This window comes from Aquila chrysaetos, chromosome 19, assembly GCF_900496995.4.
Source record: "Aquila chrysaetos chrysaetos chromosome 19, bAquChr1.4, whole genome shotgun sequence".
In the NCBI taxonomy this organism is placed as follows: Eukaryota; Metazoa; Chordata; class Aves; order Accipitriformes; family Accipitridae; genus Aquila; species Aquila chrysaetos.
In genome coordinates this window covers 12,370,998-12,659,355 of record NC_044022.1, presented here as the reverse complement: position 1 = coordinate 12,659,355, position 288,358 = coordinate 12,370,998, and the positions used below count along the sequence as shown (strand labels likewise).

General features: G+C 37.4%; 3 protein-coding genes across 8 annotated transcripts; 1 reads left to right on the top strand and 2 right to left on the bottom strand.

Annotated features, from left to right (window-relative positions):
* Positions 1-4,425: 4,425 nt before the first annotated feature.
* Positions 4,426-12,197, bottom strand: LOC115353593 (collagenase 3-like). Its single transcript, XM_030043246.1, has 10 exons — positions 12,049-12,197; positions 11,707-11,948; positions 10,408-10,556; positions 10,190-10,315; positions 9,153-9,314; positions 8,416-8,533; positions 7,671-7,804; positions 7,153-7,312; positions 6,285-6,388; positions 4,426-5,659 (listed from the first exon to the last, which is right to left on the bottom strand). The coding sequence occupies exons 1-10, from the start codon at positions 12,169-12,171 to the stop codon at positions 5,559-5,561; spliced, it is 1,419 nt and encodes a 472-aa protein (XP_029899106.1). The 5' UTR covers positions 12,172-12,197; the 3' UTR covers positions 4,426-5,558.
* Positions 12,198-61,348: 49,151 nt separating this feature from the next.
* Positions 61,349-81,286, bottom strand: DCUN1D5 (defective in cullin neddylation 1 domain containing 5). Of its 4 annotated transcripts, XM_030042298.2 has the most exons (9): positions 79,514-79,918; positions 78,713-78,909; positions 76,662-76,753; positions 73,446-73,516; positions 72,969-73,060; positions 66,945-67,053; positions 66,747-66,851; positions 65,800-65,902; positions 61,349-65,043 (listed from the first exon to the last, which is right to left on the bottom strand). In XM_030042298.2, exons 4-9 carry the CDS (start codon positions 73,485-73,487, stop codon positions 64,988-64,990), a joined length of 507 nt encoding a protein of 168 aa, XP_029898158.1. In that variant the 5' UTR covers positions 73,488-73,516; positions 76,662-76,753; positions 78,713-78,909; positions 79,514-79,918; the 3' UTR covers positions 61,349-64,987. The 4 variants fall into 4 exon arrangements, 3 of the variants coding, with proteins under 3 accessions (XP_029898158.1, XP_029898157.1, XP_040974333.1); XM_030042297.2 differs by lacking the exon at positions 78,713-78,909 and having other exon boundaries at positions 79,514-79,920; XM_041118399.1 differs by lacking the exons at positions 72,969-73,060; positions 78,713-78,909; positions 79,514-79,918 and having other exon boundaries at positions 76,662-77,857.
* A 158-nt stretch (positions 81,287-81,444) lies between these two features.
* On the top strand, positions 81,445-269,278 carry DYNC2H1 (dynein cytoplasmic 2 heavy chain 1). 3 transcript variants are annotated; one of them, XM_030042296.2, is made up of 89 exons: positions 81,445-81,687; positions 84,176-84,346; positions 85,352-85,487; positions 85,812-85,930; positions 86,497-86,641; positions 87,431-87,663; positions 87,923-88,057; positions 88,155-88,268; positions 88,463-88,574; positions 88,749-88,873; positions 90,200-90,375; positions 91,735-91,930; positions 93,143-93,238; positions 95,056-95,208; positions 95,319-95,417; positions 97,523-97,662; positions 97,754-97,982; positions 98,499-98,626; positions 99,898-100,013; positions 101,257-101,384; positions 104,487-104,636; positions 105,429-105,634; positions 106,552-106,707; positions 106,799-106,913; positions 107,311-107,481; positions 107,668-108,050; positions 108,805-108,937; positions 109,028-109,145; positions 109,297-109,409; positions 109,499-109,618; positions 111,796-111,946; positions 113,474-113,676; positions 114,201-114,383; positions 114,595-114,777; positions 114,936-115,159; positions 115,964-116,079; positions 118,066-118,265; positions 118,911-119,175; positions 119,511-119,718; positions 120,099-120,228; positions 121,611-121,766; positions 122,820-123,079; positions 123,742-123,988; positions 124,742-124,893; positions 125,421-125,565; positions 126,518-126,620; positions 128,102-128,248; positions 128,384-128,508; positions 129,681-129,929; positions 131,401-131,509; positions 132,550-132,663; positions 133,499-133,641; positions 135,779-135,860; positions 137,175-137,329; positions 139,012-139,149; positions 141,551-141,664; positions 143,238-143,398; positions 143,561-143,684; positions 144,455-144,576; positions 145,273-145,359; positions 146,686-146,812; positions 148,586-148,727; positions 149,257-149,366; positions 152,391-152,489; positions 153,699-153,822; positions 156,738-156,901; positions 158,190-158,309; positions 160,699-160,833; positions 161,602-161,745; positions 163,438-163,527; positions 167,241-167,306; positions 170,816-170,866; positions 172,992-173,069; positions 174,220-174,351; positions 176,277-176,349; positions 182,797-182,957; positions 187,600-187,725; positions 191,038-191,148; positions 193,212-193,367; positions 195,380-195,455; positions 197,518-197,729; positions 199,579-199,683; positions 219,802-219,918; positions 233,129-233,338; positions 236,206-236,295; positions 254,323-254,432; positions 254,774-254,855; positions 262,702-262,818; positions 267,592-269,278. In XM_030042296.2, exons 1-89 carry the CDS (start codon positions 81,487-81,489, stop codon positions 267,748-267,750), a joined length of 12,900 nt encoding a protein of 4,299 aa, XP_029898156.1. In that variant the 5' UTR covers positions 81,445-81,486; the 3' UTR covers positions 267,751-269,278. The 3 variants fall into 3 exon arrangements, 2 of the variants coding, with proteins under 2 accessions (XP_029898156.1, XP_029898154.1); XM_030042294.2 differs by having other exon boundaries at positions 128,081-128,248; XR_003927498.2 differs by lacking the exons at positions 174,220-174,351; positions 176,277-176,349; positions 182,797-182,957; ... (11 more) ...; positions 262,702-262,818; positions 267,592-269,278 and adding an exon at positions 169,208-169,328 and having other exon boundaries at positions 128,081-128,248; positions 172,992-173,033.
* The last annotated feature ends 19,080 nt before the right edge of the window (positions 269,279-288,358 follow it).

The window sequence follows — 288,358 nt, the reverse complement described above, 5'->3', positions numbered from 1 at the left end:
AGCAAACAGCACAGGCAAAAGCACCCCCTAAAATGGACCCATCCTCCCAACTACACCTACTCACATGTGCTCCCTCCCTAATGCTTGCTAGGTTAGTGCAGGGCTATTCCTATGTAGCAGGCATTTACAGTGCTTGAACTACTTACCTCTCTCAGGATGGCTCACAATGGGGGACATGACTTAGGAGACAGCCCAAGCTGAGTCTGAAAAGGATGTTTGTTAGATAAACAGGTAGTGGGAAGGACACTGTGAACTCCAGACCCTTCAGACACAGCTGGTTCCCAACAGAATCCCACAGGTTCCTCTTAGGGTGGCAGGCTCTGAAGAGGGCTACATCATTTTATGTTCCTGTGAAGAATATATTCAGACAACACAAGTCATGCAGATTTAAAAAGGAATTTTTCTTACTCACTTCCTAGGGTGGCAGTCCCTGTAATGGTGAACTTACAGAGCACCATAATAATGTCATATGAGCTGGAGAAAGCAACAGTTGACCCTGGAAGTGGCTCATCTGCCTCTTTGAAGAAGAACAGAACAGGATCATGCAAAGTCCAGCAGAGGCTACACAGTATGGACATCATGATTCTCAGGACACTGCTCTATAAGCCTCCTACTGCCTGGTGGTAAGACCCTGGTGTAGTCGATGCAAAAAGTAAAGATATAACTTGAGTGGCTTACTCAGATACACACAGAACTGCATCATTCTGTATTATTATGGCAGTAGAAAATTTGTTACGTGACATGTAAATAAGAAAGCGATACCTGGTTCTCTGCTGCCTGGAAAGATTTTTCTTAGAGCAAAATGATCCCTCATCCATTTTCTATGAGGAAGACAGTGGCAGAGTGCACTTTCTGTAGCACAGTGCACAGGAATAATGGTGTACAAAGTTGAGGGGGTAGCTGAAGTGAATGACAGAGATACTCCTGAACAGCACTGCCTGGAAGTTCAAACTGCAGAATGTAATCGAAAGGCTGTGACTAGAAAGGATGTGTCAACCACATGAAGACTGTGTTAGGTAGGAAAGAGGAAGATCCCAGGCCAGACACAGTCTCTGTGGGCTTGGTACTGTCTGCACCGTTAGGGAGAACTGGCGAGGTCTTCCCTGGAAACGTTTTTCATCAGAAACAGCAGAAACGAAAATTGGTGGGGACTCACAGTGTGTGTAGACACCCCACTTTGTACCAAAAAAACCAAACACAATTGACAGAAGGGCTTGATCCTACATCCCAGATGAGCTTTCTGATTAGTGGGTAGTCAGTCTTTCCAAAGAGTACGCTTGAATTATATTTGTGTAATGAGGAAACATCTTCAGCAGGACAGATGGAAAGAAACTCACCACAACATAAGTGAATGTGCAATTCTTTCACCTAGAAGACTGAAGATTGAGATCTAGACCCTTGTTTAGATCAATCTGAGCAAAAAACTGAAACAGTATATTCCTCCCCACAGACCAGCTGAGTATGCTGATTAACAATATGGCTACAGACAATCCCAGAGGACAAATATTTTTCCATTAAAAATTTCCAAATCTTCCTGGTTTTTTCTATTGCAATCAGTAAAGATGTTTGAAAGTCTCAAAAGTATTTTCAGGATAGGAAAGTCAATTTCTGCCTAGCTCAAAATGCTCAGTAGTCTTACTGATCTGGGCGGTATTAGGGATTCAAAGATGAAGACCATATCCTTCATCTGTAAAATATTCACAAGCTTGGAAATACTAGCTCAGAATGAACTGCGAAAGGCTTAGAAATTGTCCTTAGTTCTTCCAAGCAGATGTGATCACATACTTGATATTTCAGACACTTTTGATTATATTTGTACTGTTTTACTTGGGTTCTTTGCAACTGATATTTTTCTCTGCTTTTGCCTTATTTCCATATTCTGCAGTGTTGTTTTTTCAGAAATCAAGTTGTATCCTGAAAGGCTTTCATGTTCCCAAGGAGTTGGAATATGTCTACGTATGTGTGTGTGTAATTTTCCAATGAACGAAGTGAAACTAAGGGATTGCATTATTCCTAGGACTATCTATGGAGTATACTGTTTTAAGTGTATTGCATTGATGTTGAGAAAAGGGCTATCAATAGACTGAAAAATTAGTGGCCCTGACTGAATATCTCTAGAAGAAGTTTCCTAAACATTTTAATATCCTAACTTGTTACTCAGAGATTCATATTTCAACAGAATATAGTCATTAAATTCTACTTATTAGTGTTGGGGTTTTTATATCTTCACCAAATGCAAGAATTTGCTATAATTGGCTGCAGCTTCCTTACACATCATATCATTTTTGGTTCTGTGCAGATCCTCTAAGGAGCAAAGCTGTCACTGCCATCTAGTGTCCTCAGAGCAGGTTTCTGGAGATTATGCTGAGAAAAAAAGCATTTTCATGATAAGATTGAATTCCTTCTCCAGTTTCTCAGCTACTAGTAAATCTCATGTAGCTCACAGTACCTCTTATAGTGTTTGTTGCCTTTCCAATGTATTAATGAATTTAGAGGACAGCTGTCTAATTTCTCACTTTGGAAAGTTTAAATGATGTGTGCTCACTTCTTTCTCTCTTGGAATATGTATTTGCATCTTCTAAGTCCTACTTGTTCAGGATCATGTAATCAGCACAGAAACTAGTCCCAAGGAGCATCTGACAGATTCCTTTTCCTGCCTTAGCCTTTCTCCTTCTCCAAATGATCATTCTTAGTAGAGATCAAAATGGATATAAAAGGCAAATTCATTAACAACAATTCATGTATTATTAGGCGGATTTGTGTAGTTCCACATAAAAACTAGCAATCTGGTGGGAAGTTATTAGTTCTCCTTATATTACATCGTGGGACACAGCTGTCTCAGCCTCTCGTGGTCCTTTCCTCACTCATGACATCTCAGGGAAATCAGTCAGTTCAGTCTCTGTCCCAAGAAAAGGACTCATTTCTTTTCAGTACTTGATGGTCTTGGGCAATATCCCATCTGGGTACCCACCAGGCGCTCATGCAATGTCATTCTCGTGAGATGGCAGCGGGTCCCAGGGCACCGGGTGCTGTGGAGAGTTTTCCTTTCTGGCTGATGGCAGCATCAGGGCCCCTCTGGTTCTGACCTCAGCCTTCCACTTCCGCAGCACAAGCTTTTTGTTTTCCATTTTTTCTTAACGAAATGCCAGGAACTGACAGTCTGGTACTTTTCTCAGCTGAGGAAGAGCTAACCGCAGAGCAGCACACGTCTCTCACTGGGGATGCAGACGCATGAGCTGGAGCCGTGCTTGGACTCGTGCCGAAGGCTGCTTCCAGTCAGCCAAGCAGCAAACAGGAATCTGACTGTTTGGGCTGGGGAGCAGCTGGATATGATCATGCTGAAGCCTCTTGAAGATCCAGCTTCCTAGGCAGTACCTTTTTCCCCTGCCAAATGTTCAATATTAACAGAAATTTGTGTAGATATGAAAGATATTCATTGACATTTCCTCGCATCCCTGTCTACCTTTGCATTCCCTGCTCCAGTGAAGCTCAGGTCAGACCTTGGAAATTCAGAGCACTTAGACTCAACAACCAGCCCTTGTGGAAGACTCTAGTATTTTCACACAATTTTCCACCAAGTCTTTATGCTGAGAATAATGAGGACTAGGGTTATATGTCCAGACCCTTATTTCACTGCAGAGTAATTAAGCTAAACTGCAGCCTAATATCAAGCATTATTTTTTTCAGGCACACCATGTCTGTCAAAAATTATTTTTATATATAAATGAACCAACTCCTGTTTATTATGCATAAAGAATTGCACTAAGTTTTTCCCTAACAGTTTTATCAATCTTATATCATATAACAGAACTTTGATTTTAGTCCACTTTAAGTTTTTCCATTTGTTGTAAAGGGTTTTTTTTCAGCTCTATTTCCTTGCATTTCTTTTAAGCATATTAAGGTCTGGAATTCATTAGTTCACAGTTCTACAGTCCGAAGAGACCACTAAATCTGTTAGGTTACCATGACTGACCATGTATGTCACCTAAATTACAGAATTAAACTCATCTAGCCCATTGGTGGGTAAGCCTGGCAATTTATGCCTCTTTAACAGTATTCATTGTTGATGGGCTTTGCTTGGCAGGCCTGGCTGATTGACTGACTTACAGGTTGGTTTTGAGCAGGCAGAAGAGGACAGCATAGTTTCAATTAGTTATTAATGTTAAGCATTCAAATTAATGTGGAACTGAATTTCACAGTATTTCTTAATAATTTCTCATACTTTCTCTAATGATAAGGAATAATTCCAACTTAGTTCTTATTCTGCAGATTTGAAAGATCTTTCCTTTTTCCTCTCTTTCTGTTTTTCTCTCCTCCTCTCTTTCCTATAAAATTCATTTTCTCAAAGGGAAAAAAAGCAAACCAGATTTTTAAATAAAAATGAAAATTTTAATGAATAAAATGCACAGGTTAGGGCTCCTGATTTCTTTTATCCGATACCTCTGTCTTGCTTTTATGACAGCAGTGTAAGAAATTTTAATATAAGAAATTTCACAATGTCATTTTATTCCACCAGTTTATTTAATGTTATCTTTTTAAACTGAAAAACAATCACAGTCCCACCTCATTTGCATTGATTTAAAGAAAAAAAACCAACCCAAAACTTACATGGTACTGAAACAATTGATATAGATATTAAAAGAGTGACCAACATGAAAAAAGGTATTCTTTTGAATATTTTGATTTGGATGTTCAGGTTCTCTGCTGGCACAGCTAGGCATAACCTCTATAAATGTCACTTGAACTATTTCAGTTTACACCAGCTGAAAACATGGGCTGTGTTACCAGATGTAGCTTCATTCAAGGTTTCAACCTGCATGATTCTCTCGTTGCTACTTCCTTCTGGTTTCTCCAGTTTCATACAGGCTGATGATTTCTGCAGGGAATACTCTTCCCTTTTCCTGCTTTTCTGTCTGCTTTGGAATGACACCTCACTGCTTCTATACATTCTGCTTGTTCCAAAGATGACATGGGCATCCGTTTTCAGGGGGACCTTCCCATTCAAATGGGGATACATTCAAATACCTTTGAATTCTCTAACTTCAGTGTTGCAGCCTGGCGTTATCCTGCTCAGGGAGTCACCATGCAGTCCTGACTCATTCATTACACATCTGAATTCCTAGTACATTAACAGCTATTTCACAATGAGATGAAGGATTAGTTTAAAAATATAACACTCCTGGGTTTATCAGGTCTATTTCTTGGGACATGCTAGGAGATCCTTGAAAGATGCTAGACATGCTCAGATTACTGGGAATTAATAGTGCTCATGACCATGTAGGATGTATCCAGCATCTCACTTTAATACTAGAGAAACTTTAAATGGTGTAATGCCCCTTGAAACGCTAATAATTTCTCTTCTTCTTTCCTATTAAGTTAATTCAGTTCCAGACTGACATGCAGCTATATTGTTCCATATATACAGTATACATTTGGTGGTAGGTAGCCAGTGCTTGTTCACAGAACCTTGCTGTCCTCTAATAAATCTATATGCCCATATTATTATTTCCATGTACTACAAGCTGCTCTGCAGCCTATGACATGGCACTCAGCTGTAATTAGCACCAAAATATGGAGTTAGTATGCAGGACACGGACAATTCTTTTGCTCCAGATGCTGTACTCAAACTGCAGCGGTCCGTTGAAGAAGTAGAGATAACCTAAGGAAAAGCAAAGTTAAAATTAATTAAGCCTGAGAAACTGTGTTGTCGCATTAAAATTATCCTTCAAATGAAAATTATCCTATTTGTTTTCATTTTTTAATAACTCTTTTAAATACAATATTTAAGTATTTAGAATGCTGAGCTAAATTTTCAAAGGTCCTCATTCCATTTGCCAGACCTGGATTGGTGTTTTAAAATAACTGATATTTTAATCTAGCGTCAAGCTCTGCATTTTATTACTATACAGCACTTGCTTAGGAAAATACAGGGTTCACCTGTTAATGTTTAAGACTCTGACTTGGAAACACTCCGTGAAGAGTTGGATAGGAATGGGCTCCATTTGAAGGAACGGACACATCATAATACTTCTAGATTAAGCATATCACTTTAGGTTCCCTAAGCAAGGAGGCAGGTCTTTTTAGGCTCCTCAGATACATATGTACATAGTTTATAAGAGCACCTAGGCCAGAGGATAATTTAGATCAGAAACCTGATTCAGTTGAGAACAGAAGTGTTGATGTGAAAAAATCAAAATTACAAATGACAGAATTTCCCACAGGACATTAATCTCAAGTTTCAATGACAACTAATTGTAATACAGTTTCATTATCATATTATGTACCATTTCTTTCATAGACTGCATCCACTCTATCACCAATTCCTGCGAATTCTTCCTCTATCAGCCTGGGGTAGCCTGCTTCCATAACCTCCACCTCTTCATCATAACTACAATAAACACAAAAGAAAATAAAAATTCAGAGGATTTAAACAGCCTGGGAGTTTGTTCTGTGCCCTTTGCATGCTTTGAAGTTACCCGCATCAGAAGTAGCCAACAGCCTTTAGGTACTTTATGTCTAGTGCAATAATGAAACTCAGGGCAATAACCAGGGCACTCTTCTACCAGAAGAACAAGCTCAAAACCCGCAAAACTAATAAAACTACATTTTCAGAACTGATCTATAAAGTACTTATTGTATGGAGATGATTGTACCTGAATGTATTGGGACTACTAGCCTATCGTGAGGTTGCTTGGCACAGAGATACTGCGAAGGGATGGTAATGTCTTAATTATGCATCAGACCTGGCTGTAAGTCCCAATCATGGACAACAAAAACCAGCCATCCTAGGGTGGGATAGATTTCTTACTCTCTCAGCACTGGTACCATTTGGTGTCACACAAGCAACTCAAGGAAGCAAGGTGGGAATTTTGTCTAGGAGACATGACCATATTACAAACTCTTATGGATTAGGACACTTTATTATCCTCTCCTTTCTTTCACTCTTTCAGCTTTTAAAGGCTGTGCCCATATGTTTATAAAAATCTTGCATACACCTTTATGACATATTCTACACAGCTATAGCACCAGTGAAAACCACAGACTGGAAACATGTGAGCCACACTCAAGTGCCTGGTTTGAAACAACCTGCTGATCTTCTGATACTTCTGGGCAGGTTATGGCTAGAGATACACCAATCTGTCTCCAGCTTACCTCCAGTACTTATTTCCAGTAAAAAAGAGAGTCTTGCCAGTGTCTTTAATATGGACAGCTGCATCTATTCTTTTAATTTCTTTCGGGAACCCCATTTCATATATCTTTTTAGGAAAGTCTTCAACTATGTCGTAGCCATTCAAAGCCCAGACTTTCTTTCCTAAAAATAAGAACAAAGTATGCATGAGTCTTTTTTAAAGGCTTAGCTTTGAAAGCAGAATAAAATGAGGATGCCATGTTTCCTGTTTTCATACAACTAACAGATTCTTAGGTCACATACGCAGCAGTTATTAAACTATTTATGCTAACTATGATCCTAGGCATCTAAGCTTAATTGTACATCTCCTAATTCACTGACAATTGTATAGATTTGCATGGGGTGAAACCAACAGAGGGTTTGGTTTTTTTAAAGCAAGGAAGGCAGGATGTTTAGTTCTTCTACTGATTACCTTTACATCGCTTACTGAGCTTGACTAAATACGTATATTTTTCTGCCAACACCAAAATTGAAAACTCACCCTTAAACACGAACACAAGATCTTTGATGGGATTTTCATAAGCTGCATCTATTTTATTTGGAAGCTCTGGCCAAAAGGACTTAAGTAACACCAATTCTGCCTCAACCATCTGAGGGTGCAGTCGCCAGAAAAACCTAGTTCAGAAAAAGAAAATGTATTTTATGTTTCTTATCATACTACAGAATAGCAATATCTTTGATGTGCTATACTAAAAACTAGTTAACAGAGAATTATTTTTTTTTCATAACATAAAATTTTCAATACATAGAGCCCCTTGTAGACCTTTCCTTTCCTCATAGTCACCTAGCTGCAGACCATTTCTGTCACTCACATAGTGATCATTTCAAACAACAACAAACTTGAATCTTTTTTCCATTTAGAATAAGAGAAACACTGCTGTCCCATGTAAGGCTTCTGAATGTAGTACAACTTTATTCAAATAAATGTTAGTAGTTTTGTGCATGTTGAAGGAAGCCCTGTGAAATGAAAAATGTGTAAAAACAGTGTCAGTCTTCAGCCATATCATCTTCACTTCATATTACTGGGCAGTGAAGTGTGTAATTGTATTATAAATCCTGTCTAAAAAGATATATGATGTAGTTTCTTAGAGGCATTTATACTGATTTCTGATTTTTTAAATTTATGTTTACTCAAATCTTTAATAAAAAATTGAAATGGTGTTTTTGCTTGCTCAAATTTCATCCAGTACCCACTATACATATATCATATATAGCAGTCTCTTTACCTGTCCTTGAAGATCAGCATTTCTCCACGAAGTTCTGTTATTGCATCAAGTGATAAATCTGCATCACATTTCTCTGGTGTTTTGGGATGTTTTGGGTTGGGATCTTTGTCTCCAGCACCTGGAATCATATAATATGATCTAAGTTTGACAACGTTAATTTCCTTTCTGTGGATCATGTCATTGAAAGGACATGGAAGAGTTCCCAAACAGTATGATAAATACAAGCATAATGGGCAAACCATTTGTACTGGAGAAAGCCTGTTCACGCTTTCTTTCCTTTAGCCAAATACATTCTTGGACTCTGCAGTTCAGCTGTGCTGCAAAGATTTTAAATGGACTTGCTTTCTTTATCCCAAGTTTTGAAGGTCCTCCAAAAGTTTTATTCTTTCCATGATGAAACATGGATATTTCTGTTTCTCCCTTTAGACTGTTTTACCTTCTCTTTTGAGGCAGGCCAAAAACTGTCAAGACTCTGCCCCCCCACTGCCTACCACTAAAGGAGACTGCACAGTGACCAACCACCCTCTGCAGTGTTACTTCCTTCTTTTTTTCCTCTGAACTATTAGACCTAAGCATCTTCTGTTCCTGAAGTCTGGTTGCCAAGAGTCCAGTGAATCAGTCTTAATCAGTCATGACTATTGCTATTGAACATCTGCAGCTCTTTAGTAACTGTGCAGTGCATCTGTAACAGGTTATAATGATACAGGAAATATATATTATATATTATACAGACTTACCATAGAGCTCTTGGATCCCTTGCACATCATCATCAGGAAGCACAAAACCAGTTTTGCCAGTGTATGTGTAAATTGGAAACATCAGAGCTCCAGGGTCTCTAGAGTGTTCAAGTCCCAGTGAATGACCAAATTCATGGGCAGCGACAAGAAACAAGTTATACCCTATAACAAACCACAGTGAAAGTAAATGTATAGCTCCTTGTATCACCAAAGTGGACTTGGACTAATCAACTAACCTTAACATTGTGCTTTAACATATGGGACAATAAAGGAGACAACTGGATAAAGGGAAAAATTATGTATAATTGCTTGGCTTTTTCAAAATACCATGTGTTTTGTTTTAATAAGGGCCTAATCAATTGAGTATCTCATAGCTGGTGCTCAACCTAAATCTTATTTGACAATGTTGTTCTAAGTCTAGTCTAAATCTAAGATTTAGATTTCTTGAAATTTCTTAGTAACATTGGAAAGCTCTAGGGTGAAGTCTTTGCCCTACTGAAATCAAGAATACTTTTTGTCAGAAATTCACCTTCAGTAGAGAGTCCATATTGTTTTCAATATTGCAGAAATTAGCTTTAATGCCAGGAGGGTGAAATAACACAGTGCTGAAAAAAAATAGTGTTTTGTTCTATTAAAGCTCTGTCCTGAATAGGAAGGTGAAGAATTTAAATGCAAGTAGATGATTTGCAGCTAAGTGAAGTATATGCGTTTTCTATAGGCTTCAGTAAGGTAATTCCCATCAGTCTGTGATCAGAACTAGCTGCCCTTGAGCTCAGTGAAAGGCCAAGATGACAAAATACCTTGTTGGTGGCATTTTTTTAATCAATTCACTTCGGAGGTGTATATCCTAAAATTTATGCTATACATATGTTGTACTTGCATTTATGATTGGCAGTTAAACCCAGCTTCCTGTGAGTGGACAGTGAACATAATGATGAATGAACAGTAAACAGGCAAACCAAACTGTTTATAGATATCAAACAGGACAAAATTGTCCATCTATCACCATTTCAAATAATCTCAGGAACTTCTGTTACCTCTGGAATCATCTGACCAAGCTTCATCATCATCAAAATGGGCATCTCCTCCATAGTCTGGACCAGGGGGAAAAGCATGAGCCAGTAATCCAGAGGGTCCATCAAAGGGGTAAAAGTCACCATGTTCTATAAAACAACATTCAAAACAATTAAATCAACTATTCCATTTTATTGGCAGCAATGTAACTGTAAGGTAAAAATAATTGGTTCTCCATTACCTTTAGTGCCAAAGGAGATCATGATATCAGCTACACCACTTCGTATTCTGGTGAAGTTAAGTGGTGTCACATCCGACCAAACTTTGAATGCTTTTTTGAAAGCTCTGTCTACTTCAGCACGTCTCAGATCTGAAGTGTAATTCATAATTCTATCAAATAGATTAATATCTACAGTTAAATTGTGTGAATTGAAGAAAATGTGTAATACACTTTTATCTGACGGTACGCCTCATTAAAATTTTTTGCTTTTTTCTTGTGTTCTTATCTGATAACAAAGAGCTTGGCAGCTGCATATAGTATTCAAAAAAATAAAAATAACCATTTTCATTAAAATCATTCAGAGATGTCTGAAATAATCCAACAGCTTTCTGTAATTGGTTTTATATGCACCAGAAGATATAGAAAATGACAGATATATTCTGTATGAAGTCAAATCATATCAGTAACTTCAAACTTTTTTTATGCCATATAAAATATCTCATGATTCTCACTTCCTGGAGGAGAAAAACATGATCCAAAGAGCTTTTCATAGGCCAGAATAATCCATATAAAAGTAATATTTATCACCAGATACTGAACTGAAAGAATTCAGTGATTTCATATTTGGAATTTGCTAAAGAAACTCAGGTTGCAGTTGGTCGAAACCCCCTGTTGACAGCCTTGTGGTATTAAGGGAGAAGGAGCTACCGTGTGACCTTTCAGCACCGTAGCTTCCCAAGGTCAACTTTATGAGGTCATGGTGCAGAGATTTGTCTGACCAAGCACAGATATCAACATCTGGACTGTGAAAAGGAAGAGGGACAAGGATCAGTCCCTGCTCTCACAGCCACATTGAACAGACTGGTTTGCATCCACGCTGCTTTGTCCAGGACAAGACCTATGTGAAGCAGACAATTAACCAGGTCCAAAGCAGAGCCGAGTGACCTAGAGATTAAGCGCTGTGAAGATCAATAGTGAGGTGCATGATCTTAGTCCTCACCCTTCTTTTATTCAGCACCATGGATGTGCCCAGGGTGTCTACATGGAGGCCAGATGAGGAGTTACCAGCTTACACCACACCAGCTTTCCTCCATGACAAAGTGCAATGAAAAAAAATTGTATTTACTTCCTTGGGCTGTAAGGTGGGCTTGGGGGACCTTTCCAAAAGTGGCGCTGTAAGGATTTTAAACTGCAACATGAATTTTGTCTAACTCAAATGCATCCTTCTCCCATCAACCTCATATACTGAGCAACCTATTGGACAAGATACCTGGAAAGAAGGTAATAACAGTAATAACATTCAAAATGCCATGCATTTACCTGTATGTCAAATTAGTTTTTGACCATTTGAGTTTTCTAGGGAAAAAGTTGTATTCCCCCACATCTGGGACACCGCATCTTGGTTTCTGCATCAGCTCATACGTTTCTTCATCTAATTTGCCTGTCACCTCCAAGCCAAAAAAAGCTTGCATTTCTCGAAGTTTAGATGCCACTGAGTTGGCACTCTTCCTCATTATGCCAGCAGGATTTGGACGGAGATCATAGTGAGTCCTGAGATAGCGCTAAGAAGGGGAAAAGAAGTAATAAGCCTAGTTTCCAAACAGTTGTAACTACACAACTTACTATGTATAAAACATGCAAATGAATTATTTTATACTGTACCTCTGCAAACTGAAGGTCTTTCTCTGTGAATTCATGGCTATCTTCAAGGGGAATAGGGATTGTCAGGCAAAATGACAAACCCAACAAGAAAAAGAAGACAGCTGAAAGTCTTGATTGCATCATGTTGGATTTCTGAAGTCTGAAAATCTGATGTTTTAGGGAGCAGTTCACCTTTACTTTTATAGTCTCAACCCAGTGAGTCACCACTTAGGCACAAGTTAGAACTTCCTTGTCACTGAAAGTAAACATGCTTAGACGGCTACTTTTTCTCTCCTCCCCAACACTGTGGTTTAGGCATCTGTTGTCCCACTGAGGGCTCTGCAACCGTATCCTCATATAAACACGGTCCCTGAATATTTACATAGGTTGTGGGAAGAAATGGGCAGAAACAAACCCTGCTTTTTGATTATTCTGCAATAACTTACACTGGCAATAAGTGGCAAAGGCTTTGCAATAATTTAGTCTTCTCTGCTGGAAAAATTGTCTTTCTAGAATTTGATAGAAAATAAAAACATACAACAAGCTTCATGATTTTTTAAATTAATTCTGCAACTTTTCAGTAGCTACACTAGTTCAATGGCTATTTTTAACAGTTGGATTAGATCATACACACTTCAGTTCTTAATAAGTGGTGCCTTGGCTGATAAGAAATAACGTTATAGAGTATACAATAGGATATTACATTTCCTTGTTTCTGTAAAGAAATATAACTCTAAAGCATTAACACAAATTTTACTTCAGAGATCATTAGAGTGACTTCCTATCCATCTTTCAGAATAATTTACTGCTTGAGATGTACTCAAAACCAAAAATGCTAAATATCAGGAAATAGTTTTCCATATTTAAAAAATGTTTTTTATTAGTAGTAAATCAGGTCATGTAAAATGACTAGTTCAAACAATTTATCTTCCTCAAAAAACATGAATTTAATTTACTTTATGAGTGGAGCACAGCCATAGATCAACGAGACAGCTACTACTCTGAGAGAGGCAATCTACCAGCTACAGGTAGGCAATGAATCTGTGTGTCTAGAATGACAGAAATATGTGATTTTGACTTACAAGGTGGAGAATAGAATAAATCTGGCATTATGACAGGCATGGGCATTATTAAACGTCAAAGCTTAAAGATGATTTCTGTCTCCCCAGGGTCACTCCAATCTCAGCTGCTGTAAAGACTTGTATCATATCACATGCCCACAAGCATGGGTCCAAGGGGAGGTGCTGTTTCTGCTGAATCCACCTTCTTCTTTCATGGTGGCTGTTCCTGTATGGAAAACCGCAGGCAGCTTTCTGGTAGACACTGGTACACGCTTTCTGGAATACACCACCCTGCCATGGAAGTTGCCTTGTTGACAAAACAGGAAAAGGACAAAAGTCAGTGAAGCTGAATGTGTAGAAGCTCAATTTGTTAAACAATATTAGCCTTCTGTCTTATGATGAAAACAACAAAAGCAAATAAAGCTGAGAGGAATTTGTTATGTAGGCTATTTCTACCTCACTGGCCATCTCAGCCAGTCCTAAATATGGTTACACCAATTAGGGATAGACAACATCTGTTCAAACAGTTTGTATATTCTCCTTTACATTGCTGAGACTTTTTTATTCAGCAATGGTGGCATAAAGACTGTTAACTATCCCACCTTCTCAAGAAGTGCTCTCTGCTGAAGCACTTCAGGACGAGCGCTGAATCAATATTGCTGATGTTCTCACTGTGCTGCACTCCTTGCTAATGCAGACTGCCAGATTATGTATATGTCTTATTTCTTTCCTTCCAACAATTCTGTATTGATATTTGCAGCACTACTTTCACTAATGTTGGAGTACTCAGTTATGCAGTAAGCAGTGTTTAAAGTGAATTTTGCTTGCTTTGTGTGGAGCTTAGGAGCAGTGATGCTGCCTTGTCATGGTTTTCATGGCTGTAAGGAATACTTTCTTGACACCATGAAGCTGTGACTGTCACTACTCTGCAGAATAGTACCAGACATATCTCAGAAATCTATGAGTAAAATGAATAGCTTAAAACTCCACAGGTAACATTCCTGTGAATTCCAAGTTCTCTGAAATTAGCTTTCTTGTACCTAAGGGACAGCAATTGTATACCACCATTTGTATAGCACTGCCCTGTGCCAGACTTAACTAAAAGTTTTTCATTCTGTGTCAGGCCCTTATACCACTACTATTTCTCAGCTCTGGAATTGGAATCCTTGCTTCTGAAATAGGAGAAATCAATTTCCTAACCAATTTTTACTGCAAAAACTTCATCAGTCTATCACACTTTATGAGAGAATGATCCCAAATTATTCCTAAGTGGTTTCAGGGTCACCCTAATAAATACAGTTTAGCTAACTGCTAATTAAAGGTGAAACCAAGTAATCAGAGACAATATTTGAATGATATAAATGTAGAACAGAAAAAAATTATTTAGCTAGGCACAGGAGTAAAATTAAAGAACAGTGTTAGCCTACTGAACAATGCTCCAAAAAGGTGTGGAGCCTTGTTCTTCAAAACGTTTAAGCTGCAGTAGTCAAAGCAGTAGCAAATAGAATTGTCTTGCATGAAGAGAATGATAGATTAGGCAGGGAAGAATGATTTTTCATTTTCTAATCTGTGATATTTTTTTTTACACAGATGCTCTGAAGTCCTTTGAAGTTCACAATGAAAAATCTTTCCAAAAATGTGCTTTTGGTACTCTTTACAGAGCTGTCCTGAGGCATTTCCAAGGAATATTTGAAAAATTGGACAAAGGAATTATACAAAAAACTGAAACAGGCAGCCTTTATTAGATTTGTGTAAGAAGAGATGCATAAAGCTGCACCTTTTGCTATTATAAGACAATGAAGTCAACAAGTGAAAAGACAGTCCACTGTTTTGAACAGATTCTTCAAGTGAGGAAGAATACAAAGAGAGGAAAGGCAGGGAGTCTGTAACTATTTTGTAACAGGGAGTAAATCAAAATGCTAAAACAGAAATTGATTTCTGAAAGATTGTGTGTAATGGGCCATCTGAGAGTGGACTATGGCTGAATCGTGTTTTCTGCACATTCAGTTGATTCCTTTGGGAGGCCTGGCCATGTAAATATACACGATCCAATATGTTTTCTTGCACATTTTATTGCTATTTATATTACACCAGTGGCTAGAAGCCTATACTGAGGCGTAGAATTTTATGTCCTCTGTACACAAACTGAAGAAACACTAGTGAAGGACTGTGCAAACAAGCACATAAATGGGCCAGTGAAAATGAGCACTATTCCCCTTTTTCTGAAACAGCATCACAGACAGTGTGTGTTGGGGTTTTTTTGAGGGGAGACAAAAAGCCTTGACAGAGCTGGGAACTAAGTACAGACTTCTGAAGTTGCAGTCTATTACCTTAATATATCGATTTTAAAGCCTCAAGCAGGTGAGGTTTTTAAAGTTGGCAATGATAAATGACAATGTCAAAGCCTACCAGTGTTGGGCAATGTAAGATATAAAATCTATGGCTCAGGCTTAAGTGATGCCACTGTAAGGAGAGATGTAAATTAAGACAAAAGCAGTCAGCAGTGGTTCATAGACCTTGTGCTGACCCCACTGCAAACAAACAAGCATGGAAATTTAAATTTTAAAAGCTTTGAAACCCACAAAACTGCTGAATAGTAAGATTTCAACAAGCACTGCAAAATTTCTGCAGTTCTGGCATCTTGTGGGTGTGGGTAAAGTTAGCTGGACTGATGGTAATTTTCACAGGCACAGCAGAGACTGGAACAATCATGCCGGTTTTCTCCCCAAGGAAAAATGGATAAAGAGGGATGGGAGATGTGGTGAGAAGAAATTAAGTGCCTTAAAGCAGCATTTAGGTACTAATTATTTGAAAACAAGAATCGTGTCAACAATATTGTTTCAACATACATTTTGCTACCACAAATAACTGAAAGGTGTCATGTTTTGATTTACACTCTGTGTTTGGTGCCCAAAATAGCACTATATAGTGAATGTGGTGAATGCTCTGTGACCCTGAAACAGCAGACACTTCACTTAAGACAAATAAACAAAAGTCAATGGGTCCATTTGTTAATGTTTCTTACCACAAGTTGTATTTCAAGTCGAACATCTCCAGTGCCTAGGGCTACACCATCACATTTAGATCAGCTTCCTCTGGGAAGGACAGTATTCTGAGGCCCATTGTGCAGCTGGGTAAATGGAGTCCCAGAGTAGTCAAAAATACACACTCTGACCCTGCCTGTCCACGTGGGACTCCATCTGTTACAACAAGGGGGTCAAAGACAACTGAGAATGTTTTCCACAAGCAGCTCTTCAGCTGGGTTGGCAAGGGGTGTTACACCCCTTTTTGTATTAAACAGCAGCATCCCTGTGCCATTTCCTGGCAAAAAGATACAACTGGGGTGCCCAGAGGTGTTCAGCAGGGTCCAGTGCCAGAAGCAAGAAACATATAAACATGTTTCCAAGAGGCAATGGCTCTCATCTGAATGAGTCCCTGCAGACCCTGTGGACAACTAGGTCATACAGAGGCAAAGGACACCGTGGATTGCCGCCTTTCTGTCTGCCTAGGGCACAAGACAGCTTGCAGCACAGCATCTGCGTGAGCTTGGCCACACTGGGAGCTGCTGATCAGTGGTACCTTTCTTCTGTATTCACTGAGCTCCAAGGTAAGATTCAGCTGTAGATTAAAGGAACTAAATTTGGGTACCTTCCTAGATGCTGTGTGTCTAAACTCTCATTATAAACAATGAAGTCAATACACTCACTAAAGCCTACACAGCAACTCAGCTTACACTGAGGTAGACACCTTGGGATTATTTCAGTTGCCCACATATAGATATCTAATGTTGTTTGAAGGACAGAGAGATCTCATGTCCTATGTCATATCTGACAGTCTCATGCAGATGTCTTGGGTTCCCTCCTGCATCTCAAATGGCACTAGATGTCTTTCTTCAGGCTGCTGTGCTGAGTCCCTCACAGCTGGGCTCTGCTGACTGTAATGGAGCTGACTGTAGTGGAGCTCCACCATCTGGTGCACACACAGATACTTCAGTTCAGGTGACCTATTCTAGAGCTGAACTTCAGGCCCGTTTTCTGCTGATGCCTGAACAAACCAGGAGCCGTCATGTTGCAGAGGTTTGTTGCGTTGCTGTGCAAGGTGGCAGCTCTGCAGCTGGCAGACAGGCAGGCGCCGTGCACCCCTTACCAGGACAGTGCTCCTGCTCACAGCTCCACCTGGCCTTGGAGGGACAGGGGCTCCTACCTCATGCTGACAGGCAAACTGAAAGAGAGAAAATGCCTCAAAGAGGTGCAAGAATCCAAGTTTCCTCTGTCCAAACAACTCCTGCACAGGCAGAAACTCATTGGATTCAGGAAAACTGCCCCAGGCAGCTGCTCCATGCAAAGCAGCAACTGCAGGCTCCCATGGAGGTCAGACCATGCTCCGCTCCTCCTTACCACTCTGTACGCTCCCCAGGACTAGAACTGGCTTCCCGTTTTGCTCTAACCATTCTATATGAGCTACCCACAACTTTCTTCTGCTTCAGGATAAATGTAGGATGTTAAATTATCTGTTATAACATGGCAGTTGTGGCCTTTTTAACAGCAATTTTTTTGCATATGCAGTAGTATGTCACCAGTTGTTAATCTGCTCAAGACCTGCTCATTTGTTGTGCTTCTTATTGCAGTCAGGATAGTGCTCCTGTATCCAGGCTGCACTAACCATTTGAGGAAGATTTTATAGCAGTTCCTGTAATTGAATTTTATTGATTCTTGAAAGAAATAGATGGAACCTTAAAAAAAAAAAAAAAAAAAGATAATTATTTGAAGAATGACTACAGCCATTATGTTCTGAGATTGTAGAAGTATTTTATTCTTTCATTATGGTTACTTTATTACTTTGTAAAATGTGGTACCCAATTGGCAAAGTCCAATACTCTTTGATTAGGCTTTTTCAGATATTCCACATATGTAGGGTTTAATGCTTAATACAAAGTTTACTTACTTTAAGTTATTTGAAGTTACATGGAATTTTGATTTAGCACAGTGATGCAGCAATGTACTTTAATCACCATATAAGTACAAATTACATCTAGCAGAGTATAGCAATAGCAACATGTAGCTGAATCACAATACAACTGTGATTACCAGTCTCTATTATACGCTTACTGTAGTGACACTGGGTGTCCACAGTCCCCAGAAAGAAACGCATAAGTTCAACCCAGCTCAAGACTCTTGCTCTCTTCAAAGTTCTTTGGCTGGTTTTTACACTCAGTGTGGGGCTGAGCCACATATACACTGCCCCCACACATAACACCCCCCATGCTGCTCTGGCTAACTCAGGAATATATTTTGCACTCTTGATTAACTGAGGGATGAACGTTTACACAGCTGACTGATGCACTCAGCAGATGTAGCTTCCAGTCCCATTTGTGTTCAGGCAAGTTCAGCTTTCTTTGCAACACCCATGGTCAGTCCCTCCCTATGTTATTCCCTGAGATTCATGGGATCTCCTCAGAGATCTCCTCAGAGCCTTCTTCCATTGTAAGGGTTCATTAATATTGTTCACACCAAGTACAAAATATCCAGTTATCTCTATCATTAGCAAACGATGAGTTTGTGTCTAGCCAACATAATTTTGCTCCTAAGGGGAAGGAGCTGGTCAACAGTACAAAACATGGAAAATAAAATCCCAGGAATCCAGTTCAAAGGTAAAAACTTAATTTTCTAAATTTGTTTTTTGAGACCTCCACCACTTTACATTTCTATTTTTTAAATCCTGATGTTTACACTTGCAAACACTCACAAAAATATTTTTAAAGATTACCTCAGTAGCACTGTGGCTCTCTGACACTCATAATTAGGTCTTGGTGTGTTTTGATGTATTTCATTTCTTGTGTCAACCCAGAAATACATATAATATGTCTTTAAAGCATTTTAATTTTAGATCTTGCATCATGGCAAAATACGTTCCCTGTCTGTCAATTTACTGTTTTAATAATATGCTATAGCAACTTTATTCTCAAATCTTAAGACCTCCACTATGAATAGGTAGCCATTGTTCATAGAAAGACATAGTTCATTGTAGATGTAATAAAAATCAGCATTAGGAAGAAAAAATTATTTGATGATTTATTTATATAGTGATTCAACATTTCTTTCTAAAATTTTGGACACTCAAGGATTTAAATAAATTGTTTGGGTGAAACAAATTTTCCATGTTAAATGCCTAAGTGAAGCCTGAATTTTAAATTTGTGGATTCTACACCTTCAGGAAGGACAAATGGCCCCTTTAGGAATGTAGGGTACGGCGTTCGGAAGATCTTGCGATGTCACGGAAAGGTAGAAGGCTAGTCGTCGCCTCCCTATGACATATCAGTAATCCCACCTACCGTTGTTAGTATAAAAGGAATTAACTGCGCAATAAAAGACGGAGTTGGCACTCACACCATGTGTGTTATCTGTCTCTTCCCTGGTCCGGGCCGACCAGTGATCTAATCGCGGCACCTTGATATGTAGCAACGCTACAAGGAATGTGAAATAAAAAGTAATGTAATGTGCTCTGAAACGTTTTGGTTCAGACTACTTATTATTTATGAAAATTGGAGCTAGGAGCCTAACAGAAACAGACGCATCCTTCTCCTGCCTCCACAAGCTCTTTTCTCTGATGTATGTTAACAAATTTACTATTAGTAATGAAGACTCTTAATTTCTGACTCAGCTTTCTATTGATCACTACTTAAGAGCACTATATCTTCTATACCTCTTAAGTAATAACAAATAAAAACAAGTACTATCATTACTGAATCCAGACATTTCAAACCAGTGCTGGCTCTAGTACCTAACCCTGTGAACCCCAGCCTTTTTCATCCTACGTACTGTAAGAAGAAATGCAGCAGAGGAAGACGGCAGGTTAATGATGTGGATTTTGAGGAGGGGAGAGAAATCCTCTCTTCAGCACCAGTGAAAAAATATGAGAGTTGTGGCCACTGTTCACAAGATAATCCTCTATACTGAATGAGGTATTACCTGACACTTTCCAGATGTGTCAATCATTAAAAGTACAGCCTAATTGAACTGTATGCCTGATGCCTTTTCTTTTTCCAGGTCAATACCTACTGGAATTTCCACCTGGGTGTCTACCCTATATTTCTTTTCAGGATCAAAGCCTCCCATATATGCACACAAATTGTTCAGAATAACATCAAATGAATTTAAAAAGTTACATTGAAATTACCCAAAAGAGACAGCATCACAAGCCCTAAGGGCAGGTGCTTGTCCTTCACAGAAATGCATGGAAGAAACACTCTTTAAGTGAAGCTTACCATAAATTTTTTATTTGTAAGCAGTTTTAGGAGTAAAACCATACATTTTAAAAACATTTAGGAGAGGAAGTATAATTCTTAAAGGCCTGGCTTTTGCTTGCCAACCACATTCATGTTGTTTATACAGCTGGGCTTTTTAAAAATCAGTTTCTCAACTCTATTGCAAAAGCTCTTGAGAACAAGGGGGAAAAAACCTAGATGTCTGATGCATACAGTTTTATAGGAAGTACCACAAACAAGCGGTAAGCTTAAAATTAAGGTTTGAATTACTGGTAAGAGATTACTAAAAGGGGATTTAAGAAAATTCCTAGTGCTACCTAGCAAAGTGTATGTTTTCAATATAAAGGTAAGTGACACAGAAATAAATGTATCATCTTTTCCCATTACAAAGAAATATAATATAAAGGTAGCCGTACATTTAAGTTAAAACCTCACTCCCCCTATGGATGAAATTCAGGGGAGGCCACCAAGATGGTGGGGGCTAGAGCACCTGCTCTGTGAGGAGAGGCTGGGGGAGCTGCGCTTATTCAGCCTGGAGCAAATATGGCTTCAGGGGGACGTATCACCAGCTCCAGTGCCTGTGGGGAGGTCTTCAAGGAGCTGGAGTCAGGCATGACACTGTGGTGGAAGGCAAGAGGGTGAGAGACAGTGGGCATTGACTGAAACAAGAGAGGTTCAGCCTGGATATAAGGAGAAACCTTTTCCCCCTGAGGACAGTTGGGCAGTGGCACAGGGTGCCCAGAGAGGTTGTGCAGTCCCCATACTTGGAGGTTTTCAAGCCAGACTGGGTGAAGCCCTGAGTAGCCTGGTCTGACCTCAGAGCTGACCCTGCTGTGAGCAGGAGGTTGGACCAGAGACCTCCTGAGGTCTCTTCCAGGCTGAGTTATTCTGTGATTCTAAACCTTAATATCAGTATCAGTAACCAAATATCCAAATAAGATATTTTGAAAACTTTTTAGTCAGTATGTTTATGTGTAACACTTAAGACATACTCAAGTTCTGTACATTACAGATTTTTTAGTATGAATTAGTCTTGGTAAAAAAAACCAAACACTGGACTTCCTAATGTTGGCTGTCACTTGAAATCTATCTTTAGTGGATTCTCATGTTCAAATTTATTGATTAATGTCTTCATGATATTAGTAGATCTTCAGTTACTGTGAAATACTGGTCAGAAACTGATATAGGAAAATTATGCAGCCAATACAGTTTGCAAATGTAAATTAATGTTAATTAAACATTACTTAAGAGACTTAAGTTCTCTAGATATGCATTTTCAATATTTTGAACATCTTATTAGCCTGTCTAATGCCATAACATATCCTGCACACTAACAGTACTCTATACGAATAATGTTAACAGAACATTTTCAGCCATTACTGCAGATTTCCTCATTTCTCTGTCTGCCATTCTCTGACATTCTACCCTTTTCACCCTGGCCTCTGTCATATAGATGCCCTTCTGTATTCACCTTCAGGAAAAGATAACAGCTTCCTTCCTCTTCTTTACAAGACCTAGCACACAACGACCATTCAATTGCATTCAATTGCAAATACATGGTATGGGGAAAACATGATGAAGTTTTCTCCCACAGAGTCCCTGGTAAAATGCACTCAGTCTCCCTGTCATGTGGCTTTAAACACTGAGCATTTGGAACATGGTAGCTGTGGGATGAAATCAGAATGAAAGGGAGGAATTTCTCCAGTGTCTTTTACAAGGCCTTAGAAACTAATTTCTCATCACAATCTCTCTGTTCTTACATCTGCTGAAGAGTTCCAATCATGTGTTTCCTAGCCTTGGCATTCAATATTTTCTTTTCTGTACCAGCAAATACCAAGAAACAGCATCTTTCACTTACTTCTTCCTCTTTCCTAAGTGGGCAGTATGCTCTGATTCACGGCAGCAATAAAGACCAACTGCTAGTAATTCAAACTGGATAGTGGGGTTAAAGGATTATAGAAAAGTAAAAATAAAAATATTATTGGTTAACAGAAGACTTGCCAAGGCTGCATCCTGTGTTAGAAATGCTTGTTCATGTTCATGCTGACAACTAAACTTCAATAGCTTAAAGGTTGGAAAGGACCTCTGGAGGTCATCTTATCCAACTACCCTGCTCAAGCAGGGCCACCTAGAGCCAGTTGCCCAGACCAAAAATGATCAGAGGGATGGAACACCTCTCCTATGAAGAAAGGCTGAGAGAGCTGGAGTTGTTCAGCCTGGAGAAGAGAAGGCTCCAGGGAGACCTTATTGTGGCCTTTCAGTGCTTAAAGGGGTCTTATAAGAAAGATGGGGACAAACTTTTTAGCAGGGCCTGTTGCAATAGGACAAGGGATAATGGTTTTAAACTAAAAGAGGGTAGATTCACACTAGATATAAGGAAGACATTTTTTACAATGAGACTGGTAAAACACTGGAACAGCTTGCCCAGAGAGGTGGTAGATGCCCCATCCCCGGAAACATTCAAGTTGGATGGGGCTCTGAGCAACCTGATCTAGTTGAAGAGGTCCCTGCTCATTGCAGGGGGGTTGGACTAGATGACCTTAAAGGTCCCTTCCAACCCAAACTGTTCTATGATTCTATTATTCTATGATTCTATGACCATGTCCAGACACCTTTTAAGTATCTCCAAGGACAGAGACACCGCCACCTCCCTGGGCAACCTGTGCCACTGCTCAGTCATCCTCACAGTAAAAAAGTGTTTCCTGATGCTCAGAGGGAACCTCCTGTGTTTCAGCTGGTGCCCATTGTCTCTGGTCCTGTCACTGGGCACCTCTGAAAAGAGCCTGGCTCTGTCCTCTTTGCACCCTCCCTTCAGGTATTTATAGACATTGGTAAGATGCCCCCTGAGCCTTCTCTTCCCCAGGATGAACAGCCCCAGCTCTTTCAGCCTTTCCTCATAGGAGACATGCTCCAGTCCCTTCATCATCTTCCTAGCACTTTGTTGGGCTCTCCAGTATGTCCATGTCCACCTTGTACTGGGGAGCCCAGAACTGGACACAATATAGCAGGTGTGGCCTCACCAGTGCTGAATAATCCTATGAGCTTCCTATGGAGCTTCCTATTTCACAGTCTTCAAGTATTTTTTAGTGATTTAAGTTATCTACTGCATTCCCTTTGTCTGTGTCTCTCTGTCACAGTGCTTTTTTAGAACTGCTGCCAAATATCTGAACAAAAATAGTTCTTTTTTATTGTCAATACTTATTGCCAAAAACCAACATTAATCCAGAGTTAATTTTCAGCTAGCTGCATACTGAAATCTGCCCTTTCCCAAGAGATAGGCTAACAATTAGATGTTATGGACTCCTCATAGACACAATAAAATAGGCAAGTCCTCTTGCTAAAGAGCATCAGAGGGAAAAAAAATCAGACTAGTATCTTCACCCCTGCTGAAAGCTTCTCTGGTTTTTAGTCAATACCTGAGTAAGGAATCATACAGGAGTTTACATCTGTAAAACACATACGGAAAATACAGCAGAGAAGTCACTGCTTTAGCTAGTTTAGTTTGATTTAAAGATCACAGTAAAAAATGGCTTGTTACAGATAATAGATTTTCAGTCATTTTCTGTGGCCCATTGCTGTTGATTTCCATGTAGACTTTAGCCATCTGAAGACTGCATACAGTGGCGTATTGGGTTTATTTCATTGTCCTAATGAATATTACCTGAAGGCAATCAATCATACTTGTTGCTGAAGGATTGTTCTAATTCAATTGCAATTTTTGCCTAAATTCCAGTACAGACGTCTACTTTTTGCCCATCTCTATAGTTAACTGTTCAGATGTTTCACAAGCACTAGGCATATTAAACAGCTGCTTCAAATCACTCCCACTGTGTTAAATATGTATACATCTTAAAAGGTAGTTACCATTCCATGACTTAATAGCAGTGATTAACCTCCCAGTAAAGGCTCAGAGTTGCTTAATCACCCTAAATTTCCTACTGTCTTTCCCAGCAATTGAGGGTGCACTAGTGGGAGAGTAGAGGCTACTGGGAGTCATCAGCACTTATTTCCTCCAGGTGGGCAAGCATGGTTCCGTTTATTGGAAAATCTAGGAAAAGAAAGAAATGTTACCTGTGTAAAAGAATACACACAAAATGCAAGCAATATTCATGTGTCTTATAAATGAGAATTACTCTGTGATGGTTCATACTTGCAGAGTCATAACCATTAAAAAACTCACTAAAATGACATAAGGCTTAAGTCAGAATAGATTCTATCCCTGACTATTTTAAAATGGTTAGAGCATCTTCTCTTTGTCAGCTTTTGTGCTGAAAGTGATCATGATATCAGCATGGCCACAAGACAGTCAGACCAAGGTCCTGGGAAGATTTCAAGTCACATAACTCATAAAGTTTATGCATTCTCCAGTTTGTTTAGTCCACTTTTCACTAGCCAGATATGAAGTGTAACTTATTATATAAACAGGTTACAAAATATCTGCCCATTGTTGTGTCAGGATCTTTCGAGTTAATAAAAAATCTGGTGCCTTGTGTCCTTTGGTTCCCTTAGCATATAAAATGGAAATTCCTGACTGAAAGCAAACCATGACAAATGTTCACTGGACATTTCACAGACCTTATGTATTAAGTTTTGCTATTGCTTTATTTCTTTTCAATTCAAAATAATTTATAAAACCTGTTCAAAACTGACATGGAAAACTCTGACTATGAAAAATACTTCTATTACTATCTAATAAAATACTTCTATTGCTAAAAAAATACTTTTATTACTAAATAACAAGACTATTTAAATTTCAAGCTGAGATAAATGGTTAGAAATAAAGTTTGTGTATTTCTGCTTTCCTTTAGTCCTGGATGAGGAAAGAGGAACATTGAAGCAATATATTTTAGCTTTGTCTAAAATACTTAGAAAATATTATGAAACATCAAGATTTTATCTGAAGGTTGCATTTCTATAAAGAATTATTTGAAACTATTCAAATAACTCTGAATTAAACATTTTTTGCCACTTCTGTTTAGGAAACATCATATGTATCAACTTCTGACTTTTACACCTGGACAAAAAGAATAAGTGTTGTTTCTACATAGTACTAATCCAGTTGACTTCCAGAAACTGGAAGTCTTCAGATTGAAGAGGATGTTACAACATGACAGATCTACTTTTGTTTAATATGGAATTTGACTAAGGGACAAAATTTCCCATCCATGCACCTAGCAAAGTAGGAACTTGAGGTTCACCCACATCCCAGATTAATGCCCTTGTTGCTGTACTAAAGGGATGAATCAGTTCCTCTTGCCTTTGTGTAAGAAGGAATCAATCCAGTTTTTAATCCTGTCTCATGGAGTACCTAATTCCCAGAGCACAAAACTCTGATTGTACCATTAAGTACAAATACTTTCATTCAGTTTTGCTGAATTACTTCAGTTTCTCCATTTAACATACAAATGACTAAATGATCCATCTAGCTCAGTATTCTGTCTCTTAGCAATGGTAAATAAGAGACACTATCTAGGGAGAACATAAGTCTGATGAGTTTTTGACTGATGCTGGCTGCTTTCACAATCTTCTGTAATAGCAAGTCCCAGGTATTCACTTACCACTCTGTAAGAGATATTTTCATTTCTCTGTCTTAAATCAGACTCCTGCAAGCCTGATTCAATGCCACCTAGTTCTAATACTGTAGGATTTGGTACATAACAGCTTTACATTCAGCTTATGATTCACCTTCATGATTTTGAAAATCTTAGTTATAGCAAGTTCTTGATCTCCTCTTCTACAAACTCCTAATTTGCTGGTCCATTCACTTAATAATTTAAGTTACCTTTCTGGGTACTTTCTTCACTGTCATTATATCCTTTCTGAGGTTTGGAGAACAAAACTGCACAAAGTACTCAAGAATTAGACATAGGAAGATTTTATATAGTGGCAAAGTTATGCTTTCCATCATTCATGTTCTCAGCACTTATCCTGATGATGCCCAGCACTTTGTTGACTTCTTTTGGCTGCCACAGCATATTGAGCCATTTATTTCTGAGTGAAGATTCATTCTTGTACCATTCACTCTTGCTTTTATACAATAGGCTGTTTACCTTCCAAATCCAAAAGGCAGAAAGAAAGTGAATTAACTTAACAGAATCAAAGTTGACATGACTAGATTTTTGCTAGTACTGCCTTAGCGGTAGCAAAAAACCCCCAACTCTAGAAGTGCACACTGTCCTCTAACATTATCAAAACATAAGGATTGTTTTACCTTATTGTGCAATTTTAGCTGCATTGCTTCATTGTAATTTACAGGAAAAGAGTAAATAATACGAGGAAAAGATCAATTTCCCACTCAAAGCTGACATGACAAAAAAAACCATGTGGCTAAATAAACTGTAAGTTAAATTATAGGATATACGATGTGCTGTACATCAGATAAATGTGTGGTTTTTACTAAAGCTGTGTGAATAACTGATATTTTTGTTCAATCAGAACAAGAAAAATTAAAAAAAGAGAATTATTTGATCTGAAGTTTTTTGTGTTTGTCTTTCTTATCAGAAGGGAAAAAAACCCACACATCATGTATCTTTAATGGGAGCTAAGGCTTAAGCAAAACCAGTTTAAAACCCATGGGTAGTATTAGTAAGTACAGCCATAAGATCCAGGGAAGTGATCACCCTCTCTGTTTGGCACTTGTGAGACCACATCTGCAGTGGTGTATCCAGGTTTGGACTCCCTAGTACACTGAAGAGGCTACCAAGATTGTCAGGGGCTGGAGCACAGGACATAGGAGGAAAGGCTGAGAAAGCTGGGTTTGTTCATGCTGGAGAAGAGAACACAAAGGGGAAATCTTACTGCTATCTACAAGTACCTGACAAGAAAATTCAGAGAAGATGGAGACAGACTTTTCTTGGACATGCACAGAGAAAGAACAAGAGGCAATGAATGCAAACTGGAACATTGGAAATTCCACTTAGATATTGGGAAAATTTTCTTTACCATAAGGGAGGTAAAATATTTGAATGGGCTGCCCAGAGAGGATTTGGATCTTCATCCTTGGAGTGTTCAAAATTCAAATAGTCAAGTCCCTAAGCAACATGGTCTAATTAAACAAGAGCAAGGGGTTGCCCATATGACCTCTGAAGGTCCCTTCCAACCTAAATTAACCTATGTTTCTGCAATTCTTTGAATGACGGCTGTTATTGATCCAGTAGGTCATTGGAAGGTCTTTCAGAAGGAACCTAAGTATCTTAAGATCTGAGCTGCTGAGAAACAATGCTCAGCACACTGCTCTTGGTTTGCTGATTTTTGTGGGTCTAGCCTGAATCATGTTCCCTCCTCCCAGTTCAGTGTTGTGGATATTTTCAGGTGCACTGCAATTTATTTTTTGGTGAACAAAATATTCGTCTAAAATGTTTCTTTAGCTCTGAGGTTTCTCAGATTTCAGAGTAGTTAGTCAATGATAAAATTCTAAAAATTCATCTTCTAGCTTCAAAGTGTTTCACAAGCATTACATGATTAATCCTCATATATCTTTATTACCTAACTAAGCAGTTTCTTGCAGGTTATATAGTAAAATTGAGAAAAATTGGTCCCAAACTTAAAAGTTATCTGTCAATTTTAGCACATTCATTTCTGGCAGTTTGTTAAGCACCTCAATTTAGTCCTCAAATCTGGGTCAATGAAAATTCAATGGTATGTTTATAGAGGAGGATCCTAAAAATATTGGTGAAATCATCAATAAATATGAATTTGCAGACCAGTAATATCAGGAAACTCATTAAAGACGGTCACAGATTTGAAAGTCCAAAAGTGCATGATGCTCAAATGAAGTTTCAAAATTCTTCAACCAATAAATCTGACAAAAGGGTATCCACTGCTAATGGTTTCCCAATCCGATCTCTGTGTAACCACAGTGTGTTGGTGTTCCAGCTCCAAATAAATATCAAGTTGACAACCCAAAATACATACATCTTTGGTAGGTTTCTCCCTTTAAATTCTATGCCAGGCACTCTAGCATAGTTCATATGCTTAGCACATTCATTTGGGGAGGGAAAAAAATGTCAATGTGACTGGCTAAAAATTTCCTGAAAAATGCTGTTTACAAAGGCTTTGTAAGAGGATGAAGTATTCAAAATGGGCTGTTCTTAATTCTTTCATTATGGAATTTAGATGTGTGAGTAAGCACCATCTATATGAAAGTTATAAAATGCCTGGGAACATAAAATGAGTAGTTGGGTTGCCAAAGCTAACATGCAGTTTTGCAGGATTAATTATTATTGTGCCCACTTTAACCTAACAGAATTGAAACTGTTGTCCTGTGATTTGATAAGACTTGGTTGATGGCTGAGTAACATAAAACTATGACTCAAGTCTGAGTCTGAAACTCAGACAGTATTTTTAGATTATTAAAAAATGGAGAGACAATTGAGGCAGGGAACTCCTCTGTCTTGTTTACTTAAGGAATGAAGTGTAAGGTGTTGCACAGACATTTGAAAGCAGAAGTCTTTTCAGTGAGTCACTAGTGGATTTTCCACAACTGCTATTAAATAATAACTAGAAGCATAACAACAAACAACTGAATTCTTAAATGAGCTGCATGTTAAAGAAGGCTCAAATTAATCTCTTCTAAATACTAAGTCTTTCTGTTGAAGAAATACAGTGCTAAGCTTTGCCTTGGGACAATAGTGTGCTGTCATTTTCTCAAATCCTTTAGCCAAATGATCCATTTAACATGATATTACTTTATGTTAGAGTCCTCTTTTTCAAGTCTATGGCTGTAGAGAGAAGCTGCTCTGAACAACTTCTAACTCTCTTTGCAAAGAGTCAAAAAACTGTGTTAAGAATGTCTGAGAGATACAATTAATTTATTCACATCAGTATTTTCAAACAACCTATATTGGATATATATGGTAAAATACAACCAGCTTTCTCACTATTTATCAGAATTGCTCTGGAGTGCCAGGACTCTGATAAGTTGAAGATTTTTCTGATTAAATAAAAGATGTGTTTTCAAATATAGTCCTATATGGAGAGTAATACTAATATGATATTTATTCACATATTCAGATATTTATTCAGAACTATCTTGTTAAGAACTTGGATATCTCCCCATGTCATTGGACCAGGCTATGCAGACATTGATAATGTATCATGGGGAAAATCCTGCTCAGTTTGCCCCAAATACCTTTTTTCTTGGAACATTCTGTTTTGAGTAAGCGTTCTCTATTTCTACAACAGAATCTGGTGATTCAGCCCTGGCATTACTGATCACAGAAACTGCAGAATAATTTAATCTGGACATTCTTTGCTGATAGCAATGAAGCTGCAGAGATGTTGTTTTCTCTAAGTAGTGGCTGAGTACCAGGGGCTCTGTTAAAAAAGTTTGAGTATCGTCTGACTCAGACTGAAACCAAACCAAACCAAACCACATTGTCACAAGGGGTGGGTAACCTTACCTGTTGGTCATCTTTACAGAGTAGGTGGTTAAATTCCAATGTAATGACCCTTATCTTGATTAACAAGGGGCAGACTCCCAGTGGTAAAATGTGGAACCTCTACAGCTCTAGGCTAAATCCCAAACCTGAGATGCTAGAACAGATCCACATGCTATTAGAATTGGCATGGCACAGAGGAGAATGCATAATATATGCTGAAATTATTTACTCCTACTCAACCTGAGTTAATGACATTTTCAACAGCCATATTGGAGAAAGAGGTCAGTCATGCATTCTTCTTAATAAAAACCGATAACCCAACAGTTACAAATAAAACAGTGATTACAGTCCTTAGACTGTTACATCCAATTAAATGGTTAGCTGGGGGGACAAAACACTTTCCTAATATATATTCATCTGCCTTCCACACTATATTTATAAATATATGAAATCCTCTAATGCAGTACAAAAGTTTTCAAGATTACCCCATTTTACTTAAACTTGGATTCTAGACAGGCCTGGGGTCTGAAAAATGTACAGAGATGCAATAAGAGAGACCATGTTTGCAAACTAGACAATATCATATGATTTAGGCATTAAGAGCACAGGGCATTCAGATGAAGCAGTGGGAAAAAAAAAAGATAGGATAACAGTGTACACCATTCATAAAGGGGATCAGACTAATTAATTTGGGAAGATCATTGTCATGACACCAAGCGGGAAAGATTTGATGGAATTAGTTCTTTATCCTCCTCACATGAAAGATGCTATAGGTTGTCACAAGTACAGTCCCAGACTCAAGCAGAGTTAATCAAGCAGCAGTCCTGCTAGTGGTTGTATTTATTCTTCCCACAAAAAGGAGACATAGAAGAAAAGCTGATTTATGGGTTGAAACTTTTTCCTCACATGTTCCTGTTTTCCCCTCTCCATTTCTCTTGAAGGACTAGCTCTAGTTATATGAAATTATGTACATTCTAGTTGTAATTCACTGTAGAGGACCATGTTAAAAATGAGACTTTCTTTGAGAAAGATACAGCTCAAGAAATTTTGTTTATTTACAATATCTGGAGGTAGCTTCATAATTAACCAATTCTTGGTACCCCCTCCCAATAGACGTAAATAAAACAATCATAACAAAACACAGTGTAATTGTGTTCTTTATCTGAAGCCTCTGTCAAGAACAACTAATAACCTTATTAGTGTGAAATTATTAAAATTAAAGGGGAAGCAAAGTGAGGGAGAAAGGAAACTATAGCCCAAAGTTTGGAAAGGTGAAATATTTGTAATCCCAGGTGTCCTGGAGCTGATGGTCTATATTATGTCACAAAGTGAAATAAAACGTCTGGTAAACACAACACATGATTCATATCCTGGTACTGAACTCAAAACACCTAGAAATAAGTAGAATAAGCAAAGATATTTAGTGAAACAGCACACTCTGATTTCTGAGGTGCCTTGAACTTGCTCTGTTTTGTCCTCCATTGGAAAGAGTTTTTGTGTTCCAAGGAGGAAATATTTATTGCCTATTATAAAACAAAGATATTTAAAAACATTGGATATGAAAACCCTGTATCTCACATACAGCACTAGTGTCCTGGGTTCGCCTGGGATAGAGTTAATTTTCACAGGAACCTGGGAGGGGGCACAGCCGGGACAGCTGGCCCAGGAGCTATTCCATACCATGTGACATCATGCCCAGTATATAAACGGGGAGCGGGCTGGGGGCTGCTTTCGGTGGGGGAAGCGGCGGAGCGTCGGGTTCCGGGTGGTGAGCGGTTGCACTGTGCATCACTCTTTTTTGTATATTCTTTTATTAGTACCGTTGTTGTTGTAACTTCTCTTTTTGTGTTGTTCCAGTAAATTGTCCTTATGCCAACCCTCGAGGTTCCGGGTTTTTTTTTTTTTTCTTTTCTCCTTTCTGATTCTCCTCCCCATCCCACCGGAGGGGGCGGGAGGAGTGAGCGGGCGGCTGCGTGGTCCTTTGTTACCGGCTGGGCTGAAACCACGACAACTAGTCATCACAAATTAATGATAAAGAAAGGAAGTATAACAGCCAAATTTATAGCAGCACAGCAGCCGTTAAACACTACATGGCAGTTCCTACATTGTCAAGCTAGAGATGTACTTAGTGGAGCACGTGTTATGAATGGTGGTAAGTGCACAAAGTGCTCTCCCCAGGTCTATAGCTTATGAAGAAGCTTGACATCGGAAGTGTGGGTTCAAGTTTAGTATGTAAAGCCCATAGTTAAAATCCAAGTGTGCAAGACTAAATGCCCATTGAAAAAAATTTACCTATAAATATAGGGATTTGAGCAGCATAAATACTGACATCAAGGATGAGCTTTTGTGGCCAAAGGGAATATAAAACTACTGAGTCAGGGTGGTATGCTGTCCTCAGCCTGTGGTAGCTGGGCCACAAATACAGGTTAATCATCCCACAGCTGCTTTGGCTAATAGAAGTGGACATTTTAGCTAAGTCAGAAGTTTTTGCCAGAGGTTACAAATGTTCCAGGATGGACCCTCATGGCCATTCACCAAATCAGAGGAACGATGTCTCAAACATCTGCTCTGTAATACAGAAGCTGAAATGTGATGGAGTTGAAAAACTGCATTAAATACTAATAACTTTGACAATGCTTTTGAGCTAATGATACTAGCAATAATAGAGATTTCAAAGATTTCTTTTTCTATTTGATTACAAGATGATTTTAAAAATATAGGTTATATTTTGAGTCCCTGGGCTTAATTAATGATGGTTACGGAGGACATTTAATTGTTCTAGATATCAGAGGTGATATTTCTTTTCAGCAAAAGATAATACCTGCACATGCTATTACTGATATTTGTGTTGATCAGTCACGAACAGAAGCCCATAAAGAATTTAAGACACCCGTTGTTAACACCAATGCCCCTATACATGTGAGTTACAGGGCAAGGTCCTGGATGGTTTCAGTGGATATCATGTGAAAACTTTGAAATGGAAAAAGGTGATAGTCTGAAATAGGAGGGAGATTTTTCAGAGGAGTGATGAAATTCTACAGAGAATTAGGGTCAAAAGCTGCAGAGGACAGCCTTTATTGAGTATTAAATAATTTCTTCAGATCAGTACTTTGTCTGTTGGACTTCAATAAAAATATATTTTGTAGCTATATGATCCTATATTTCTGTCACATCACAGCTCACTACTGTAAGGAACCAACAAAAAGTTACTAGATACATATAATCTTTCCTGACTAACATGGTATATTAGTCTTTTTATCTTTAATCTCCCATTTGCAGTTACAGTATTTGAAGTGGGATTGAGAACTACAGTTTCAGATCTGTATCGTGGAAAAAGATATTAGAAAAAGAACAGATGATTTACAAACTTGGTTTTGTAGTCTGCTGAAATAAAACAGAATAATTCCATCAATCTGTTCGTAATTCCACAGATTTATTTGTAGTAACTACTTTGGAGTCCTATCAGGATAATATCTTCCCCATCACATACTGAGGACTTATTTTTCTGGAACAAAAAGAGAGACTCTGATTGTATGCCCTGAACAAAGAGATCGTAAGATTTTTAGGGCACGTTAACTCCCAGTGTAATTCCAGCAGTTGCTGCAGAACGGCACCACTGTGGTTTTCCTCCTGTCTGCTGATGATTTTGCTACGTGCAGTTGTGGAGCGTGACGAGAAAGAGATGCTAATTTGTGGCTTTCCCATTAATTCAGTCTTCATTTTGGGAAGTAAGGAATCAGCAAACTTTATCTTGTTTCTTGGCAGGGCCTAAGGAAGAAAGGGATGTCATTAGGCACTTTGGTAAATTCTTCCGTTATTCTAGCTCATTTTTTTTCTACTGAATTGCTACATTGGTGTTAGCAAAACTATCCAGGATGAACTGAAATGATTGAAAAAGCTATCATCACTGAAAATCCTGGCCTTTCCCCTGCATTGTCCTCAGGAACTGGAAAATTACCAAGTTTTACCAAGTCAGTTGTAAATAAAATATTTGCCTTGAAATAGTTCAGCCAGTTAAATAAAAATTATTCATCTCGTGACAGGAGGGAGACAATTTGGCAGCTATGTAATCTTCGCAGAAACCAAGGCTGAAGCTGCGGCCAGTTGTAGGTAAACTCAGCCCCACGGCGGGGAGGGTTGGGGTGGCTCAGCCCCCGCCGGGCCCAGCGCAGGCTGGCAGAAGCTTCCAGAAGGTGCTGCAGTCACTGGGGCGCGTCGCAGGGCGCCTGCAAACCTGAGCCAAACCACAGCTATGCGAATGGCTTCCTGGCCTGCCTGTGTGGAAGTCTGTGACCTACTTCTTGCAACACCCCAGTCCGTAAACGTACCTCCCTACCTGAGCTCTAGATTAGTTTCCAGGAATAATTTCAGATAGTTTTATCTTGATTTCCCCTTTTCTTTCCTCTCTCGTGGAGGCTGGCCTGAGGACCAGTCTGTAGTGGCTCCCCTCCCCAGCCCTGTTCCTCCCCAACCAGGCCAAACTCTGTCTCAAAGACAATGTAGGTAGAAAAGTCAGATTTCTCACAATTAAAGGTGAGAGGAATATATTCCTATCACTCCTCCAAATGCACTATGATATTTATATGCATACACTTCTCTCCACGGCACTGCCTCTCCCAGACAGTAAAAGCCTTTCTAAATTACCCAGCTTCCCGCAGCAGGGTCTGGCAGGATTTCTTTATAGGAGGCCTTGGTGGGTTTTTTTGTACCCAGAGGAGTGAGAGACAGCCCTGCTCCTGGAAAGCCTGTGACAGACAGAGAGAAACCCGGAGATGGGGGGACAGTGCCAGGGGCTGCAGCAAACCCCCGTGTCCTGACAGGCACCTCCATTATGGCCACTGAGCAGGGTGCTCCCAAGGTGCCCCCGAGGGGGAAGCTCGGCAAGGGGAGCAGAAAGGAAGCTCACCCGTGTTTTATTATTAAGATGTTGTCTTAGAAGGAAATCAGCAACTACAGATTTCTGTAATGATAGCTAATTATTCTGGTTTTCATAGTAGAAACCTTGCACTAGTTACAGGTAAAACTTGAAATGAAGTGCTATCAGCTATATTGTCTGCAGGTTTGATCACGTGGTACAACAAAACACAAACTCTACTACCCAAATGCAGTGAAAGCCATGCAAAATAAAACCATAAAACCATGAACACCAATTTTTCTTGTCAAGAACAATGGAAAATGTACTAAACAAGGGAAGTGAATTTCCCATGGAGTCTTTGTATGTTCTCTTTTATTTTACCTCTAGCATTTTTTTCCTTAATTATCTTCTACTGTTGAACATAGGCTGCTTTCTCCAATCTCCTCTGAAGGTATCTCCAATCTCCTCTGAGGGTATAATATTTTTGTTGAGACCTCTACTCCGGTTTGTGGCTCCCAAGCATAATTTGTTTCTCAATAGCATTATCTGGACTTCCAACTGGACTTTTGATTATGCATTTTACCAGAAAATTGACTCGAATAAATCAGTCATAAAAATTGCCTTGGAGGGCTCTCACAGCCCCAAAATCACAGTTACAGTTAGGCCCTGCATGATGTGGAATAACCTTTAGCAAAGGCCTAAACATAATCATGTGGTGTTGAAGTGAAGTGAGGCTACTGGAGCACAGGAGGGATAGGACTGGTGAAGCTGCATTGCTGTGTGGGCACCCCTGTGCTGTCTGCTGCTGTCTGCTGCTTAGCACGGAGCAGCAGACATGCCATTCTAGGCTGCGTTAATGGAGGAGTATGGCTCTCCTGCATTTTCTGTGCCTTTTGGGAACAGTCTTGCATATAAGGCTGCCCAGCAGACATATAACAGATGTATGGTCTGGAATCATGTTTTCTGGACAGACCTATGGGGGTACGTCAGAAAAGACTGGGAGAGGTAGAAGAAACAGTCACAATTGCAGGTTCGAGAAGGCTGGCTTGGAGATGAGAGCATGGGATGGGAGGAAATGCAATGTCAGCATACTCTGGCCTGACACCAGTAAATTGAAATCTTTCATGATCTGCTCTCTCTCCGGAGCTGCGCATCCTGTTGTAACTCACCTGGCAGCCCTGAGGCAGGGTCATAGCTCCTCAGGAAATAAACTGCAAGAATCCCTTCATGTACTCTTCTCTGTCTCACTACTAACTGACATGTCAAAATCTTGTCCCACTAGCTTGCTGCAAGATAAATTCCTAATCTGTACAGGGTAGCTAAAAAGTCAGTTTGCATGCTGAGCTGGCAGAAGGGGTTGGAGCAAAGACCTGACATTAGGCCCTGTAAATCTTTTTCTCATTCTTAAGCATTGTGTAACTCATCAGCAGATTTTTGGGTAACAGCAGTTCTTCCTTGGCTTCAAGTCCATACAGTATGGGTGCTGTAATACTGACTTCTTCTGAGTGGCTCTCACTGCTTTTTCCTGTTTTCCAAGCAAAGGGGTTTTTGTTCCTAGAAGCACCACTTTTGCCAAGAATGGTAACCACAAAAAATGCTGTTTACATCACAAACTCAGAGGGCACAGACAGCAAGTCTCTCTCTTGTCAGGGTAGAGAAGAAAAGAAGCTTGAGGCCCCAGGTTACCTTAGCGGGGAGGTGACCAGCCGTCTGAGCTAGCGTGGGAAGGGTCCACCACGAGGAACATGACACTAGCAGTGGTTTTGCTGCTGCCAGTAAGGACCGCAGAGTGCCAGAGAACAGAGCATTTCTTGGCCTTCTTTTATTGTTACACACTAAGGTTTAACTGAAAAATACACCTCCCTCCTCCAAATAAACTTTGCCCAGTTTGATCATCACAGTGATTATCAATAGAACTGACAGTAGCCACTGACAGTAATCTGAACAAATAACAAAGAAATCAACTTTGTGGGAAAGAGGAAAAACGTGCCAATGCACAAAGCATTAAAAGGCAGGAGGAACCAGTGCATGTTTCTAAATATTTCTTCAAATTTGTGTCATTTTCTGTCCTGTTTAAGATACACAATACTGCTGGGGAGAACGCAGGTTTATACAAATACTTCGTTGTGTGGTCAATCCTGCCATGGTGCTGAGCAGCAGAGCTTGCAGGGTGCCAATGGACCTCCTAGGTCCATGCTAGGAGCAGGACCACAGTATTCTTCACTTCAGAGCTGAGCCCTGTGCTTGGAACAACTCTCTGACCATGCTGGAGAGACTGATTTCAAGTCAACTGTAATTTGTTTCTTCATCCATTGTATTAAAGCCAAAGGATCCAGCACCTTTATATTCCTTAATCAGCAAAGCACATTTTAGCCCTTCAGCTTTCCATGACACATAAATTGCATCCCCTGCAGTTTCTTTCTTCTTTTCTTCTTTATTTAGTTGAGATCTTCAGAACAGAATTTGCCTCTGATCCTTAAAAATCCTGTGAAAGCCTTCATGAGAATACAGGTGTCCTAGTTTCAGCTGGGATAGAGTTAACTGTCTTCCTAGTAGCTGGTACAGTGCTATGTTTTGAGTTCAGTATGTGAAGAATGTTGATAACACTGATGTTTTCAGTTGCTGCTAGTAGCGTTTAGACTAATGTCAAGGATTTTTCAGCTTCTCATGCCCAGCCAGTGAGAAAGCTGGAGGGACACAAGAAGTTGGCACAGGACACAGCCAGGGCAGCTGACCCAAACTGGCCAACAGGGTATTCCATACCATGGGACGTCCCATCTAGTATAGGAACTGGGGGGAGTGGGGGTGGGGAATCGCCGCTCGGGGACTAGCTGGGTGCCGGTCGGCGGGTGGTGAGCAATTGCACTGCACGTCATTTGTACATTCCAATCCTTTAATTATTGCTGTTGTCATTTTATTAGTGTTATCATTATCATTATTCGTTTCTTCTTTTCTGTTCTATTAAACTGTTCTTATCTCAACCCGTGGGTTTTGCTTCTTTTCCCGATTTTCTCCCCCATCCCACTGGGGGGGGGGGGGGAGTGAGTGAGCGGCTGCGTGGTGCTTAGTTGCTGGCTGGGGTTAAACCACGACAACAGGTTACTTTTGGTTTTCTTGCCCAAAGTATTTCCTTCCTTTCTTTTAGTGTGTATCACTCAGACACTTCATCTGACTGCTAAATTCCAATAAATTCTTAGTGTATAGACTTCATCCCTTTCATACTTTTAATCTGCTATTTAGCACCCTATAGAAGCATTAGTATTCTATAAAAGGAGTTCAGTTATTTAATATAAATCACTAGTTGTTTTTCAAATGAGGTAGAAAGTATTCCTCTGTGGTTTTTCATACAGATTTGAGTAAATAATTATTTATCTACATCTCAGATGTATTAATTTCATAGAACTCTCATGATTTCTTCCCTACTAAATTTTACAAGGCTCTTCTGTATACCTTTAAATGTTTTAGAGATCCTTAGAAGTGAAAATAAAGCACCATGATTATAACTGTCAAGAGAAATTAATGATAATATACTGTTTCATCCACTTACACATAAGTGAAAATGAATATGAAACAAAAGCTTCAGATTAAAATAAAGCTAAAAAATTACTCACAGTTCTTATCACCCATCTAGGTCATTACCTAGCAACTGTAGCTACTCTGTATTGTTTGCCACAGCTTGCTTTTCTCTTTGCTGTATAGATAATAAGTTTACTTTTGGAAAGAAGGAAGAGATGAAAGCAGTTCAAATAAGAATAATTGGTTTCAGGAGAGCAGACCACAACAAAATCAAGGAAGTGGTAGGTGCAATCTTTTGAGAAAATAGTCTAAGTCTAAGAAAATAATCTAAGAGCGTAGGACAGAGTAACCTCTAGGAGAAGCAAAACGCTGTCTTCATTTTTCTGTGACAGAACCTAAAACATAGTTGGTACAATTATAATTAATATGAATAACATACATGAGTAAGGCACTATATGATCTCTGGCCAATAAATGGCATCACATTACTAATGAGAAAAGCAATCATCAAACAAGTTTTAATTTTACTAGTGACTGTATGCTTCAAATACCAGTTACTCTCAGTCAGATTCATGAAATATGTGCATTCAGATGAGACAGAATGAACTAAACACATAGTAAGGAGCTGCTGAACTGAAAGCGGGCTTCTAGTAGGTGACCCAAGTTAGTGAAAATACTGGAATACTGGAAGGGTGACCACAGGCCTCTGGACACTGCTCCCACCACAGATCTGAATCCAAAGTTGGAGTCATAGGCAAAGGAGAGACCTGCTGTGTGTCTTCTTGCTAGGAGGACTTCTGTTTAACTTGTGAGCAGCTGCTGCTTCCCCTCCTTCTGTTTATTACAGATGGTGAAAATTCCCTTATTTTGTAATTTATGAATATTCCGGAAGGCATTTTGAGGAGGGTCTTATGAAATAATGTACAGATGGACTTTGATTTATTGGATTTCTTACACCTTTACCAGTTCAGATTGCTGTATACCATCTCTAAGATCACAAGCTCTCACTTCCCTCAGGAACATGCGGTTACTTATTGTGCCAGAATAAACTAATGACTACATGAAATGATTGCTCTCAGAAACTCCCAGTCATAGTGAAATGAAGCCATTTTGGATCCAGGATCTTTGTATTTGTAAAAACAGCTGTTGGCTTCTGTTTTCTGGCATGCTGAGTAGTACTTGCAAGTCAGCTCTATTTAATGATGATTTCAGCATTCTCTCAGTGTGCTATGGAAGCTGCTGGTGCTTAGTTTTCTTTTTTAGTTATATAGATCCTACAGTATAGCTAATATACCAGCAAGAAATACTGATACATCATTTAAGGATAAATTTCTTTGCTCAGGTGGCACAGAAAATGCAAATATTTATATGAATCAAACTAGGAACACTAACAGTCTGATCTTGTCAATGGTTTTGGATCAAAAATGTGTCAGTAATAACAAAAAAATTAATCTTTGGTCTTGCTAGGATTTCAGATCATTTGCCCTTCATTATACATAGACAGTGATTCAGAGTTGCATGTGAGATAATGAAGCTGACAGCCATGCTGCTCAGAGGATTAGGATTGCTAAGGCACACAGTTTTGTGCAGTAGCGTTGCCTTCTATCCTTATGGGGTATTTTATGATGAATACTTCATATAGAATATAATGTGGATCCTTAATTCTTCTTCAATGCACTGTGTTTCAATGTAATTAATACAAATGGCAGAAGTACAAGAAGGAATGTTTTTCTCCTCAGTTATCAACCTATAACTTTATTCAATAAATAAGAGTCATACTGAACACTTAATTTCTTAGCAGTGGGTATTGCAAACAGATTTTACCTTAGCTTTAGCCCATCTGGGCTGAAAGCTTCCGTTATTCTGCTCTTTTCCCTGGAAGCCTTTGTCATCACATACTTACTTTTGAAGCAAGTTCAGGCGTTATATTAAAAAACAAACATTCACTAAATTTTGATCTAAGAGTAACTGTAAAAAAATATATAACATGCATGTTTACCAATGTCTTCAGAGCTGCCCTATGGTTCTGCTATTAATTAAGTCTGCTCTGCTTTGGGAAACCATCAACTGGAGCCCAGAAGGATCTGATGTGTTGTTCTATCTGCAGCATCTGCTTCTTTGGCTGTAATACTTCTAGATGAAACAAAGAACATAATTTTGTTCTCAGCTGTTCCCAGAATTAGTTTATTTTGGGTAAAGTTGGTAAGTGCCTGACACAATGGCAACATCTAAAAAATAATAAATATTACAAAAGTGTTTCTAGGAGCAATATGAGTGTCATCACAGCTATATAGTCATGCAAGAGGGTGGGATCCCTCTCTATGAGCTTCACAAATTCAAAGTCTGATCCTGTCCTTCACAGTACTTGGTGTACCCACATTGATATCATTTGCAGTTCCAGGCCCCAAAAGGACAAACAGGTAAAGGATGAGGAGACAGGATATAATACAAAGTAGTAAAAGTAATAATAGAAGTAGTTACTTTATATATTCCATCCAGGCAATAAGAAAAGTGATTATACATCCCACAAAAAAAGGGAATGAGGAGTAAAATGAGCAGTAAATCTTTAATTCTGGCTGTTTATCCCTAAACAGAGCTGTGACTTTGCTGCTCCTTGGAATTCAGAAGAAAAGGATTTTTCCAATTAGAGATGGAAAGCCAAACCCATCATTAAACACTGCTACAAATGTTCTGGAATGGGCTGCAAGGCACCAACTGACATTGAAACTGGGGGGTTGTCACATGGCTTTGTGCGGAATTGAACGATACAAAGCAGGAATTATTTTAACCTGGAATTAGTGCCCATTACTTAACACAGAAATGTAACAGAATAATGTAACTGTTGTCCTTTTACAATATAGAACTAATTTTGTTTGTTCATTGCTCTGATTTGTGCTCCAGATTACTCCTGGCTCTAAAAGCAAAAAGAAAACATGAATTGCAGTGGTTGCAATTTAGGACAGCTCATGGTTGAGTGTCTGTGAATAGTAAACATGAGGCTAGACAGAAACTCCCTGGCTGCAAATCAGAGCCCATCCCAGCTGCCTGCCAAGAGGGAGTGAGTGGTTTTACTTCACTTTGCTTTTGCCAATCCCTTCTGTTCATAAAGGCTACCTGGAGATACAGAAACTTGGATCAGATATGCTGCACTTGAGTCAGCGCTCTTCTCTGCCAACAAAGAGGTAGTCCTCTGCTAGAATCGTAATGGAAACCATAAAAATAAGAGATGAGGAGGACTCTGGTCATAAGTCATCTGATCATCCTCCCTGCCAACAAAGGATTATTACGTACCTTGCCCAAATTAGAATTTTATGCCAAGTAGTTTTTAGGAAGCCTGAGCTCTGTAGAATTTTCTCTGGAAAAATACCATGTTTATTTTCCTTTTGAGCTTAAATTTTCAACTGTGTAATGTCATTGTCAATTACGACTATGCTGATCACTTGTAAGATGTCCAAATATCTTCATTCTTCTCAATGGCATGAAAATAAGCTGATTATCCAGCTCTGACCAAAACTTGTGTTTTTGGTTGGATGCTCCAGGCCCCAAGATATTGAGATGATAAGAATAACTGAGCAGTGAACATATGTGCTAAGAACTTTGGTTTGTTGGGAATTATAGGACTTCATGGACACAGATCAATTTCCTACTTTTTTTGTCTAGTACAGGATAATGAGCCACCTTGTGTCCTGGTTTCAGCTGGGATAGAGTTAATTGTCTTCCTAGTAGCTGGTACAGTGCTATGTTTTGAGTTCACTATGCAAAGAAAGAATGTTGATAACACTGATGTTTTCAGTTGTTGCTAAGTAGTGTTTAGTCTAAAGTCAAGGATTTTTCAGCTTCTCATGCCCAGCCAGCGAGAAAGCTGGAGGGGCACAAGAAGTTGGCACAGGACACAGCCAGGGCAGCTGACCCAAACTGGCCAACGGGGTATTCCATACCATGGGTGTGGTATAAACACCTAGTGTTTAAACATCTAGTGTTTAAACTGGGGGAACTGGGGCGGGGATCGCCGCTCAGGGACTAACTGGGTGTCAATCAGCGGGTGGTAAGCAATTGCACTGTGCATCACTTGTACATTCCAATCCTTTTATTATTGCTGTTGTCATTTTATTATTGTTATCATCATCATTATTAGTTTCTTCTTTCCTGTTCTATTAAGCCGTTCTTATCTCAACCCACAAGTTTTACTTTTCCCGATTTTCTCCCCCATCCCACTGGGTGGGGGGGGAGTGAGTGAGCGGCTGCGTGGTGCTTAGTTGCTGGCTGGGGTTAAACCACGACACCTTGTCAAAGGTATCTAACAATTCAGACATGCATCTAACTGGATTTTAAAAAAAAGCAGAGGCAGCAATGGGAGCTGGGTACTCAAGTTCTCTACGTGTTTGACACCAAGCTGCAAGGTAAGCACTGGCATAATTTTAAGACCAGTCATGTTCAACAATTCAATTATCAAGTTAAGTCAAATACTGAATGAAAACTTCCAGGAAAGACTGATGTTTGTGGATGGAATGTCTATATGGATGTCCTAGTTTCAGCTGGGATAGAGTTAACTATCTTCCTAGTAGCTGGTACGGTGCTATGTTTTGAGTTCAGTATGTGAAGAATGTTGATAACACTGATGTTTTCAGTTGCTGCTAGTAGTGTTTAGACTAATGTCAAGGATCTTTCAGCTTCTCATGCCCAGCCAGCGAGAAAGCTGGAGGGGCACAAGAAGTTGGCACAGGACACAGCCAGGGCAGCTGACCCAAACTGGCCAACGGGGTATTCCATACCATGTGACATCACATCTAGTATAGGAACTGGGGGGAGTGGGGGTGGGGAATCGCCGCTCGGGGACTAGCTGGGTGCCGGTCGGCGGGTGGTGAGCAATTGCACTGCGCATCATTTGTACATTCCAATCCTTTCATTAGTGCTGTTGTCATTTTATTAGTGTTATCATTATCATTATTCGTTTCTTCTTTTCTGTTCTATTAAACTGTTCTTATCTCAACCCGTGGGTTTTGCTTCTTTTCCTGATTCTCTCCCCCATCCCACTGGGTGGGGGGGGGAGTGAGTGAGCGGCTGCGTGGTGCTTAGTTGCTGGCTGGGGTTAAACCACGACAATGGAATACAACAGCTTTGAAAGTCTATACTAACATTTCTTACATGTGAAAGACTATCCTAACTGCTACTGACTTAAGTAGGAACCAGCTCTGCATTATGCCTTTTAGGCTACCTGAATACCCTGTTAGTCTGAGAGTCCCCTCGTATAGTAACTTGTAACTTTCCATGGTCTTTATACATAATTGACTTAGTTGTCTATTTTTTTGTAAGAATAAGTCTCCCAGACAATATTGTCATGTTGTTATGACAATAACAGAGAAAATATGACTGATATGAAAACAGATTCTTTTAGAAATTTGTTTTTAATAAAAAAATGTTGTAGGGGTATGAGCACAAATTAAATTTCTGGTCCCTTTTATTGTCAGGTCATTAGGATTTCTTAGTGTGATTTTTTTATTATACTTTATTCAGTCTATTTTTAAATGTTTCAAAGTTGCTTCTACGACTCCCCTTGGGAGATTGTTTCTCAAATCTCATATTTGGAACATTTTTGCTAATATGCCTTGTAATAATACAATTCTAATTTGTGCTTCTTAATAATAATTAAGAATGCTTCATTACAGCTGTTTTTGCACTTCAAGTTCATTACTAGAATATTTATTCTCTATACTAAGGATTTCAATCACCTAAACTCTTGCAAATGTGTTCTCTCTTTTCTTAAGCCTTGAGTCTACAAATACTTTGTATATGTATAGTGAGGCTATATGTATATGAAGCTATGCCCATGCCAAAATCTTTAGTGGACCAAATCTAGAATTGTCAGGAAAAAATACATTGTTATTGTATTGTTGGTCTATTATACTATATATATATATTTATAAACATATACATACATATAAATATAAAGTGTTTATATATGATAGCTAGGGAAAGGGAATTATGCTCAAGAAAGCCAACATCAGGATTAATAAACTCTGCGGTTTAGTCCAGGTCTAACCAACTGCATCAGTCTGCTCGTTCTGATGAGAATCTTCCTTGAAGAATAAATCTCTGGGTCTTACCATAGTTTGATGCAGTATGTTCTTTGAGACCTTATGCTAGTCTCACGAGTAACCAAGGTGAGGGTTAGATTTTTAGATGACAGTAGACATGAATGATTGATGACGAAAATGAGAAAAAAAGTTCCTGATTATAAAATCCACTTGAGCAGCTTTACACATATAAGCTATTCTGTATCTGTACAGAGTGTTCAGTTCCTAACAGATAAATGGCAGCTGGGAGGTCGTGGGGTGTCTGAGATGCCCGGGCAGAGCAGACCAGCACGGTGCCGCGTTTACACCAGCCCTGCCGTGTCCTGGTGTAGTGGCTACAGGCCAGGTGAGGCTCCTCGCAGCACCTGAAGTGACACTGCGGACCCCGTTTCAGACACCTGAACCTGCTCTGTGCAGCCAGGCGTGAGCTAACTGTCCACGCACGGAGCCAGTGGATGTCTAGGTGTTAGAACCAGGCTTAAAATAAGCATTCAGCACATTTTTCCCAGGTCCCATGTCCTATCTGCCTGTTTCATGTATACCCTTGGATATTAGGCTGTAAGACAGCCCAAGCGGCACTAGGCCAGTGTGTTAAACACCTGAATTTCTCCCCAGTGTTTAGACACCACATTTGTTTGTCTGCACCCTCATGCTGAGCTCCACCGGCCCCTGTCCCAGCCCTGACAGCAAGGGGGAGGCCCAGGACAGGTGGGGTGGGACAGGTCGGTGAGGGGCTGTGAGGAGACTGCAGCCCCAGGTCAAGAGGCTGTCCCCACACAGACAGGGGTGACAGCAGGCTCTCCGTGTTGGCCGCTTTCCCCACGGGCCCGAGTCGTGGGGCTTGTCCATCCCACCGCATTTAACAAGGCTGAAGAGCGACAGCCCTTTTTCCCCGGGCAGCCGAGGGCTGGGCGTTACATCAGCCCCGGCTCCCCCCGGTGACGTGGTGGCCAGAACGTTGGTGGTGGCCGTCTCACGTGGGGTTGGTGACACGGCCGCCCAGGACAGGTATAAAAAGGCCCGTGCCGTGAGCCGGCCCAGACTGGAGGCGAGCAGGCGGGTGAGCGAGGGCTGAGGTGAGAGGGCGGGGAGGAGGGCAGGGACGGGAGGGCAGGGCTGCTGGGCCCGGGCGGGGAGGCAGGGGTTGCCCGTGGCATGACAGATGGCGCCTGCTCCTCCTTTCTCTTCCAGAGCCACAGACCCACACAAGGACAGGACCAGACCATGGCGCACTCCCGTCCTGGGCCACAGGGCCAGGGAGATTCCACCACGTCTACAACGACACTGACGCTACGTTAAGGAATCAAAAAGGACATCACCTCTTGGCACCGACCTAATGATGCAGTGCCACGGCCAGGCTGGGTGGTTGGTTGGTGGTGGCCAATGCCACCATGGGATGGGTGTCTACTGGCTGCCAGGGACACGGGGGACTGACAGCCTTGGCCTGAGGCTGGCACGGCTCACAGCGGGGGTTGCCCATGGTCAGCGAGGGTGGCTGCTCCCTTTGTTGGTTGATATTATCCTGCTGTATTGGGTCTGGCGGAGATGGAGTTAATTCTCCCCATAGCAGCCCTTGTAGTGATGTGCCCTGCATTGGTAGCTACCAAGGTGTTGATAACACACCAGTGTTTTGGCTACTGCTGAGCAATGCTGGCACAGCATCAAGGCTGTCTCTCCAACATTTTTGCCCCCCTCAACAGCAGGCTGGGGCTGGGCGAGATCTTGGGAGGGGAAATAACCAGGACAGCTGACCTAAACTAACCAAACAGATATTCCATACCATATGACACCAGCTCAGCTATAAAGGCTAAGTAAAGGGAGACGGAAGGGGGGCATTTTTGTTTTCCAGAGCAACCACTACAGGAAGCCCTGCTTCCCAGGAAGTGGCTAGACATCGCCTGCTGATGGGAAGTAGAGAATAATATCGTTTGTTTTTCTTTGCTTTCATGCGCGACCTTTGCTTTCACTTCATTAAACTGTCCTTATCTTGACCCATGAGCCTTTTGTTATATTTTCTCCCCGCTGTCCAGCTGAGGAGGGGGAGCGATAGAGTGGCTTTGGTGGGCACCTGGCACCCAGCCAGGGTCAACCCACCTCACCTGCCTTTTGCAGCTGCAGACCCACACAGGAACAAGACCAGACCATGGCACATTCCCCTTCTCAGCCACAGAGCCAGAGAGATTTGTGACCTTCTACAAGGACGCTGACAAGTGAAGGCATCGGGAGTTTGGCACAGCCCTGGGCATGGGTTGCACATAGTGAGCCAGGGTATCTGCCCCTTTGTTTGTTATCCTGCCTTTTACAGCTCCAGGGCCAGACAGGGCCAGGACCAGACCATGGCACACTCCCCTCTGCCGCCACACAGCCAGAGATTCCCTACCTTCTACAAGGACGCTAACAATAAGTTAAGGACCAGACCATGGGACACCCCCATCCCCTCCCTCCGCAGTCACTCAGGCAGAGATTTCTGCAGCTTTTGACAAAGCCATTGTCCTTAGACAAGGAAGCACACACAGCCCCAGTCTGCACCTTGCCATGGTCCCACAGGCAGCTTGAGGCTCCCCACAGCCATGGTTTATGGGAGCTCCGTGCCACCCTCCCTCTCTCTCTGAAGCTGACCTTGAAATAAAATTTTCTGATTCATGAACCATTTGCTGGTTCTTTTGCTTTGTGTGCTCTTTTGGGGGAAACCTCCTGGGGCCTTTCCTTATTATCATAGAATCATAGAATGGTTTGTGTTGGAAGGGACCTTAAAGACTATCCAGTTCCAACCCCCCTGCCATGGGCAGGGACACCTTCCACTAGACCAGGTTGCTCAAAGCCCCATCCAACCTGGCCTTGGACACTGCCAGGGATGGGGCATCCACAATATCTCTGGGTAACCTGTTCCATGCCTCACCACCCCCACAGTGAAGAACTTCTTCTAATATGCAAACTAAATCTACTCTCTTTCAGTTTAAAACCATTACCCCTTGTGCTATCACTATACTCCCTGATAAAGAGTCCCTCCCCATCTTTTCCTGTAGGCCCCCTTTAGGTACTGGAAGGCTCCTATAAGATCTCCTTGCAGCCTCCTCTTCTCCAGACTGAACAACCCCAGTTCTCTCAGCCTTTCTTCATAGGAGAGGTGCTCTAGCCCTCTGATAATTTTTGTAGCCCTCCTCTGGACTCAATCCAACAGGTCCATGTCCTTCGTGTGTTGGGGGCCCCAGAGCTGAACGCAGTACTCCAGGTGGGGTCTCACCAGAGCAGAGTACAGGGGGAGAATCACCTCCCTTGACCTGCCGGTCACACTTCTTTTGATGCAGCCCAGGATCTGGTTGGCTTTCTGGGCTGCGAGCACACGTTGCTGGGTCATATTCAGTTTTTCAACCAGCAAGACCCCCAAGTCCTCTGCAGGACTGCTCTCAATCCACTCGTTGCATAGCCTGTATCCAGATAAAAGTTGGTAGTTTCAATTATTGTTCAGAATCTTCCCTAAAGCACAAAATTATATAGGTTTTCTCTCTGTTACTCATTTCCATTAGGAATCAGTTGCATATTCATCAGAAGCTGCATAGCTCAGCAGTAGCATCAGCAGGGGAAAGAACTATATGCCATTTCCTTTGAAATTCTCTCTACTGCGCCATGGTTTGACCACTTAAATCAGTTCACAAGTCAGTATATTACAGAATGTTTTCTAAAACAATAAAATCCATAAATATCACCCCTACTCTGCTAGGAATTTTGCAGAAGTACTAGAATTTTAAAGTACCCAGATGATTGTTGACTATATTTTGATTATATTCGTGCAACAGCCATGCCATATTAAAAAATGTAGGATGAAAGTCAACAGGAAAATTTGGCTATATGGACAGGAACAGAAGAATGGTTTAACTGGCCTGTCAAATTGGTTTTATGGTTTATTTCAGTCCCTATAGTGCAGTGGCACAGTTAGCCTACTATATGTAAGTATGCAGTGAGTATGTAAAGTGTTCAAATTCCCAGATTGTTTTAAATTATTATTTTATTTTAGCAGCTGTGGTAGAGTTCCACAAGAATCATAGGACCTTAATGTTATATATTTAAGATCACCGAGTATGGGAACTTTGTTTTGTTACAAAAGCCTACTGCACATTGATATTCCACATGAAAAAAAAGTGGAAAAGTAATAAACTTTTTTTTTTTTTTTTGCATTCTCAGCATTTCCAAGTACTGGTATGAAGCAAATCCTGGACCAATGGGACAAGATCCTACTGTTTGTCTCCAGATAAGACAGTGTAATTTTTATTCCTTCTTAGATGATCAGCAATCAGTTGAAGGTAAAAATGGATATTGACTTCTATTCTAAATCTTATTTTCAACTTTAGTTTTTTTTGTGTTAGGGACAGATTTCTAAGTGTTTAAGGAGTTAGGTACCAAGATGCTTTGAGGAACCTCCACTTCTGTGTCCTGTTCTAAATACTTTGGGTCCCAGGAGCCTACTTTCTGTTGACTTTCAGTCAAGGTTATACACTTGAAACAGCAAAAATGATACAGAGATTCACCTTATCTGTATCCCTGAGTAACTCAAAGAAACCATAAAGCTGGCTTATCTACTGAGGTTTACCAGAATCAGATGCTTTCATATGGCTCTGAATTCCATGTGTCTAGATCACATATTTCAAAATGAGACTTAGTCCAGTAGCTTATTTAAGTCTTGTAGTGATGCTTGTCCTACACAAACATTATTTAAAAGGCTGTTTTCATTCATTTTGTCCTTGTGCTGAAATAAATATCACAACAAACATAGACAGAAGTAGATAGACTTGCAGTCTTGCTATGCCTAGCTTTGCTATGGTTATTTCCTGTTTAGACTAGAACCAAAAGGGAAAAAAACAGTGGCTTGTGGGGAAAGGAGAGTAAGGTAAGTTTGTCTCATCAACGCCTGCTTCAGGCACCGAGGGCGTTCAGCTTCACCGGGTCACACAGGATCAAATGTGGGCTGCTCTGCAGGGCCAAGGCTTCACACCGAAGGCAAGGAGACCCCCATGGTGGTGGTTTGCCCTCTTGGAACTGCTGCTCACCACTGTTGTTAAAATGCTAGTTAACAGAACTAGTTGGCATGTCTGGGTTCCTTGCACACTGCTACTCATTAGTTTGGGGAGGATGGAGGCTGCTTCAGTTTCTTTCCACTGTTATTATAATTTTATTGTTTTTACAATGGAAAAATGAATTTATTGAAAATGTTCACAGCACTTCAACACTGCTCCAGTATAAAAAAATCTGTTTAGCATCAGATACCACTCTTGGAGAACTAGGTAAAAGAATATCAACCTCCATAGCTAGAATCACTAGCTAAAACTCTATTGCCAATGTTATCCAGAGGTAAAAACTAGGTAGTTATTTAGGTTTCTCCTGTCCTTAAAATGTATTTGACCCACTCACAGAAGCAAATTGCATGCACAAATGGAGAAATCATGAAAAAAAAGAAAAAAAAAAAGACATGAAGTTCATGGTTTTCAGGCAGATAATATTTAGCAAAGGACAGTATAGCTTCAGTGTTTCCCAGTGTCATAGACAAGGTATGGCTATTTTTATATTTAAACAAAATTCCGAAGATATACAAGCTTAGTAACTCACTACAGCAGTCTGGATTCTCTGGAATCCATGGAAGAATTTCATACCAGGTTTAAACAAAGAAAATGGGCACCACTCATAGATGAACTTACCTGGGTCTCAGCTGCAGGACTCAAAGTAAGTCTTGATTAAAAGAGGCATGAAATAGCAGACAAAAGTTGGACAGGAAGGAGGTGCAGACACTTGGTCGGTGGAAAAAATAGGTCAGAGCAGAATAGGTAAGGTCAAGGTTTGGTGGCATAGACTACCATACATCAACTTTTTTACTTTGAAACAAAACCACCAAGTGGATATAAAATATTTCTATATTTGTTTAGGCTTGCAACTGTATTTATTCTTGAAACAAAAAAAAAGGTATTTATTATCTGGGAAGGGATAATGCTGAATAACACATCACAGCCTTGCTACTGATAGTAACTTGAGATGCGTAACTGCGCTTTCTTAAAACAACACTCTTGTAACCAAGTTGTATATAGACATCACTCACTCCTGAAATGATAAAGTTGGCAGTTACCACAAGAATACTTAATAAAATTGTGCAGCACCCAAGTAGGTGAAAACCATGGTACTACTGCACTCATAGATACAGGGTTTTCTAAGACAGGTTGGGACTAAAGTGGTTCCTGTTTATTTCTAAATTGCATGGGCCACATGATGTTACGCTGTGACTTCTGAATCAAAGCCTCAGTTGCAGAACAAGTAATAGAAAAGAGTGTCTTTCTTACAGGAAATGTGCATATTAGGCAATAAAGAATACACATTAGAAAATTAATACAGCACATTGTTAAATAATGTACATTTTGCAGCATTTGCTGTAGAAGTCTCCTTTCAAAATTTCCCAAGGAACCACAGCCTTCTGAGTTTCCTGGGCTTGGCTATTGTAGGTCTGATGCACTATAAACAACACTTACCATTACATAATGCTTAGTCAAAACAAAGACTGATGTGGTGCATCAATGACACATCAAGGCTGGGAAAAATATTAAACATTTAAGTTGTCAGCAAGCATCTCCAAATGAGTTATGAATTTCAATAGGGACTGCTTTTCTTACTTAAAATCTAATAAACAACTGATAAACTTTCATGACCTTTTTGGCATCAAGTCCACTTCAGATGAAGTTATGAAGGTGGTTTCCACAGGAACAAAAGGATATAGGAACAGAGGGGGAAAAATTCCCTCCAGAACATGCCACAGACATCAAGAACAAAACTTTCATGGTCTCCCTTTACCTTATAACTGGAACAATAACTCTGGCCCAAACAGTCTATGCAGGGATGCTGACCTACCTGATCCACGTGCAGTGGTCCCTTTAACAATGGAAAAGCTCACCTTCTGAACAGAAAAGGACCTTTCTAATAATGAGGTTACTTTAGAAAGAAAAATCTGCATGAAATAAAGGAAATACTACTATTTTAGAGGACAAACTATTTGTACTTCTTGTTTATTGGGAAGCTTCACAAGTGAAATGCTCCTTAGATTTTTCAAATCATATAGAGAGAAGCAAAGTGAGGATTTTCTTTGAAATCAGCTCTTTTTATAGGTATCAGATGAAGCCATAAGAGCATTTAACACTTTGTCCTACAGAGATAGCAAGTAAAATTCACACTTGAGCAACATTCACTCTGCAGCAGTGTTAAGAAACCCAGACTAGCCCAAAATAGACTCGTCTGAGTAGTGGAAGCAGGCTGGGTAGATGTGATTCTTCACATGAAGTAGTTCCTCCTGCTTTTGTTTTACTGTCTTTTTCTACACCCCATAGAAAAAAAAATTCTTAAAAGTTTTTCTATGTCTGTATGTCTCCTAAAACAGAAAAAAGTTGCAAGAGAATACAAAAATGATAAATGGAAAAGGAAGCATGTTTGATCACGCTCTTTTTACTGTTGTTCAAGGCATCATGTCTTTCTCCCTGACGGCAAAGCTTCTCAGTTCATTCTCTTACCTGTGACAGTTCCTTTAATCTGTTAATTCCATTTTTATTACAGTTTCTGAATTTCTGCAGGCGTTGGGCATTTATTTCATGAATGGCATTAAACTGAGATGGACTGGGCCAGATCTCCAAGGAAATTCCAAGTGATGAACAAAGTAGTTTTAGTAGCTCTTTCTTCTGTACCAGAGCTGATCCTGCATCCCCTGTTTAGATTTGGTTGCAGGACAGCTCGTGATGCCATCTCCCACAGGAAACAGCCAGGGAACCATCTGCTCTAGCTTCCAGTAGTCTGATGAACTCATTCAGTGTCTGTGATTCACATGTAACCTGTTTACTCAGCTGACACACTATGCTAGTATGTTCAGTTATAAAGCTTATTTCTTCTGCTGAACTGGACTTATGAGTCAGAGTCAAAAGTGATTTTAAGAGAATTTGGAAGGAGTCAATTTAGACTGTGCCTACACTCCCTTTGGTAGATAGGGCACTCATCAGAAATCCAAGCCCTGCTCAAATGAATATTTAAGTTTATAATGTTTATCTGAGTTTTCCTAAAAGCCATGTAAGCTTACTAGGCCACTGGACAAAAGGAAGACCAGTAACTCTGTTTGCGATTGTCTTTTGCGTGTGGCTCAAACAACTAGGTATAATCTGGGACGCCTCCCATATTCTTCCCAGAAGCAAAATAGGTGCCAACTCTGAACTGCCATAGAGCTTAGACATGATCTAGGCATCTACTTGCTCAGAAATGTCAAATGCAGCAGTTGTGGGGACACCCATCAGCAGATATTTGGACACCTTGGGAACCAGCAGAAGCCTGGAGCCATTAGAGCTATTGCACACAGGTATCCAAAGTATGCCTAACGGCTTGGGTGGATCTAGATGCTGGCTCCTAATCTTGTTCCAGACAGCAATGTCAGCTGAGAGACTTGTGTTTTCAGGACCTCCCTAACATATCTTGCATACCAATGACTACAGGAAGAAGCTTAATTTCTTAGATACACAGAGAGTTTCAAGGTCCAATTCAGGGGCAAAAGAAACTACGCTGCTTTTGCACTACCACAGCACTCTGAGACCTGCCTCCATCCATTACATGGAGTTCTACAGGACTCTATAATGACATAAATGTACCTAAAGAGCTAGAAAGAGGTATTAAAATCTCACGGTTGTAAATACTGTGAAGTAGTATTTCTTCCTTTTTTCTTTTAAAGTATTTTTATGTGGGTACAGCACAATATTTATGCAAAGCTACTTTTTCTCAATAGTAACCTCACTCTGCAGAGCCTCTCTCAGCCTCTACATTTTTCCATATTAATTGCAGTTAGCTGTGCTTTGTGCATGTGTTCCATTAACATATTTAGAGGTGGACTTAAGAACATTGCCCCAAATGTATTCCTGTATCTCTGATTTTAGGTATACCTGCATGCACATAATAGCCTAAAGATGGCATTCACAGATCTCATTTGAAAAGTGTTACAGTGTTTTAAAATCTTAGCCCTGCTGATAAGTCTCTGACATTGGTTTCTTGGAGTGTGTAGCAGGACTCTTGTTAGTCATCACTCGTTTTCTAGGATGTATTTTGCAAGGCGACAGTCCTAAAGACAGATGGGCTCTTGTCCCATTAGAAGATTCTGTGGATCAGAATTTAGGTGTGAATCTAATTGTTAATGAAATTAATCTTAGTTTAAAAAAACACAAACAGGCAAATTGTGCTGCTGTACTGCAGCATATGCAAGATGTTTGTTAAATGCACATTCTTTAATCAGCAGATGAGCATTCACTCCAACTTTTCTGGTTAGATTTACCTAAAAGTCAACTTTCTAAGCTGCACTGTTTAAAGTTCCAAATCCTCCCTCTGGGTTAAAACTGAAAATAACCTGTTACATTTTAGTATTCTAAAACATGGCACATTCTCCTTGAAGTCAAAAATAGGAGAGAGTAGGGAGATGATTACTTCTAATTTGTTCACAACAGTGGGTTGCACTGATGGCAGACATAATAAAGGTCCATTATAGAAGGCAACATAGTTGCCATAATTAATGTCTTTTATAATATACTTAGATTAAAAAAATATATTCTTTGCACAAATTTTGAATTCAGAGTTTAAAAAGAGGGAAAGCCATTATTTCAAAACAAAACCTTCCATTTTGATTCAGCTTAACATGTGTATCATTCATTTTTTAAAAATACTTTTGAAATGATTGTTCAAAGTCAATTCCACTGGTGGAAGCCTGAAATACCTTTAAAACATTTATAATGTAGAGCCTTAGTTCAAAATTTTTGGCGGGATATTTTTTTTACTTGCTGTAGCTAGAAACAAACAATATTCTTCCAAATACTGAATTATTAATACTTTCTCTGCTCTCAGTCTCTTTTGCATCAGATAACTTTGCTTGAACTATTTTTCACAGATTTAATCATATTATCTAGGTGAGAAACCATTACTTTGTTCTTGTTTTGCACAACCTTTTTTCCATTGGATTCTTTATGCAGAGAAAAATTGAGAAAGATTAGATCCAAGGTGTAATTCTAATGAAACAGAAACATTTTACTTTGATAGCAGTTGAATTTAAATATTTCCTTGAAAGATGAATGATCTTCTAATGTCTTTTATTGAAACTAGGAAGAAAACCATGATTTTAATTTCAACTATACAAGCATAACTTCTCCAAGATGTTTACAACATTCCTTGATACTATGCATTGCAATACTGTAGCTTTAGTTCATTGCACCTTGTTTCTGAAGCTTAGCTTCCAACTACATAATTTTCCAATCAAATTATTCAGTAAAATATAATTAAAATAAAACTGTCTTGCCTCTAGTCATAGTTTCTCTTCATTTCATCCTTCCAAAATTTTTCCTCATGATTTTTCCCTTCATATACTGGAAAGATACACAATTACAGAGGAAGGAAGCAGGGTAGGAAGGGACAGAGGGACCACAGATTTCTTGTTTTGGGTGTCATTTCTACCCTTTGTCTACAAACTTGTGTAAAGTTGTGTTTGTATAAAATTGTAAATTTACCTTTTTAACATATTGCTAATTCATTATAGTTTGGCCATAAACAGCAAACACTGGCAATGTTTGTACCAGTAAGGAACATTTAGTAACAACAGTAAGCACATACAATTTGGGGGTAAAACATAGTGGCAAATATACAAGATGTAAAACTCTCCTCTGCTTGTTGAAAAGGCAAGCCAATAAACATAAATTCCTAGCCAAAATTGCTACTCTATCCTTAGGTAAAATCATGTTGAATGGTGATGAGGGCTACAGAATAGTAGATATATGTACAGCACTAATTCCACCCACACAACTGGATCAAAGTCTGTTAATTTTGCCTTCCTGCCAGCATAAAACCCATAGAAGCTTTGGCAAGACTGTAAAGGTTAGTAAAGCAGGTGAGCAGTACAGACCCCTGATATGGCAGCGACTTGCCCTGTAACCTCTGGCACATCAGTCTATTAAATGGAAAATAACTTTGTAGCCACAATACTGTCTGTGCGCAGTGAAGTTTCACTCATTAATAAAGTGCTTTTAGATCAGTACATGACAGGCATGCTCTAAGTGCTCATCTAAGTTCAAAATATAGTAACCTTTAGCACAAACCTGTTTATTTTCCTCTGTGCATAGAAAGTTCTATCTTACACAAACAGAAAATATGGATCTAGATGACGAAACACATCTTACCTCACAGTGTGTTGTAGATTTATCAGACTTTTCTTTTGGCTATATTTAATAAGTTAGTTTGTTTAATGTGAGATCTTCAAAGTGAGTATCTTCCAATATCTATGTGCTTAGCATTTTTATTAACATTCAAAAACATTCAAAATATACATTTAATATCTTTGGAATAAGAAGAAAACAGTGAGATAAAGTTATCTAATCATGTTTTAACAGGAACCAATTCACAAATTCTTTTGAAATGGAAACCACATGCACTGGACAGCTGTTCCCAGAACTAGTATGGTATCTCTGGGCTGCAGTCACTGTGACTGAGGTATAGAGCAGACAAATTATGACACAGCTCAGAAATGTTCAGTTGTTTGGCTGTGACGGTCTGTGCATACTGCAAAGCCTGTGCAAGCTGCTAGAACAATAATGCTGGTGCTTAGCTGGCAGTAAGCCTTCCACTGCTGCGCTCCTAGTGCAGTGCTGCCACGGGTGTCGATAATACTGCCAGCTTTACCATTAGCAATAGAAGAGCATAAGAAAATAGATACGTGAGAATTTCTATGTCCATTTATATAATGCTGCTCTGAAATTTCAGTTAATATCATTTGCTCAACTTCTGTGTGTTGGTGGGACATAAAGCATCAACTCATTGATTTCAAAGGACACACCTGTGCAACTCTTGTTCATGCTGATGAGCGCTTGCAAAATTCAATTTAATGGAGTGATGTAAAAATTCCTTCTAAAACCAGATTTGCAACGTTAAATAAAGCAACCATGTAAGCCATCCTCTGGTAACAAAAGATGTGTTTTTATGTCCAGAAATTCTATCCCCAACCATATTTTACTGGCACTACATTGTTATGTAAAACCACGATCACTTCCTTGTTTACAAAATATGTTGTATATCGCATGGAAGTATTTCCAGTTGAAACCCCACAGAGCTAACTCAGCAAAACCAGAGTAACCTGGGGCTTTCTGAACTGCAAAAAGGCAATTTCAGACCACAAATTAAATCTATTAAAGCTGGTTAAATCTAGTCTTGCTTCATCTAGATTTGAAATGGCTGCTGTAATGTTTTTCCCTTCAAATTAGCTACCAAGCATTGGTATGTCACATTTCCATAACACACAGCTGTTCAGGAAACTTTTGTTGGGAGCATCACTTACCAATTCCTTACTCCAGATCAAATCTGTCAGAAGCAAATTGTCTCCGGCTGGGGACAACCAAAGTACATCTGCTCCTGATGTCCAGCATGATATCTCTAACAAACGTGCAAGAGAGGAATAGGAGTCCACTAGTCCCATGTCTCTTGTGGACTCTCTTACAGTTGGAAGACATCCAGCAATTAAATGGCTTCCTCTTCCTAGCAGCCACCAGAATACTATCAAGGGAGTTACACTGTTGCAAAGGAAAAGCCCCAAGCTTTTTGGATGTTCAGATCTTCTTAAAAACAGGCCCTCTGTGTACCATGTTAGGCATCTGCATAAGGAAACATCCAAAACCCTGAAAATTCAGACCCAATCATTTTGTTTGCATAATGCACTATACCAGCCAAAAGCTAAGTATCTCAGAAGCTGCCTGACAGTTCCTTCCATTTCTCTGTGCCTTACTATGCCATGCCATTTCTAAATCTATGAAGATGTTGCACAATGTAGCATGGCAATCTTTATTTCTCACTGCAACATAACAAAAAGAACTTAGTTAAAGGAAAGACAGCCAACCTCACACCTGTTTGAAACTGGAGCCCAAGTGATGCACACATATACCTGGCCTGCAATCCAACATGAACATAAGCAGTTCCTCTGTCTTCTACCTGGTATTTCAAAGCAGCAGAAGCTTAGCAATTAGTATTTACTGCTTCTGTTGTAGTTAAGGCAGCCACTATTTCAGGGATGGCTGAAAATCCAGGGATGAACCATTATAAAATCTAAGCTAGAAGGGCCTGAATTAAATGTCTTGTCAATCATTAGGAACCTAATTTCTGTGAGGATGAAATCTTAAGCATGTTTGGAGAACTGGGCCCCTCTTACTTACTTCCAAAGGGCAAAATTTAACCCAAATAATCATAGAACTTGATTGGAATCATCATTGGTGAACTCAAACTATGCTAACACCAATCAAATCTTTGAGGTAAAGAAGGCCAAAACATTCAAGAAATGTATAAACTAAGTAATAAATGGGAATGAGGTCATTTTCTCTCTTGCATTGGTAACTTTAATACTAGAAAACAAGTTCTTGGTTTAATTACATTTTTAAAGAATAATGACCAACTATAGATGATGTACTTAAATGGAAAAATATTTAATATTATGACTGCAGGAATGTTCCAGTTAAAACACAAGCACTATGCAAAGTGTAAGAAGAGTATTTATTTGTAGGACAGTAATATCACTAGGTTGGGAGAAAAGTGTTATTAACAACACAGTACCTAGTACAATGAAACTGAAGCCTTACAAGCTAGCACACTAGCTGCCTCCCCAACTCTGAAATTAATAGAAAAATAATATTCATTCTGTTATTAAACAAGGACTATGAACATGTTCCCTGATGAATGGTGATCCTTTAGGAAATCAAAATGAGCATCAAAAAATAAAATAGCAAATGAAACTGTGTTTTGAACCTTATTTACTGCTTACAAATAGCTATTGACACTTAAGATGCTTCCCCATGACTTCAGAAACCAGTGATTTTCCATTGAGCTATGCATCATACTCACTATGTCACAAAAATACATGAAGAAGCTCCACAAACTATAACACCCTACATCATTAAAGTCATAAGCATTTCATTTAAGAATTATACATTGCAATGAACTTCAGTACAGCATATACTCAGTTGTACAGCATAGGCACAGCAATATCCTTGTGTGATTTAATATACAAACTAAAATCACAGTTCCATAAACAATTAAAAAAAAAAAAAAAGTCAGAAACACTGGCAAAGGGTAAGCCTTGGCACATAAATATCCTGGTGGTTCACTCAAGTGTCAGTAGTAATTACTGTCTTCCCATGAACATTGTTCAGTTTGGCATCTCCAATTCCATGAGGACATTTTTCCACAGTAGAGTATTCATTCTGTAAGCCAACAGTCACCATAGCAGGGGAAAAAAAAACCCCAAAACAAACCAAAGAAACCCCAACCCAACAACAACAATAAAACTACCCCAAACAAAACCCTAAACATATAATGAAAGTCAATAGGTCTTGAATAAACCTACTGAAGATTCAGGAAGGGAACAGCATTTCACTATCAAAACTTCAAACTGGCTCCTAGGACAGAACCATTCAACTGGTTCATTCAAATGGGAAAACCACCATTGAGGGAGATTTGCATAGGACAGAAAGGTGACCAGCCACCTCCACGTCCCCAAAAATGTACATATTCTATAGGAAAGCTGAGGAGAACTGAAGCTCCTTTCTAATTCTCCTTTCACCTTCAAACTCTTTCTGGGCAGTTTCCACCAGGTTGAACACAGGATGGGAAACATTTATGTATTTATTTTTATATATAAAAATGTGTGTGCATGTATACAGACTACAAGTTTGAAATAGGGACAGAACACTCCCCTGGTTAAACAAATAAGCATGGAAATAAAGGGAGAAATGGTAGGATATGACTGTATTTTATTTTCAGATACATCTCCTATTCTTTCCCGTGTGCCATGAATATTTCTGTTTCACATCATGGCAAAATCAGTGTCACGACCCATGCCCAGCCCTTGGAACTCCAATACTAGTCTTTACTTTGAATTACTACTCAGCCCTGATGCAAAAATCAAACACACAAGGGAATAAACTGTTTTCTTTGTTTTGTAGATTCAGGCAAGTAGAACCAATATCTCTATCTACTACACAAAAGCATAACTCAGAAGCAAGTGCCAGGTATGCAGAGGACCTACTTCTTTTATAACTAATGTTCCTCCTCCTATTGTTGCTGTAATCTGCAAAAAATTCAAGTAATTACGTTTCTCATGGATTAATAATGATTTACCTCAGATGTGTTCTGAATCATTCATTCAGGTGTCCTGACTAACATTTTTTCCATGTTCAAACTGAAGTATGTTGAGCAGCTAGATGAGGATGTAATATTAGCTAGTGAAGTCTATCATATTTCTTTCTAAGTTTTAATCGGAGAGGCGTTACATCATAGGATATTATCTCCTCTTTCATTAGAAAAACTGATTTAGAGTTAACTGCTTTTGAATGCAAAAAATAATTTCACATTAAGCCATAATAGTTAGCAGGCTACAGGTCACATCTACGATTTCATTTTATTGTAACTTAAATTACAATAGGCACAGTAAACCTTCCTGAAATATTCTAATATTTAACAAATTATAAAGAATGACTGCAGTGCTATTATCAGAAAAAATTTAAACTAGCTGGCAATACTATGTTTTAGCACTTTAATTCATTATCATAAAGTGAATGGTGAAAATAAATTAAGTCATTCTGAAAATAATAAGGAAAAAACTAAGTTGTATATTAGCTAGAATTTAAATCAGCCAAAAATACCTTTAAATTATTTTACAATCAGCACTAATTCACTACTGAGCTGACAAAAATACATACATGAACAAAACCCCTGAAACATGGAGTGATTTTTTTCTTTAATTGTTAAAACTAGGGAAGAAATTTAATTCAAGCAGCTGAAAAATTTTATGTGTTTAAAGCATCTTTATCAATAGGCACAGTTTCTAGAGGAACAGGACACAACCATAACATTTTAATAACTTGAAGTAGTAAGTCATTCAACAGGAATATGTTAGAACCAACTTGGATTAAGAAATCGTATTTGGCTCATTAAGATAAAAACCTGTCCGCTGTAAGGCCTATAAAACAGACAAATTCAGTAACTTGCATCTTCTGTCATTGGTCAGTTACTATTCAGGGGGCAAAAAAGCTAAGGAGATCCCAACATATAGGGAATGCCATATTCTGTTTAGCTAAGATAAAAACAGGAGCAAGATTAAAGTTTAGAGTCTGGATGAAGTGATATACAAATCTGAGAAACTAATTTAATTTTGTTGACAAGCCTGGCAGTGGTTTTAAACTAAAAAAAATTAAGATAACACTAGGCAACATCATGTTGCGGTACACATTCAGTCTTTAATATGCCTATGTAACACTACAGTGTCCTTTCCCACAGCTACAGAAAGAAATACAGAACAATAATACAGAAGACAAGGATAAAGAGAAGCAACAGAACTGTTGCCATCGCTTGTAGATACAGATATGAGATGCCTGGTTTGCATACCTCTAAGCATCCTACTGACTCAGGAAGGCATCGGGAACTTCATTATCACAAGAAGATAAAGTGGAATGGTGGAGACAACAAACGGGCATTGCCTTAGGTCTGAGAGAGACTGATGATCTTTGGGAGAGAAGACTGTCCTCAGGCAGGTATGGCATCGGACCTCAACAACTAGAAACTGTCAAGAGTGGAACAAGCTGTATCTGCAAGGAAAACAGTGTCACTAACTCAAACATATGATGGGATGCTGGCTTTGCTTCTGTAAGAGGCTCTGGAAGACCCTATGGAAGAGTATACTAGAAAACACCAAATCCTTTCCTAAAAGCAGACAAGTGACCCAAGAGATATGCTGGAGGGGGCAGGGGAGTGGCCAGGGAAGAGAGAAAAGCTCATTCTCCTTTCATTCACATGCATTGCAACAGGTTGTTGGAACAGTGTTCATCCAATGAATAATTCCTGACAGTTAATTAGCAGGACCATTACGTTCTATCAGCACCTAATAATATGGAATACAATCAAGAACGGTGTTCACTGTTGCTCCCAGTTGCGATCAAGTTCTATTTTCTATATGTGCACACAGGAGCCAAGAAATTATTCAGTAAGGTTCAGTTAGAAGAAATTAAACTGATCCATCTTGCTGGAATTAAGTCTCTCAGTGACTTTAAGAACAGTTATACATGCACAAAAGAAAAAACTAAAAGAGGCAGCATGACAAAAAAATTAGTTTTCTGCCCTATTACATACCATTTTATTCATGATACTTAACAAAGCTAAACCTGTACAAGTTTGTACATAACGCATTGAAAGAACTGTTCACTAGTTTATAAAATGAACAAGACATCAGAAACATTAAACTTATGATCCCTTTTGCGATTTTTGTGCAGTCAGTATCAATATATCAGCTCAAAGCTTTTGAGAGATGAAAAAACCTTAACAATGGAAATACAGACCACAGTGCCCCCTCTCGGGCCACCTGTGAGCAGTCCCAAGCTTGTATCCTCAGTAATCTCAATTGCAAAATTCAAATTCCGCTATATAGAAATGTGAAATTACAGCCATTAGTAAAGAATTAGACGTTTAAACAGTAAAGATAAATTGGATCAAAACTACATATACAGTTAAAGACATAGGTAAACATACATGACTGTTTAATTCAAGATCACATTTTTACATAGGAGAAATATTACATTCCAAACTACCAATATGGCTTTTTCCATGAACAGGTGGGCGTTTTCAGATTTAAAACCCAAAACTGTTAGTTGTCTAAGAAAACTAGAAAAAACCCAGTTATGTTAGGAAGAATTAATATCAAGAAATGAAAGTGAGATTAAAGTGAAGTTTCTAACATCAAGATAGACACCACTATGATTTAGTTTTGGAAGACATTTCACCTTTGATTTTATTATTTGCTGTAACTGTGGCAGCATATTTCAACTGTGAACTTTCATCTTAGAATACGGAAAAAGCAGGTATCACTTTCTTTTAATTCAATAGACTGAAGTGCACCTGAGCAAAGCAAAATTAAAGTCCAAGGACTACAGAAAGCATTTAGCTGAACTCAGTTTTGGCTTGTGGACATGCACAAAATTAAAAAAATAAAATAAATAAACAGCTTTTGGCACTTATCCACAGTAAGCTGTAAGGTGATCTAATAAAAGACAGCTAATAAAAGTGATCAGCTCACAATGAAACTGTACAAGCCATTAGTTCACATTTAAACAATAAATCTGATTGCAGCTTTTAGCACAAAACCCCATAACTTAAAATCCTATTTTATTCAAATTTGAAAAACTATATTGATTTTAAGTAGTTTAAATACATTCATTCCCAGTCAAAGTTTTACAGTAACTGATGATTTGCAATCACGCACACAACCAAGTTATAAATCCCTGAAACATGGATTTATTATAGGAATACTGATAAAACCTTAACAGAGATACAAATGATACATCACATAGCGTCTTACACGTTAACGGTAAGTACTTGACCACCTTGGATTGGTAGATGCATCATTCCTACTGTTAAACTCTAATACCATCCTCTAGGACCAACTGGTTTAAATTGAATTCACAACAGTTTGCAGTTACCTAAAAAAAGATTTTTTTTTTTTTTTTAAATCATACTGTAAAATATTCATCTTCTAACAGGTATTTCAAAACTTCTGGAAAGATAATTTCCCAGTTATAATGGGGACTAAACATACTAAGCAAGGAGAGTTATTTTAGTGAATTTGAGAAAGTAATTTCAGAATCAGTACCCCCGCACAGATTTAGTATACAGCAGTACTTCCCCTGACCTAAGTTAATTGGTGCATGTTTATCTGTGCATCTTAGGACCTTACTCTACCAGTACATCTTGGGACTCTTGAAGTTAATCTCATTCTGGCACTAACTTTCTGTGGGGTAGGGCAATCTCCAAATGAAAGGCACTCTGTTATGAGTGAAATCAGAATTATCAGTAATACAAATGGACAACTTGCAACATATTGAAGAGAACTGCTGAAGACTACATGAGGCCTAAAATTAAGTACTTAAAAAAGGTGGAATAACAGAACAGCTGTAGCGCATGTGTTCGCATGCACGCATACACTAGCCACTGTACAAGCAGAGATCTTCCAAGTATCTCAACTGTTTGGGTTTTTTTTTTTGTTTGTCCCCCCCCCCCCCCCCCCCCCCCAAATGCTTTTTTTCACTTGGGCAGAACCAAGCTTCTAAGGTTCAACTGCACTATCAGGTGACTTGTAGAACAGCCCACGGACCACCACTGCATTGCTTCCTGCAGCCCACAGCAAGCAGTTCTGAAGAGTAAGTTGCAAGAGTGGTCCTCTAGTAGAACAAGAGCACAGGCACACACTACTAGTTTGTCCCACTTCTCATTTCTCCTCACACCTTGTCTTTTTTTTTTTCCCCTCCTTGTGAGAAAGAAAAAAAAAAAAAAAAAAAGATTCATCTTGGGAATAAAGCTTTCCTTAAGGACAGGAAAACTGATGCTTGTTAGTCTGAATAAGGGATGTGCAAAACAGAAGTCATTTCCCTGAGGCAAAGATCTTCAAGTCATGCCTAGCTTACATTGTCTATTCTTATTTCAAGCGGTTGAAGTATTTGGCACAATGAGGCCTCGATCACTGACTGAGTCTCATGGCATTATCACAGTCTACATAACGTATTTATATAATAAAGTAGAAGTTACAAATGCTTCATTCTCTCATTCTGCTCTGGTTTCTCACATTTACTCATTAAAATCCCTTTCCTTCTCAAGGGTGGCATTGGGCCTCCTGGGCAGGAAGGTACAATGACAAGCTTCTACTGTATTTAAAGGTTGCCACGAATACTGAACGCCTAGCAGGGCAAATCACAGTAGTTATTGGATTCAATAGATGGAGTAACAGGGTAAAAATTAATAGCCTGTTATATACAGGTCAAAGGTATGTGACTTAATAGTCTCTTCTTGACTTACATTATGAAAAGCATCCAGGGAGATAAAAAAAAGGTCATGCTGTGAATGCTTCCAGTCTAAAACATGTAAGAAGCAAAGCTTGAAACCAAGTCTTTCCAGCTTTCCCTTTTAAAATATAAATTGCACTTTTTATACAAAGCAATCCAAAGACTAAGTTGTAGTAGAAATTTGAAGCTGCCTTACTGTACCAAAGAGTATCTGTGTTCACCATTTGAAGTACAGGCAACTAGTTTTCAGCCATTCTGCATACAGAGCCATATGCTCTACATTTTTCTGCTTTAAAAGGGCCTGCCATTAAATGCCATGCCACTGGGTGGATACTGAACAAAAAAGAAAAAAGAAAAAAAATTAGAGTTTAAGGCCTTTATCTCCACAAGGAGCTGAAAACTGTGGCGCAACCCATGACCAATAATTAATAAACAAATTAGCACACTCCCACCCAGGGCTCCAAAAATCAGTCATTCTTTCTAATGTTTGTCACACAAGACAATCATACCATCAGCAAGCAACAGTGCCAGTTAAGCGTTTTTAAGGTCTTCAAAAATTCATAGCAAAGGGCACTTCTGAGAAAGATAATCTTAAAGATTTGGTTTTAAAAATAGACACCACACTCACATTCAAGGGACATTCTTCACTTTTAGGCCTTTATCACAAATCTGAATCTTTATTGTTCTGAAATAAATGCTATAAACATAAGACTCAAAACAAGAACTCCAACTTTCAGTCTCAGAAGAGGTGTGGTTCAATGCCCATATCACGTATAACAAGAAAATTTCCTTAAAAAAGGAAAAAAAATTACTGTAAAGTCTTTCTTAAGAATGAAAATGCAATCCTTTGTTTTTCTCATTAGTTTGTGTACAGGCGGGCACCAAAAAAACTTTTGCATTTTCTTTTGAATTCTTGCTATGACGCTTGACGAACTTTTTGCCATTCAACAAATTCATCCAGAAGTACAGGCCCTGCAAATGGATGAAACTTGGAGTTATATTTGCCAATGTCTTTCAAACATCTTCTTGTAAAGTATGAAGGTTAAAACTACTGGTCTAGGTAACATCCATGTCAATCCTATGGTCAAATACTTATTAAGACTCAAAGATTATGACAATAATTTCAATCCAAAGGTGGCAAAAAGTGCACAAATAACACTACACGGAACTATGGAAAAACATGTTCCTGACATCTGACAGTTGCACTGAACTGAATGGAAAGCATAAAAATGAGGTTGTATTGTAAATCAGCACAACTAATTTCTTCCTAGAGCTTTCAAAATTGCACATAATTAGAACACAGACCAAAATGGGATGCCTAATGCCATCATAGTATGACTGACTATCAGCCAGGTGTAGACTTCAGCCCCAAGTACCAGCAGCTAGGCTACTTCACAGTTAAACTAGAGTTTTTTATATATTAGTACAAAATGAGAGTTTGCTCTTTATAATTCTATTTGCAAGTCTATAGTTTCATGTAGCAAGCAGCTTCACTAGATCCTCAACTGAATATAAGTTGGCTCAAGTACACGATCATACCCCTGACAAACTACTATGATTAATATCTACAGTTTGAAGATGGATGGTTATCAGGACAGTTTTTCTACGCATTGTTGGAGAAGAAATATTTTATAACTTACAATATTGTTTCCGTTACAGAAATTTGTTTTATGCGAATTGAAAATACTGATATAATAGTTGAATAAGCCAAATGTTATGAATACTTACATGCACCATCTTCATCATAGTTGCTAAGATCTGCATGGACAGTTCTGCTGAACTCTAGCACATTGTACCACTGATCCTTGTTCATAACTCTATACTTCGATTGCTAGGGAAAATAATTTCAGAACATTAAAGTGTCAAGTGACATTTGGTAACGCTGCATCTCATTTTATCTTCAATCAGTTCCTAACAAGTCATTTAATGGGTAACAACGGTTACTATTTCCTTGGTTTTCCATTTTCTAAAATACTACTTGTGTACATATTTCGTAGTACTGAAACTATATAAAATGGTTTCTTGAAGGATCAGAGCAAAATTGAAATACCAGGGAATCATGAAGTCACCACTCTTAAGCTTCAAAAACTGGTAAATTTTCATCTTGCCCTGAAGTGGGGAACACTTAGCTCAGATGTATTTTCAGAATGAATGATTAAAAAATAATCTTTTGTCCAGCGTACAATACCATATGATCATAAGGACATCTACTTTGCAACGTTAGTACTGATTTGAAGCCAAGGAGGAGTCTCAAGCCCACCATGCTCCACAAGCTACACATGTCCACATTATTGACTAAGTCACTTGCAGCTGAGCTGACCAAAATCTTCCAGAGACAGCCAGAGTTCAAGGTACCTACATACTGTATCTACACAAAGCAAACTTGAAATTCAGCACAGATGTACCACATGAAGAGACTGTTTTAATTTTAAATTTAACTTTATCGTCTAATTAAGATGGAATTTTAGTTGCCTTTGATAAAAGAACGGGGGGGGTGGGTACAGGGAGGGAGAAAATAATCTGTGACACATACATCACTGTTTCATAAGCACATCAAGCAAAGGAAGGGGAGCAATATGGATACATTCTTGAGCAAAACAACACAAACCCTGAAATCTTTCCACAGAACAGCCCAACTACTATGCCATCATTCAGAAAGTCAAGGAAACTTGTACCTCCAGGTATTGATAAAATACTGAAAACAGTGGCCAAGTTCTTCCAAGCAGAAGAGCTAACATGGATTTTGCAGTATCAATATCAAGACTTCGCTGGTCTTTATCCTAAGGTTGAATAAAGAAAGCACAAACCCCACTCAAGTACAAGCTTGTTGAATAATTAAAATAAGAACTTCTCTAACACTGCAGTGGTCTTACCCTTGCAAAATCAAAGGCATATCTGTAGATATTCTTAAAAGATGAAATGTCATTCAATTGTGACCGCAAGAAATCAAATTTACTCTGTAATTTTTCTGTACAGTCACACCTTAAAAGAAATAAAAACAAATTATGTTAGAAGTTCAAAACAAAACATTTGGACAATGAAAAAAAATGCCAGCAAACAAAAAATTAAAATCACCAAAATGCAATCATCAGTTGTACAGGATTAATACTATGAAAGTGACTTAAAGAACACCGAACATGCTCAACATCTGCAGCTTACTGAAATGATGGATGCCTGGCTTCTGTAAGCAAGTTTTAAAAAATATATTAGCAATATAATATAATACAAAGTCTCTGCTTTACTTCTCAAATAGTAGTCTTTTTATGCCATACTCTACAATTTATATTCACACCCAGCACAATCTTATCTTTCAATCACTATGGAAGGTTGGAGAAAACAGTATTCAGTGTGCATTAAGGTGGTAAAATCCAGCTGTAAATAAGGGCTTTATGTCATATCTCTTTGGAAAAAAACCAAACCCTGAACACACACTTCAAGACTACATATTTATGAGTGTCAGGATTGAGCAGCACTCTGCAAAACATACTAGTCTGCTCGTGTTTTATGACTGATAAACACAAGCTTTGATAAGCTTATCACCTGGATTAGACAGTAGCTATTCAACTGAAAACTTATAGGCTGCATGAGAATGTATAGGTCTGCTAGTTGACAGGATAACCCTTTGGCAAAAATAACTTATTGGCAGAAAAGAAGATCTCCACGTATTTTACTTGGCAAGAGCTTTTGTTTCCAAATAGAAAACAGGTTAGATTCACCAACAATGGCAGAGGAGAATGTAATTTACACATGCTAATCCTCCAGGAAAGACTCACTCAAAAGAACAGCTGTTATATTATATCACACTTTATTCTTATAAAATAATAGCTGCCAAGATTAAAAAAAAACAATAAACGCACCTTGCCCTGTATCCTGCGTGACAGAAGCAATACTTTCAGAAATACAGATACATAAATAAATACTTCATTTGGTAATGTCCCCCCCTTCTGGCAGCCTGCCTCTCAGAGAATACATTTGCATCTAACAGCTCCTTAGGGACTCGTCACCATAGCCCATAGCAAGCGCCCTTCGGGAGTACCGCAGCAGGTTGCTGAGATGCTGTACTGATGCCGCAGCCGATACTCCTGTTCCTCAGGTCTGCTAGTCTGTGTATGCATGTTTGTCTGTCTGTCCCTCTCGGGCTGCCACAACAAATTCCAGCTGATGGAGCCTTTTGTTATTTCTTGTCTCTAGCGGCATCTACCTAAAGCAGCACTGAGTCCCAGCCAAGATCAGTGCTAAAAAATAAAACTATTAGCTAATTAGGCTGCATATTCAGATGACAAGAACTAATATATTTTGCAATAAACCATGCATTAAGTTGAAAAGAAATCTTGTTAAAAAAAGCTTTGGTAAATTTAACAAAAAATTACTTTTTTTGTCTTCAGCCATCTAATTAGTTTATGTATTCTATCATTTCACCCTTAAAACAGTATTATACTATGCTACAAAGGCATCTCATTTTATGTTCATGTCTCTTCTTTCCATGTTCAAACTTTCATACTGCAATAATATTGTCCTCTACATTTGACGACATATCTACCTATTTAACACCTAACTAAGCGCTCATGTTGTTAGTGTACTAATGACATATATAAACTACTTGAAGTGGGTTTACCATATATTTTGTCAAATATAATTTGACTAACATTATTTACCATACCATGGATAAACAAAAAATTCAGTATGTTTAAATGACTTTAAAATATTTTGTTAAAATTGTTCAAATAATCATGAATTTAAGTACAAAGTAAAATGCCTGTTATTGTCTACTGTACTATTGGCTAGATGTATTTTAATACCGAAGTGATTCTCTTGAAAAAGGTGGTATGAAACTGTGCAATTATTAAGCCTCAAGACTCCTGAGCTATTGTCAACCTATTTAAAACAAAACAGTCAAATGGATCACACTCAAACAGACAGGGACCATCCTCTGAAGCCCAATGCAGGGACTGACCTCTGTTAAAGCCATTTAAGGCATTTCCACACCTGGCTATGGATTTTCTTCACACCAGTGAGGTAAGGAGCTGCCAAACTCCTCTTTTATAGAGATATAGCTGCTTGTATGGCTGCACCATAAACAAGATGGCTGAGGTCACCCATACTTAGAATAATCTTCCTATTTATTTTTTTAGTCAGAACAACCTTCTAGTTAGCACAAGTGAATTAACACCAAACTCCTCTACAGAGACTAGAAAAGGATGTGATTTCTTGAACTGCCTTTACTGAAAGATAGCATTAAATAAGGCTACCTCAAGATCAACAAAACTAGACATTAGCTTACTACCTTCTCTTCGCATCCCTATATCATATTTATAACAAAACTTAAATTAGCACCACAAAGCAGTCCTATTTTGATTTCTACTGAGGTAGAGAGTTCATTTGAGGCATAGCTAACATGGACAGAGTGATGATTCAATAAGTCCTACTCAGATATTCCAATGTTTCGTATTTCATGATTATTCGCACATGCTTGTCTTACTAAAAAGAAAAATTAGTGAGATGTATACAAACATTAAACCAAAAGCATTTCATGGTAGTATATAAAGTAGTTTGAAGGTCTTTCAATCTACAAAAGAGTTCCTCTGCCATCACCCAGCCCTCCAGATGGACAAAAGGAAATGATACCCATGTAGCCCATCTACTCTCTTCAAGCACTGAAACATCAAGGATCTTCTGAAATGTAGGTTCCATATTGTAACTGGAGCATACAGAGGTCCAAGGAAGTAATGGCTTAGGAGAACAAAGGGACATCTTTTCCGTGCCCTGACAATGCTATAGTTTCACTATGTCAATTGATTTACAGGTCTGGAGACCAGAAATTGTTTAGATTCCAGTATACACTGAATGCTATACTGGCACAAAGAAATTATTTACCCTATGCTTTGTGTTAGCCTCGCAAACGTTAACAGAACGAAAGGCAGTAACAAGCAAAAAGCTTTGTTGGAAAAGCAGCTGATATTAGGCTATCATCAAAACCAACCCAAATAAGTTGGTTTTACTAATAATTCTGCAAACAGCAAGAAGTTACAAACCTGGCTTTTTTTTCCTCTCTCTCTCTCATGTGGCTTCTCTTGTACCTAAAAATATGACATCATGACCCTATCTTTCCCTCAGTTGGAATCTAATTTGTCTCTCTGTCCTTTACCTGGCCACTCATTTTTAAAAGCTCAATTTTAATGTAAAATTTGGCTCAAATTCTAAGGTTTTAAAAAAAAAAAAATAGCCAGAGGGAAGTACTCCGACAATACAGCAGCTTACGTCTCACTTCCTTACACACAAAATTCCTTGTATTTACCTAGTTCAAACAATGACTTCTGTGGAGTTTAATAAAATCATGAATTGTAATCCTTTTTCCTTCACCTTCATTTCGTAACTAGGTTTTTTTTTTTTCTTTGTAGGTCTGCAAAGCCTACAATTGACAAATACCTGAGTATGCTTCTCCTTTAACTCAGATACCTAAAGTTAAATGCTCAACTCTAAGTTATTCACTCTCCAATGGCTTTAAAGCAAATGTAGATGAACAGTCACTTCCTGAAGGCTAGTCATTTCATCCTAAGGAGGTGTTTAAAATAGCTGATATAAATTGCCCAGCAGAGGTACTTGTTTCTCTATGCTGACTATGAAAAGAGCTTCAGGTGATTAATTTAGATTCAGGCACCCAGCTTTCAAATATATACACACACACACGGCAGAATTCACCCTACCAACATGACATACTACAAACCTCACTTTCACAGCTTAAGTTATTTAAGTCTCATAAGCTGCTACTTGGTGCTTGATCTACCTTAATTTTGACAGTGTATACCTTATCACACATTTATTTTTCTCCTCCTCTCTAAAGAACAAACTTCATCAGCGTATCATAAAACCACACACAAAAGAATGTCACTTCAAGATTCAGGCACCCAAACATTGGCATCTAACTGTAGATCAGATTTAGGTGTCTAAGATGTACGTGTTGCCATTCATAGAGGTCCAGCCAACCAAACTATAAGAGCAATTCAGGTGACCAGTTACTAGGTCTTAGGGCAAACTGAATACCTCCCCAGGCTCCACTACATTGACTAGATCTCCAAAGATTGCAGTAAGAGTTTAAGAAGTCCAGCTCTTGCATATAAACCACACATTTAGGTGTCTTACGATGGAGCTGAATTCCACCCAACCCTGCTCATGCAATTACCTTATGTGACATTTCACATATTTTGAAACAAGGATTCTGTAATAAAACTCTGACTTAGAAGACACTCTGGGCTTTTAGTGCATTTTAATGTAATTTCTTCATGCAAAAATTAAAAAAAAAAAAAAAAAAAAAAGCTGTGCAAGAATCTAATAATACTCTATTGCTTTAAGAGTGTAAAATCCTTCTCCTTCAAAACTTCTGTCAGATCTTTCAAGAGAAACTAGATTCCCCCATTCCAGATGGAATCTCATAATATGATCCTCCCTTCCCAGTAATCACAAACAGCACAAGTCTACAGATTTATATTCTCTTTTTAAGCCAACAAATCTTGAATTCCTTCACATGACTGCCACTGCTTGATCCAGCTGCTTAGTCTACAGCCTGCTATTAGAGCACACTCGGGGGAAGCAAAATGTACAGGTTAACTGGTTTAGGCTTAGGAAAGTGCTCCAACCACAAGTCTTTTTATGTAAAAATGCACAGCAGTACCGTATTTTCTGTCTTAAACACATTTAACCTACAGCATGACTAGCTCTGTTCTTAAAAGATCCAGAAGATTCCTAATCGCAGCAGATTATTAGAAATGAAATCTATAATATTGGCTCTGAAGACGTGCCTGGTTTCATACATCTTTGTGCTTGCATTCTGCTAGACTGGCTAACTCTTGAGAGCTCCCATTTGGGCATAAAAATTAAGTACTTCAGAGAAGTAACCAAATTACACCCATTCACTGCATCTAAAATTTATGCACCCGGAATTTAATCTCTGTCGTCCTGAATTTCAGGCAATTTAATCATTCCAGCTCTTACTAAATTTAAGAGCTTCTGACAGTCACAAAACAATCAAGGCATCTATTTGAAGCACGATCCCAAATCAGTAAGATTTGCACAAGAGAGTCAGGCCACAGTCACTTACTGGAGTCTCGAATAACCAGAGGGTATCTAACCAGTACAATTTCCCAAACCAATTCACAACTGATAAGGCAACTGTGCCAATTCCAAGGGTCAAATCAGCTCCTCTTTCCCACCATGCTGTAGCTGCAAGGGTAGCTCCCTGACATTTTTAATATTGAATGCAGTGTCATAACAAGTCACCCTTAAAACATTCATGTACCATAAGTAGTTTCATGAAGAACAAACAAACAAAAAGTGACAACTGAACTAAGCCTCACAAGAAGCTGATCAGTTTCATGGAAGAAAAAACCTCTTTGGGCAGAGCATTATCTCACCAAAGATTCTTACAAACAGAAGGAGTGAGAAGTTTATTTATAAATTGAAACTGTTACTTAACCTAAGCATTAAGCATGGCTTCTGACCTCCATCTTATAAATAACAGTAATAACCAAAATTATTATCAATGCAGTCCTCATCTATAAAGCTTAGAAATCAGTAAAAACTTTCTAGAATACTCGTGCTGAGGTATGCTTATGGCTATCTCCAGATCTACTTATCTGTGTCTACCAACTAGAATAATATTTTTTGTAAGAAAAAGAAGCCACCAAAACCTGGTTTATTAGAGTTAGACAAAACTTTATCATTTGCGTGAACTCATCAGATTCACAACTTTAAGAATAGCTATTTCCAGTTGTTGATCGAGACCAGACCTGAGTTTCTGTGTCTTACTGCCAATGCACAAGAAGCTGAGGGCAAGAATTATTAAGCTACTAGTACAAACATAAAATTAGAACATTCTGTTATATATGTAAAAAAGCTCTTACTGTAATGAGGTCATTCCTTTTAACCATTCTTCCTTGGTAAAAAATCCCATGCTTTCAGCCTCTAGTTTCCAGGCTAAAACTAACATAATAATCTAGGGGGGAAAAACAAGGGGAGAAAAAGGAGTTGGTATGTAAGAAAAGGCTGATTTCTAGATGTCCGAGAAGAAAACTCTAAGCATTCAAACATTCTAGCAATTGTTGTACATGCTTGCACTTCATATTTGTTACCATTTATTAATTCAGCTATGTGCAATCTTTCTCTTAATTTCGATTTCTGAAAATGAAATGTTACTATAATAAAACAATCACACACCAGCCACGCATAATTGATGTATTCAGCTGAAATATCTTACAACAGCTCCTAAAAGCAGGAAGATAAACAACCCTTTGCTTACTGAAGTCAAGAGTTTTACACAGAACTTAATCTTATCCAATACCCCCTTTTAAAGTGTTATTAGTATCGTGCAAGAAACCTACATTTTCAGGCTCAACACCGATGTCTTCACAGAACTTTTCCATTCCTTCGGGCCCCACGACTTCATCAGGACCTTCAAAACCGAAAAGAAACCGGACTGATATCTAAGTAACATTCACTGCTGGCAAGGGTTATACACAACAATAATTAAACTATAATGCATACAAGCTATCTTTAAAAACACTGAATTGCACTGTTAAGTAGCTTTTATGTTATAACCATTCTAACAACCGCAATGTGGGGATACGTATATTACATATAAAGTAACACTACTGAACTAAAAGCAAACTAAACCAGAACTTTCATTTTGTGCACTGCCTCCCCACAACAGCAGACAAGCTATTTTAGTTTGTGTATGCGAGTTTTCAAAAGACTCCACCGAGTTTCCCACTGACATAGCTCAACTCCAATAATTGTGGTGGTCAATTGTTTTTGAGACAACGTGGGTACTGCTACTCTGTGCTGAAGTTACTCTATGAATAATGTTCTTCAAAGAGTTATTTTATCAACAATAACAAAAATTAATTCTGCCTGAGCTACTATTACCAGATATTACTCTTTCAATGATGTTAACATTATGGGTTTGTACTAACACAGAAGAGGATGAATCTTCAAATAATGTAAGGTTAGTTTTATGATGCTGAGTAATATGAGGAGAGTGATAACAATAAATCAGGAAAACGCTAAGCATGTTAGCCATGTACAAAGCAGAAAAAGGTTTATGACTGCAGAGAAAATAACTTGATTAGGACCACAACAGTTAGTGTCATGCTGTCACTTTTCCATTTTAACACAAAGAAAACCTCTAAAAAGCAGCAAAAAAGCGTATTTAAAGAGCACATACAGACACACTCCACAACTCTTTGTTTCTGTGAATCTCTCTCTGGGTTCAGTTATTTCTGCTAAGCCTGCTCCAAAAATGACTCCTACTGGGTAACCAAATATTACTAGAAGGCCTGGTGATATGCTATTTTGATAAGTCTTGGATCATTAAGTTAACATTGTTTCAGTGAATATGAAACCATTGTATTGCGTTTGTGTGGCAAGGTTTTGGTAGCGGGGGGGTTACAGGGCTTCTGTGAGAAGCTGCTGGAAGCTTCCCCTATGTCTGACAGAGCCAATACCAGCCGGCTCTAAGACGGACCTGCCGCTGGCCAAGGCTGAGCCCGTCAGCGATAGTGGTAGCGACTCTGGGATAACAGATTTAAGAAGGGAAAAAAAGTTGCAGTGGGCACCGAAATGGCAGCTGGAGAAAAGAGTGAGAACATGTGAGATCAACAACCCTGCAGACCCCCAGGTCAGTGCAGAAGGAGGGGGAGGAGATGCTCCAGGCACCGGAGGAGAGATTCCCCCGCAGCCCGTGGGGAAGACCATGGTGAGGCAGGCTGTCCCCCTGCAGCCCAGGGAGGTCCACAGTGGAGCAGATCTCCACCTGCAGCCCGGGGAGGACCCCACGCCAGAGCAGGTGGATGCCCGAAGGAGTCTGTGACCCTGTGGGAAGCCTGCGCTGGAGCAGGCTCCTGGCAGGACCTGTGGCCCCGTAGAAAGAGGAGCCCACGCTGGAGCAGGTTTGCTGGCAGGACTTTTGACCCCACGGGGGACCCACACTGGAGCAGTCTGTAACTGAAGGACTGCAGCCCGGGGAAGGGACCCACGCGGAGCAGTTCGTGAAGAACTGCAGCCCATGGGAAGGACCCATGCTGGAGAAGTTCATGGAGGACTGTCTCCCGTGGGAGAACATAGAACGGCTACTTTTACAGGAAAATAAAATGCAATTGGCATTTAAGACCATGAACTCCTACCTCTTAAAAAATGTTGGAAAGAACATTTTGCCTAAGTAAGCAAGGCAAAACACTTCTATCTGGTTTTGAGAAGCTCTTACATAGAATGTGTTAAAAAAATTACAAGGTTAAGTTGCGAAGAGAAACACGTACAAGGCTTCACTAGTAATGACAAGTATAAACTTGAATCAGTGTTTTTGGCCCAGAAATCATATGTACAATTCCTATAGATATGTGTGTGTGTGTCTGTATGTAATTTTCTCTTTTAACAGAAACATTTAATCTCCTATGGTGTATAATTTCACTGGAATTCTATTTTATGCTAGAAACGTGGCATATTTTGATTACTGGTTAACTAACAAAGTATAACCTCCTACACTCAGTTCTTGACTCAATGACAAAAACAAAATTTACAGGCCTCAAAAAAAGTTAGAAGTATGTGCAAGTACATTTATCAGAAGAAAATTAATTAAGAATTATTATTTTCCTCAGAAGAAGACTCTCTACTCCAAAAGAGTATGCCTCAGACCTAAATTAGAAAGCAGATTACTAGAATCAGGAGTAGTTCATTGCTGTGGAAAGACTGCAAGGAAAGCAGCAGTTCTGATAAATATACTCAAACCAATTGCTGGCAGATAAATCATCAGCTCATTTCATACTGAGAACTAGACATTAATGAGTTTTAATCACCAACTAGTTACAATGGACTTCAAGTAGTTACTAGACAGGAAAAGAAATTAATAACAGTTTACAGATCCTGAATTTCTAACCATATAATTGGTAAATAAATGGCAGCAATAGCCTAATAAATTCTGCAAAATACACTGCATACTCACTGAAAGCAACTATTACTTGGATAACAATTCTGATTTATTTGAAATAGGCTACTTCTAACACTTCTGAATGAAACATTTGTTATTTACACTATCAAAAATGTTAGGACAGATTCTCAGGAAAAACAGTATAAGTATCTATTATTTTATTTCGTAAAACAGAAAACCAAGAGGCTTAAATCATGAACTTTTTAATTATCCTTCCAACTTGATTATAAACAAGATCTAGTTAGATAAATAAACTTCTATCTAAACTACCTCTCAGTGTCCTGACTTCTACTTGCCCATTTCAAATCAGGAAGTAGAATCATTCAGTATATCCCAGTTCAACACTGTACTGTCCAACATCAGTTATTTGATTTTAAAGAATGCCATGGTAAGTTAAAAAGCATAGAATAAAGAGGAAAAAGTCACAAAGAACAAATACTGAAAAGGCGATAGTAAAAGCTATACTAATTCAAGTGCATGTTATAAAGAAGCAAACATGGACCTATTTTTTATGTCTACATCAGCATAGTAAAAGCAAAATGCAAATAATAATTGATGTATTCATTTGCTTTAAACAAAACCATATAGTTTTAAATATTAATCCATTGCATATTACCTGCATATTCATAAAACCAAGCCAGGCACTTTTTGCTTGAAAAATGTTCCTCTCCACTTATTACTTTACCAGAGGCTTGTGATCTGCAATAGCTTATAGAAACACAAGGATGATAAGTGTTATTTTAATATCAGAAATGGGAAATAATTTAAAATTAAATTCCAAGTTGTTTATTATTAGTTCAAACTATTTAAACTGTTTCACAAAGTCAATATATGTCAACAATGAAGCTGAATTTGTTAAAGGGCAACTGTCTTCCCATTTCAACACTTGTTGGAACATAAAATTACCTTGAAATGCAGCCCTCTCATAGCTCAATTTATTGCAACTATTATGTTTTCTGAAATGCAAAAGTACTGTTATCTTGTAGACATTAAGCTGAAAAACCCACACACAGATGGTCAAAATATCACTACTCAGTAATTCAAATGCCTTATTATCTACATATATTTATATATACAGGCATTTAAAGTTAAGTCTCTAATAAGCAGCATGATCTTCAAGAGTGCTGAATATGCACAGATCCCATTTAGGTCAAGAGGAGCTGCAGAGTTTGACATATTTAAAAGTCAGGCTATTTATAGTTAAACATCCAAATTTGGGAAGAAAACTCAGTCAATTTGTTTACATTAAACATGTAACTAAATATATGTAAATTCTATAGATGTTTGGTACACATACCAGAATAGTAATACACAATCTATGGTAAGATTAAAAATGCTCAGCGCACACAGCTCCCCCCTCCCACATTGTCTTCATTATGCGACACACAACCCAGTTTGCCTAGGAAGTGACTTTTCATAATTTATCCTTCTTTAAAAGAATACATAGAATAACTAATTTCCTCCAGTAAGAATACTGACCACTTGAAAGCATCTTTAGTCAGCAAGGAGTTGCAGCACCTTGTATTTGAAAGGAGTGTACATTGACAAGTTACAGACTTTTAGAACAAGCTAAGATTATTTCTAAGAATGAGGTGAAAGTTAATCATATGAGAGGATTTAAAATTATTCAGCTCCTACACTGCAATTTTAAAATGAAAACATCAAGCAGGAAAAGAACAGTTCAGTTCTGAGAGGTGGTAAACAACTTTATCTCCCATGCATTGCTTTAAGCTTCACTGGAAAAGAAAGCAATGCTCTCCAAGATGAAGCCTTACGTGCTGAAAGCCAGAATTAAAGATGTACTACAGACAAACATTCATTAAACTGCCATTAAAAGCACAAGTCACCAGAAAGAGAGCCATACAGTATGCTAGTGCTTGTTGGTTTTATCCAGTTTAACATATATCCATTTGTAATCACTGGTTTTATTAAAGAATATTACCAATATATTGCTATATAAGAATGCTACATCAAAAATGCTCGTGTATCTAACATTTTGCGATCAGCTAGTATGAACTCTCATTTACATCATAGTTTTTGCGTAATGACAGCTAGCTTCCTGTAGAGTCTTTTTTTTTTTTTGTTAAGGAGCTTTCAAAAGATTTTTTTTAAAGTAAAAGAAATTAAAATCATAAAATTTTGGTCAGCAGTGTTCAAGAAAAATGAACTGAAACTGGAACAGATGCAGAGAAGAGCTATGATGAGCACGGAAGCTGAAAATCGGTATTACAAACCAGAAGAATGTAGCTTGTTTAATTTAACAAAATAGAGTACGAGAAAACACAGCGTTCACTCCAAATACAGTACCAGGCAGAACCATGAGGGAGGAGTGTTATATAAAGGATAATGCAGGTACAACAATGGTTATTAGTTAATAACTATGAATAAATTGAGACTGAAACTAAAAGATCATTAATGACCACAGACAGTGAGCTCTGGAACACTTATCCAGAATGAACAGTCATAACAAAATAAAAGCCTAGGTACTTGTAAGCTCAAGCTTGGTCAACCTATGAGAATGGCCATATGCCACAGTTTCTTGCAACAGCCATTCCTGTAGCATTGATTTCGTAAGTCCTTTGTATTCTTATGTCCTCAGGACGTTTGTCGTACTACTGGTTTACTGAGGTATGTAACAAGTTCTAATAGGTGACAGTAACTGCATGCCTTCTTCGGGAAGCCACACCGGAAGCTCCTGCTACACCATACTAATGGTTTATCATTCTAATGGTAATTTTCGGGTATCACGGCATAAGCGGTCTTTTTATGCTACTTAATGAACAAGATGCTTCAGACTCCTGTATTTATTAGAAAAACCTTTCCTGCTTTTGTTTTGGAGTGTGCTGACCTCTCCCTCCATTTCACTGCAAAAAAAACAAGAGACGATTTAACGTAGACACTCCTGAGTACCGGCAACCTTAAATCGAGGAGAGCTGTCTACCCCAGGCAAGAGGTTAGAATGAATACGGGGACCGCTGCTGGAATTGGCCCTACCGGTACAGCGAAAGGCAGAACCGGCCGGGAACGGGAGCGGTTCCGTAGCGTTTCTCCCCGGAGCGCGAACAAGCCAAACGCAGCCGCTGCAACCCGCACGACGAGGGCCCCGCAGCAGCACACCCCGCCGCCGGGACGTGCCCACCCGCGCCGCGCCAGGCGGCCAAACGCGGGCCCGCCGGCACGGCCGAGGCGCTGCGCGGAGCCTGCCGGGCCCCGCCACCGCCTCACCGCGCCCGCCGCCCCCCGGTGCGAAGCCCAGGCACCCCGGGCCCGGCGGCCGCCGCACAAAGGGATGCCGCAGCCCGGGGGCACGCGGTGCGGTGCGGAGCGGAGCGGTGCGGTGCGGAGCGGGGCCGCCGGCCCCCCCGCCCGCGGAGGAGCGGCCCACCCCCGCGGCCGCTCGCCCGGGACGTGACAGCCGGCAACAGCCGCCGCGGGCCCGCCCCGCCCCGCCCCGCCGCGAGACGGTACCTGCCGAGTTTACACTTTTTGAGGCCGGTGTCGTCTGCCGCCGCAGCCACCGACCCCGAGGACTTCCTCTTCTTCTTCACCGGCATCGTCCCGCCTCGGGGCGGGGGCCGCCCCGCTGCCGGGGCCCGCGGCCGAGGCCCCCCCCCCCCCGGGCTCACCGTCGCCCGGCCGCCGCCTCCCGAGACCGGCGCTGAGGAGACGAGAGGAGCCCCGTCCCGCCCTGCTCCTCCTCACCCCCGCCGGGCCCTGCCCCCCCCCCCCCCCCGCCCCGCTCCGCCGCGCGGGCAGGCCCCGCCGCCGCCCCGGTCCCAGAAGCGGGTATCGCGCCCGGGGCGGGAGCGGGGAACCGGGCGGTAGCGGCTGCTCAGGGAACGGCGAGCGACCCGGACACAGACACCGCTGAGCAGGAAGTGACAGCGGCGCCGGGGCGGGTACGCCGCCGGGGGCCCGCCTCCGAGTGGGAGGAGCTAAGCGCGAGCCCTTCCCGCCGTGAGTCGCCGCCCCGCCCTCGCCCGCCCTCGGCGTTGCCGGGCACGGCGGCAGCGGGCCGGGACAGCCCGCCGCCGGGCGGGTGGCCGTAAGGGCGGCTAACGGTGGCGGGAGCAGCGCGAGCACTAAGAATAGGGGATGCGTGGCCGTTACAGCGCGCGTTCACCGTAAAATAAAGCGGGGAGGCGTGAACCTTTCGGGCGGGAGCGCTGGAGGCTGCCGTGAGGCCGGGCCAGCGGTCGCGGGTAGGGGTCGGTAGCCGAGTGGAGGAGCAGCTGCTGGGGGCAGAAGAGATGGGGTTTTTCGGCGTGAAAACCGTCTTGGCTTGAGGAAGCGGCTGGAAGCGCTGGCAAGCACCGAAGGAAGAGCGGATAACCAAAACCCGCGCCGACTAGCGAAGCCGCTGGAAACCCCAAGCAGGCGCTGCCGGTGGCGGACCTGCCGCAGGCAGCAGCACCCGCCGGCCCGCCCGCCGGCTCCCGGCGCCGAGCACGAACGCGGTGGCTGTTTCTCGCCATTCACGTTTATTCTGCGGTGTTCGTTGTCGGTACCGCTACCGCACGCTCGCGGCTCATCCGCCGGCTGTCCGGCGCCGCCGGCCTCTGCCCCCGAAGCCCCGTCCAAGCTCCAGAGGCCGGGGGCTGCGGGGAGGGCGTCCCCGAGGCGGGACCGCGTTCCTCCGCGGCTGCCTGCTGCTGCTGGCCGGCGTCCGGAAGCCCTGAGCGCTCGCCCACCGCCTCCCGGGGCCGGGCCCGCACCGGGCTCCGCGTGGTGGTACCGAAGCAGCGCAAGCCCGGGGACCGGGGGTTCGTTAGCGGAAACGGATCGGTAACGGGCCGGGGGAGCGGGGAGGGAAGCACCGCGAGTAGCGCCGGTGCCCGTGACACCGTCATGCGGCTGATGGCAGGAGAGACGCCTCGAAGACTCCCAGAGGAAAGGCGTGCAGCAGGTCGGGACGCCGCCGGGGACGGCCGAGGCCCGGGCGGCCGCCGGACCGCCGGGCAGGGCCGGGGGCTGCCGCCTGTGCCGGCGGGAGGGGTGCTCCCCCCCTTCCTCACCACAGCCGGCTGCGGAGCGGCCTGCGGGGAGCGCGCGCCCCCAGGGCACCGCCCGGCACCGCCCCGCGGGGCGGAGCGTCGCCCCGCCCCGCCCGCCTCCCTCAGGCTGGCGTGCCTGCCGATTACCGAGCGCGTCGACCGCTGCCTTTCTCCCCGCCGGCGGCAGCGGCGCGGCGCTTGCCCGTCGCCACCCGGACCAAGCTCGCGAGCGCGCCGGGGCCGCCATTTTCAGTCACCATAGTGACGGGGCTTGGCAACGCGGGGACGCCGGGAGGCCTCGGGCCTCGCCCCGTACCCCGGCGTGAGCCGCCGGCCTTCCCGCCGCCCGCCCTTTGGGTCTTCTCCCGTCAGCGCTCCACGTACTCCCGTGGGGTTCTGGACCCAGCCCCGCCTTCATCCTGCCTGGCGGGGGTGCGTCCTGCCAGCATGGCCGGCGAGGGAGACAAGAGGAAGCGGTTTATTTCGGCCACGGCTGCTAACTACTTCGGACTGGATCCAGCTGTGGGTCCCGCTGCCCTGGCCGCGGGGCTCCATTCCCGCCCGGAGCTGACCAACTTCCTCGACGACGGCAATGAGTTCCTCCTCGTGGTGCAGCGCTCGGGCATCCAGCTCACCGCATCCAACAAGGTAGGGCGGCGTCAAGCCGCGTGTGTGCAGGCACCTATGGATCCAGCGTGTCCACCCCATCCCAGTGTGCGAGTGGGGATGCAGAGCCTGGGGTCCAGCCCAGGTTTAGTGGTCGTAAAAGACTGGTATCTGATTTGGGAGACATCTTCCTACCGCAAATATCTATGCGGGCCTCAGTGTCTGCCGCATAAATTACTGGCCCAGGAGTCTGTGAAGACCACATGGTCAGCTGTGCCATTGTCCTGGTTTCAGCTGGGATAGAGTTGATTGATTGTCTTCCTAGTAGCTGGTACAGTGCTATGTTTTGAGTTCAGTATGTGAAGAATGTTGATAACACTGATGTTTTCAGTTGTTGCTAAGTAGTGTTTAGTCTAAAGTCAAGGATTTTTCAGCTTCTCATGCCCAGCCAGCGAGAAAGCTGGAGGTGCACAAGAAGTTGGCACAGGACACAGCCAGGGCAGCTGACCCAAACTGGCCAACAGGGTATTCCATACCATGTGACGCCACATCTATCATACACATTTATCATGTGTATAAACTGGGGGGAGTGGGGGCGGGGAATCGCCGCTCGGGGACTAGCTGGGTGTCGATCGGCGGGTGGTGGGCAATTGCACTGCGCATCATTTGTACATTCCAATCCTTTTATTATTGCTGTTGTCATTTTATTAGTGTTATCATTATCATTATTAGTTTCTTCTTTTCTGTTTTGTTAAACCATTCTTATCTCAACCCACGAGTTTTACTTCTTTTCCCGATTGTCTCCCCCATCCCACTGGGTGGTGGGGGAAGTGAGTGAGCGGCTGCGTGGTGCTTAGTTGCTGGCTGGGGTTAAACCACGACAGTCATATATTTTTTAGTGGATTGTGCCCATGCTGATATGTAGTTTCAGTGTGCTGTATGTATATTGTTGCTGTATGAACGTAATGCAGTCTGGAGAATGGCATGTTCCCTTGCTGCAAATGCCAGGTGGAGTCTGATGTATGGGTTGTTCTGGGCAAGGGTGCACGTATGTGACTGGAAGGCTTGCGTTGCCAATGTCTACGCAGAAAACGTGGCCCGATATGTGGCATGTTCGATGGTATTTGACAAGTCCCAAGGTGGGTGTTTGTCCAAATCATGCCTTTTGCAGATTGATGTGTCCAGCTGTGAGCAAATCTGAGGTTCATTGTGTGAAATGTCCTGCTTTGAGTGTTTGTGTCAGCGAGTGACTCCTCCGAATGATGCCGTTGGGTGTGATGTGCAGTGAATGTTGCCATGTAATCAGGACATGGTGTGGTGCCTGCCACACAGAGTGTGCAGGCAAAATGTGGGTCTTGACGTGTGTCCCATCATTCTGCTGTGAGACCAGGGATGTGGTGTCTGTTACGCCAGTGACAGTTTTTTTCTGCACTGAAGACTAGTGTAATGGGTTGTTAACATGTGGACTGCCATGTGGACCAGTAACTTACACACCTCCTGGTGTAATCGTCTGTGTAGTCTGTGAAGTCTAGTGCATGCTATATTCATGCAAGAATGAACATTTCCATGTACCAATTTTTGGATTGTGCTGCTGAGCCACTGTCTAATATACAAAGCCACTCTCAGCAGCTGTGGAAAATCAGATGCATATCAGGACTATAATATATACCTGTTGCCTCAGTGAAACAATGTCTTTAGGTGTTGGGCTAAAGACTTGGTAAAAAAGTAAAACTGATACTGTCCAGTATAATTGAAAGCTGTTCTTACTAGCCCTCTGTTTCTTTTAACAGAAAAAAAGTTCACAGCTGTTTACAATTGCAAAGAATTTGGGATTTCAGCTAGTGTATAATTTGGTATTGTGTTAGTAAATGTTTAATAATGTTCTCCTGTTTTATGAATTCTCATCAGCCACATATAGTTTCAATAATTAATATTATGGCAATTTTTGGAAGTTTACCCGTAAGTTGGACTGTGAAGGGAACAAGAGTCATGTTACAACTTATGATTTTACAGATGAAGGAGCATGCCTTTCTCTGTCCTTGAGAAATCTATGAATTGCAATAGAGTTATGTATTTACAGAATCAGTAGAACAATACTGAATATTTAGAAAAATATTTCTGAAGGTATGTAGCGTAAAAAAATGCAACAAAAAATACAGACTTGATGCTTACTTTTCTCTAGGCACAACGTAGAGGTTTTGGTTTGTCCCCAGAATGTGTAAGTGGAGTTTTCAAAATCAAAATAGCGTAAGTAATTATGGTATTTACAGATATTTTATAAAGAAAAAGGCATTACATATTTGATATTGGAATTCAGGTTCCCACGAACTCAGGAATGAGTATAATAAAAGTTTTCATTTTCTGTGCAAATCGGATGCTACCAGAATGTTATCAGAGCCCGTAGGGAGTAACATGGTATTTTACAATTTTTTCTTGATGTAAATAATTTGTGTAATGGTGTACATAATTTATTATAATATGTAGTCAATGACAGTTTGCTAAACAAATCCTGTCTTCCTGATTATTACAGATTGAAGCTACTGATTCAAAGAATAATATGTTGGTGTTCTTTAAGCTGCGACCTGATGTGATTACAGAAGATAATCTTCATAGTAATATTCTTGTGTCATCTATGCTAGATTCACCAATTAACACCCTTTATCAAGCTGTACGGCAAGTTTTTGCACCAGTATTACTGAAGGTGAGCAATATACCAATTTAAATGTTCTGTAGATTTATACTGAAACATTGAAATTTCATAGGTTGTTAATTATTCTGAGATAAATACTTTATGTTTTAAAAATAAAATATTTTAAGAGCTTAAATAATGGATGACAGTTCTAATTTCTAAGTTACAGAAGGTACTTCACCTCCTATCGGTAAGGATGAGAGGAGGATTCTGGTCATACATATGCCTGACTCTACAGAAATATGGAATACACTGAGCAGTGGTGGTTAATGGAGACAACAGCTCCTTACCTCCTTTCCACCAGTAATTTGAGTCTTGTGTCCTTTTCTGGTTTTACATATTCTTGTGTTTTATATGAAATGCATGTCTGTATCATGCAAACTACGATTCTTTAATATGTGGCAGAGAGGTGTGCTAGACTCTAGATTAATTTGTATAGCTGCATTTTTCATAGTTTTGCTTTTTTTAAAATGTTCTGAGGCTTTTCCTTCTGTTACATTAAAGATTATATTTATATTTCCTTTGTGTTTTTTTTGGTCAAAAACGATGACCATGGCTGTACTTCATAAGCTGAACAAGCAGAGTTTCAGCATTTAAATATTTTTAATTTCTTGTATGTCATAATATTAATAAAATAATGTTAGAAAAACACAATAACTTTTAATTTGATTCTAGCAATTTCCAGATTCTACTATAGAAGTAGTTTCCAAACTTATTTAACTTAAGAGAATTCATTAACAAAGAATTTTGAACACATTTTCAGAGTGCCTTTATAAGTCCAACAACTGACTTTTGATTTTGTGATAAAAATTTTTTTTACAGTATTATTCTGAATTGTTAAGTGAAAAGAATGAGGTGCTTTTCCTTGACTTTAAGAAAAAGAAATTATTACATTGTCCCACCATGTGGTTGGTTACTGCTATTAATCTGAATAATTATTATTTTTTTGAGATTAATGGGAGGAAAATAGTAATTGTTCTATCACGTGAGTCACAATTTTTGAAATTTTCATTGCAGGATGAGAGATGGAGTAAAACATTTGAACCCAAACTCCAGAAACTTTTAAGTGAGCTTGAAGCTGGCTTGAGTACTGTTCTTAGAAGATCAGATCCTAATTACACAGGAACAAAATTCAGTGAAGATGATGTGCAAGGTTTGTTTTGCAGTTACGTCTTTTATAGTTAATTTTAAATTAGGAGCAAATAGTTTATTTACCGGTTGAGTTTTCAGTCTTCCATTATCCCAGTGACTGCAGAGTGTGAAATATAACAGGTTGTGGTGAGTAGATTGGAATTAGTGATGATTAGCTCTGGTCTCTTGGTATGAACTTGATACTACATCTAGTCAGAGTCTGAAGTTGAAGGATAATTACACAACCATACAGTAAAAATTTGCTTTAGAAGGTATGTTTTGACTGAAAATATTTTGTGACCATTCATGTACTTCATATTTAAACATTTTCCAATATTATTTGCAGCTATACTTACACCAACAGATGAATTTCAGTTCTGGATAGAATGTGCTCATCATGGAAGTAAATGGTGTAGTAAAGAGAGAGCTTCTCATTTTAAAGACCTGTTTGAGGACATTGCAAAAGTATGTTTTCTTTTGTTTGATCAGTGATATATTTGTAGGCTTAGTAAAAAATGCTCTTATGAAATATGTCAGTATATGTACAATCTTTTCAAGTATATGAATATGTAACTATTTAGTTATTTTTTCTTAGGCAAAATTTTACTTTAAATGACTGACATTCGTGTAGTTTCTAGTGACAATGGGAATGCCAGCATTTGATTGGGAGCAGATTTGACCATTGAATACTAGAAGCTGCTGTAGAAATACAACAGTACACTAGAGTTTGTGAACTAGAAATTGATTCATGAAATTATAAAAAAGGAAAACTGAAAATGCAGATGATAATAATGAATGCTATCGTGCAAAACTTTAGGCACCTGTAAAGTGCTTGCTTGTATAGTGCTTCAGATATCAATGCATTCATCACATGAATAAACTTACACAAATGCTTGTTTTTTTGAGAGGATTATGCCATATTTTGTTAAGCAGTAAACCCCAGGAAACTATAGCAATTGCCAGCTTCAGAAAGTATAATGTTGCTACAATACTAGTTGCAAGGTAGTTGTATTAAGGATATTTTTTTCTAGGACTATTACAACTTGGATAGTCTCTCATTGTTTGAAGTTGTGGATTTGGTGGAGACTACCAAGGATACTGTGGATGGTGTGTGGAGACAAACAGAACATGATCCTTATCCACAGCCACGCATGCATAATCTCCTGGATGTAATAGGTAAACCTTTATGGAGTCTTTATTAAATGAACAGTTGAGAAGGATTCATTTTACTCTTTGAGCAGAGACCTTCTTCCTCCTAAAGGCACCAATGATAGCCTACAGCATTAAGGTGCTTTCTTCTTGTAATTATGATCCATGAATATTATTTGCCTTATAGTATCCAATAATTCAGCCAGTTCTGGTAGATGCCTTCACACGTTTGGGAGGATAATAGATAATAACAAGATGGAGTTGGATACCTTTCAGCCTGTGGACTGGATATGTCTTGCTTCTGTTTGACTCCTTGTCTTTCTCTCAGAGGAGTAAGTTTGTTTACAGAAACCCCCATTTGAGGCTTGATTCAGCCTGGGTGGAGGTGAGAGCAAGATGTGCACAGAGGTTGCTTCTCTCATTCTCTCGACAGCAGTCCCACATTCTGGGACAGGCATAAGACAGGGAATTTGTCTGCTGCTGCCAGATGTGTGTGTGTGTGAGGGGAAGGATTGCTGGGGGTAGCCAGCTGCTGCCATTACTGCTGATACAGACACATGCTTGTGTGTGGATTCTGGAATCCAAATCCATCAGCTTCTGATGTTGGACCAATGTCTGTTTAACTTGGAGACATTTAAGAGATTTATTGAATCTGAAAGAAAATAATCAGTTATTGATACATTTCTGTGGTTTTAAATCAAGACATTGCAATAGTTTTTTAAAAAATGTAATTGGAACAATTGGAACGTGGTGTACCATTTAAAGGAATTATTTTAAACAAATGTAACATTGCTTTTGTATACTTTTGTGTTCTAGGTGGCTCACTAGGTAGATATGTTCAGAGAAAATTGGCAGCTTTGAATTTGTGGGAGGATGCTTTTCACGGTGTTAAAGAAAATCTAAAGGCTGGTATCTTGATTTGCGAGCAGTGGGTGTCAGCTTGTGAGTACCTAACTGGACAACTGTGGCAACGTTATACTCTACATCCATGGAAAAATGAGAAATATTTCCCTGAATCATTAGCCAAACTTGGCAAACGTCTTGATGAGGTAGAGATTTGAATTATACACATTTATTTTATTAGACGCGGAATTAAACAACATTGTTTTAAGTTAAAAAAGGGAATTAAACACTTCTATAGCCTTTTCAGAGTCAGACAGCATTTCATAATCCATGTTTGCCTGAGCCTTTCAAAAGTTTCTTGTAAAAAGGAGAGGGATGGAATGTGCTGCTTGTGCTTTTTGCTTCTAAATCTAAGTTTTATCTAAAAATATGTTGGATATGTTAAATATTTTTTTTCCCTTATAGGTGCTAACTGTTAGAACACTGCATGAAAAACTTACATTCTTTTTGCCAGCTGGAGAACAAAATGCTTTACATCTTGCCCAAGCGTTTGAACCCTTTGCTGGCCTAAATCCTGTACACTATAATCCTTACACAGAGGTATAATGCTTATTTTTAATTTCTTCACATTCTTTCTGTGACTTTTTATGGTGTATATGGATAGTCCTAAACTAACATATGAACTCATTATCTCTAGCCATTATGGAAAGCAGCAGTCTCTCAGTATGAAAGAATTATTGCACCAGCGGAGCAAAAAATAGCAGGCAAATTGAAGAAATTTATTTCAGAAATTCGGGACAGTCCTCAGCAGGTATGGGTATTTTTGTAGTCTGAAAACTTTCCTGAAGATAAAGTTACTGAATTCTTAAGTAGTTAGTTTAGAGCACAGGAATAAGTACTTAGAACCAAAGACAGTGCTTATGAACAGCACTAATGAGTACTGTCAGAATATGTTTAATTTTTTTTCGGGAGAAAGAGATAATTTCTTTAAACTTCATATTCCAGCTTCTTCAAACATTTCAGAAATATAAGGAGCTGATAAAGCATCCAAATATAAGCAAAGAATTGCTTTTTGAAAGGGAAACATTGCTAGCAAGACTGCAAGATTATGTCAAAGGTAAAAATGTATTTAAAAGTATTTAATTGCGTTAGTTCTTTTGCAAATACTAGAATTCTTTATTTACTTTTAGAATTATGTCTGTATCCCTAGTATATTTTTATAACTACAATAATAATTTTAAGCTTGTTCTGTTAGGTTTCTGGCCTAACATGAATCTTTTGCTTGTGGTAGAGTATCAGACAGACTTTGAAACTCGATGCCATGGTGTTCCTGGTGATGTTTCTGGACCACTGTCCGGCAAAAACCTTTCTGAAGTTGTGAATAATATTGTATGGGTACGGCAGCTGGAGCTGAAGGTAACAGATTTCGTTACTGTTTAGGCACAATATTATCATAGAACATAAACCATGGTGTTTGAGATTTCTGTGGGGAATTCCCTACAGAAAAATTGTGGACTTCCCAAGAGTTACATAATCAAGATTCCTTATCAGTGGTGCTGCTTGCTAAGTTGAATTTTATTAACTGACCCAGAAGACAGTCTTCATAATACGCTGAACTGCCTGCTTTTATAACTTAACTTTTTGACAAAAAAAAAGACCAAAATTCTGAGAGGAAGCGTTTTTGTTAAATTTTATCCTCCAGTTTGCATTTTAAAATTGTATTTAAGATTTACAGATAGCCAGATTCTGACATCCTGATTCTCACTTGTTATTACTAACCTTGAAATCAAAGGGATTTCTTGGTAGTACTTTTTTGAGTCAATGCCTGCCAGGGAATTTACTACAGAGACTGTAGTAAAAGTGAATGTCAAACGATTCAGTGTTCTCTTACAACAGAATGAGTTTAAAATACATTTGACTCTATTTTAACTTACGTTATTTCTGTTAGTTTGTATTTACACTTCAGTTGGAAACTCTGGAACTTTTTTTGGAAAGTATTGACTAGTTGAAAGCAAAATGTTTTCTCTGTAAACAAAAGTGCCATTTACAATAACTATAGATTTGAATGAGAATAGGAATTACTTATTGCAGAATAACTGTTAGCCCATTTTTTTGGCATTCACCTGTGATTTGCAGAAATTTCAAGGGCCCATTTCATCTGAATGTGACAAAGGGTGGAGGTCTTAAAGGTGTTACTTTGTTCTGTGTCTTACAGAGAGAACAGCAGCAGCTCAAGTTTCACAGTTGTTTCTTCTGCTTGGTCTGCTAAAGACCTATGGAGCAGTTCAGCTGATGTCAGTTGTGTGTCTACTTTAGGCTGTGCTAAATTTTTTAATTGCTCTCAAATCTTCACTGATTGTATTGACTAGGGTTTTGATTAATTTGTCAACATGTAGATGTAGAATCTCATTTGAAATACCTTTTGAGTATTGGCATGGACCTTATAGATACACCAAAGGACGCATGGGAGATCTGTACCTTTATGGAGAATTAACTGAAGACCAGGTGGGATACTCTGGGGTGTCTTAATAGTGGTAGACACCTGTGGTGGACAACTTATTCAGAACCAATTTACTGTAATGGGAATTTGAACACCTGGGACACAATTCAGGATTCACATTTTTTTTTCTAATCTGTTTTTGAATCCCACTTGGATGTTTTGTAATACTTATTTTTATTGGGGTGATTTTTCTGATTGAATACTGGGAAGTTAAGCTGCTTTTCTTTGTGGTTGTGTTTAAGGTGGATGATGCTACCAAGCTGGCAGAAGCTCTTCTGTCTGACTTACCTGGATTTCAAACTTTTCATCGAAGTGCAGATTCTTTTTTGGAACAGTTAAAAGTATATGAACAAGAACAATTTGATGATTGGTCTAGGAATATCCAGTCAGAATTATCAAATCCTAAGTTAGGACTTTGGTAAATAGACTCTTGTTTAAATAATGTTTACGTTGAAATCTGTAGTGTGGTGTAATTCAATAGAACTTGATGAAGGAAATAAAAATTTTTACAGAATTGAGAATGAATGGAGAAACAAAATGGAAGAGTTTATTATCATTTCATCATCCTGCCAGGCTTGGTTGGTAAGGTGAAGTATACAGGATAGTGTTAATAACTAATCTTGTAGTTTCTATTAACACTTGGAATGAAAGACATGTTTGTTTTGCTTATTGTTACTACTTGTTATCCATTGTAATCCATACAGTGATAATATCTAGAAACCAGATGAGATTAGAGTATGGCTGTTAACAAGAAATTCTGCAGTCTAAATAGAGCAGTTGAAAGAAGGGTGAGAAAATAAATTTAAACCTCATGAATTGTGTTCCCCAAAATAATGAAATTACTTTATAGAATACTAAAATATATTTTAACTTTTTTTTTTTTTTAATTAATTGGCCACATGGCTTCTGCCTGCATGTCTGAGTGTTGCAGACTTTCTTTGAAAAAAGTTTTTCTACAGTTTCAGAGGATACAGGACTTGATACTTATGTGTAAACTTTTATTTTATGAAAAACACTCAAATATAACAAATAAGCAGATTCAGCACTCCAATATATAATACCCATCTGATTTATTAGTACCCTAAGATTTTGTTATTGTGAGATTTTAAAATATGTAAAGAGATTAATTAAAAGGAAAAGAAAAGGGGTAGCTCACTGCAAAGAGGAATACAATGGATATGGGTACTAGAAGAAGATGAGAAAAAAAGTGAAAAAATGAGTAAAGCTGAAGCTTTTATGAAAGAAGCCTAGAAGGATGGTGGTAGAAGCATTACTACACTAGAAAAAAAAAAAAAATTGGAGTAAAATCTAAAGATAGGCTGATGTTCTTATTAGCATTTGATTGTGTATACCAAAAAGTTCCACTGATCCAAGTCCTGGTTCTTGGATTGATTCCCACTGGGAATTTCTTCCTCTTTGCAGTGCTGAAGGCTGGGGCCTGTAAAGTGCCTGCTTGAGAGAGTATGATGAATCCAGCGTATTTGAGAAATACTGTCTGGCTGTGAGTTACATGTTAAATATTGTAACAAGCCAGAAAAACTTTGCGAGCAAAACCAATAGGCATTGTTCATTTCTTCTTGTCTTCAGTGGCTTTGAATTAAGAGAAAGGTTACTGGAATAATTTCTGAGTAAATTAAAATGTTAATAAACATAGAAAAACATAATAGAATGGCATCAAGCTTTTTAGAATTGTTTATTATATTATTATAAAATGCACCTAAGAAAGGATCAGTATCAAATTATATTCAATAATATGTTTAATTTGATTTTGGTTTAGCATCCAAGCTAATAGTCCAGTAATGGAGTTGGATCACGTTTTTGGAACATTAAACATACTTTATTCAGATCGTTTGGTGACTCTCCTAAGAGAAGTACGTCAGCTATCAGCACTTGGTTTTGCTATACCAGCTAAAATACAGAATGTTGCAAACACTGCACAAAAGTTCTGTAAGCAGGCGGTCATCCTTAAACAGGTATAAGATTAAATGCCATAATAACTTCCTGTTCTGACTTCCCAGCTTTAGTAGTAGAACTTTTCTAGACTATTATCTTTTCTGACTGTGAGGTTAAGATTTTTGCTGTGTTTGTCTGTGTGAAAGTGACTTGTTTCTTGAACAAATTAGCTAAGTCCTTAAAAGAAAACAAAAATAAAGAACTGCTTTAGAATTTCGGAATGTGTCTTCTTTTGGAACCAAATGAATTACAGTATTAAAGCCATGTAAATTTACTGTATGTATATACAAAAATAAGACAAGTAATTCATTGATCTCCTGGTTTTAGTCTTGGTTTCTGATTATTATAACTGAAGGAAAATGTCATAAAAGGGACCAGCTTGTCCTCACCATTGCTAGTTTTCCACTGAAAAGATATTAATAAGTATTTTAATGGAATGTGTGCTTGTTTTTTGGGGGGGTTATTTTTTGATTGGACTCAATGCTACATAAGTTTTTATTGGGCTTATATTTCAGTTGAAAGACCATGTCAAATTTTCTTCTGTTACTGTAGAATGCAAGAATAAATATGTATATATTGGTAAAAATTCTTATGTAGATACACAGGCTCCATTCAGTTTCACATGAGGTGTCATTGGCATCTGAGATATCTGCAGAGCTAAGGCAGAGATGACACAAGACCTACAAGATACTCATGCATCTGGATCATTGACAGGTGCCCAAGTGGAAACCTTAGTCATCTCAAAAGGCACTAGATGTCTATGTGTGGCCAAGTTGTAGGGTAAACCGAGTTGTAGGATATCCTTCTTACTCCAGCTGCCAATCTGGAAGTAAATAGATGTTTTTTAGGTCTTATGTCATATCCTGGCAGATGTCATGGATACTTGAAGGCCTCTGAAATGGCACTAGATGCCTACATTTGCATAAAGTAGTAGAACTGTTCCACTTACAATAAATCAGAGACTGAACTTATTTCACTTAAGGTGAAGTATAATCACCTCAGACATGTAAGTAGCAGTCTTTTTTGCTATTAGAATGCATCACTAGACGAAGATAGGATCACATTAGCATTGCATATGTGTTTTATTTTTGTAAACATTTTCCTAGTATAGTTAATACTCATATCTTGATGGTATTGATTGGGCAATACTTTCAGAAATATCCTGCATTACACTTATTGGCATATAAATATTTTAATCTGCTCTTGTAAATTTAATCTCTCTATTTTTACAGGTGGCGCATTTTTATAATTCTATTGATCAACAAATGATTGCGAGTCAGAAGCCAATGATGTTACAATCTGCTCTAGCATTTGAACAGATAATTAAGGTGAAAGAATTCCCCTCTCTTTGCATTTTTAATTTCACTGGTGCCTGCATATTCTGTACTGCTTTTTCTGTGTTTATTGCTGGACTTTTTAACTGTAGCCTTCCCATACAAGCAACACCATCTGTTTAATTAGCATTTTTTTAAATCAGTGGGCCTTTTGGTTTTTTAATATTATCATTTAAACAACTGCTTACTTCTTTTTACTTTAGATATTAGTGTAACATGCTCTTTCAGGAATTATTTTTAGTGTTTGAATTTACACATGAACCACGATGTGGTCAATTCCTTAATAGTTGGTAATATAACTCCAGTTTTAACAGTTCTAAATAATATTATTTTTGTCTATTTTAGTAAAAAATGGCATATACTTTATTCTGAAGATAAATTCGTATTAAGGAATGGTTTCACTGTTTTGACTTTTATTAAATCTCTGTGGATTTTGTAATTCTCTTGAATGTTTTTGGGCAGGTTGAAATTGGATAGTTTCTGTTTTAGATTAAGAACAAAGAATCTGTGGATTTACCTGATTATTGACTTATGCATGCAGTTTGTTACAGTGGGTTGGTGTTCAGATATAATACAGTTGCTCTGAGAAGAGATTTTTTTTTTTGTAATTGGTAGGAAGTTCACTATACTTAAAGAAGTTTTAGATTCTTTTAAGGAATTTGGGGCAATTTGGAGGAATTTATTTATTTTCATTTTTCTGCTTTGAAGGGACAATATGAACTTAAAAGTTACACTAAAATCTACATTTTTTTAACACTGTATCTATTTTATGTCTGGAGAAACATGTATATAATGAATTTCGGTTTACTGGTTTTGATCTGTTTGAAACACTCCACCCTCTTCCAACACTCTTACAATTTGAGAATGGCTGGAGAATTATAACATGCCCATAAACTCTGTATTGGGCAAGAGAATAATGCCTCCAGAGCAAGTATTACAGAAAAGATTGGAAACTTGCTCCTGAGAACCATTTTGCAAGACAGAGTATAAGAGTGGGACTGAAAGTAGAAGGGATGTTTTGGTTGGGATTAGTTCACACAAAATGGTGGACAGTCCAGACCAAACTGTAGGTTCAAATGTGTCCTGGAAAAAGTTCCCAAACTGTCTCTTAAATTTTCCTTGGGCTGCCTGCAGATTATGCCACAGAATCCGTTAGTGTGCAGACCCTAAGACAGTGGTGGTGCAGAGGTGTTCAAAGCCACAACATATTCTTCTATTTGATGTGATTTCTGCCCTACTTCTAGGAATAGGTCCAGCTGTGGAACTTCAGATGCTTTTGTCTTCTGATTTTCTACTGTAAACTTAACAAAAAGCATAAACCCCCCAATACCTGGATAAAAAGCCCAGAGAAATGGAACTCCCCAAAGCTGCTTAAGAGTCAGTGGAATTTTACAGTGTAATTTAAAAAATATATTTCATTATAAACAGATGAAATTGGATAGCAATTGTTAGTGTCACATTTTGGTTTTTGGTCTGTTCAGAACAAAGAAGAAGGGAGGAGTTCAAGGTGTCCTCTCAGCTTAAGATGTCTGCTTATGAGTGTGGGGCAGGAGTCTCAACATCAGTGAATTTATTTCAAGCTCTGTTAAAAGTCTGGCATTAATCCTTCCCCAGTGCATTGATGTAGATATAATGATATGCCCACATGTCTGTGATTTGCCAGATTATTATGTCTGTAGTGCAGTAGTGAGAGGAAGGTCCTCCATTTTTTACTAGGAGTAAAACCATCTTTCTCATATTATCACTTCCTGTATGCTAGCTGGTAGACTATAGTTGTCATTAAATCTTACAAAGTTTGTATATTTTTCAAGCATTCAAAATCTGGTCCTGGAGGAAAAACTCAAATAACATGGGATAATCCTAGAGAATTGGAAGCTTATATCCAAAAACTCCAAGCTGCTGCTGAACGGCTTTCCACTGAAAATAGAAAACTAAGAAAGTGGCACACAAACTTCATTGAAAAGGTATATTTTCCAGGTGAAATTGAAATCATGTTTCTTATAGCTTACTTCACCCTTTCTTTCATTTACGTGGTTATGAATATGTTTATTATCCTTTGAAATTCTTTTAACAGGTTATATCGCTCATGAATATTGATCTACTTCGTCAGCAGCAGCGTTGGAAAGATGGACTTCAGGAGCTCAGAACTGGTTTTGCCAGCCTTGAGTCACAGGCAGGGTTTCATTATGTTGCAAACTATGAACATTTGACTTTCCAACAGTAATAAAGATTTAAGACTCAAAACATAGCATGATTGAATTAATTTTGATTAAGGATTTACTAGCTAGCTCAGGAAAAATGACTGTGTACTAGTTGATGCCAGATGTGAGGTAAAATGAGGATGAGGATAATCTTTTTATGTCATGCTAGTAATGGGAGAACAACAACACTTGGTCAGATGACAGGGGTTAGATAAAGAAACAAGAAAACGTTAGGTCATGTAGATCAGTTGTGTCTGAGCCGTTAACGTAAGGTAAAATAAAGACATTGGTACAGAAGTGAGTAATCCCCAGGCAGAATAGAACAAATGTATAAAATTTAGAATTAAAATGCATTTCTGCCTGAAATAATGAAAAAGCCGAATTTGTATTTGTTCACTTATCAACTGTCAACTTTTAGAATAGAATCATTTAGGTTGGAAAAGGCCCTTAAGATCATCGAGTTAAGATGATTAAGAATATCATCTTATCAGAGTAACTAGATGATATTGCTATCACCTAAGCTATTTTGAGGTATCATTCAAGTCAGCTTAATTTTTCCTATAGCTTTTAGCAATAACAGGGCTATGTTCTTAGATGGATGGGGTGTTCTTAGCCTTTCTAATGCAAAACCAGATTATTTCAGTTGGTATTTGCCAGTCAAATAAATGCAGTATTTTTACTGTATTTTTCGTATAATTTTTTCCATCTTCTCAAGATAATATGAATAATAAATAAGTATGTTGATTCAGCTTTTGGTTTGTAATTTCTTTTGAAATTTAGTTTGCAAATTTTTATCTTGAAGTCAGTATATGTGTGAAAATTAATAGTCTATATTTGGTTTAAGATCTGTTTGAAAATTGTTTTTATATTACAGATTATTTTATATGAAAAATTAACTAAACTGTATTCAGTCATTTTTTTTTTTTTTATCCTTGACTAGAAGTGATAAAAGTTAACCAAGTGTATCCTGTTTTCACCATCCAAAATTACAAGATGGTATATGGTATAGTCTTACTGCTGTTGTCATCAAGATTTTACATATTTCTTTAAAAACCCTATTTGTAATTGTCTTAAGGCTTAATTGAGACAATTTCAGGTTTTCTTAATCTCTGGAATCTTTCTGTTGGAAGAATTCCTCTGGGCAGCCTTGAGTTATAGGGCAGACCTTAACTGCGTAGCTTCCTGCAGCAGCCTTGGACTGCCTCCAAAGCCCTGGATGAAAATCTCTGTCCAATTAAATAAGAAGAGAACCTGTTAAACTGGAAGAAGTTTCTAATTTCTTTTTTAATTTGTCTTGCCCTTTTGAAAATCCCTGGATAGCTTACAAGTGACCATTTACAGACTTGAGTGTATGATACGGCTTTACGCATTCTTACAGTGCAGTATAGCAGATTCCAATGAAAATCTGAATTCTTTAAGATAAAACCTTACAACTACTTATTAGTTAACATTGATCTGTGGAAACACACAAGAATTTTCTGAAATACTGTTTAAAAGATAGCTTACATATCATAAGAAAATAAAAGGTGTGATACAGGTTTAGATGTCTCATTCAGCTGGCTCTGTATCTTATTTCTAGCAGAGTCCCATGCATTTTAGAGTAACCTTGAAGAATCTCATACTAAACCAATAGGCAATGAACCTCAGTGAAGTTGTTATGCTGAACTGCCATAAAGACTCATTTGATTTGGATTTTTTTTTTTATTCCTATATTCATTTGAAATAAATGTAATAGTTCTAGATCTTCTTAATATTCAAACTGGTCATAGAATCATAGAATCGTAGAGTATCTTAAGTTGGAAGGGGCCCACAAGGATTATTGAGTCCAACTCCCTGCTCCTCGCAGGGCTACCTAAAAGTAAACAATATGACATAAGAGCGTTGTCCAGATGCTCCTTGAACCCTTGACAGGCTTAGTGCTGTGACCACTTCCCTGGGGAGCCTGTTCCAGTGGTGTGATACTTCTTTGAATTTTACTAAGATCCTGGTCTTCAGGCATTGTACTGTGCTCAGTTTCAGCTTATCATTATGGTTTGAGGAATAAAATAAAATAAAAATAAACATTGTTAAATTTTAGGGTTTCAGATCATGTGATATGAAAGCTTGGAGACAGCACTGGAATCATCAACTTTACAAAGCTCTGGAGCATCAGTATCAAATGGGCTTGGAAGCACTTAATGAGAATTTACCAGAAATAAATATTGATCTAACATTCAAGTAAGCTATATTATTTTTTCCTACTAAGAAAGTATTCTGGCTCAGATTACATTCAAATATTAGTTTTTGTATGATTTGTTTCACTTTTTAGACAAGGCCGGTTGCAATTCAGACCTCCTTTTGAAGAAGTACGAGCTAGATATTATAGAGAAATGAAGAGATTCATCTCCATTCCAAATCAGTTTAGGGGAGTAAGTGAAGCAGAAGAAGATTCTATATTCACTGTTATGACCGAAAGAAATGCAGATGGGTTTCTGACTGCTTTCAGGAAAGCAGAGGATTTGTTCAGAAGGCTGACAGATGTTTCTAATCAATTCAAGGTATTTTCAATATTTGACTGACTCATGATTTTTTTTTTTTTAGATTTGTATCATTTTAGGCTTCAGACATTCTAGAAGTAACTGAGCAATTACATTGTGCATTACTGTCCTTGAACATTCTAGAAGTAACTGAGCAATGACATTTGTGCATTATTGTCCTTTTCTGCAAGGCATATTAAGAAAAAGCTTAGTAAGTCCATCCATGTTAAGCCAACCACTTAAACACATAGCTAACTTGAAGCATATGTACAGTTCCCATTGAAACCTCAGTATTATAGCTGTCTTTTTTACTCTTGTTCAAAATCTGTTTTGATTATCCTTAAATGTGTGAATGTCAAACATTTTGTACCTCCTGATTTTTGCACAAAGAGAATCTGTAGGTAATTGAAGAAACAAAAAGGTTAAAGAGAATGTAGCCTGAAAACAGTATTAACATATTTCTATATTATTGAGAAACAGAGTTTTTTAGTCTGGAAAATATTTCTTTTCCATGAAATAAAAAATAACGTTGAAAAGGAATGGATCATAATTGGCCAAGTAGATATGGAAACTCTGGTGAAGACACATCTTTATAGCAAACAAGACTGGGAAAAAAACTTCAAAGCATTAAAAGTGAAAGGGAAAGAAGCAGAACGTCTTCCAAGGTATGGTGTAACTATTCTTTTGTTTGAATAATGAATTCTATCAGATACTTTAAAGGTAATAGTAAAATACAAATACTCTTCTTACACGGAGGCATGGATAGAATTTCAAGTGTTTTTAAAATACTGATGTACTTTTAAAATGTTTAGATTCTTGTTTTTCAGTTTTATTTTTAGACACTTATTCCCTTTTATCTGTGCAGCCTTCTCTGAAAACTTCTAATGTCTTCCTTTGATATGATGGGAAACCCCCTCAAAAATCAGGGCTGATTCTGAAATACTGCAAAACACGGTGATGTTTTAACAATTCTTTTAGCTAAGTCCTGTGCACGTGGAGTATATGTGGCAGTAAAGAACAGACTTCGTAAATGTTTATACATGCAATAATTCCTGTATTGAAACACTTGATTATCTCTTATAACTTACATTTTAAGATATGGTAGTGTAGGGTTTTATTCTCACGTATATTCACATGGAATTTAGTGTATTGCATGGTTAGAGTTCTCAAGTGAAACTGGTGGGAATCATGTCCAGAACAAGGAAGAAGAGATGACATTTCATGCAGGAGAATGGACTGGTAGAACTTGTTGGCTAAGTGATACTGTGAGTAGTAAAGATTTTCATGAGTTCAAGGACAGACTGGAATGAATAGAAGAGAAATTGGCTGACATGTCTTATAGCCAGAAACCACATGTGGCTATGAAGTGCCATGAGTTGAAAATAATTGGTGTTGAGGGAGGATACTCAGGAAAGTATCAAATAAGGTAGCCCTTTTTCTTAGTGTTCTTTAGACATCTACTTATGGTCACTGTGAGATATTAGATATGGGGCCTTGAAATGACTCACTATGGCTGTTCTTATGTTCTTAGGACTATTGAAGTCTTGGTTAGTAAGTTCTCATGGAAATTAGAGATTTAAAGACATGACTGTACAAATAATTAAAAAAAATTTCTTTTTGAGTATAGGAGTAGTCCTCCTGAATTTAATGACATTGGTTACATAAAATCAAACAATTTTCTAACTATTTGGAGGAGCAGAGCATTAGACGTTAGTCTCCATAAAACTGCATGTATATGCATAATGGTTATAAATATTTCAATACTATGAGTGATTTTCCCATTAAGCTATGACATTTATTTGTAGAATTATGAGGGAAATTTTTTCTTATTAGACTACGAAATCATGGTAAACTATAGACATGCATAGATGTTAGGGATATTGACATGTAAGTATACTACTGAATATTTGCTATTTTTTAATCTTTTGTCTTGAAGCACTATCAGAATAGATTGTTTAACTGTTAACTGCAACCCTGTGAAAACTGTAATTGATGATTTCATCCAGAAGTTGTATGATGTTCTTGTCATTTCTTTGAGAAAATCTATTCAAGGTAAATAACTTTAATGAATAGTACTTTTTTGTTTCTGTTGTACTTGTGGACATTTGTGTTAATGTAAATACAGTTTTTAAGAAATATTTTACTGTCGGGCACAGTAAACTGCAGAAATCACAGTGCAGAGAAAGTAATGTCACTAATTTTTCACTACAGGCCTAACCTAAGACTCCTTGATGTCCCTGTGCATCTTTCCCATTCACTTGTTTTGGCCACATCTGTTCCGGTTGTAAAAGAATGCATATAAACATTGTTTTGCTTGTTTCTTTTTTCTGAAGGAAAATTTCTTTGTTGTTTCAGGGAGGAAAATTTATTTGATGTTTGAGGGAGGAAAATTTCTTAGGCGCTTGAGGGTAATTGAAGGAGGCATCATGAAGTGTTGTAATTAAAAAATATTGTTAGATTTTTCTTTCACAATTTGAAGTACTTCATGAAGACTCTTAAATAATCTAGGCTTATTCCTTAGAGTTACTTGTCACTTAGGTTGTCAAAATGCAGAGTGTTAAAGAGTGCAGAATATTTCCCTGTTTTTGGGTGGTCTGTCTATATCTGGAATAGCTAGACAAAATGAGATAAGGTGTATATGATGAGAAGTACTGGTACTTTGTGCTTTAAATGTAACAGTTAGCACAGGAAACACAGAACAGGGGTTGTGCAGAAAGTGAATTTTCTCCAGAGCCTGAAAGATTAATTGTTTCCTGGAAGATGTGTTACTCCCTGGAATTGGACAGCTCCTTTCTCAGAACCAAAAAGATGTACCTTGGTAGGAAAATACAACATCATAGCTTAATCAGGCTTTTGTTTGTGAATCTTTTCAATGGTTAGAGCAGGGTGGCTTCAGTTAGTTTCTTCAAAAAACAAAACAACCCCCCAAACCCCAAAAGCAATTTTTACATCTATTTTTCTCCATTTTCCCAAAAAAGACCTATAGAGATTTTGAAAGTGTATTAAAAAATGCCTTACATATTTATGTTTAATTCTCAGAAGGGACTTTGATACTTACGGTCTAAATCATACACTGAATGCAGTGGATTACATTTAAAAAGCTATGTGTAAACACAAACTTGCAATTTTTGTTGAAGCAGCATGTAAGGTTGGGGTCTGCAATTTTTTAAGCAAATACTTTGCATGCATTATTGTATCTTATGACAATGTTGTATCACAGTACATTTATCTGACTTAGATATTTATTACTACAAATATTTGCTTCATGATAACTTTGTTTTCCACCTTTATATAGCTCACATATGTGATGTTTCTTCATTTCTCACTGATGCCATGGACACATTAGTGAGTAGGCCCCAGACTGTAGAGGAAGTAGCAGAAGACAATTTGAAATATTTAAACCTACATGAACGAAAAGAAGGGGTAAGATACTATTTTATCATATCCAGAACAACAGCTATCAAAAAATGTAATTGCTTTCTAGTATGGAAACATATTTAATATAACTAGTTTAGAACATGCAGTGGCCATATAGGGTCAGAGCAGTGGTCCATGTAGCACAGTATTTTGTCTCCAGCAGTAGAATAAAGCAGCTGCCTAGGGGAAAATATAAAGTCAGGGTAGCATATTTGATGCTTTCCCACACTTCTACCCTCCAACCAAAACCTTTTTGAGTTTTATGTGGCTCCTGAGCATATAGTAACACTCGGTGGATTTCTCTTCCACAACCTTACCTCATCTCCTCTTGAAAGCAAATACACCTTTTACATCCAAAAGATCCACTGGTAGAGTGTAGATCGATCACCCATTACATGAAGGACCCTTCCTTTTATTTTTTTCACCTGCCATCTGTTAACTTCCTACCATTTAAGTCTTACATTGGCCTAATCAGTTCCTATTCTTCCTTTTCATGTTTGTACATACATGATTGTATTCTTCTTTGTTGTGTCCTGTGTCAGCCATCTCTCTTCTAGATTGAAGAGTTTTAGTTTACCTGATCTTTTCTTATACCTAAGTCCACTCACAACTTTGATCATCCTTGTTGCCCTTTGGTAAGTCTTTTCTACTTTTGCAATAATATTTTTCTGTGGGACCAACAGAATTTTGTACAATTTTAAAGATATGAACAAACCATGGATTTATATGATGAAATAGCAATATTATCTCTTTTATTCTCTTTTTGATCCTTGTGACTCCTAACATTTTGATTTACTTCCTACTGCTGAGATTAAGCTGGCATTTTTGTAAAACTGGCTGTCATAACCCCAAGATATCAGTCCTGAACTGCAGTCATTAGCTCAGAACTCAACTTGTACATGTGAAATTTATTTTTTCACACATGTGTTGCTTCATGGTTACCTACTTGAATTTTGTTTGTCACTAGTATTGTCAGTCACTATTTATTCTAAGTTCATTTTGCAGTTCTTTAGTGGTGAACTATTTTAATGCCTGGAATAACATAGTATCATCAATAAACTTTATTATCTCACAGGTTAGTCACCTTTTCCAACTCTTATAAACACCTTGAGCAGTCCAACACAGGTACCTACAGAACTCCATGGGTGACCTTTTTCTATTGCAGGAACTAGCCATTTCCTCCTATCTCTGTTTCTATCTTTTACCCAATTAATTATCTCTGTGAGGACCTTTGTTCTTATGTCAAAGTTACCAGGTATTCTTCAATGCCTTTGGTGAGGATTTGTGTTAAAAGCTTTTGAGAGACCCAACTGGAATATATAATTTTAATTTCCTTCATCCAATACCCTTACTGATGCCTTTAGAGAACTCTGGTTCTACAAAATTGTGGAATTCTACAAAAGCCATATTAACTCTTCCCAACCGGAAAGTGCAGTTCTAGAGTTACTGAGATGCACATCCAACATCCACACAAGACTGGCAGAAATAACAGAGGAGCTCTGGGAGGCCTCTGCCTTTCTATAGTTGCAACTGGAAGCCAGGCAAGTGCCCAAGGGCATCTCAAATGGCCCTAGACATGTATTTGTGAGAAACTGAATCAAGTCCCTAGTGAGTGTCGTCAGTTGTAGCCTAGAGCAATCCAGTTCACTCTAAAGTAGACACCTTGTCACTGATCCTCCTGAATTGATTTCTTAGCTCCATTAAGAGCTCAATGCAGTTGTTCATACATAGGTGTCTACTGTTTTGGGGATGTTCTGGCATATCTGAGAGCTCCATACAAGGCTGGCAGATATGACACAGGACATATGGAAGACCCGTAACTTTTGGGGCAGTGGAAGTAAAGCAGATGGGATAAAGTAGGGGATCTCAAGTAATGCTGGAAACCTCTGTCATTAAATGATTGGGAACTTGGTTTCAGTGATCTTCTTTGGTGATAATGGCGTTTAAGATGCCCACTTAACAAGCCCACGTACAGACATCTAATTTTAGCTTAATCTTTATCTTGGATACAGTTTAACTGTTTGGCTGCTAACTCAGTAAGGACTATGTTAGGTTGGGTATAAGTATTTACATTTTGTAGCAACTCTGGGAGAATTGTTGGATGTTGAAGATAATTAATTCTCTATAATTTACAAAACAGTATTGCTCCTTAGCATTAGTGGCTGTTGTCACCTCTTAATTTTTAAAGGAAAACATACATAACAGGACATTTTGCTAAATGTGTAAACCTGTATGTGTTTATTTCAGTTTCTTCTGACTTGCATAGTTTAAAAGTTGTTTTTTTGGTTTTTTTTTTTTTTTTTTTTTTTTTTTAAATTTGGTTGGCTCTTAGTATGTGGGAAAAAAACTCGTTTTTTTTTCCCATTATCAGGTGAAAAAAAATTGTGCTTTTTTATATGGATATAATTTGTGTTTATTTGAAGTCTGTCTATTTCTGCTTTTTGTTATTCCATATTGTTGTGGGTTAACCCTGGTAGGCAGCTAAGCACTAAACAGCTGCTTGCTCACTTCCTTACTCCCTCAAGCAGCCTCTCCCACCCCTGATGGGACAGGAGAAGAGGAAAGGAAGAGTAAAAGCGAGAAACTGCATGGATTGGAATCAAAATAGTTCAATAAGTGAAAGAAAAATGGAAGAAAGAAAGAACAAAACAAGTGGGCAATTGCTCACAACCTCCCATGGATGGACTGATGCCAAGCCTGTTCCTGAGCAAAAGCACCATAGGAGTTGCTATGAAGAAAATGAGCTCCATCCCAGCCAGACCCAGCACACACATGCAGATATTTACTGAATTCTGTTGCTCTGCTGCTGTGCTCAAATCTAATTGAGTGGATCTCTGCAATATAGAAAGAGGCACTTATCTGTTTCATAGTAAACATTCACTTCCGTGTATCTCATGTCAGGGCTAAGATGTAGAATTTCTCTAAATACCTCAGATACTATTTTTTCCAGTATGTTATTCTATAAACAGTATTAAAAAAGCAGCTGTATATAAGCATATAATCTGTGCATACAGAGTTGATGATTCTTATGTATTTGCTTATAGTTTGGATAAATAGGATTTGCTGAATTTTTACATACACACGTATTTTTAATCCATTTGAATTTAGATTTTTCTCCTATTTCAAGAGGCTGAAGATAAAAACAAACTTTTGCGAACTGTGGCTGGTGCAGGTTTGGACACTATCTGTAACCTAAGAGCTACATGGGATAAATTTGAATTAATGATGGAAAGCCACCAGCTTATGATTACAGAACAGGTAACAATGAAAGATTAATATTTTATCTAAAAATGTTGAAATTCTTTTGAATAAGTCTGGAGAAATATTTTTTTCTTAGATTAAGTCCATAAATGTTCTCAGTTCAGCATTAACACCAACATTACTGAGTTGAGGGAGAGTCTTTAAAGGAAGAATACTTTTAAATGTATTGAAAAGTAATTTTTTGACTGTTTAAACAATAACTAGGTGAAACTTCGGTTGAACTGATGCTGAAATGAATGTTACGTTGTTGTACTTCTTTCTCAAACAACTTTCTGGTGACAGAGATGGCTTAATGAATGCAGTGGTTAACTGAGGAAAACAGGATAACAGTTAAAAGATAGCATTTTTATTACTTTATCATGTTTTTAGTACTGATGCTTGTTATTTTTGTTTCACACAACTTTGCTAAACTGTGCGAAGTCCTGTAATTCCAGTCCATAGGCAAATGCTGAAGTCATTTGAAGTTCTACTGAAGATATCAATATGCCATACAAATATAGCAATTTTTCTATGCACTGTAAGATGCAGGCTAAATAGGTAGAATAGGCTGAATAAATAGGTCTCAAATACCAGCATAAAAAAGAAAATCAGTGCTCCCTTTTTCAAATAAACCAGAAGAATAAAGGTGAACTGTTTCTTAGAGTATTAGACAAGAAGTTTTTTGAGTTTGATTTCGATCAAGTTGTAGTTATCAAGTTTCGATCAAGTTTTGAAGCTGATACTTTGATTTTGATCATAGTTGTAGTTACAAACCATTGAAGGAATTTCATTTCAACTCTTGCTTTACAGATTGAAATGATAAAAGGAAATGTGATTTCACGTATTAATATGTATCTTCAAGACCTGGAAAAGTTTAAAGCTCGTTGGGATCAGCTAAAGCCAAGTGATGATGTTATTGAAGCAGGTGACCAGGATGTGCTTGAGAAAAGTGCTCAGATCATAAAGGAAAAAAAAAAAGAATTTGATGAACTTGAAACCGTGAAACAAAAGCTCATGTATGTATGTTTATTTCCATGTATACCTTATTCATTTATGTTTGAATCTTTTGCAGCAATAGTATCTCAGAAAATGTTAACTGATTTTTGTCACAACAGATAATATAAGGAATTTAATTTTATTTGTATTACATGTATTTCATTAGTTTTTCGGGGTCCTTTTTGTTGATTTTACATAATGTGAATTTCTCAAGCTAAGTTTTTTGTAGAGTTTTTTGGAATTAAAAATTCAAGAAATCTCTTAGGCTTTCATGTAAGGGAGTCTGTACGTTAAAGTCTTGATTCTGACTTCTGAAATTCTCGCTAAGAGAAGGCTTAGGATATTGGCCCAAGAAGAGGGAGTTATTACTTCAATCCACTTGTAACTTAAGTGGGCAAGAGCTCTCTTCTCCCATTTCTTGGGTAAGTATCCTATCTGATAGACTGTTGTGCGAAAGGAAGGGATTTTTGCACTGGTTGCCTACTTTCAGTAAGCTCATTATTGCAAATCTTAAGTGGACAGAGTTTTCTATTTAAATTCTTAGTTTGGCACTTAAATATCATAGTAAATAAAATTAGCATATTCTTTCTATTTAACAGGAAGAAACAATTGATTAAAAATTATTTTCTTTCAAGCTTTGTTTTTGGAGGCACAAAATAATTCACTTTTCTCACAAATGAGAAAGAAATGAAAATTTATGGAAAATAATTGTGAATATGGGAGAAAATCGCTGTGTAGGAGAGTTATCCCTTGTATTCATTCATTTTTTCTATTCAGGAAGGAGACTTTAAGGAAATTGCTGTTGGCCGCAATATTCTTCAATGAAGCCAATGGCTTTTCTTAAAAAAGTATAATTATTTCCATATGATACCACCTCTTAAACCATAAATGTGTAATGGAATAATGTAATGTATAATACAATGATCTTTTTATTCAGTGAAGAATGCCATCATTTTAAATTGGAAGAGCCTGACTTCTCATTGTCAAAAATTGTATGTCAAGATATTAAGAGTTGTGCAGAAGTGTGGGCATTGTATGAAGAGTTTTATCAAGGTTTTCAGGAAAAAGCCAAAGAAGACTGGATTACTTTTAGGTATGATTTTGTTACTTTATTTTTCATGGACATATATGTGTGGTTGTAGTACTGTGTTGTTATGACCTTTTTATGTTTGATTTTCATGCAGGAGTAAAACATACCTATTTGAAGAATTTTTGTTTAACTGGCATGACAGAATGAGGAAGATGGAAGAACATACTGTAATGACAGTAAAGTTGCAAAAAGAAGTGGACAAATATAAAGTAAGATGCTAATTACAAAAAGGGGTATAAAATAAAAAATGTTTTGTATTACCAGGTAGTTCACTCCATTCTGTAGCTCATTGTTCAGTTCTTATTATAAAATCAGTTACAATTTAACAAAATATCTTCTGATACTATTTTGAACATTTCACTTACTTTTGAGAACCTTTTAGTTCCTTACAGTGACCAGGAGGGTCATTACAGTTTACACAGACACACATTTAGCAGTGAGTTTTCCTCATTTATATGCCTAAACATTAAACCCAGGAATTGAAAAAAAATTTACTTCAGCTTAAGAATGTAAATTTTTTTTTTGTTTGAATATCATGTCACTCTGTAATCAAACAGATACAATTTTCATAAAGACTGGATGGATTCACATGCATTTTTCCTATAGATGATAATTCCACTCCTAAAATACCTAAGAGGAGAACATCTTTCTCCAGACCATTGGCTGGATCTCTTTCGTCTTCTGGGTCTTCCCCGAGGCACTACACTTGAGGGTTTGTTATTTGGAGATCTGCTAAAAGTGACGGATGCCATTATAGAAAAAGCAACAGAACTTAAGGTATGAATAATTTCAAATAAAGGTACTGTATTTTATTTTATGGTTGATTTTATGTGGTATATCTTGTTCTGTATGCATATTTATATTTTTGTTACTATAGAAATAGAATTTATGTTATATTTTTGAATGGAAAGTTTATTGCAAGCTCTGTAGTTTCAGATGAAATCTATTTATGCTTTTAAATAGGATTTGAATTGTCGGGCCCAAGGTGAAGTCACAATCAGAGAAGCATTACGTGAGCTTGAACTCTGGGGAGTTGGAGCTGTTTTTACATTAACAGATTATGAAGATAGCCAAGGCAAGACTATCAAGCTTATTAAAGACTGGAAGGACATAGTCAACCAAGTTGGAGATCATCGCTGTCTTCTACAGTCCCTCAAGGACTCTGCATATTACAAAGGTTTTGAAGATAAAGTGTCCATCTGGGAAAAAAAGCTGGCTGAGTTGGATGAGTATCTGCAGAATTTAAACCAAATTCAAAGGAAATGGGTCTATTTGGAACCGATATTCGGTCGTGGAGCTCTGCCCAAAGAACAGGCTCGTTTTAACAAAGTTGATGAAGACTTTAGGTTAGTGTTATAGAATGCAACTTATTTTTTGCAGTATCTTTGACACATGTAGGCTAGAACATTCTTGATGGTGAAAATATATGGGACAATTGGAATATGTATGGAGATGAAGGTCAGCAACAGGAATTCAGTAGATATAGATGTGTGGCAGTGACATAGATCTGAATAAATGTGGGAATGTAGGTTTCATTTAATGGGATACATGTGAAGAAAGGAATCGCATAAAACGTCAAAAATCACGAACAAGGCAGGCAAATGCAAGATCAATATTGTTAACAGAAGCAGAGGTGATGTAATTGTTTTTTCAAGAATCATTTCTTGTGGAAGACAAGCACTGTGTTCGTTAAGAAAGTACACAGATGGACTTTTGGGAGAAACAGATGGTTTATTTGTTCCGAAGAAGTCAAGGAGAGTAAAAGGGATATTTTAGAAATGTAGAAAGATATGTACCATTATCTGTCTTGATTTGAGTTACAATGACTTCTTAGAAGGAAATAAAAGTCAAGAATTGAATTTTCTTTGTTTTGGATAGAGAAATTTTAGCAATAAACAGTTGTTATTAAATTACATTGGAGAGACATTGATGTGGATTCTGAAATGTTTTGTTATTAATACTGAAATCTGAAAGTTATATATCAGATATTTATATGACTTACCTATGCTTTAATTTTTATTTATGTAACTACTTTTATATCATATGCAGATTAAAATTGTAATGGTTGTTTTATGAATTATTCCATTTTTTTCTGTCAAGATCCATTATGTCAGATATCAAGAGTGACAGTAGGATAACATCACTGAATGTCTGGACAGGAATAAGAAATACCTTAATTACCATACTTGACCAGCTTCAGAGATGTCAGAGATCTTTGAATGAGTTTTTGGAGGTACAGCTGACATTAATATAGTTTTCTATAAAGAAAGTCAATGAGTTTTAATTTAAATCAACAAAACTGATTTATTTTGTTTTTACATAGGAAAAGCGCTTGGCATTTCCAAGATTCTATTTCATTGGAGATGATGACTTACTAGAAATTTTAGGACAGTCCACAAATCCTCTGGTTATCCAGTCTCATCTTAAGAAACTTTTTGCTGGTAATGCATTAATCTTCATTTGTGAAATGTACTTACTTAGAAATAAGATTCTTCAAAGCTAAATAATCTGTTGCAGTCTTTTTTTTTTCTCTTTCTGCTTAATGTTTGACTTTAACAGTATATAACTTCATTGCCATTTTCTGATTAATAGGCATTAATAGTGTGAGCTTTGATGAAGAATTTAAAAACATAGTTGCCATGAAGTCTGTAGAAGGAGAAACTGTGCCACTTAGAAATAAAGTTCTTCTGTCAAATGAAGTGGAGGTAAGAAAATCACATCCAAGTATAGTTCAAGCATCTTTGAGAAATTATTTTGTAATGTAACTTCTGAGGTGTTTTCATCTCTTTGTCAGGTGTGGCTAAACAGTTTGGCTTTGGAGATGAAGGAGACCCTGAAAAAAATGTTAATTGACTGTGTTGATGCTGGAAAAAGATCACAATGTTCAATTGATCCATCGCTATTTCCTTCCCAGGTAGTAGTTGATCCAGTAATGCCACTGTGTAATCTTGGATTTACCAAATACGTTGTTTTTTGAAGTCTCATAAAGAATTATACATATGGATTTGGAAGAAAACAACCCCAAACAAATCCATTTTATTCATTTATAGAGAAATTCTTAAAAATATGTGTTCTTATAATTCTTTTGTAAACATTTGAAATACTCAGGTCTTTTACATGGCACCTCATCTAACATCCACCTGTTTATTATATTTGATGTAAATCTTGATCTTAGTTGGTAGTGAATGTTACATGCGGGGCGGCTAAGACTTAGTAACATAAAAAAGCTCTTTTTGAATCTGATTAAAATATAGTCTTTAAAGCTTAGCTGTATAAGCAGAAATAGTCATGAACATGAAACATGCCTAAGCAGTTTTGACCAGTAGCAGAGAGAATCACGCAGAATCACAGGATGGTTCTGGTGGGAGGGGACCTCTGGAGGTCATCTGGTCCAGCCCCCCTGCTCAAGCAGGGCCACGTAGAGCTGCTTCGCCCAGGACCATGTCCAGATGGCTTTTGAATGTCTCCAGGAAAGGAGACTCCGCCACCTCCCTGGGCAACCTGTGCCAGTGCTCAGCCACTCTCACAGTAAAAAAATGTTTCCTCCTGTTCAGACAGAGCCTCCCGTGTTTCAGTTTGTGCCCGTTTTCTCTTGTCCAGTCACTGGACACCTCTGAAAAGAGCCTGGCTCTGCCTTCTTTGCACTGTCCCTTCAGGTATTTATAGACATTGATAAGATCCCCCCCGAGCCTTCTCTTCTCCAGGCTGAACAGTCCCAGCTCTCTCAGCCTTTCCTCATAGGAGAGATGCTTCAGTCCCTTCATCATATTTGTGGCCCTTCGCTGGACTGTGTCCAGTAAAGCACGTGTCCTCATTGGCTCCTCTGTCACTTGGAAGAGGAAGTTGTCATCCATGGACTCCAGGAACCTCCTGGATTGCTTATGTCCTGCTGTGTTGCCCCTCCAGCAGGTATGAGGGTGGTGGAAGTCCCCTATGAGGACTGGAGCCTGTGAATGTGAGGCTGCTCCTATCTGTTCTTCCTAGTCAGATGGCCTGTAGCAGATCCCCACTATAGTGTCACTTTGACCTGTCCTCTCTTTAATCCTAGCCCATAAGCTCTCAGCTGGCTGCTTATCCATCTGCAGACAGAGCTCCATGCACTCCGGCTGCTCTCTTAAGTAAAGGGCAACTCCCCCTCCTCGTCTTCCCTTCCTGTCCTTCCTAATGAGCCTGTATCCCTCCCTTGCGACACTCCAGTCATGGGAGCCACCCCACCACATCTCCATGATCCCAACAAGATCATAGCCCTGCAACTGCACACAGATCTCTAATTCATTATGTTTATTCCCCATACTGCGTGCATTAGTGTACAGGCATTTTAGAGAGACACTCCAGCATGCTGAGTTTCTGGAGAGGGTTTGGGGAATTTCTCCATAATGCTGTCTTGTAGGCACTTCCTTGCTGACATGCAAGTGCTAGAGGTGACCCTGCTTAAGCCCCATTTTGTTGTTTTTTGCGATGCCTTCCTGTCACATCACCCCATGCCCTTTGCTCAGTAATCCTGTCTGTCACTCCCTCACAGGACTGCTGGTTAGTCTCTCCCTCCCCCAGAATGTAGTTACTGTTAAACGAATCTTCGGATTGGCATAACTGGTGGAATTTTTTGTTACAGATCTTTCTGCTTCCAAATTTGACTGAACCTTCATAGCTCAGGCAGGGCTTTTCCAGTGAACGTAAAGTAGAGTGTTAGAAACCGGAATACAAAATACTGTATTAGCAGATCAGTGACACAAAAAGTCGGGGGTGCTCCTAAGCCTGTTGAATATGGGCTCAGCTTGCCTACAATATGGTAGTTTCCATCTGTATATCATTAATGGGAAAAGATACTTTAAAAAATTTGCTACCTTATGCTGTAGAACAGCTAAGGGGATTGCTGTATTAGATTACATTGCAAGCTTTTGCTAAATTTTGTCAGGTTTTAAGATGGCTATATTTTTCTTAAGAGCATAGCAAATGTAAGGCTTTGTTTAAAAATTATGAAGTAAAATACTTTAAATATCAGACATAATAGGCAACTACAAATGAATTGAAAAACTTTTTGTTTATGTCTTCTCTATTTATAAAATGTAATTTGAACTTTCTCTTCCAAAGATTCTTTCTTTGGCAGAACAAATTCAGTTCACTGAAGATGTTGAAAGTGCTATCAAAGACCATAATCTGCAACAATTAGAATTAGAACTCATGGCTAAACTGGAACATTATACTAGCATGGCTACTAGTATAGAAGATACTGGGAGTACAGGTATAAAAATGATAATTAATATATAATTCTGTATAATGACTATGTAGTTGTATAGTGTTTAACAGGAAATTTTATAAATCTGTCTCAATTTGAGTTCATAAGGTTGAGTTACATAAAGTTACCCACCTATTACTGCCAAGATTAGTGTATTTAATATTTCAGAGTGAACAATGAATGTATATTTAGATTAAATATTATCTTGGAGCATTTATATATTTGCAAACCTCTTTAATTTTTTAATAACTTTTTATGTTTTCTTGGTTTATATATTTACTGATAATTTGTCCTCACCTGCTGAACTGTGCTCTAGTGTTATGTTTCGCAGGAACTGGCCAAACAGCAGTTGAGGTACATTATGTCATGCCAATATATTCTGTACAACTGTGTAGTTCATTCTCTTTTTCTATCTTAGATGTATACATCTGCATCTGAACTAATAATTCTTGAGTACCTCTGTAGCAAAACCGATAAACTAGTTATTCTCAAGACACGATTTTTCTGAATCTTCTATAGTCAAAATGGGTTAGAATAATTATGCCTTTGAGTGCTTATTCATCTCTTTTACCAGAAGGGAGGCTTTGAATGACTACCTCAGATGTAAAATTCTATAGAGTAGGTTAGGTGACAGTGACTCTTACCCTGTATGTATAAAAAGACTCAATTTGACCTGTAGTTGACAATCTTCCACCACATTTGTATAGCTGCATACTGTATTAAATTCTAGTTTAGAATTTATGTACTGTTAACATCTGGTATATTAATTAGGAACAGGATTCATATCACCTGCCTTCAGCAGTCTGTAAGTGTGGTTCTTTATGTAAGCTCCCTTTCTGTGCTCTTTCTATAGCCATTGGAGAAATGTCATCAGTTATATGAGTGTTCATTCCATCTATTGTATAATACATTTACAGTAACTTTTTAGTTTGGACAATAGGTGTGATTTTGAAGTGAGTTGCCTGATTATCCCCACTTACTTTGGTTTAATTCCCGTCATGGAATGGTATAGGAGCACACAAACTAGATTTCTTTCAAATGAAACTAAATTAAACAATATGTTCTCAGAGTACACTTAATGCACCCAATCTGCTAATGAACATTCATTCCACATCACCCTAATTAGTCTGAGTAAAATCTCCCGAGTGCATGTAGTATGGTTTTCAGATCCACAGCAGATCAATTAACAGATTGTGCCACACTGATTACTGAAGTGGACATAGCTGTAAACACTCCTGGAATAAATTGGTTTCCAGAAAAGCCTCTCTCTCTCTCAAGCATAGAGGCAGACAAAATTGCTTCTAAATTACTGAAGTTACATGATGATTCACATTCTCTGTCAGGATCTGATTTATGCTGCTTGCTTTAGATAATAAATAATATTTTTATATATAATTGAAACATGATCTGAATAAGATCTGATAATAGAAAGCAGCACAATGAACTTAAGAATGGGTAATGTGTATCTTCCTTACTACACTGTTGTGATTTTTTTTTTTTTTTTTTTTTTTTTTTTTTTGTGGTTATTTGCAGAATCAGGAATCCTTGAGCTCAAGCTTAAAGCTCTGATTCTTGATATCATTCATAACATTGATGTGGTGAAGCAGCTGAATCAAGCTCAGGTTCACAATGTTGAAGACTGGGCTTGGAAGAAGCAGCTGAGATTTTACATAAGAGACCAAAGATGTTATGTTCAGATGGTAGATGCTGAACTCCAATATACTTATGAATATCAGGTGTCGTATTTTTTAATTTTTACCTCATGGCTTTTATATATGTGTCACTTTCTCATTTCACACATCCTGCTGGTTGCCTCCCAGCTGTTGCCATTTTTTTCAACTTTGTTGTGTCCTTAGCATACTGTTTCATAGAAAATACTAGAAGATAGGGTAATCATTTTCATTCTTGGTATTGATGGGGTAAATGTAAGTTGTATGGAAAGCAGCTACATTATAATATAAATATTTTCTAATATGCTTAATACTTTTATATACCAGAGTGCAGTTTCATCTGTGTTGACCCCTTTTCCATAATTCTAAAAAAATTTGCACAATGCTTTGACATTTGATAGAAAATCAGGAAAATTTCATAACTGTAAACAAATTAATCTACTTAATGAGACAGTAATCTTGACTGTTGTGTTATATTTTCAGATTAATGTGTTATATTTTCAGATTAATGACTTATGAATGAAATTAATAACATTACATTGTCAATAATTTCTGTCTACCAATCAATATAATTTGTTTTGTTTCTGCAGGGTAATTCCCCTAAACTTGTTTATACACCTTTGACAGATAAGTGTTACCTAACTCTTACTCAGGCAATGAAGCTGGGCCTTGGAGGAAATCCATATGGTCCAGCTGGAACTGGAAAGACAGAATCAGTGAAGGCCTTGGGTGGACTCCTTGGAAGACAAGTATTAGTCTTTAATTGTGATGAGGTGAATATGGTTCTGTATAATTTAGGAAATGGGTATCTGTGCTCATACTTCATAAAAGAATATTATGTTGTAGAAATACTTTTGATAATTTGTCAGTTTCCATTAGAAATTTTTGGCTATTTGTAATGACATATTTTTTAATAGTTGGGAAGAGAGTCTTTCATTATTTTCTTGTTATTTGAATTTTGATAGTATCCTTTTTAATCTTAAGGGCATTGATGTGAAGTCAATGGGACGCATATTTGTGGGCTTAGTGAAGTGTGGTGCCTGGGGCTGTTTTGATGAATTCAATAGACTTGAGGAAGCTGTATTGTCTGCAGTATCCATGCAGATTCAGACAATTCAACATGCATTGAAGAAACATAGTCCTGTATGTGAGATGCTTGGCAAAAAGGTACAGCAAAACTTACTTATTTTCTTCTTATAAAAATAGCCTATAAACAACTAGGTCAAACTTAAAAACTGACTACTGTAACTAAACGTAGTCCACCCAACATTTCTCAATACTGTTTCATATGACAATATGCTATTACAATGCACTTCTAATGCTAGGTTGAAATGGATCATAATTCTGGAATTTTTATCACTCTGAATCCTGCTGGAAAAGGTTATGGAGGAAGACAAAAACTGCCTGATAACCTCAAACAACTTTTCAGGCCAGTTGCTATGACTCATCCAGACAATGAACTCATTGCAGAAGTGATTTTGTATTCAGAAGGCTTTAAGGATGCTAAAATACTTGGTAGAAAATTAGTGGCTATTTTTAGTCTGGCAAGGTAAGCTTCTCCATGCCCCCCTCCCCCTCTTAGTCATGTTACCTTTCTAATTCTCTTCTCTCCTGCTTTTACTTTAGCATTGGTGTTTATGGTTATCTCACTGCTGTCTTGTTTCTTCTCCATCTAGTCTATGCCTAAGTATGACTGTAGGGATACAATCTACACATACTTTCTGTTAATTTTCTGTAATATTTTATGACTTGGATATTGCAGAAAGCTATGCGTCAGAAACAAAACTAGATATAGAACCACAGGTTTGGAGTCATCTAGAGTTTTACATTCAGTACAGCTCTTAATTCTGAATGGTATACTATGCAAATCTCTGTAGATATTAATTTAACTTATAAAATAAAAATATTGCAATATATTGGGACGTTCAGGTGTGAAAATATCTGGAATACAGCTATAATCTCAAGGTGGCAAAGTACTGCTCCCGTTATGCTCACTAAATATGAATGTGAGCATATGAACACTCACAAGCATTGTGTTGAATTTAGACTCTTGAAATTGTTGAAATGCAAGTGACTATTTGGTTATAAGTATGCATATAAGAGAGAACAAAGTTCAGAGGTTTTAGTTAGTGCTGTTAGGGACAATAATAAATACATTAGCTGTTGAATATACTCCCTCTGAAAATTTCTGAGTGTCATTGCTTGTATCTCTGTAATGCATTTCAGATGGCACTCCAAATACTCATCAGTTTCTCTTTTGCCCAAAACCATATTATGAGCATGTTCATTTGCCAAACAAATTTCAGGTGCTGTCACCTAAAGCTTATTACAATATTGCTATTTTTAAATTTAGGGAGCTTCTGACACCACAGCAGCACTATGATTGGGGTTTACGAGCACTGAAGACCGTTTTGAAAGGCTGTGGCAGTCGTCTTCATCAGCTGAAGAAAAGTGAAGCAAAGCAAGAAAGTAAGGTTGACCATACGAAACTTTTGATTATTTAGGATATTGTAGAGATATTGTTCACTACAGCTTTCCTCTTCACTGGAGTTTTGAGAAGCTGTGGCTTGGATCTGGAGGCAATTTAGAAAAGAAAAAAAACATCTGTGCAAGTCCTCTTTCATAAGGACATCACAAAAGACTGTTGTCATATTCTAGATTGAGCTTTTATATAGTAAGAACATAGATACAGGACTTTAATCTGGGATGATTTTGAGTGATTCTCAAAGACTCTTGTTTTCACTTGGCTTAGGACAGGAAAGTTGAGGTTTGCTAAAATTGTCACATGGCATTAGATTCGGATTGGTAGACAGAGACAAATGTAAGGACAGGTAGAAATGATAGAAATGTATTGGACTAGACTGGGTCACTGTATTCTTTTTTAAGATTTTTTTGAATGATTGCTGTTGTTTAGATGTTAAATGAGTGGGAATTAAAAGTGTGGGACAGATGGGCATTTCACATCTTTAGGACGCAACTACTGCTTCTTGTTCGTTTAAACAACATATATCTGAAAAGTTTTAGAGGCAGCCATGGTTTTCAACTCTTGGGATATCAAATGGTCTGACAACTTTAAAGAATTTTTAATTTACTTTTGTTTGGATCTGCCAAAGAAGAATTACCAGCAATGTGTTTTAGGGCACATTCCTATCACTCTTCCTTGCTATGACATTTTAGCTTCATGTTTACTTATGTGAAATCTGCTGAAAATTGTTTGGCCTGGTTTAAAATATAATTTTCAATAACCCTCCGAAAGGCAGGATGGATGGATTTAGCTTATGATTTAAACCTAGAGTTTTTCCTTTGTTGTTTGTTCGTTTTTTTTTTTTTTTTAATCTTTTATCTCTTAGCTTGAGAAGCTTAAGATGTTTCCAACAAATGCAGTTTCTGGTTTCTTTATGTCTGCTTGTATTGTTGAGTCAAAATCCTTTGGCTTATCAAAATGTTGGCCATGTTCTTAAATGTTGCTTAAATTTTGTATTATTTCTTTAGTAAAGCAGTTCAACCTTTCTAAATCAAGTTCCTTAATGTCAATATTTTTCCTCTTAACCTTTTGTCATGCTAACTAGAAAAATTTGCCTGTAGAAGCATTTGCATTTAAGACATTGTTCAGGATGAAAAACCTTGAACTTTTTCCAAGTTCAGGAAGGGTATACTAATCCTTAACCTCTGGAACATTTGGGAAAAAGCTGCAGGAAAAAGGGAGGTTAGGGAATGGACACTTTCTGTCCCTTGTGTTGAATTTGGGCTATAGTGCATTCTGGTTTGGGGGAATCATGCATTCAAAGGAAGGCAGAAACACAGGATGATTTTCACCTGGGGTTCCTAGTCTTGCTTTCTGAAAATGTATGTGTTTTATATGAGAAAGTAATTTGATTAAAAAAGCAAAAAAACCAGAGATCAGAGCCCTGTGCCTTTCCCATCATGAGTATTTTTATTTTTCTGGCAGAGTAAAGCTTTCTTGTGGCTGTTTTTGTTCTTGTCCCAAAACACATTTCCATGGTACTTCAGATTCCAGAGGAGTTGTGGAGAGTATTTACTTCTGGAATATTCATAGTTAATTAGGATGCACTTCAAGATGTGACTTCAAACTGCCTCTGGCAGAGTAAGGTCTAGAATCCAGGTCCTTAGTTTCTTTCATGACTGCTTTAACAAGCAAGCTATTCTGTCCTGCTATTCTTAGTCCCACTTTAATCATAAGGCTATTATGTACTATCTGGCCAGCACCATAACCATCTCATATCTGTGTGGAATGCATTTGTGAGCACATATGATACTTACAGTAAGGCAGTCATCTAACTTCCAAGTAGAGTGGTACATGATCTGGAATGTAGTCTGCACTGTGATTCCACCTTCAATGTCTTAGCAATATGGGCTCAAGTGCTGATATATTCCAAGGGAAAAAACCCCAACAAACAGCTTAAACTGATCTGGTTTCTTTGCTTTTATTTCCAGTTAATGAAAGTCATATGGTGGTTCAAGCTCTGCGGCTTAATACCATGTCAAAGCTTACATTTGCAGACTGTGCACGTTTTGATGCACTGGTTAAGGATGTATTTCCTGGCATTGACTTTAAAGATGTGGAGTATGCTGAGTTAACTACAGCTTTACAACAAGTCTTTGAAGAAGCAAACTTGGAAATTATAAGCACCCAGGTAAACATCAACTACAGCAACAAAACAATATGAGTTATTCTGAATTAGAACTGATTAATATTACATTCATTTGCCTCATTTCTGTTTACTTTTGAAAGAAATCTTTTATAAATAAGTTAGAATAACTGATAGTTAGATTCTAATTACATGTATATAAAAAAATAGATGTTTGAAGCATGGTAGATCAGTTGTGTAACTGAAAGAAAAATAGTGCAAGGAAGCTTAAGATATGAACATGTGACACACAGTTTCATTCAAGCCAGGTACAAACACCAGTAAATGTTTTGGACAGTGAAAGAAATATGTGAACATTTGGTTTTATCAAGCAGTTCTGTACCTCACTTATATTTATTTATTGTAGGGCTGGATGAAGTTTTGTGACTAAAGGTTCAGTGATTTCTCAGTAAAAATATGCCCAAAGAGGGCTGATATTTTTATGGTAGTAATTTAGTGAAATGCTTCTAACAAGTTTCTTTATATTCTTTAGTATCATGATTTTAATTACTTCTGCAAATATCTATTGTTTAAAAAAAAATTACAGAAACAAAGTGACTGCATGCAAAGTAAATTGGAAAAACATTAAAAAAGAACATGATTGATTTAGCTTTACAACTCCACATAGCCATTATCTCTTTTATCATCTAGATCAAGAAGGCTTTGGAATTACATGAACAACTGCGTCAAAGAATGGGTGTAGTTATTGTAGGTCCAAGTGGTGGAGGTAAATCAACACTTTGGCGGATGTTAAAGACAGCACTTGGTAGAACTGGCAAAGTAGTGAAACAGTATACTATGAATCCCAAAGCTATGCCTCGACATCAGTTGCTAGGCCATATTGACATGGATACCAGAGAATGGTCTGATGGCGTGCTTACAAATAGTGCTCGACAAGTGGTACGAGAACCCCGAGGTACGTTTGTGAGGGAGTTATACACCATTATGCTTAAATTACTGAAATTGTTTCTTTTTAGTTACATTTTTATAATACGTTATTATTTGTGGATAGCATAAGGTAAGAAAAACTTTTGGTGACAATCATAGTCAAGAACACTGATGCATACTTTCCAAATTTTGTGATAAGAAAACAAAAATAGCAGAAGGTAAAGCATGTAAGGAATATCTTCATTGAACTTAGATTTAAGTTATAATGAAGGAATAGTATTAAATAGTGTTAAAATAGCAAGGGGCAATATTCTTTAAGTGTTTTTATTCAGTTTGATATTTTATTTTTGTGTCTGAAAATAGATATTACTTCATGGATAATTTGTGATGGTGATATTGATCCTGAATGGATTGAATCTTTGAATTCTGTTTTGGATGACAACAGATTGTTGACTATGCCCAGTGGAGAAAGAATTCAATTTGGCTCAAATGTCAACTTTATATTTGAAACTCATGACCTTAGCTGTGCCTCTCCTGCTACAATATCTCGAATGGGAATGATCTTTCTGAGGTAACTTACAGGGGTATTACATACTTTTAAAGTAAGCATATATACTTACTCTTCTTGAGAGATAGTCTGCAGTGGATGGAGCAATTTAATTACTTGCTTACATTTATGAAGCAAATCACTGGGGAAGTTTGCTTTAGGTTGCATGTCCCTTTTGCACTGTCATCTTATAATATTTTGGCTAATGTATCTCAGACTTCTTGAAAGAGGCATGGTGGATTCTTTGTTTGTGTGTGACCCTTAGAGAGCCCAAATATTGGTTAGAAATTCTTGTGAAAGTATTTCCCTGAACTTTTCCTAGAATTTTTTGTTGCTTTGAACCTGTCTATGTGAAGATGTGGATGCCTTGTATTTGACTCTTGTTTTTGTTTGGTTTGGCTTAGTGATGAAGATACAGATCTTAATTCTCTGATAAAGTCTTGGCTAAGAAGTCAGCCTGAAAAATGCAGATATAACCTTGAAAATTGGATTGGGGACTATTTTGAAAAGGCTTTAAACTGGGTTGTGAAGAAGGTTAGTAACTGAATACTTAATCAAATTTCAGCTTCTGTTTTGGATGATCCATTTTTCTAGTTTAACACTAAAGATATCATTCATATTGATTTTTAAATTTTAAGTTAAAAAACGTCTCAGTACTTTTTTGATAGCTGTTTTCTTAATAAGAGTAATACTGGAACTGTTGTAATCAGTTTCCAAAAACCGATTGTTGTACTTAAAGTTTTGAAACATTTAATACAATTTTAACTAATGAAATGCATGTATTTCTGTGAAACTTAGTATCTGTCTGTAATATTCCATACCAGACATTTTTCTGTATGTTTTCAAAGATCTGAAAGTTCTGAATGTCTAAACTAAAAAATGGAAAAGTGAAGAAATTGTTTTTCTAGATTTAAGTTATTGTCTATAACAAAAAAATAGCTAAAATTTGAAAAGTTGCACGGTGTAGACTGAAGCTTCTAATAGGTTGGGGAGAAATGTAATGCTAGATACCTAAAAAAATTGATAGAGGCATATCTAAAAAAGTAATGTGATTATTCAGAATGCTGAATTTTAACAGCTCCCACTAATCTGTCCTGGATTTAAGTATATAACTTTAGCTATTTAGTATTCTTCTCAAAACCTTAACTGAAAGATATTTTAATAGGCGAAGGGTAATATGTAATTACAATATTAAAAAAGGATAGTCCAAAACCTTGTACATTATCTGGATTCTGTGTTTCTGGCACGTACATCAAGATAATTGTTTTGCATATGCTAGATTTTCTTAAGGATTCTAGGTGCTTCCCTGCCTCCCCTTCTTCTGAAGGAGTTATATATGTATTGAACAAGTGGATTACATTGCACAAAACATTATTTAGGAGATAGCCCCACTGCTGTGGACAGTAAGCTAGTGTTTGGGAGACCTGCATTACCTCCCCTTGAGGAATGTATATGGTCCTGTTGTGTTTTTAGTATTATTTCTCATCTTGGTTGTTCACCTATGGAGATTTTTAGACTTTTAAAGTATCTTCAGGTGGATACAGAGGAAGAACCATGACATTGATCCTGAGGCTGCAAATCCCCTTTGGTGCTAAAGAGCAAAATCCATAAAGAATCCATTCACAAGAGAGGTTTCCAATATACAGTTATGTTGATTTCTTACAGATTCTCAAAATCTGTAAGGAAATTTCTGATTGCTTATCCTAAATTACATCAGTACATAGTCTGGAATTAAAACTTCCAAATCAATGCTTAAAAATAATTTCACGTCAAGTGAATTTTCTAGAACAACAGCAGTGTTGAGATCTTTCCTCATTTGTGGAAGTGTCAAAGAGCAATGAGTAATAGTCGGCTAGCAATACATCACATTTATTTTTAGGAATATATTTAAATCTACTACCACTTGCAATTTACAGAATGACTCTGTGGTAGAAACAAGTTTAGTTGGAACTGTGATGAATGGACTGTCTCATCTTCATGGCTGTACCGATCATGGACAGTTTATTATTAACTTGTTACGTGGTCTTGGTGGCAATCTCAACATGAAATCACGACAAGAATTTGCAAAAGAGGTAATATTTTTCAGCAAGTTTATTAAAAATTTCTGAATATATGTAGTAGGAATAGTGATTTTCTGTCTTCTAACAATGCAAATTTACAATAATTGAATCTCTGTGCTCTAATTTGTTTACAGTCTGTGTTGTCTATAGGGAAATAGCTGAGAAGTAAAGGAATGTTTCATATGTCACTGATAATGCTGCTAAGTGCATCCAGCTCAGATAGCAACCCTTTGGTGCTGCAGCAAGAGATACAGAATGGCCTCTGTCCATACTGTTTTATGCAAGGACCCACTATAGCAGACTCTGTGTGTGTATATATGTTGCGTATATGTAATACAGATTTATTTTGTGGTTTTTTTTCTGTTCAGGATGCTTGAAATAATAATGTGAGGGCTTTGTTGCACCTCACTTGGGAGGTGTTCTTACAGCATTATTTTGAAGATATGTATTGTATGCACTGGGATGAGGTTCTGTCTTTGTGTAGATACTTGAGGGCACAAGGACTGGGGAATAATGTTGGAAAACTATGTGGGTATACTGGTCCAGAGTGTCTACAGAAGGCTGTCCCTGGAGATAGTTATCTCCACAATCTCACTTGGGTTTTGTATTGGAGAGAAGGAAATAGTTCCTTCCAAAAGACAGCCTGGAGCTATAACATATATACAGGGCAGATGGTAAAGATTTAGACTCAGCTTCTGGAATTAGTTATTGATGCATGTGAAGGAGTCATCTCATTCTTATGATTATTATTAAGTATGTTGCCTAATAAAAAAAAAAGTTTATATAAAGCTTTGCTAAATACAGTTTATTTTATGTTCTTTATATTATGAAAAAGTAATATGTGGAAGAGTAATACGTTACTGTTAAGGACAGGACTTAAATCATAAACCATATGCATAACATGATTGAATTTTCAAAGGCAGCCTTAAAACTGTCAAATCAAAGAATTAAATATTTGATTTTACAGAAGTATTCCTTGAACATTCTTTAGATTATCTTGAAATTGTAGATCTTGTCATTAGGAGTATGGATTTAACAGAAGCTTTATTTTTATTTTTTTTAAAGATCTTCACTTGGGCACAAGAATCTCCACCAGATCCAAGGAAGCCGCTGGACACATATTATGACACTGGGACTGGACAGCTAATGCTATATCAGCTAAAAAAACCTGAAAATCTAACAGCTGATGACTTCAGTAATCTCCAAACACTTCCCGTCATCCAAACCCCTGACATGCAAAGAGGTTTAGATTACTTTAGACCCTGGCTAGACTTTAACAATAAGCAGCCATTTCTTCTTGTGGGTCCTGAAGGATGTGGAAAGGGGTAAAAAATATTTCCTATTCTAAGCAAAATTTTAAGCAAAATATACCTCTAGGTATTTGACAAAGTTTGTAATATTTTGTTATAATGGTTTTATCATATGACTTCTGCTAGAATATCACTTGTTAGGTTACTAATGAAACAAACCTTCTGTAGTGGCAAATAGGTAAATTCATATGAAGATCTACAGGGAAGGTTCAGGCTGCTACTATGAGTCTAAGACATCTGAATGAGGCTTTTAGATATGAAACAGGACCTTTGGAAAACCCATGCTGTCATGGAGCAACAGCTGAAAGGCACGTGAGGTGTCCGGTCTCATTTCAAGAGGCACTAGATGCCTGTGTGCGGGCAACTGAATTTAGCTCATCCTGTTGCCTATCTGAGGTTCCTTATTAAGTTGGGTTGGATCACTATATACAAGGTATTTAGGCTAGGTATTTGTTTTGTGTAGCTGTATGCTATACTTTTATTGAATTTCTTGAATCGAAAATATTACAATTTTAAAGGCAAGAATGTTTAATTCAGCAAACTTCATGCATCACCTGTTACATTAATACAGTATGTAGTATATGCATTTTAATTAAAAAACTATACAATATCTTTGGATACACAGTATTTTAATGCATTTATGTATTACTTATGTATGTACACATTTGCTTTTTTAGGATGCTGCTTCATTATGCATTTTCTCAACTCCGATCAACTCAGATTGCTACCATTCACTGCAGTGCACAAACTACTTCTCAACAGCTTCTACAAAAATTAAATCAAACTTGCATTGTAATCAGTACAAACACTGGGCGAGTATACAGACCAAAGGACTGTGAAAGGCTTGTTTTGTACTTAAAGGATATCAATCTACCTAAACCTGATAAATGGGGAACAAGCACTCTCGTGGCTTTTCTACAGCAGGTGAACGCTTATGTCTGTTATTTATGAAAAGACTTTAAGTATACTGGAAATAGTTTAGTGTATGTAGTAAATACCTATCATTGATTATTTTTAAAGTTAACATCCTGCATCTGTGTTGACATTAGTTTTGTTTGTACTTAGAATATGTAGGTGTCAGCCAGAACTAAAATACCATTTTTATTTGGCTTATATACATAAGTAAATACAGACAGTGCTCGCCTCAGTGAGTTGTGATGCAGTAGGCATATGAATGACAAGAAAATCATCAGGAGTAGTCAGCATGGTTTCACCAAGGGCAAGTCATGCCCGACCAACTTGATAAACTTCTATGATGAAATGACAGACCTGGTAAACGAGGGGAGAGCAGTGGGTATAGCCTACCTGGACTTCACTAAGGCCGTTGATGCTGTCTCCGAAAAGATCCTCACAGAAAAGCTGTTGATGCACGGGCTGGATAAGCAGATAGTGAGGTGGGTTGAAAACTGGCTGAACAGCCAGGCCCAGAGGGAGGTGATCAGTGGCACAAAGTCTAGTTGGAAGCCAGTACCTGTTTAACATCTTCATTAATGATCTGGACAATGGGGCAGAGTGTACCTTCAGCAAGTTTGCAGCTGACACCAAACTGGGAGGGGTAGTACACCTCTGGCAATTAAGAAAACAGTAATAATGGTATACTTCTCACTAATTTTTTTAAATTTTTTTTCGATACTCTGTTGGCTTTCTTTTAATGAAATATTTATTTAATTGTTAAAGGTTCTTACATATCAAGGATTTTATGATGAAAATCTGGAATGGGTTGGTTTAGAAAACATTCAGATTGTGGCTTCCATGTCTGCTGGAGGAACATTAGGAAGACATAAACTTACCTCCAGATTTACTTCTATTGTTCGTGTCTGTGCAATTGAGTAAGTATGTGGAAATTAGTTTGACACTCAGAACTCAGATTCTGTTTATAGGGCCTCTGCTCAATTTAGTCTTTACGAAGATGTGGCTATTCTAGTCTTTCATCTTTTCTAACAGTTTGGGATCTTCAGATTCGGTGCTGTTCAGAGCCTCTTGGCACTAGAAACCAGCTAAGGAGCAATCTATATCTACCTGCTGATAGTGAAGTGTTTGAAATATGTTTCCTGTTGGATGATTTTGCTTTCAGTAAACTGCTTTCTGCAGTTTTGTATTAAGGTGTTGTTTGGTTACAAAATTAGAGAAATTGAAAAGAAATTTGGTTGGTTTTAAGTTTGAACACATTTACAGATGTATTAAGAAAATTTCTGAGGGTGGCCTAATGCAGTAAAATGATAATTTTACTGAGTTGCTGGATGGAGATGCTATTCATTGACATTTCTTAGTAATTGTATGTATAACTTTGAATCTTTTTAATTAAAAAAAATAACTATGATAGTCCCTAATGATTACTTTTTTTTTCCCTTTATAGCTATCCAGAAAGAGACCAACTGCAAACTATTTATAGTGCCTACTTGGAACCTGTACTACAGAAAAACCTAAAGAATCACCCTGTTTGGGGTTCCTTACCAAAAATACATCAGCTAGCAGGATCTATGGTTCAAGTATATGAACAGGTATGGAAACTCAACTTCTTTTTTCAAGGAGGTGGAGAATTCAGATTTTTTTTTTTTTTTTTTTTTTCAATAATTAGCTTTTGATATTAACACACATCAAGGACTACCTATTAAAATTGTATGCTGTTAAAAATAGGTGTTTAGATACACAAGTTCATTTTATCTTTCCACTTAAAATTTTACGGACTTCTATCTAGCAAAACACTCAAGCACTTGTTTTTCTTAATCATGTACATAGCCTTACTGGGGGGATGTAAGTGCTTACTGTATTTTCCAAGAATGTATGCATGTCCCCACCTAGACAGAACCATGATATAAAACTGATCTTTATGACTGGAATGTGGGTATAGTCACTGGCTAGCATGCACCAGTTAGCAGGAGTTTCATATGATATTATCAATGTATTCTAAGAAATCTAAGTTTAAATCTCATCATACTAGAACCAAATAACTGATGAAGGCCGTTATTATTTGAATTGGAGATATAATTGCAAATTCAAGTATCCTCTCTGGGGGAAGAGATAGTATTTTTATAAGAAGTCTTTTGTAGTGACCAAGTGTTACCAATTTAGGTAGTTTTTTACTACACTTACATATTTCCTTTGCATTTTATATTTGGTATTGCTTTAAAAAAAATTGTGTTTTAAAAAAATTTGTCTAATAATATTACACTAACAGTTGTAGGTGAAATGTGCAGTTGTTTGCATCAAAAACAGTACAGAAGAAATGTTCTCATTATGAGAAAATCTTGTGGTCAGAAAGCAAGATTTAAACAATTCATCTCTGCGCTTTTCAAAAAAACTAAAGAGTACATTAATAAAAGATCTAAATATATAGAACAAATAGAAAACTAATTTATTTGGTATTTTAGAAAAAGTTAAAACTACATTTCCAGGTGCTTTACATTTTAAAACATCACTTTTTTCCCCCCCCCTCTTAACTTCCATTTTTAGGTACGAGTGAAATTCACAGTTGATGACCACAGTCATTACCTTTTTACACCACGTATTCTTACTCAGTGGGTTCTTGGTTTATTCAGATATGATTTAGCAGGTGGTAAGTCACTTACTTGGTTTTCATCGATAAAGCAGTTCTAAAATGGCCTAAATTATTATTGATGCTAGTCTTACTGTTGACTCCACATGCAACTCATTCACCTATGGTACTCTTTCTAAAAACCTGTGAACTGTCTGTAACTCAGTAAGGGGAAAAAATGCCTAACAGTTCATTCCATAACATATAGTAAACAGGTTTAAAAAACTCCAGTGATATTTTAAAATATATATGGGAGCTATTTATAGATTATGGGATGTTAGTAGGTTGGGACTGCATTCTTTACTATGGGAACTTGAAGTGTACCCCCTACTCCCCACCATTTTTTTGGTTGTTTTTGGGGGGGGTTGGGTTTTTTGGAGCATGTCTTGTCTTCTGGATTCCCAGAGACTTGCCTCTTATGCTTGTCTTTTTATACCTAGCTGTATAAACCTGGTGAGGTGACTGTGGAACTACAACTGATACACATCATCTATGACCTACTTAACAAAAGAAGAATATAACCACCCTTAAACATATAGAAAACATTTAGAAAACTTATCTGTGTAAAAGTTTACATATATCTATATAAGAGCCTAAATATTCTCACAGTTTGGGAATGCTTGATAATTATGGTCTAGTCTGAAAGTTCTTCTTTCCTTAACTTTGGAAATGGTAAAATTTGTAAAGATATTAAATTTTGTGTGCTTTTCCAAATAGACAGCATAGGCTTCTTTCTAATCTTGTTTTTGTCTCTAAAATTGCTATTTTTACTAGATCATGAGCAATTACTGCTTATTTGTGTTTTAGCTCTTACATTAATTAAAGGGTTACATAGAGGGCTGCTTAAAGAGTGTGGAAGTGGTAAGAATGTTGTGCTTGCTTTCCATTTATTTTCTGGGATCATCAGATGGCATAAATGTAGCTTCAATGAGGTCAGAAAAGCTACACTGACAATCAATGAATGGGTAATCTCAGCCCATTTAAGGACTCCATTCTTGTATCTGAAGGTGACATATGCATATGTTTTTTCAGTGATGAACAATATGGCATGTCATTTACTCATCTCACCTTCCTTCTTTTGTGAAGAATATTGTATTCTCTAGTAGCATTTTATAATACAGACTGTTTTGGGTATTTATTATTATTTTAGTATTTGTTATGAGTCTTTCTCTTCCCAGTTAAGTGTCCTGGATTTTCTTGTTTTCATTGCCTGGAATTTTGTCTTTTAATTATTCTTTGTGTGCAACACCTTGTTCATTTTCATTAGAATGCTGGCACTAAACTGGAGAACTTGTTTTAATTTAAAAAAAAAAGCACTTCATAATGTTTACTTTTTCTCTTATTTCTTCCTTACTGATGCTCTCCTGCTGGTATGTAGTTTCACTTACTCATTTTCAATCTCATATTTTGAAATGGAAAATTTGACAAATGTAAAATTTATTATAAATGTATAAAGTTAAATCTCTCCTTAAATTTTGTAGGATCATTGATACAAACTGCAGACTATGTATTGGAAATCGTTGCTTACGAAGCACGTCGTTTGTTCCGTGACAAAATTGTTGGCATGAAAGAACTTCACGTATTTGATAATGTTTTGATGAAAGTGTTTCAAGGTGATTGGGGCTCAGATGTTCTGGACAATATGGCAGGTAAACCATTTGAGGCATACTACACAGACTTTGAAATATTTGTTTAGGAACTGCCTAATCAAATCAGTCTGATCAAATCAGATAGCATATGAGCTGAGCACCTAAACTTTCTAATGTTTCCTTTTGTTTTCATAGATATCTTCTATGTAACTTGGGGAGCTTGTCAAGAGGCATTCATCGCACCAGGACAGGCACTACCACCACATGGGAGGCCACTTGGCAGGCTAAACTCAACAGACCTGAAAGATATTATTCAAAAAGTGAGACAAGATTAAAGAATATACACAGCAAGGATTCACAGCAATTATTCTAGACATTTTTTGCAGAAAGTAACGTGCAAGCACCAGGTTTAGGGTGGGGTCTGCTGCTTGTTCAAGGAATCATCTTTTGCATTTGGTTAAGTGAGGGAAGGTTTGTGATGCTTTGTGGCAGTCAGTAGAAAGTATCATGTAGCAAGGTTATTTTAATGAAAAGGCATGAGTCGCATTTATATATGCGACTATCATTATATCATATGGTGATTTACAACAGTTTGATGAACTACATTTTGAGAAACATTGATGTGCATATATATTTGTATATTGTCTGAGTACCAAAGTGTTTTATTAAATGTTTAGTTTCTGAATTTGTAATTTGCTAACGTAATTTTTGTTTGAAGAAATACAAATAGATTGTTTGGAGATTTGTCATGCTTTTAAACAGTAAAGTGCACAAAATGAGCTTGATGAGGAAATGCAAGCATGTTAACTCTGCTAGGCTGACTGATTTTCAGGATGGCATAACTGAGATCATCTCCCCTTATTAGTAGTGTTTGATGGACTGCTCTTGTAGATGGGAAAGTACTCCCTCTCCTTAATTGCTAACTTGTGACCAGTAGACTGTATGGGAAATGAAGAAGTTCAACAGCCTCAGTAATCAGAGAGTTTGGGTTTTTTTCTGCCTGCACAATTACATTGGGCTTCAAAGATGAGGTTTTATTAAGTATAACAAGGCCAAAATTTAATCTTAGGACCTGTTATTATGTGTGTTTCACTAGGAAATTCCATAATCTGCAATCATGCAGCAATTAGCTGCCTAAACCACTCTTTTAAGTTATGTATTAATTAATCTGTAGTCAGAGACACAGCTCAGACTTTGTTCTGGTCTATTATTTAATTTTAATTAATTCAGTGGTAGATTTCTATTTCAGTATATCAAAAACTTCTAGGGTATACTGGTGCTGGGGGTAATGTGATCTGTTCATTACTGATAAAGGATATGCAAGGTATCTAAATTCTGTCACATAAATAATTTATTTGTAATGAATACCAGCATAGTCTTTTAAGCTTTCAAGCCCTTCTTTTCTAAACTTTTAAATGTTTGATGCTTTCATATCTTCCTGCTTTTATTTATTTTTAGTGAACACATTTCCTTTTTTATTCTTTTTTAATAGGGTATTATTCATTATGGGCGAGACAAAAAAGAGATAGAGATTTTACTGTTCCAAGAAGTCCTCAGTTATATGTCTAAAGTGGACAGAGTTCTGAGTTTTCCTGGAGGATCACTTCTTTTGGCAGGACGGAGTGGTGTAGGTCGACGAACAGTTACCTCTTTAGTTAGTCATATGCACGGAGCTGTTCTGATTACTCCCAAAATTTCCAGAGGCTATGAGCTGAAGCAGTTCAAAAATGATCTTAAATATGTAAGTCACTCAGTGTCTTCCATTTCGTTGTGTTGTAGGTGTGTACTAAAAAAAAAAAAAAAAAGAATATGGGAATTTTGAAGGACACAAAAGCGTTGTGTGAAGAGATATTTTAAGAAAAGCAAAATGCCAACAGTCTAAATGATACAAGTAGATTTTTAGAAGTTCTTAGTGTCTAGATGTGCGTACTGTTTTTTATAGTAATTACCTGAAACTCTATTTTTTTGAATACCAGAGCTGTTCTTATGAGTGTTGTGGACTTCATAAATTCTAAGTTTATGTGAATATTGGAAAGGTTTTTTTAATGTATATATTTTCATATTTGTATATATTTTTATTTTCTGTCTCTACTACAGTTTGCCAGTTAATAGGATAGTAGCTGAATCATAGAATCATGGAATGGTTTTGGTTGGAAGGGACCCTAAAGATCATCTAGTTCCAAGCCCCCTGCCATGGGCAGGGACACCTCATACTAGACGAAGCCCCATCCAGCCTGGCCTTGAACACTTCCAGGGAGGGGGCATCCACAACTTCTCTGGGCAACCTCACCACCCTCACATTGAAGAACTTCTTCCTTATGTCTCATATAAATCTACCCTCTTTCAGTTTCAAGCCATTACCCCTTGCCCTGTCACTACATGCCCTTTTAAAAAGTCCCTCCCCATCTTTCCTGTAGGCCCCCTTTAGGTACTGGAAGGCTGCTATAAGGTCTCCCCGGAGCCTTCTCTTCTCTAGGCTGAACAACCCCAACTCTCTCAGCCTGTCTTCACAGGAGAGGTGCTCCAGCCCTCTGATCATGTTCATGGCCCTCCTCTGGACTCTCTCAAGCAGATCCATGTCTTTCTTATGTTGGGGACCCCAGAGCTGGATGCAGTACTCCAGGTGGGGCCTCATGAGAGTGGAGTAGAGGGGGAGAATCACCTCCCTCGACCTGCTGGTCATGCTTCTTTTGATGCAGCCCAGAATGTGAGTGGTTTTCTGCGCTGTGAGAGCACATTGCCGGGTCATATTCAGTTTTTCATCTGCTAATATCCCCAAGTCCTCTGCAGGCAGAATTAAGTAAAAATTTAGTGATTGATGAAAGTGTACATATTATTTAAAAACAAATGCAAACCTTGAATCAGGAGTTTTTCAGTACCTTCAGCAATGCTAAAGAAAATTCTAGAGCTAAGCCCACACAAAGGAGTGATACAACTGTATAGTTGAGTCACATTTGGAAAGTAAATATAGTCTATGAAAGAGTCTGTTTTAATTATTTTTTCATTACCAAGCTGTACCTCTAGGTAGAATGTTCTTTATATTTGATATCTCATAAAACTGAATCACCTAGTAATCTTTTGTAAATATATAATAGTGTAGATGCTGTGGGGAAAATACCTATGTAATATATAATCAAGGAAAGATTATAATTCTCTTACAAATAATACATATATTACATATACTGAGATTTAAATGTCTTCCCTCCTTCTAGGGGATGGAGCTTGCAGGCATTGAAGCACAGCAGGTGGTATTGTTGCTCGAAGACTATCAATTTGTTCATTCCACGTTCCTTGAGATGATCAACAGTTTACTGTCTTCAGGTGAGACAAGTCCAAGAAGATTACGGTACTACTTTACCTCACAGAGTTAGCTCAATGAGGCAGATTTAGATGATGTTTTCTCACTTGTCACTTTCTCACTTTTTCTCATGTCCATACCAGAAGTGTGTGTTAGCTTTCTACACTGTTTCAGCTAGAGTGCTTGTACATGAGAAACTGACTTGAAGTTCACTTAGCTATCCTTTAGCCTACCCTACAGTACGGGTGCTTTCAGTTCCTCAAAGCTGCAAGTAACTTATTTCAAAGGAGTTCTTTATAATAGTGTAACAACAAAATGATAATGTATTCTACTTTACGACTTCCTTTTTCTAATAAAATTCAAAATTGACAGGTGTCCCAATGTTTTACTAGATTGCATAGACTGAATCCTTTACTTAAATGAACACCAGCAAAGCCCACTTTTCTGAAAGTAATGACATGACAAATAATAATAACAACAAATAACAAAAGTGACTTTATTTTGTTATCTAGCTTTGTTCCCTGATCAGAGAGATCATTAGACTCAGAAAGACTGAGTCTAACTTGCTAAATGTTTTTTGGAGCTGCAGTAGTTTAAGAGCTGATTGATAAGAGCACTAGATTTTCCTGTCTCCCAGGTGCAAATCCAAGTCTCCTTATAGTATCAGATTCTCATCATCCAGTGTTAAACCTCTATGTCTGAGCACCTAGATAACTACTCTCTTTCATGTTTCTGTTTTCTGGTGTATGACAAAGTCTGGTTTGATTTGTTTTGTATGCAGTATTGGATCACTGTCTTTGGGTAGATTTGAATGAGTTTTTGAAGTACTTTTCAGTAATATAAACAAAGTAGGCTGTTTAAGTTAAATGGAATCACTATCATTTGGTTTGTTGTTTTCATATAAAAAGAATGATGAAGTACATGGGATGATACTCATGAAGGTATGGAGGTGAATACTGCCATATTCAAATTCTCTGTACAGAGGATTCAAGGGAATCCTTCAAAGGAATTTGAAGAATTATAGTATATTTGATCTGACATTTTAAATTCATTCTTGAAATAGGAGAAGTTCCTGGGCTATATAAAATAGAAGAATTAGAACCATTGCTATCTCCTCTGAAGGATCAAGCTTCACAAGATGGATTTACAGGACCAATTTTCAACTATTTCACGTGCCGTATGTGAACAGAATTATAAGTTATAATTCATTACAAAGTTACAAAAGTGGTGTAATAATGGAAAAATAATTTCTAATGTGGTCCTTGTTTTGTGTGCATTTTTAACTTTGTTGGTTATTGAAAACCAAGCAGGAGTAATGATTACAGTGTGATATTTGAGAGCACGGACCCTTCAGCTTAAAATTCATTCTTGGGTCTGAAATTTTGTATCCATGAACGTTCTACAAAGCTGTTATGAAATCTGCTTGTGAAAGTATTTAGAAGGAAGAAAGCTCTTGTCCCCATGGTTTTCTGGTTTGTTTAGCTTATATATCTGGTAACAGAGTTTTCTTCTATTTGTCAATTATACCTACAAATCACTTTGGAATCTGAGTAATCATAAGCAAGTTTACAGATAGGTTTCTTAATTATTTGTGCTTCTTCCTTGGACCAACAAGAAGATTAAATAGTTTCCAAATAAATAGAAGAATGTGACTGAAAGAATACAGATGTTGGCAGTCATACTCAAGGGCCCTGTAACTACTTCTAATTGGTTCTATTGGTCTATATTGATTGGAATGACAACTAGTGGTATCTATTTAAATATTGTCAGCTCTTCTAAATTAAAAAAATACACTGTAATATACATAATGAGAATCCATGATATTAGATTAATTTGTTTAAGTTCTGTTTATAAACATTCCTGCCCTAGTCTGATGTGGTGTAATACTACCTTTTTTCAGACATTACCTTGTGATAAGTAAGGACAGTAAATGATGTTGTATTTGCAATAAATCTACCATCATGTAGTCAGATTGTTATCTACTAAATATTTAATATGTTACATTTTCTTAGGGATCCAACAAAATCTGCATGTTGTCTTGATCATGGATTCTACCAATTTAAATTTCACAATAAACTGTGAAAGTAATCCAGCACTATACAAGAGATGTCAGGTTTTGTGGATGGAAACCTGGTCAGAAAACAGTATGAAAAAGGTAAACTGCATTAATTAAAAACTGTGACTTCTTTAAATTAGTATCTCCAAAAATAACTGAGCTTTGGTGAATAAGATCAAAATATTTAAAGTTGTGAAGGAATAATTGTCACTGTGTTTATTTAATCTATTTATGCAGTTCTACAAAGACAGAAAATTCTGCAGAACAGTTAAGTAATATTAGCATTGTTATTCTACCAGTAGCATCATGTTTTGTTCTCTCTGTGGACTGACATGAACAAAATGCTGACTACTGTGACTGATCAAACACAGCATTTAAGAACAAAATACAAATAGGCTGTAAGCAAAATGTTAAAGCCAGCTATGCTGATGATATCTGCTGTTACTAGTATGCTTGACAGCTAGTTTAAAAATAGGTTTGTTATGTGTATATGAGCTGCTGTAGATCGAAGATTGCACTGCAGACCTTATGTTATTCTTGAATCTTTGTTAAGTGTTTTGCTTGATGGAATGGAGTCTGTTCTTTTTAGGATCAAAATCTGCTTATTTCAGGATGTTCACAGTGTAAGTTTGAGAAAGATGTATATTACTTTTATATGTTAAGAGATTGCCAAATCCAGTACCCTGATAGGGGCAAGGCTGCCACAGCTTCACAGCCCCAATTTGAACCAGTGGTGAAGCTGAGCCTGTATTCCCAGTAGGCACACACACAAACACACACATACAGGATATCTATCTATCTATCTATCTATCTATCTATCTATCTATCTATCTGTGACTGGCCACACAGAACAACACAAACAGAAACCCTGAGCACAAACAGAAACAGCACTGTTGGCATCATCCTGTTCCCTTCTCTGAGTAATCACAATGAAGGTCTGTTAGTGGGAAATATGTACATGTGCAAAATGTGGATCCCCCTGGGCTGGGCACAGACACACAGACCCTCCAGTAATTGCCTCTGGATCCACTGGTCTCCCCAGTTGCTGACATCTGGATGTACAAACTCCTGAGGCTGCAGCCCCACTCCAGCTGCTGGTGCAGACTGCCTCACTGTGCGTACACACACGCACAGTGGATCCTTCCAGTAACTGGGCTTAGGCATCCAGTCTATCTGGTAGCCGGCCTTGGATCTAGGATCTCCCCATTGTGTTCTGCACAGGTGGATACACGTACATGTACACACACAGAGACACGTGCAGCTGGGTCTCATTTGACTCCCAGACTCTACAGTCTCTCAGGCAGTTGGCCTGGACCTTCTAGTCCCTCTGGCAGCCAACTCCTGTGGGTGCCTCATGAACCCATAGTAAGTCTTGTGCAATCTGAAGTGCTGTTCCACTGCATCCCATAATGTGTCCCAAGACTCCTGTGCAGTAACCCCCTCAGTCTAGTCTGTTAAGGTGATCTGGCCTCTCCCATTGACTCATCATGATGGGTTTCACACAGGGACCATGGGGGTTGGTCGCTCTCCTGGGAGAGCCATGGGAGCAGATGGTGCAGTGTCCATTTCTGCCTGGGTTACTGGGGTCCTCCACCTGCCGTTGTGTTCAGTTTCAGTGGCAAGTTATATTGAAAGTTTTTGGGAAAAATGTTTGACCAGCTCTGTCCACAGTTAAAAATTTTTTTTCAGAGTATTTTCACTTTCACTTCAGTAGGGATTTTTTTTTTTAAGTGGAGGCTTATCATTTAGTCGTATGCCAGAACCTTTGAATATACTTTGTTTATTTTTGTACGTTGTATAGTTGATAACATATGAAGGTAAGTCTACTCTTAGACCATGAAAAAGACCTAAAAGACTTAGACTTAGGCATTGTTTAATTCCGGTGTTGTATCCACAGCAGTTGTACTTAAGACTGTCTCATTTCCTGTTGAGTTGTATATCTTTTTACATCTTTGACATTTGTGTTATTGTAAGAGTCCTCTGAGAATTAGTTGTTCTTTCTTGCAGCCAGCAAAAGCTCCTCTTCTTGAGAGAACATGAAGTTATCAGTGATGGGGAAAGGCAGAATTGATTTTTTTAATGCTATAAATATTCTGTAAATACCTTATTCTGAATAAAGCTATCATAGTCAGTCTTTTTAAATGGGAAACTAGACTGAAGATTTAGGTTTTTTTATTTTAACTCAGATTTTCATTGTTTGTAATTTTCATACAAAAAGTCACATTCATTTTTTTAGATACCTGAAATGCTTCTGTATGATTCAGATGAACAAGAAAAGACTGGAAAAGCACATAAGGAACTTAAGAAAAAACATTCAGGTAATATTTAGGTGGACCCATGAGTTACTATTACTTATTAAACACTTATTCAGTCCTGTGTTGGGCATAGATAATAGCATAGATACTCTGAGTGTGTTTTTGCCAGCATATCCATAGACTTTAGTATTGGTCATATGGCAGGCATTGTGCACAAGGGAACATTAGTCTGGAGCATATATCCTGGCTGATCAAACCCAGTCTCTTCTGTCACAAGCAATCACTATGTATATTCAGTACTATAAACTGATTAAGCTGCATCTTGTTTTGTTTTGTTCTGTGTCTTCCTTCTATGTGGATGTTATTTCACAACCTCAACATTTCATATTTTGAGAGTTTATCAGTCTATATGTTTTCATTATTCTTGTCCTAGACTTGCTCATTTTACTTTAATAATTCTTTATCTCCAGTAACTGATTTCTTGTAAGTAATGCCCCTTTTTCAGAATAATTTGTTTTTATAATAAAACTTCAAATTTAACCTTTTTAAAAATAGGGTGTCAAACATAATCTAGGAGACCAGTGCCAGCACTCATTTGCATAATACTACTTTTAGCCACTTTTTATAAAGCATTAGTCTAAGTAGCACTTAGAAGTCATGGAGCCAACAGAGTATAAAATGGTAAGTGGTTCACTTGGGATTTCTTGTTTTGTATAGCTTTTTAATAGGCATTTCAGCCCATCAGAATAATGGCCAAACTTAGGATTTAGTGTTCATGCTACCATCCATCTTTATCCTAGATCATGGTACTTAATCTGTGCCTCAGTACTTATTAAAGGCACTAATTTATATGTAGATATGTTTCAGCAATTTTTTCTTTTGTAGGCTAATACAATTTATTTTACAGTATCTTTGGGCTTCTTTTGAGAAACTGTTCAACAAACTGAAGGACCTGGAATGTTCAGAAAAACCTTTTAGTCTACCTGTCATCAGAGACAAGGGAGAAGACAAAAACACATGGGCTTCCTTTCTAAAGAAGTCCAAGTATTATCAAATTCAATTTCTGTGGAAATAAAAGTTTCTTTTATGATTAGCCCTCAGTAATCTGCAACTAATTTTGCCTTGTTTTCCAAACATCAGTGAAATATTTTGCAGCTTTGAAACAACTTCAGTATATTCCTTTCTGAGGAATATGTATTTCAAAAGTAATTACATGTTGTTTCCCTCAGAGTACTTTGAAAAAAGTATATCTTTGTGATATTTTGAATGCCCTTAATTCATATCTCAAAAAACATATTCTATTGCTCTTCTTCAGTTATTTTAATGTGAGATAAGAATAAGTATATTATTATCTGTGTAACAAACTGTGTTATACAGGTGATTCTGATTTTCTGAAGTCGTTTCTGGCAATCCATGAATCGTGTAAAATGTATGGAGCAACGCCTAGCCGGTATATGACATTCCTTCATATATACAGTACCATCAATAACAGTAAAAGAAGAGAGCTAATAAAAAGGCAGAACCACTTGCAGGTATGTATTTAAAACATTTTTAACATATGTCTTTTCAAAATACTCTCACATTTGGAATTGCCTTGTGTATTAATGGGCTGTAGCTGCTAAGGTGGTTGTGTGAGGTGTCCGCTGTTGGCATATGCTCATGCTGTGGTTTCAGGAGAGGAATAGTACGAATCTTAATGTGCGTCTCTGTACAAATACCTCAAAGAAGAGGTGGTTTCTCATTTTCATTAATATTTTTAGTCAAGAAAGTATTAGACTTGGTATGTTTTCTCAGAAGAGTAAAAAGTACTTGAAAGCACTTTTTTTCACCCATATGTATTGGAATTGTGTTGCAAACAACCCATCATCTTTCCATCAATTTAAGTCCTGCCTCTGCTTGTATAAATTTTCCCCATGTATCTCCATATGCTATCCCTTTCTTTATATCTCTACAGCAACTTCCTGCTTTGTGTGATTCTTGTGTCCTAGTTCAACGAGCTGTTATCTTTAACCTCATGGTGCTCTTGTGTAGCTTTGGCCAAGATTCCCTTTGTTGTGATTTTTCTCTCATTTTGTGTTTTGGAATTGATTTCAAACTCCTTTTCCGCAAATCAAACCTTTACACCGTTCTAGACTAAATGCAGTTTATCTCACAGATGTTGATTTACTCCTGTTCTGTATGCATAACATGCTTATTTTTGAAACCCATTTGTTATCTTTCCAGTCATACTTCCTTCCCTCCCACCAGTATATTTCTGGAAACATCTGTATGATTCTTTAGGACATGTTACTTTTTGTCTTTACCCTTCTCCTTTCCCTTTCAGCTCCTTTTCCCAATGACCCTTGCTGCTACTCTGAAACCACACTAGCAAAGTCATATTTCTTCTTAAAGCATCTGTCAAAACTAAATGACTTCCTTGCCTTGTATTCTACACTGTTTTTATTCTGTCTGCCAATATTTTTCCATCACTGTAGTAAGCAATTTAAGAAGATTTATGTTTGTAATGATATAAATTGCCTTTTTATTTATTTAGAAAGTAGCTGTCGTTTGTTTGTGACAAACACTCGTTTGTTAAATGCTCTGGTTAAATAAAAGTAATCATTTGCATGAAAATTAGAGATGTGTATCCTAAATCAAAACATCTTCCAGGTAATATTTTTTTTCAAATATATCTTGAAATAATTCTATTACCTGATTACCATAGAGTAAATAATTTAGAAAGTGTGAATAAAGAAAACAGTTAAGCATAACTGAGGCTTTGTTTTATGTGCATCTATGTTATTTAGAGAGTGTACAAATATGTAGAAATAGGATAATCTAATTTGTTTCAATTTGTTTAATTTTTGTAGATTTGCTTTTAGAAGAGATATATGGAGTTAATATCAGTTAACTGAATGCTATTGAATTAATGAGAAAAAGATTATGTACTCGTTGCTGTTCCATTAAATGTTTGTTATTTTAAGAATTTTGTTTTCAGCTTTTTGATGTAGTAATAGATCTTACAGCGACACATCTAGAAGTGTACAGTCTCATTTTTGGGTTAAATAATGCTAAGAAAATGTAAACAATATCGACAAAATGTGGAACACAAATTAAAAAATTAAGAATATTATTCTACATCACTCTTAGTTTGTGCATAGTATTTGTAACCAACCTTCATTTAAATCCATTTAAAATTCATTGCTAAATAACTGCTTCTTTTAAACTTTTATAGGCAGGTGTTTCAAAGCTGAATGAAGCTAAAGCCCTGGTAGATGAACTGAACAGAAAAGCTGGAGAACAAAGCATTTTACTCAAAACAAAGCAGGATGAGGCTGATGCTGCCCTTCAGGAAATTACAGTATCTATGCAGGTGTTGTATACAATCACATCAAAAGTGAAAAACAGATACTTTTCTGTTTTTGATCTCCATAAGTGCCTGTGCTTTGTATTCCTTTCAAGAGCTACAAAACCTGATGCTTTTACAAGAATTTGCCTAAGGGAATGGATGAGCCCTGAGGCTTGAATAAACTTGAAACAGGACAGAGTATTATATAATTTAAATCATATTTGAACTGATTGAGTAGGAAGAGATCAGTGGAAGTTTTGCACCTGAGTAGAATTTATTGCTGTAGTTTAGTCCAAAAGTTTTCCTAGAACTTCCTAAATCCAAATTGATCCATTTTGTGTTTATTACAGGTAGGAACTTTAAACAAAATACTGACAAGTAGCACTATTTTAAGTAACAAATACCAGGAACTAAATTTGTGGACTACTAGAAAGTATGTATTTCATGAGGTCTGGTCCTCTGAAGGTAACTTCAAAGAAGGTTAAGTAATACCTGTGTGTTCATCACTCCTTGAATTTTTATTCTTCAGCTCAGAGGTGGACCTTCTTGTTTTTGAGGAGGTTATTTTCTTTTGTAGTGTTTTCTCAGTTAAGTAAAATAATTGTGCAGAAAGTAGATCTCTACATTGATACTTCCGGGAATCATAAATGTAGGGTAAGCCTTAATGAATCTGCTGTCACTGAACTGTTTGTTTTGTCACTGGTGTAGTCTGATTGGTCTGAAACAAACTTAAATAAAGAAGTTCAGTGACAAAGACATTCTCTGTATGCAGTAAAGTAGATGCTTGCTCTTTCAAACCATTTGGTTCACAGTGCTTTAAAGGTGCGTTACTTCCCATTTTTATGAGTCTACTTCTGTTGGCAATTTTTAATACTTTTAGGCTCTATGTGCCTACTGTACATGAATTTGAGTAATGATGATTGGCTTGCTGTGTTCACTGCTGGCCTCGAAGAATTTATTATGCCATTTTCCCTGATTTCTGTTTTAAATCTGTGTCTGCTGTTGTCCAGTAGAATTACAGGTTGTGTGGGTAGCACATACTACATTGTAGGACAAAATCAAATAGGCCAAAAGCAATGAAACATGATGGGCCCACTGACATCAGAAAAATCACAGTAGAATTCTGATTATTTAGATTAGCATAAAGTATAGGTACCCTCTAACATTTTAATGTCACTTCAAATGTTCTAGTTTATGTGAGAGGGCTCTAGTACATGCAGACTCCTTTAATCTTCTTTTAATCTTGCCTTAAGCAAGGCTTTTGACCTACAACTCAATTTTAAGGTTTTCTTATTCAGAGCTATCATTCAGTACATGTACATTTGCATGAAGTGTCTAATCTAGTTTTACGCAGCTAATGTTTTATGGATTTGAATGTAATCTTCAATGACATGCTGGTCTATAGCTTGGCTTAAGTTCTCAGAAAGATTGTTATTAATCTCAAGGTTTTCTTTGCTTATATACATCTGTTACCTTCTGCTACAAGTTCAACTCAGCTCGACTATAATAATTTGTTATATACTGGAAAAATGTAAACTCTGGGCTTTGTTGTCTTGTATCTTTTAGGTGAACTGGGCCTACAATGTTAGTCTTTTATGCATTTTATGCATTTATACTTAATTACTTGTTTTGGTACTGGTATTGGTAGTCCCTGTTTGTATGGGTTTTTTGTTTTTTTTTGTTTGTTTGTTTTTTAACTTCAGGATATGTAAGGTCCTTTTTATTGTAGTTTTATATACTAGTTAGTTCTTGTTGTACTGAAGTGCTTAGGAGTCCTGGAGGTGGCTAATAGGTACTCTCTGCTCTATGGTGGGCACAGTACAAATCCAGGAAAAAAAAAAAAGATGTAAACCTAAACAGCTTAAATATATGTGTAGGACATAAGGCAGGTATCCTGACAGACAGATGGGTGCAAATTTACAAGTAAATAATGTATTAGTATTTTTAGGCTAATAGGCTGTAGTTCCAACAACACTGCTGCTTTTATGAACGTTATAGAAAAGGAGGGTTTTAATAGTGTCATGAAAGAAACAGAAATGTGAGCAGCTACAAAGACAATGGCAGGAAGATATTACTTTCAAATGTAGTAAGAATGTTACAGAGGCTGTCACTCTTATCCTTTTAGAGGAGGACTGACATCTTGATAAGGAATGGAAAATCAGGGGCAAGGAGAGAAAAAGATCATAATGAGCCTCAAAAAATAGAGATATAGATCTTGTCTGTGATAAAGAAAGGGAAGAAGACACAGTAAAAGCAAAAGATGCTTATTCTATATGATTTAGTTACCTAGTCAACCTGTCTGGTATCAAATAGTCTCAGCTATTTTATTGTAATTGGTATTGTGCAAATTGTATTACAATCAAGACTAAAAGAAATGAGAGACGTAAAGGAATAAAATTTCTAAATGTTTTCTTTTTTTTTACAGAGTGCTAGTGAGCAAAAAACAGAAATGGAAAAAATAAAACACAGGATAGCAGAAGAGGCTGCAAAAATAGAAGAAAGAAAAAGAAAAATTGAAGATGAACTAAAAGAGGTTCAGGTAAGAGCTGATAAGGATAAGTAAGATTTTGCAGTCTGATTTTATTTGACTTACTGAAATACTGCCATGCAAAATGGTTCTGCAAAATTTATCCCTGCATTTCTTAAATTTTGCTTTAAATTATTTTGATATTAAAACTTTTATGCATTAGAAAACAGTATTGTATTTTCCAGATTTAGACTGTCATTTTGGCATTTGTGTTCTATTAGATCCTAACTACAGAAAGAATTTTCAGGCCAAATCTTACCTCCAGTTGCTATTTCTATGCTGCCATGGTCTAGAGCTGAGTTCTGTGGATTTTATGGAATGTTTTTCAATTACTAGTATCTTATATAGACCAACTACATTACTCTGCCTTGGTCAAGCTGGTAATATCATAGGGCTTGGTACAATCAGGTGAATGGAAATAGTTTAATGAGAGAGAATTTCCAGCTATTACTAAAGTCTGAAAATTATATATCCTAATGGCACTATAACAAACTGCTTGTTCAAGAGACCTTACAGCTGTTAAGCATCAGGTTTTTTGGGAGGTACGTGTGTTCAGTCATTGCTTTTAGTCTCTATTTTTCACCCCATCCATTTTAAAAATGTACTGAAGAATAAGAGGAAAGTACAGCAACTTAATTTTTTTCCTTTTAAATATCATAGGTGCCAAGGAATTATAACCTTGTATTGAAAGTGACATAGAACTACAGGATTAGGGTAAATCCCTTTCTGTGGTCTTTGATAAATATGAAGCATGTGCAAGGTGCGCACAGTCTTTAATGATAATCTTTAACTTTCTTCTGTTTTCTTATCATTTTGTTGCTTTGTTGACAAGGGCAAAGGCTGTCTGGATTTGTTTAGCTACTGAAAATAGAAAGCTTTTGTGACCTGTACTTCTACGTATCTTTGCAAAGATATCCTCAGGCGTGCCTATAAATAGTAATTAGCATAATTATTAAAACATACCTGTATCACAATGAACTTTTAAGCAATGAAAGAGCAAACAAACATGATTGATATTAGTATCCATATAATGTTTATGAATTAAAGTGCTGAATGAAAAGTTAGGGAATGTCAGGATTATAATATGCTGTTTTATATGGAAATATATTTATTATCACTTAATAAACACATGCAAATTTTTAATAACTTGTGCACGTGAATATCATAGAATTGTAGAATGGTTTGGGATGGCTGGAACCTTCGAGATCATCTAGTTCCAACCCCCCTGCCATGGGCAGGGACACCTTCCACTAGACCAAGTTGCTCAAAACCCCATCCGACCTGGCCTTGAACACTTCCAGGGAGGGGGCATCCACAACTTCCCTGGGCAACCTGTTCCAGTGCCTCACCACCCTCACAGTGAACAACTTCTTCCTTACATCTAATCTAAATCTACCCTCTTTCAGTTTAAAACCAGTACCCCTTGTCCTATCTCTACATGCCTCGTAAAAAGTATATACGTCAATGGCGGTTGGTTAGGTGATAAAATATGTAGAAAGAACAAGAAATTGTATGAAAACTGAAATGGCAAACGTTCAGTTTCTTGTATCCTCATCTCTTTCTTAATGTGTTATTATGTTTTAAGCCACTGGTTAATGAAGCTAAATTAGCAGTTGGAAATATAAAGCCAGAGTCTTTGTCAGAAATCCGGTCACTACGGATGCCCCCTGACATAATCAGAGACATACTAGAAGGAGTTTTACGGCTGATGGGGATTTTTGATACATCATGGGTGAGCATGAAGAGGTGAGGATTTTATTTAAGCTTTAAACTTAAAGAGTAATTTACAATATGAAATACTTTCTATTACATTCAGAAATAACGTGTGCAGAATTCTTTGGTTTCATAGGGAAATAACCTCTTTAACATTTGTTTCTTCTTTGCTTAGTTATTTAATTCTTTTTACAGTTTCTTGGCCAAAAGAGGTGTGAGGGAGGACATAGCAACCTTTGATGCCCGTAATATTCCAAAAGAAATACGAGAGAGTGTTGAAGAACTTCTTTCTAAAAACAGAACATCTTTTGATCCAAAGGTATTTCCTGATTGCATTACATAAAATGAAAAAAGACAAAAAGAAAAAAAGGAAAAAAAAAAAGAGACTCAGTTGTCTGATTTGCCAACGTAATTTTTAGAATGAACTGAAATTAGAGAAAAAGTGATGAATTCTGCTTACAGAATTTTTCAGTATAAAGAAATAAAAGTGTAGCAGAGATTACTGTGTTGCGTACTGCCTCTAACTGAGAATTTTGTTGGTGACTGAGGAGTGGTGAGATGAGAAGTCATTACGGAGTCAAGTCCTCAGAGATTTTTGTCACTGGTATAAATTAGAACTCAGATCAAGGAATTGTAACTGGCTCCTTCTGGCCTCCTTGTAGCAGTAAGTCTTAACAGTACACTTAATTAAAAAAAGGGGGACCAATAATGATTAAATGTATGGGTGATCTTTGAGAATTGATTTGGCAGTAGCTATAAAAATGAATTCTTAAATACTAGTTCCTTATTTTTAAAAAGAAAGTTGTAGTTCCCTGAAAAGAAACACACTGATAAATTACGCACTAGTTTAAAACTTACTAACTTCAGTGAAGCTTCATAGTTGTAAAGGTACCCTTTTTTTTCCCACAGATTGATGGCCTACAATGTAATCTCTTAGTAACAATTTAAAACATCAGTTCAGTAGAAGAGCTGGCTAATTGGCATATTTCAGTCAATAACTCATAAATCTATTGCAGTTATTTATCTTGTATTTATCTCGTCTACTTTATACTTCAGGGACTTTCTTGTAACTGTTACTGATTTTTTCAGAATGCCAAACGTGCCAGTGCTGCAGCTGCTCCATTAGCAGCTTGGGTAAATGCCAATGTCCAGTATTCCCATGTTCTAGAACGAATTCAGCCTTTGGAAAAAGAAAAGGCTGGCTTGGAAGCGTAAGTTAGACACTGTTACAAAGTAAATGTTCTTAATTCCAGTGGTGGTGGGTGAAACTAAAGCTGCCAAGGAGGAATTGATGTTTATTAAAAACAAAAGATATAAGAAACTGTACCTCATCCATAGGTAATAAAATGTTCATGCTGAGACAGAAGAAGTAAGTGTGCAATATTTTGTTTTTCCTGGAAGCTATGCCTTGGATATTTTTCAGCCAGTCACAAGTTATCTGTCTCAGCTGAAATGTGTCAGTGAACATCACAGATATGCTGAAAATGTATTCCGTCAGTGAAAGCTGTGCTATTTTATGACATGTATAATTCCTCTTTTTTCAGTTATGTACCAAGCATAATTAGTTTCTCCTTAGGAACAAAAAGATATGACATACTCTTATGACCATCTAAAACCTGAGAAATCTATACTGTTTGTTTTGCCAGGTCTTAAAATTCTGTATTGGAAGAATTTGTTCTGATCTTTAAGAATACATTAGAATGGAGTGTTTGCTTTCCATTTTTAAAGCTATGTGATGAGAAGTAGTCAGAACTTTTACATGTAAAAACAGATTTTTGTTAATATAAGTCAAAAGAAAGAACTGTCTCTGAACTATCTCTATGTAAATGACTTTCCTGTTACATTTACTCTTTTTTTTTTTTCCCCTTTGGATCCATAGTCTTAACATAAATGTTACATCTTTGTAGTAATCTCAAGAAAACAGAAGACAGGAAACAGAAGTTAGAAGATCTTCTGAACTCTGTTGGTCAAAAAGTGTCAGAACTGAAGGATAAGTAAGTTAGGTTTGTTTATTTCAAGCTATAAATAAAAACATTGATGATTTTATAGTATGAATAATAAAATTTATCTTACCAAATGTAACTCCCTGCTCTGCAAGATATTTCCATCAGAAGTAGCGATAATTAGGCTATCTATACACTCAGTGGAGATAAATAAATACTGTTAGAATACAGTTCATCTCGTCAATCAGATGAAATGCTCCTTAAAAGTACCTGCTTCTCACTACTGACTGTGTTGGAAGCCTTCAGTGTAGACATTGTAGATGTCAAAGATAAGCAGTGTATCTCTCACCTTTTAAATCTAAGAGGACTTTAATGTCTCCTTAGGACTTTGGAAACATTCCTATACAAGACTTCTACTGATCACAGCTTGAATAAAGGCAGTTCTGTTTCTTTTAGGATGGCCTACTTTTCTGACAGTTAGCTAGTTAGCGATCTCCTTTTTTTCTTAGCATCTCATCAAGTACATGACTCACAGTGGCATAAAAATTACTGTGGTGAACCTTTATACTTTCTCCAAATTCAGTTTAATCCAAGTCTTTTAGTTTGATGTTTCTATTAGGTAGTTAGTACAGGAGATACTTTACAACCTGACATATGTGCATATTACTAAAAGTCATGTTTTGTAGTCTGCAAAAAAAAAATAAATTGGAGAATTATTCTTGTCATTCAGCTATATAGTGATGTCTTAGATTAACTAGATACTATATATTACAGTTAAATATATTACTTCAAAAAGGTGGGTTATCAAATGCATTAATTATTTTAATTAAATATTAATTAAGCTAATTAGATATTAACTATTACAAAATAACACCTAAACCTTGCCTGTTGTTTGGGACATGTTCTTACTTCGTGGTAGTTTACAAAATAGAGTACTGTGCATTGAACTGGGGTCATCTGTGTGAATTAGCAATATTCTCCTTTAAAGGTTTCATAGATTAAATTTACCAAAAAGGTATAAATGTGTAGTATGGTGTTGAGCCTGCTATTGGCCTAAGTGCAGAATGAAAGACAATCACTAAAATCAAGTCAGGCTGTTTAAGTAGAAGGAGGAATGATTTTCAGATGTTATAGTCTATACTGCAAATATATTTTTAAATCTCACCTGTGCATCTATCTAAATTTTGTTAGTTAAAAGTCTAACAAGTTCATCTGCCAATTAGAAGCAGAAGGTATAAAAAAGAATTGTAGCTGTGTTCTTCATGAACAATAGGGGAGGAATTCATTACAAAATCAGTCAATTAAACTGCCTTGAAAATAACTGTCCATGAGTTTAGTAGTTCATGATAGCAATTACAAACAGTAGTTGTTTTACAGGTTCCAGAGTAGAACAACAGAAGCAGCAAAACTTGAAGCAGAACTAAGTAAAGCTCAGAAAACATTGAAAGCTGCAGAGGTACTGATAAATCAACTCGATAGGGAACACAAAAGATGGAGCACCCAGGTTAGTGAAAATTTTCATAAATACATCTTATAGCTGATAACTTGAAAATACAATTTTTGCATTGTTTGGAGAATGTAAGTTATTGCCATTCTGCATGTCTCCTAAGTGTACCTATATTTGATTTCTCATTAGAAGTAGAAGCTTTTCTTCCTTCTGAAACTTGCTTTTACTTCACTGTACAAGTTACCTTACCTATATCACATAGCTACAGAATGTGTAAAACCCCCGCAGTATATAATATAGAACGTACAATGTTCTTTGATGTTTTTCAATCACAGTAATAACATAGTTGTTATGATGGCTGAACACGTCAGCAGTTGGACCCTCCAAACTGAGATACAATTAAAAGGGACAGATTTTGGGGAACTATTAAACAATCATAGTCTTAAAACATTATCTCTTGTATGGCATCCATGTTGGAAATGCAAATGTAGACCTACCCAAGATGGTGGGTTGCTTTTGAAGTCTTCACTTATGTGTTTGAAACTTTTCTGCTTCTAAAGTAGGGAAAGTGAGCATATCTTACTTGCTCAAGTGATATATTTGGGAGAAACTGGCAAGCCTTTGGACACACAGGCCCTTCTTCAGTCTGAAACAGAAAGGAAAATTTCAAGATATATGTAAGCTGAAAGTAGCTGTCACCTCCAGAAAGTGATACCAAGCTATCTTGGGTATCTCAAAATGGAAAAAATCTCCCTGCTGAGAAACGTGGTCCTGTCTCTCCATTGACACTGAAAAAAGCCTAAACAATTAGACTAAATTCCTGCATTTTGAAGAACCAAAGTTAGGGATAGGTGAATCCTTCTTGTAGGCTGACCAGCGTAATGGGAAGAAATGGAAGATTTTCCTCTTAAAGTAGCTTTACAGCTATTCTATCTGCTATAGTAAGGATTGGGTATATTTGAACCCCAGAGTTTAAATGCTTCTAAAAGTGATTCCTCACAGATTCTCACTCTCGTACATTAGCCCTGTCTTTAGAAAGTTCAGACTATCTGTTAATGGTATGCTCTGGACCAAACTGGCAGATATAGTAGTCAGGAACTCATCCCATATTAAGGATGGTGAAAAAGCAGTATTCATCTCCTTTTAAAGAAAGGAGGAAGTAATAAAAAGTTGCTTTTTTTGTTCGTGTATCAGACTTTGTTTTTAATGTCAGTTTGATTAAAGTGAAAAAGTAGCAGTACTTTCAAACCCATTATGGCAGTCATATATTATTTTGATACACTCTGTTTTTCTCTAAAATACTGGAACATTTCAAAGCAGAGGTGGTGTAGTGCAGATAAATTATTTGAAGATATATGATAAATGTATTTTATCATGTATGTCTGCAATGAATTGCATTTTTAAGTGTAACAGATACATATAGTATTTACTATCTGTATACATATTGCAAGTGGTACTCACTAGCTGACTGTGACTAGGGTCACATATTTCTTATTTTTTTTTACTATAATACCATTTACCCAGTTGCTTATAAGTGACAAGGTGAACTGTTCATCAGATTCTTAGATTTTTAGTAGCTGAATTCTCAGATACATCTCTCCATGCTCTAGCCCAGAGCTAAAAAGAACTTTTCCCATACTTTCATGTGTGTGTTGCTGTGGCTTAGCTAGGTATTGATACCTGAAATGCAAGAAGAGAGACTGTCTCAACTGTATTCTCAATAGCAGGCAAATTTAATTCTGATTTTTTAGTAACTGATGAGAAATATTAACATAGTTTTTGTTTGCAATACAGCTGTACAATCTGTACCTTTTTTTTTTTTTTTTTAAGGTGTCAGAGATAACAGATGAACTGGCTACGTTGCCTAAAAGAGCTCAGTTAGCAGCTGCATTTATTACCTACCTCTCTGCTGCTTCTGAGGATCGGAGGAAAACCAGCTTGGATGAATGGACCAAATCAGCAGGCCTTGAAAGTAATTTTGTGTGTGTGTGTGTGTCTGTTTGTGTGTATAAGTAATTAAGCTTGATTGAGGAAGTGAGAAATGCCAGTGAGTTCTAACGAACAGTCTCAATTGTCCCCAAATGAAAAGTGACAAAATTTTCTTAATAAATACTTGTGTATACAGACTATTTCTTAGGATTATTCTATTAAGATTATAAATACTTATAAATTCTTAAGATTTAGCTCCATAGTCCTTGCTTAAAAAGAAAAGTTTACATGAATGAATGTATTCACATTAACTGTTGTAAATTTGCCAGTACATTTTGAATGCTTCTGCTTTTTCAGTAATAATTTTTATTTATGTGTGTTAATAACACCATTAAATATTTTTTATAACATCAGCTAGTTAATAGTAATAAGCTCAAGCAATGAAATCATAAATTTAAGGGAAATCTACATACTTGCACTGTGTTAGACAGAGTCTCCACTGTATATAGAGAGGTAAATGCTTAGAAATTACGCAGACTATAAATACTAGCACAAACTTTTTCATTTATCAGAGTTCGATTTACGGCGGTTCCTGTGTACAGAAAGTGAGGAGTTAGTTTGGAAAAGTGAAGGTTTACCTTCAGATGACCTTTCAATAGAAAATGCTCTTGTCATCTTGCAGGTAAATTTTTTTTTTGTCTTGTTTTGGAAGTATTTAAATTTCTACAAATTTCAGTAACATGGCATCTTTCTGGAATTTTGAACTATTTCATCTGTGTTATTTTATTAGCACCACAGAACACACACAGAGAAACAAATACTTCTGTAACTCTGGGTATTCTGTAGCAAAAGGAAAAAAACAGTTAAAGAAAATACGTGTTTTTCTTTTTTGCTTTTACAATTTTCTTCCAGATGTCGAAAAGATAAAACCTGCTATCGGTCTATTCAGGCTTAAAGAGTGAATAATCATTAACACCAATACAATCAGTGGAAGATTATGTCCTATATATGTTCACTTTGACATATCATTTCTAATACTTTTTTTCTCAAAAAAGGAAAAGGCTATATGCAGATACATTTCAAAACTTCTAGATTTTAAACCCTCAGATTTCATCAGATTAGCTCTGTGATATAGGATACAAAATGCCACTAAATTAAGGCCAATAGCTAATAGACTTGAGAAAAGAATGGTAATACTATGCTTATAATTATGATTCAGTTTTATCATATAGTTATATATAGATATATAATATATAATAAATATACATATGCAATTGCACAATTATGTACATAATATTGTATTTATGATGTAGTTATTTATTAGATCTGCTAGAAAGTAAAGATTTAACGCCATGAGGAGAATCTGCATTTGCCACAGGTAGTTTGCTTGGATGACTGATGATTTGCTTCTCTCAAATCAGTTACAGTCTTTTCTCCAATTTAAATTTATCTTGCTTTTTCATCTTGATGTTACATCTAGTTAATCCTTTCTCAGTTTGATTAAAAAGCTCGTCAATAAATACCATTTTGTACCCTTAAAGCTACTTATATGCTATAATCAGATCTTATTTTCATCTTTTTCTGTAGTTGAATAGATTGAGCTTTTAAAAATCTCTCTGTGCCTGAAGAGCTTTGTCAAGCCCTCCCTCAGCTCAAATACGTTTCTTTGTGTAGTTTTTTTCAGCATCCTTTCAAAACTGGAATTGGACATGGTATTTTAGCAATGTCATCTGCAGTACAGTTCTCAAGCTTTTGTGCTCATATTTTGATGCTTGGATATTGTCTGCGTTTCCCTGTCTTCCAGTTTGAGATCTGTGTAGTTACCCAGTTTGGAATAGTAGGACTCGGAATCTAAAAAAAACCAACGAAACAAACCCTGAAAGTATTCTTCTATCAGACTGAACCAGAGAACTGCTGAAAATACATGTTTAATCCCTCAGCAAGTTTGCTGATGACACAAAACTGGGAGGAGTGGCTGATACACCAGAGGGGGGTCAAGCTGCTGCCCAGAGGGTCCTTGACAGTCTGGAGAAATGGGCTGACAGGAACCTCATGAAGCTCAACAAGGGGAATTGCAAAGTCTTCCACCTGGGGAAGAGCAACTCCATGTACCAACATGTGCTGGGGGCCACCCAGATGCGAAACAGCTTTGCAGAAAAGGACCTGGGGGTCCTGATGGACACCAGGTTGTACATGAGCCAGTAAGGGGCTTTTGCTGCAAGGAAGGCTAATGGTATCCTGGGTTGCTTTAGGCAAAGTATTGGCAGCAGGTCAAGGGAAATGATCCTTCCCCTCTACTCAGCACTGTTGAGGCCAGGGCTGAAGGACTGTGTCCAGTTGTGTGCTGCTCATTATGGGAGGGACATGGATGTACTGGAGAGAGTCCAGTGAAAGGCCACAAAGATGATTAAGGCAATGGAGCATCAGTCCTATGAGGAAAGGCTGAGAGAGCTGTGACTGTTCAGCCTGGAGAAGAGAAGGCTCAGTGGGATCTTATCCATGTCTATAAATACTTGAAGGGAGGATGCAAAGAGGACGGAGCCAGGCTCTTTTCAGTGGTGCCCAGTGACAGGACCAGAGGCAATGGGCATAAACAGAAACACAGGAGGTTCTGTCTGAACATCAGGAAACACTTTTTTACTGTGAGAGTGGCTGAGCATTGGCACAGGTTGTCCAGGGAGGAGGCGGAGTCTCCATTCCTGGAGATACTCAGAAGCCATCTGGACATGGTCCTGGGCGAAGCAGCTCTAGGTGGCCCTGCTTGAGCAGGGGGTTTGGACCAGATGACCTCCAGAGGTCCCTTCCAATCTCAACCAGTCTGTGATTCTGTGAAATCTTAAATGCACATGTCAACTGTGAATAGGTCTCTCTTCACTTGCCCCACTTAACTACCATCTCTGTGATCACTCTGTGTTGTGACCATTTTATAAGTTCTGAGCACTTACATAATTAGTATATCAGTGGTTAAAGTTTCAACATTTAGAAAGCAATGTGTATAGCATAACATCTCTTAATATAATATAATAAAATAGTAAAGCTTTGCACAGAACTGGTATGAGAACCACACATTAATAAAGGTTTTATTAAAGTGAAAACCTGCTGTCTTGTCAGTATACATGTTACTAGGCAATATCACCAAAATAATCTACATTGTAGTGTTTGCAAGTTTGAGATCTGGATTTGTTTGTGATACAAGTAAAATGCTATTTGTATCTTTATGCATGCAAAATACTTATATTCGTTATTTTTTCTAAACTGCATTGAGGTCCAAAACCAGAAGTAACGTACCTTTGCCACTACAGGAAGAAAAAGGAAAAATAACACCTCTTCTTCAAAGTTTCAAAGCAGTTGTGAATAACAAAAGCTGTAGATTATACTAATTGAATAGAGACTCCTGTTTTTAAGAGAAGATGAAGAACTGCCTAACTTTAGCAGGGCAAACACCTGAGAGTTTTGGTCTTTTTTTTTTTTTTTTAAAGAATAAAATAAAAGACATAAAATTCCTTCTGCTGTTGTTTGTTGTCATTTTGGTTTTAGGCAGTTACTGTTTCTTTAAACACTTTGTTAATGAAAAAGATTTTAAAGTTACTAAACCATTAGTTTGGAGAAATAAAAAAAGGACTCCATTCAATTTTATTCTTAAACAAAATAGATTTCAGTAAAAAAACAAGTAATACATATATATATTTATTTCCCCCCCCCCTAGAGTAAAGTTTGCCCATTTTTGATAGACCCTTCTTTCCGGGCGACTGAATGGTTGAAGACACATTTGAAGGAATCACGTTTGGAAGTTATTAACCAACAGGTGCAGTATTTATTCTTGGTCTTACAATTCTGTTCTGCTTGAGCTCGCTCTATTCCAGACTTCGGGGAGCAGTTTTTAAAGGGGTGTGATAGCAGTCAACAAAAATGGGGTTATATTCCATGAAGCTTATACTTTCTCAGAGTTCTAGGTTACAGTGATTCTTACATGATACTGAAGATTTGTTCACTGAAGGAGGAGATCAAAGTATTTAAAATTGGATGGTCAACATCTGGTATTACTTCTACAAGTTTGCCTCTTTGTGCTGCACTCTCCAAGAATATCAGTTTTTCCTGCTGACAGGGAGATAGTAAAAGATTTGTAAACAGAGAGGTATTTTGTATTCTTGGTTGCATTTCAAGAGTGTGTATACACTTCTTCCCTAGGATTTTTCTGTTGTATTATCTACACTGGACATAGTAGGTTGAATTTCAGTGTGAGATTAAGGTACCCAAGATTAATTGTCTACATGCCACTGTTTACATGGGTGGTGAGGCTTGGTACAGTTGCACACACGTAGTCAGGCATCTAGTGCCATTCAAAGTCCCTTACTGACCCCTGCCTGTCTTCAGGATATTGCTTCAACAGAAAGTAGGTCTTCCACAGATCCCTGCCAGCTCTGTGCAGGCCTTTTAGATTCTCTCTGATGGTACTAGATACATATCTTTTGGTAATTTAATGCTTCCCCTGCTAGCTGATTGGCTTGATACCTTTTAGGCTCTGTTGTCTGCATTGTCTAGGATCTCCATTGACTGTAATGAAATCTTAAACTCCATGTCCATGTTTAAACACCTACATGCAAAAGACTGCATTTAGATACCTTAATATCAATGTGAATCCTGCCCTTAGGTCTTGATTCAGTTTTGAGACATAGCTACCTAATAGCATTTGAGATGCGTTAACTAGCCAGGACTTCCAGGTGCTCCTGACAGATGGCCCAAGACCTATGATAGACTTGGTTTCTTCTGGTACAGCACTTGGAGAGCTAGGCATGTTAAGTAGGTTGCCTGTATGTCAGTAGCTCAATAGATCAAACTTATTTAAACACTTGTGGCTAAACCCTGAAATATTGTATGATGCTTGTAATAGAATTTTTCAGTTATATTACTGTTTTTTAGATTCAGACTCCTGGTATAATGCCTTCCTGTTAATTCCAAAGTGTTACTATTTCAAAAAAACGTGAATCAAAGGAATTTATTTTTATTTGCCCAGGACACCAACTTCCTAACTGCTCTTGAGCTGGCAGTGAGATTTGGGAAAACACTTATTATACAGGAAATGGATGGAGTGGAGCCTGTACTTTACCCGTTGCTAAGAAAAGATCTTGTTGCTCAAGGTAAATGACCAAGATCTTTACAAATGCTTGCTGAAAGCTTTTGTAGGTTAGATCTATCTATATCATATAAAACTCGATTTTTCTGAAAACGTGTATTGTGTAATTTTTTCCTCTTTAACATTAACCTGCTGCTAACACTTCAGTGTATGAAATACGTTGGAGATATGTTCTTGTTTAGTAAGTGGAAAAATATTGAAAAGTATTTAAAGATTTTTTGACTGGAATTAGAATAAAGTGGTTTTATCAACTCTTCACAATTTAAATTTTAAGTTAATTTCTAGTGATAAGTAAAACTATGAGTTTGAAACTAGGAACTTGGGCCATACATAGACCAGAAATTGCACAACTGGTTGTGCAGTTAGAAATCAGAGTTTTAGAATGTTGGTGTTGCTGTTTCTCTTTCATTTGCCTAAAACTAAAGAAGGCACACAGGCCTGTCCCTGATGTGACTTTGAAATGGAGGGGGTCATAGAGATCAGCAAAATGGTGGAATTCGGTGAACGGAGTCTTCCTAACTGATGCAATGAAAGGGAAAAAAACCATTTACATTTTATAGTATCTCTGCTTTGGAGAGATAATTTACTCTATGTAACTCTCTATATAACTGCTTTGGATTTAGTTGCTTTAAAAAGGCGGATATGAAAAATTGTGTTGAAAGTGTAGCAAAGATAGATAGTAATGATGTAAGTATCTCAGCATGAATTATGCTGAATTATGTTGCATATTTTGAAATTATATCAAAAGAATTGAGTGGATTAAAAAATACTACCAACTATGTTTAAATACTTTCTGAATTATTGTAATTAAAGTATATTTATGTTATCCTTAATAATTATATTTCTGCCTCAAGTGTTGAATCCTCAGCATGTACCACAGTCTGTGCATGTAATTTACAATGTGAACTTTGGGCACTGAAAATAATTCAAGACTCCTTTTTGCTGTCATTTCATCTAATGCTGAGATCTAATAGTGGGTGAGGTAGCAGTAATTCTTTTAAGTGTAAATCCATGGTAAAAATAAATGCCAATGCTGTAGAGTTCTTAGATACATTTATCTCCTGTATCGGAAATGTCTGTTTAGTGACAAGAAAATGTTAGTTTAAATCATTCTTCCATTACAGATGTGCTTGCTTGTTTATCCTCAGTAAGAGTTGAGAGCACCACCAAAATGGTGACTTCAGGGATCTGTAGGAGGCTAGGTAGAACATCTTTACAACTTCTTTTTTTTCACTAGCTTCTGCTGAACTTTGGAAAGCAGAGATACAGTATTACAGGCATCTTAGCTGATTTTACTCAAGGAATCAACTTAAGAGATGAATGTGTCTGCAGAACTGTGGAGAAAGCCGATTACATTGAAATATACTAGTTTATTCAGGGAAATTGCTCGTAACACTCAGGCATCCTCTTCTGCATGTTAATGAGCTATGTTAATGCTAGGTCTGTGCAAGTCCAAACTAGGGACCTGTTTTTTGAAAAGGGAGAATGGGTCACTATTTGAATCTTTTCAGTCACTTCACAAGCAAGCACGCACTCCTTCTCTTTGTCAAAACGTGGAGGTGGGGGCCTGTCTGCATTATTTTGCTTGTGATGACTGTACATCTTTTCATTACTTGGAATGAAATGTTAAGAAAAATGTGAATATATTTATACTGCAATAAATTTGTCTTTGTATAGCTTCCATTTTCTGTTTGACGTTTTTACAGCGTAGGCCTAAAATTTATTCTGATCCTTGGCACAGAAGCAAAATTGGTATGAGATTTTCATCTCTACCAGTGTTTTAGCAAGAGATTTATACTTAGAGAATTTCTGATCTGCTCCCAGTGCTAAAAATAGAGAAGCACCTAACTATGCCACCTCAGAAATTTCTCTGGAAAAGAAATGTTCACTTTGAAACTTTCCATCTTATAATTCTGTTCTTCCTTCTTTTTTAGTATCAGGAGGCAAAATCTTACTTTAGTCTTGTGATTGTTTGAGTCTATTCTTTTCTGACCCCGCTAGAATGGAAACCTGTACTGGAAGGAGTGTGGTGAGAGGCCATACATATAGTTTCATTCTGTGACAGGCGTATTGAGAAATGTCAAAACATTGGGAGTATAAACAGAGATTGAAACCATGACAGCAGGAATTTAATAAATTAATTGTTTCTTTCATACTGTGATTAAATTAAATGTATTTATAACAAGATGAATTTATGGCGTATTTCTTAATGGAATATTTTTCTTTCAATCTAATGACTAGATATTCCAGCATCTTTAGTTTCATAGACTTTCTCTATAACAATTATCATAGAAAGTAATATTTTAATAGAATAATGGTTGTACAGCAACATCAACTTTCTACAAATAAATGTAACAGATCCAGAGGTGAAATCTAATGGTTTTGGATCACATGCAGAAAATGTTGAACCATCTTAGTTAGCCAATATGTAATTATGGCTAGTGTGTTTTGGTAGAGTGGTGTACCTATATGGAAGTGTAAATGAAAATGTATTTAAATTATGACAGGATTCTTACACAAACGGGGGATTCTCCAGTGCATCTTCTGTGGTATTTTGTCTCCTATTCATTGTTTGAAGATTTCAAAGATTCATTAGTATTACTTCAAGTCCATTTTTTGCCATTTATGCTTTTTGTACTGGGTAAGGACAATTCAATTACCCTGGTGTATTAAATATTCTCACTATGTAACTTGATTACACTAGTGCTATATTGCTGCATTTTTTTGTTTAACGATGCAGGATAGGTTATGTTCTTAAATTTTTCAAAAATTATTTTTCTTTCCAAACAATTTATAAATAAATTTTATAAAATATATTTGTGTCTATTGGTCATAAAGTATTGCACAAATACCTTTACCTTCAGGTAATTCTAGAATGTTCCAATCAGAGTAAGTATAACATCTATTTATTATTTACAGGACCCCGTTATGCTATACAAATAGGTGAAAAAATGATAGATTATAATGAGGAGTTCCGTCTTTTTCTATCAACAAGGAATCCAAATCCCTTCATTCCACCTGATGCTTCTTCTATTGTTACAGAAGTAAACTTTACTACAACAGGAAGTGGCTTAAGAGGACAGGTAGGCTTTTAGAATAAAAACAGTGTATAGTGGACATTCATAGCTACATCCAGCTTCTGGAAGAAGCCCTATGGTGCAGTTTGCATTAATGGTAATGGAGATATTTTCTAGCACACAAATATAAATGGTAAAATTGATGCTGAAACTAAATTTAAATTTTAAAATCTTGTTTTTATGCACTTTGGAACCAAGTAGTGAGTCCAATAGAGAAAATGGAAACCGTCTCGTTGACTTCAGTTGCAACAGATTAATTGCTAAGCTTGTTTTCTGTTTAAGATGCATTTATGGTGCCATGGAAACATTTCTGTTATTGCCCTCCAGTGTTCTAGTTAGAAAGTAATGCTAGCATCAAGATACTTTGTGTACTGGAAAGATGTAAGGAAACCAAAAAGCTATGTATTTTACTTCCTCCAAAATGCTAGTAGCTTTTGAGTTTTTTTTCTGTAATGTTTAGGAAGCAAAAAGTAGCATACAGCTGGAAGAGGGGAAAAAAAAGAGATAAATTAAAGGGAGAAAAAACCCTCTTTATTTGGTATGAAAAAAGTTTTTCCAAACTAACAAGAGGCTTAGAATGGGACGTAAATAAGATGTTGATAAGTAAGATATAATTCAAAATGTGAAGCATGGATAACCATATGGATTTCCTCCCTCCACTGGACATAGGGAATCGGTATCATACAATGTAACCAAGTGAGTTGACCCCCTCTTTAAGTGGAAATACAGAAGAAAAAGCTTTGTTTTTTGTTTCCTCTCTTTGTTGGCAGGAGAGGGGTTTGACTTTTGGTAGACTTGCTGGAAAGAAATTCGCTACCATTATTTTCAGTTTGTGCATTCTATTACCTACTTCTTTTTATATCTGATAACAGTATTTACACTAATGAAGACTGCCAATCATTTAAACACAGATGTGATTCAGATTGAGGTGCAAAGGTTTAGGTCTCAGCATAAAAGGGTGTGAATCAGTGTCCTTAATAAAGTGATCCAGTGCCTTTTGAGATGTCCTTGAGTATCTCACCTGGCTTGCATCTGCCATTATACACAAGGGCAAGTTTCACAGTAGTTCCTGAGTTATACTTGCCACTGCAGGATATCCTGGATATCTACATAGATTTAAAGCTGTTGGATGTCTGGTGCAACTGAGTAAACCCTTGGAAGTCTCCTTTCCAACATATAGACTAAATACTGCTAAATGATTAATGAGTATATATTATGCTATATAATTAATGAATATATATTATGAAATGTTAGAGTGTTTTTTATCCTGTTGAATAATCTCCTTTCTTTTTAGCTTTTGGCTTTAACAATTCAGCACGAAAAGCCTGATTTGGAAGAGCAGAAGACAAAACTGTTAGAACAAGAAGAAGATAAGAAGATACAGTTAGCTAAGCTTGAGGAATCTCTTTTGGAGGTAAAATAAATTTACCTCTTTTATATCTGTTAGATCAATAAGCGTTCATACTATTATGTGTTTGAATGAAGATGGTGAAAGTGTTGGAATAATGAGCTCTCAGAATTCTTTATTTGAGAAAATAGAAGCATTATTAGCCTGGGGCTGTTGGGAGAGTAAAGTAGATAAAATATGTACATCTGTCATGAAACTGTAGTGTTTCAATACATTAAGCATTGTCAAAGTTAAATGTATGAATTGTGGTTTAGATTGATTAATTTTAGTGCATTAAAAGAGAGAAAACTTTGTTAAAAATTATACTATTTCTTTTTCAAATTATTTTAAAAATGCCACATTTTTAACCTCGTGAATCATGTCCAATGATACTTTCTTAAGTTGAGAAATGATTCTGTGTTGTGAAAGGAAAAAAAAAAACCTGAAAGAAAAATTCCCTGTAGAAAATGGAAAGATTTGTTGAGAGATATTTAAAACTTTAAACCTCCACAATTGTTTTTTATTAGCAATGAACTATCATATTCTTATAGTTAACATTTTCCTTTCTCATATTTAAAGTTAATATTCTCAATTTTAAGTTTACCTTTTTATTTGAATGAAGGTAATTGAGCTCAGAAACAGTTGTACACCTCTATAAGAAGAGGTAGCTTCCAAGGAAGAGGACTGTTTCCTGTTTTGTTTGCATCTTGTCATGGATTTCACAGAAACCATACTTCATGCCCATAGGAATGGATCCTCAAATCCTCCTTCCTTCTAAAATGTCATAGATGCAGGGAGATTGACCTGCTGCCTCAAAACCCTATAGCTGAGTCATAGAGCTTTGCAGTATCCAGCACAATGGACTTGAGCATAAGCTAATTGTTTTTACAGAATCTTCAAAAAGTAATAAATTGAACTTTATTAGACTGGCCATTAATAGCTCAGTTCTAGAATTTTGCACATAATTATCTAATGTGATTTGAATTCCCACATTTACTGTCTCTATTAAACTCCCTATTAAGTCTCGAAAACTTAGCTCAAACCTTTTTTAAAACTGTGATGGGGCAGATTTCTTTTATAGGCAGAGGGAAACTTGTTCTCTAACAAAATTCCATATTCAAAATTGATCATTGTTTAACATCTTAATGTCTACCAGAAGCTGAGAGTTCAGAGATGCAACAAAAAAATGCCCACTTTTTAGAACAAACTTCTTGTGTGATCTTGGAACTCCAAAATCTTTCACATTTGTCCAATCTGAATTGTCAAGTGCAAAATGTCAAGTAATTGATGCCTAAGATATCTGCAACAAAAAGTGGCGAAGTATTAACACTGAGGTTGGTTTCAACTTTGGCATTCTTGTTAGCACTGAAATCAGAATACTCTTTGACCCTGAAGAAAGAAGCCTAAAGCTCAGTGGAAACTGACAGGTGCTACATGGACTTTGTCAACAAAGAAGTCAGTGCTGGAGGTGATCTAGCTCAATTCAAGTTAATCCTAAAGCAACATTAGCATTCCATCTGAAGTACTGTACTGGTTTTCTGCCGAAAGCTTTGGAGTGAAGATGTACGTACTGTGGCTACCTCATAGCTCACACTATGATTCATCATAGCAAAATGGGACTCCTTGAAAAGACAGATGATCTGCCTAAATTCTTTTCAACTAGAGAAGTCTATCTCCAAATATCCTGAAATACTGTACTGCAGGTAGTTGTTCAGAACTGACTTAACTGACAAGAAGCCAATTTTGTGTTGTTGTCTGACTAAAAAATTGTATTGAAGTATATTTACCGAAGGTTAGTTAAAAACCTTAAATAATAGTGAATCATTCAAGCTTTTCCTATTTCTTATTAGAAGTGTAATTGTTTGCACAGAAGAACTCAGGGAAAATGTGGAGTAACTGCAAGGATTTTGAAGGGATCTCTGATTACAAAACTGAAATTGTTGTAATTGTGAATATTCCTCTTAGTTGGAAATGAGAACTCAATTGTATAGGGGATATTAGAATGTTTTTGAAGGAAAATAAATATATGAATGACTGGGTACAGGAAGTTACAAGTAGCCAATTTCAGGTCAAACTGGTAGTCAAAGAGAAGAAAAAATACCCTGATTTGTATTTACCATGGGAATATGAGTGTGTAAGACTCTGGTCATAGAAATCATTCTCAAAAGCTTGCTGATGACGTAAGTTTCAGAACCTGGCTATCTGGACTGTTTGAGTTTGTTCTTGGGTTTTATTTTCCATGCTTCTTTAAAACAACATCTCAGTTTTTGGAGTAACCACCTGCTTTCTAGCACTCTTGATGCATTCAATGATTCAGAAATATGTACAGGTCAGAATGAAGGACAGCTTCTAAAATGCTTACTTTATGTTTCTTTTTTAATGTAACATAGATGACTTTTTTTTTTTTTTTTTACAGACACTTGCAACATCACAAGGCAATATACTAGAAAATAAGGATCTGATTGAATCTTTGAATCAGACTAAAGCAAGTAGTGCACTCATCCAAGAATCACTTGCTGAATCTCACAGACTTCAGAGTTTCCTTGATAAGGTAGAAGACTATTTTAATCTTTGATTGCTGTTTTTTCCTGCTAAAAATAGTCATCTTTTATATAGGGAGGGTATATACATCCACAGGAGTATACGATCAGTAACACACTAAATTAATTTTTTGGAGTAAAAGATATTTGGGATATGCAAATACAGAAAGTATTTTCAGTCATTAAATTCCTTTGTTTTACACATGGTGAACAGCTACACAATTTAAAGTCTGCCAGTTTGAATTAAAGGAATTTTCCTTAAGGACTTATTGGCAAGTAATGGGTTTTGACTTTATTTTTGCCATCTACTATTGCAAACAGTATGGCTCATATGGATGTTCTTACTTAATATATATCACTTGCTATTGCAAAAATTTAGATGATTGGTGATGCTGTTAATCTGCATGCTGTTTTTGTAGCATATTACAGTTTTCCTCTGTGTTCTTAATTTGTTTAGTTTAAAATTTTCTCTTGAATTCTGGGACGTGTTCTGTGGTAGGAAGAGGCCTCAGTGCCCTAGAGATTAATTTCCAAAATGTTCTTCATAATTTAAAGATTTTTTTTGCTGAAAATTGCTTCCAATTTTGAAATCTAAAGACAGTGTTGAAGTCTTGAGTGCATGTCCCTCAATTTGGAGAATCAGAAAGGATTCGGTTTTCTAAAGCAGTGCGAGTCATCCAAATGTTTTTTCAGTGGGATGAATATATGTTTATGCGATAACCGGTAGATGGCAGTAATGTCCTGGTTTGTTAATAGATGTATGGGTTTTTTATCCACAGGAGAGGGATGCCTATCTCCCTTTAGCTGAGAGTGCCAGCAAGATGTACTTTATTATCTCTGACTTGTCCAAAATTAATAATATGTACCGTTTTAGTTTGGCGGCTTTTCTGCGGCTTTTCCAAAGGGCTTTGCAAAGCGAGCAGGTATTTTCTCTTTTCCTGAAGCTGTTAATGCTGCAGAAGAATCAGTCTGCTTTGATCCTCAGAATTTGTTAGTTGCTCTGGACATTTTTAGAAAACGATGTTTAATAACTGATGATGAAATGTATAATAATTAGTGATGCTGAACTGTTCTTTAGCTATTCAGAATATGTGCAGATGGAATTTTTAATGATGTTATGTTACATATAAATTGTAAAATTGCTGTGCCATCTGAAACCAAAGTAACTCTTATTTGTAATTTCAGGTTTGCTCTTTGTCTGAGGTGAATTAGGAAAAATAAGGTTGATTATAACTTTACTGAAGGCTTTATTTAAACAAACTAATGATATAATCTGCAAATAATGCTCATTCTATCAGTAAGAGGTAGAATAAGAAAAGACCTATATTTTACATGATTCAGTTACCTAAAGGAAGATCAAAACTTTATCTACTTTTATACAGTTTGTAAGCATGCATGCAGTCTGTCTTGTTGAAAATGCAATTTTTGCTTTTCTATATTCTAATGGCCAGGATGTTCTTCTTACTGAAAGAATTATGGATTTATTCCTTGTCACCTCACTCTTTAGATCTAAAAACCCACACTGAGTAGCGATGCATTTTCTTTTTATTCAGCATCTCCAAAATTCATCTTATTTCTTTTTGTTTCCACTTTAAAAAGGCATTCACTAGCCTTTCATCATGTCGCTTTTGGATTCCCCTTTATTCTAGCATCTGTGCTTACAACTTTACTGCAGCTCCAATCGTTACCAGGAACATGGTTCTGACTGTGCGAACTTGCCCTCTTTAAAGTTCTTTACCTATTACCTCTTTTCCACAACATGAGCTTCTAACTTCTTGCTCTTACTTTCACACTCTTTCATAACTTTCTTTCTTCCTGCCTATTATGTTACCTATTTAAAGCTCAACTTCTCGTTTTGGTTTCTTTATTTCTTCCTTTTTTTTCTTCTCCTCTATTCAATTCTTCATTTTTCCCAAGCTATCTTTTAGACATGGGAAAGGTATTAGTCAAATCAGCTTACGAATCCAAATTGCCTTCCTTTATAAACTCATCTCTTCAAATTCCAGCATGGTAGAAAGGAACTTGTTTCTGATAAATCTCATACTGTTACATCCCTCACGCCCCCCCCGCCCCCCCTTTTTTTTCTTCCTGTATCCTAGCTGTCTTTCAGTTTTCTCCTGTTATAATTAGTCTTTTCGTCTGTAAGCTTTGAAGGACAGAGTATATTTATTATTTTCTACTTCAGTTGGGCCAAATTTGGCTGAAAGTTTAGTAACTACACTTAATGTCAATATACCTGTTTAATAACATTAAATATAGTAATTTAATACATAAGCAATTTTTTACCAAGTGAAAACTATTGAGATTTCAAGTATATTAATATTAGGAGAAGAAACCGTTATTTCATTCTCTATGTATTTACCTTATATATAATGTTGTATAATGTTCACAGTCAAAAAATCCAAGGCCAAAATATTGATTTCTTAATGCTTCAGCATGAACTCATTTTATTGTCTGCTCATTGATAACTTCAGCTGAGTTCAATAATATGTTTTTAGAACTAGTAAGTGTCACATAGAGTCCAGATTATTTGTGTCATTCTGCTGAAATTTACGAGGTACATAAAAAGATTTTTACTTCCACATGAATTTTTGAAATCCAAACTTTCTTTTTAGGATTCAAGTAATACTGAGGAAAGAATCAAGTCACTTATTGGCTCATTGAAACATACAGTGTATGAATATGTTTGTCGCTGTTTGTTTAAGGTAAGATGGTATTTTTTTCTGGCTTTTATACAGTGCACTGGGTTTGAGTATTCTTTCAGCAACCAACATTTGATCTACTTCAAATAAGCAGTATTGTGTCAGCACATATGTAATACAATGCAAAAAAATTACACTTGCAATATTTAACATGCAAAATGAGGAGGACTAAAAATTAGGGTATGACAGAATTAAGACTGCTTATGCATATTTCTCCACAGAGCAGTTTTCTAATGGACAAGGCTATTCTCAGTCTAGTCCTATTTCTGCTTTACCTCTGGCTCCTCATCTCTGCCTCATTCTGGCTTCATAGCCAGTCCCAGGCTTGGCATTCTTCTGAGCGCTGTTACTCTGTTCGCTCTTATTTCTAGCATTCCTAAGTATGAATGTTTGACCTAGTTGTCATGATAAGGTTTTATGTGATTATTTGTTCTTTTTTTTTTTAAAAAAAAAAGGAAACCGAAAAAACCATTGTAATACTCTCCTTTCTCTTTTCACATCCTGCACCAGGTCTCTACCTCTGCTAGGTTGTTTGTTTCTCTCTGTTCCCCTGTTCCTCCATATAATGTTCTTAATGTATTTCTTGTTTGCTCTGTATTTGAATCAGCTGGCTTTTCTCTTCTTGCTTTCTTGGTGAAAACCTAGGATAGATATGCCTTTCACTTTCAATTTTAATTTTTACTTTTACATGGAACAGTCATAACAGTGGGTGTTTGTCTCATAGTACCAGGCTGAAGAATGCATAGTAGGTCTGCATAGATGATTTGAGCAGTAGTACAAATCATGAAAGTCTGGAGTTTGATCAGTGAGAATGGAGACATCTTGGAAAATTTTACGCCTCCTCCCCTCTCCCTGTAATCTAGCAACATTATATTGAGGATGCAGAGGTAGCACTTATTTCTAAGGATTTTGGTTTATCAAAGTTCAAGTGGATTCTCATGAAATAGTCTCAAAATAATTTAATGTCTGTGTTTGAAGTCAGGAGTATGTGAAGCCTTCTAATAAGTCATCACATCTTTTGAATATTGGAAGACAGCTATTTTTATATATCAGAAAAGATTAAAGATTTCAAAAGGAAGGCACAGAGAGATTTCTAGTAGGAAAGATTTTCACTGTGAATGATCAGATTGGAGTTTAGAAATACTGAAAGTGTGTTACCGTGCAGCTTCAGAGTAATGGTCCATCTGGCTTAGTATCATGTTCTGATAGTGGAGAGAACAAATAAGGTTCTCATGCCATCAGCAATCCACTGCTGATTCTGCCTTTTATCCATGCAAATTTTTAAAGACTACTGTGACACTGAGGCTTTACTAGTGTCTTCATAAGTGGTATAGCTGATAGAGTTTATGCCTTTTTAAGTGTGTTAGAATTGGGAAGGATGGTTTTATTTGTCTGTCTGTGGTTAATATTTATGTTTGTGTGTACATAGACTTCATGTATGCTGGTAAGTGAAGTGGTGCCAAGACATTTTCCTGAGCACTGGAACTGGCACACCTGTACTGTTAATTTGTCAAAATAGTTGCTGTCATAGGTTTGGCCTGGGCCAGTTAGCATTCTTCCAAACAATTCCCATACAAGTTTTGGATCCTAAATCATCCAGGGAGTATTCTAATAGGCAGTTTGGATTTGGATTTGCTTACAGACCTTGTCTGAGAAGATGAAAGAGTCGAATGGTGCAGACTTCAGCCATTCCATGGCAGCTGTTCTCAGTGTCATATGATGTTCATGGACATAGTTTATTTATCAATACAAAGAGAACTTCAGTGCTTTGCACAGTTTGACTCTGATTGCAAGTTGGGGCCTGTTTGCTCTCCAGTCTTACCCCTGTAACAAAACCAATAGTAAATACATGCAAAAAGAAAATATAATGTCTTTTATTTTCTTTAATTGTATCCTTGGGGATACTTTGTACCATATGGTTTTGTAATTGAAAGAATTAATAAAACGGAACTATTTAAAGCAGCAAACAACAACTTTATGTATTAGTATCCATAGAGATACAAATTATGCCAAGAGTTTGTTGTGACTGCCATCATGCATTTCTGCAGTTACCCAAATCCAGTTTAAAGCAGCTGTGGCTCATATGAATTGAGTTATATATAGCCTCTTGGTAGTTTCCAAGGTCAGTCATTCCAAGGGCAATTAAAACTGGTAAGGATATGCTCTCTAAGCCATGTATGTCTGTTTAGTCAGTCAACCATAATTCTGGAACCTAATCACTGGGTAAATTATTAAATAATACAGCTGTATTATTTGAAATACAGATGCAGTTGAAGTTACTTTTACTGCACATGAGCATCCCAAAGATGATGAACATCTTGAACACCCTTACTCCATGTTTTTGTTCTATGTTGTTCTTATATCTGTCTGTTTCTGAGCTGATGTGTCAGGCTTGTAAAAAGCCATCTGTTTGAGAAAACAGTAATAATAAAGATAAAACAAAAATAATTTGGCCCTCTTATGTAATTTTGGCCTCAAAAATATAATAGGCATTGAGATGAGAAAGCCAATATTAGTCAAACATTCATCTTATACCTTATAACATGTACATAATATTTCCTAGAGTATGCTTCCTCATATTTGGTCCTGTCTCTTCTGAAAAGTCCCATGCAAATAATTTTTTAGTAGTATTCTTGGTAATTTAATATTCTTCAGAGTGGTAATTCTCTGAAGCTAAGGACAATCAGGCTGTCATTTTGAGGTACGCATAAGGCATGTATGTGGGAAACCACACCATGGAAAATTCAAACATCATCATCAAGAATAGAACTAATTTCTATAGCAGTGCAGGTGTGTTGTGTTTATCAGCTGGCTGAGATGCCTGTACTGTGCAGACTTAACCCAATCCCATGCATCATTGATTTTTCTTCTTCCCATTCGCCTGTGCTTTATGCTTTTCAGTTATGTTTCACTTTCTTGAAAGGAAAAGAGGTACCACCTTCCTTATGCTTACTTAAAATTTTAATGAGAGAAAATATGAGTATATCTCTATTGTCTGGTAAAATACATTTTCCAGATTACTGCAAGACTTTGAAAACTGGAAGCCTCAATATAGGTTTCTGAGAGGTCCTGATTTTCCGGAGTGTGAGCTTCCAGTTTTTCACATTGACATCATTACACAGTAGTCTGCGCTTTCGAGCACAGCTTTGGTAAAATGCGTTTATGAAAGTTTCTGTGTATGGACATAGGAATCCCGGTTTTAACAAGCCAATATTCTTTTAAAAAATATTGTCTTGAATGTTTGCATGGTTTATCCTATGACTCTGTTAAATCCTTATTCCTGATTTATTGTTCCAGTGCTCAGAGACTGGTTGAAATTCAAGCGATGCAACAGACCTAGGAAAAAGTCAGAAGGCTACAGTTGTTTGGTTTTGTTTTTTTTTAAATTCTGTTTCAAAAATTTGCTGTAAGAAGATTTCAAGCATTTCCTATGCACAGTTTAAAAAATACGGGATTCTGTTTAGTATGTTTGTTTTATTACAAGTACCTGTTTTTTCTTCTTCACTTGAATATAGATGTACTTAGATACAGGGTTGGGGTTAGCGTTTGTCTCCAAGTTACAGAGGTATGTAGCAATTTTGAATTAGGGATTGTGTCATAAAGTCACTACTATGGAATTAGAGGTGTTTTATTAATGAAATATTGCTACTTAGAAAAAAACCAGAAAGGTGACTTTTGATGAACATATAAATACATTTTTACTGCTTTTATTTCAGGCTGATCAGCTAATGTTTGCTCTACATTTTGTACGAGGGATGCACCCTGAACTTTTTCAAGAGAATGTAAGTGTTAGAGGAGAAAATCCCCAAATGATTTACTTAAATGTAATATGAAGACTAAATAAGTAGACAAAAGTTTTTGTCAAGAAGTGTAGGACGGAGGATTTTGGATTCATATGCTACTATTTTTCTATGATAGTTACTTTTGTATGTCAGCTTTATATTTATTAGGTTCAAAGTGAAAATTACCATGAGAAAGGTAGGTAAATGGTTGCCGTTTAAATAGGTGTCTGAAAAAGATGTTTATGGAGGGTTCTTCCAGTTTTTTGCAGGCGCTGTATCGGTGTTCCCCACCACCATGTGGCTAGACATTTATCCATCCTTCCAGTTAAATACAGGCATTCCTTTATAAGTAAAGTGATGGATACACACCTGTTTCACTGTGACCAAGGGTTGCATGAGCATTGTGCTTTGGTATTGAAATGCAGAAAAGAAGTGCAAGACCTAGGCAGAAATTAGTAAAAGTCTGATTCTACAACCTGCAGTTGAAGACACTTAAAGCAAAGAGTCTTCCTGGAAGGTGAAGTAATGAAGTTATCTTTTGTGCATTTCAGCCATTGATTCTTCAGTGTCTAAGAAATCCCTGGACCAGTGATCATTAATGTCCTCATTTGCAACAGTGTCTTCAAGAGTGCACTGTACAGAGAGTGTCCTTCTTGTATGTTGTTCTCTGGCCCCATAAGCATTGGATTCTTTGAACCATAGTGGCCTATCTTTGACAGGAATGATGAACTCATCGTGGAATGGTTTATATTTTTGATAGCATAGTGGGATGCAGTTGATATAGTTTCAAACCACGTTTAATAAAAATGGCTGTCCGTTCAGTTTTTCAGGCGAGTGCTGCATAACTAGCATATTCACGAAAAATTGAGAGATGTCGTGTGACATTTTTGACAATAGTCTGAATGAGGCATAATCTGAAAATGCCTAATTTATGGGGAATTTACCTGTTGTTTAGAGGCTACCCTAGTCCCAACAAAATTGTGGCAGAGCTTAAGTACTGCTAACGCTTATTTCCATAGGGCAGCACACATCTCAGTAATAGCATGTTCCTGTCTTCGGGTGTTAGATAATGCTTTTGTCCAACGTGGAGGTTCATAGTGAATTTATATGTTTCTGGTAAAATGGTACTTTTAGTAGTGATTGAATTGGTAACTAAAATTTAAACACCTGTTAAAATTCATCTGACCAGGTTATCCTAGACTGTCTTTGCAGGAAACAGGAAAAAACCAGACCTGTCAAAGAAGCAGTTAGTTTCATCATAAATGAATTTTGGAAAATAGGTCAGATGGTTTACCACTAAAATTGCTTACTTCTCTCCATTGCCTTTACAGGCAGACTAGACTAGCTGGCTGAGAGGTAGATGCCAAAGTTACAGTTGTCTATAGTGTAGTGAAATTAATCCTATAAAGTTTGCGTGCAGAACAATATGCACAATTGACTCAATACAATTGCTTAAACGTGGCTGCTTAGCATGAGCCAAGACATATTTAATTATCTAAAATACCTGCATGGAATGGAGAGACAAAGCTATGGCTTTCTGTACTAGAAGCTGAAGACCAGAAAGAGTAACAAATGGTAGTAGATGTCAATTCGCTAGAGGAGAGTCCATTATAGGGTAAAAGGTAAAAATCAGATAATACATTTGAAGGAAGTAATGGAACTTGGCTATATGAAGGATGTGGGCTTAAGGTACCAGGTTTAAGAAAGCTTCATTGAAACTTTTTGATGTTATGAATGCAGTGTAGTTTTATTGCAGACATATGGATTGACCAGGTGAAACCCCACAGTCTTTCAGCAATGAAGCTGCCTGATTAACTCAAATTAATCTTGTTGGTAGAGGCATACCCCAGCTACTCTCAATATTAGAACTTCCCTAATTCATCTTTCTTATTTCTTTTCAGCTTCTGAAAATATCTTGCTTTATCTTTCTAGTCCTTGAGTTTATAAAGTCATGAAGGCAGCAACTTGCAAATAGTTTTCTGAGTAAATTAAAGCCTGGCTGCCTAGGCTTCTTAAGTATTTGTAAGTACTGCTTTATGTGTTGGTTGCTATTGTTTAGCATGCTTTTCCATCAGCTATTAGAGCTCTTAACCAGCTTAATCTAGGTTACGTGTAGTGCACATTCCTGCAGTGTCTGAGTACTCAAGAATTAAAACAGGCAAATAATATCAATTATTTTCTTACTTCTCTGAAATGTAGAAGTTATTTTAATTAAATTGTTAAGAAAAGAGTGTGCAAAATATTTCTTGAGGAAAATGAAGCTGAAGTGGTTGTTCTTTTAAAGTTATTTATTTTAAAGCTTTTAATGTGATGAGGCTAGAAGTTGCTTATTATGCTGATAGAGAGTTTAGTATTCTAAGTCCCTGTCCTAGAAGAGTTCAACCTTCTGCACTTACAAGTTTTTTTGCATAGTGGTGAGAAATATATAGTACATCTTCAACATTATACTATAGAATGGTTTGGCTCTTAGTAGAGACATTTTCTTTCTGAACCAACATGTATAGATTTTTCTGAGGTAGTTTTACATGTCTCCACGCATTATACTTCTGCTTTTCTTCATATAATTATGACATGATTTCTGGTTTTAAAACTGGGGAGCCTTCATGTATTTTTCTGTGCACGAGCATTTTCTTTGTAATTGGGAGAGTAGCATCAGTTTGTAATTGAAAGAGAGAGTTGTTTCAGAACTCAAGTAGATTGATGGGTGCAAAAAGCTATGCTGTGCTCTGTATCAGAGTAGTACTAGTTGATTGGCTTTTTCATTTGGAATGTTACTATTGTCTTTAACAATAAAAAAAATTTCTTTATCATAGAATTATAGATACTGATTATTTAAAACTTCCAGTACTTACAAAGATTTTTTAGTATATTTCTTACCACCTCCAAATACAGGATTATGTAATTTCTAGTATGTTTTTAAATACTTACCTAATCTGTCTTAAAATGATTAAAAGCTATTTTCCTGGTTACAAATATCAAGTCTAAAAGATTCAATCATACATAAATTCAACTTACATTTCCCTTTCTTAATGCAACCAAAGTATTCATAATACCAATCTATTATATGAAGTATTCCTCCTGTTCTAATAACTGAATCTTTTGGATACTATAACATGAAACACTATTGAAACATAGATTCTGTGGTTATCTGTTCTGTGTGGGCTGCTGATACCCTATCAGGCAGTATGTGTGTCCTTGCCAGCCACGTGTTATTTCTTGCTAGTCTACAGTTAGGCAATCTGGGTGGGAGCTGTGGGTGCTGAGGAAGGATAGGGCTTCTCCTTTTGTTTCTTTTTCTTATAAAGGATGGCAGTCACTTAGCTTGGATTCTGCAAAAGGAATTACATACTGGTAGTATTACTTAGAGTTTTAAAAATGTCTTATAACTCTTTCAGAATCTAGGCTTTAATTTGTTTATCTTCCTGTTTTGCCTACATGCTACTACAGATTAATCTTTATTCTTAAAGATGTCTTGTGACTTATCTGAGTTGTTCATTTATTCCCCCTAGGAATGGGAGACTTTTACAGGTGTGATCATTGGAGATACTGTAAGAAAATCGGTAAGCTACATTTATTTGTGTATCTTGAAACATGGAACATTTACCTAAATCCTGAAAAGTTAAAGTTGTATTCTTACTATATTGTTTAATTAATCGTATTCATACATTAAAAGAACAAATAACTTCTCAGATAGTAATATAAAAATATAAAAACTTCTTGAATGTGGCAACTCATTTTCTAATTTGCATAACTTTTTGCCTTTGTTGCTTTTTTTTTTTTTTTCCTTTTTCTGTTACCAGGATTACAATTTGTTTTTTCAGTGGTATGACTGAGGAGGTTTTAAGCTGTCTTCTGTAACTAAAATCAGTGTTTCTGAATCCCTCTTCCTCCTGGTGTCATATATGAGTTGTAGTTTTTGTATGGATTGTTGGAATTGTCCACACACTTTGCTAAATTTGACATGCTTTGTTCCCCAGCCTCAGAGTTCTACATCTGGAGATGTATTTATGTATTTTCCTAGGTGTCAGAGCTAGCTTAAGAAGCTTCTGTTGCATGCCTGACCAATAATGCTGTAGTTTACTAAGTGTCCCTCAATTCTGTTGAATCTGTATACTTTCAAAATAACCTTCCAGTAGAAAAGGGTAGAGAAAAAAGCTAAACTTTCTATAGTCTTATCCATTATAGCCCTTCTTTGAACCAAATATTTTGACAAAGGTTTTGAAAAGTGTTTTTAGGAAATGCGAGCCCAGTCAGGAATAATGAGCTCAGTCTTTGCCTCTTCTTTTTCAGTCTCCCCTTCTTCTTCATTCAGGGTCAGGCTAGCTCATTTCCATCAGGCTTAGCTGTAGTTTTCATCATGCACAATTACTTTTAATCTTTAGCCTTTTTTAGATACCTATCAGGGTATCTTGTACATCCAGTGGTACAAGAAAATGACCAGTGTGAGTACCTTGTTTTTAGAATATCCATGACACTAGCTGTGTTCACATGCATGCTGGCAGAAGTAGCAAGTCACTTAAAACATAATGTATTACTCAGACTTTCTTACTTAGGCAGCTGGCTGCTAAAAAGATCCTTAAATTCCCAGCTTTTCTAGCCCTTAGATGACTCTACAAGTTTGGCATTTCAGTGTGAATATAGAAGTCCCTCTTCATCTCTGTGGAGTCTTTATAATTCAATTAAATGTCAGTGAACTTGGTGATTGTCAAGTATTTTCTTGCTGTAGGTAATTTTCAAGCTACATGAGATCTGATTTATAATGGAATTTAATACTAGTCCTACCTCTCCCCCACCTAACACACAACCCATATATTTTGGAAAGATTATGGACATACGTGATTCAACCCCAATTCTAACTGGAATATATATTGCAGACCCATCTCAAATTTATTCCTATAATTGCTTCTGAGTTTCCTACCTTTGTTCTTTCTCAGACTTCATAACTCATGGCTGAGACATCCCTTCACAAGAAAGCTTTCCTTTTTTCTGGTTAACATTTAAGATTACTTTTGAAGTTGCTCAGTGGTTGAGAGAACCAAGTACATTTCCATACAGAGACTGTCAGACTGGTTAATGCATACTGTAAGATTTTTTTATAAAAAATTATATAGTGAATAGAGAGATTCCACTAGAGCTTAAGCTATATAGTTCATCCTTATGATTTCCTCCATCCCCACATCTGAGAAGCAGAAAAATAGAGCTGTGGCCAAACTTTATCAGTGCAGAGATGTCCAGAAGTGATGATTTGCCTCGTGAATTACCCCAGAATTGCCTTTTGTGTAAAGAACCATCTTCTTCATGACTGCAAATATGTGCAATGGAGTTATTTTTTTAAGTCCATTGCTCAGAGTGCATATGCAGAGAGCCAGTCATTTGGGCCACTTGTTTTTAATGGCAAAGAAAACTACTTAGAGTTGAGTGTGTCATACAGATACTCTAAATGATAAAATATTTTCAGGCTCAAGTGGTTAAGCAAATGTTAATGTGAACAGTATTCTCAAATTTAAATCATTGGTAGCTTTAGTTTTGTTACACCATTTATGAACTTAGCAAAAGACCACAGAAGGATTCCCGTGGTGAATGCTATTTTTATTAAAAACATGGGTTTTGCAATCTTGTTACTGAATATAGTGTTTCGCAAAAAATTGTGTAACTTGTCTGTGTAACATAACTTGCTTCAATAAGGATTCACAAAGAAGTGTTCGTGACCAGATTCCCTCTTGGATAGAACAGGACCGAGCCTGGGCAGTAGCATCTTTGAAGGTATACATCACGTGGTGGGTTGAATTTAACTTAAAAGGCCTCATATTTGTCAGATGGAAATATTTTGTTAGTTTAAACTGTTTATTCTATCTTCCAGACACCATGGTTTAATATATATCCACTTGAAAAAAACCCTGTTGTTTTTTTTTTAATTTCATCTTATTTTTCTGAGCCTTTTCATGTACATCTCTACCCCATCTAATAATGAAATTCAATGCATGTGAATGAACCTGTCATCTTACTGAGATTAGAAAATACTGTAAGCCTACCCAAGGTACTACAACTTTTATAGATAGAAAAATATGCAGAGGAAAAATTGCACAGAATATTTAAGTTGCAGGTTTCTTATATGTAATGACTTTCAAAACCACTTCCTATTGTATTAAAAACCATAAACTGTTAATTGGGAAACTAGTTTTCTACTTATCAGATTTCCATGCACATCTTTAAAGGTATTTCAGAGTTTGTTATTTCTCAGATCAAGTAATTTCAAACTAAAACCAAAAACACTTTCTTGCTTTGGTTCATCCTGCAACAGTCAAGGTTGAAGTCCTCTGATCCTGAAGGGAGCTAAATGAAAATACTAGTCCTTGAAATTCTGTCTTAGGCTCATCTCCTCCTGCATGTAGCTCAGCAGCAAGAAGGAAAACCTTGACCGGTCTTTGGCAAGGTCTTTTGCTGCTAAATCCAGAGTTCATTATTTTTCGTTTCTCTTCACCAGGGATCAGGAGCAATTGCAATAATGGTGTGGCAAGCATGATTGTTAGGGGTTTAAACAAACAAACAAACAAACAGAAAGTGAGAGTAACTGGGTGAATCAGTAGCATGTACTGATAGAAAAAGGACCTGGTCATGATTAAAAGAAAGGACTACAATTGGGTAGAGTCCAAAGTTTAAAAACAAAGAACCTAGAAGTTTAAAACCAAAAAGATAGAACCATTACAGACTTAGCGTTTCCAGGGAATAGGTAAACAAATAGTTAATTTTAAAATCTACCCTTTTCTTCTTTAACTCCAAGGATAGAATTGAATTATGTGATATGCACAAGTATTTACAGGTTTAGGGTCATACTGGTATTTGGAAATTAATTAAAATATAAAATGTCCAAATGGCTATCTTTATTGTTAAATATGCATTATTTGTTTTGTAGATTTCTCTCCCGGGTCTCTATCAGACACTTTGCTTTGAAGAAGAAGGCCTGTGGCACACTTTTTCTCAGAGCTCTGTGTGTGAACAAGACTTTCCATCTACTATTGTAAAAAGAATTTCCTTATTTCAGCAGGTAATCTTTTCATATTAAATTATTTAAAAATAATTATGAGTTCAGCATTGCAAGTAAGTTTTACATCTTGGGAATTTAGGCTTCAGGCCTGATTGAATTATAAGTAGTGACAGTATCTACATTGTCTTACAGCTTAACTAGTTTATTTAGTCTAAGGATTTTTTTTTTCTATAATACATATTTAGTTCTCTCTTATGTGAGTCTTTTTTGTGTTGGCTTATTGGCTGCAACTGAGCATACCTTGTAAGGTAACAAGCTCTTTGTTACTATTCACAAAATTAATTTTATGAATAGGTATTAAAATTCTTTCATCGTTGCTTTGTTACTGCAGAATTTGCCAGCTTGTTGAGCATCATTAATTTAGTTCATCATTAAATGTGCAAACTCACACATCTCACTGAAAACCACAAAACGGAGTAGCAGCCAGTGCTTTTTAGAATAGTAGTCATGAAATATTACTATTCCTGAAAACTTGGTGTTTAAAGAACTCACTAAAAATGTGGGAGAGGCAAGTTCCTTCCTCTGCCTGGGGATCCTTCTCTGGAAGAGAAAAATGTCATCCCTCTTGTGTTTATGGAAGAAAGGGTGTCGTTATTTACTTTCAAATGATGCTATGATTTTTCATTAGAAGTCACTTCATATAAAATGAAGGCCTGCCCAAAAAGGAATGGTGTATAAGACAATGTTTCATGCTGGTTGGTGCTTAGGGGCTCTCTATTTGGAGTTTTTGTGGAGGAGGAGAATTTCTAAAATAACATGCATTGAATTTAGGAACAAACCATTTTAGAAAGGAATTTGTCCGAGTCATGTTTGATTTGATGAAATGCAGAAGAGCAATTCTTCTGTGTGCAATGTGTTTTCACAAAAATTCTGCATTTATAGGAAAATAAATCTGCAATAATCAGCATATTATATATCTAGTTCCTTGCATAGAAAGTATTAAGAGTGTTTCTGTTGATGAAATATACTGAAACTACCTGGTTAGATTTATATGCCACTCATAAGTTAGTTTCTTTCAAACTGGACGTTAAACTTAAAAATAGTGCAGTCATACTCAGTGTAATCTCAGGCTTAAAAAGTAGTACTTTCTTAAAAATTTAGTGAAGTTAAATTTTTCCTCCAAAACTAACAACAGATATTACAGACTTGGAAACTGGAATGTGATGGTAGGTTCAGAATTGTGGTTTAGAGATCTGCAAGTAAGGGTGTAGGAGAAGGGGTGGTGATTTTAACAAGTCATTTCTACTGAATTTGCATTAGTTGCCTGCAGTTGCCTGCACTGAACATTTACAGGAAGTTAACTGAAAAAGAGGTAGCTGGTAGGGAAACTACTAATTTAATTTGTATCTGAATTGATTAGCTGTTCATGTTCTGCAGTCTTTTGAAGAACAGTAAAAGCATCTGCAGAACTAGGAGGTTTGAAAGTCAGAATGTCTCAGAAAAAGAAGTCAGATGTAAAACGCTAAAGGTGTGCTTAAACAAAGGAAAGTCTTTCAATACTGATTATTTTTCTCTGATACTGTACTGAAATCAGAAACGTTAGTATTCCAGTTAGGACATTACTTCCCAAATACATGTATAGAATTTAGATTACCAGTATAAAGCTAAGTTTGCTTTCTGTCATTCTAGCTACCCACATAGCTACCTTTTTTCTAAAACACTGTAAAAAAAGTTCCGGCTTATAAATAGACATTGGATGTAGATCTATCTTCTGATTCTATTAATAGGGCAAGCTACTTACAAAGGAAAAATTACATTAGATTATCTTGGAAAGGAATGATCAGATAGCTGTCTATATTAAGAGAAAATAACTTTGTTCTAAAGAGAAGTTTAAAGAATTCAGCATTCTGAGAAGAGTCTTGCTTTTTAATTTATCACAATATACTTTTATAAACTCATCTCCCCTGAATATATTTTATTTGAAGGTACTTGTGGTCCAGGCTGTCCGACCAGACAGGCTACAGAGTGCCATGGCTTTTTTTGCATGTAAAACCCTAGGTAAGTTAATTTTTCACCAGTGTGTTTCCACACAACAATTAAATATTTTTTTTGTCCAATGTTTCTCCTTTAGTTTATAGTTCTTATGGAATCCCTACGTTTTAGGATTTGAAAATACGCTGTAAATGGAATTGCTGATTTTGTTCTTGTAAAGTATTGTTAAAAAGTGCTTTCAAAATGGTTTGGTTTATGCTGCATAGTGTTTTAAAATATAATAAAAGATCTGTCAGATTCTTTTAATGAATTCTTGAACACTGGAATAATTAAGAAAGGAGGATAGCTGGTTTTCTGTAAGTTTTACGCTGCAGCATTTTCCTTAAGACACAAATTTTCCAAAAAGATTATTTCCTTTAATGTCATTTACCATTTAAAAACCATTAGGTTTGAGAATTTGTAAATTGGATCTCAAAAGATTGTTTCATATTTTCAGTCATTTTTGTCAGTCTCTTGGACTGTAATACAATTTTTACTGTGTTTAGAAATATACATGATTTAGAGTGATTCAATACTATGATTGTCTATTTGTTCTAGTCTGTTTGTTTCTGAGATCTATTGTATCCAAAGTTTGGGACTTATATTCCAAATAATCTTAATATTGCAGTACAGCACACCAAAGCCTTCCTTCACTTTTTAGCAGTTAATGACAATACACATATGGAAGATGAATTATGAGTGTCTCATTGGGGTAGTTTTAAAAGTCACCCTCTGCTTTACACGGACAAGGCAAAATTTGTTGTTTTTAATGTGGTACAGTGTCAGGACAGAAGTGGGATTAACAGACGGGAAAGGATCTAGATTGTAAAAACCTTAAATGTAAGTGGCAAAGGCTGTTTTTAATGTGGTAGAAAATGAACCTGGAAAATTCACTCATAGGCTGCCAGGGTAATATGGCTGGACTTACATTTCCAGTAATTGTGAAGATCTGCGGTTTGAATGATCTTGAGATAGGTGATTTTGCGTGATAATGCAATTGATGAGTTCTGTATAAAAAACAATGACTGTGGTAATTTTAAGTTCTTGACATACGTGTCATTTCTTATTAGTATAAGTTTAGGTATAAGTTTAGGTCTCTGACGCTTACATTTTTAATGACATTTGTGTGAGAGTTTATCTTACTCCCTCTTTATGGTCTGCCTGTGGGCATTATATGTTGGTCAAAATTGGTTCCATGTCTTCCACCAACGCTGGTATTTTCAGGAGTAAAGTTAGCCTGCTCTGTCAAACATTATTAGTAGATAGAGAGGGTACTTTCATCATAGCGAGTGTATAGGTCCCACGCTGACAAGGTCCCTGCCTGTTGGAATCAAATGAAAAGTGTGATCTGCAGTACGTGCAGCTCAAAGGCGAGCAGAGACCTGAATGCAGAGTAAGTTTATTCACACACTTACTGTCTTCCAAATCTTAATGTACTGCATAAATTGGTTAGGTCTATCTTGATACCAATTCCTTGGAGGCATTCCACAAAGGAATGATTTTTGGTGAATGAAACTACAGCCTCACTGAGGAAGGCAGAATACCATTGACTCTGTAGGCAAGGTTTCATCCACAGATTTTTCATGCATATCAGTGAGATTTTGAGATCATGTCATAAATCATGACTAGCACTTTCCAAGTAATAAAATGGGTCATGCTTGTATGAATATTTTTTTCACATTTTTTTCTACCATGTCTTTTTCAGGGTCCTTGCCCTGAAACTTCTTAAACAAACTGTTCCACTTAGTTCAAAAGGGAACTGTTAAGTTTCCAATCTCCTTTGGCTGTTTTCCTGTGAGAAAAATGAGTTCCAAAAGATCTGTAATAGCCTAAAAGAAAGCTTTCCACTTCTGTTTTATCCAGATATGGGGTTTTTTTTTCCTTTTTTCATCTTTTACATATATTTTTAAATTTGTGGATGAAGCGGTATTAAAATAATTTCTTTTGAAGATGAAGTTCATAAGAATTTTCTGTAAATGTATTTTGTGGGCACTCAAAGTATGCTTATTTCTTTATTTTACATGCTATACTGAAATGCACCATGTTAGCAAAAATCATATTGACAGCATACTCCCAAATCATTCCATATCACTGATTGAGTTGGATATTTTTCATATCTGCTTTAACTTAGTTTTTTGAGTCTGGCTACATCAGAAATAGTATTTAAAGAGACTTGATTTTAATTACCTACATTTTCATATTGTTCAAAAAAGCCAGAGAGATACACAGAAGGAAAATCAGTACAGACTAAACTAGTCTGTATTTGATTCTCACAGACCATTTTCTATAAAGTAGACCAGAGCTCTCATGGTCACATTGCATCTAGGCCAAAATAAAATTACTTGCCAAAATAAAAAAAACCCAAACCTCTCCTGCTTTCTGTATTGGAATTGTTAATAGTAATAATATATTTACTGATATTTTTGTATTGTTTCTCTGTGTACAGATGACCAACAGAAGAAATCTTAACTAGCACTTTGAGTTCAAGTTCCAGCTGCTGTAAATTGATTTAATTGCATTGACATTAGTAGAGAAGTTTTGTGAAAAATTTTTCATTGACTTTATGGAAACTTCATCAGTTTATAAAAAATGTGAAGTTGGCATCCTGTGCCAGACTTTGTATTTATATGTCAGGTCTTTCTTTTTTCCCCTTTGATTCCCTCCAATTTAGACATTTTCTGAAAAGTTATTTGCTCTCATATATCCTTTTTTTTCTCATGTCAGGATATTAGTTTGTATAGTAAGATTTAAGAAATTCTGTCAGAACAGAACTTGGAGGCAGAAAGTATGTCAGGAATCCCCACTCTGACTGCATAGTTATTATCTCGAATATGAGTGCTTATTGATTTACCCTGAAAACACTGGAGTCTTTTTTTTTTTTTTTTTTTCAGTTCTCTAAACATAATCCTGGCTGTATTATAGATTTTATATATTTCACTTCTGTTGAGCTTCCTTAAAACAAAAAGCACCTGCAGCATAGCTATGCTTTTTCTAAACATTGTGTCCAAATGTCTAAAAAACCAACCTGTTTTATTAAAGAATACTTACACTGTATTAATTTTCTAAATGGTGCATCTCAAAGGTCCTACATTATATTTGGCTAGGCAGTTACTCATTTACAATTGCACCTCTTTTAAGTTAGCATCATTACCATAAATACGTTATTATAATAACTTAAGTTGCAGGTATACACACATTGATCTATTGCCCAATCATAGCTTTTTGTTCTATCCCCAAGTTAATGCGAGGCCAAGTAGTAGTCCCCAGTTAACATAGAGTTTTGTAGGATATCAAAAGTCCTAATCAGTTAAGCTTCTCAGGAATCTGTGTGCCCTCTGCTTGCACTGCTAAAAATAATAATACAGCCAACAGACTCTGGTTTATCTTGATTGTAGTATATTCCATGCACATGTTTGTAGCAGCAAAGCAGTCTTAGGAAGAGGAACTTAAAAATGGTGGAACAGGTGGAGAGCTCTGTGTAACGTTGTCCTAGTTTCAGCTGGGATAGAGTTAACTGTCTTCCTAGTAGCTGGTACAGTGCTATGTTTTGAGTTCAGTATGAGAAGAATGTTGATAACACTGATGTTTTCAGTTGCTGCTAGTAGTGTTTAGACTAATGTCAAGGATTTTTCAGCTTCTCATGCCCACCCAGCGAGAAAGCTGGAGGGGCACAAGAAGTTGGCACAGGACACAGCCAGGGCAGCTGACCCAAACTGGCCAACAGGGTATTCCATACCATGGGACGTCCCATCTAGTATAGGAACTGGGAAGTGGGGACAGGGAATCGCCGCTCAGGGACTAGCTGGGTGCCGGTCGGCGGGTGGTGAGCAATTGCACTGAGCATCATTTGTACATTCCAATCCTTTCATTATTGCTGTTGTCATTTTATTAGTGTTATCATTATCATTATTCGTTTCTTCTTTTCTGTTCTATTAAACCGTTCTTATCTCAACCCGTGGGTTTTGCTTCTTTTTCCCGATTTTCTCCCCCATCCCACTGGGTGGGGGGGGAGTGAGTGAGCGGCTGCGTGGTGCTTAGTTGCCAGCTGGGGTTAAACCACGACAAGCGTGTTACTGTCTTTGTCAATGACAAATAGTAAATGACAAGGCAAGGGTATAAGAACTTCACAGGCTTATATTAAAACCTTTTGCAGTGACCAGTGTTTTATGTCTCCAGGGTTTCTCAACTGGAAGTAATAACACAGTACTTAAAAGACCCAATGAATTTGCCTTATATGTCCCTGTACATCTCTTCTGCATTTCCATGTAATAACAAATATCTGCAGCATTGCTTGAGGCCCATTTCACAATGTTAATTAGTGGTCAGAAAGATCTCCATTTGGTTTTTGTATCCCTGCTGCCTGTTGACTTCAACAGATATTTTTAGTCCTGTATTCTTTATAGAATTTGAAACAGTAATGAAGATTTTCAAAATTATTTTCTTCACTGAAATAAAAGTTAATAAAACTTAAATTTTACCTTTCCAAAACCTTACTTTTAATTAAATTTTGATCTAAAATTTGGTGTTAAGTTTCTCAATGTATCTTTATTGCTTATGTAGCTAGTGATTAAGTTCTAATGCTTTATGTAATGTTTTAATACTTATATTAAATTAATATGAAACATTTCTATTTTGATACTTCAACAGTGAAATATAGTCACAGTGAATACAACTCAGTAGAGAGGGGTTTGATGAGATGGACCTTACTTAAGGTGCAAGACAGTGGTTTATAGGCCAAATATCAGAACGCATCACAAGTACCTCTTCTTTGTGGTCCTCATCCACAAAGAGAAACATTTGATATTGGATTTTCTAATTATAGGCATAATACTGTCTTCCATTTTCAGCATTGTAAACACTCTTTCATAAAAACTTACTAAAAGAAACATTCTTACCCTGGAGAATGCTGTCGTGTTCTATTTCCTGATACTTTTCTTTTTTTGCATAGAGTGACTCAGGTAGCTTCAATTATGACTGTAGTTGAAAAAACCCAAACCAATCTCTAGTTACGTATCGTTTTATTTTTTTTCTTAGCTAATTTGTCTATTTTCTTTCTTTCTCTCCTCCCTGCCAGTAGTTTATTTATTTCCATTTATTACGTTAGTGAAGGGAATGTTAAATCTGGAGTAGCTTGTATTTGTGAAAAATGTTACTATAAGCTCAGTTTGGAGGAATGACTAGAAAGCTAGTATGCTGGGCAGCTTTCATTCAAAGTGTAAGCTTTTTTCAGGCCCTTTGAAAATGCATCCAAATTTGGCCGATAGAGGATTCATTGAGAAACAACTCGCAGATGTTTGTCAGACATTTTTGAGATTCTGATAGTTAAGAGTCCCTGAAGAGTCTTCCTCACTGAGCATGCTTCAGTCCAGCACTGAACAGCCTTACTTTAATTTTGGTGTCGTTTTATGGATCTTCTAGAGTTTAGGGCTTATTGGCAGTGAGCAGCAGAACTCATCAGGGCAGCTGCCTGTATCAATTGCCTTATGGCCTCAGTTTATGTATTTATCTCTGCTTATATTACCTCTGCATGCCTAATGAATGTAAAATTAAAATATTTTCCAATATTAGTCTTGTTTAATTCAATTTTTTAAAGCATTTTGATTGATAGTGATTTTATCTGTTTAGTTGCATCTGTTAGAGTCTCTGTCCAGATACATGCAGAGAACCCAGACCTCATACTAACCTTTGCCAGCCTGACCTGTTATATTCAAATTATATAGTATTGTTCTATGTGGAGATAATAGCTCAAGTCTGAAAGCAGACTGTGCCTTCAAGGAAATGTGTATTGCGTCTTTTAGTAGGTGTGGCATACATGTCACTGATTTGGGCTCTTCTGTCTTTCTTTATGTTGTGATTTCCCATTGCACCTAACACTTCACTATTTAAGGACCAGTCTAAAGATGCATTGAAAATACGTGCTTAACACTGTTCAAGTTTATGATACACTTATACACATAGCTTTGGGCCGGTATATAAATGCCTTGCCTATACTAGGTCAACATTCTAGACATTTAATTTGTATATTAAAGTGAATAATAGACTAAAATAATTGTAGCACCAAGAACTGTGTAAAGTCAAAATCTAATAATTAAGGCTCTCAGGACAATACAGGAGAGAAGTTCTGCATGTGGACGTACACACTACAAGTAGTTTTAGCAAATAGCATAGCTTCTCATATTCTTACATTCCAGTTCTTCTCTTTTTGTATGTTTTCTTGAAGACTACACTCTAAATAAATACTACAGTTTATATTTGTCAAGATGGAAGTCCAGGCACCATTTTGGTGCTTGTGTCTTTTCCTTATCAATGTAGAGTGCCTTCTACCTGCATATTGTAAGGAAATTTTTCTCATTGTAGGACCAGTTTTATGGTCTCCATTGAACAGAACTTTGACAGCCAGATGACCTTTAAAGTGGTTAATTAAGCACTCCATCCTGTGTAGTTACTTTATTTCCATAATAATTCTAATTCTAGGAATAAAAGAATTATCTCCATCACCTCTGAATTTGAAACGTCTGTATAAAGAGACTCTGGAAATTGAGCCCATCCTGATAATTATTTCTCCTGGTGCTGATCCTTCTCAAGAGTTGCAAGAACTTGCCAGTGTTGAAAGAAATACTGACTGCTACCATCAGGTCAGTCTTAGATAAGCATAATGATTAAAAACCACAATATATAAAATTTTACAGTAGTAGTATCTGTTTAACTTTGGTTTTTAAGGAAATTAGTATGTAAAAGCATAGTTTGGTGTCTATGTGTTTGTTGTTCCTACCTATCTTGCCACTAACTTCTGATTCCATTGGCAAAATGGTTTGGAGAAGAGACACACAATTAGTGATCCTCACAGAAGCAGAATCCATGTGAGAGGCATTCCTCTAACTTGGAGAAGGGAAAAATGAGAAGATAGATGGAAAAGAACAAAAGAGACTGAGAATTGTTATACATGCTGAAACATTATCTCTTTAAGTGTGAAATAATCGAAATATGAACAAAACCAATGAAAACTATACTTCATAATTTCGTCTGCTTATAGGACTTGCGTATTTCTTTCTTCAACAGAAAACATAAATCAGATGTTCAGTGTTTGTGAATACTTTGGCATTTTGTGAAAATCTGTAAAATATTTTGAGAAATTTTACAAGTAAATGTTAACCAATTAATTGTTGATGGGAGTTCCTGAATAGAACTCTTACATTTCAAGTCTTTTAAAAAAAAGTGTTTAAGATTGACCATGCAGGAAAGCCCTCAGATTTCAGGAATAGGCGTACAACAACGGAATTATTTTCCCAGCCAATATAACAGTTGTTTTTTGTCATGGTATGCAACTTCTTACCTTTTTGCATTCAATACAAAACTGAACTGGGTGAAGATAATTCCCCTTGAGTAGATTTTAATCAGGAATTGTACCGTGAAGAAATCACTTTATATTTTCTGTGTCTGTTTCAAAATTGGGTCTATGCAGGGGTATTGAAAACGACTTTTCTTTTTTTTAAGAAGAAATTTACTGTAGCTGTTAAATTCGTAGAATAACCTAGGTTGGAAGGGACTTCTAGAGATCATCTACTTCAACCCCCTGCTCAGAGCGGGGAGCTCCCCCCCTCCAAGGATGGAGATCTCTGGGCAACTTGTTCCAATATTTGACCACTCTCACAGGAGAATGTTTTTCCTAATATTGAATCAGTATTTCCCATATACCAACTTGTGTGCAATCACTCATGTCCTGTCACCATGTGCCTCTGAAAGAGTCTGGTTCTATCTTCTCTGTGTTTTTCAGTCTGGTAGTTGTAGACAGCAAGAAGGTCTCCTGATTGCTTGGCTAAACAAACCTTGCTCAGTGTGCCCTGACCATGTTGGTAGTGTGCTCTGGAGTCACTTCAGTATGGTCATGTCTGTCTTGTACTGGGGAGCCCATAACTGGAGACAGTACTCCAGATGTGGTCTCACAAGTGCCAAAGAGAGGGGAAGGATCCTTTCCCGGGACTTGCTGAAAGCTTTTACTAATACACCCCATTATGGGATCAGCCTTTGTTGCAAGGGCCCATTGTTGATTTATATTCAACTTGTTGTCCATGAGGGCCTCCTTTTCTTCAAAGCTGCTTCTGAGGCAGACCCCAGCCTGTACCGTGTACGGGGTAGTTCCATCCCAGGTGTAGGACTTTGCATTTGCCTTATTGAACTTCACGAACTGCCAACCTGTTTCTCCAGCCTGTTCAGGTCCATCTGAGTAGCAAACCTGCCTTCCAACATATTTATTGCTCGCCCTCCCCACACCCCCGCCTTTGGTGTTACCCATTATCTTGCTGAGAGTGCACCTAGTCACATAACCCAGGTTGCTGATGAAGACATTAAACAGTATTTTCTCTAGCACTGATCTCTGACTGATACCACTAGTTACTGGCTACCAGCTGGACTCTGCACCACTAACCATTCTGTGAGAGCAGCAGTACACCTATTTCTCTGCCTATGTTATTTTTCACTTCTCCAGCCTGTATTTCTCCAAAATGGTCATAAGGAGGATATGGGAGACCCTGTCAAAAGCATTACTAAAGTCAAGGTATACAGCATTCACTAGCACCCCCTTATCCACAGTGGCAGTCACCTCATCATAGAAAGCAATGAAGACGAGCAGGCACGAGTCATTGCCATTGGTAAATCTATATTGGTTGCTCCTTATCACCTCTGTGTTCTTTGTGTGTTGAGAAATGGCTTCTAAGAGGACTTGCTCCATAACCTTCCCAGGGACTGAGTGGAGGCTGACCAGCCTGTAACTACCTAGACCTTTCTCTTCTTGCCCTTCTTGAAGATAAATTGTGACATTTTCCTTTTTTGTCAGCGAACACCCCAGATCAACGTAACCTTTTGAAGATGACAGCAAGGAGTGACGTTAGCTGGCCCCACAGCACTCTTGGATGCACTCCATCTCATCCTGTGGACTCTTTTATTTCTAAGTGTGTTGAGTGATTCCTAAATCTCTCTTGTCTCTGCTGAGGGTATTGCTTCTCTCCTGCTTGTAGGTTTGGGAGACCTGGGAGGCCTGAGAGCAAGCCTCAGCAGTGAAACCTCTGACTAAAAGGGCATTGAGTACCTTAACCTTTTCCATGTGCCTTGTCACTAAGTGCCCTGCCCCACCGAGCAATGGGCTTGTGGCTTTCCTTGGCTTTACTTGGCTGACAGGAACCTTACAGAACTCAAGAAATGCAAAGTTCTGCCCCTGGGAAAGAAGAAACCCTTGCAACGATACAGGGAATATATTGACTGGCTCGGGAGGACCTCTGCTGAAAAGAACAGGAGGGTTTTTGTAGATTACAAGCTGAACATGAGCCAGCGCTGTACCCTGCTAGCAGAGAAGTCTTTGTGATGACCTAGTAACAGCTTTTCAATACCTAAAAGAACGTCACTAAGAAAATGGACCCAGACTCTTTGCAATCAGGCATGGTAGAAAGAGGCAGTGGGCATAAATGGTAACGAGATAGGTGACTGGATGTAAGGAGAAACTTCTTCACCATGAAAACAGTCAAATACATTTCCCAGTTCAGTCTCCATCCATGGAGGTTGCCAAGAGTCCACTGGACAAAGCCCTCAGCTCCTGGTCTGACCTGTCATAGCTGGCCCTCCTTTGAGCAGGAGATTGGACTAGAGACCTTCCAGGATCCATTCCAACTCAAATTATTCTATGATACAAGTGGTTTCCTAGTATTCCTAATACACAGTACCAATATGCTTTATAACTTTCTGTAAAACGTTATTTCATTCTGTCATTAGAAATATTCAGGGGAGGGGAGTTGTCCTCCAGCTGATCACTGGTTAGCATAGAAATGGAAAACGTCAAGTTTAATGTTGCTTTTGAATAGTTGTTGAACTTGTTCCTTTGCTGGAATATGCACTGATGGAACATATTATTCCCATCAAATTGTAAAGATTTAGATCCTCTTGCCAGTTTATCTAGCTGTGAACGTTTCATAATGCATATTTCTTACTCTGTCACATGGCTTTTTGTGTTTGTGTCTAAATATCCTGTACATGATGGACTTTCAAAATGTAACACAGTGTGGTATTTGATTAAGGAGCAGTGAGTACCGCTCAAATCATCTGAAAGTTGTCCTACTAATGAGAATATTTGTTGTTATTATTTTTTCCTGCACTTTCTCATGCAATTTGGATAGAACATAGAAGATCAGATTTTTCCTCTCTGTTGAATTATTTCTCATATGGGATAAAGAACAGATCACTAAATTTGTGTGGTGTACTAACATATTGTCTGGTGACTTTCAGTTATCTTCTGTTGGCTATTTTAAATTATTTCAAGATATTATGCTCAGTTTTATTTAGGCAGAGGATATCTCTATCATCATATAAAGCTAAGGCCTCAAGTTTCTTTGATTCAGTACAGTATTAGAATAAAAAGACAGGATGCATTTCCTTTCAAGGGATATCTGATGAAGTCATAATAATCACAATAGTTCTATTTTGCTATACCAGTAATGCCAGGACAAAGCTTTTCAGATTAGCTAAGACCACTTCCTTTCAAACTTGGTTGGTTCAGGGTTTTTTGTTATGTATAGCTTCCAATTAGACTCTAAGGGAGAACTAAGGTGAACGTACTCTACAGATAGTCTTAACATCAATTGTTGCAGTAATTGTGCCACAGAACAAGTCCTTTCTTTATTTTCAATTTTCACCAATTTATCTGAAAATTCACTTTTGAATCTTTGTATTTCCATTTGAAAATCCAAATTTATTTTAGCAGCAGTATGGTACTATAACAAATTAAGGAAAGACTGTTTGTTAAGCTATTCATATTTCCCAGTTGGAAAGACAGCAGCCTTATTTTTTCACTCATCTTAATATGAAATTGAGTGTTTCTCTTCAAAGGAAGTACGCTTAACTTACAGTCAGAAGAAAATTTATTCTCATTTATCTCTTGGTTTTGTCATATCAGCAGTTCTGCAATAATACAGTTTAGTCACTGATATTTAAATTACTTTTTGAGTTCCCACGGAATACCATCACTGCCACCAAATGATGTATGTTTTTTCCATAAAAAGACTAGGTAATGTCATTTCTTAAGAAACTGGTTAGATAGGTCTCAAAGAAGAAACTACATTTTCCTTAGTCTCTTCCCTACTTTAGTAGCCTGTCACATTAGAGAAATTTCTGGTTATCTTTAGCACACCTTCTTTTTTACATATGCACTCTAACTTGGAAACACACGATTTTGTATTTAGCTGTTAAATGAGGTATGATGAATTCCTGATACAACTGTGTCTGTCATTTCAGATTGCAATGGGCCAAGGCCAAGCTGACTTGGCTATTCAAACTTTAAAAGAATGTGCACGCAATGGAGAATGGCTGTGTTTAAAGAACCTGCATCTTGTTACATCTTGGCTTCCTGTATTAGAAAAGGTGAGGGTAACTAGAGAATAATGTATTTGAAACCAGACAAAATTAGTAAGCAACAGTTCTGAAGCATTTCAGGCATTTCCATGGTGATGTTTAAAATACCAACAATTTAAAAATAAACCTTTGCAATTTTCTCAATCATAAATAAAGTGAAATGCTTCAGATCTAAGCAGCTCCTTCCTTTGCGTGAGCACTTTAATTTTCATACAGTGTAGAGTATTTCTGCCGCAATGAGTGGACAAACGCTCCTGTTGAGACTTCTGGTACTTTATGGGGTACTGCCCATGTTTGCTGAACTCTGAATCTATGCATGCTTAAATTTTATTTTACTTTTTTTTTTTTTTTTTTCCAGTTCTAGGACTTTCTTTTTAGTAGTTCTTTTTTGTTAAGTGTAGCTTGTGTCTGAGTCACTAGGGGTTTTTTTCTGTTTTGAAATTAAAATGTCTAATGTTTTATAGGAACACGCTTTTACTTATGGCATGTAAAATCATTAACTTGCTAACTGAATCAAAGTGACTTAACATGTATATCACTCTGAAATCCACAAAATAAACTAACTCAAAAAAAGAAAGGTGAGGAATTCCTATCAACAGTTACTACAGTCTTAATTTTCCAGTTTCTCAGGATTGTCTGTAAAATGTACTCCATGCACATGAGCTTGGAGTCTATCTTCTGTCTAGCAATGAGCACGTGGCATGCATGTGCCTTTAATGTTCTTGTAATCCATTTAAAAAAAATGGAAAGACAAAGCAAGATAACACTGTTCTGTGTCATCTAGTCTGAATACAATGGTGAACAGTAATGGTTTGTAAGCCTCTTACTAATAATAAAATTTCAGATCTTGTAAGTATTAAAATATTCATATGTATCAGAAGTTTCTTATTCTTTCCACAAGAACATAATACTGAATGTGTTAAACTTCTTGCTGAGCTTAATACAGACTGAGTTTTGCTGATGTTTGACTCGGCACATCCCATTGTCTGTTTTGCATACCATTAGCAAGTGTGAGGCTATGTAATTCATAATGTTTGAACATCCTCTTAAGAGAGATCTGCATATTTATAATTCAGTTCCATATAGGTACATAAATTTAGTTCTCACAATCTTTCCATTTGAGAAGATGAAATTCGTCTTCTGGTCAATGTGAACTTTATCGGTATGAAGATGATACCTTCACAGTTTACAAGTGACTGCCTTTAGCTGTCTTCTAGCCAAACATGATGTATCAGAGGATGCATGCTGCAGATGATTGCACTTGGAAGAGCATGTAAATTCCCTTGTTTTCTTTTCTTAAATCTCCTGCTTCCAAGGCTGTGGATCATTTTCATATCTTAGTTGTCTCCCATAACATCCTCAGAGACAAGCTGGTGAAATACAGACCTGATTGTACCACAGTGAGGTAGATTGAAAACTGGCCTAACTGCGTGGCTGAAAGGGTTTTTAGTGGCAAAAAAGTCCAGCTGGAGACCAGTATCAGTGGTGTGCTCCAGGCATTGATACTGTGGCCAACGTTGTTTAACATCTTATTCAATGACATGAATAATGGGACAGAGTGCATCCTCAGCAAGTACAGATGATACAACACTGGGAGTAATGTTGATTGATACAACAGATGGGTGTGCTTTCATTCATAAGGACCTTGGTAGGCTGGAGAAGTAGGCTGACAAGAACCTTGTGAAGTTCAGCAAAGGGAAATGCCAAGTACTTCGCATGGAATGGAATAACTCCAGGCACCCAGACAGTCCAGGCGCTAACTGGCTGAACAGCAGCTTGGCAGAAAAGACCTGGGGGTCCTGGTGGGTAAGAAGCTGTGACTACGAGCCAGCAACATGCCCTTGCGACAAAGGTGGCCACCGGCCTCTTGGGCTGCTTTAGGCAGTGTTGCCTGCAGATCAAGGGAGGTGATCCTTCTCCTCTGGTCAGCCCTGGTGGGACACATCTGGAGTCCTGTGTACAGTGCTGGGCTGCCCACTACAAGAGAGGCATAGGCATACTGGAGCCAGTCCATTGAAGGGCCACAAGGGTGATGAAGGGACTGGAGCATGTGTCATACAAGGAGAGACAGAGAACAGGGACTGTTCAGCCTGGGGAAGAGAAGCCTCGGGGGGAATCCTATTATTTAGTGTGTGTTGGTTGATGGGAAGGAGTAAAGGAGATAGAACCAGACTATTCTCAGTGGTGTCCTGTGACAGAACAAGAGGCTGTGGCCACAAACTGAAATACAGGAAATGCCATTTAAACATAAGACAGGTTTTTTTTTTTTTACTGTGAGGCTGGTCAAACACTGGAACAGGTTGCCTAGAGAGGCTGTGGAGTCTCCATCCTTGGAGATCCTGAAAACCTGACCAGACACAGTTCTGGGCAACCTGATGTAGTTGACTCTGCTTTGAGCATGGGTTTGGGCTAGACAGTCTCCAGAGGTTCCTTCCAACATCAACAGTTCTGTGTACCAGATACAGTTCTAGGTACCAGATATAGTTGTCATTTTGCCTAAAGAGCAGAACAATTAATGGGTTGACAGAATTTTCTTCTTTACTAAAAACACTGAAAACAAAATGATTATGATTATGTTTTAGAGATTATCAAAATGAAGAAAATCTGTTCAGAGGTTTTTGATCTATGTTTTTTCCGAGACACATACATAAAACTGTTGACATTGTTCTCAAGTCAGTTGTCAAACAACTTTGGTATCTTCACTGGAAAATATGTCTGTTTCAGATGCACATAAAGCACCAGCAGTATGTTTTCATACATTCAGTAATTACATATTTTTGTGAAGCCTTTATATTTGAAATAGCATTTGACTATTTATTCTGTTACAACTCCATTTTCCTATCTTCACTTCCCTATGAATCATGATACGTGAAGTGTACATACAACAAACACTTGAAGAAAAAGAAATTAATATAGCTATACAGTTGTTGAAAGTCATTGAGATCTGGTGTTGATATGCAGCCCACATTCCAAGGCTTCATCTTTTGAGACGTACCCTTCTGGTGTTTTTTTTACAAAAGAAGGAAAGAACTGCTATGCTGAATTTTTATGCTCTGAATTTAGGATCTGGGGGGAGGTGCAAATATACTGACGCAGCTAGGATGAACTTCAAACTTGAGCACAGCAGGCATATAGAATGTGTGGAGACAACACACCTTGAACTATAGTCTTTTGAATAACCTTACCTGTAATAACAACTAAAGAATTTTTAGACAAGCCTAACTTTCTAATTTAGGATATTATAATTTTGTAAATACTGTTCTGTATATTAAAAAAAAACCAACCCAAAACCTACTTCAATATATAACATCTCTTTAATAGGAACTGAATACATTACAACCTCAACCAAACTTTCGCCTTTGGCTTACTGCTGAAGTTCATCCAAAATTTACCCCGATTTTGCTTCAATCAAGTCTGAAAATAACTTATGAAGTAAGATCTGTTTGGAAAGCTTTTATTACATGTTTACAATGAATGAACTTGGATGTATAGTAAACTATATGTTTAGATAGAATAAAGTTTGGATAACACGGACTATTTACATAAATGGTTTTGCCTTATATTTCAATTAGATGTAATACAAAAAATGCAATGAATTTACTTTGAAAGATTTTTGATGATCATTTTTAATGTATATGAGGAAATTTGCAGCAGCTGTGCTTTAAAGGGAAAGTTTGTAAAATTTCTTTCCAGATGTTTTTCTCCAGTTGAAAGTCTGAACTGAAAATAAATTTACCTGGGGGAAGTATTTGTTCTGTTTTGTGCTCCAAATTCTTTTATGCTTTTAATCAGTGTTTCTTAAAAGCAAAAACCTATACAGGTGCTGGAACATGGATGAAGAACAAGGAGTTCCTCCTTCTTGATGAATGTCCTCATCTGAAGAACACAGAATCACAGTTTTTCTTCTTTATTTTAATTTTTGGCCCCATAGCTTTATATTCTCTGGACCCTTTCAACAAAAATGTCTCTCATACAGCAGAACATACAGTTAAAGGCCTTTACTAAAAATTGAGAGCTTTGCTTTCAAGGCCAGGTTGGATGGGGCTTTGAGCAACCTGGTCTAGTGGAAGGTGTTCCTGTCCATGGCAGGGGGGTTGGAACTAGATGATGTTTAAGGTCCCTTCCAACCCAAACCTTTCTATGATTCCATGATTTTATGAAAATAGCTGAACCTAAGGAATAACTGGGACCATGCTCTTCCAACTTGTTGGAAAGTGCTCTAATCGTTAACACACTTATGCATTAATGTCCGTTATGGAAGTCATGGATAGGGGTGCTACTAACTCTTCCATTGGTTATGGAGTGTGGAGATTTTGCCTACAGCTAAACCAAGAAGGTCTGACCTTTTAGAGTCCAATGTCGCTGACTTTCAAGAAGCCAAAATTTTTATACTTTTATATTGACTGCAGGTATTTTTAAACTTCTGGGGTACCTTCTTGCTTATATTGAGGTCTTCAATGGTACAGAAATTATAGGACCATGTAGGATTGTCACATTTCTTTTCATCTAGCTTCTTGAAGTTGCTGATCCCACTATCTTTGGAATAATTGGAACTTCACATTGATGCAATGTTCTAAATCCTTTTGTTACCTTTTCATTTGTAGTAAATATTCTGTTACCGTGAAAGGGCAATGATAGCCAATGACTTGGCTAACAATATTTGATGATTATATGGTTGTGGTATTTCCCTTAACTGTTACCACTCAAGATGTAGATATTTAAAAAAAGAATCATCAGTTGACTACAGTATTTTGCAATTATTTGCCACAAGTGTGTATATGCAACATATGCAACTATGGTAATCTTACGGAAACATTAACAACCATTATTTTTCAAAAAGAAGAAAGAACATTATAAATACGAAAATGTATTTCAATTCTCTCTAAAATTTATGTTTGCCTTCACACTTGTAAATAATTTGAAAATGGCTGGGTGTCAGTTGTTTTCACTTTTAAGTACTGTAATCTTTGTTATTATATACACTTTAACTGCAGTTATTTCTACTGGTTGTGAACATTACCTACCTTTAAATCAGAGAACTGGCATTTTATCATCCATAAATACCATATCTATATGCTATCTAACAGAGTGCAGTTATGGCATAAGGTGAGTTGCCTCTGATCACAGAAATGGTAATTGATAGTTGAGCTTGTAAAATCAGAAGAAAGGTTCTTGTTCTTGAAAAAATTTAATTTCTTTTTATGCTTACATATTTTAATAGAGTACTATTCTTTCACTAAGTTCTTCTAGTGTAGTTCAGTCCTATCAGTTGGTCTTGGTTACAGTTTCCTTCAGTATGTTTAAGTTATTTTCAGTGTAAGATCATTCTTTTGTTAGGCCACTATTGCAAGCAGATTTTTTTCCTGTTACATTTTGTTTTATTAAGTACTGTTTGTCATTTCATTAAGTTATAAATCATAAGTTAGAATTTAGGAAAAAAGTACATAGAAGTATCAGGTTTTCTGTCTAGAACAGTGTTTTTCCTTCCAATGCAGGCACCTCCAGGCCTCAAAAAGAATCTGTTGCGTACGTATGAATCTTGGACACCAGAGCAAATTAATAAAAAGGGAAATTTGTCTCGAGCACATTCGCTCTTTTGTTTAGCATGGTTTCATGCTGTATGCCAAGAAAGAAGAAATTACATTCCTCAGGTAATTGGATTTTTTGCTACCTTTTTAAAAATTTACCCCATTTATTAGCTTTTATACTTGGACGTATTTTTCATCAGGTATATGTTGGGTCATGTTCAGAGGTGAGAAGAACTTGGATACTTCTGGTGCCTGTCTTCAGTATTGTCTCTGATTCATTGCAAAATAGGATCTTGGCAGCCTAAATTCCTGTCCCTCTAAAAATTGCTCCTGCCTGCATGGGGTTATTTTGTGATTCGTGTACTAACTGATACTGATGCAGGAGTGAGATCCCATGGAAAAGATTCTGTGACTCCTGTTTGCTTGGGACAGGAAAAAATATTTTGGAAACATACATGATTGAACGGAAGATGTGAGAAAAGAGACACTTTGGTGGGAAGGAGGAGACGACATTGTCTACTCTTTCTGCACACAAACCCTGTTCAAGGAGAAGGAAGAACAAGGGAATTTACGTGGTTCTTGTGAGGATTATAATGGTTTTCAGAGACTGTGATGTGTTTTTTCCTTAGATAAATTTCTGTTTAAAGCAAACATTTCTTTCTGGCTGCAGATGCTTAAATTAAACAGGAAAAAAAAACCCCAACCAACACACTGTTCTATGTCTTGTTTCTTTTATTTAGACTAGGGGTGAAATTAACCTGTCATCTGAAAGATTTGATCTGGCAGAGCCTGGAATGTTCTGAGAGTTTTTTGCTAGTTTTGACTTTGTGATTTATAAGGTTGTTTGTCTCACGCAGTAACAGGCTTCGAATATGGTGTTCAAGAAGTAGAATAGGTGAAAATATTTAAAGTACTGATCTGACACATGAACTCTCATTTGGCTTTGTTCAAATTCATGTTCATTTACCACTAGCTTTCCAAGTGACACAAGACAGGATTACAGCTTTCTCCTTAATTCCACTGTAACTGTGTTTGTCTCGTGCAGACTTAGTGATAGTTTTATATTTTGCTTAAGATTACCAGTTTCTAACATTGCTGGACTGCAGTTAATCCCTGCTAGAAGCTCTTGTATTTTATAATGAATTTCGGATTGGTTTGGGTCCATGTACAGATCTGTCAAAAAAACCCCATGAACACTGTTGAGAGACTGCAACATCTTTCCAGTTTATGACCTTCAGGGTGGCTGGCTGATAGTTCGCGTGTGATCTGTGGAGCAGCTGCAGTCTTGACCTGAGATTATATCTATCTCATGGATATGTGCGTGTTATCTGACACATTTGCACATTTCTCATCATGAGTAATATGCACCTGTTCCTGTGATATGATCCATATGCAAAGGTACAGTCATAAGAAGATAGAGCAGGAGGAGATACCTTTGAGATCTGGATTTCCTAAGTTCTGTATCATATATCAATATTTATTAATACTTATCCATTTACATTGAAAGTTTTTTGTGAGAATTACATAGACATTACACATTAATGCTATATAAAGAAAAATGCCACCAAGAACAGAAAGGAATTACAAACTGAGAATGATTAAAATATGCATGTGGTGGTCAGCATTTTTGTTGTAATAGTAGCAGTACTTGCTTTTCTCATTATAATTTTTTCAGTTAGTAGAGAAATGACATGAATTAAGGAGTAAGGTGATGAAAGTATAATGTAGACTGTGTTTGAAGAATCAGACCTATTTAGGAAAATCCAAAGGAAACTGAAATACAAAAAAGCCTTCAGAAATAAAATCATAATTCAGTGCATGATCTAGTCACAGATGTCAGGAGGTTTTAGTTGAAGTAAATACTGTTAGGAAATAAAATAATCTTAAGTTTACATTCCTCATACTCGATGGATTCTAGTTTGTATAAGTATGTAAAATTCAATGCACTGGTAGAGCTGATGTTCTTTATACTATCTCCACCTAATGTTTCCAAAAAGGCACTTTAGAGGACATAGGTTGTCTCTTTTTTCATTCAGTATTAAGTATTATACAGTATTCAGTAACCACATTTTTATTTTACTTTATGATCATCATTGTGTGACTAATTAAATTCTTTGGTTTTCTCTTAATGGTAGGGTTGGACCAAGTTTTATGAATTTTCTTTATCTGATCTCCGTGCTGGTTTTGACATTATTGATAGACTCTTTGAGGGTAAGTCACTTCTTAAGGAAAGATTGCTCACCTCTGTAGCATGAACATTCTGATGTGTCTCATTTAAAATTTTTAGCATATTAAAAACTTTCACAGTAATTTTTATAAATTGCTTACTTTTCATGATTGGTTTTTTTTGAGTTTGGAGTGGGGCCATTCTGTTTAAAGTCTGCTTTGAAGGTGTTTAACTTTTGCATTTGAATCTTCATTGGAACATTTTCACAAATATAAACACATGACTAGGTAGTTAGGTAACTACTTAAGTATGGGAAATAGTCTGACCCTGAATCAGCTGTGCTTAGGCATATTAGGATTTTCTGGATGTAGATCCAGACTCTGAGGATATGTCTGTATTGGTATAAGGGCCAGACACAGGCTCAAAACTATTCCACGATCAGGTTTATTTTTTCCCATATTTGGCTTATGCGTTCTCGCGGGCAGTGACGAGGCATGGTTTGTCAGATAGCAGAGCTTGGAGACTCTTTCCAGCAGGCAGCAGGTAGAAGGTTACTTTATTTTAGGACAAAAGAGAGTTTAGCTGGATGGATGGATGCAAGCCACCTTGTGCCATCTGACCTTGAGTTCAAATGGGACCTGTCCCATTTCACCATTAGTAGAAATGTTCCATGAAGAGTTTTATCTTTCTGCAACACTCAGGTAAGAGTGGAGATGCTGCAAAGCTCACCACCAGTAAGCAAAGCTAGAAACACAGGGTGAATCATAATTCCATTTTGGGGAGATTGGGTAAACCAATAATTTCTTTGTGCCAAGAACTATTCTGCTCAGCTGCTTGATTCCAGAGGAATAATTAGGAAATACAGGAGTGCCTGGAAGATGAAGTCTTCTACCTCTGTTCCTTCCCAGTGTGAACTCCCCCATATATTGAATAAATGAATTGAATATGAATTGAATATGAATGAATTCTTCATATTGAAACTCACTGTTAGATAGAGCCCACTTCATTGTTCTGTTAAGTACCATAGGAATTTCTTAATATTAGTTAGTACGAAAAAGGTAATTTTTTTTAAGTCTTTGCATTATATATAATTTCAAAGTAAAGTTAGGAACTGATATTTAGAGATAATTATGATCATTGACTTAAATGAGATTTATGGATGATTAGTACTTCTGGAATTGGACCTTAGTTACACAGACTTGAAACATACAGTGATGTAAAGAGGTTGAATCATTAACTATCAATGATAATCATTAATCTACAAAGGAATGATTGAAATATTTGGAAACAACAGTTACTACCAATAAACCCCCCCTTAAAGTAATTGCTGCTTCCTTTTTTCAAGGGACTTTAAGACGTACCTTTCTGATCAAGGTTTTACCTGCACATGAAAGCTATAGCGTATAAGTAGATCATCGTCCCATGTAGTTATTTTGGACAACTGTGGTAGAAGGGGGGGAAACTAAGTTAATTTGAACCTGTGGGATATAGCTGAGTCAAGGTAATCTAATTGCAACGTCAGTCTGACCAGGAAACTAATAGCAACTTGCTTAGTTTTATGTGCTATGTTGTGCTATTTATAATGATTTACAAAGTACCTATCTGCACCTCTTTGTGTTTGAAAGGTGACATTTCCTGTAATGTTATCTATTTCAAGCATGATCTGGTTTTGGTTCAATCAATCAGTTTATTTTATGAGATCAGATGATACTGTGATACAAAATAGTGTATAAAATTTTGAACAGTGGAAATTCTTTTTATTTATGACAAAGGAGCACTTAATTAAAATTTTAATAGCATAATTTCTGAAATGCATATAACCAATTGGTTTATCTACAATAAAAAGCACTTCAAGACTTAAGTAATATTTCTAATAACTCATTCTGAAACACAGTAAGTGTTTGTTTTATCAATGACAAATATTTACAAACTCATTGAAGTTTCTGCAACTTCTATTACTTGGTAATATAGAAGAAAAACAATCAGAAATTAATTATTTGATATGTTTGTATTTTTTTATTTCACTGAAGAACTGTAATAACAAGAAGAAATGCTTACAATGCAATGCTATCCATTAATACAAAACTAGTATTAATTAATTTATAGGTTCCAAAGATTTTCAGTGGGAATTTGTGCATGGCTTGTTTGAAAATGCAATTTATGGAGGCCGTGTAGATAATTACTTCGATATGAGAGTTCTTCGGTCCTACTTGGAGCAGCTTTTCAATTCACGAGTCATTGGCAGTTTAAATGCTAGAGGCAGGAAGATGACTAGCTTCCCACATTTGATGTCTTTACCGAATTCCTGCAGTATTTTGGTAGGTATACATCTTCTGTCACCTAATATAGAAACTAAAATAAGTTATTTTCAAGAATTATTCTCAGAAATAATTCCACAAAGAAAGCCAAAGTTACAGTCCAAAGGATACCTCCATTTATTTAAGACTTCTTTTGTGTGGAACATTAATTCTTAAGTTGTCAGAACTATTCTGCTAGTGTGTTCAGTCAGTCTCCTTTTTTATGATATCTGATTGGACTATGGTGCAGAGCAGCACAGCTATGAATAACTGAATAAAAGAAATTGGGTCAATTTATGACAAAGAAGGATATCATTACGTTTTTATGTAACTTAGTGTATTAGTATAATAGCACTTTTGTACAGACTGCTAAACATTCTTATAACTTCTGGATTAAATAAGAAAATCTAAATATATCTTCTGATTTAGAAAATATATCAACATTCTGACATAATCTGCTAACATGCCATGGAGGGTGTATGACATTTTATTTGGACATAAATACAGATACTGATTCTTCTTTAGTATTCCTTTAGTGTAAACAAGAGGGAATTAAGAGAGTCTAAAGAACTAATCTCTCCCTATCCCTTCACATACTATTGTTGTTCTTACTATTATTAAGATTCATTTGCATTTTAATGTAGGACTCCATACTAGACCTCTAATATGAGTTCATTTAAATGGAATTATGCCAGTTAAAATAAATTGCTGTCATTTGGCATTCTTTGTCCAGATTCTGACTGTTTAGGTTTGGGTTTTGTTTATTTTTTTACTTTAAATATGATGGTTATTTTCTATAGATGTGCTGAGTTAATAGCATAAAGAGGGAAGGAATAAACAAACTAGGCTGGTCTCTGTTCTTATAGATAATATGGTCAAATAGATGAACCTTTCTTCTTGCCTGCACTGCATTTAATATCTCTCAATTTCTTATATGATTATTTATGTGAGAGTTTATACTTTTATGTCTTAAATATTTTTCTGCAAGCAGTTTTGATAGTAGAACACTAATAATAAAGCTAAGTGTGATTACTTAAGTTAATTGGAGTAACATCTCTTACTAAATAGCATTCCCTCAGTGTTTGATGTAGAGGTCTGCTACTGTTGTTATCTCTGAAATGAGATTCCGTGTCAAAGTAAATCATGCACAACCTAGGACATGCTCCTGCAAGCAAAGCCCAAAATGCACATGATGTAACATAAAAGGGTGCAGCCAGACTTTCAAATAGTAAATATTTTTGCCTTGAAAGCCACAATAAAAGAGGCATCCAGCACCATTAGTCTACCTTAGTCTGCAAGGCCTTTTTCTGTTTTGTACAAGAGCAGCATCACTAGTGACTATTACACTGCATCTCCAATGATCATGCAAACCTATTTTTACCTAAACGATTTCACTTTCTTTGAGTGATACTATCTTCATAGATTTAAATAGAAGTGAGTGCTCTTCATTTTAAAAATGTTATACTCTATTATTCAAATTCCGAATGCTGAAATCTTTCTTCTTTTTTATATTTTCATTAATCTTACTTTTAAGTTTTCAACTTATTGTAGTAGTATTTTAAGAAGTATTGTAACTACTTTTCAGAGACATTCTTAGCATATTTTTCTTTTCAGTTGATAGCATCACTGTAATCAGAATTGCTTTTTGCTCTTTTAGAGTGGAAACAATATATAAAAGAAGATTGTTTTTTATAAATGAAATTAAGACATTTATAAATAGGATTACCAAGATATGTCATGTGTTATATACTTATTTTGATCTTTGTGTTATGCAGTGCACTTAATGAAATTCTTTTTAGCATATACTGTTAATTTCATGAGCTGAACAAAAAGTTCCCTCAGTTATGTTTATTCTTTTCTTCTAATGCAGGATTATCGTAATACTATTGAAAGCCTTCCAGAAGATGATAAACCTGACTTTTTTGGCCTGCCTGCTAATATTGCTCGTTCATCACAACGTATTATCAGTTCCCAGGTAAAGTTACGTTTTTCATTGACCTGTGAATCTTTTCTGAGTCCAGTATAAGCTAGAGAATCCAAACAACTGTTCATAAATATGAATTTCCATAAGAAAGTCAGAATAAATGGAGGACTTTTTGGAATATGTTGACTTTTATCTGTAGAATATTTTAATATAATAACAATTATCTTTTGTTACAAAGATATTTGTTTAGGACTTAAATAGACAAAGAATTATTGAGAAAGTTTACAATAATGTAATTCAGTTCATGTTGAAGAGTATCCACGTAGGTAAGTAGTTTCACTAGTTCTATTTATACTGTTAAACTAACTCCTGTCAATGGGATAGTTCTTACAGCTGCTGTTCACTGCAAGTTAAGGTTTTAGTTTTGGTCACCAATCCTAATATAATAGTTTGACAGATAGAATATGGGCAACATATTTTATGCTTTTTCTGAAAGAGAAATTCTGAAGAATTCTCCCAGTAGTCAGAATTCTACCTTTACTATTAGAAATGTGAAATTGTGAAAAAAAAAAATGTTGTTCTCACCGGAGAATAGCATATAAATACTTAAGCATGTCATAATGAAACTCTCAACATAATGAAAAGTAAGATACAGGGTTTTTGTAGGTCTTAGTTTAAAGATTCACTAATTTTAAATATTTCCATTATTGCTTTAGCTGTAAGATATGGCAGACGGCTATTTCATAGTCAAGAGTTCTTGGCTATCATTTAATTGCAGTATAGTCCAGACTGGAATATAAGTTTAATGTACGAGAATGCAGTTATCTTAGTGCTGGAATAATAGACAGTGATCAAAGGTTTTTCATCCATTTGTTTTAGAGTTGTATGTAGAAGCCTCAGCTTGGTAAGTGACCTGGGTCACCCATTATGCTGGGTACTGTTAATGGCACAGCTGGGGCAGCTATTCACCTCACCGTTTGTGGAGCCAGAAAATACTGAGTATCTCTCTCGTTCTTCTCATAACTTCTATTTTGTCAGTCTAAGAAGGGAAAAGATGGAGTGATTTGAACTCAGGATGTCTTCATCATCAATACATTGTTTGCTTTCTTGGACAAAGCTTTTCATTGCTAGTATTTTATCACTTCCCTTAGGTATCAATTCAATTGCCTAAAAATTGGTATCCTGTATCATCTGGAGATGCCCTAGTGTATTTAAGACATCTACTAGGAGCTGCCAAATATGACATAGGACCCAAGAGAACACATTTTCTTGTTGGGCCAGCAACTGGAAGTCAGGGGCAAAATGGCACTAGAAGCCAGTGTTTAAGCAACTGATTCCCACTATTTGTTTACCCTGATCCAGTAGAGCATGGATCTGAAGGTCCTGTGTCACATCTGCCTATCCATAACATATTCTTGGATAACATACAGAGTGTCAAATGGCATTCTGTGTAACAACTGAATTGAGCCACTAAGGCCTAGAGTCTGGGGAGGAGTTTGATTAAGAAGTGGCTGTACCTCAGTTTGAGTTGAAATTTGGTAATGGTCATAGGCAGGTGAAAGTCCACCTTTTGTTTATTCAGATTTGCTGGGCATTCTAATACCTTTTAGCTCAAATATGGAGCAAGTTTAGGACTTTAAGGCAAAGCTTAAATTCTTTATTCTATTTTTTTTCATTGCTTTTTAGTTAAGTCTGTGAGTTCATCTTTAACTAGTGATTGGCATAGTTTATTCGACTGGTAAATTAATTACGTCAGATAACATGGAAGTTGATTGAATTGAGAATCGTATATCAGAGCTGTGAAGTGAACTGGTCTGTATATCAAGGCTCTCTAATTTTCTGCACAGCCCTAGCATGCTGTCTTATATAAGGACAAGTTGGGGGGGGGAATAAAATTAAATCACAGAATCATAGAATACCAAGTTGGAAGGGACCTCAAGGATCATCTGGTCCAACCTTTCTTGGCAAAATAAATTGGAAGTTCCCTATAATTGGAATTCCCGATAATTTCAAGACTTAGAATTACGTTTTTTTAAAAAGTATCTAATTGTTTGCTCACACTCATCTAAAAAGGGCTCCATGCAGAAATTTCTTATTGGTACAAGACCTTTGTTCTGTTAAAAATTGTCTTTGAGTATTGCATTTGTTGAATATCAAATATAGTACTGGTAAATTTGTTTAAATATATCTGTTCACTTAAATCCATAGCTGTATTGTCAAATTATTTGTTTTATTATCAGCACATGAAACTGTAAAGCTGTATAAAGACAAATCAGTAGGATGAGGGTGCATAAGGTAATACGCTGAGCTCAAGAACTCTATTACAATGCTGAAAAATGCACCAAGACTCAATGCAGCACTGTTTGGTTTTGTCTTAAAATCTTTTACATAAACATCATCTTTAAATGCTTTTGTTTCTGTCTGATACACTGTAGACTGCTGATTATTTTATTTCAGCTACACTTACATAACTTGTTAAGAGCTGCAGTTGTTAAAAATACTAGTATTTGAAAATAAGTCCTTAGTTAACCTCCATGAAATCAGAATAGATTCAGAGTTCCTGTGTGAAGTGAAATAGGTAATGAATGGATTTACATGGAGACTCACACTCTACTGAACTGGTCTGTCATAGCAATGGTTATAATCTATAAACTATGGATTATAATCTTGAAAATATGAGGCTGTTGTAGTTACAACTCTGTGAGATGCTTCTTTGTCAGATGAGAGATTTCCTCATCCTTCCAATAATAGTTTGTGGTAATTCTTTAAGTCTTAGCCAATTTAAAGACCAGAAATGGGAGATTTTTCTTAAACTGTGTTTCTGTGTAACTATGAATCCTACTCCCATTCCATTTCTGACAGTTTCGCAGCTGTGTTAGATCCATAGGTGATCCCATGGTTCATGATCTGAAAGTAAATGATTGCCTTCTAACAGGAGTGTTTCTCATAAATCCATTACCAAGCTAAAGCAGAGAAAAGCTGAATGAATAAGGTAGTGAGAAATAAGTTGCTACCAGCTCAGTCACCATGTTGCTAGCACCAGAAAGGTGAAATTTAATACCATGTCCACTGCTTCACTGATTCTGTGCTAAGTATGTGGTATATTCTCTTATAATTTATGTCTACTATCCCATATAGTTTCTCATCTAGTAGCCGTTATCATTTCTTAGTCTGTATTTTTACTAACATCTTCCTTATGCAGTGATGCACAGAATTGTATCATCTACACCACTGAACTCAGGATTAGGGGAAGTAGGGTTTTTTAAAACATACCTAGTTTGAAGTTACTTGTTTAAACCAGCTGACAGCAATTTTGACTTTAGTCATATGTTTAGCCTCAGAGATTTAAAATAATCATTCAGATATACATGGATTTTAAGTAAATTGTAGTTAGCAATCTTTTATCAGTTCAGAGTATTTTAAAATAAGTATTAAAACAGGTAACACTATGATCTATTCTATTAACCATTAAGTTATTTTGTTACAAGAAATCTGATACCATTTTATGGCATCATTTCACTACACAAGATAGAATACTTAGATAATAGAAATGTAGATTTTATGTAGACTTTCTATGAATATTATTATTTTTCATGTATAGGAATGATAGTTTGTATTGCTGCAGCAACACACTTTGCTTTAGCAGAAATTTGCTGCAGCACAGTGCAGCATTTTGCAGTCATGCAGAGATCTCTGCTGTAACCTACTGCATTGCTAATGTTTGGGTAGACCTAAAACAGCACTAAAAAGAAATGGACTTTTTTCAGTAACCTTGCAAATATTGATTATATTCACAGCTTTTCTTTTTTCCAGCAGAGAACTTCAATTCTAATTTAAGAGCTGAATATCGCTACCTGCCTTATTTTAATACTGGTAATTACTAATTGAATTGTTAGAAATTATGTCTTACGATGTTCTGTAGTGTAATTCAGAGAGTATTAATACTGCATGCACAGTGGTAAGAGCCATTTTGTTTTTAAGAAAATATTTGACTTAAATAGATGTGATGTTCTCAGCAACATGACTTACATTTTTTTCTAGATTTTGTCCTTAGTTGCTTTATGTAGGTAGAGCTAGATTTAGCTAGCTAAATTTTTAGAGGCTGGACGCCTAGAGTTCACTGTGGCTCTTCAGTTCTGCCTTTCCTACTGTTACAACAAGCCTTTGACACAACATCCCTTAGGTTGAATATGGTCATCAGTAATCTCACGTCTCTTGCTATGTCCTCTCTGCAGAACAGCGCAGTTAAAATAGAAAAGAACGCAGCTGACAGTGTAGCTGCAGGAGTCAGCATAGCTCATCCTGTCTACTTTACACCAGGTAGAGATTTTCTGTACAGCTGCAACTCAAGTTTCCTCACACTCAGCAAGAGTCCTCACCACTCAGTTACAGTCATGCTCCTTTCTTCTGATCTGATAAACACTGTATTTTTTCCTGCATATTGGCCTGTATTCAGGTGGTTTAATCTCCCAGTCTAACCTATAACCAATGTTTAGAGCAGTCACAATATGTGGAGGTTTGCTTTAGGTTCCCTGTGGATGAGAAGATTTGGATCTTTCTCCAGTCATCTTCTTGCAAAGTGGGCTTTTGCCTCTGGTGTACTTGTCTCTTATTCTTGGGACCGCATTTCTGTTCTTTTATGAATTCCTATGAACCAATTTCATCCTTTATTATAACTTTTAATAGAACCATACATAATGTGTCTTAGTCAAAATAACGTTTATCATAGGTGATAAATAGAATTTTTACAGACTGAAATGGACAGGCCTGCGTATGTATTTTTACAGCTTAGAAAAGCACTAAAAGCTATCTTGTTCTGTGCAGAATTTAGCATACCTGCAACTAATATGATTTATTGCCATTAACCACCTTAGGAAGATGAAATGAAAATGTAGAGCCATTGTTTTGTCTCCCTCCTTTCTTTGCACAGCAGGCTTAGTCATTACAGGCACTCCTTAGAGAGTGTAACATTTAAAGCCTTCTGTTAGTGTTGTGTGATCCCATCAAATCCTGTCGAATGGCTATGCCTGCAAATGACTACAGCCTATAACTAGTAGCTATGTATGATCAGCTGAGTGGTTAATCTAAACATTCTCCAATAATATAGCAAAGTGTGTTTTGTGAAAAAAGCCATTCAGTAACTGGCAAATTATCCAAGACTCTTCAAATATGACTGCCAGTGATAATCGATATGGCTAGCATTTAGTTTGCTTAATGCTAATATCTATATAGAATACCTTGTATAATAATCTTAATAATACCTTGCATCAGGAATTCAGCATTCTTTTACATGTACAGATTCATAATGCTTCACAGAGACTATTGTATGAGACGGGTAAGTCTCAGTAAGGTTGAAGAATAGGTTGTTTTCGATATTTTCATGTATGAATGAGTACACTTTCTCACACATACCATCCAAGGAAAAAGGATAGTTACAGTCTCTCTGTATACTAGTACAGCACATTGATTCTTCTGTGTCCACCATCCCAGTAATGGTAAGTGGAAGGCAAGCCTGTGGACTTGAAGTTCACTTTTTAGGACCTCTTGGTGGGTGATTGTTTATGCATTACTGAAACTTACTTTTTAAAGTTCGTGGAGAACTGTCTCATGTGAGTGGAACCCCACGCTGGAGCAGGGGAAGAGAGAGTGAGGAGGAAGGAGCAGCAGAGACAATATATAGTGAACTGACCGCAACCCCCATTCCCCATCCCCTTGCACCGCTCAGGGGGAGGAGGTAGAGAAGTTGGGAATGAAGTTGAGCCTAGGAATAAAGGAGGGATGGGAGAAAGTGTTTTAAGATTTGATTTTATTTCTCATTATCCTACTCTGATTTTGATTGGCAATAAATTTAATTTCCCTGAGTCGAGCCTGTTTTGCCCATGATGACAATCACTGAGTGATCTCCCTGTCCTTATCTCAACCCACGAGCCTTTTGTTGTATTTTCTCCCTCACTGTCCTGCTGAGGAGCGGAGTCATAGAGCAGCTTGGTGGGCAACTGGCAGCCAGCCAAGGTCAACCCACCAAATCTTCAAAGTGCTTAAGGGCATCACAAATGTAAAATAATCCTTTGAGCTTCAGATTGTTGAAGAGTCCACAGACTGTAGCGTCTTACCAATTTTTCAATGAAATACTATAAAATTATTTAATTCTAGGTTTTATATACCAATTAAAAATGTTGAACTGTGAATACTTATAACTTCAAATAAGTGGGTTCCAATTCACTTCAACTGAAGTTGCTGGGAGTATTTCTCCTATATTTTGTCCTTTCTAATTTTATTTGCTTTTGAACCAGGCCAGTGATACTCTGCAGTTCTGATGGTTCAGATTTTGCAACAAAATTACTTGCTTTAAGAACCTGGTTCAGACAAATTTTATAGTCTCAAATGTAATCCAAATCCAACTAGTATTTTCTGTGGCAGGGTAGAGGATATAAGATAATTTAATTTTACCAGATACCTTTCTCTCAAACCCAGCTGCATGCTTGTCTTCACCTGTTTTGTCTCAGATTGAGTGATGGGAATCACTCTCACCTTTCCCAGTTAGCAGCTCCATTATTTTTATTATCTGAAAGTAATTGCAGAAGGATGGTTCCCTGAGATACACCTTTGTCTTTTAATCCTGGATATTTATCTCAGCTCTTATGATAATAATTGATTCTGCTTTTCTGTTCCATCTAACTAATCTCAAAATGTCTTTGTGGAATCCATCTTGTATTCATGAAGGCACCATAAAGAATTTAACAATTCCTGTAACTTTAATGTGCTTCTTTGTATTGTTAACAAGAGAACTGACTTGCTGTTTGACACGTTTAAAGGAATGCCTTTCCCATCATGCTATACTCTAGGTGCTTTCTTCTGACCTTCTGCCCCCTCTTTTCTCTTTGGACTTGGTCATCTCTGCCTGACAAACGTAGTTTAAAGCTCTGCTTGCTAGTAGCAAGCCTGTTGGCTGATACTTTTGTTACACTTTGTCATATGAATTGTCTGCCCCTAGCTGTCATTCTCTCTCAAACAAGGTGTCACAGCCGTAAAAGCCAAAGTCATGTCTGCAACATTCCAGCTCTGCAACAAAGTATTGTGACCTGGTTGCACGGTCACATGCATCCATTCCTGTCCCATTCCCTTCACTAGCAGAATCGGGGAGAACACCAGCCAGGTCCCCATGTCCATGGTCACCTGCCAATTTCTCCGAATGGCACGGGTACTGATCCATGAGTCAGGCTCAGGCAGTCCACATGCCTCCCCAATAGAACTCCTTCCTCCTCACCTGTTTCTACTCATTCTGCAGTTGCACATCTGCAAGTGGAGGAGCCTTTTCCTTCTTGCTGGAAGTCACAAACTTCCCCTTTTATTTACCAGTATGGGCATATTCTTTTGGGTATTCATTAGAGGACGGCAGATAAACTAACATAACAGAAAAAAATATTTTCTATACTAAGGATGATATTCATCTATCAAAGCTTTATTTTTCTCAGAGTTAGGTGCCTAATCTGATGGTTACCTAGGCTTCCTGTATGTTACAGTCCATCTCCAAAGAATAACACATTCCTACCTGCCATAGAGTGAATTATGTAGACCTGTGAAATCCTGTTTCCTTCACTAATATTATCTTCAGTTAGTGTTTTAGTATTTCTTAAAATACCTCCTGTGTTAATACCAAATATTTTATTTAGGTGTTATTCTTTTACACATTTCCCACAAGTCAATGGTATTTTAAAAATAGATTTTGTGGAGTAAAAGTGTATCTTTGAAATACACAGAGAGGTTCTGTCAGATTTGTAGTTCAGGTCTTAGAGGATATTTTGTTTAAATCCCACTAGAAAAGACTCGTGATGTATTTATTGATTCAAGCCACTTCTAATTCCCCTGTTCAGTATTGGAATAATTTCATGTGAGTTTGTTTTTCTTTTAAATGTCTTCGTACTGTGATAGAAAAATATGATAAGCCTGATTCAAAGCCAATTGAAGTTAAAACAAAGAAGCCCCAGTGTAATTCATCTCATCTGTCTTGAATCATATGAATATTAGCCACCTTATCTTAACTAGTTATCAATTTTTTTTTGTTACTAAAGAAAGACAAGCAGCTACAGGGAATAATTTGTGCCATTCTTAGACAGGTGTCTAAAATAAAGGGGTGAATCATCTTTTGGAAGTACTTATTTCTATCCATTGAACTTAGGATCAAACTCTGTAATAATGTCAACAGCATTTCTAAAAATTGTATAATGAACATTTTAATGATCATTTAAGAGATGAAAGAAAACTGCCATAACTACCAGGTTGTTCGTTATACAGAAATGGGAGGGTGTCTCTTCTACTGGAAGCTGGACTATTTGAAAAATTCAATATTCATTGGGACAGGAATTGAAACAGTTGTTTCTCCCATTTCTGCATTGAGTGTTGTAACAATCCAAATGTAGTTATTACACTTTCATTTCATATATAAGTATTCAATTTAAAATGGAAGAGTCCAGGAGGAAGAAGTGAAAATTCAAGCATCTTAAAGCATGCAGGTTATAGTGCTTGTCTCAAAGATGTTGATAATTTTCTTAGAAATGCTAAGAAATGAAAAAGGGATTTTTTTTAATTAGTAAACAGATTTTTTTGTTTTGTTTTGTTTTCCAGGGCAGTGAAAGACCAACACATTTCAAATTTTCTTTGTTTGTTATCATTTTTATTTTATTCAACTGCTAAAGCAAGTGAATGGTTCCCACAACTAATGGTGCATCCTTAAGCAAGGCCATCATTCACATTAATGGAAGAAGGTGTGCTTGTGAGACTGACCTGTTACTTGCCCACTAACAGGAACTTTTCAAGACTGTAGTTTGAGATTAAGACAATTTTTAAAAAAAAAAAAAGTTAAAAATGTAAATGCCATCTTAAATTAAAATTAATGCATGAGAAACAGAAGGAAGCACATGCACACCAGTATAAGGTGGCATGAAAGGATTGGAATCCTGGTTAGAAAGTTTTCTTAGATCACATAATTATAGAAATGCTGGTTAGAAGGGAATTCTGGAGTTTATGTAGTCCACTCCTTCTCTAAGTGGAACTGTTGCCAACAGTGTCTATGGCTTTGTCCGTGTGCACTGTGTGCCATCATCCAAGTTGTTCATGGAGAAATCGAATGGTGTGGGCCCCAGTATCAAACACTTGTTTCCTTGTCTTCTCACTAGCTGCCAGCCAGATGTTCAGCCCTTGATCACTACCATTTGACTCCAACGATACAGCAAGTTTTCCACCCAGCCCATTATTTGAGATCCTGCTTCAAGTCCATACTTCCTCAGCTTCCAAAATAGGAATGCAATTGAAGATGATGTCAAAAGCCTTATTAGCAGTATCACCTGCTCTTCCCTCATTCCCATAGTCATTTCATCACAGAAGGCAATCAAGTTGATCAAGCATTGTTTGTTTGCTCTTGGTAAAGCCACGTTGGCTGTTTCCAATTGCCTTCTTTTTCCCTATAGTGTTTGGAAGTGGATTCCATGTTGTTGTGTTCTGTGATCTCTCCAGGGACAAAGATTAGGTGGAATAGTCTGCATTCCATGAACCCTCCATCCATTTCTTAAGGCAGGCATAATGTTACCCTTACCAGCAGTAAGGATTTTCTCTGCTGCCGTGATTTTTCTTATGCAGTAAAGAGCAGCCTTGCCATCACATTGGCCAGCAGCTGTGGATGAATCTCATCTGGATTTCACTGATCCTAGAGTAGAATCATAGAATCATTTAGGTTGGAAAAGACCTTTAAGATCATCGAGTCCAACAGTAAACCTAGCAGTGCCAAGTCCACCACTAGATCATGTCCCTAAGTGCCACACCTACACATCTTTTAAATCCCTCCAGGGATGGTGACTCAACCACTTCCCCCCCACAGCCTGTTCCAATGCTTGACAACCCTTTCAGTGAAGAAATTTTTCTTAACATCCAAGCTAAACCTCCCCTGCTGCAACTTGAGGCCATCTCCTCTTGTCCTATTGCTTGTTACTTGGGAAAAGAGACCAACCCCCACCTCGCTACAACCTCCTTTCAGGTAGTTGTAGAGAGCGATAAGGTCTCCCCTCAGCCCCCTTTTCTCCAGGCTAAACAACCCCAGTTCCCTCAGCTGCTCCTCATAAGACTTGTGCTCTAGACCCTTCACCACCTTCATTGCTCTTCTCTGGACACGTTCCAGCACCTCAATGTCTTTCTCATAGTGAGGGGCCCAAAACCAAATGCAGTATTCGAGGCGCAGCCTCACCAGTGCCAAGCACAGGGGGACGATCACTTCCCTAGTCCTGCTGGCCACTCTATTTCTGACACAAGCCAGGATGCTGTTGGCCTTCTTGGCCACCTGGGCACACTGCTGGCTCATATTCAGCTGGCTGTCAACCAGCACACCCAGGTCGTTTTCTGCTGGGCAGCTTTCCAGCCACTCTTCCCCAAGGCTGTAGCGCTGCATGGGGTTGTTGTGACCCAAGTGCAGGACCCAGCACTCAGCCTTGTTGAACCTCATGCAGTTGGCCTCGGCCCATCGACCCAGCCTGTCCACATCCCTCTGTGGAGCCTTCCTACACTCGAGCAGACCAACACTCCCACCCAACTTGGTGTTGTCTGCAAACTTGCTGAGCGTGCACTTGATCCCCTCGTCCAGATCATTGATAAAGATACTAAACAGAACTGGCCCCAAAACTGAGCCCTGGGAAACACTGCTTGTGACCGGCTGCCAGCTGGATTTAACTCCATGTTTATGTATGAGTATATTCATGTTCTCTAAGTAGACTGTTTCTCTCCCATTATTAGCTGCTCCTTTCCTTCCTAAACCATGCACAGAATCCACTGAATACTTCATGCTTATGTTCTCTTGGATTCTTCAAATGCCCCATGTTTTCTTTGAAATTTTGCGTATGTGTTGAAACCCATCTCACCCTTAATGTTCCCTGCTAGTCCTATCTCCAGCTGGGCTTTAGCTTTTCTAATTTCATCCTGAAGTGCCCAAGCAGTGCTTTTATCTTCTTTCTTTTTCAGTCTTTGGTTTTGTTTCTTATATGTTCCTTTTTTTTTTGTCTTTCAATCCATTGAGACGCTCCCTGCTTACCCAAACAGTCATTCTGCTGAAAATCCTGGTCTTTCTGCACAATGAGGTGATTTGTTCTGAAGCTCACTCAAAAATACTCCTCTATTCCCCTTTTTAATCAGCTGAAAGTAATGTGCTGTCCACTATACTGTCTTCAATTTTCCCTCTCCCTTATGCCCACTTCTCATGGGATTCTGCTAACAGTTCCCTGAATAAACCATTACCTGCTTTCCTAAAGTCCAAAATCTTAACTCTGCAGTTTCTCATGCCTATCCTCAACATATATATATATATATATCTAATAATTCCTGCCTGAATTTGCAATGTTGACTGTTAACCAGCACTTTAGAAATTTTCTTCAGTAATGTGATCATTAATAATACAGCTTTTTAACATACATTTTGAAATAAAAAGATATACAGTTACAAACAAGGGTATTAAAAGCGCTTCTGTGATTGAAAGGTAACTCTTAATTTGAGTTAAAATTTTATAAGCTAGCAGTCTCTCATGAATTTTATTCAAGCTTTTAAGATATAATTCCCATGAAAAATTTGTTGATGCAGTTCTTTGACATAGTATAAAGTTTGTGTGTTTTATTTCTCATACTCGGTAAAAATTTCCTCTTGCAGATCACTGCTATAAATATCAATTTGGATATGTACAGGACTAGAATGTGCATTGTTTTAGAGAATATTTAAAAGTGTGTAGAAATGACCTGTGTCTGTATTCATACTTATTTTCATGTATTTGTACCGTGACATTTCAGACTCGTCATGAATGGCAGCTGAATCATTTGAAAACTTAAGAGTTTGTTCTAGCAGAAACTCAAAATACAGACATAATATTCACACATTATCTCAGATTGACTTAAGTAAACTATGATATCTGAACAGAGTCAGGTTTGCAAAATCAGGCAAAAAGCACGTTGCCTAACTGTATACTCTACAGAAATTACACTAGCACAGAAATCTCATACTGAATGCATTATTTTTATAAATGTGATTGCTTAAAGAGAAACAACAATTTCTTCAATGAAATCCAGTAGAATTCAAAAGGAATAGCTCATCACACCTTAGTGTAGCTGCTAAATATAGTATTCATTTAAAATAATTACTGTTGCTCTTCTGTCTGTGCTTGAAACTTAGAAATTTAGTAGAAAAAAACCCCAATTATCTTTTTTATAGCTATTTTTTACTTTGCGATGAATACTTGTTGAGTTAAAATTAATAGCAAACAAATAATGGAAAACTGCAGGGCAATCTAGTAAGGCAAACAGAATAAGACCCAGGGTTGGGAAACATGAAGTGAATTTTGCCTCATTAAATATAATTGCAGTGATCTCACTGACTTCAGTAAAACAGCATTTTATCCTTGGGTTCTTTTTTTTAACTTAGTTGCTGACCTGCTCTTATTTTCAGCAAGTCACTGACAGATTCTGTACCTCTTCTCACCATTCCTTGCATACCTTATTTACTTAGACTAAAACTGCTCTCTGTCTTCCTAAAACTGTAGTCAGATATATGATTGTAGTACGGTTCCAGTGCTGGTTTTAACTTTGTTAATAACAGCAACAGAGACAGCATGTATAGGGGACGGTGTGCAAGTACACCTGGAACACTTAGATTGCTGGATCATGCTTGAGATTATACACCAAGTCTCCACTGCTGATATTATCCAAGTCAGCTAAAGAAAAGTTAGGCTGAGTATGTCCACCTGATATTACAGTCATACATCTGACTGTAATGTTCCTACTGTATATAGAAAAGTGGGGCTGTGGTGTGTGGTTATTTTTCAAGGTACAATTGTAATATAATGATAGCTGTACCTTCTTGTGTGTTTGTCAACAGACTAAATCTTCTCTTTCAAAATCTAGCTTAATGGGACTCTGAACACTGGTACCTAATTTTATATCTACTCTTCCTCCATAATTCTAATAATGCCACATAGAGTAATATGGGTATAATTATTGAAAAGCATGCAATTGAAATTAATCTTGAACTTGTTGTGTTATTGCTGTAGATGTCAGGATGAACATAAATCTATTTTCTTAAAATAATTTAGCATTTATATAACCCTTGTATCAGCTGTGCAGAGCATATAATTACTGACATTTGTTAAACGCATCCCACATCACAAATACATGACTAATAGGCTCTAGAAGAAATTGATGAGTAATAACAAACTGTATTTATTATTACCCTGCAATTGAGCGATCTGAGTACTTAACAAGAATTTTTAAAATATGGGGAGTATTCTGCATATACTGTGGCGCTGCATGAAAGAAACGTGCTGTGCTGCATAATGGAGTGGAAGCCACAGTACTGTGCTCTAACGGAAAACACAGCTCTTTACCACTGCAGTGAATCAATGCAGTGCTTCAAGTAGCCTTATTAATTCCCATAGGATTGGTTATATATATATATATATATATATATGAGAATATATCGGTCCTCTGCATATGAGAAGTTTGTTCTCTTCTAAGAACAAGTTGCAATTTTATGTTTTTCTTACATTTTGTTAGGGTGTATAACCAGCTAAGGTCAACCACCTCTTCTGGCCTTCCTTTTAGCATCATGTTCTCCAGGTAATATGTATCCTGAGAACTTCTACAAAGTAAACCCCTTAGTTATTTTTTGGGAGAAGGTGCAACTAGAATACTGACTGGGTCAGTAGTGGGCTTGTGGTGTCCATCTCCAGCATCCTGCTGCTTTTCTTCCCTCCTCCACTGAACCCCTGCTCTACAGAGGATCTTCCTGGTGTCAAAGGTATATGATCCTCTTCTGTATAAAGGAAGATGTAGGTGGTGTCAATGTCTTTCCCTTGTTTGCTTTGTATTTTGATTAAGAAGGCAGGTATCTCTGTATTGAGTCCAGTCCTACTTCCCATCCTCATTGAGTGAAAGTGCAGCTTTGAGGTGGTCTTGAGGGAACAACAAAAGAGCAAGTGTAGACCTACACTGTTTCTTACTCATCCACGTGCAGTGTGAATGATTTGGTTATGAATGCCATTAAAGTACTTTCATCCTAACAACCTCCATGGACCTTGTTCTTGTAGGCAAGGGACATAGACTGAAAGTCAGAGAGGTTTCATTGGCAGCTCAGTCTTAGACTACTTTCACAGCCATGCAGTTAACTGCAGCCAAACTACGAGGAACAGTATGGAAGCATGTAGTTCTGTCAGAAGGCATATCAAACTGAAACCCCTTCCCTCTCTTGACACAATGAAGACATAGTTGCATTGCACCGAGTTACTACTTTCCCAATATTTACCAAAGTGACTATGTTATAACATTGTATTTTAGTTAGAGCTGTAAAATCTTATAAAAACAGAAATATCTCCTTCAACAGCTTTGTAAAGGGATATATTGTTTCATTCAGAGAAATGAAACATAGAAGTGGTTTCTGTGCTAACACTACATCCTTTTAAAACTGGTAGATGGCAGTAGAGTATCTGCTTTGACATTGTAGATTTAGAAAAGAGTTTGTTAGCTTTTTGAACAAAAATAAAAATCCTTTTATCTGTTCCATAGTCTTGAAAAAAATAGCAGTTATCTGACTAGCAAATCTTTTCTGTTTTGTATTCTTAGAGCAGTAATCATATTTATTACAGAAATGATTGATCCTAGATTTTTTTTAATTCAGTGACATAGAATTTCACAATATATTTTTGATTTATTACTTTCCTCTTTTCCAAATTGTAATACTGTGTGTAAAATTTGATTTCATTGTAAGATTTGTAGGATAGATTGCCTCTGAAATAAATACAAGACTTAGATATAAGCCTGTGTTTATTATATATTGTATTTGTGAAGTAGCAGTTTTTGCAGTGGTTGTGAATTACTGAAGGCAAGACTCTTTCTTCATTGTGTACATGAGTAAAGAACAGAAATAGATTTTGTGTTTCTAGAAATCTGTTTTTATCTAAGTTCCAGGGAGGGAAAAGTTAAAATCTTGACATTACCTCATTTTTTTTTTTTTCCCATGAATTTTTATTTTACTTTTCAGGTCAAACTTGGCTTTCTAGTAGTTCCATATGAAGCCACATGGGATCTTTCATTGTCTTTATTGCTTTCCATTCTGTTCATTTATCTCTCTTCACTTCTCTAAATGCGTGGGTTTTTTACTATAATGTGTTGGTCAATATCATAGCAGCATATATCCACAGAAACCCATAAAGTATGCAGTAGATTAAAAAGCTGAGATGCACAATTAATTGAATAACTAGGTAAATAAATATTGACATTGTAAGTTTGACTACCCCACCTTTATTAATCCCTGCAATTTATATTCTTCTGTGCTGACAATGCAAAAAGCCCACAGTGTATGAATTTTCCACTAAGAATGGAGAAGATACTTAGCAGTTCCTGTATACTGTTCATAGTTATTAGATGCACTGTTCACAAATAAATTACTCTGTTGAATTTTTTATGTAAATATTGTTATGATTAGTTGACCTTAGTTAAAACAGGCAGCTTCTACAAAGACTCATGGTTCTGAATAATCTTCTCACCCCTCTTTCAACAAACCATTATTGGTGATTGCTTTTATATTGCACAAGTAGTGTTCTCCTCTGTCCTTCTAGATGCAGGGAATGATGAAGGAAGAAACGGGAAGAGCCAGCAGATCAAAACCTGGCTCTGAGCCTGGTGTCATTGGCAGAATTTGGGGTTTTTTGATCACAGGTCGGTCTACACAACACCAGGGCTGCTGGCAGCAGATGGGGTACACCCATCTCAAAGGGGGATAAGGATCTTTGCACAGGAGTTAGCAGGGCTCATTGAAAGAACTTTAAACTAGATTTGAAGGGGGAAAGGGATAAAACCAGGCTCGCTGGAGATAAGCCTGAGGGCAGCATACCAGTGTTTGAGGGATGGTGTGCTAGCAAGGTCCTTCAGTCTCCCCTTCAGTGGAGGCAGGGGATGGAGATCCATGCAGCATCAAAGATGCAAGGGTTATTGACGTGTTAGAAACCATGGAAGTGCCTAAGAATAGCCACTTAGGAATTAGGGCTTCTTCCCCCAAAAAGGTGGCAGGATCAGTAGCCGAACTGAAGTGCATCTACACCAATGCACGCAGCATGGGCAACAAACAGGAGGAACTGGAAGCCATTGTGCAGCAGGAAAACTATGACGTAGTTGCCATCGCGGAAACATGGTGGGATGGCTCACACAACTGGAGGGCTGCAATGGATGGCTATAAACTCTTCAGAATGTATACACAAGGAAGGAGAGGCGGTGGAGTAGCCCTGTATGTTAGGGAGTGTTTTGATTGTCTAGAGCTTAATGAGGGTGACGATAGGGTTGAGTGTTTATGGGTAAGAATCAGGGAAGGCCAACAAGGCAGATATCATGGTGGGAGTCTGTTATAGACCGCCCAACCAGGATGAAGAGGCAGACAAAATATTCTATAAGCAGCTGAGAGAAGTCTCACAATTGCTAGCCCTGTTCTCATGAGGGACTTCAACTTAACAGATATCTGCTGGCAATACAGTACAGCAGAGAGGAAACAGTCTTGGAGGTTCCTGGAGTGTGTGGGAGATAACTTCCCGACACAGCTGGTGAGGAAGCCAACTAGGGAAGGAGCTGGACCTGTTGTTTGTGAACAGAGAAGGTCTTGTGGGTGATGTGATGGTTGGAGGCTGTCTTGGGCACAGCGTTCACAAAATGCTGGAGTTTTTGATTCTCGGAGAAATAAGGAAGGGGGTCAGCAGAACTGCTACCTTGGACTTCTGGAGGGCAGACTTTGGCCTGTTTAGGAGCCTGGTTGAGAGAGACCCTTGGGAGGCAGTCCTGAAGGGCAAAGGAGTCCAGGAAGGCTGAACATTCTTCAAGAAGGAAATCCTAAAGGCGCAGGAGCAGGCCATCCCCATGTGCCAAAAGACGAGTCGGCAGGGAAGAAGACCGGCCTGGCTGAACAGACAGCTTTGGCTGGAACTCAGGAAAAAAAGGAGAGTTTATGACCTTTGGAAGAAGGAGCAGGCCACTCAGGAGGACTGCAAGGATGTTGTGAGGTTATGCAGGGAGAAAATTAGAAGGGCCAAAGTCCAGCTAGAACTTAATCTGGCTACTACCATAAAAGACAATAAATGTTTCTATAAATGCATTAACAACAAAAGGAGGGCTAAGGAGAATCTCCATCCTTTACTGGATGCGGGGGGGGAAACATAGTGACAAAGGATGAGGAAAAGGCTGAGGTACTTAATGCCTTCTATGCCTCAGTCTTCAATAGTAAGACTAGTTGTTCTTTGGGTACCCAGCCCCCTGAGCTGGAAGACAGGGACGGGGAGCAGAATGAAGCCCCCCATAATCCAAGGGGAAATGGTGAGCGACCTGCTACACCACTAAGACACACACACAAGTCTATGGGGCCAGAGGGGATCCACCCAAGCGTACTGAGGGAGCTGGCACAAGTGCTCACCAAGCCACTTTCCATCATTTACCAGCAGTCCTGGCTAACGGGGGAGGTCCCAGTTGACTGGAGGTTAACAAATGTGATGCCCATCTACAAGAAGGGCCTGAAGGAAGATCCAGGGAACTACAGGCCTGTCAGTCTGACCTCGGTGCTGGGAAAGATTATGGAGCAGATCATCTTGAGTGCCATCACAGAGCACATGCAGGACAACCAGGTGATCAGGCCCAGTCAGCATGGGTTTATAAAAGGCAGGTAGGTCCTGCTTGACTAACCTGATGTCCTATGACAAGATGGCCCACTTAGTAGATGTATGAAAGGCTGTGGATGTTGTTTACCTGGGCTTTAGTACAGCCTTTGGCACCATTTCTCACAGCATTCTCGTAGAGAAACTGGCTGCTCATGGCTTGGACGGGCATACTCTTTGCTGGGTAAAAAACTGACTGGATGGCTGTGCCCAAAGATTGGAAGTGAATGCAGTTAAATCCAGCTGGCAGCCGGTCACAAGCAGTGTTTCCCAGGGCTCAGTTTTGGGGCCAGTTCTGTTTAGTATCTTTATCAATGATCTGGATGAGGGGATCAAGTGCACGCTCAGCAAGTTTGCAGACAACACCAAGTTGGGTGGGAGTGTTGGTCTGCTCGAGTGTAGGAAGGCTCCACAGAGGGATGTGGACAGGCTGGGTCGATGGGCCGAGGCCAACTGCATGAGGTTCAACAAGGCTGAGTGCTGGGTCCTGCACTTGGGTCACAACAACCCCATGCAGCGCTACAGCCTTGGGGAAGAGTGGCTGGAAAGCTGCCCAGCAGAAAACGACCTGGGGCTGCTGGTTGACAGCCAGCTGAATATGAGCCAGCAGTGTGCCCAGGTGGCCAAGAAGGCCAACAGCATCCTGGCTTGTGTCAGAAATAGAGTGGCCAGCAGGACTAGGGAAGTGATCGTCCCCCTGTGCTTGGCACTGGTGAGGCTGCGCCTCGAATACTGCATTTGGTTTTGGGCCCCTCACTATGAGAAAGACATTGAGGTGCTGGAACGTGTCCAGAGAAGAGCAATGAAGGTGGTGAAGGGTCTAGAGCACAAGTCTTATGAGGAGCAGCTGAGGGAACTGGGGTTGTTTAGCCTGGAGAAAAGGAGGCTGAGGGGAGACCTTATCGCTCTCTACAACTACCTGAAAGGAGGTTGTAGCGAGGTGGGGGTTGGTCTCTTTTCCCAAGTAACAAGCAATAGGACAAGAGGAGATGGCCTCAAGTTGCAGCAGGGGAGGTTTAGCTTGGATGTTAAGAAAAATTTCTTCACTGAAAGGGTTGTCAAGCATTGGAACAGGCTGTGGGGGGGAAGTGGTTGAGTCACCATCCCTGGAGGGATTTAAAAGATGTGTAGGTGTGGCACTTAGGGACATGATCTAGTGGTGGACTTGGCACTGCTAGGTTTACTGTTGGACTCGATGATCTTAAAGGTCTTTTCCAACCTAAATGATTCTGTGATTCTGTGTTATACAGATAGATTTTATATATTTATACTTTATGTATATTTATCTTTTATGTCTTGTAAGACATTTAATAGAAGAATAAAATGATAGTAAATGTTATATAAGTTAAAATGGTTCAGGGTACTATGATCTTGTAGTATTTCATAGTCCATATCGAAGTTGATAAATAAGAAGCTGCTTTTTGCTTCAGCAAAAGAAAACTAAAAACAAAAGAAAACACTATATCATTGCATATCTTTCAAGAATAGGAAATAAGTCAAAAGCCAGCAGAAAGTTTGATTTCCTGCCTCATTCTGTCTAACGTTTAAATAGTCCAGTACTTCTGAACAATTAATAAATATTTTATTATAAAGTTCAATTCTTTAAAGTCAAGCAAAAGAGGAGAGAATTACTTAGTTGTTCTCTAACATGTCCTGCAAAAAATGCACTGTGAAAAATAACTAAAATTTTGCTAAAATACCTAAATATACCAGGGGTTTTATATACAGCTTAAGGGACAGATTGCAATATCACTGAAGAATTTTAATTTCACTATTCTTTCTTTATAAATGTATACATATATTTGATCAGTTTATGTGTGGAGTTACGAGGGTTGCTAACAATAAAAGGCAGTTGGACATAATGAACTGGAAGCTCCCCTTCTTGCTGAAAGTTTTGCAGTTATTCTTTTAATTGCTTGCTTGCTTGCTTTAAACTAATAAATGTGCATTTAAATAATTTGAGGTAGCATGAATATCTAAGTAAGAGATACATGGGAGATCAGAAGTAATTGATTATAATTGTCTTGGAATTTTGATTCCTGATAGGTACTATATGTATTTGGTTACTATTCTGGTTTTTTTGTTTCTCTTTTTAATTACAGATGAAGCCTAGTTAAAGGCAGAGCTTGAGTTCTGTCTGTAGATTTTGTGGAAAAGAGGCTTTTTAATTAATTTTACACCTTATTAGTTTTTAAATTATAGTTGAAAAAGACAGTGACTGTGATAAGAAAAATATGGATCTTTTGTTTGTTTTGGGCTTAATATGAATGAGGCTCAAGTATGTTCTATATTTGGATATGGGTATTGTTTATGTTTTGAATAGATCATGATTAGTAATTAAGTATGCAGAAGAATGTAGTCCATAGAAAAATCAGAGAGTATTTGCTATTGTATCACATTTTTGTACTAAAATAAGTTTGTTTATCCTTCTTCAAGATTGCATTTGTATTCTCATCACTCAGGTCATTTCACAGCTTCGGATCCTGAGCAGGTCAGTAACTGCTGACTGCAAATTTGATAGAGAAATATGGTCTACTGAACTTTCTCCTGTTCTCAACCTATGGAAGAAACTTAATCAGGTAGGAAAGCAGCTAATTTGAAAAGACAACTTTTTTCCCTCAGTAACTACATTAAAAGTAAGGTCTAAGGAACTATCTTGAATATTGGAATATAAGAAGTGAAAAAGAAAATTAAATGCATTTCAGGTGGGAAGTACAATGTTAAACGTATGTAATTAGCTATGAAGTCTGTATGTGGCATAACAGGCTATCACTTTTTTCTCCATATGGAGGTGAGACCACACTCACAAGACATGAGACTAACATCTTGTGTGTGTTTCCAAGAAGAACACTAATATATTTTAGCTTTGAATTTAGTCTCTTCATTTCTCTAATATTCACAAAGCAATGTTTAATAATTTTGAATATTAAATTAAGGCTTTCCTGTATAATATTGAAATATGGTACTAGCTTTAAATTGAGGTTCATTAAAATCCTTGCTACAATGCTTACAATATCCAGTCTTACTTCCTTTTTGTTCCTTTGTTGTTCTGAGTTGGTTCGGTTTGGTGGGGTTTTTTTACATCTGTTATAAAGCTTGATTTGCAACCACTGAATTCTTATTGTGGGTGTCTGTTTAGCTATAACACGTGCGGATTCTCTTTGAAACACAGATACTACGCATACTTGGGAAGAATCCCTCTCACCTCATGCTAGGTGCCTAACTAGGCATTTGGTCATTAATTTTCTCCTCAGTGATAAGTAATAGATCACAGATATCGTGGCCTAAAAATGTCTTGTACACAACAATATTGGAATGAGAAAAGCCTTTCCCTTACTCAGATAACCACATACAAAGAAGTGACATGAGGTGCACATGAGAATTTGCAATTACATTTTTAAATCTCTCATTAAATTCTCATTTAATCCATGCTAAGTGTATGATACATCATGTTTTTGTCAAAATAATCTTTTGGTACTAAGTAACTTCATGTTGAAATCTGTGGCCTCTGAACATAGACTGCTGTTAACCAGGTCTGTGATCCTGTAAGAAAAAGCAGTATATTTCAATGGGACACCTTCCATTATATCTTACTGACTAGAGCTAAATATGCATTTAGGCCTGCAAACCTTCCTTGCAACAGCTTAGGTAAAACTGTTGCATATATGTATACATATACAATCAGAAAATTAGAGATTTTGATTGTAGTGTTTGGAAGAATGATACATGAAGGCAGTTTTAAACAGTAAAACAAAACTGCACTACATTAATACTCATTAACAGCACACATTGCTAATGACTAGTTCTTTATCATTATTAATTATTAGCACTGCAAATTCAAATCACTTATTCTTTAAACCTTGTGTCATAAATTAGCTGTGAGTATGCAGTACCATGAAGCTGAAGCCACATACTCACCACTGGTGGCTATGGTCCTTGATGGTCTTAGTCACCCAGGTGGAGGTAATCAAGCCTGAGAGCTCTTTGACAAGGGAAGCTGGACCTGATGCAGGCCTCATCTTTCTCCCCTGCTGTCACCCTCAAATCCGAGATCTCCTTTCATATGATTTTTCAGCCCTTTTCGTGAACTACAGGTTGGGTGATGCTTAGATGGGGTTATTTTTCAGGCTGCAGCAAGTACCTCATTGTGTCACTTGGCTGTTTTTCTTTCCTGCTGAATTGTGTATTCTTGTCTTAAAAGCAGTCTAGGCAGTTCTAAATGTTGCTCTCTGTCAATGACCAGTAGGTGACCACCAGCTTGTTTTTCATAGTTCTCTTTTCAACGTGTGCCCATACTTTCAAGACCTTCGCTATTATGCCATGCTTCAACTTCACATCACAACAGGAGACACCTGGTACTGAATTCCACTTCAAACAGCAAGCTTTCTTAACAAGTTGATAACAAGTCTAGAAGGCCAATACTGGGGCCTTGCACAGTTAGCATAAGACATAGTTAGTGTGGCCTGTTCCTAGCAAGAGCAATTTTTTTTTTTTTTTTACAGGACCATTGGATACAAAAATTTTATATAATGTTTGCTATGCTTACTGTATTACGTTTGAGTTCAAAAAAAGCTAATATTAATTAAATCTTGTGCTTAGTGCGCAGTACTTCTGTGGATGTAAGAGGCCTCATTTAGCTACAAAAGCAATCTGTTCGCTAAGGATTAGCATCAGCCTGACTGATATATAATGTCTGGGTAAACTCTGGCTAATCCCTTGCCACTGACCATCCTGCCATTCTTCAGTTTCCTCCTGTGAGTTACCCTGTAGCTTGTCCAGTTCAGAGAACTGAGCAGCTAGTTTCTTTCTGACTTTTGGATTTGTTGATTTGAAAATAGCCATTTTTTACCACACTGTATCTGAGAACTTTCTTTAGAGATATAAAATGTTCTCTTCAATCAATGCTGTCATAAGGGCTTAATTTGATTTCCTAAAAATTAGGCTTCTAGCACTATTTAAGAAACCATCAAATATTCATGGCCTGGCAGATATAACACAGAATCTGCAGGAGACCTGTGAACTGCTGGAGTAGCACATAGAGACAGAATGAGACATCTCAAATGTCACTAGGTGCCTGCCTGAATCAAGGCTGTGGTGCCTATTTATTCTTCTGCTTAATTTTAACTACAGGAAAATGAATTATGGAATATTTCTGTGTTGTCTCCTTGCCCAGTATTTGTACAGTCACCATATGCATCTGTGTTTGACCTACATTTTTACTGCTTGTAATATCTTAAAATAAAAGACTCCTATAAAAAGACTCAGGAAGTTCAACAAGGCAAAGTGCAATGTCTTTCACATGGGTTGGGGCAATCCCAAGCACAAATAGAGGCTGGGTGATGAGTGGATTGAGAGCAGCTCTGCAGGGAAGGACGCAGGGGTATTGGTTGGTAAGAAGCTCAACATGACCCAGCAGTGTGCACTTGCAGCCCACAAAGCCAGCCATATCCTGGGCTGCATCAAAAGAAGCATGACCAGCAGGTCAAGGAAGGTGATTCTTTCTCTCTACTCTGCTCTCGTAAGACCCCACCTGGAGTACTGTGTTTAGCAACATAAGGACATGGACCTCTTGGAGTGAGTCCAGAGGAGGGCCACGAAGATGATCAGAGGGCTGGAGCACCTCTCCTGTGAAGACGGGCTGAGAGAGTTGGGGTTGTTCAGCCTGGAGAAGAGAAGGCTCCGGGGAGACCTTATAGCAGCCTTCCAGTACCTAAAGGGGGCCTACAAGAAAGACGGAGAGGGACTTTTTACAAGGGCATGTAGTGACAGGGCAAGGGGTAATGGCTTGAAACTGAAAGAGGGTAGATTTAGATTAGACATAAGGAAGAAGTTCTTCACTGTGGGGGTGGTGAGGCATGGAACAGGTTGCCCAGAGAGGCTGTGGATGCCCCATCCCTGGCAGTGTCCAAGGCCAGGTTGGATGGGGCTTTGAGCAACCTGGTCTAGTGGAAGGTGTCTCTGCCCATGGCAGGGGGCTTGGAACTAGATGATCTTTAAGGTCCCTTCCAACCCAAACCATTCTATGATTCTATATTATCTTAAAATTTCTTTGATTTTCTAACATTTTTATGCTGTTAGCAGGTTAATTTCTTTATCTTTTGAAGATCTCCTTTAGAACAGGATGGCCTCTGACCTTGTGTAGGGTTTTTTGGGGGGACATTTGCTTGAGTGTTTCAAAAAATTTAAATAATAATGTCCTTTATCAAAATTAGTTTTCATAGTCTGTTCAACTAGTACTTCTTATAAGCTTTGAAAAAGTCTAGGCATCTTTAAAAAGTCCACATACATTGCATACAGTTCTACATTCAAATTCTTTATTGATAGCTCAGTGAAGGCATCATGTTTGTTTTCAGAAGTTTTAAATAAAGACCTGGGAATTGGAACGAAAAAAATAATTGAACTGCTGCTTAAGTTAACAATCACACATTATTTTATTTATGGATGAATGAGCACAGAATATGAGCTAAAATGATTTCCCAGGTATGAAGAAGTAAAATCACAAAAACTATTCCTGAAGTGTGTAAAACTTTTTTTTCCCCTCAGTTTTGGAAGCATTTACCTTCAACTGCAGACTCTTTGTTATAGAATCATAGAGTCATAGAATGGTTTGGGTTGGAAGGGAACTTTAAAGTTATCTAGTCCAACTGCTTGCCATGGGTGGGGATATCTTTCACCAGATCAGGTTGCTCAAACTCCTGTCCTACCTGACCTTGAACAATTCCATGGATGGGGCATCCATAACTTCCCTGGACAACCTGTCCCAGTGTCTCACCACCCTTACAGTAAAAATTTCTTCCTTACGTCCAGTCTGAACCTCCCCTCTTTCAGTTTAAATCCATTGCCCCTTGTCCTGTCACTACAAGCTCTGGTAAGAAGTCTTTTTCCGTCTTTCTTGTAAGCCCCATTTATGTATTGAAAGGCCGCAATAAGGTCTCCCCAGTGTCTTCTCTTCTCCAGGCTGAACAACCCCAATTCTCTCAGTCTATCTTTATAAGAGAGTTGTTCCAGCTCTCTGATCATTTTTGTGGCCCTTCTCTGGACCGTCTGGGATACAGTACTCCAGGTGGGGTCTTATGAGAGCAGAGTAGAGGGGGAGAATCACCTCCCTTGACATTCTAGTCACACTTCTTTTGATGCAACCCAGGATATGGTTGGCTTTCTGGGCTGCAAGTGCACATTGCCGGCTCATGTCCCATTTTCCATCCACCAGTATCCCCAAGTCTTTCTCCAGAGGGCTGCTCTCAATCCCTTCATCTCCCAGCCTTTACTGATACTGGGGATTGCCCTGACCCATATGCAGGACCTTGCACTTGGCCTTGTTGAACTTCATGAGGTGGTTGTTGTTGTTGTTATTATCTTCTTTTATCTATTGGATACAGATAGTAGTAAAGTAGAGGCAGATGGGATAGATGCTGACAATAACTTCCATTTTATTTAGAAGAGGCAAATATTAGTCTTCTACCTGTCAAATGTACTTATCACAAAGGGTAGTTGGAAACAATGGTTGAATACCTGTTTCAAACTACTGAAACTCAGAAAGTACCCAGTATAGGTCTGAATTGAATCTAGCCAATCTATTTATAAATTCAACACTGTTTTTAAAATCAGCTACTTTTTATTCCGGAGGCAAAAAATGCTCAGAAGCTTGTTAATATGTAGACAAAGATTAAGTATGATTTTAAACATTTTTATTCCAGTGCTGAGCATGTAGATCAAGGATTAACTCAGAAAGGATTATCTTACAAATACCTTGAAAATAGTTACTGTACATCTAAGTGCTGATGATTATGAAGCATAACAATATTTACCACTTGACATAGGTTTGTCCTGTAGAATTTATACTGGAATAATTGGTCATAGTCTTTAAGTGTGGTCATATTTTTATCTGTACACTCTCAATACCGTATGGTTATCACTTTTGTGTTCCGTAATCTAGTGACCAAGTTTAGATAAAATAATAGACAGCATTTGACTGGGTATTTCTCTGGACTGAACATCAGTGTTTCATCCTACAAAAATCAGTCTAAATAATTTAGAGTATATAATACAGCTAAATTGACAGAATGTCTGTAGAATTTATGTAGTCAGTGAATTTCAGAAATCAGTGATAAAACAAAAATTTTACCTAATATTGGCCAACATTTCACAAATCTGTAAATGGACTATTTAACTTCTTAGTGATGGGCCCACTGAAGAATTATACCACATTAAAGTATGTAAAATAATATTTGTATTTTTTCATGAGTGCAATTTGTAATCTCTCAATCAATAGTATTGAGTGCAGCTAACAGAGGCAGCAAATGCACACAGCAGTTTGTGCAGAAGAGCTTACAGAGACCAGCAACTTTGCTCAGCAGAGGATACACCTTCTCAGCAATGGTAGTGACATGCCACAGGGCACAGTCCCCACCCAGCTGCTCTTAGAGCAATGGACCCTCTAAGATGAGAACTTTAACTCGGACAGAGCTCCGGAAGGAGGATGCAGCAGTGCAGATCTCGAGCTGCAGGGAGTGCCTGGTGCCTCTTCCTGAGGCTGGGGCAGCAGGAGGTGGTCGTCTAACCTGCAGGAGATGTGTGCTTGTTGAGGATCTGCATCATCAAATAAAGGAGCTGTGAGAGGAGGTCAGCGGATTTTGCAGCATCAGAAGTAGATTAGCTGGGTCTTTTCTGAGACACTGAGCTTGAAGAGCCAAGCACCCAACTTTCCTGAAGGTGGTGCAGGCAGAGTCTGTCTGTTGGGACAGCAAGTGAAGACTTACAGGATGGCGAAGGCTGGAAGCTTGAGACTTCCGGCACCAGGAGCAAAGGCTGCTTCTCCATCTCAAAATTTGCACTTACAGAACAGATTTAGTGCCCTCATTGCTGACAAGAGGCTGGGAATTCTGTCCAGTGAAGCTCCCAAGCCAGCTAAACATGATCCACAGAGAAGCACCAGGAGGAAGCGGTAAGGAATAGTGGTGGGCAACTCCCTGCTGTGGGGAGAAGGATGCTCCTATCATCTGATGTTATCTGTCATCTAGGGAGGTTTGCTGCTTGCCAGGGGCTCAGATCTGGGACATTGTGGAAAGGCTGCCAAGGCTTGTCTGGCCCTCAGACTATGACCCCTTCATGCTTTTCCACATAAGCCCCAGTCATACTGCCAGGGGTAACACAGAGCATATGAAGCATAACTACATGGGTCTGGGGGTGGTGGTGAAGGGCATGGGGGCCTAGGTGTTTTTTCTTCTTGATCCTTACAGTGAAGGTGGAGGACACGAGGAGGAGTGGACAGGTCCTACAACTGGTTGCACAGCTGGTGTCAGTGACAGGGTTTTTGTTTTTATGCCCCTGGGACACTTTTTGAGGATTGATGATTGCCTGCTGGAAAGAGAAAGGGTCCCCCTGACTAAGTGGGGCCAACAGGCTGGCCGACTTGGTGAGGAGAGTTTTAAAATCGAAGTAGCAAGGTAGGGAGAGGATGACCAAAAATTATGGGAGGAAGTAGTTGACCAGGTTGGCAGGCAAAATATGTCTGTAAACATCATCATCAACAAAATCAACAAAACAGAGCTGAAGAGGGACCATCTAAAGTGTGTCCATACAAACAAGGAAGTGCCTACCTGACAGAATTATCGGGAAAGTTCTCACACCCTTTCTGGGAAATCACCATGATGGGGTGCCTCTCTGATGTGCCTGTACACTAATGGGGGCAGGATTGGGAACAAAGAGGAATTAGAGGTTTGCATACAGTTGCAGAGTTATGATCTCATAGGGGTCACAGGAACATGGTGGGATAGCTCACACATCTGTAGTGCTGCTATGGATGGATATAGGTTCTCTTGGAAGGAAAAGCCGGCAAGGTGAGGATGGGGAGTTACCCTTTATGTGAGAGACCAGTGGGAATGCATGGAGCTTTACCTAGAGACGTACACTGTGCCAGTTGGGAGTTCGTGAATTAGGATTAGAATTTAACATTAGGGTGGGTGTCTGCTACGAGCCACCTGATCAGAAAGAAGTAGGTGAGACCTTTTTCACATGCCTGGAAGAAGCCTCTCATTCTCAGAGCCTGGTCTTTGGGGGGGAATTTACACATCCTGATATCTGCTAGAAGGACAGCGTAGCAGGGCACAAGCAATCCACGAGGTTTCTGTAGTGCATTGATGACAAATTCCCGACTCAGGTCATGGAGAAGCCAATAAGGGGAAGCACTCTGTGGGACCTCACGCTTGCCAAGAAAGAAGAACTTGTTGAGGATGTGAAGAGTGGGGACAACCTTGGTTGCAGTGACCATGAGATGGTGGACCTCAGGATCATAAGAGGAGGGAAACAAGCAAAAAGCAGCGTGACAGCCCTAGACTTCAGGAAAGTAGACTTTGGCCAATTCAGGGACCTGCTTGAAAGAATCCCATGGAATGCTGTCCTGGAGAGCTGGTTGCTTTTCAAGGAATACCTCCTCTACACTCAGTGGTCAATCTCAAAATGCAGGAAGTCAGGTAACGGCAGCAGGAGGCCTGCATAGATGAGCGAGGAGCTCCTGGCAGAACTTGAATGTAAAAAAAAAGTGAAGAGAAGGAAGAGGGGACAGCTGTTGTGGGAGGAATACAGAAACACTGAGCATGCAGGGATGGGATTAGGGAAGCCAGAGCATATCTGGAGTTGAATCTGGTGAGGGATGTGAAGGGCTGTACTGATGTACTGGGTCTGGCTGGGATGGAGTTAACTTTCCTCACAGCAGCAGATATAGTGCTGTGCTCTGTACTTGTGTACTTGTGGCTAGAACAGGTGTTGATGCGTTTTGGCTGTTACTGAGCAGTGCTTGCACAGCATCAGGGCTGTCTCCCCAGCCTTGGGTGCCGCCCCCCTCCACCACTGCAAAAAGCTGGTAGACTGGGGGTGGGCAAGAGGTTGGGAGGGGACATAGCTGGGACAGCTGACCCAAACTAACTGATAGGAAGTAAAAGATAAATCTCCTTTGGTTTTGCTTTGTTTCCTCATGCGGCCTATGTTTTTTTTTCATTAAACTGCCTTTATATTGACCAACAAGATTTTTCATCTTATTTTTCCCCCTGTCCTGCTGAGGAGGAGAGTGATAGAGTAGCTTGGTGGACACCTAGTGTCCAGCCAAGGTTAACCCACCACAACCAGGTATGGCTGGGATGGAGTTGACTTTCCAGCCTGTAAATTAGCAGCAGGTGTGGTGCTGTTAACCCCTTAGAAGGGCAACAAAAAAGGTTTTTACAGTCACATCAGCAACAAAATGAAAATTAGGAAAAATGTAGGCCCACTACTGAATGGAAATGAGGACTTAGCCACAGAGGACAAGGAGAACTCGGAAGAACTAAATGCCGCCTTTGCCTCTGTTTGCTGCTAAGTCTGGCCTTCGCCAGTCCCAGGTCCCCAAAAGCAGTGGAAAAGTACAGAGCAAGGAAGTCTTACTCTTGGTGGAAGAGGATCAGGTTAGGGAGTGTTTAAACAAACTGAATACAAACAAATCCACAGGCCCTCATGGGATGCACCCATGAATGCTGAGGGAGCTGGCTGCTGCTGTTGTGAGACCACTCTCAGTTATCTTTGAAAGATCAGTGTGATTTGGGGAGCTTCCTGAGGACTAGAAGAAAGCAAATGTCACTCCTTTATTTAAGAAGGGCAAAAAGGAGGATCCAGAGAACAGTAGGTCAGATAGCCTCACCTGGGAAGGTGATTGAGCAAATAATCTTGGAAACAATTTCCAAGGATTATCAAGGGTCATTAAGATGATGAGGGGACAAAAGCATCTGTCATACAAGGAGAAGATGAGAGAACAAGGACTGTTCAGCCTGGGGAAGAGAAGTCTAGGAGTATCTTACCAGTGTGCGTCAGCTGATGGGAAGGAGTAAAGGAGACAGAGCCAGGCTCTTCTCAGTGGTGTTCTGTGACAGGACAAGAGGCCATGGGTGCAAACTGAAATACAGGAAATGGCATTTAAACATAAGGCAAAACTTTTTTACTGTGAGGCTGGTCAAACACTGGAACAGGTTGCCTAGGGAGGCTGTGGAGTCTCCATCCTTGGAGATACTGAAAACCTGACCAGACACAGTTCTGGGCAACCTGCTGTAGCTTTGAGCAGAGGGTTGGACTAGACAATCTTCAGAGGTTCCTTCCAACCTCAACTGTTTTGTGATTCTGTGAATAGTAGTCCTTTGTGCTCAGTTTTCAGAGCTATCACAGTCTTTGTGGCCAAACAGCAAAAATAGCAGATATAGATGGCACTTCCATTTCAGACATTTTGAAATGGGAAATAATTCTTATATATTAATACAGTAAGGAGGACTTAAATGTTGTTACTTTTTCAGAAATATTTCTGGAAATTTGCAGGACTCATTTTTCCTCTCAGTGGCATACATTTTGCAAAGCCCTGTTAAATGTTACTACCAATTATTCAGACATTCTGAAATTGTTGAGCTGGGGAGTTTTCTATTCTTCGTCTATCCATAACAATAGAATCATGGAAACTGCGTCTCCTTAATCCATGGTTTATTAGTCCAGCCAGAATGCAGACTCTGGAATTTTTCATCGAATTTTACTTTAAATGAAATGGATACTTAAAATCTGGTTCAGATCAGTGCACTCCTGTGTTGAAAGTTACACAAGCAATCTTCCTCTTTCTGTTTAGCTGTTCTGGACTAATACAGAATCTCTTGACATTTTGCTGTATATTAGCTTAATTTGAAAACACCCTTGTAATGAATACTGTCCTAAAACTGCTTCTGCAGTGTCTTTCAGCATTATTTAATAACAGCTTAACACTAATCGAATTAATTAAACTCTCACAAACCTGCCATTAAGTTAAAAAAACCCTAAATACTCAGATGCTCAGTATAATTTTGCACGAAAGACTGTTTACTGGAAAAAAAATGATGCCATCACTGAATAATTGTCCAACAAATGTTACACAAATTAAATCTTCCTTAATGTGGAAGGACGGCTTACTACATCCTGTTGGCCAGGGCTGGGCTGTCAGAGCAGTTCAACCAACCTCTGTCCTGGTGTCTCTTCTCTTCCCACATAGCCTTCTGCCATGACAGAGTGTAGATCAGGACCTATATAAGCACTTCATTGTCACATAACTGGATCAGTTGGAAATCACTGCCCAACAGAACTCAGGCATTGCCTGTCATATGATAGTTTTCAGAGAAGCACAAAACCAGCAGGATGCAATGGGGCTGCATAAGTGTTTCATCATGTCCAAATGGTTATCTCTCATGAGCAGAGAGAGAGAGGAATCAGTGCTATATTTTTATTGTAAGGTAGATGCATTTTCTGCCTTGTTTCAGGGAAAACCTTTAGTACCTCCATGAAAGTTAGAAGGCCCACCCATAATAAAAATTTGGAAGCAACTTCTTCAAAATTATTTTTGCTGAATATATATGATCATAAGCTGTCATGATGTGTCCTGCCTTATCTTTTGTTGTGTTGTAAATTGAAGGCTAACTAATTATTTTCATAAAGTTGCATAATGCTGCAAAACAATTGCAAAAGTAGTTTTGAAAATTAATGGGTTGTTGCTCTTTTATCTAAAACATTAGGAACCTCAGCTTTAACAAAAGAACAATGTTTTTTTCACCAAGGACAATCAGTGAACCAAAATATAAGGTTATTCTTTCTTGTATTTTCAAGAATGAAAAATTTGTGTAATGAACAGTGAGAGGCTAGTATCTAAAATAATACGCAGAGAGACTCAAAGGAGGAGGCAGAATAAGTACATCAAAAGGCCAATGGGGGTTTCTAAAACCCACCTCCACCAAAATTGAATTTTGAATCAAGTGCAGAACTAGTGGAGGTATATAAGTTTATTTTAATTATATTTGTTACATTTCTGAGGAGGCAATTTTCGTATTTCAAACTCCAACGTATTGGAGTTTGAAAAAGCTTGAGTTTAGAAAGGTAACAAAGAAAAAGCTCTGGAACAGCTTAGATGAGACTATATGAAGTCTTATATTGTACTGAGATAGTAACAAGTACAGAAGTGAAAGAGGGAAAATGATCAAAGTCTCAAAATACACCTAATTTAATATTGGTAGCATAATATAGTATTTAATGTTAAAGATTAGAACATATTTTCGGTTTCTTATGATTAGGAAAAGCACTCAGTACTTCAGGAATTCTTCATCTTAATTCCGAAGCAGGTCATGAGGATATTTTTAAAGCTGATGTGAGTTATATACATAATGGATTTTAAGGGAATGTAATAGAACATTAAATGTATAAGCTGATATTGGTATTCATGTTTAATTTTCCTATAAAAATGACAGATGGGTTGTTTTAACAAATTCTCAGGAGAAAGCATTAGAAAGAGTGATTAAATGAATATGCAATTCCTAGGAGACTGTTATGTAAAGGACAGTACTGAGGAACTTAGAGGCCTTCTCAGTAAGTTTTTCGTGAATTAAGACAGTATATGTGAAAGACAGCAAAGCCTGCAAGTTGCAATGTCTTTGTTCTTTTTTGTGCAATTAAATACTCCAGTAAGAAATTATCAGCTAGTTTCTACTAGTTTTATATTACATTTTATATATACTCAACAAACTATGGTCTCGGAAAAATTGAAGTGAAACTGGAACTATGATTTCAGGATTTATGCAAAGACAAAATACAAAACATTTCTAAATACTGTATGTTTCTTACACTTTGAACAGTAAGTAACTTTGTTGTATACCTTTTTAATAATGTGGGAGGGAAAACCATATCCTTCATTTTTCTGTTGGTCATAAACCAAAGTATCTGTATGACTCTTGCACATAGCTTTTCTCATATTTTTACTTGGTAGTTGAGTGCAGTATGAGCTTGAAACAAAACACATGTGAAAGTTCTGACAAACTTACAGTGCCTGGGAATGATTATGGAGGCAGATATCCTGTGTGTTCTGGAAAGCAAGATGTCGTGTGACAATTCAGAAGTGTATTTAATCTGAAAAAAGTCAAAACTACTTGTTATTTTAAGAAGAGATACTTCAGAGAAAGTAAAATCTGATTTTACCTTGAATAAATTACTAGAAATTGAAATAGCAAAACAGTTTTTTTCCCAAAGGCTGGGGTTTTCTTTTTGCATTTGTGCCTTGTAGAATTTTCCAATAAAGGTTTAAATTCCATAACTAGAATTCAGTGCAGCATCTTGTCATATGTCAGGTTGGCAGTTTCAGAACACATGCTAAAACATATTTATGTAATAAGCTGCATATGAATTAAGACTTGCAAAATGATACTATCTCTTGAAATTATTGAATAAATTTGGATTTTCAGGGGCTGTAATGGAATGGAAGTAAGTAATAAAAATGTCAATGTGAGAGCAGTAGTACCTCTCAGAGTCTGAGTTACTCAGGATTTACATGTAATATCATATTTATTTTGTATTTATTATTTTGCTTCCAGGTTGAACTAGTCTTATCAAAGCAGGAGCTATATCTGGCAGCATGGTTTATAGTACCCAATACAATCTTGTTATGCTGAGTACACTACTGCTTTTTATATTGACGCATTAACACAAATACTAAAAGCAAAGATACAGCTAAGTGAAGATTTTTCAGAAATTCCAGTACTTTTGAAGTAATTGGGTAGACAGAATTGTCTCAGAAGAGTGGTGCCTTTATTGAACATCTCATGGACAATGAAAGTATCACTACAGTTTTAATCCAGCATCAGAAAAGAGGGGCTATCTGAATTACCTGAAGACTCACAAGGTCATATGAAGTATTACGAATTAAACAAACAATACATTGTATAACATAATAGTTTCCCTGAGTTTATTAACTGGACATCATGTGTTCTTTTTTAGAATTCTAACCTGATTCATCAGAAGGTATCTCCTCCTGTGGAGCAGCAAGGATCCCCAATCTTATCATTTGTTACTCTGGAACAATTCAATGCCATTCGCCTTGTGCAAAGTGTCCATCAGTCACTTGCTTCTTTAAGTAAAGTCATCAGAGGTACTTCATTACTGAGTTCTGAAGTACAAAGACTAGCAAGTGCTCTGCTAAATCAGAAAGTAAGTTACTTTGTCATGAATTTACATTATAAGCAATGAAAAAAACCAAGGAAACTGAACAAAATTCTGATACATATTTTCATGTCATCATTTGCTCTAAGTTCTTTTATTGATAGAGACTCTAAAATGGGGTTCTTTTATTGATAGGGACTAAAACAGAACCATGTTTTTTCTGGAATGAAAACCCAGGAAAATGTTGCTTGAAGTACTTGCAGAAGCTTCTGAGTATATTATACTTTTATCAAGCTTTCTCTTAAGGGCAAATCCGATAAGATTAGAAGTTGTGTAATACTATTTCCATTTCAAATACCAAATCATGCTAGATAAGTCAAATATATTAGCCAGTAGAACATGGAAATCTGACCCTTTTCTTAGTTTTTACAGTTTCTTAAAATTTAAGTTTTACTGCAGTTGTAATCACAATTTGCTCTCTGTATTTATTCAGGACGAATTATTGCCATATTACACCAGACAAGCTGTGCCTATCATACCAACCTATCATCTCACCCTATATTCTTGATATACAAGAAAAGCAACCAAAATTTGTACATGTACTTTCTCCATGTTTTCTGGCATCAAACTGGGCATTTATAAACTGGTACAATTAGTGACTGCAAATTTACATGTTCTGTCATGAATAGCTAGATAATATGGATTCCAAAGATAGTCAAACATTGATGTGAAACTGTGGTTTTGTTTCACCTGCAGCAATTGATAAATTGTGTCAATGCAGATACGTGGATATTGAGATTACCCCTACAATGAACAATAATTCCTATTAACATCTTGTTTATCTTCATGCGAGGAACAAGTACTGTTTAAAAGATTGTTATGCATTTATTGATCTATCAAATTTCTAATTAAAACAATAATTAAATTCTTTGTCTTTTCAGATTCACAAGACAGCACTTGTTAGCAAAATTGAAGTACAATTAGAATAAATTAACATTTTCATGTTAGCAATCTCATTGCCTTTTTAAACACGTTTTGACTGTGTGGTAGAAATTGGTGCTAAGTACCAGTCACAGTGAATGCAAATGATACATGTAATGGCCATTTTTTTGTATTTGTTACATTTCTTGTTACTGAGCAAGAGAATATGGCTTGCTTGTGTGCTTAAGCTGCACTCTTAAATTGGAAGCAGCAGGAACTATGAAGCTGATCACTGTCACAAAAATGTACTTAAAGATTCTATGCATTTTTTTCTCTCACAAACATCAGTTCAGTGCTTCCTGATATATTGAACAGTGTTTCTGGCATTTCATCTGCTTACTTACCCACTTACCTTGACACAGATCACTTTATTGGATTGTGACCATAAAGCGATCTTTTTCAGCAGCCCTTCAGAGAGGCTAATGCCACACTCTTGGCATGGCAGCTAAACCTCATGGCAGCTAAGCGTCGCTATATTTATCATCTTAAAGTGGTTTGTTTCATATATTTTCTACATACTGTTCTTGTTTAGTTTAGTGTGGTCATGTGTTATGTAACAAAGGACTATTTTAAAAAACTTATATTTTAAAAGCACCAAGATTATAGCTCTTTTAAGATTATAGCACCTGAAGAAGCTGCTAGATTACCAATAGAAATGTGAAACTTAATAAATGTGACTTCTAATGGTTTCAGCAATGTTCCTTATTTGTACAAAATTTATATGTTAGTGTATCTCTGAAATACGCTTCCATACTAACAATTAGCTAAGCTATTACTTTAAACTTAGAGTAATTGAGCCTGATATATTAGCAACATTAGGTGAATGCCTTCCAAATGATACATTGGTGAGCTGCCTGTAAATGCATATCTAGCAAAAGAGTCTGCAAAAATGCAAGGATAATAGTTTCAAATACAAAAACTTTTCAAAAAATCATAATTATGCAAAAAAGCATGCAGTTAACTGTGCTTTATTAATTGTCTTATATGTATTCTAGTTTATTCAATTCATTATTAATTAGTGTCCTCAGATGCAGATATTTCCTGGGTTTTACCTATAAAAGGTACATATGTGAGTATTTACTTTGAAAGACACTTTTTCTTACAAACTTCTGTGATCAGATTTTGAAAATCTGTTCAGCACATATGCTATTAGATTGTTAACCTTCTTGAAAATGCAGCTGTAAATGTTAAACAGTATAAACTGTTTAGTCTGCTCGGCATCTTTAGTATTGTGCAATATTCCACAGGTAATGATTTACATCAATTCTCTTTCACATAAGCAGGAGAATCTTGCAGAGTCAGTTTCAGTGTGCTTTACAGATTCCTGTGGAGTAGCTACAATTAATGTTTTTATCCTTATTTTATATGGAGAAAATCTAACAGAGGATATTTTAAGCCTTTCTTTTTGAAGTCTATGAGAAATTTGTATGGGGAGGTCTTGCAGGATTTTATTCTCAGGTGTTGTTCTACAAACACTTTAAGATGATGAGAAAGTAATCTTGTGGAGGAATTGTACCAGATTCGTTTTGCCACAGAGCCACACAACTGCATGTTCAAGTCTGAGAACGCAGCAGCAAAGGAGTGGGAACCTGTAGTTGCAGTTCAAAGATGGCATTGTGGCTTTCCAAGAAAGAATCAGTTTAAGCCTTTCTGAAGTGTTTGCGGAACCTACTAATGTTTCCTTATTGAATAGCAGAGGTTCTTGTAACTTCTCCATGACCACTGTATCTCTGCGGGCCACATAAAGCATTAGCACGAATATGACCTTCCTATTAGTGGTTGTATGCTTTGATCATTATATTACATGTATTGCCTTTTTTCTTTGTAGATATATTTGATCTCCAGATTATTTAATTTCATTCAAATTGCTAGCTTAAAATGTAATGATGATGGTTTCGAAACGGATAGTTTCAGTAAATGTATTTTTATTTCAGTGTCCCGTCTCATGGCAAACCAAGTGGGAAGGTCCAGAAGATCCTTTACAATATCTTAGAAGTCTTGTAGCTCGAGCACTTGCTATACAGGTAATTTTAAAGAGTCATTTTACCTCAATATGCTGGTGTTCAGTGACGTGGGATATTATGTGAATTGCACTACAGTAGGCCTTTCCAAACTCAAGTCCCAAAGAGTTTTAGGTGTGTGAAAAGACATGAAAAAATTTGAAGATAGATGAGAAATGTGAAGACAGCAGACTGAGCAATTTGAAGTCAGTAACTTTAAATACAGTAATGTGGTTAGTCACTTCACAATAGATTTACATCTTAGATTTTAGTCATTAGTCTTTTTGATGAATTGTGGGGAATAAAGATAGATTTATTTACTCAGATGAATCTACATCTAAGTCAAGAAACACTCTTTAATCTGGTAGAGAGGTACGTATAAAGAGATAAAGTAAAGCAATTCTGATAGACGTAATATAGAAATTCATAGAAGACTAGTCTTTGAAGCAAATAAAGAAAATATCTGCATTCTCCAGGTTTACAAAGGGCTATAATAGAAGGTGCAGTCTGACAACTCTGTCAATCTACAGTGTGATAGTGGAGAAGATAATTTTTAGTTAAGGTAAATCTAGCTATACTTTGATTGACAGAAGAGGTATATTTAAGATAATAGGCAGACAAGTAAAAAAGTAATTTATCTAAATTAATTAGTATTTAAGAAAACAGATTTCATCATGTTGGATGCATAGAGAGGAAACTGTGAGAACCTTCCAGAGAGGACGTTTCCTTCAGGAGGGACAGATCTTCTATTACCTCCAGGCAGTAAATAGAAAGCTGCTGGTTTTGACCTTGATTAACACAATCTTGTCCCGTGGGATATGAAGAAGATTTCTGTGAACATTAGTGTTGACTGTCATATTCAGAAGGAAGATTTGAGGGGCACATGATTTCTAGGCATTACATTTTCTAAAGAAACTATAAAATGGATGTTTCCAAAGTATTAATAAGATTCTGGTTATGCAAACCATTTCTTTTGACTAATGCTCAATTTTTTCTTTATCTTTGTTCACAAAAAGGCTAAAATTATGAACAATAAAGTGTAAATATATATAGCAACAAATGATAATGCTTGTTCAGAAATTATTTGGTCATATAACTAGAGTTGAACTTAGTCCCCTCTGTCTTTTGACTGACTATTATAATATATTATTATTAAAAAAGCATCGTTTGTGGCTGAGTCAGCAGTGTTTGTAATCTTCAAGAGTACCTTGCAGTTTGTGACTTCTACCTTTATTTGGTTGTGACCAAACTGCATGCAATTTTTCTTAACTTATATGATTTTTTTTAAATGGAAGCCTGAGATTACGGTTCAAGCTTCTGTGTGGAGTGCACCTCCCATACAAAGTGGAGATAATGTGGCAGAGTGTAACAGGATGAAATTAGTGTTAACAGTAATAGATAAGTTTCAACCAAGCATATTGAAAAAGTTTTTATTTCCATATATTACTCCAGTCAACTACTGACAAGTGTGATGCATTATATTACCATGATAGTAATCTTCCATTCTCATTGTTCAAAGTGCTGAAAAAATTGTACATTTGGATTACTCATTTTTATGAAAGGTATTATGAAGAAATCATTTACAATTTTAAACAATTATTTACTGTAAGAGAAGGACAGATTATTAAAGGCAGAGCTTTACAGTAGATATTTAATGGTATCCATAAGCAGTAAATTGTGTAAATTTTTTTGTTAGTGACAATAGAAGGTAGTGACAGATGACCAGATACTGGTTCTTATATTTTTTATATGGTTTTTTTTAATGTCAAATATGTAATACAGTTGTATTTGAAGCAATTCTTAATAACACAATATCAGTCCATTTTGCTTCTCAAGCTCCTAGTCAGATCACATCTGAAATACAGTTTCTATGTTTTTATTTTTGTATGTATTTTACCAGAAAAATGTTGATTATTTCTAATTTCAGTTGAATCATCTTTTTCCTTAAATGTGATTCCAATTCATGTTTGTACATATTACACCAAGATTTTGATTAGCCTTGATCATTTTTAATTACCTTTCCTATTTTGTAACTTTTCATTATTGATTTTATAAATGTAGTTTATCATTAGTTAATTCTAGATTTAGTATTCCTAAGTTCAATAAAGGCTTCAATAAAGGCTTTCTCTTAACTCTGAAAGTTATCTTCAGATTTATATTTCAATAAAGGACATATTTTTGATTGGTTTAATTTTATATGACCAACTCCATCATTTTTTGATAATTATTCATACCTCCCTCTGTTTCATTCACTATAAGATATTGACTTCTGCCTTCACCGTTTGAGACAGATGTGTTTTAGGTACTTTTCAAGAGAAAAATAGGAGACATTGAAACATCAAAGTTGTACTGAAAGATTGCATCTACTAAGGATGCAGTAAGTCTCTACTTAGGTTATTAGTTAAAGGCTTTCTTGTCAAGGTGTTTGCTCCCAGTGCAGAAAATAATAAAAGCAGCTGCTTTGTTACAAACATTTAATGGGGATGAGGAGGAACCCAAAATATAGGCCAGATGGTAGAATAATTATAGCAGAATTTATAGAAGTGTAAAGATGTTTTGAGTGCATTACACAATAACAGACAGAAAAACAACAGGTGTTGCATTTCTCAGGTCTGAATTCACTCACTAAAAGCAAAATAAAAAAAGGAAATCTGCCTACTTAAAGTGTGAACAAATCAGTATATGCAAAATGCAATAGAGCCATTTTTTGCTGTGTATTATGTTGTGGTGATAGAGCTGATGGAAATATGTAATTTCTTTCCAGGTGGAAGTTCTCATATTTGGATATTAGCTTTTGCTTTAAATTAAAACAATAATTCTGTGTATTGAACATTCTTCTAGGATGAAGAGTTCTGAATACTTCCAATTAGCAAGGCTGACATTGAACTTTACAATATTGTGTTTCAGCTTGTCTGTCTACAGTGATTTATTTGCTATCAACATTAAGATACGAAGCTTATGAATCATCATAGATCTTTGTGTTTGTTGTAATTCTTGACCCTTATACTCCCAGATTCCTCATGGTGGCATCTTAAATGTGTTCTGTGGTTTCCCTCTCTCATGGTACATGATTATATCTTAGCAATAACATACACCAGTGTATAACAGAATTTAAGTCCATCCCAGTCTGTAGATAAGTGTCTTCTCTTAGCTATACCAGCAGGAGAGAAAGAGAGGGAAGAGACCCAGAACTACAGCTATTAAGAGGCAAAACAGCAGCCCAGGCAAATGTCAGATGAATATCAACATTGAAAAAATGTTTCAGGTCAACAGATTGGAACTTACTTTTTGTTTCCACAAGAACTAAATAAAGAGATTAATTTCATTTCTTCCAAAAAAAACCCCTCTTATTCCAACAAGACCTTAAATTTTAAATGACAATATTTATTTCATTCTTTTGGACTGAGCTGCTTTTAAGTCATCTGTAAAAACAGTTGTCCCTTTGGATGGCTGTTTGGTCAGACAGCTGCTAAAAGGCTTACAGCACATGCTGAAAAGGAAGACTGACCTCCGAATCATAAGCACTACTTTCAGAGTTCTAATCAAGGGAATGTTTATGAATACTGAAAGGCTTTATTTGCATAAGTTATGAAAGTTTTTGTTGAAAATGTGTGTTTGTCTATAAGGTAATCCTAATATAGTATATAAAAAAGTTATATTTCATATTAATCAAGAGACTTGTATGTATCTCTCTGGGATGCTGTTATCTCTTGTCCCCTTTCATCCTGAGTGAAATCTAAGGTAGTAATATTTAATTTCAATACCAGTTTGACCCCCTAGTATAAGATTTTTAGTATTTTACTACTCTTTTACTATTAGAGGTAGAATGACTTTGTTTCTGTTTTGGAACCCTTACTATTCCTCTGTTTCAACAATTAGGTCCCCAGAAAGGTAGATTGTTCACCCAAGGTATATGAGGTTTGAACTCTTGGAAGTTTTCTGCTGAAGCTACTAGAAAACCTTCTGGGAATAGGAGACACAGGATTCTTCCTTCACACCCAAGGCATGTAGGCAAAAAGTTCAATTTTCATTCACTGATAACAGGCAGAAAGTCTGCTCTTAGAAAGCCAAGGAACTCATAGAATCATAGAATGATTTGCGTTGGAATGGACCTTAAAGATCATCTAGTTCCAACCCCCCTGCCATGGGCAGGGACACCTTCCACTAGACCAGGTTGCTCAAAGCCCCTTCCAACTTGGCCTTTGAACAGTTCCAGGGATGGGGCATCCGCAACCTCTCTGGGCAACCTGTTCCAGTGCCTCACCACCCTCACAGTGAAGAACTTCATCCTTACATCTAGTCTAAAGCTACCCTGTTTCTGTTTAAAATCATTACCCCTCATTCTATCATTACAATCTCTGATAAAGAGTCCCTCCTCATCTTTCCTGTAGGCCCCCTTTAGGTACTGGAAGGCTGCTATAAGGTCTCCCTGGAGCCTTCTCTTCCCCAGGCTGAACAACCTCAACTCTCTCAGCCTGTCTTAAATAGCCTTCTTATGTTGGGTGCCCCAGAGCTGAACGAGGTACTCCAGGTGGGGTCTCACGAGAGCTGAGTGGGGGGGGGAGAATCACCTCCCTCGACCTGCTGGTCATGCTTCTTTTGATGCTGCCCAGAATGTGATTGGCTTTCTGGGCTGCGAGCATACATTGCTGGCTCATACTCAGTTTTTCATCCACTAATACCCCCAAGCCCTTCTCCTCAGGGCTGCTCTCAGTCCACTCATTGCCCAGCCTGTGTTTGTGCTTGGGATTGTCCCAACACATGTGCAGGACCTTGCACTTGGCCTTGTTGAACTTCATGAGGTTCACATGGGCCCACCTCTCAAGCTTGTCAGGGTCCCTCTGGATGACATCCCTTCCCTCCCACATGTCAACCTCAGCACACAGCTTGGTGTCATCAGCAAACTTGCTGAGGGTGCACTCAATCCCACTGTCCATGTTGCTGACAAAGATGTTAAACAGCGCCGATCCCAATACTGACCTCTGAGGAACACCACTCGTCACTGGCCTCCACTTGGATATTGAGACATTGACTGCAACTCTTTGAGTGTGGCCATCCAGCCAATTCTTTATCCACCGAGTACTCCATCCATGAAATCCATGTCTCTCCAATTTAGAGACAAGGATGTCATGCAGGACAGTGTCAAATGCTTTGCAAAATTCCAGGTAGATGACATCAGTTGCTCTTCCCTTATCCACCAACGCTGTAACCCTGTCGTAAAAGGCCACCAAATTTGTCAGGCACAATTTGCCCGTAGTGAAGCCATGTTGGCTGTCACCAATGACCTGCTTATTTTCCATGTGCATTAGCATAGTTTCCAGGAGGATCCACTCCATGATCTTGCTGGGCACAGAGTTGAGACTGACTGGCCTGTAGTTCCCCAGGTCTTTCTTTTTTCCTTTTTTAAAAATGGGGGTTATGTTTCCCCTTTTCCAGTCAGTGCAAACTTCCTGGACTGCCACGACTTCTCAAATATGATGCATAGTGGCTTAGCCACTTCATCTGCCAGTTCCCTCAGGACTCACAGATACATCTCATCAGGTCCCATGGAGTTGTGCACATTCAGGTTCCTTAGATGGTCTCGAACCTGATCTTCTCCTGTGGTGGGCAGTTCTTCATTCTCCCAGTCCCTGCCTTTGCCTTCTGCGACTTGGGCAGTGTGGCTGGAGCACTTGCTGGTGAAGACTGAGGCAAAAAAGTTGTTGAGTACCTCAGCCTTCTCCATGTCCCTGGTAACCAGTTCTCCTGTTTCTTTCCAGAGAGGGCCCACATTTTCCCCAGTCTTCCTTTTATCACCGATGTACCTATAGAAGCTTTTCTTGTTGCCCTTGTCATCCCTGGCCAGATTTAACTCTATCAGGGCTTGGCTTTCCTAACCTGAGCCCTGACTGCTCAGACAATTTCTCTGTATTCCTCCCAGGCTACCTGTCCTTGCTTCCACCCTCTGTAGGCTTCCTTTTTGTGTTTCAGTTTGTCCAGGAGCTCCTTGTTCATCCATGCAGGCCTCCTGGCTTTTTTGCCTGACTTCCTCTGTGTTGGGATGCATTGCTCCTGAGCTTGGCGGAGGTGATCCTTGACTATCAACCAGCTTTCTTGGGCGCCTCTTCCCTCTAGGGCTGTATCATATGGTACTCTACCAAGCAGATCCTGAAGAGGCTGAAGTCTGCTCTCCTGAAGTCCAGGGTAGTGAGCTTGCTATGCACCCTCTCAATTTTCACTGAGTTCAAGAACTCTGAGGACCAGCCTATAAATCAGTCTTAATGCAAAAATAGATGGTATGCACATAAAATCCGAGAAATAGAGGCTGAGTGTGAAGCCCAAAATAGGCACTCTTGCATACTCTGTACAGACACCGCCAACCACACTCAGGCTAACAGAGGAGGACGGTACCTTTACAGGCAGCTGCATAAACACAGACAGCACGAATAGCCCTATCCTATTTCTGTGGTTCATTGCTCAAGGAAAACACTATTCACAAGTCTCACTGATTTTTGGTCTCTCCGCTGTCCTGCTTCCAATCCCTCAGTCTGCAGCACACAGCTCCCAGACCTCTTATCCTCCTGCTGGCTGGTACTGCTAGAAGTTTGCTAGTGGATTCCCTTCCCCCACATAGAGAACACGCTTGCCCTCCAAAAATAGCTAAAAATAGACCTTGAAAGGATAGGACAGACTCTGGTGATCAGGTGCAAGTTTGGACAAAGTGTACTGACCAGCAGCCTCCCTACATGCAACCTTCTCTTTTATACCTCTCTCTCTCTTTTCCAATTCATGTTTGTCACCCATCCACCTTTCCCCACCTTTGGTCTTTCCCTTAAATATCCCATAATAAATCTTGTACAATCCCAGAATTGTCATGTTCAGTCCCCAAATTCACCCAGTTTGGCACTCCATAATAAGGCCTATACCCCTTTAAGTAATCCCACTTAGTTTGTATAGCATTTCAGAGTTTTGTCTAATAGATTGCCTTAGCAGATTTTGCAGCAGCGACAATAGCTTAACGGTTTGTCTTTTATGGTCTTAGGAGTAGCTGATTCAGATGGATTAGGTTGGCTGCATTCCCCACCTTGTCATTGTTCCTCTCATCACTCTTTCTCTATTTGAACAGCTGTTACCTAAGTATCTGTACAGTGCAGAATACTTCAGATTTAGTATTCTAATATTAAAGCACAAAAATTCATAAAAATATTGTGGTTTAAATCCACCCATTCCATTATTTGAATGCAAATTTCCACCTTATTCTGAAGAATTAGCATTTTTCTATTGCTTTTCTTGGCTTCTCCTCTTCAGCTGTCATGAATATCAAAACAAAAATACAACTGCAGCCTAACATTATCTGCTATGAAACTGAGCCTTAATTGGCTCCCACAGCTCTCATCATGTTGCAGCATGATTTCACTTTGTTCAGAATTTGTCAGCCAGGATACATCTTTCAAGACCTTTTATCTAAGTGATAACTGCTTGGTAAAAATTGGAAATTTGCAAGTACTACTATAAAAATGTAGATCTTTTCTTTGTCTCTCATGTAATAGGCAAATTTGAAGCTCTGATAGATCCAGCTGTTGTATCATGTCCCTTTTTAATCACTGTTTCAGTTAGATTGTATTGATTAAGTAGTGGCCAGCGTAGAGTAGTAGTGCTTTATAAAGATACGCTATCCAAAGAAGAGGCCACACGGAAAGTAAGATGAAGGTATCAGGCTGGCACAGGTCATAGGTGTTGTCCACTGAAAATAAGGTCTAGTTTCCAAGGAAGCTAAAGCAGAAGCTGAAGTGAAGTCAGAGAGTTCGTGTTCTCTTGTGACTTACAGAAAGCTGTGTTCATGCGTGGGTGCCTGAGGTGGGAGGATCCCTTAAGTTTTCTTTTTTGTTCTGTGCACCAATTCAAGACTTTACTTTCCAGAGGTACTGCAATTACTATTTCTTGTAGTGAAATTATTCTTTTCCTGCAGAATACAGTGGGTTTTCACACTAAGTCTGCAAACTCTGCTGTTTTAAATGGAAATATTTTTTGGTTGTCAACTAGCAAGGATTATCTCAAGTTTTAGGAAAACAATTTGCTTTATGCATGGAAAAACAGTTTTTAAAAAGCAGCTTTGGAAAAAGAAAGACATCTCTACCTGCATTTTCTTTGGTTTCATTGTGAGTTGTTGAAGCTTAATCCCAGTGAAGCTTAGATGCTCTGTTAAATTGAGGCATCCACAAGTTACAGGCGCTTCTATAAACATCAGGCTTAAATGTTTTGAAAAGTAATCTGTTTCAACAGAATTCAACTCCTGTTGATTAAACTCTCAGAATTCTAAGCATGTTTTGAGAGAATGGCTATTCTTTTTTAATTATTAAATACTACCTTGTAAGCAGAAGTTTGAGCAGCATCCTTTATCATACCACTATCCAGTTCAGCTCTCTGACTGTAGAATATTGATTGAAGAAGATGATCACTTATAAAAAGTTTTTTATAAGTGTTGCAAAAAACAGAAGAAAAACCCAGATCATTGTCTCTATGCACTTTCTGAGAAGTTACCTTATTTTAAAGAAAGTGATCTTTTTTTCTCACCACAGTTTAAATTTAAAAGAACTAGATTTAGTGTTCTGTATTTCTTTTATGGATGCAAGTTAGTATTTATATCCTCGGTAAGTTACAAGAAACTGTACCATATATTGTATAAGATTTAAAGCTGTAGTTGATATACTTTATTTAATCTAATAAAATAATTACCATTCACTGATTTTTCTCTTTAAGCTACAGAATACATTTTCACAATACAAGAAGCAATCTGAAAAGATACAATGATAAAACATTAATAAACTGTAAGCATTTAAATTGTTAAAATTTAAACTTGCTCAGTAGATTGCTCAGTTTCTAATAATTTGTTTTTCATTGTATCTCTTTTCCTTTATCATGGACAAAGCTGTGTGCAAAAGAGAAGGCACAGTAAAATGGATAGTCTTGTCTGACAAAAGCTCAAGCAAAAAAAAGGTTAATTATAGTACAAGTGGTAGAAAAGGATGTTATTATCATTTGCATATGAAAATGAGTCTCCTTATGTTATGCTGTCAAAGACTTTGATAATTTTAAATTCCAGCCATTAATAAATGAGAAGGTTGCAACGCATGCTAATACACCAATTTGCAGGTACTTTCCATCAATCTCCTTTGCTTTTTTCTAGACAACTCGGTTGCAGTAACCTGCTCTTCTGATCACCACTATATCGACACAAATATTGTATCTACTAATAATAAGCAATCTGTTAAAAATCCTTTATTGTTTAATTTACAGTTGTGATTTCATAGTGATACATGCATACATAGAAATAAATTTCTTAGAGTAATAAAACAGCTTTTTAACTAAAAAGTAACTAGATGTGATCATGGTTCTGTTTTGAACTGTAGATGTTTTTGGTGGGAACTGGCTTGGTGAATAGTTTACAAAATATTTCATCTCTTGATTTGAGATTTTAATTTGTCAAGGTCAATGGTAACACGATATAACTATTCCACAAATACTATTTGCAAATACATATATTAAAAAATAAGCCCATTTTCTAATAGAAACACATCGTCATTCCACAAGCAAGCATCATCCCTAATTAGCAATCTCTTTGGCATTTCCTTGGGGGAAGGCAGAATGTAGCTGCATATTGACCTATCTTTCTCTCTTTGAAGGAGAATCCATATAGCTGAAGTTGAAATGATAACATAGTTTCATATTGTTTTCCTGTACAGATATAAAAAAAGATTTAAAATTTCAGAGCTGTTAAAATTTCAGAGCTGTCATCTCAAATTTAGTTTGTGAAGGAAAACTTCATGACAGTAATTTTTGACTAAATCCTTGTTTATCTGTTGTGTGTGCAGTAGTTTTGGGAATTCACATTCATATGAAGCAAGCAGTGCAGGATGCAAGTGCATTCAGCAACTCTGTTGTCATGACTGTATTTTAAAACTGGAGTAAACACAGAGGCATTCTGGTTTGGGGTTTGGGGGTATTTTTGGTCTTAGTAGAGTTCTTCTTGGTGTGGTCTTTGTCTCTAAATGTTCAGCAAGGTAAGTAATTGAGAAAAAAAAAAAAAACCAAACCTTGTGTCAAAGGAGAAGAGTTTTTAAGAGTGAGAGGAAGCTTAGATCCCCATTTTAGGCATGTACATGAAGCTTAAAGGCAAGAAGGGTAAATACCCTCCTGCTCTATAGTATGTTTTCCAGTGTATTCAACTGAATGCTATAAATAGCAACTCACTTAGAATGTGTGCCCTTACATGGAGGAGAATGTGTAAGAGCACATTTGCAGGCAGTGATATTTTTATATTGTTAATTCCATGTAGTCACTCTGAACTAAGAGAGTTATGATCCAATGAGGAACCTGTTCTCTACATCTGAGCTTGACTTTCAAAATTACCACCAGGTTTATACTGTTGTACAGTGTTATGTATGCTTTTTCTTACACATAAGATGTATTTTCTTATAGGTTCTCTGTAATTACCATTTTCAGTGTCATTTCTAATATTTCATGATCCCATGTGATAAATTTAATCAACTGAAATTATCTGCATATCAGGCAAAATGCAGTAAATAATTTAGAACTAAACCAAATATTGTTCATTATTCAGATATGGAAATTATGAAGCCAGAAAAAAGATTTATTCAGTCATGTGTATTCACATATTTTATTCTCATCAGACTGAGAAAGTAAAAATTGATGATTTGAATGTATCAACAGAAGAACCCATCAATTAAAAAATACAGTAAGATATTACTAGTATAATAAAAATAAAATTGTGTTGCTTATTAGCTGCAAATTTGTTAAAACTATGTGTCACCCATGATATCATGATACCATAGAAATGCAGAATTCTTAATGAGCTTATTAAAGGTCAAAGGGAGTTGTTATTTCTTCCTTTTCTGCACTTTTGAGGCCACATCTGAAGCACTTGTCCAGTTTTTGGCTGTTTGGTTGGAAAAAACTTTGCCCAGGTTGCACAGAGAGGTTTGTGGAATCTCTAGTTTTGGAGATATACAGAACTAGAGTAAACAATGCCCTGAGCAACCTAAACTGACATTGAATTTGGCCCTACTTACAGCTGTGATTAGATCAGATGACTTTCAGAGGTCCCTTTCAACCTAAAGTCTATAACTTTATAATTTAGACCTTCTCTAGTGTACCTTTTGGGTCAGATCTGCTCTAATGAATATGCACTTGATTTGTGCCACTTCAGTGTAGTATTTCTCTTTTAAATGTTAAATATTCAGTAGTGATATATCTAGTTATATGCCCTGAAAATTTCAAATGTTTCATGTATTGCTTAGACACACATAGTGGCACTTACTAAGATCGGCTAAGAGAAAACAGACACAAGTTGCAAGAAAGGAAACTCTGATTAGGCATTTGGAAGGAAAAAATCATGTTCAGCATGGTCAGACACTGGAACAGGCAGCCCAGAGAAGGTTGTGGAATCTCTTATCATTCGAGATATTTAAAATATCATTGAAGAAGCCCCTGAGCAACCTACCCTGGGCTGGCCCTTCATCGAGGGTGGGGAGTTGGACTAGAAGATCTCCAGAGCTCTTCCAACTGTAATTATTCTATGATTCGATGATACTGTAGGATACTTCAAGATTTCTTCCAGTAGGTATCAAAATGACATAGATATTATTTCTGCCAGTTGTTTAATTTTATGAATGAATTATTTCTATAACAGAAATAATTCTAAAACTAAACCCATTGTATCTAAAAAAAAAAAAAAAGAAAACAAAAATGCAGTTAAAAAATAAAGAAGAGCGAGCTGTTTAACAAAGTGTGCAATATTTTTTCCCTAAATTACTCCATAACATCTCTTTCTCTGGGTTACTTCCTGAGAACAGGTTTGAATGAAGCTTCATGCCATACTACTGCTCTTCAGTATTCTCTTAGCCCTCAAGTGTGACAGGACATCTGAAAGACACCTACAGCCTTAATGATGAGCTGTTCTGTTGGGGTTGGCCACAATAAAAAATTTCCCATTCTGGTTTAAAGGCTTTATGGGCTTCACATAACTCATATGTTATACTTGAGGTACCTTAACTCTAAATGCCTTGGCTTTACTATGTAGGAACAAACAACAATCCATACCAGCTTATTACACCAACTAAAAAAAATCGTAATTAATTTCCGTGTCTACACAAAGTTATGCTTTGTTGAACAAACCATTTGATAATATCAGCAGTAATCCCATGTTGCAGTGTTCTGTTCAATGGAGTGTAAGTAGCTTTAGCATGAGCCAGCATGGTGTGTCCCAGGATGCCATGTCACAGACATGGCCATGCAATCATACACTTCCTTTGCTTAGACTGGGGTTGTATCAGCCACTGTTTGCATTCTGTGATCTCTTTTTCCTTCTAGAAAAATAGATTGCCTTTTCATTGTGGTATATTTTGGGATATGTACCCCACCGAGTTAAACAATTTCTGATTAGATTGCTTCACTGTGTTTGATAACCATGGCATACGTATCTGAGAATTAGGTTAAGCCTTAATAGTTGCTAACAGAGGAGAGTTCTGAGACACAGGCATGGTTGAGAGATTTTCTCTGAATTTTGACAGCCTCAAGAGAGGGTGTTAACAGAAAATAAATGACTGGTAAACAGTTAAAAAGAAAAAAGAAGAAAGAGAGAGACTGGTGACTGCAGTCCGAGGGGTCATTGTTTCAGAAGAGGAACAAGGTCTGTGAGGGAGATGCTTAATGGAAAATCTGTATCTCACGGGATGTTGACCAGAGAAAATGGCCCCTAGCAAAATAAGCTCTCCTTGTGTGTAACGTAGCCTTCAAGCTGGTACTATAAAACAAATCACTGCAGTGTATCCCATCATTACTAGTGCCTAATACATTGACTATTCTGTACCCGTGTTTAGTCACACCAGCACCATCACAATCTAGATTTCAGCATCCCTGCTCCAGAGCTCTGCAGAGGAATTATGTCTGATGTAGTTCTGACGTTGTCCAAGGATTATGGTAGGCAGTCTTGTCTGTTATCTGCAAATTAATGTTATGTGCCACTGTTTTCCCTCCCCTGCAACCTCTTACCAGTGGAGGTGGGAAGTAGGACTCTAATCTCTTTCAGAAGGAGAAGACACTGAAGTTTCTTGGAATGTTTGTCCCCTCTGCTCTGCATGTTTTGTAGTTTCTGGTTCTACCAAGGAATAGCTCTAGCTCTTACGCTTCCTTACCCAGTTATACTCTACATAACTGCAAATGCAGTCTAGCACCTAGTAACTGATTTATTCAGTTGTGGAGAAAGAAAAGACTAGAAGGCATGAAGCGTAAGAGTACTGTCTAACTGGATTCTGTGTTTAGTGACCATATAGGAAATATCTGAAAGTAGATATTTTTGGCATACATCAATCACGAACTTGTCAATATGATGTTACAGTTCTTATGCAGCATCATCATTCTGGTATCCTTATTAAATGTAGGAAACAGCATTTCATGGAAAGTTAAGTTCCTGTTTTGATAAAAATAAATTAACACAGTAACCGGAATGAGATTACATTTGTTAATGCTTCCCTCAGCTATGCCTTACTGCACATCTGCTTCTGGCACATCGTTAGCTAGCACATTGATGCTAATGGACTCAGAATTTTTATGCTTAACACTGTGCTGTTGTGTTAGTATTCAGGCTTCCTGAACAAACGGGGTTTCTGAGACATGTCAAACCGAAATAAAGAAATAATGGTATTTTATTTAAAGCACTAACCAGCAGGTTTGGTCTGCATGGTCTAAAATAAAAAAATTAAGAAAATAAAATTTTTAAAAAAGAGAAAAGAAAATAAAACTATTTTAAAACAAAAATAAGACTCCAAATTAAAAATTCCTATGTGATTTACCATTTGAAAGATAGTATGTGCCAACACCTTATCATATACCTGAAATACTGCAGTATTCACACGTTCATTTAATAAAGGACAACTAGCTCAAGAATAATAGCTCAAAGATTTCACATACAAAAAAAGTTACCACAAGAAAGAAAATTGTTGTATGCCAGTTGCTCCTGAGAAGCTACGCGTTACCCCCTCTGTGCTCAATGCCAGAAAAAATACCTCTATTTCATTTCTTTGGAGTGTAATACAACTACTTCTGCTGGCATTTACTACTGAATGCCAACACTTAGGAGCACACCTATGGAACAGCTGCTGCACCGTGAGGAAAATAGGAGTGTAGCATAACTGCTTGGTTGACCTTTGCCTTAATCTGAACGTTGGTTAACTGAATACGTACTAGTACTAGCAGTGCTACTCACCATTGTTTGCTCTCAGACTTATCCAAAAAGTCCTGCATTTTTTTTTCCCTAGTAGCTTTGAATCCCTCTAAAATGAGTGGAAAACCAGAATTGTACTCTATGGTTTCTGGCTATGCATATTCATATAACACTGAATACAATTTTCCATCTAGGCACAGAAAATAAAATCACTTCTATAGTGATTTATATGATATTCAATATCTCTCTTCTGGGACCACACCAACAGAAAACCAGTAGAAAGAATACATTTGGAACGAATTAAAAAAGCTGAAGGAAAAGTTCTTGATTCATTGTAGAGGAGTTCTGTGATGCTGAAGTTGTATAAATGATAATGTGAAAATCTGGCAGCCTCTTTATTCCTTCCACTGTTCAATATGAGGTGCTCGGTTTGCTTTGGGATTATAGAATATACGAAAGCCTTCTCTCTGAAGATGGAATAGATGCTTCTTGGATGTTAAGAGACATGAAAAAATATTTGAACCACCTGAGAGTGCACTTAGAGATTTATTTTTGTAAAAAAAAAAATCCTTTTGTTATACCAAACAGAACCTCACATTAATTGAAATTTTGAAATATGCTTCTAGGTATTGCTTTGCAAGCATTTTGGGTATTGCTGATAAGTTTTGATATGATATTTATAATCATCATATGCTAAATTAATCTATCATGCACAGTTCAAACTTCAATTTCCAGTTTCATTGTAATATTGAAAGATTCAGGAAATATTGAAATAATGAAATATTGAAATACTGAAATAAACAGTTACAAAGAAGAGAGTATGATAGATTTTTTATTTTATTTTGTAATATAAATCTTTTCAGGGTTAGGATATTTGGACTTGCAGACCACATTATTGGTATAATAGAAATTATTGATATAATGTGAATTTATTTTTTAAAACAAGTTATACAACATTTCAGCTTTCGTATGCCTTTTGTCAGATGTTATAGCTCCCATATCTAATGAAAAATGTAGCGTTAATTCATACACTGAAAGCTGCCTTTAGTGAGTTTAGATCTTGACTATTAGCTGTTTTGAAGAAAAACAAATCCTGAATTGCAGTAAACCTGTTAAAGACCATATTATGGGAGGTAGGAGTGAGGGAGCAGTTGAGAGAGCATGGGTATTGGCCTGAGCCACAAAGAGACAAGTAGCTAGATTTTACACCATCTTGGAGATGATGGTAGTCTTCTCAGTGTAATCCAGCTGGCAAGTGACAAATGCATGGATTATTTTGGCCTACCTGGCAGGAAAGGCAAAGTTTTCTACTGCGTTGGTGATGGAAGAAGGCCCGTCAGACTGAAATGCTACATGGCCATCCAAGATCAATAAGAAGTCAAACAACTTTGCATCACTTTGACAAATGAAGTCCATGTATGTTTTTATTGGAGTTGGGATAGAAGAGGGAGATGAAGATACTGTAGCTAATCTGTTACAGAATTTCTCCCTTTCAAGAAATGTCACTTCAGTCTTTCTGCAGCTTAGCTTAAAATTCCTTCCCTTCAAGACCTGATCACTTCTAAGCGTTATGGCAGTGGTAGTGGATGTACTAGTGACAAACGATCCATTTAATAGAGTGGTGTTGTATTTTGAGACTGTAGCACTTCACTAACATGCAGCCATGTGGTCATATAAGTCAAAAAGGAGAATAACCATAGGGATATTTTTTACACTTGTATTGTAAAATACATTTTATTATAATATTTATTGCATTTAAATCTTAAATTATTTATTAAACAGCTGCGAATTAGCTATACCTTCAGCTTTATGTAGAACAGTACAAGCAATTACAAGCTTTGCTTTTGTGATCTAATGAAAGTTTCTGTTATTGTGTATTTCCTAGTGCTACTTACTTATATGAGTTCAGAATTAATATCACCCATACTGGTCTTTTAATTGGATGGAATATAAGCATCTATGTTCCTGACAGTGTTTCTCTTTAGCAGTTACATTAAAAGTTTATTTGATGACAGCAATAGAATGATTATATTAAATAGAAGTTGAAACGATTGTGTCTACTTTTATTACACAAAACAATTTACAAAATCTGTCCTCACCAGAATGCAGAGTTACTGCTATATGATAAAAGAGACTGTTACATAAAGTCATTAAAAGAATCATGCAGACAAGAGTCATTAAGTGTGTACATTTAGCTAATGAAAATGGAAAGCAAAAATATCCTAACTGATTCATAATCATTTGGGTTGAGGGCTCATAATCAGTGATGTGACAGATAAAAAGATCACTGATTAAGTGTTTGAACATTGTTTGAACTTCAGTGTTTGAAGTGGAAACATTATGGAGATGTGTCTGACACTGACAAAATAAAATTTACTGAGTGATATTTAATTGTATTTTGGATGATTTTGTCACTTCCAAGATGCTTCTGTGGAATTATTTGTCTGTCAGGAGCTCAAAAAATACAGTAAAGTACTTTTTAAACAAGATATGGGTGCCTGGCAGGTGCATTGTGTAATGAGAGTGTAGCTTCCAAGATTTTTTATTCAGTGACTAGAGTAATTTCATAATCTTCTAGTAGTTGGTATTAAAAAGGAGCATAGTTTTTCTTTGTTTAGTGATAGTATGTGGAATCCTAGTCTGATTATTTTCTGGCTTAGTATTAAACATTAATCTTTCTGTGCAAAAGCATATGGCTTGCAACTACTTACAGAGTAGGTTGTACAGTAACTTAACGTTTGTACTACAGTACTATAGTCAGGACTGTGACTGTACCATGTAAAGAAATTGTACCAAAGATGTACAGTATAAAAGTTTCAAAACACAGGATTTTGAGTGTCGTGTTGAGTGCCCTTGAGTGTGGACTGTTGCATAACCACTCAGGTGCCTCTGAAGATAACAAATTCTTTAGTCTGAGATTGTTAGTGTTTTGAGGATCAAACTCAGATTTCATTACTTAAGACACATGGTTTATCAAGATTGCAAGGTGCAATGTGTGTCTTTCTCACGTTGGCACATAATGCATTGCGTTGATGGGAAATTCCAAGCTTGCTGCTCCTAGTGACAGGCTTCATAGCTGCATGTAAGACAGGGTGAAACAAGCAGGTTGGGGCATGTGTTCTGTAAGCGTCATTGAGGCCAGTTATTCCCCCCACCTCTATTAGTCTCATTTATTACCAAATATAACGGAGGCCAGTTTTTATCTTATCAGAAATTCTGTGAATTCATGTCTCAAACTAATATACTAAAAATGGCAGTATCAACCTAATACTAAGAGATATTTTTAAACAAATTGTTGGTAAGTACTTATAAAAAGTCTTACTGCAGATTGAAAATCAGGTGTTTCTTGAATTTAATATGCAGTTTACACAAAAGAATGATCTTAAAGCATACTTGAAAGGAATGCAGTTATTTACCTGAACTTAGTAAAGCAAAGACAGTAATGACAACCATTTGGGTGGAAAACATAAAGTCTACTGTTAGTAAAGGTGAAACAGGGTTTCAATAGAATGTTAGAAACTTGATAAAAGTTTCATTGTACAAAGTGAGCTGCACTGTACAAAGAATGGAACAGAAGTTTATTTAGAATGGATGAGTCACATTGCACATAAACTGCTGGTTTTCTTTATATTCTTAAATGGTGTTAATTTTCTGTTTACCAGTTTGAAATAATTGAAATTAGTATTAATCTTTGAGGTTACAGTATATTTACACAAACATTTTTCATTAATCATAATAATTGACAAGCCCACATTAACACAAAATGTTAAAAAATCAGGCAATAACTTCAGGATTCTTTGTTTTCCTTTTTTTTTTTTTTTCTCTTTTAGAATTGGGTAGAAAAAGCAGAGAAACAGAAGCTACTGTCAGACACCCTTGACCTTTCAGAACTGTTTCATCCAGACACATTTCTTAATGCGTTACGCCAGGAGACTGCAAGGTAAGGGAAAAATAATCCACCTATTTGTGCTAATGTGCTATTGCTCCCTATGTGTGAAGATGGTTATTTCATTTTCAGGACACAGATCCAACAAATTATGTCAATTTCTGTCATCAGTCATCTCATTTTTATTACTTGCACTGGAGTAGAATAGCTGTGAGTTACTTGTTTAAATGCTGATTATTTTTTTTTATTTTAGATGAAATTAAAAACCTATTTTTCTTCAAAGTAAGACCTAGTATGGTATGGTACACATTGAAAATACATGGGGTTTGTTTTTGTATTTCATTTCCTGTTGTTATATGTCTCTAAGATTTACTGTATATATGTTTCCTTTGCAGAATAATGAGCTGCTCAGTGGACAGCCTTAAATTTACAGCATCATGGAAAGGGCGAATACAGGAAGGCAAACTCCAAGTTAAGGTATTCTGCTAAGACGTTTTACTAGATTCTTATGAGGATGTTTTATTAGCATAGTCCAAGTCATCTGTCCATAAACTTTCTATGTATCTATAACTGAGCTATTAATATTGGTGTACCTGAGATACAAAGGCTGGTTAGTGGTATCGCTGAAAAGAGACTTCTAAGGAAGTAAACAAACCAAAGTAAACTATAATATGACTAGCTTTTGATATGATAAAGACCCAACAGTTTTTTAACGGATGCTTAGGACTATAGCCAGCAACCATAAAGTCACTACTGATTGCTTAGACAGCAGAGATGAATCCTCAAATGGTTCAGTTTAGCTTCTTAACATTTCAGGTGGCACTGCCACTTTGGCTGAATCCAGTTCTCTTTGCACCTTTTTTATACTTAGTTTTGTAGGGAATTCACAAAATAAGTTTTCTATGCTACGTCTTCCAATGGGTATGTTGGTCCCACGATGATACTGCACAGCTCAAAGTGCTGTGTTCAGCAAAGAGCACGGCACTTAAAACTGCATTCTTACAGAAACATGGGTGAATAAGTAAGGGCACTCGCCACGCGACTATGTGCTGATGTGCAGCTAAAGCAGAGAGATTGCTAGACTAGGAGAGAGAAAGCAAGTGGCAGGGCACCTTCTCTAGTCTGATAATGCAGGCAGACACAGGCTGTGGGAGTTATTAGGGTTCTGGGTTGGCTGCTGACACTATCTAAAATTACTAATACTGAATGTGTAAGAATTCATATTCCTAAAGTATTAACAGTTTGTAAGTCCAGAAAAGATAACTTCTACAGATAACTGTAATCATCCAATCTGACCTTCATACAATACAGACTTTTGAACTTTGATGAATTAATTCCTGTTGGAACTAGAGAATATAATTTAGAAAATTATTCAATCTTGGTATTTAAATAAGAGTAATGGTTGCCTGCTTCATTTAATGAGAACCAGATGGGAGTCTAGAACCTGGAGATAAATAAACCAAGGGACTTCTAGGGCAATTTGGTTCCCTGGGATAAACCTGGGATGTGATAAACCTCGGAGCCTGCAAATCACGTGTTCTAAGGTTCCGGATTCAGCCAAGACTTCTAAGTCCATAGCTATGAGCCAAAATGGAATTTCACATCTCAGACCACTCATTCAAACTCAGGCTAACTGTCAGCTGCAGATCCTAGAAGCCTGGACTTCTTCAAAACCATCCTACTATCTTTGAAAAACATCAGAAGTCAATGTCAAATACCTGAATTCCATGTGTGAATAATATTATCCAAGTATTTTCATATGCTAAAAAATATTACAATATTTTACAGTTGCTAGATTGAAATAGCTGCTTGGAAACTAAAGAATTAAAGGGTAATTGCAGGAAAGAGTTTTATAACAACACTCCAGTTAGGTGTATTGAAGCTCATAATTCTTTGTTATGTGGAAATTTATGTGGTAGATTTTTGGTATTATTAGTTAGAATACACTGTTAGCAGTCACGGTTTTATGTAGGCAAAATGTTAACGTATTCTCTATCGCTTTACGAGAATGAGTCTTATGTTCCAAGAGAAATCAAAATTAAAAAGAGAGTTTTGTTTAAGAGCAAATTCTCTGCCACAGGAATAGTAGAAGCAGTTAGGTGAGTGGTTATTTTTAACGAAAGGTAGGAATTCTGTTAAGTTTACTTACTTGATTTGAATATTATCCTTTCCTCTGTAAAAGCAATATTCAGTGAATCTGTATTAGTAAGTATTTGCCAGAATCTTCACTGCTCATTGAATCTTTGATGTACAGAAAGGCTTTGGAACCCTTTGCCATGCTGAATATTTAGATTCCTTTCTGTGAGTCCTTCCTTGTGCTCTTGGAGAACTGGGGGAAAACTTTCACATTAGTAAAGCTAAATACCACATGGACTGTAACTAGGGCATTAAAATGTCAGCGATTCAGAAAAATCATCCTCTGAAATGTGTCTTGTTTGATAAGGATCCTCTGGATTGCATGTTAAGCTTGGTTCACATGAGCAATATGAATTTTGATACTGGTAAATTTAAAGTCAAGAATTCAGGCTAACCTTATAGAATGGGGAACTATTTTGAGTGGGGACTAAAAAAAAAATTCAATCAGCAGAATAGGTAAGTCCTTAAACACATGCTGTGGTGAGGTGGCTGGGACCCTGTTTTATCCCACCTGATTTTAGATACTAAAATCGGAAATTGGAGTTTACCAACCTCATTTTGTCAATGAAGAAAGACATGCACCAATACAGATCTTAAATGGGTTAAACAACTTTCAGGAGATACCTGTCTTTCTTCACTGATGGAGAAAACCTACAATTGCTATGGTCCTACCATAGCAGTTTTGGTCAATTGCCTGAAGGTAAAATTATTTTTTTTTTTAAACGTGTCACATTTTGGAAGTTTAAATAAACAGGTCTCATGGAGACATAGGGTATCAGAGTTATTTAAAGATTTTCCAGACTTATGCAAAAAATATGTTAAGTTTATACAATGCTGTTATGAAGAACACCAGTTATCTACTGGGTTAAAGGTGATATCATCATTGTATAAAAGCACCAGAGCTGATAAGATCTCTTCTATAGCTAGTAGAATACATGAATAGCAAATCTTACATAGGAGCGAGATAGAAGAAAACAAATTGTAATCACAACAGGATGTTGTAAAAACAAGGTGGAAATTATTAGCAAAAAAAATAACATGTCTACTTTTGCTGGCTTAGGCTACACATGAAGTGGTTAAATACGTACGATCCTCAGTGAACTAGGCCACTACAAGTTTGAAATTGTGTATCGCAGCCTTATACTTAACTGTTACTTCCTCACTGGATATCCTTCTGTCTGCAGATAAGACAACTAAGAAATTTTTCCCATTTAAAAATTCAGTTCATAAGCGAAAGGAGATCTGTTTCCATTTCAGCTGTGTGCAGAATAAGATAACTGAAATAAATGTAAAATGTTTCTTGGCATCCTGTATTCATATGTATCCATATGAATGTATTCAGTTAATAGTATATATGCATAGACATACTATTGTGTCTGCACAAATACCTTTTTTTTGTTCCCTTTGGAAGTTTTCTTTTCATAATGATTTACTGTGTTTCAGTTTCAAACCTGCCTAATCATACAGCTCTTTGTCTATAAGATAAACTCGGGTATACCCAATCCTGCTGTTTTTCTCCCCCTTGGCAACTTTCAGGTCTTCAGATTATATTATCAAAGTGGCATGAACCTGCATTCATTTCTCTTTGCTAAGACACTCTCTTCTCATGTATGATAGATCTTCAGACCATCAGAAAGATTGTGATAAAATAATTGGTAGAATTAGTAAATATGATTTATTTTTGTCAGGAGATTTGATTTGTTGATACTGCATTTGACTTCTTCACATGATTCAGATTACACGTTTAAAATTGGATCTCTCATATCCCCTACAAGAACCACATCGTGGTATAGGCTATTCTGAGACCTATCAGTCTCAATTTATGCTAATGGTGCTATTTCACTTTGTGTGACTATTTCCACCGAGAGACTTGATTCTGTACTCACATGGTTGGGGGAATCCATTTTGGGATATGGGAGAGTCGTGCTCAAGTCCCTAAATCAATGGATATTTAATTATTCTAATAGAATATCTTTGATGAAGGATTGGAACATTTAGGAATGCAGATGAATATTGAATTTAAACCTAAGATTCACACATACTTTGTATAACTTTCTTAGTCACACTGTCAGTTAATGACTGTTTTGAAGACATGTTCTTTGAGATTTTTTTTCTTGCCTTTAATTTTAAAAATTTTTGGTGGCTTAGAATTTTTTCTGAAAAGGAGAAGAAGGTGGAAATCTCATTATGATCTGTATGATGAAAATGCTTTTTCAGTCTTCCTGCACTTTTAAAAAATGGCATTGTGCTTCAGCATTTGTAGACATGTGGAATGATCTTTGTGTGCCAAAAATTTCAAATAATATACTGTGTGATCTTCTGTAAGTTAGAAGTATGAAGTGCTAGAAGTGTCAATGTAACTACAAAGTAGGCAGAGGAGCACTCAATCAGGCCAAGAATACACCTGAATCTGGGTGGATTATCAAATCTGATGTTAAATTATCAGTGTCAATTCAGGTGATAGTTTAAACGTATGATGTGGAGTAGATTTCTCCTAGTAAGATATGGTGAACATTTGATTTAGAATCAATCTCTATAAAATTACACCTATTAATATCACTTTGGATTGCTTTAACAAAAGGTACTGAAAATGTATGGCTATTGCAATATAATCACATACTGATATGCAAATACATCTCTTCTATTTGCTTTGTGCACTGATTGTGCTGTTGTACAAAAGCAGGTAGTCATTCCTTTTGGCATTCCATTTTCTGTTATTGTAGAAAAGAATGAAAGAAAGGAAGAAACTTGGTAAGAGTCTTTTTGGGTAGTAAGTGCTATGAGCTTGGGCAGAGCTTCATATACATAATGAAAAACAAAAATTTATTGCAATACTATAATATTGAAATACGTAGTATCAGCATTAATATCAAAACTATACTCCTAGAAATTGACAGAAATACTGTTATAAGTCACCCTAGAAGGTCTTTTTTTACAGTATACCTCAACACTGAAATACCTGTAGAGGTAATGAAGTGAAAATATGACTTCGTTAAGTCTGCTGTAGTTTGTATCTTTTGATGGGAAATTATGGCATTAAATAGTAAGGAAAAATTAATTGCAGAGAATTTGAAATTTTGGAAACAGAGATCTTTGGACCATGGTATCATCACACTTTCTACAAATGTCAGAAGAAACATAAAGAAACATAATCTGTAATGTGTAACAATAGCTTTTTTGAAACTGAACAAGTACCAATAGTTGCAAAATGTTAAATACTTTGTAGGAATTAAAATTTTAAAAATTACGGTCAACTCCAGCCATTGCTCTGAGCTGAGTTGCAAAAATACTATACATGCTAATTATAGATACTGTGAAATCCATGTCCTTCATAGTAGTTGCAGTTTCTCTACACGGTTTGTCATAGAAATGAGAACATGGCTATGGGAGTACTCAGCCAAACAGTATCTGAAAGTACATTGTTCCGGTGTTTTATATTTTTCAGTGTCTTTTAATATTGAATCAAAGTCAAAATTTTGGTCTTCATCTTCAAAAGAGTTTCTATGATTGCTTGAAGTTTTCCAGGAGATCAAATTATGTTATTTTACATAACTATAATGTCAAAGGAACTGCCAATATCAAAAGAAGAAATGTGTGTGCAGTAGAAACAGATTTTTCAATAGGTGACCCACTTCTATAGAAACTTCTTTTAGAGATGTTCAGGATGGCCAGGCCTTCGAACACCGTAACAATAAATTTTAAAACCTCTTCATCAGACTAGTCTTTCCTCAATAACTGTGCCAAACTCACGTATTTATCAAACTAAACTCCATAACAAACATCTCTGCAGAATGCAGGAAGGGCAGAAAGAAGAATATATGAGATTAATCTTTCTAATATTTGTGCAATAGTGATAAATAAGAGCTTTGAAAGCACTCAATCACAAGTGTAGTGAGATAAAGTGTGACCTAGAACCTGTGCATACAATAAAGCGAGGCCTTAAGTATCGATGTTAACAACAGAAAGCAGTAGGAAGGAGTCTTTAGGAAAGCCTCAGTATAATCATTAGTAAGACTTTATTCCTTTTGTGCCTTTTACAATTTTTTTTTTTTTTTTCATATTTGTTCTTGCAAGACAGAAGAAGTGACACTGGAATGTATATAGGCTATCATTAAAGACTCTTGACACCCAAACTTCTGTTTTACTAGATAAAGCCAGCTTTTTCCAAAATCTTATCTGTATGGAGAGATTTTGAATTTGGAAAGAAATCAAATTTTAACACTGTACCTTAAAAGCAACAGACCTGAAAATCTTGGGAAAGATTCAAAGGAAAGATCACATTAATCTTGGCAAGAGAAGGGAGAAGAGTGTCACACTTTCATAACGAAGAGAAGACCTTAAGCTTTTGACAAGAAGTTGAAGGAGAAAAAAAGTTGTTGCAGTTCCAAACAGAAAGTCTGAAAAATTTAATTCATTTCACTAAGGCCTTGTTATAATAATTTGTGGAAGGTAAAGTTAGAGAAACCCATACTATTCTGAGCTTTCCATTTGGTTTTGGTTCAGGTTATCCATGGTTTTGGAGGCTTTACTGTGAGTCCTAGTCTGTATGGAGCACAGATTGTTTCAAAGAATGTTGCCACTTCTCTGGTCACTGTCTGTCCAAGGTGAAACACAGCTTTTTTCTATAGCTTTTTAAAATGCAATCTTTTATAACCTTTTTTTCATGTTAGAATATGTATATATGCATCTTGTACATTGTAAGGAAGAGTCCTCAGCTCAGAGTTAGAAATACGACTTTAAAGAAGCAAATGTTTGAAGACTGCAATGCTTGTCTACAATCAAAAGAATAATGAGTTATTAAAAATGCAAAACATAATCTTAGCTAGTATACTGTTAGTAAAGTATTAACAAAAAAACCCCAACACTTGGGAGGAAAGCATTGTTTTTCAAGCATGACAGTGACCCCCATTGTATTACTGTTTAATTGCAACTTTTGTTGTCAAATAAATAATTTTAGAATACTGTAATTACCAAAGCAAATTATTTCCATTACATCTTCTATGATACTGATATTCTTTGTAACATCATACTTTAACCACTTTTTAAAATTTAGTACACTTTTTACAATTTCTTGCAAGAGAAAATGTATTAGAAAGTGATACCTTTCTCCATTCTGGTTATGTGGTCACTCATCCAGTTTCCAACAGCATTGTATTTCCTAGTTCTGGCACTGCTTTATGAACCTTGCATTTGGTGAAAGCCTACCTCGCTATTATGTATTTAATTCAGGGCTTTAGTATGATAGTATAACAGATGATTTTCATGTTGTGGCTTGTTAGACATCTGCTCCAGTTTAAGATTTAGTCTTTTGAAAAGCTGCATGAAAGTTATTACTGAGTTAAGTTTTATTATTGCTGAAATTGAAGTTCTCACTTCAGCAGGCCAAACTGACTATTATTATTATTATTTATACTGGCAATCTATTATTATTTGTACTGGGAAAATAAAATGATCAACAGATACTGAAAATTTTATTTGGAAGAAATGCAGACTAGATATCATTGTCATTACTTTATGCAGGACTTCAGTGAAGAAAAAAGAGAATGTTTAGTTCAGAGGCTGAAAGTAGTTACTAATTAAAAGAAAGAACTTAAAACATGTTACATATAAAGCATTGCATAGTTACTTACAGAAGCATATGGGATTCTTATTTAATTTTTCCAAACAACAGTTTATATAAGAAATCTTGAGTTATGTTAAATAAAATCTTCTCTCATATTATTTCAATATATTTTGTTTGCCTCTGCAGAAGCTGTGTAATCGCACATTCCATTCTTTGAAAGCTGTGCTCAGACTTCCAAGCAGGAAGTCATGCTTATTTCAGTGATTGTTCTTCTCTTCTTCTTGACATTGTAATGATTGTGTACTTGGCTGTTGCTGTCATATTTCCATTAATCTAATGCCAGGCAACTGCAGTTTCATAAATGATGACATTTGCAGGTATTTTTCTCTAACATTTCAAAGAATGTGAATCCAAATCAGAGGAAGTTCACGCCAAAGCATGGTCCAAATCTTGCTTTTAAATCATGTTTCCTATTCTCACACAGAACATTACAAAAATTAGTTTCCTGTTATTTAAAAATTTGGTCACAGTAAAAAGGGTGATCCTTTATTAAAGCACAGTGTAATCATTACTGATATTTCAAGTCTGTTATATATGTTCGAATATTTTATATTTCCACGGCAGATCAGTGGCTTACAACTGGAAGGTTGCAGTTTTGATGGAAATCGACTTTCAGAAAATCTGCATGATTCTCCCAGTGTGTCATCTGTTCTCCCTTGTTACATGGCCTGGATTCCACAGGTACTAAATTATTTAAAGCCCTAAACTTTCAAGACCCATAATTTGCTGTTTTCTGTGTAGTAACTTTTCAGTATGATGTTGCTGACCTGTTTTCCCCCTCATTTCAAAATAAAAATCCCTGTCTTTAATAGGAAAAGCAGTTACTTCTTTTACAGAAAACAAGAACTTATTATAATTTTGTCAATATTTTTAGCTTCTATTGTTTAGATTAAGACAAGGGCTTTGTTTCAGTCATACCTTTTTTTCCTTGTCTTTTAAAAAACATTAACATATTTCCAAAAGTGTATTTAGTAAATGTATACATGAGTTTGGGAGTTCATTCCTAGAATATATTTTCTTTGCATTTTAAACATTAAATTAAAATGCAGCAGCAATAAAAAGATAGAGAATATGATGTGATTTGTAAGCAAAGAAGGAATTTCACCTACTTACTTACACTAATTTAAAAAAAAACCAATGTCTGAAGAACTATGTTAGATGAAAGTGAAGTAATCCAAACAGTAAAAATTGTTACTGCTTCTGCTCTCCAATTGTCATAACAATTTCTGATAAATAAAGGAAAAAGTTACATAGAACTTATTCAAGGATGTGTAGGAATTACAAGTTCATATACTTGCAGTCTTATAACTCAGAGAAAGCTTATTGTAGAATTCATCTCATCTAAATTTAGCTGTCTAAAAGTTAGTTGCCTGGTATGACTTAGTTGCTTTAGCTCCTTCTTTGATCTCAGTAAAAGATAGGCATCTCAGGAAGTCCATCCCATCATAAGGTAACTGGGATAAATCTCTGTCTAGATGTGACCCTAGAGACAGCCTAGACCGCTAACTCTGGGACAGACAGGTGAGAAGAATGCCACATACAGATCTAAAAGAAAATAGATTAAGACTTTTGCACCAAAAATCAAGTGTAAATTTAGAAAGTGAGAAACAGGGTGGATGCAGGTTTTTTCCACTTCTTTATCACAAAAAATAAAATTAGCAGTATATAAAAAATGAAAAATAATGTCACATTTTACCCTGTCCTGTAGACATTAACTCATCGAGCAAATGAATTTATTAACTAGAGGAGTTTGTTATTCAGCAACCTAGAGAACTCTGCAGAGTTCTCTCTTGAGAAGGCTAGGTTTGGTTAGAAGAATGTTAAAAAGTTCACTGGACCCAAGTAGTTGAAACTTCAGTTAGAATTGAGTTTATTAATTATAAATTATGGCGATGATGAGATTTCTGGTATATTGTGATAGATATTGTGCAAGGAGCTCCATTGCTAACACACTACTGTATCCCAACTTTTTTTTTTTCCCTCATTGTTATTCCCAGCAAAGTAAGTATAGCATTATATTATAGTACAGCATTAGAAGTATAATGGTCATGATTTAGACTTTGAACACACAAGTAAATACTAGCCATCATCTGCACTACTGCTCCCAGCTTTGATGGGAAAGAAAATAGTGAAAATTAAAAAAAAACAAAACGAAACACCACAAAACCTGGTACAAAGTTGACCAGTGAAAGATTTTTCAGTTCTTTAGTAGTTTACAAGGGTTTTTTTGTTCAGAGAAGTAAACAGATTTCTAATTTACTTGAAAGGTGGTGCATAGGATAAATATGGAATTGCCAGACATCTTAATATATACACGCAGTGGTGGTGGGGGGGGTGGTAATATACATAGTTTTACATGGTAACACCAAATGTTTATCTTATGCACTCTGAAAATGAGGATTGTAAGTAACCCTCTTTGTTCTGAAAACCATTCATCTTGTGTTAGAGATAAAACAGATGCTTAAGTGTTTTTCTGAATAACTGTCTATATTCTTTAAAATTCAAAGATCCAGAAGTAATATGTGACATCAGCAGAGAGCTTTATCTATAAAACATAAAAGTGAGATAGTTCAATAATCAGTGAATTAAACTTCTTCCAATGTACCTCATATTTGAAATGAATAGCAACTGAAGTCTTTGTGTTGGAAAAAAATATAATTCTTTTAAAACACAGGCCAAAACTTGTCAACTGCCCAGATTTTAGATATAAAGTATCTCTAAGGAGAGCATTTCTGAATTGCTCTGCCCTTAAGTTGTTTTGCTGTGGGCTTCACTGTAAAAATTGACCACAATCAAACACTGTGCTCAGAAACCAAGGCAGACTCGGTATATTATGCGCTTCCTCTTGTCTCATTATCCTGTCCTTAGGAGAAGAGTGCATGAAGTAGAACATATTATCTTAGGGTTCTTAGGTTTTGAATTTGTTTTCTTCTCCCCATAAATATCTCTTATGAAATCTAATGTGCAAAAATCTGTATATTTATAATGCAATGCTTTGAGGTCATTTTCAACCAAACTAAAATAAAGTGTACTCTCTCTCAAAAAAAAAAAAAAAAGCTTACAGGATGTCTCTGGGAGAACTCCCTCAAAATGCTGCAGTGCTCAAAATGGAGTATTTTGAGCTACTAACATGATGCTTATTCTCATTAAACTGTGAAGGTCCTTTCCAGTTTTAATTCACTGATAGATCCCAAGCTGTGAAGGGTGTCACTAAGCAGGATGGAACTGTGTGTGAGGCAGTCTAGACAGAGAATTTTGGGACTGTGTGTAAGCCAAGGACATAAGGATTTGTGGTTCAAAAAGACTTTCACAGAATGGTTTTAACCCTCGAATAATGTCATTCCTTAAAACATCAGTGGGATTGAGAAAGGCATGAGAACAGCTATTTTGACCCAAAAAGGTGTAAAAAGAGGTCTTTGAAGGCAAACTGGGCAACTTTTGGCCTCCCAGCTTTGGCAAAACTTAAATTCTCCGATTAACATTTTACTCTCAGACTGGCCAGTGTTTTGTCTTCTTCAGTAGTGTTAACCAAGGGGTAATTGTGGTAAGTATAATCCTTCTGAGAACAGCTGAGTTCTTTTGACCAGCTTCTGATTATTAAGTTATTCTATAGAACTCTTATAGTGCACAGACCTTTTGTAAGGATTTAAACACTGATGTTCAAAAGATACAAGAAGTTGATTTTCAAAAGGAACAACAAAATTCTTTAGAAATGGCTTACACTTGACATGCAAGGCGAAGTGATTGAAATAGTTATTGTTTGCATGTTTCCTTTTTTCCTGTTTTTAGTTATTTTCTAATATTGGAGCTTCACTAACTCACATTTTAGTGATTTACATTAAAAAGACCCTAATTTTTGTTCCAAATTCCTTTCTGATGAGTGTGCTGCTTTGTTATTTGGTTCCTGAAAATCTTCTGATGTTTTCCTGTTGACAGGAAACGAGATTTTGAGTATGACAGAAAACATGCTTAATATATATCAATTCAATCAAACCCTGAATTATTTACACTAAATAAATGCGTCATGGGTTGAAACCCAAATTACATGCTGTAGGAAGTCTAGACTGAGTCTTTGAGCTCAGTTCTGTAGTCATGCATAGGGACAATGCCCTGTGCAAAGCCCTCGGAGGAAACTGCATCGAAGGTGCACACAGTCTGTAGTACAGAAAGCGGAGAGGAGCTGCGACTGTTCTGAGAGAAGAGCATTGCTTGCTCGTCAGGATACAGACTGAGTGGTAAAGCCATGACTCCAACCAAGGTCCTTCCCCAAGTAGTGTTTACGATATAATTGTAATCTTTGTAATATTGGTACTGCTGATGCTGTGTGGTAGGAAAGTATGTGTATAGGAGAATACTAGTTACAAATTAATTCAGCCAGAAGTTGAAAGCACTCAGTTCAAATCTGAATGCTTAAAGTTAAGCTGATAATTTCCTATTTAGACGCTTAATGGAAATGGCCTGTTTTCCATTAGTGCCACAGAACCACAACTGCAACTGTGATCAGTGTTATTGAAAGGCACTTAAAAAAAAATAAATCAAAAAGTTATCAAACCTGCTTTTTTTTAACTTATAATGTAACTTCTTACCTGTGCTTGTATGTCTTGAAGTGCTAGAAGTATGTGGAAAGGACTAGGGAATTTAGGCTTTTGTTGTTTGTTTGTTTTAAGTCCTGGACTAACTAAATTGTGGTTAATACTTCTGGGTTCCTCTTAATATCCTGCATTAAGTGGGGGCCCTGTGAGACTCTAATGCGAGGTATAGTAGCTCTCTCTGTATCAGAGAACAATTTTTATATTTGGATTCACTGATGTTAGAAATCATTGTTTAATTCCAGATGGTAGCCTGGAAAGTGTGGGGTAAGGGTTTTTTGGGCACAGTTCCTGAAGTATCCCACGTGCAGGTGTCTCAGACACAGACGAGAACCGGGGCTGGAGGAGCAGCAGGGTTCCGCTGCCGGCGGGAGGAGAGGCAGCAGGGCTTCCCCAGAGCGCTGGCTGCCCCGGGGCTCCAGCCTGCCCGGCTTAGCAGCTCCCTGCAGTACAGCACAGGGGCTCCCGAGGCGCCTTCTCCCCGCTGGGAACTGTTCAACACTTCTTTTGCCCCTGGCTTGCGGAAGCTTTTGACAGGTAATCTTGGGGGATTTTAGCTGAAGGAAGATTTTTATATGTAGTTCACAGGATCACCCCTATTACATACTCTCTCATGTTTTCAGTTTAACAAACTGGAGAGAAAAGTAGAGGCTTAGTTACGGAGTAGTCTAGCAAATTTTCTGAAGTCTCTGCTTTGTTAGTAATGCTTCTCCTTTGTAGCCTGGACCAAGAGTTGCCTGTCCAAGGCTGCGGTGTCTAAACTGTATCTTAAGATCCAGCTTTAGATACTGTATCATTGGAGATTTTTCCTTTCTCATGTTTTGTTGTCTATTTAAGTGATAACTAAGTGCTTGTTTGTTGACAGGATGCATGTGGTCCATATTCTCCAGAGGAATGCATATCTTTACCAGTCTACACGAGCGTGGAGAGAGACCGGGTGGTGACAAATATTGATGTACCTTGTGGAGGAAACCAAGACCAGTGGATTCAATGTGGCGCTGCTTTATTTTTAAAAAATCAGTAATCTGAAACTGCATTAAATTAACTCTTGAAGTTAAGAATCATTTAACCATCTCAGTTGTTTCTTATTAAAAGAAAACTTTAGATTCGTTGCTTATACATTTTTAAAGCAATGGTTTATAAATTCCCCTGTTTATTTTTTTAAATATATAAAATTAATTCTACTTAAATAGAACTTCATTGTATCTTTGTGGGATATTGTAAAAGTTAACATGGCACTATTTAGCAAACTGTTAATTTGGGTCGTTTCTCTAGATTGTAATGTGCTGTATTTCTTTCTCAGACTTGCTGAAATCTCTTATGTTTTGCCCATAAATATTGAATATAAATTCAAAGTCAGCATTTTTTCTTTGATCAGTTTTTTTCATTATCCTTTTTGAACTGTTATTCTTATGCCTCCATTATTTAATAAAATAAAATGTTAAAACTTACCTGTTGTAATTGAAATTGAATGTTTTACTTGAATATAAAAATCAGGATAAATGTTCAGTCTGTTTTAATGGTGTTTTACTTGTAATCATATTTCTTTGTATTGGTAGTAAATAATAGGAGCTTCATAAACTTCACATGGAGTTACAAATTCAGTTAGACTACCATCGTGGTTGTTATTTAGAATTTACTGAAAAAAAAACATTTTGTGAAACTGTACTAAATTCCAGTAAGAATGTGAACATAAATCCCCAAGATAGACAAACAATTCCTTAGACAAACAAAAGAGGTTCTCACCCAGTTGTTAAGTGATAAGCAGAGGGATATAATAATGCTTTTGGTCTGTGATGTGAGAGACCCCTGGAGTCTTTTTCTTAGTGCAGGATACTCAAGTTTGATTTCATTGATTGATGATGTATCATCTTGGGATGCTGCCATAGCTTTGGTGTGCAGTTGGACAAAATCCCAAAAGAAGCAGGAAACCCCAAATCCAGCAGGAGGCAGCATTACTGAAGAATGATGAAGTCTCAACATAAGAGTTGAAAGTGCCTGTTTTTTAACTGCAATTACAGAGTCACCTCATGAAGATATCTTTAAAAGACAAAAGCATAAAAACACTTTCTAAGTTTGCTTAGCAAACAAAACAGATGTCTTGGCATTCATATCTATGATAGATTTAATATCTATTTTAAAGTAGTATTTAAATTAACACTGTATTTCACTTGCTTGATATTTTACATTGGTGGTTTGAGGGAGGGAGGAAAGCAGAGAAAAGATTGGCCACATCTCCAGGTTAGCTTCCTGAAGAAAGTCTTTTTCTCTGTTCTGCTCTATTGTTTATCCCTTAAACTTGGTCTTTTGTCTGCAAAGTTTCCCATTTTAGTTCTTCTTCTAATAAAAAGATGTCCTAAAATGATTTGATACAAGTGCACATACATTTTAAAAATTGAATCCTATCTAAAAGCAGAATAGATTTACTTGATAATTTTCAGATAATTGTCTTGTTTTCCTTTATACATTTGACTCTGATTCACTGAAGAATAAAGATGTAGCAAATTTGGAAATAGTTGTCTGCGAAGAAAATTTTGGAAGAAAGTGACAAAGTTTCCAACAGAACAGAAAGCACTTGTATAAATGCGTGTACAAGCTCTGTGAGGATTTAGAGGGTAATTTGTCCAGAGAAAGTATTCTGTCATACTAAGCTTTCTTGGTAAAACATCACTGGGAGAGGAAAAAAGTTTTACTGAGGGCAACTGTGCTTTCAATTCCCTTAGGCACATGTAAAGAGCATGTTGCAACCTTCCCTTTTGGATCCAACACATTTCCATAAAGCAGATTGGATTTTAGCTTTCGTATTTCTCCAAACTGAGGGATCTATTGGCTCCTACCAGTTCCAGCTTCTCTTTTGTGGACAGGTAGAGAAATACAGATGTTCAGGTAACTACCTATGTTAGGGCAAAGATACCTGGAAAAGAGACATCATATTTTAACCTACCTTGCACAGAAAGTAGAGACCAGCAATGTAGTAGGTGGTTTTGATGACGGGTCTTGCTTGTTACGGGAAATAAAAAGCTACTGTAATGGGTTGTAGGAACCCTGAAACAAAACATTAATAGAACATTGAGGGGATTGTCATGTTTTGGTTTGGTTTGGGTTTTTTTTCTCTTCTAATCGTAAGCTTCAAAGATGCCTTCCATCCTGCCAAGTATAACTACGAATATTATTTAGAGCCGCTGGTTTCAAGTGTCCTCTTTTTATATATTTAGTTAGGAAGTCTTTACTGATTCTATTAATATACAGATATTGTCTCTATCACAAAAAACAGATATAAAAGAGAGACCTCCAGACCTACCACGTGATCTTTATTTCTGTGTCAGAGTCAGGAACTGATTCAATTTCTTACCGATAACTTGTCTGTATCCTAACCCCTCAGAACTGGCCAGTCTTTGCTGTGGAGGTTCATTACCTCTTGTATCTATCATCTCCTACTGCCTCAGATTTAGAACTGCAGAATATTTCTCAGCTCACACCACCAAAAGTTTTGTTTTCAGGACATGCATTCATTCATGCATTTCTGTCAGAGTGCCTTCTTTCTGTGAGTAGAAAGTACTGTTAGCCAGCTTGACTAAATCTCCTTTTGTTTGGTTCACCTCCTGGTTTAGAGCCCTTCCACATTGCCAAAAATGTCTGCTTGCTTCTGCTCTTTCTGAGTCCTTCCATGAGTGATATGAAATAACCCTCTTAATGTTTGGCTATACCTAGAGCATTGAATTATATTTTTATTTGGGCAGAAGTCCTTTGGGAGCTCATCTAGACTGATCTACGTTACAGATGTGAAAGGAGCTCTCTTCCTAGGTGTCTGATATGTTTATTTTTTTAGCGCAGGACAAAAAACTGATTTAAGTGAATCTCAAGCTAGTTTGGCAGCTGAAATCCAGTAGATTTTTAATGATGTAATATTATCACAAAAATCTTGAGAGCTGTATATTATGTTCACTGTGTGTTAAGCAGGATGTTTGATACTTATTTTGACTAATTGATTCACTAATCTTTCCTTCTCATGACTCTAGTCATAACCCTGATGTTTTGGAAGGCTCCCAGGTGACCTAAAGAGGAAAAAGAGATTATTTCTCATGTGTTCCTTGATATTTATTGTCTGTATGCATTGTACGATGTGCTTTCTTTCTACACAATGTTGTAATCTAAATGAAAGATACTATAGATAACTACTACGGTATATCATAGGAATGATATTTTTGGTGATAAAAGACAGACCTGTAGAGTGTTTATTACCACCAAAGTGCAGCTGTATCACAAGCATAGGCCATTCAGAAGTATGAATCAGGAAACATAAGAAATAAAAGCATCAGAAATGCCTTAGTGGTCTGACTAGTGTTTCAACGAGTCTGTTCTGCTATTCAGTTTCAAGGGTATAGGAACTTGTAAGACTAAAATTTATAAAGAGATCTTAGAAAACACACATTACTACTCTATAAACATGCTCTTTTGAAGACTTGAGAAAGTGGCATATCTTGAGCAAGTGCAAATTGTTATCAACAGAAATCAAAGAGGCAAACTGCCAAGTGAAAAAATCTTTAAAGAATAACAAATCCTCTGAAAATAATGAAGATTGTGCTGTAATATATGAGTGTGTTTAAAATACAAATAACTTTTTTTTTTTTTACAAATGCATTTATTTTATATTTTAAAAGGAACAGTTTCTTCTTATTACACTTTATAGCAGTCAAATATTCATCAGGCATTGGTGCTGCCATCCATCGGAAGACGTGCTGTTTGGTGCATTTATCAAGTTCACAGCAAGTCTACTGTCACAGAGCACACTATGCTCCCAAACAGAAGAATACATGTTTGTTGAAGAGTCAGACTCACTTTTTGTTGTTATTTGAGGTAAACTACCTTTCAGAAACAAGACCTATGATTGTGATAGAATACCTCAAATGGTTGTAGTGGTAAGGGAAAACTCTGTAGAGTTGATTTAAGATTTTTTTCCTGAACATTTTTAGAATTTCATTAAAATCCAAATGCTGCAGCGGAAGGGAAGTTATGCAAGTTATGCCGAGTACAAATAGAACTGGGCGTGCAAATTAGTCTTTCCCCCTCCATTTCTTTATTTCAGCTTTCAGAGAACAGCACTCAGAAGAGCGGTAATTTCTCCCAAAATAGCTAGATAATTGTTGGAGCTGAAGGGGGAAAAAAAACCTGAACTCCATGCTCAAAAGCATCAAATATGAATCATTATACGACCTCTTAAACTGATAGACTGTCTTTCATTGACAAAAATGGGTTTACATAAATTACATTTAATATTGGTTATCATACTAAAAATCTGCAGGCTTGACTAGGACTAGAACTTCTTATATGAAATTTTACATATACATTTTTTAATCTTTTTAATTTTTACATTTTTAATCCTTCGAAAAGAAAAAGTGTGAATAAGAAACTACACGTAGAAGAGTCTGAAGACAAATAACAAGTGGGTCACATCTGAGAAAACAAGCTCACCCTTTGTGAGTCCTTACGCTGCATTCTCCTCTGAAGGTGTACAACTTTGTGAGTGCGCTTGAGTTCTTCACCTATTAGAAGCTTCCTTGGAAATTCTGCTGCTTGAGAGGCCATCCTCCTTCACCCCTGCTCTCACCTCCTGTGTGTGAGGCTGCACAGCTCAGCGCCGTTTCTTGTATCTGCTTTTCACTTCAGCCACTGAAGCTGCTTACAGCAGAGCTCACTAAATTGATGTGTTTCAAGAAATGCCTCTCTTTAAGGTCTATATTTCTTATTTCTAGTTCTCATCACCTTTATGTAAGATGCCTAGAAAGCATCAGAACTGGTTTTTTTTCACTTTCAGTGGGTTTGGTACAAACAGAAGAGTTTTCACTAATGTGTTTTAGAAAAGCAAAGAATAAAGTTGGTGTTACTTATTTGAACAGCTTCACAACAATAATTATTGTTAATATGGACTGCGGTTTGCCTGAGGAATAGTTCTTAGGGTATGATTTTCCTTTTTTTTTTTTTAAATTTAAATTCATTTGTTTTAATTTATTCAAACACTTTATAATGCATAAAGAATCATGATAGAATATCTAGAAAGCTTTCACAGGCTGATTCTAGAATGGCATTGTAGGTATAAGTGGCCAGTCAATACAAGAATTTGGGTATTCGCGCTGTGTTACAATACATTGCTATTCTACTTTTTTGTTATCAAAACCATCTGCATTACTGTGTTCTTGTTCAACACATAAATTAACTGAGAGCACATATAATTTGAGTACAGTGTAAATATACTGTCCAGTGTTCATTCTAGCTTGATGATCCTGTAAACAAAGTTACCTAAACAGCAATAGCCAGATGCCCAAGATGAATGTCAGATATGTATACTCTAACTGGGAGCAGTTTCTAAGGAAGAGTGTGTCAAAATTACTACTGACTTTGCATCTCAGGAGAAAGCAAGCTCCCCCCGGTTGTCTTCAAAAGAAGTCTCAGAGATATTCTTCATATCTTCACCCATTGTTAGATTCACTTACTTTTTTAGAGCAGCAAACAAGCATCTTCTTAACAGGTCATCTTTGGGAAAAGTAGTTAGTAACCATGCTTATGAAGCATACCAGATGATAGGCAATTTCATCGTCAGAGCTGTCTAACTCCTCTCAGTCTCTGACAAGGTGAGTTCTTCTCATGCTATCCCACATGGTACTATTTCCAAGCATAAGAGGGCTTTTCATACACTTCTGTCTCTCTACTGAGATTGCTAAGAAATGTCAAAGGTTAACAGCTTTTTTTGTGATGGGCATGGTTAGATCAACGTCTGCCACTAGATGGTACTGTGGACTAGACCCTCGTGAGAGGCTGGCGCAGAAAACTGTGGGATTTCGAAGGTAAGGACAATTTATAGTATATATAACATTGCATCAACAGTCTGTTCCAAAGGAAATTTTCTTATCAGCAGTGCTGAATAAGCAGCTATGTCTCAAAAAAATGCTTATAGCTAGTTGTGATGTATTTCTTTTTAGAAATAAGTGATTCACCAAGTGAATTTCTTGATACTTAGAGAAGCCTTGGTTGTGGAAGTGGATAAGGCACTGACTGACCACTCTGGCCTGTTTGCAGCTATTTCTGTACATCTTCAGTATCTGCATGAGAAGAAGGAACAGTGAGGAGAAGTATGGCCTTGCAGCATGGAAGGCTGACAGCTTCCTGGGCTGCGTCAAGCAGAGCGTAGCCAGCAGGTCGATGGAGGTGATCCTTCCCCTCTGCTCAGCACTGCTGAGACACATCTGGAGTGCTGGGTCCGGTGCTGGGCTACCCACTACAAGAGAGACATGGACATGCTGGAGTGAGTCCAGAGAAGGGCCATGAAGGTAATTAAGGGACACTAGCATCTGACATAGAAGGAGAGGCTGCGAGAGCCGAGATTGTTCAGCCTGGAGAAGAGAAGGTTCAGGAGGCTTATATCAGTGTGTATAAATATCTGAGGGGGGGAAGTAAAGAAGATGGAGCCTGACTCTTCTCAGTAGTGCACAGTGAAAGAAGAAGAGGTGATGGGCAGAAACTGAAATGCCTGGAATCTCATTTAAATGTAATAATTTTTTTCTTTACTTTTAAGGGTGACCAAGCACTGGCACAGCTTGCCCAGAGAGGTTGTGGAGTGTCATTCTTGGAGACATTCAAAGCCCAAGTGGACACAGTCCTTAGAAACTTGCTCTAGATGACCGTGCTTTGAGAAGTGGGGTAAGACTAGATGATCTCCAGAGGTGGTTTCCAACCTCAGCTGTTCTGTGATTGTATAATCCTGTGAATGGTTAGAAACAAAGAGGAGCCATTTAAGCTACCAGTATCAGGAACACTGTGATGTGAGAACAGGAAACCCATTTTAGGGAAGACAAGTATCCAGTAAATACTGAGCCTTCCAGTTCATTGTAGGTAGGTCTCTGAAGTGATGTTTCTATCCTTTGGGTTCCCGTAAGGATGAAATGAGTGAAAATCCCGATATCGTTTACTGATACCGCCCTGTCCACTCCATCTTGTTCTTAGTCAGTTGGCTTTAAAATATTTTCCTTATGATTTTTGTAAAAAAATTGTATATGAAAAATGAGAAGAAAACTTAGTAATCTAGAATTTAAAAGGATGTTTGGATTCCAGTATATTTCCAACACAATAAAGATACAGCAAACACCTCACTGATACTGTGAAGACAGCAGTTTAGTTATATATAGTTTGTGTAACTCTCTCTAACAGTTAGCATCTATAAAAATAACTTCTGCAAATCATGAGAAGACTGTATGTCAGAGAAAAAGCCAGAAAACTGGAAGTCAAGATCCAGCCTATATTTACTATAATTTCAGCATTTTCAAAGTATCCTCAAGAAAAAAATGTTTGTAGTTGAGGTTTTTCCAGTGTGAACTTTCTTCGTTGGAGGGAACTGTCAGGCATCGGGAAAACACAAAATGTCCTTTGTAAGAGCATACTTGATTTTCATCTATCCAGAAACAGTTTTCGTTCATCGGTTTGAACACAGTGTAACACACTGGGACATCCAGCCTACGTCCCCTGCAAGAGGAGTTTCACTCATGGTTACCTCAACGCTCGGAAGAATTCTCCTGATGAATTAAGGAGGGGCTGGGATGCAAAGAGATGTGAAGGAGTAAAAGTCATATCTATCATAAAGAGCACTGTGATCTGTTATTGTTTCAATGGAGTTTAAATGAAAAGAGACACTGGCCAATTGTGTTCCAGTATCGTCTATATGAAACTACCTCTTATTCTTTTCTAACCTTTTGCTTCCAGTTTTTCTTTCTCCTCTTTGTAGAGGATCAAGAAAATTTTCTCTCAAGCCCTTTCTCTAGGAGTAACTTCATTGGGCTTCCTGAAGCACTGTCCTTGCAGGCTGTCCGTGGGAAGGAGAGATTGCACTTTTCCTTTTGGCATCTGAGGTTAAACGCCATAATTTGTTGTTGAAAATTACATTTGCACTAAAGAAAGATCCTCTCGCACAGATAATTCCTCTTGTAGTCAGAGTTGCATGAAGTATCAGCAGCAGGAACTGAGCCCCTAAGTAAATGTGATCATTTCCCATAAAAGGGAAACAAACTCATCAGTAGGATTGTCTAGGGAAGGCACTTCACTTTGGTAGTCACACCTTAAAGCTATGATCAAAATTTTTAAAGACAGCAAACAATGCCATGACTGCCTCTCAAAGCATTATAAGGGTATTAGTAAGTAGCTAACATCCTATTTTGACTTCTTCATTAGTCCTTTTGGAGTTGTACTTTCAGCAGCTGCACACTGCCTTTCACATCGTATGGGTAGTACCTACACTTACCCACTAAGCTACATCATATGGCAACTCACTGTCCATGTTCCCTACTCTTTTCTGTAGAAATCAGGATGCAAGAGAGTGCCTGGTGCGCAACCCATTTCTCTCATTGCAAGGGAATGTCGACAAGGTAACTTGGGCACACTCCTAGCTCCCCTAGCTGAGACACAGCCATAGATTCCATGGCTGGTTTTGGCTAAGATTGTGGAATACTTAGAAGCTGCAAACAGCCTTCAGACACCAAAAATTGTGTTTGAGTGTTGAGAGAGTGTGGCATGAGCCAGCAGCTGGCAGAGGCAAGAGAGGAATGCTTAGCTCAAGAACGACTGGACAGTTCTGAGTTCTCCACTACAAGAAAGACATTGGAAAACTTGAGACAGTTCCGTGGAGGCCACCGAGAGGCTCAAGGGACTGGAACACCTGCCTTATGGGGAGAGGCTTAAGGAACCGGGCTTGTTCAGCCTGAAGAAGAGACAGCTTTGCTCGGAGACACTTACTAGCAGCTTGCCATTGCCTACAAGAAGGCTATCAAGTTCCATGGGAGGATGACAGGGGATGTTATAACTGTATATAAGGAAAAATAGTTTCACCATGAGGACAGTCAGGCAATGGCACAGGTTGCCCAGAGAAGTTGTGAAGTTGCCACACCTGATTGGATAAAATCCTGAGCAATCTGTTCTGACCTCAGAGCTGACCCTGCTATTGGGGATCTCCCAGGGTCCCCTCCAACCTGAATTATACTATGCTTCTATCACTGAACCAAAGAACTGTGGATTAGTTACATGTTCATTGTTCCAAGAAAAGTGTATAAATTACAGTAAGAAAATAATGTCACTCTGCTCTTTCTACTTTGTGCTCCATATAGAAATGACCTGCAAGTCCTTCAGTTTTACTGCTGCCTCATAAGCTATCAACAAGTTCAGGGTAAGTCAATGGAAAATGAAGCAGTTCATAGAATAAACAGATGAATGAAATGTAAAACCGTAATAGGCCAGGCCAAAAACAATTTAAAGGAACCTCACTTAAGGCATAAAGACAAAAATAAAAGTTCTGAACACATCAGAAGCAGGACACCTGCCAAGGAGAGAGTTGAGTTATTAGATGACTGAAGTGTAAAAAGAGTACTCAGGGAAGATAAGACCACAACACAAATCTAAACTCTTTATATCAATATTCATTTCAGAAAAGCTGAGGGAGGTTCCCACACTGATTTATATCTCTCTCTCTCTCTCTTTTTTTTTTTTTTTTAATAAGGGATGAGCCTTAGGGATCATCTTAAATTGACCTGGCAAAATAAGAAGTTTTAGAAGAAACTGAGAAAATGACTAGTAAGTAACAAGTTGTCAGGGCCAGATGGTCCTCATCCAAAAGTCCTAAAGGAACTCAAGGAACTCAAGCATAATGTTGCCTCACTACTCAATATAATGTCGCCTCACTACTCAATATAATGTCTAACCCATCATTTAAGTGGGCTGTGGTTCTAGGGGAATGAAGAGTTCACTTTTTTTAACAGTCCTCCATAAAGCAAAACTTACTGAAATTGTAAACCAGTAAAATTCGATACTCAACTATTTTAAAATCAAGAAAGGTCAGCAAGTTTTTTTGTCATATTTTAGAGGAACCATCAGCTAACTTTTAAAAAAGCTTTAAATTTATTGATGGAGTGAGGAAAATAATTTGATACAGTGTACAGGGATTTGCACAACGTGGGAGAAGTTGGGAAAAAGGAACCAAGCTGTACAACAAAAAGCTTGAGAGAGAGAGAGGGAGAGAGGGAGTAGTGTTGTACCATTTTACGACAGCTGCGGATCTCTATTTCCTACTTGATTTTTACCAGAGCAGGAATCACAGGCCAGGATATTTGCTGTCACTCTTCAGTACAACAGCATACTTCTTCAAGGAGAAGTCTGCATTATTTTTTCTGCTTTTACTACATTCAGGTATGCTGTCCCCAAGGGTAGGTTATCTCTTAACCTGTGTGCCCTCTGTGCCACTCTCTCAAATGCTGAATAATTGATCAGCCTGAAAGGTGGCAAAGAGGTAAACAACCAATATTTACTTTGCAGATACTGCTGCTTTGTCAAATAATTGGTGCAAAGGCATATTAACAGTAAGAAGGGAGATGAATGTGTTTGTTCGATTCCTTCCTTCCTTCCTTCCTTCCTTCCTTCCTTCTTTTCTTTCACTGACTCGTCTAATATCTGGTTGGCCATTAAGGTAAGTTAAAATGAGGGAAAACTTAACTGAAATAAGTGTTAGGGGAGAATGAAGAATCTTTTGTCTTGGCAGTTATGATCCAGTTCATATAAAAGAATAGACTGTATCCCACCTGCTTCTAGGGATCGCCTGGAGCAGCAACAACATAATCATAGGAATTAATATGAATAAAAGTACCCTGACTGCACTTCCTCATGGACTCCTGAAGTAACAAGGAAGAGACCTGAAGCTTTCAAGCTGATCGCTTCCTAGCACAAAGCTGCTTCTAGGAGTGAGCTGATGAGATGTGAAATTTGTATTGCCACAGGCAAGTCAAAATTACCCTGTCATGTGTCTGTGATGCCAATGTAATTAATCGCTGTAAAGCTCATTTTTAAATAGCTTAAACTAGATGTTTGAAATATATTTTATTCTACTATTCATTGAATTAATTCTCTTTCATTGGATGGAAATGAAAAGGTTGGAACTGGTGAAACTGGAAACCAGCCTTAACTGAAGTACAAGAAAGTTGATGCAGACTTCCAAAAAGCAAGTGAAACAGGCAATTAATAAACCAGTAAAAAGTTGATGGTAAAACAACATAAAATTGAATAAAAAGAAATCTAAAAATGAAATGGAAAAAAATTAAAAATAATTGAAGAATACCAAATAATAAATCTGCCATGCTTCTTGAGAAATACTAGAGTGCTTCACTACTTGAATCTGATGCAATTGCAGTCTGAAGACCTAGTCAGCCACTGGTGTCATGCCAGCTGCCCTGAAGAGTTGAATTTAATCCATAGTTTAAAAGTATCAACTTGATGAAAAATTGTATGCCTTCCAATACAGAAAATACTTGTGCAGCAGAATAATGCAAAGATAAGTCAAATTTAGGAAGCACCCGATCAGGTCTTGAATAGAAAGTAAAAATTGCTGGTTTAGATCAGGACTATGTGCCAACTGATCCAGTATGCCACCACTGTCGGCCAGTGGCCACTATCAGATACTATCAAAAAAATGGTAGTGCACCCAGCAACAGGCAAAAGCAGTACAGTAAAGCTGTTTAAGTTTCCTTCCCTTTCCTACAGACTAAAGGTTGTCTCAGTTTTTCCAAAGGGCAGATTTCATTCCCTTTCCAGGGGACGCTATGTTAACTACTATATCCCTGAATATTCCTGTAATGCATATGTATGTATGTACAAACCTTCTTTGAGTTGTCTGAAATTTTGAGCCCAAGAGATACTTGTGAGAAACTGGATTTTTCTTTCTAGATTCTCTACTTTATACATGTTTATGATATCCCCTTTTAATAATTCCCTCCTGAACAAAACAATAACAGTCTTTCAGAGTCTCTTGATAGAAAAAAGTTATTTTCCATCTAATCATCTTCAACATATTTTGCTAAGTTTTTCTGAATTCTGAACTATCTTTTTCCTCTTTTTTTTTTTATGATTAGGTGGCCACAATATTTCAGGCACCACCATATCATCTTTTTATTTAATTTGATGTCCACATACTCAAGTAAATTGCTTCCTGCAAGGTTCACATCTTGCACTATCCCAGTGCTCCTTCACTGACAAGATAAACCAAATATCATAACATTAGAGGTTGCCCATCACCTTCATTAGATGAGGGGAGTTAGCCAAGTTTCATTAAGCCAATACTTTCTTATTTTTGCAATTTTACTTTAAAGCAATGTTGGCTTTAAATTTATCTTTAAAATACTTTTTTCACTTTAAAGTTATTTTTAAATAGATCATATTTCATTCCCACCTACAGATGGAACTGCTTCAGAGGTAGATGTTTTGCAGAGAAATTCTTATTTTCTCTGCAAAAATACTCAGGATAAAAGAAACTTTAAGTTCTTAATTATTTTGCAATAGCACCGCACAGTCCTCTCTGGACCTCTCAAGAAAATTGACTTTCCTTCAAATCCAGAGTCCTGGGCTTTGCCCTTTGCTCTTTACAGAGGCCACCCAGTTTCTGGTGGTGTAGCAGGGTCCCTGACCTCTGTCTGCTTTCTTTGCCCCATTCTCCAGGGCCCTTCAACTACAAAGATCTGATTGTTTCCAAGGTGGAAGGTCCCCTCCGTGCCCCAGTGGTTCCAGCTGCCCAGAGCAGGCAGACACCTTTTCCCACTGCTGCCAGGCTCCAATCTTTTAACAGAACAGAAATGGATTAACAGAGAATAAGGATAGGTGGGAGGTATGTTTTCTGCCAGAACTGCAAAAACATTTAATCCGTTTCCTTAGCATATTATGCATTATCTGTTTTTAACATTACAGAAGGCATTTCCAAAGCATAGGAAGACCCTTGTGGTGGTTTTCTTGGAAGGCCAAGAAGGGAGAGAGACATCTGTTGAAGGACCGACCATCTTTGCTCTCAGCTTAAAGCATCTGCTGCTGGTTGTTGCTGGAGACAGGGGAGGACTGGGAGGTGGATCTTTGGCCTGGCCCATTCTGTGGGCTGTTTAATCCATGTGAGATTTTACAGTAGATCTCTTATCACAGAAATTATTTGTCAGCTATATTCCATTATGCACCTTGAAGACCTGTCTAGGGGAGCATCATTCACATAAATCACCAGAAGGGGTGGATCTAGCAAAGTGCCATGGAAAACTTGGAAAATGTACATGGACACTCCCAGCAACTGTAAATTGATGTGTCTCTGTTGTCTTCAGGGAAACTGTATTGGTTCACACCAGCTGACAAAACGCCTCACTGAAGTAATTTAACCTTAAACAGCTCTGTGCAGTGGGGGCCATGGCTGTGGTGAGCAGCAGAACTTATTGGTTGGGTTTTTTTTTCATGGGGCTGATTAAGAAATTTATGCTGATTTTTTTTTTTTCATTGGAAAGTGATGATTCATTAGAATCAAAATGCTCCTGAGAAGGAAAGTACATTGAAACCAGTCCCAAAGATTAAAAAAGGTTTTTTAACACTTTAAAGTGTCCCTTTAAGACAGCTGCAATACAAAGGATTTTATTCCTCAGTTCAAAGGAATTTTCTGTTTTGAAATTTAAACATATTTCTTCATATCTAAAAGGATACCAAAATAAATTAAATGAAACATCTAGGATGAGCCTAATTCAGTTTCTTTTACATATTATCCAATCTCAAAATAGTGTCTTCAAGCAGTTAACACTAAAATAATATGTCAAGAAAATGAATTTGCTTTGTAAAGAAAGATTTGATTTAACCCAAGACATATGAGTACATTTTTTGTGGACTTCAGGGACCCATTTCTGTCATTAGAGAATTTGGTTTCCAGAGTCTGGACACTCTGAATGTACATATCGTAGCCTTTCCTCCAAAATGTGACTACAATTTTAGATCCCTTCTGGATAAATTGTCTACCTGCTTATGACTCCAAAGCATGTGGTGCTTTGAACTCTTTGCTCAGACTATACTAGCATGAGTAACACAGTGCAGAGAAACAGGCTTATGATAGGAGATAGGTTGTATTCACTGTATTTGTTAGGGCATGTGCCCTGGTTTTTTCATACTATTTCATTCCTACAGATTACTACAATATTTTGGGTCTGTTCGAGGTGCTAGAACAGAAATATTAAAAATATATATTTTCAGACAAAGAAGACGACTATTAGAAATTTCAAATTCAGTTAGTAAAATAGCTGTGTCCACAGAACAAAGTACAGGAAACAACCTGAAACCACAGACACTAACGTTTCCCTTCAGAATTCAGAATATGGGATATGATATTTTTATAATTATGAATGGGGCTTCAGAAGTGCCTCAGGCTCACTAATCCTTTGGAGTTATGAACCTGATGAAAAATCTCACCTTCTGCTTTTAAGGATTTCATGAGGATTTGGTTCTCAGCAAACCCCAGATCTCCCACGTTTTTGCTGCAGTGTTGACACGGGCTTTTACTTGAGAGTAATACCAGGGTATTCTTCTCTACACAAAATTACTCTCATCTGTATTTGAGTGTTTTCCAACCAAGTTAGCTGGTCCAAACTGGGACTAGGTATGGCTTTCACTTGTCCTGGCAAGTCACCCTCAGCTGTCAAGATGTGACCTAAAATCCTGCTGTAGCTGTCGGTCCTGAGAGCCTTGCCCCACATCCCCTGGCCTCCTGGGAGCGGTGGCAGGGCAGCTTGCTTTGGCACCAGCTATCATAAAACACTCCCTGTGACTGGGTTTCGCTCTCCTGCATTTTCCAGCCCTAATTTTTTTTTTAAAGTGAAGATGTAGCAGTCCTTTCATCCTATGCTAAAATTAGTATGTAAGGTAGGTGGAATGAACCATCTCTTGAACTTACAAATATTTTCCTCCAAGAAGTCTTCAGTAAAAGGCCTTTTTTACAATCTGAAAAGAGATGCCTCTTTCTCTCCAAGTGCTTTAGATAAAGCCTAAATGGCCAGCTGTGATGTCTTGACACCTTACTTTGAGAGCAATAATTTATATAAAATGCATCACGTCCATGGTGATCAATGTCATTTACTAATTCAACCAAGACACTTTTGAGGGGACTGCTGCTCCAAGAAAGTGAGTGCTTATGAAAAAAACTGGCCTCTTAAAAGTGTGTTGAACAAAGTAACCAAAGTACTAGGAACTGTAGAAAAATGTAGCCTTCTAATGTTTTTTTTCTTTTTTAACTAGATAATTAAAGTATAAAATCACAGAATTTGAAGAGACACTTTAAGTAGACAAATACCCAAATTATTTGAAACTCTATAAAAAGGGATGACATTTCAAGTAGATGGTATAACTTAAAATGAGTAAGGTAGGAAAGGATGATCACCAGCTAAGACAGCTGTTACCAGAGCTCAGGGTCCCCGAGTATGGGAGGATGCACCCTGAAATACACCTTAAAAATCACTGAAGACTGCTGTACTGGAAATGTTCAAAAGCAGCGAACTAGAGCCTTTGTTAGCTCAAAGTGTGTGGGATTTTTCCTCTTTTTCCTTTTTCCACTGTCTTTTCTGTACCTTTTAATCATTCACACACCTTTCAGTAGAGATGGGTGACTGTTAAAGCAGATGGATCATGCATATCAAGCTTTGGTAGTAGAAGACAGACCTTTTAATGTCTTTTTAATCCCAACATCGATAAAATGAACTGGCTTTGGAATGTATTTTCTTTAATTCCTCACGTCTATCTCAAAACTTGGGAGATCCCCATTGCAATAAAAGAAAGATTTCAGCCACACTTCATTGGTTTCTCCTGGTTCTGTTGGGCACAGAGGGGCATTCTGCCAGAAATAGTGGTAAATGGCACCGTCCCTATAAAGAACAGTGGCAATTCTGTTTTCAAAACCCTTCAGTTGTGACCAATTCTTCCTAAAGACCTCTTGGGGATTTCTGCAGAAAGAACAGCTGATGGGATGTACAGAGGCTGTAAAAACTCGTATTTAAACATTGTCAATACATCAGGCAGCAGAACCACACCAGCAGCAAACCCCCAGCACACCCAGACCATAACTTTTGACTGGAGTCCTGCATGGCTTAGAAACAGGAAAGGGTGGAGGCAATAAGTGCTACCATTACCCATCATAACAAAAAGCAGTGAAAAGAGGCTGAGAGGCTTCTCTGAAACATGTTCATTGAGGAATGCAAAACATGGCAGGTAAACCCCAGTGCCTGCTATCCCCTGGCTGGTCCCTTGTTTTCCAGGAGTATCATACCATGAAGATGACTTGCCTTAACAAATTGGTCTATTGTGATGTTTTATGTTGTATTGAGTTAGATTTTATGCTCTGTTTAACTGAACTAAAAAAATAGATTAGAGGATTCCTGTACACAAATAATAATTGAAAGAGATGGCATTCCTACAAACAGAGCATCCCTGACACCAACAGAGAGGTCTCAAGACAGAGCAGTGAGATAATATATTACAATTATTGAACAATTGTAATATATAATAATTATTAAATAACACATACTACTGAGTTAATGCTCCATAGTGATTTTATTGGAGAAAACAGATAGTAGCTAGGAAGACTGTACATAAGAATACAGCAGATGAGGCCATATAGTTCTTCGTCAGGCAAATGCTTTACTGCAATCACAGGGACAAGCTGAGGTCAAGTATAAAGAGGTATAAGCTCATGGGTCAGAGACAGGGTGCCATCTCACCTGCGTGGTTGTAAACTGGATTAACTCCTATAGTCAACATAATTATACAAAAATGAGATCTGATGCTGGCTCTGAAAAGTCTCTGTACAATGTATTGAGCTGTACTCCAGCTACTATAAATCAGGAAAACACCGTAGTTAAGCCAGGCTGGTTTTCACCAGCAGATAGTCTGACACACTGACTGAATGGAAACTTGATGAAAACTAAGGACTGTAAGAACAGGTCCAATATTTAGGATAACTAAACCAAAAACCACAAAATGAAAACATAAAGCCCAGCAAGGCACCTTGGAGGTCTATTTGCACCTTGCAATGTTGACTATTTCTATATTACATGTCTGTCCTCGTTCCTACAGCCACACTTCACACAAGCAAAGCAGAACAGAAATTGTACAACCTATTATGTTTGTCCATGATTAGGATAATGGTTCCTCATCTTGGTGGCTGTCTAGGCACTACTTTAGTAAACAGCATTATTACAAGAAGAGCAGGATGCACTGTTTCTTTTCTCTTATAGGTTTGGGAATACATAATTTGCTGTATATTTGTTCGCCTTGCTCAGGATGCATCTATTCTTCTTTGCATGTTGTGATCTAAATTCTGATCTTCCTAGCGATTGTTAAGTCTTCATCTGTGTCTGGATGATTCAATTACACTCTAGTTGCCCTATAAAAAGCAGAAGTTAACTTCTTTTTTGCAGAAATGGAGGAACTTGATACCTGGGACAAAAAAATTCATAACCACAACTCCATATGGATGTGCTCGGTGGAGAAATATTTTTATCTTGTTAAGGAAAATGCATTAATGCAAATGTGAATACAAGAAGTTATAAACATTAAAGGTAATTCCATCTTAAAGCTACTTACAGAGACAGAACATATTACACAGTCTTTATAATGCTGTAAATTATGTCTGATTTGAACTTCATTTTAAACTCCATAGTGAAAGAGAAATCAGAATTTCTAGTTAAATACAAAAGCTTAAATGAGAATTCAGCACACAGGAGACAGCAGGCTGACAATATACAATCTCACTGAAGCTTGAGTGTGCATAGACTAGCACAGTTAATCAAAAGCTCCACTCATCTGCCAACTCTTTATGCATTCATCAAAGCTCAGCAGAGAGTTATCAGCACAGAAGATTCATACATCAAGGCTTCAGCTTTGGCTTCCTTGACATCCCAAGCAGATTAGTCTGTGACAGATTTCTGTAGCCCAGCAAGCATCCCAAAGTGAAGCTACAATGGAGATGACAAGCAAATCCTTGGCATCTGATGTCATGTCCACTTGCTCCATCAAAGCCAACAAGGCTTCACTAAGGTTATTGATGTCATGCAGGTTTAGCAGCTGTGTTTTGATTCAGACAATGTGACAGGACAAGTCCTCAGTGGCTCGATGCAGGAGATACCTACTGATCCTCTCAGAGACCACATGAATAAATAAATCCCATTCAGACTCCTTTCCATACAGCCATGTGTCTCCCATGCAAACAGACCAAAGGAGGGCTGGCTCACAAATAACTGTTCAAAAATGCTCTTTCTGTCCTAACAAGGTATTCTGAAGGGAATCACTGTGCACTTCCCAGTGCCACAAGGAAGCAACAGCAGAGCAATCATCTCCCCACAGATTTGTGTGCCTCACGTAGCTGATACTGGGCACGTTCTGAATGGATGCAGATGTTTTGATCTGGGTTTATAGCCAGCCCTTAAGGAGCATGTTGCCTGGGACAATCCCACAGTCTATAACTGCATAGGAGGTCAGGCAGTCTTTTTCAGCATAGGACCAGGATCTGGGGTGAAAGAAAGGACCATCCCCCCCTAGGGATCTCAGAACTAGGCTCGGGGCAGGAGCAAGTGTGCTTGTCTTGCTCAGTATGTGAAAACGCCCAGCCCATTCATTTTGCTTCCCTAGGCAAGACTCTAATGTCTCCACCTGCAAAGACACCATCATACTCCATTTCTCTGCACCATGGGCACAGAGCCACCAGCTCTGGGGTCGCTTAGCCTGGAGAAGAGAAGGCTCTGGGGAGACGTCATTGTGACCTTTCAATATATAAAGGGGACTTACAAGAAAGATGGAAAGAGACTTTTTACCAAGCCCTAACAAGACAAGGGGCAACAGCTTTAAGCTGAAAGAAGGTAGATTTAGATTGGACATAAGGAAGAAATTTTTTATGATGAGGGTGGTGAGACACTGGGCCAGATTGCCCAGAGAAGTTGTGGGTGCCCCATCACTGGAAGTGTTCAAGGCCAGGCTGGATGGGGCTTTGAGTAACCTGATCTGGTGGAAGGTGTCCCTGCCCATGGCAGGGGGCTTGGAACTAGATGATCTTTAAAGGACCCTTCCAACCCAAACCACTCTATGATCTCTTTTCTGGGAATTCACAAAGTGTTCCAAGATAGTAAATTTACACAATTTTTTTTTAAATCACTGAATATTTTTTTTGAGTGGAGAAAAAAGATAACATTGGTGTATCTGGTAGTGGATATATCAAAGTGCTAAAGACTGTTTCTTCTCCTTCCCCTTCTGGTCTCTGACTAATCATGACTCAAGTGGTTGGTCATGCATCTGACCTGTCTCAAACTTGCTTCAGAGATCCTTTTTTCTCCATACCTGTACAGACCCTCTGAGTTTTTAACTGTGCCACCAAAAAGGCAAATAACAGCTTTCCTTAAATAAACAGCAAGAGCAAAGTACCACTGTGAGGTACTTCCTGAGGCTTACAGAACTTCTTCCTTTTTGGCATTTGTAGACTGCAAGTCCTTGTTGCTCTAGGGGTCCCGCTGGGCTTTGTATTTTCACTTTTGGGACCACTTAATTCTACTTAACTATTTTTCCAAACAAATATTTTTCTTCAGCATTTGAAACACCATGTTGAAGAAAAGGGAATTTTAATAAGCAAGTGGGGTGCTCATACTCTGGGCCTTATCTAATCTTATCTCTCACTGCCAGACACAATAGCCAGATCAGCTAGATAGGCTTTGCTATTCTGTTACAAGAGCACAGCCAGCTTGCATCCATTCAGACAGTGACAATTCTTCTTTGCAGCTATGTTTGAATCTTCTTGTTGTACTGGTTTGAACTGGGATAGAGTTCATTTTCTTCATAGTAGCTTGTATGGTGCTATGTTTTGGATTTATGATGAAAACAGTGTTGATAACACAGGGATGTTTTAGCTTTTGCTGAGCAGTGCTTGTACAGTGTCAAGGCATTTTCAGCTTCTCACCCCACCCCACCAGCGAGCAGGCTGGGGGGGGCACAAGGAGTTGGGAGGGGACACAGCTGGGACAGCTGACCCCGACTGACCCAAGGGATATTCCACACCATACGACGTCATGCTCAGCATATAAAGCTGGGGGAAGAAGAAGGAAGGGAGGGACTTTTGGAGTGCTGGTGTTTGTCTTCCCAAGTAACGGTTACACATGATGGAGCCCTGCTTTCCTGGAGATGGCTGAACACCTGCCTGCCCATGGGAAGTGGGGAATGAATTCCTTGGTTTGCTTTGCTTGCATGCATAGCTTTTGCTTTACCTATTAAACTGTCGTTATCTCAGCCCATGAGTTTTCTCACTTTTACCCTTCCAATTCTTTCCCCCATCCCACTAGTGAGGAATGAGACAGCGGCTGCTTGGGGCTTAGCTGCCTACCAGGATTAAACTACAACACTTCTTCATAGTGGTCTGGATGCTGTTCAAAGGATGAGACAGCAGCCATACTCATTTTGGTATTGCCTTGTAAGGCTCATTAAGTGTAAGTTGTCAGACAGCTATTAGAAAAGGATGATAGATCAAGGTACTATAAGAATCTATAAAACAATAGCTTTCCTGTGCAGCTGACTGAGCAAGCATCTCCATGCACAGAAAGGAGAGGATTCTATGCCCTGTTTCTTCCTGCAAGACAGCAAGGAAGAAGTCCACATAAGTTGCATCAGTCACATCAATCACTCATCTCACAAAAAAATGGTACAAGTAAATTCTCTGGAACTGATATACAACTTGTATTAAAAAAACAGTGCATAAAGAAATACTTTGGAAACAGGGAGTTCTGCATTTTCCTTTG

Coding starts and splice junctions, on each gene's coding strand:
- DCUN1D5 (XM_030042297.2), bottom strand. CDS start 79,599: ATGCCGGTGAAGAAGAAGAGGAAGTCCTCGGGGTCGGTGGCTGCGGCG. Junction 73,517..76,661: donor TTGGTTTTATGAATATGCAG/GTAATATGCAAT, acceptor TCGGTTTTGAAG/GTCCTGATGAAGTCGTGGGG. Junction 65,044..65,799: donor CTATGATGAAGATGGTGCAT/GTAAGTATTCAT, acceptor ATCCATTTGCAG/GGCCTGTACTTCTGGATGAA.
- DYNC2H1 (XM_030042294.2), top strand. CDS start 81,487: ATGGCCGGCGAGGGAGACAAGAGGAAGCGGTTTATTTCGGCCACGGCT. Junction 86,642..87,430: donor TAATCTCCTGGATGTAATAG/GTAAACCTTTAT, acceptor TTTGTGTTCTAG/GTGGCTCACTAGGTAGATAT. Junction 111,947..113,473: donor AGAAGATACTGGGAGTACAG/GTATAAAAATGA, acceptor GGTTATTTGCAG/AATCAGGAATCCTTGAGCTC.
- LOC115353593 (XM_030043246.1), bottom strand. CDS start 12,171: ATGATGCAATCAAGACTTTCAGCTGTCTTCTTTTTCTTGTTGGGTTTG. Junction 10,557..11,706: donor AAAACTAATTTGACATACAG/GTAAATGCATGG, acceptor TCTATTTGATAG/AATTATGAATTACACTTCAG. Junction 7,805..8,415: donor ATGCTGATCTTCAAGGACAG/GTAAAGAGACTG, acceptor TTTCTGAACTAG/GTTTTTCTGGCGACTGCACC.